This window comes from Schistocerca cancellata, chromosome 8, assembly GCF_023864275.1.
Source record: "Schistocerca cancellata isolate TAMUIC-IGC-003103 chromosome 8, iqSchCanc2.1, whole genome shotgun sequence".
Taxonomy (NCBI): Eukaryota; Metazoa; Arthropoda; class Insecta; order Orthoptera; family Acrididae; genus Schistocerca; species Schistocerca cancellata.
The window spans coordinates 4,395,313-4,683,670 of NC_064633.1; the positions used below are offsets into that span (position 1 = coordinate 4,395,313).

The 288,358-nt window shown below is 43.8% G+C and overlaps 1 protein-coding gene and 1 pseudogene across 1 annotated transcript; one reads left to right on the plus strand and one right to left on the minus strand.

Moving 5' to 3' along the window:
- Positions 1-18,494: 18,494 nt before the first annotated feature.
- LOC126094747 (carboxylesterase 4A-like) lies at positions 18,495-154,768 on the plus strand. Its single transcript, XM_049909297.1, has 10 exons — positions 18,495-18,642; positions 43,467-43,601; positions 59,044-59,320; positions 63,894-64,079; positions 88,899-89,098; positions 101,096-101,261; positions 112,604-112,785; positions 132,124-132,256; positions 137,904-138,036; positions 153,940-154,768. The coding sequence occupies exons 1-10, from the start codon at positions 18,574-18,576 to the stop codon at positions 154,085-154,087; spliced, it is 1,629 nt and encodes a 542-aa protein (XP_049765254.1). The 5' UTR covers positions 18,495-18,573; the 3' UTR covers positions 154,088-154,768.
- Positions 154,769-160,003: 5,235 nt separating this feature from the next.
- LOC126096001 (5S ribosomal RNA) lies at positions 160,004-160,121 on the minus strand (annotated as a pseudogene).
- Positions 160,122-288,358: the final 128,237 nt, after the last annotated feature.

The window sequence follows — 288,358 nt, forward strand, 5'->3', positions numbered from 1 at the left end:
AGTGCTAGATAAGTCTGATTTTCTTTATAGCCTAAACAAAACACTTATAGAATGAAAATTATTGTGTGAGGGCTATATTTATTCCATATGTATTTCACCAGGAGTGTCTGAAGACAGACTCAGGTGTACTGCCATAAAGTATAAGTTGGAGGTTGTCCTAGCCAAGGAGAATTGAGGTGAATGAGCCCATGAGCTGCAGGAAAGGGACAAACAACAGACACAGTTCATTAAGAAAAATATACTTAAGTATAAAGTATAATTACCCTAGAAATAAAGGTAAGCAGTCAAATCCTCTGCCAGAGTTAAATCTTGGTGCATGATAGGTACAATGCTTCTCAAGTAAAACAAGGGTTGTTGCCCTGCTCTCTTTCAAAGTATGACAAGGCGAGACTGGCCAGGCCAGGCCGAGGCCTCAGCAGCCAGAGACCATGATCATGTGTGTGCAACTCAGCATCTCCACTGTATGGTAACAACCAACCCTTTTCATAATATTATCATATAAGAAAAAAATATAGGTCAAAAATGGAAATAAAAACAATACTGTGACAGTTTGTTTTGACTGGCAGCAGAATCAGTCGTTACCCAAACTGTCTATTGGAGGAGTATTTTATTTTCGATAGGTCTAGTGGTGTAACTATATGATTTTAAAATATTAATGAAAGAAAACACACAGTAGTTAACTACACATTACTCGAGCCTGACTCAGGACAGAGGGCAAATGAAATTCAATCTGTTGTGACAGACTTTAATTTCTCTGGAGCAAGATCTAATGAAAGAAGGTGCAGAAAAATTTAGCCTTAGGTGATTTTATGATTCTTGTGGTTTCCAAAACAAAAACTCCACATTGATGGCAATGCTTATGAGCTAAATTTAAAGGAATTCATCAATATTTCCCAATACTTGGCATTGCTATTTGCGCCCTGATAGAGTTTTTGGCCTTATTGAAAAAGAACTAAGAAAACACAAAACAGTCACGCCCTCAGAATATTATGACTTTTGGGAAAGTTTGCAGAGGTTAATGTGTGGGTTAAAGACTGTTATAGTTATGATATGAAATCACTCTCCAATCATGTAAAGGAAGAAAAATTACCTTTTAAAATATCTGAGCCAAGAGTACTGCATTATATAAGAAGACCTAAGACCAGGGCACAGCATCTTTTCAAAAATACTTTGCTTCACTGATAGACATTGAGGTGCGGAAACCTGGAAAGTGAAGTGCACCTCAATTTCCATCTGTGACTCACATAAACATAAGCAAAGCTAATGATGTGAAGAAGTTGATGTCTTGTTTTGAAAAAGATTCTGAGCAAAATAAAGACCTGTTCTATCCAAAAGATGTACAAGAGACTGACAATGGTACTGAAGGCAAATTGCTGCATTGTGGAGATAACTATGTTTCAGTATTGTTTTGACTTCACACAGCATTAAATCTAAATTGTTTTAAAACAGGTACTATTGCTTTAGTTGTCATTTAAACATATCATTATGAGTTTCATAGTAAGTTTAAAATATGAGAAAGAGATTTTATTACTGTGGAAACTTTTGTTCTCATGTTAATTTACAAGAAAAATACAAATTAACTAAAACATTTTTATCTTCTTATTCTGATATTATATATAAAATGTAATACACTTAAGATCCTATTCAATATAAATGATTAGATCACATATTTGTAACACCTAGTTTAATAAAATAAAGAAGGAATATTCATGAAAAGTCGGATATGTTGAATTTTGTAAAAATCCGTAATTCGTAACTTTCTTCCCTCAGTAAAGGTTGTTAGTGATGAACTTCAATTACTCCTTCATTAATCCCTGTCTACAAGGACGACCAGTATTAATTTTCTGGAATTTGCTGAATCAACATTACCGAGCATAGCTGAAAGATTCCTCTCCTGTAAAATTTTGTAAATAGCATTTGTTGAGTTTTCTTAAAACAGCCCTCAGTTCCTTTCTGCTTTATCTTGTAAATCACTATTTGTCATCTCTTTTATTTCTGAACAAGAAAACAGCTTTAACAATAGTTCTTCAACTATCTTTTAGTTTAAAACTTCTACAGGAGAAAGTCCAGTTGACAAACAAGAGAACTCATTAAGGACAACATCAAATTCTGGGATTATCTGCATCACGGTTGTCTGCTTCATAGAACACCACATATGACACAACCTCCCTATCTCTTTCATTATTGAAACTTCCTGGCAGATTAAAACTGTGTGCCCGACCGAGACTCAAACTCGGGACCTTTGCCTTTCGCGGGCAAGTGCTTCATTATTCTTCAGATGGGTTGAATTGTGGATGATATTTTGAAATAAGCAAATGCTTTGCACCTTCTCATGCTAAAAATTCCTTGAAAGTATTTCTTATAAATTGAGTTCCATTATCACTGAGTAATTTATTTGATTTGCTCATGTCCACTAAATAATCTCATAGACAGTTGATTGCAGTAGTTGGTATTTGCTGGTTTAATAGGATATAGCTTTAATATTTTTATGAACATTCCACTATGACTAAAATATAAAAAACACCACCTCTGCACTTTGTGGAAGGGCCAAAAGATCTGCTGCTGTTAAGTCATCTAACACTTTAGGATTTACTGGATACAATGAATTATTTGTCTATTATTTTCTTTAACTTTCTGACAAAGAACACAACTTCTTAATATCTTTTTCATTTCTCTACCCAGATTTTTAAAATAAGTCAGGTCTGTTGAACTAAGAAAATTTGCTTGTTCAAACATAGATACTAATTCTTAATTCTAACATATCAGCCTCTTTCAGTTTCAAAGTGTTGATTCAGACTGAGTGTATAATACCAAACGAACTCTTGGATTTGATTTTCTAATTACTAACAATGGATTATTAAATGCACTCCATTTACATTGTATAATACCATTGTCAATCATTTTCTGTATTTTTTCTTCTGTCATTATGTGGGGACTCTTAGAAATAACATGTGGTTTGCAGGGAAAAAAAAAAAGAAAACACACAAATATGATGATCAGTCACTCCACACTTATACAAAAATACTGGTTCATACTTCAGTAATATTTCCTGTACAACATCCATCTGTTTCTATGTTAATATGTCAGACTCTTGTGACTCAACTACGATGTTTGCTATTAGAGCATCCTGTGTTGTGAGTGTTCTATCTGTATTGCTACTGTACTGGCTGTAGCAACCAAGTTAACATACTTTACTTGTTCCAGTACTTGCTTAAAATCTACAGACTTATTTTTAAGACTTTTAATAAGAATACTTATCTTTCTACCATATTAATCTATGCACATTAAAATCAAGTGAGGCCTTATTTGCTATTAGCCAATCTAAACCCAAAAGTATCTCTAAATTATGGATTGATACAATTACTAGAGCCAGTTGAAATGAAGAATTTTTAATGTTATCCTGGTTTCTTCTTTAATAAACTTTCCTTTTCTCCTGTTTATTCCAAACACACACACACTCCATTCACGGGTAGTGTAGGACAGCCATATTTGTGAAATATACTTAACAGTAACGCTTGAAATACCAAAGCCACTTCACAAGCCAGAGTCGAAATGGATATACGTAGTTCCCTACCAAAACTTTCTCCTGGTGTAATAGGTTTTATCTGTTCCTCTTCCTCTTGATTTCCACCTTACAACTACTCAAGCTGGTTCAGGCTACAAACTTTTTCACTTGTAGGCCTATTGTTCCATTGTCCACATTCTGGACCCTAGCCCCAACTTCAGTTTCACTGATGACTGGTTCAGAATTGAATGGTCCAACAGTATATATGTACATGCAGTGTTTTTACTATTTAGGGAAAGTTTTAGTGATGGGTTACTCCGTGGACTCCTTTCCCTATAGTTATTATGTTTCATTATATTAAAATATTTGTTTTTGTTGGAATCAGGGTGGAAAACAATTTCCTTCATTATTCTTGAATGGATAATTATTTCCTAGTGTATAATCTCCACATTCTTTATTTACCTTATGCAAACCTTCAATAAATGTCAACAGGCCAATAACAGTTGATCACCTCTGATACCAAATCTGTTTCCTTAATTAAACAGGTAATCTACACACTAAGACATTAACTCTCTGTAAGACATAAGTTTGTAGAGGATGTTAATGTTGAATTTTAGGGTTACTCATGACTGCAGATTATGTGGGCAGATCAGATAACCATTGAGGAGGTACCAATTCAAGCTGCTGAAAAAGAAGATAATGGCATAAATTGACTAAAAGATGTAGTTGATTGATAGGACATATCTTAGGGCATCCAGGAATCATAAAAACACTTTGGCAATGGAGGGGAGTATATGGGGTAAAAACTGTTGAGGTACACTAAGGCATGACTACTGTAAGCAGTTTAAATAAATGTAGGTTGGTTGCAGCAGTTACGCACAGACAAAGAGGCTTGCACAGGGTAGACTAGTGTGGATAGTTGAAAAAAAATCCATCTTTGGACAGAAGAAGATGAGAAAAGTGGCAAAACAAGCACAACATTTGAAAATTATTCAGTTTATATTTTATTTCAGTGCACTGATATTTTTATTTCCTCCATGTAAGTTGCAGCTACATATTTACTTGAACTGCATGAGTCAGTGGAAGAAAGTGCTAACACTCAGTGAGAATTAGCCTGGTCACACTATCTCTCATGGTTTAAACTGGACTACATTCTGCCAAAAGTAGTTTCATTTGAACTTGCTGTGTAAAGTGTCCTTTCATGGTATGGTGCACGCAGAGAAAAAAGACAGTGTCCATGTAGCACTGATCAGTGGAATTTATTTCTAAAAGAAGTGACAAGAAAACATGAACAACAGAAACTGAATCTCCATGAAAGAATGCAAGCGACTGTCTTGATATGATGATAATTATCTTTCAATGAATACAGTGATTCAAGGGAAAGCACACAATCTGTCACCATCAGTTACTCACCAAGGTCAGAATCATTTGTTGACATGATTGGTGGTGCTCTGGTGTTGTCTTTGTCTGGTAATGCTGTATTGGCAACTCGTTTACTAAGAACTACACTCAGTGGTGGACTAAGCGGCACACTGTGAAGAGCAGCAGATGGTGGCGCTATAAAGGCTGCCTGGTGTAGGGATACCTGGAAGTAGCTGGTGTCACATGGCTTCATGGATGTGAAGTCAAACAGCATCAACTGGAGGCATCTAGTGGGATAGCATCCCACAGGGCCTTGCTGTGTGGTGGATGTGTTGGGTCATTAGGCACCAGCCATGAAAATATGTGTCCCTGTTCATTATTATGGGGTGTATCAAGCTATTGGTGCCTTTTGCATAGTTCCATTGACTGTCTCCTAGCAGACGTGGGGATTCCCCCTCTACAAATATGATGGAGGTGCTTATGCGATCATCATTCAATGATTCCCTGACCACCCTGTGTACCTCTCCTCTTTGCAAATGACGGTTGTCTCCCTTCTGATACCCACCCTTGGGTGGGATTGCCAGTTGGAATGCATCTTACTTCTCTGTCAGGCTCTCCATCTCCACTCACTGGAACATGTCTCATGTATTTCCTCCCACAACCCCCTTCGGATGGTGCCTCGACCTCAGATTAGGGTCCCAAGGTCTCTGTCATGCCTGTGATATTTTGGCGACTTGTACATTCCATCCTTGAAGAGTTCCAGGGTGCTACCATCTTCTACATTGATGGTTCTAAAATGAAACGTAAGGCAGGATACACTTTCACACCTCCTACTGGCATGGAACATTCATTTTTGAAAGTTGGTGGACTTATTATTTATTGTTCCACATCTAAGTCTACATCTATATACATGCTCCACAAGCCACCACAGATGGTTCCTTTCCTGTTCCACTCACAGACAGAGAGAGGGAAAAATGATGTCTATATACTTCCATTAGAGCCCTAATTTCTCATATCTTGTTTTCGTGATCCTTATGCAGAATGTATGGTGATGGCAGTAGGATCATTCTGCAGTCAGCCTGAAATGCCAGTCCTGGAAATTCTCTTGACAGTGTTTCTAAAAAAGAACGCCACTGTCCATCCAGGGATGCATCTCAGTAACACTTTTGTATTACTCGAAACTACCGGTAACAAATATAGCAGCCCACCTCTGAATTGCTTCAGTGTCTTCCTTTAATCTGACCTGGTGCTGATCCCAAGCACTTGAGCAGTACTCAAGATTAGGTTGCACTAGCGTCCTATATATGGTGTCTATCATAGATGAACTACAATTTTCTAAAATTCTCTCAATAAATCTTAGTCGACCATTCAACGTTCCAAACATAATCCTCAACTGCTCATTCCATTTTATATCGCTTTGGAATGTTACGGTCAGATATTTAAAGACGTGACTGTGTCGAGCAAGAAACTAGAAATGCCACATTCAGACATGACACATTTGTTTCTCCTACTGATCCGCATTAACTTATATTTATTTTATTTTAGAGCCAGATGTCATACCAGCTTTCAGTTTGGTCTTTTACACATGTAGCATGTTCACAGCAGAGCTGCTAGCCATTAATAGGGTCTTCCATTTTAGTTCTGAGGCCTCCCTCCACAGAGTTTTAGACTCAGTGAGTCTATAGGCCAATGTTATTCTCGTCACCCTTTGGTCACTGCTGTCCATGATATTCTCTCTGTAATTGGCTGTGCCACCTACTCAGCTGCGTTTCTCTGAGCCTCAAGTCATGTGGGCATTTCAGGGAATGAACTGGCTGACCATTTGGCTAGGGAGGCTTTCGTAATTCCAGGTGCACATATGCGGATTCACATCAAATCTCGTTTTGCCCAAAAGTGGAATGACATCTGGTGCACTACTGCTCTCAATAATAAACTCCACACAATCAAGGAGATTACTGCAATTTCACACTCTTTCTTCCGCTCCTCTCAGAAGGAGTCCACTGTCTTATGCCATCTATGCATTGGTCATACCAGGCTTGCCCATTGTTTTCTCTTGTGCATTGAGCCACCTCCACAATGTGGCTGTGGAGCCAGACTGATGGTAGCCCATATATTGGTGGAATGTCCCCTTCTTCTGACCCTTCATACTAAGTATAGCCTTCCAGATTTCTTGCCTGTAATATTAGCAGTTGATTACAAATGGTTGAGCTGGTCCTCAGTTTTATACGTGAAATTGTTTTTTTTTCTTTTTCTTTTCTTTTCTTTTTTTTTTTTTTTCAAGTAAAGGTTTTGCTTTACTCCTGGAGCAGGAGTAGGGTGGTTGTGGTTGGGGCCTCTTTTTGTGTTTTCTAGGTTTGTTACCCATGACCACGCCCCAGTGCAAAGTCAGGGTAGGCCAAATCTAAAAACTGATAAAGCAAAGGGACGTTTTTCCAGTTTTTAGATCTGGCCTGCCCTTTTATGCCTTCTGTTGTGTGTGTTTTACCTTCCTCACTCTGTAGTTTGACCCCTCTGACAGGATCCATCCACTTTTAGTGGATACTCTCTCTTATGCAAGTAAGTTTGGAATCACAGGGCTGATGACCTTGCAGTTTAGTTCCATGACACTCCCTAAATAAATAAATCTGCTCCCTTCAGAGGGGGATGGTGAAGCCATCTCTATGGGCAGACCGTGGCCATGGCAGACTTCTTCTTCCCTTCTGAAGGAGATGGTGAAGCCATCTCAAGATGTTAACAGTGGCCGTGCTGGAGGCAAAAGCCAAGGACATGGCACTCCTCTTCCTTTCAGAGGATACAATGCAGCCAGCTGGGGGAAATGGACTGAAAACAAAAGCACTGATGAAGAGAAGAGGCTGATGCTCTCCCTGGAGTATGGTGGTAGAATGGCACAGAGTGGCAATAAGATGGAGGTGCATGGTGTATCACAAAGATGCCTATTGGGAAGAAAAACTGGTGCATGAGAGAAAGTAGACGCCTGAGGGCTGAAGTGTGGACCAGAGGAACACAGGCAACAGGCAGGAAGGAGAATGCGTTGACGGTGTGGGCAGGCCAGTGGCCTGTGTAACATGTAGCACAACAGAGAAGTGACGGGAGAGCACAGATGTGCCAGCACTGGCTGCGGAGGGTGGCGCCAGTGCCAGCAGCACATATACTGGCAGTGCTGGAGCAGGTGATAGGGATGCTCTGCATGATATGCAAGGCATGCAGTGTAGGGCAGACCAAGGTTGTCTCTGAGAGGAGGCCTGAAAAAACCAAAAACTGTCAGGGACGTCAGTGAGCAGGGCACCCACGCCACCAAAGGTGGCAAGATGTGGCTAGGCCAAGCCTAGCAACGAAACTTCTATGAGCGAAGCATAGGGGGTGCAGGGAAGCCTGTGAGGGTGTTGGAGAGGGCCGTGAGAAAGGACTGCAGAGGACCAGTGACCAGGAGTGTGCAGCACTAGGCAGTGTCCCACCGAAGGGCGATGTGTGATGCATCCGGAGACAGATCTGGATCTATGAAAACAGAAGGAGGATGAACCATAGCAGCGGAGGAAGGAGCAAGGCAGTCCAGGGAATGGGATGGTGCTGAGGGCAATGAAAAGCTGGGAGCAGGTCAAATGAAGAGCCACGTCATCCAGGCCAGCAACAGTGCTGGTGGTGGCAGCAGCAACTCGTAAGGGGTGAGTGTGCCACGAGTGCAAACCAGTGGTGCTGCGTCAAATGGAGGCCCCGCATCAGGTGGTACAGGAGCAGTTATAGGAACCACATCAGATGGCGCCAAAATGGATGGCGGACAGAGTCAGGAGGTACAATTGCCACAGCGGGTGGCGTTGGTGCAGGTGTAGGATCTACATTGGGAGGTGCTGCTGCAGGCACGGGATCTGCATCGGGAGGTGTTGGTGTGCTCATGTCCGAGGTTGCTGCACAGGAGTGTGTGAGAGGCCAAATGGACAGGGAATGCAGGCAGTGGGCATTGGCTGGGGATGCGTACTAGGCTGTCCAGTGCAGCCCAACAGCTGGGCTGAGAGTCCAAGGCTGCATCAAAGTTGGAAAGAAACAGGCATAGTGGCGTATCAGCCTGTGCTGGGAGGATGAGGTTCCATTGGAGGAGCTCTGAGGTGCACAGGAAATGCCTAGCATGAAGCAGAAGCCGTGCTGTCCCAGCTGTAGGACAGGGGGGCATCACCACTGAGAAGCACTGAATCAAATGAGTGATTTCCTGATTCAAATGAATCAACTGCTGACCCTGCAACTGGAAAATCTGCAGAAATAGAAGTTCTGGTATGGAAGAAGCCATTGGAAAAGAACAAGTGAAAAGAGACTAGAAAAATATTTGTCGAACATGTGTGGAATCACACTAACCTCGAGAACGAGCTACCCAGGTGACCACAGATACTGGAACGAACTTCCAAAGACAAAAGAAGCTTGAAAAGTTTACCCTAATTGCCCACCAAAGTGTCCCATTGTGGGATGGTGCCCACAGAAAAGACGACAGTGGCCAGATAGCATTGAACAAAACAATTTTTTTCTGTGAGAAGCAACAACAAAACATGAACAATAGAAACTGAACCTCTACAAATGAAAAGACAAGATTGCACTGACCTAATAAGAATAAGTGGCACTCACTGAATACAGTTCTACAAAGGTGTAAGAGAAAGCATACAGTCTGTCACCATCAGTTACTCTCCAAGGTTGGAATCAGCTGTGCTCACAATCGGTGGCGCACTGGTGTTGTCTTCATCCAGTAGCACTCTATTGAGAACTCATTGTTTACTCAGAACTACACTCAGAGGTAGACTTGGCAGCTCACTATGGAGAGCTTGCAGATGGCAGTTCTATGAAGGCCACCTGGCATAGGATGCAAAATAGTGCCAGCTGTGTCCAGTGATAGTGGCGCCCTCATTCCTGCAGCGGATGGTTCATTGAAGTTGAGCAGCATCAGCATCAGCTAGTGGGGCAGCAACCCACAGGGAAATGCTATGTGATGGGTCATCAGACAGCAGCTGTACACGGCAGTATTAGGAAGGATTTGTTAGCTGTGTACAGATGTGCAGAACTATAGACCTATATCTCTAAAGTCCATCAGTTGTAGAATTTTGGAACACGTATTGTGTTCGAGTATAATGACTTTTCTGGAGACTAGAAATCTACTCTGTAGGAATCAGCATGGGTTTCGAAAAGGACGGTCATGTGAAACCCAGCTCGCGCTATTCGTCCACGAGTCTCAGAGGGCCATAGACACGGGTTCACAGGTAGATGCCGTGTTTCTTGACTTCCGCAAGGCGTTCGATACAGTTCCCCACAGTCGTTTAATGAACAATGTAAGAGCATATGGACTATCAGACCAATTGTGTGATTGGATTGAGTAGTTCCTAGACAACAGGACGCAGCATGTCATTCTCAATGGAGAGAAGTCTTCCGAAGTAAGAGTGATTTCAGGTGTGCCGCAGGGGAGTGTCATAGGACCGTTGCTATTCACAATATACATAAATGACCTGGTGGATGACATCGGAAGTTCACTGAGGCTTTTTGCAGATGATGCTGTGGTGTATCGAGAGGTTGTAACAGTGGAAAATTGTACTGAAATGCAGGAGGATCTGCAGCGAATTGACGCATGGTGCAGGGAATGGCAATTGAATCTCAATGTAGACAAGTGTAATGTGCTGCGAATACACAGAAAGATAGATCCTTTATCATTTAGCTACAAAATAGCAGGTCAGCAACTGGAAGTAGTTAATACCATAAATTATCTGGGAGTCCGCATTAGGAGTGATTTAAAATGGAATGATCATATAATGTTGATCGTCGGTAAAGCAGATGACAGACTGAGATTCATTGGAAGAATCCTAAGGAAATGCAATCCGAAAACAAAGAAAGTAGGTTACAGTACGCTTGTTCGCTCACTGCTTGAATACTGCTCAGCAGTGTGGGATCCGTACCAGATAGGGTTGATAGAAGATATAGAGAAGATCCAACGGAGAGCAGCGCGCTTCGTTACAGGATCATTTAGTAATCGCGAAAGCGTTACGGAGATGATAGATAAACTCCAGTGGAAGACTCTGCAGGAGAGAGTCTCAGTAGCTCGGTTAGTTTCGAGAACATACCTTCACCGAAGAGTCAAGCAGTATATTGCTCCCTCCTACGTATATCTCGCGAAGAGACCATGAGGATAAAATCAGAGAGATTAGAGCCCACACAGAGACATACCGACAATCCTTCTTTCCACGAACAATACGAGACTGGAATAGAAGGGAGAACCGATAGAGGTACTCAAGGTACCCTCCGCCACACACCGTCAGGTGGCTTGCGGAGTATGGATGTAGATGTAGATGTAGATGTACATTGTCTTACCTTATCATATTTATGTTCTTGTCTGTACACGAAAATAATGCTCTGCCAAGGTGTCAACGTCTTCCTCGACAGACGGTCCGACACCAGAGGCAGAGGTAGTAGCGGATAAAGTATGTTCACATGCTTTGTATGTCGTTAACAATTCCTATCAGGTCACATGAAGTTGAATGAAACGGCAAACAGCTGTTAATTGATGGTCTATTAACACGATCAGTTTCGATGCGTAAAAGCAACACCTTCAGGCGTAAGTGGTGTCATAAATTAGCACATGGAGGCACCCCAACGTTCGTAGTCAGAGAATCCAACCCCATGAAGAGCGGAAGTGCTCAACAAATAAAAGTCGGCGAAACATTGGGGCGAATAGCGCAGGGGAAGCGGCAACTGTATTCAGTGGTCGTAAGGGTAAAGCACTGGTGGATTCTCTGACTACGAACGTTGGGAGCATCTCTGTGTGCTAATTTATGTGACACCACTTACAACCGAATACGCTGCTTTAACGCAGTGAAACCGACCGAATCAATAAACCATCAGTTAACAGCTGTCTGCGGCTTCGTTCAGTTTCAAGTCACCATGAATTTCAACGGCTGTGCCTGCCCATGTTACAAAGTTGTAAGTTACTACGTGTGTCAGCCCTTCCGTTGGTAGTTCATTATTGTGTCAACGTTGTTTCTTCCTTACGATTCCTGCTCGAATCGACAAGTGCGAAGTCATCATTTCGGGTTTCATTTTATTTCTCACTTTAGTTTTAATAATGTTTATCTGGCTAAAAAGGCTTTCCACTTCCGCATTCGACCATGGTAACATTAGTCGTGACAGCGCAAAACTTGTCAGTCTGTGAAATGGGTTGGCGTCATTTGCATCTCTCTGTGTTCACTTCACACCAGAAATTAACAGCGTCTGTTTCGGATTATTTGACAAGAGCTGAATTTATCATTGAAAATCAGTGTTTGTTATTGTGCCAGGATCAATACTTCACGATTCAAGGAGAGGGCTCTATGACTCTTTAATGACACGAAGAGCTTTGGACACTGAAATAAATGAAATTCCCCTCAAAATTTCATTTTTGTCTGGAAGTCGTTGCAGCGACTGAATTATTAATTGGTACACAAACTGAATGCATCTCAGACGTAGGACATGTTCTTGTTCTGGGTATAATTAAGATTTTCTCAATTCATTAATCTTATTTTCGAACTAATATCCTAGATATGTTTTGGGATCTAAGTGGTTTGCAAAATCTAAATTTAATTTTCTTTGCATAGGACATGTAGTGACAAAAACTTTTTTTAATTAATGATTTTGTTAGCACAACGTGGTTATGTAACAGCTTACACGGATCCTCTGTGTTGGGTTCAAAATGTTATTAACCAGATGCAAATTTGAAAGAATCGTCTTGGAAAATATTTAAATACGCCTAACTGGATTCATCAGCAAACACTGAATAAGGCATTTCTACAGTGAAACAGTTGTCTTTGATTCGCGTTATTTCAATGTACGTTCTAAGCTCTAACAGCTGGTCTGTAGTTCTTATTACCGCAGGCTTTATGGACAACAATCGCGTATCACATGCGCGTGGAATTTTAAGGGGTTCTGCTCCTTTGAAAGTCTCATACATATTATTCAGCTGTTGGCGAGTTGAAGAATGCAAAAACCAGCTAAGAAGTCCAGATTTCCTGGAGCGTCTCACTTGCAGCAGAAGTAGCAAGTTGAACTTAATGGCTTACACACTTTTAACAATCAAATCCAGAATTACATTTTTCAAAATTTGATTGAGATCATTGTGAACACCTACAAGTATATTCGTATTGTCTGTGCCTATACGCTGCAGCTTGTTTAGATCTAATGTCAATTCTCGAGGCATGTCTTTAATTGCTGTTACACTAGACTGTGTATTATAATGCTCGAGATCGGTTTAATTTTAAAAACGTTGAAATGATCGCAGTGGATGCAGCACTGTAATATATTATTGTTATTCCTAAAAATTTGGTCACGCTAATGTCTGTTGATTCATTAATTATAATGATATACATGCTGTCACCGATATCTTGCCGCAGATTTTCCACAAAATATCGCCTTATTACATGTTTCATAGCTGCATTTCGTTTTGTTCTACGTATTTTAAGTTTTCTGGCAATATTACTGCCTGTGAATTTACTCTTGCGCAAATCAGTTAAGCGATGACATGACATGATCGGAACAATGTGTGGAAACAAATAATGCAAGGGAACCTTCAGCTTGATTCACAGCTGAATACTATTTCACAGTTTTGAAAGGTATTTTTGTTTGCTGACAATGGTGCTGCGTTTTTTTTGTTTTACGTCACTGTGGCTTATTATTGCGGCAGAACACAGTAAGAAAATATTACAGTAAAATTTACAATATGCTTTTGTGTCATGGTCTTGAATTCTTTCTAGGCAGTCTACAAATTTACTATCGCGTAGCTATTGAGCACTAAATTTCTGGGTATACTGTCCCTTTACTTCACATATGTTTAACTCTAAAACAATAGCAAGTGATTTAATAAACATCACATTACGACCGGCACCACAGATATGCACTGTGCATGCAATTGCAGATTTATTAATACTAGAGTGCATAACAAAACGGATGCATAACAATACGGCAACCAAATAACAGAGAAACGAAGACGAAATACCGTGGATAAATGTTTAGGTGATATAATTTTAAGAGCTACTAGACGTTAGCAAATTAATTAGTGCTGTTTGCTGTATCTAGAATGGATCAAGCGATTTTAAAAAAATACTTTCACCATAAACTACACAAATCTTTTTAAAATCCACCATAATTCACACCATCCAGTAGATGCAAAATCTGCACACTAGACAGGTACTCAAAGTCACCAAGTTTAGAGGGAAAAATCACTAACTTCGCAATACTGATCCAGTCCACAGCCGCCCACACCACATCGACAGAAAGGTCAACGAACTCAACCCAATAAAAAGGTCACAAACTCGACTAATCGTGTTTGTATGAATTTCATCACGTACATACAAAATAATCAGAAAGATGCACCTGCTGAACGTTAAGTCGACAATGATAAGTCACCGACATTGTTTCCAGGTTATACTGGTTCATTTTCGCTCGATTCTATCTCTTCTTTCTTCCTTTTAAGAAAAAAACAAGAAACGAAGATCTCCTTGTCCAGTTTCGATGTCATTTTTTTGAAAATCTGACAAATACAAACAAAAGCACGCCTTGATTAAACTAAAAACCACCTGAACGGGGCATTGTATTGTAACTGATTCGGCAAACCATACAACGATGCCGTATGTGCACAGCAGCGCAGCGCGCGCACTCGGAAACCGCACACGCGCCGAATGGGTGGCGCGCGATTTAAAAATTAGTCGCAGAAGCACCTTCTTAGAGAAATGTTAAATCTGAAAACGTACTACACCTACTTCAAATGGTTACGTAACAAGTGATGAAAATTGTACTGTATTTAGTACAGTACCAAGTGGGATAATATTATCAAGTTTAATTTGAGATTTGTCACGGGTGGACCAAATGCCTTTTTTTTTTTTTTTTTTTTTTTTTGAGGTGGTGGTGGGGAGCCTCTTAACCCTCCCCCTGAATCCGCTACTGTCAATATTGCGTACATTAGCTTTATTTTGAACAGCTGCTGTTTAGTCCAGCTCACTTTCTGTTGTCCTCTGACGAAAAACTTACGACGACGTTTGTCATACAGTCTTGTCACAACACGTGGCGAAGAAGAAAAGTCCATGCACAATAGTTTCCAATCTAATCCTTGTTAACTTCAAAGCTGTCTTTCTTGATCGAAGTGTTTGGAAAGCTGACAACAGGATTCTTGGCGAAATGTACAAACTTTGTTTTAGATCTTCAAGGATTCTGTACAGAATCTAAATATCTCATAATCAAAGAAATTGCTTTAACCATGCAAAATGAAGACAGAACAACGTCTGGTCTGGTGGCCACTCTCCAGTGCCTCTAGTGCCATCAATGGATGTACTTTCACCTGCCTGGAGGAGGCCTTGGCGGTGCAGACATAGCTGCCACCCTCCAGTGTCTCTAGTACATCTGCCAGTGCGATCCCTAGGCATCCCAGATATACAGCAGACATCATAATTGATTAAACAAATAACATCAAATTGTTTAAATACAAACAACAAACCTTCCTGCTTCAGTGTAATTGTTCAAGTGAAACACCGTGGCTTTAGTGTAATTGTTTAAATAAAATAATGCGATTCAGTGTAATTGTTCAAGTGAAACACCCTGGCTTCAGTGTAATTGTTAAAATAAAATAATGTAATACAGTGTAATTGCTCAAGTGAAACACCTTGGCTTCATTGTAATTATTTAAATAAAATAATGTAATTCAGTGTAATTGCTCAAGTGAAACGCCCTGGCTTCAGTGTAATTGTTAAAATAAAATAATGTAATTCAGTGTAATTGCTCAAGTGAAACACCGTGGCTTCAGTGTAATTGATAAAATAAAATAATGTAATACAGTGTTATTGCTCAAGTGAAACACCCTGGCTTCAGTGTAATTGTTAATATAAAATAATGTAATTAAGTGTAATTACTCAAGTGAAACACCCTGGCTTCAGTGTAATTGTTTAAATAAGATAATATAATAATGAACATCATCCTCCTTGTTTTGGAGAGAGACAGAGATGGGTGGGGCAGGCAGAGGGTAGAGAAATGGTGAGGAGGAAGGAGTGGGGGAAGAGGTGAGAGGGAGGGGCAGGGGGATAGGGAAGGGGGGTGACCTTGACATTTACCTTTAATTCATTCTTTGTCTGTGCTGAAACTCTGCTTTATACCCTACAGTCATTGGTTGCGACTGAGAATAAAACAACGTTAAACGTGTTTCAGTCCCTTATTGCTCCAAAAAATATTCAGAATGAGCACTATTAACTTCAGCTCAGAGCTGGTATGGACATAACAGAGCATCCCATGTTTGATGGAAAATGTGTGATGTGTTCTGTATATGTGGGGATATTGCATGAACTTTTGCAACTAATTCCTTCCCTGCGCCTACAGTGACAAAATACACTTCAGTTTTCATGTAGTCCCAGAGAAAGAGGCCTAATGTGGTAATGTCCAGGTACCTAGTAGGCCAACACATGTCTTCCCCTGCCAGTTTTCCTAGTGCTGAATGTACAGATTAATGCTACATATACTCATTTTGTAAAGTGTGCCAGGACCCCATGACACAGGGACAACATCCTGCCTGTAATGTGTAAGAGAACCTCCTCCAGTAATGTTGGCTGGTTCTCTTGCAAGAACGGTTAGTGCATTGGCTACCTGAGATGAGAACGCGAAATGTAGAGATCCAAAAAAAGAGGCTGCCAATGATACTGGCCCGTTGTTTACTGCAAATTGTATCTGATATCTGACACAACTGTTGTACGTGTTTTTTCATCCACCCATACACGTAAGTTATGACAATTGTACATGCCTTTACGAGAAGACTGAGACTCATCTGTAAACAGAACTGCTTCAGAAAACTGAGGGTGTCCATTAGTCTGTTGCAAAAAACGGTGTATAAACTAAGGCTATTGTGAATAATCAGCTTGTCCCAAGACATGTGCTTTAAGGATGAACATAATGAATGAACCATTCATGCAACATGTTCCATTCTAAACTATGGTGAACACTGAATTCAATGTCAGTTGCTCATGTACTTGCCTCAGCCCCATTTTGGAAGGGGAATAATATGTCTTTCTCATAGGTAGGTGTACGCACCATCTGTGGTCTGCCTGTGTTTCGCCTGTGTAGCTTCAATGTGCTGGTATTGTGCAGGAGAACTTTGGTTGCAGTAAACGTGTGATAAGGCAGTCATTCATTTGTGGTACATTCGTTGAGCTCTTTGACCACTGCCTTCAGTTAAAGCCTAAATGAAGTTAATGTCCTGCAGTTCTCTCCATGTGCATCGCTCTTTGTTATGTATTGCGACCATCAAGCAGGCACTACAGCGCTACACACTCATTGTGATTGCCAACATGTCACAACGTTATGCATATCAAATCAGCTTCAGTGTGACAATGTTTGAAGAAGGTACTTTTCCTTCTCTATAGGCGCACACTGACACACATGAGCATGTACATGACAAACACACCCAAACAATTGATAGCATCGTCCCAGAAATAAATTAAAATAGCCCACGATTCCGATCACGGTTTTCGGGATGTTTCCCCTGGTTGCCACGTGGATACCAGAGCTGAGATTCCCCCTGTCCCACTACTAACCTGCTGGGATATGTGACGGAAAAGAATCGCGGTGGCAAACACCTCGCCCTGCTCCTTGGAGTAGAGAATGAAAATAGGAAAAGGAGTAGTTACGCGTGCTTAGTGTTCATTCAACAAGCATTTCCCACACACAAGTGCTTAACGACATACAGGATAATTCCGTGATGATCACCTTGTATATTCGTTTTAATATGTCAGTTTGAGCACTGAATTTTTGAACACACTGTATAGATGCAGATGCTTTTGATCGAGAAACATTTGATCGGTAGCTTCCTACAGAAAGTGAATAAGCGAAAATTAACTTTAGACTGTCTTACTGGTAATCGAGAGTTAATTTCCTTTGACGTAACTAACAAAAACTCTAAATAAATAATTAAATAAAGGAGCTCTGTTTGCATTAGAGGAATGTTATAAGCGTTAAGCGTTTTTCTGTGTTTGCTACCTTTTTGTTCCAACTTCGACGAAGTTTGAAATGTTCTCCTGGGGAATTAACAGTGATTATTCACAGAGTAATCTTGTATGTGACAACTATCAGCTAACAGATTAACCAGTGACAGATATTTTAGACCACAGAAAATTAAAGTTATGTTCATAGGCTGCCACACAACAAGCAAGGAGATATCTCGAACATCGAGATATTCTTAGCGACCTTTATTGTGTCACGGATCAATGTTCTACCTATATTGAAATTGCTAGAGACGGAACAACCAGTCTTGACTAGGCCAGTAGTCATCCGAGATCTATTAAACGATAAATATCCAAGTATTCACTTTCAAAAACTTAGAGGAGCAACAGAAACGGAACTTGGGTTAACATTTCCGAGATCTGAACTCTACATCTCCCAGTTTCTAGTCAGATGTGTTACTTTATGAAACGTTCACACGTAGGCTACTAATATTCTCAAGTCTGTCCACGTAACAGCGCTGATATTGACATTATGTTACGCATGTCATGTTACGTAATTTCCGTCGATTGCTTACGAGATCTCTAATCGCGCCATCTCCGCAGCGATAGGAACGTATGTCCTGCCCTGTGAGTGTTCTTGTATTATTTGGCGTACCGTAATCTGTCTGGAAACCAGGGTGTGAAGGCGTTGCTCTCCATTACAAAAGTTTCGCTCAACCTCTTGCCGACTTGTTGTCTGACATGGGTACTCACGTTCAAATGACCATGATTGCGGTGGCGTGTGTCGTATCCCTTCTAGCACCGTGCCTGGTAAGTACGAAAACCACATAGTATGGTCAGACTATACTAATGCGTCATTGGTTGTATTATATACTAGCGAAACATAGAAAGAAAAAGACTCTGAACCACTAGTGTACTATTAATGATGTTTTGTTAAAATGTTATACGGGTTCTAAACAGTAGATTGTCATATAACACTTAGTGCAACCCTCCTCTAACTGCAATGCATTCCTGTACGGGGAAGATCATAGCGTGTCAGTTGTTATCTTCGGCGATAGTGTTACATGCTCCGATGACCTGTTTTCGCCACAGATAAAAAGATTCAGTTTGGAAGAGATGCTGTATCACGATGATCCGCACGTGATGCTGTTTCTGAAAGTATTTGACTTTCAAACGAGCAATGCTTGATACCTTCAATGACTTCCGTAGAAGAATGTTATTGAAAGGCCTCTCATAAAACCTAAAGAAATTCTGGTTATGTATAAAGGCAGTCAGTGGAACTGAAGTTGGAGTCCAGACGCTCGTGGACGACACAGACATTATTGATGGTAACAAAACAAAACCGAAATGCTGAACTCCGTTTCTGAAAGTTCCTTTGCAAAGGGATATCAAGACGTACTGCCCAAGTTCAATTCTGCAATCATTGCAAAGATGGTTGATATAGATATAAGATATAGTAGCATCCGAAAAAAATTGAAATCGCTAAAACTGAACGAAGCTCCAGGACTAGATGAAATCCTTATCAGAATAAATGCAGAATTTGCTACTGAGTTAGCTCCTCTTTTAACGAGACTATACGAAGATGTCTCGAACAAAAAATCTTTCGTTAGTGAATGGAAGATCTACAAGATAGATAGCAGAAGAGCTACGAAACTACCATCTAATATCTTTGACACCCATTTGTTGCATAATCTTATAAAGTTGAGCTCAAACCAGGGGGCGCAGAAAGCGATGCGCATAAAGCAACGTGTTTTCTGAGTTGTGCGCATGACGTCACGGTGGAAGCAGCTGTGCCAAACAGTTCACAGTTCGAATTGTGTGTGATTATTTTTCTTGTGTTGTTTTGTGTTTGAAGGAGTATTTTGATTGAGTTCTTTCTTCTGTGGTACTCAGTCAACAGCGGAAACATTCGGAATTCGGGAGTGTTAACGGTTTTTGCTGTAATTGATATTTGATTCGGAAATGAAATAGTTAGCGATAGTGGACAGCGGGATCAACATTGTGTTCGGCAGCTCTATAGTTTATGGTTCGTCCTGTGAAATTCTTATTGGAGGATCTACAAGTGAGTGAGAAAATTAATTTTTACAATGCCAGGCTGTGCTGTTACGGGCTGTTTTTCCTACAACCGGAACACAAGGGAAACTGACGTAATGTATCACCGTTTCCCGCGTAATGAAACTTTACAAAAACTATGGTTGTCGAAATGTAGGAAAGACAGTGTAAATGTTGCGCATGCACGAATATGTTCTCGCCATTTCGCAGTAACAGATTACTTAAGGGATTTACAGTCTGAATTGCTTAATTTGCCCCGAAAAAGAATGCTCAAGCCAGATGCAGTTCCTTCGTGCAATTTGCCGTGCAGTAGTGCGACTGTCAATGTGTCACCCGCAACAGAAGACAGAACCAAACGGTATAAGAAACGAGAACTACATAAGAGATCTCTGGAAACTCTGGAAAAGCTGTCACCAAATAAGAAACATCATAATAAGAGCACATGTACAGATGACAGTTTTTTTTTCAGACACAGATAAAGCTACTTTGATGAATACTATAGCGGCTTTAGAAAGAAGGAATGCTGTTCTTACAAACAAGTGAGCTCTTAAGTAAATTCATTTCAATGCGATTAAATGAATAGTTTCTGATTTATTTGAGCCGAGGTTTCGAATTTCAAGTGTGTGTCAGTGTGATTGTGATCTGATATTTTACCGATGTGTGAGGCATAAGCTGCGAAAGAATATAACTCATAAGTTTTAACTGTAATATTTTAGCAGCAGAAAAGCAGTTTAGACATCTCAGTTCTGGTATAAACAAAATCTTCCGCCAAAAACTTGACGTAAACGCGCATGCCGTGTCGTCTGCTTGTGAGCGCTTGCTTCCACGCTGACGTCGCTAGGCCAGCCAATGGCAGAGCAGAGCGCTTACTGCCCAACCTTATTATTTAGTAACCTTGGCTCAAACGTACTGCGATATCTCGAAAAGGAGGACCTAATTATAGGACATCAAACAAGACTTGAGAGCGACTGGAGGATTTTTTGACAGGGAGGATGCAACATTTTGTCGTGGATAGGAAACACATCGACATGAGCAGCGAATATGCAACGTGGTGTGACTCTGACGTATAACGGACATTTAGGCAAGAGATTAATGTGACATTCGAGTCTTTCCGAAATGGTGTGGTTCATCCTGAAACGTGAACTTTGGTGAAGTTATTGTGAAGTGCATCCAAACAAGACCAACGTGCTGTTATTCTTTTCTTGGCTGCCAGAGGACAAACACCGGTCGACATTCGTCAGAGAATAAATAATGTGTACGGGGCAGCATGTCTGACGATAACCGCCATTCTGGAATGGTGGGGGAAGTTCATGATAACGCACTTCACCATATCGCAAATGTCGTAACGCAGAAGTTAGCCAACTCAATTTGGAGACACTCGAACACACGCCCTATATTCGTGATTTCTCCCCACGTGATTATCAAGCCTTCTGTCCCTTCAAAAGAGGCCTTGAAGGATCGACGATTGCTGTCGGATGATGCTGTGCAGTGGGCAGTTAACGGTCTTCTTCATGCAGCAGGACACAACCATTTACCAAATGGGTATCTTGAAACTGGTGCTTCGGTGGGATGATTGCTTCAACGGCCACGGCGATTTGGGGTTGGTATACCGATTCTAGATTGTACAGCCTTTGGACGGAAACTTTTTGATGGTCCCTTATAACTTCAGGCGTGCCCCAAGGAAGTGTGCGTTGTGTGTTAATGATCTGGCAGCCATGATTAGTAACCTCAGACTTTCTGTGGCTAATGCAGTCAGTCTCTGAGAGATGCTGCACGAGTACTTAATGAGATCCTGATGTGTAAAAATGATAGTTAATTGGGACGAATAGGGAAAACAAACCCGTAACGTTCGGCTATAGCATTAGTAGTGTCCTGCTTGGCACAGTTAAATATCTGGGCACGTGAGGGCTGTGGTGGGGACGGCGAATGGTCGACTTCAGTTTATTCAGAGAATTGTAGGAAAGTGTGGTTCACCTGTAAAGGAGACCGCATGTAGGATGCTGGTGCTACCAATAATCTCGAGTACTGGTCGAGTGTTTGGTATCCGTACCGGGTCGGATTAAAGGGAGACATTGAAACAGTTGGGAGGCGGGCTGCTAGACTTATTACCGGTAGATTCGAACAACACGTGTTACGGAGGAGCTTTGGGAACTCAAATGGGAATCTCTGGAAGGAAGGGGACCTTCTTTTCGAGGGACACTATTGAGAAAATTTAGTGAACAGGCCTGATAAGCTGACTGCCGAACGACTCTACTCCGCCAACATACATTGCGCATAACGACCACGAAGATAAGATACGAGAAATTAGGGCTCATAGTGAGGTATATAGATAGTTGTCTTTCCCTCGCTCTATTTGTGAGTGGAACGGGAAAGGAAATCACTAGTAGCGGTACAGGTTACCCTCTACCACACGCCGTACGGTGGCTTATGGAGTATCTACATAGATGTAGATATTTCAAACTGGTGTAAAGATTGGTAACTCCTCTAAATATTCAGAAATCTAAAACTGTAAGCTTTACAAGACGCTACAACGTAGGATCCTATGACTACATTATCAATAACTCACAACTGGGTATCAGTCAACTTATGCAAATAACCGTGTAGAGCCATTTGTGAGGATAACAGGAATCATTCCATTAGCTTCATCGTATGTAAATCAGTCTAGACTTCGGCCCATTGGTAGGAAATTGCTTACAAAAGACTCTTGCCAGTCGTCCTGCAATATTATTCAAGTTCATAAAAACTCTTGCCAAATGAGATTAATAAGTTATATCGGACGAATACAAAGACTTGTTTGTTTTCTTGACCCACGGAAGAGCGACACGGGTTTCTACAGTCCTCGGAGAGCAGATCTAACAGACAAACAATGTCACCGTCTTTACATATGCATCCACAAACCTTTTCCTGATTTATACTCTATTTTTCAATCGTGGACCTTGACTGTTGGTGGAGCGGCTTGCGTGCCTCACTGCAGCCGTACCATAAATGCGACCACAGCAGAGGGGTGTTTGTGGAGAGGCCCGACAAACGTGTGGTTCCTGGAGAGGGGCAGCAGCCTTTTCAGTAGTTGCAGGGGCAACAGTCTGGATCGTTGACTGATCTGGCTTTGCAACCAAAATGACCTTGCTGTGCTGATACTGCGAATGTTTGCAAGCAATGGAGGAGACAGCCGTAATCATTCCCAAGGGCATGCAGCTCTAGTGTGTAGTTAAATGATAATGGCGTCCTCTTGGGTAAAATATTCCTGAGGTAAATAACTCTCTCATTTGGATCTCCAGGAGGGGGATTCTCAGAAGGATATCGTCATCAGGAGAAACAAAACTGGCGTTCTACAGGTCGGAGCGAGGAATTTTAGATACCTTAATCGAGCAGGTCAGGTGAATACAGGGTTAAAAATACAAAATCAAATAGGGGTAATGCAGGAGTAGGTTTATTAATGAATAAAAAATTGGAGTGCGGGTAAGCTACTACAAATAGCATAGTGAACGCATTATTGTGGCCAAGACAGACAAGAAGCCCACGCCTGCTACAGTAGTACAAGTTTATATGCCAACTATCTCTGCAGATGACGAAGAAATTGAAGAAATGTATGATGAGATAAAAGAAATTATTCAGGTAGTGAAGGGAGACGAAAATTTAATAGTCATGGGTGACTGGAATTCAATAGTAGGAAAAGGATGAGAAGGAAACGTAGTAGGTTAATATGGATTGGGGGTAAGAAATAAAGGAGGAAGCCGCCTGGTAGAATTTTGCACAGAGCATAACTTAATCATAGCTGACACTTGGTTCAAGAATCATGAAAGAAGGTTGTATACATGGAAGAAGCCTGGAGATACTAGAAGGTATCAGATAGATTATATGATGGTAAGACAGAGATTTAGGAACCAGGTTTTAAATTTTAAGACATTTCCAGGGGCAGATGTGGACTCTGACCACAATCTATTGGTTATGAACTGTAGATTAAAACTGAAGAAACTGCAAAAAGGTGGGAATTTAAGGAGATGGGACCTGGATAAACTGACAGAACCAGAGGGTTTGCAGAGTTTCAGGGAGAGCATAAGGGAACAATTGACAGGAATGGGGGAAAGAAATACAGTAGAAGAAGAATGGGTAGCTTTGAGGGATGAAGTAGTGAAGGCAGCAGAGGATCAAGTAGGTAAAAAGACGAGGGGTAGTAGAAATCCTTGGTATCAGAAGAAATATTGAATTTAATTGATGAAAGGAGAAAATACAAAAATGCAGTAAATGAAGCGGGCAAAAAGCAATACAAACGTCTCAAAAATGAGATCGACAGGAAGTGCAAAATGGCTAAGCAGGGATGGCTAGAGGACAAATGTAAGGATGTAGAGGCTTATCTGACGAGGGGTAAGATAGATTCTGCCTACAGGAAAATTAAACAGACCTTTGGAGAAAAGAGAACCATTTGCATGAATATCAAGCGCTCAGATGGAAACCCAGTTCTAAGCAAAGAAGGGAAAGCAGAAAGGCGGAAGGAGTATATAGAGGGTCTATACAGGGGCGATGGTCTTGAGGACAATATTATGGAAATGGAAGAGGAGGTAGATGAAGATGAAATGGGAGATATGTTACTGCATGAAGAGTTTGATAGAGCACTGAAAAACCTGAGTCGAAAGAAGGCCCCCGAGTAGACAACATTCCATTAGTACTGACAGCCTTGGGAGAGCCAGTCCTGACAAAACTCTACCATCTGGTGAGCGAGACGTATGAGACAGGCGAAATACTCTCAGACTTCAAGAAGAATATAATAATTCCAATACCAAAGAAAGCAAGTGTTGACAGATGTGAAAATTACCGAACTATCAGTTTAATAAGTCACAGCTGCAAAATACTAACGCCAATTCTTTACAGACGAATGGAAAAACTAGTAGAAACCAACCTCGGGGAAGATCAGTTTGGATTCCGTAGAAGTATTGGAACACTTGAGGCAATACTGACCTTACGACTTATCTTAGATGCTAGATTAAGGAAAGGCAAACCTACGTTTCTAGCATTTGTAGACTTAGAGAAAGCTTTTTGACAATGTTGACTGGAATACTCTCTTTCAAATTCTGTAGGTGGAAGGGGTAAAATATAGGGAGCGAAAGGCTATTTACAATTTGTACAGAAATCAGATGGCAATTATAAGAGTCGAGGGACATGAGAAGGAATCAGTGGCCGGGAAGGGAGTGAGGTTTGTAGCCTCTCCCCAATGTTATTCAATCTGTATATTGAGCAAGCAGTAAAGGAAAAGAAAGAAAAATTCGGAGTAGGTATTAAAATCCATGGAGAAGAAATAAAAACTTTGAGGTTCTCCGATGACATTGCAATTCTGTCAGAGACAGCAAAGGGTTTGGAAGAGCAATTGAATGGAATGGACAGTGTCTTCAAAGGAGGGTGTAAGATGAACATCAACAAAAGCAAAACGAGGATAATGGAATGTAGTCGAATTAAGTCGGGTGATGTTGAGGGTATTAGATTAGGAAATGAGACACTTAAAGTAGTAAAGGAGTTTTGCTATTTGGGGAGCAAAATAACTGATGATGGTCGAAGTAGAGACGATATAAAATGTAGACTGGCAATGGCAAGGAAAGCGTTTCTGAAGAAGAGAAATTTGTTAACATCGAGTATTGATTTAAGTGTGAGGAAGTCATTTCTGAAAGTATTTGTATGGAGTGTAGCCATGTATGGAAGTGAAACATGGACGGTAAATAGTTTGGACAAGAAGAGAATAGAAGCTTTCGAAATGTGGTGCTACAGAAGAATGCTGAAGATCAGATGGGTAGATCACATAACTAATGAGGAAGTATTGAATAGGATTGGGGAGAAGAGAAGTTCGTGGCACAACTTGACCAGAAGAAGGGATCGGTTGTGTTCTGGACATGTTCTGAGGCATCAAGGGATCACCAATTTAGTATTGGAAGGCAGTGTGGAGGGTAAAAATCGTAGGGGGAGACCAAGAGATGAATACACCAAGCAGATTCAGAAGAATGTAGGTTGCAGTAGGTACTGGGAGATGAAGAAGCTCGCACAGGATAGAGTAGCAGGAAGAGCTGCATCAAAACAGTCTCAGGACTGAAGACCACAACAACAACAACAACAACAACAACAACAACAACTATCGAGCAGGTAGGTTAGGAAATTTAAAAAGGGAAATGGATAACTTGAAGTTAGATACATTTGGAATTAGTGAAGTTCTGTGACAGGAGGAAATGGACTTCTGGTCAGCTGAGCACAGGATTATAAATATAAAATGAAATTGGGGTAATGCGGGAATAGGTTTAATAAAGAATAAGAAAATAAGAATGTGAGTAAGCTACTATGAAAGCATAGTGAATGGATTATCTTAGCCAAGTAGATATGAAGTCCACGCCCACCACAACAGTACAAGCTTATAAGACAGACAGCTCCACAGGTGATGAAGTGCTTGAAGAAATGTATGACGGGATAAAACAGATTATTCAGATAGTTAAGGGAAATGAAAATTTAATTGTTCTGGAGAACTGGAACTCGATAGTAGGAAAGGGAAGAGTAGGAAACATTGTAGGTGAATATGGGCAGGGGGAAAGAAATGAAACAAGAAGACACCTGGTAGAGTTTAGCACAGAACATAATTTAATCATCGCCAACACGTGGTTTAAGAATCCTGAAAGAAGGTTGTATACATGGAAGAGAGCTGGAGACAAGAGAAGGTTTCTGAAAGATTATAGAATGATGAAACCAGATTTTAAATTGTATCATATTTAGACGGGAAGATATGAACTCTGACCAAAATTTATTGGTTATGGACTGTAGATTACAACCAGAGAAATTGAAAAAAATATAGGAAATTACGGAGACGACACCTGCATAAATTGAAAGAATTCGAGGCTTTTGAGATTTTCATATGTAACACTAGGCTGGAGATAGGAATGCGGTAGAAGACGAATGGGTAGCTTTCAGAGACAAACTACTGAAGGTAGCAGAGGCTCAAATATATAAAAAGAGAAGGCCGACTAGTAATCCTAGGATATCACTGGAGATATTGAATTTAATTGATACAAGGAGAAAGGGAATACAAAGTTATAAAAATTGAGATTGACAGGAAGTGCAAAATGTCTACGCAGGAATGGCTAGAGGACGAATGTAAGGGTCTAGAAGGGTATTTCACTAGGGGAAACATATATACCACCTACAGGAAAACTGAAGAGGCCTTTGGAGAAAAAAGAAGCAGCTGTATGAATTTCAAGAGTACAGATACAAAATCAGTACTAACCAAAGAAAGGAAAGTTGGGTGCTTATTCATTATATACAGGGTCTGTACAAGGGAGATGGGCTTGAAGGTAATTTTGTACAAAAGAAAGAGGACGTAGATGAAGAAGAGTTGGAGACGTGATGCTGCGAAAATCTGATAGAAAACTGAGAGACCTAAGTCAAAACAAGGCCCTTGGAGTAGATGATATTCCGTCATAACTCCTGAAAGCCTTGGAGAGCCTGCCATCACGTAAATTTGCACTGGCTGTGGCTTGCCACCCTTTGTCACAGACCATCTCCTAGACTGGCCTATTTCCATGCCCTATTTCCATGTTCTGTTTCCATAACATTATCTGTCCTACTTAAGATGGTTTCAATATCTTCTTCACTTTCAGCTAAAACAGCTTCGTCATCAGCATATTTCGCAAATCTATTCTTTTGCCATGTATTACTACACATACCCCTGCTTGCTCCCTGATACTTTTATTTCTCTTCTCGGCTGGGCCAACTAAAGACCATGTGTCAATTTCAATTCCTTATTCGGTGTTCTCTTTTTTTCTTCTAGTATTCCTTCATCTGTTCACTATTTTTTCTTCTTCTTGTCATCTGATCGTGTCAGATCGTTTTGTTTCACTCTACTGCATTGGAATGCTTCCACGTTCAATAATTTTTCCTTAAAGACTTTTCTGTCAGTTGTTTCTCCGCCATTTATATTATTTCTTTCTACGTCCTATTTAACTTCATCGCTCTAACTTGCTGCTGCTTCCTTAGCTCCCAAAAAAATTTGAAGATCTGTTTGGTTAATCTACTTCATTAGATTAGAATATAAAATCCCAGAAAATACCAGTCTTCTTTTTCTCGTTACTTCTCATATGTTTTCCATGTTTCGATAAATTTCATCATTACTACGTAATTTCCATCCTTCTATAGTTTTTCGTGGGCTTGATACTTTCCCAATGATTCACATTTCTACTATTTATAATTTATCTAAATTATAGTTAAATGCTAGACATTCGCTTGCATATAGAAATTCCGGCTTCTCTACTGCATTGTAACGCGTTATTTTTGCGTTTTTGTACCGGCAGTTTTTGTCAGAAAAGTCTTTAGTTATACCATATGCCTTTCCAATTTTATGCGGTCTTTCCTACATAGCAGTTTTTTCCAAACCATTTTCTTGGATTATCTCCCCAAGATTTTTAAATTTTTTAACCATTTCAGTTTGGTCAATATTTGTTTTCAGAAATTTGCTTGCATTTTTAATGTTTGTAAAAAACTGTTTTCTCTGCAGAAATTCTTCAGCTGATCCTAGTGTCTATATCTTCTAAAAGATTAATTTATGACGTTTTCAGAAAATACAGGTGAGACAGTTTATTTCAATATTTCCTCTTCTCAACCTCGGAGAGGAAAACTTATATTTATTCAACTTTTCATTCCAAATTCTCACTGTTTTTTTCAGAACACATTTAAAAAGATGTGGGAATAAGTCATCACCGTGGCATGTGCCTGTGTTATTTTCTAAGGGCTGAGATATTTCTCCCATAAATTTCACTTTAGATACTGTGTCTGTAAGTGTTTCACGAATTAGATTTCCTAATTTATACTCCACACCAAATTTTCGGATTGTTTTATCTGTAAGATTGTCTGTCAATGGACTCAACGGCCATTTCGAAATCAACATACATTGCTACTTTATCTTTTGAATACACTTATTTGTAGGGAATGATTGAATATTCACCCAAATTCAGTGATGTTTCTACTCTGTTTCGTAACATCCTGGAAAATATTCAATGTGCAACTGGCATCAATTAAATTACTGTTTAGTTGTTAACGGCCGGCCAGGGTGGCCGAGCGGTTCTAGGCACTACAGTCTGGAACCGCGCGACCGCTACGGTCGCAGGTTCGAATCCTGCCTCGGGCATGGATATGTGTGATGTCCTTAGGTTAGTTAGGTTTAAGTAGTTCTAAGTTCTAGGGGACTGATGACCTTAGAAGTTAAGTCCCATAGAGCTCAGAGCCATTTGAACCATTTGATTTGTTAACGTCTTGTACATTGCCTTTCTAATGTAGCTGATGTATCAAGGCTACCTTCCACTCTCCTGAGATTTTTTTCTGTTTTCCAGAGTTCTTCAAAGATTAATTTTAGCTCATTTTTTTATTTTTGGCAAAGACATTTTCAAAAGTTCCTTTGTAACAGAGTCTTTTCCACTAACTATTCATTTTTGTTAAGTTTTCAATAACCTCTTTGATTTCTATAACAGTCTTCTGCTAGATTTTCATAAGTTTTGAGAATTCCAACATTTATGAAATACACACTTGGGGTTTGGTATCTCTCTAGTCTGCTCTTAAATGTCTGATAAAAACCACAGGCATTATTTTTTGAAAGTTCTCCACAATTTCTGAAACTTTCTTCTTTTCAGAATCTCCTTTAGTTCTTCTAATTATCGTTGCTGTTTTATTCCTTTGCTGTTTGAACTGATCATTGTCTTCAATTTTTCTTGGGTATTTTCACTTGCTCCATTTTTCTTACCTTATCTGTTAAAGCTTCTTTACATACTTCATTCCGCCATGTTTCCTCTTTATATTTGATTGACCTAAATGTTTTCTGTGCAGCATTGTTAATTTCTTTAGAAAATTTTGGCAATTTGCCATGTTTAGCTATTTTGGTTTCATCTGAATACTTTTGACCTCAATCTTTTACTATTGTAAGTCTGTCTGTACGGTGTTTTACTAGTTTTTGTGATTTTCGTTTTATTAGGTAATATAGATTCATCGTTACTGATTACTTTGACACTCGTAATTTACTCGTAACCTTTTGAGAAAGAGCTGCATGACCTAACTGAAGTTCTTCCAACACGAGATTTGGAGATATCCGTGTATTTTTCGTCCACCGCAAACAGTCGTCTGGCTTTTGCCAAGACTCCATATAAGTTGTCAGGCTGTGTAGTTTATTCGTACTTCCTCAGCATCTCAGACACTTCTTGTACATTGTTGAATTCCTTGTCTTTCGTTTGTCTACAAATATTTTTCAAGCTAATGTTCCTTCTCTGGTTCCTCGGCGTTTTCGGACACCGAATTGGGTTTGTGACAGTGCGGCTTCAACTTCTAGAGCTTTCGGTTCAGGACGGTCCCCAGGCTGTGGTAGTGCTGATGTCGTTCTTCGCCTAACATGAATTAATGACTGTGCCTGCGTGACTATTTTTCATAATCGTATAAAATATGATTGCAGCGTGATGTAGCTCTCCGATTCCTCGGGAAGAGTAACCATGCATATTAATCGAAATGCATATGGATTAAAGAGCATCGGTTCGATCGTACTTCCAGGGTTGGACAGGAATTGTGAAACAGTGGGTCCATTCTAGAGCTTGAAAATTAGTGGGGATAGCAACACAGACTGTTATTTTGTTGTGTAAACAGAGCAGTCCTGGTAAAAACTGCGTTGATTCTTGACGCATTTCAGTTCACAAGTTGTAAACGTAAAAAGATACATAAATCCGAAGAGCATGGGAAAAAACGGAGAAACGATTGCACCTGGGGTTTGCTACACAAGAAGAGTTTACCTGCATACCGGAAAATTACTTGCTACGGTAACAAGTGAACGCAATGGCACACGGACCCGGCTGCAAGGCGCGTGTCATCTCTAACACTGACCGACTGTGAGTGGGCTCTTGTACCAACCCGATCTTTACACCTCGAATAGCTCGAGAGAGTCTCCTACACTGGCTCCTGGCAAGTTGCTATTATTCCAGCTGTCGTGTTAGGCACGCTCACCCCCCCCCCCCCCCCCCAAGAAAAGAATTTGTCAAGTGTCAAGTTTCCTGGTAAGGTCGGAGTTTGCACGAGGCTTGAGACAGGCAGTATCTCTGTCTACTCCACTGAGTTTGAACGTAACAGCCTCATTCTCACCTCCTGTTGTCCCAGGAAGTGGCCACCGTGCACAACAGAACTGCCAAAACGGCCATTCTCTCAGCAAAGTCCAGTCATCCTAGCGTTACGTATTCAGCCAGTTGGTAATACGTTGGAAGCGTTTGACCAGAAACAGGACAATGTACACGTTAGGTGTTAGCAACAGACTACAGCAACCTTCTGTGAACTGATAACATTCTGAAATTCTCTATGATTTTATTCACACGTATGTTATATAAACTGAGGCACTGAACGCTCACGGCCATATTTCAGTTTGCGGTGCTGGGCGCAAGATAGCAGGCGCAACATGCCCAACAAGTCGTTGGAAGTTCCCCTGCAGAAATACTGAGCTATGATGCTTCTATAGCTGTCCATCATTTCGAAAGTGTTGCCGCTGCAGGATTTTGTGCTCGAACTGATCCCTCGATTATATTCCATAAATGTTCGATAGGAATCATGTCGGGCGATCTGGGTGGCCAAATCATCTGCTCGAACTGTCTAGAATGTTCTTCAAACCAATCGTGAACAAACAATGCTGTTGGACGAACATCCGCAACTGAGCATTATACCAGAGGTTGAAAATACCGCTTCAGTTCTAAATTTCTTTTATTATCACACCACATGTTGCGGCACTTCCGCGTGCTCGCGGGGGCCCTATACGATGTTAGGCAGGTGTAGTAGTTTCTTTGGCTCTTCAGTGTAACACACGTTTGTTACCCTCGTCTTGGGCTCTCTCCCACTCCTGTACGTTCTCTGAAAGTAGTCAGCATTGGTTGTTAATGAACGTTACTCCAGCACTCTCGTCGCTGTGCAGCACCTCGCGATAATACACTCCTGGAAATTGAAATAAGAACACCGTGAATTCATTGTCCCAGGAAGGGGAAACTTTATTGACACATTCCTGGGGTCAGATACATCACATGATCACACGGACAGAACCACAGGCACATAGACACAGGTAACAGAGCATGCACAATGTCGGCACTAGTACAGTGTATATCCACCTTTCGCAGCAATGCAGGCTGCTATTCTCCCATGGAGACGATCGTAGAGATGCTGGATGTAGTCCTGTGGAACGGCTTGCCATGCCATTTCCACCTGGCGCCTCAGTTGGACCAGCGTTCGTGCTGGACGTGCAGACCGCGTGAGACGACGCTTCATCCAGTCCCAAACATGCTCAATGGGGGACAGATCCGGAGATCTTGCTGGCCAGGGTAGTTGACTTACACCTTCTAGAGCACGTTGGGTGGCACGGGATACATGCGGACGTGCATTGTCCTGTTGGAACAGCAAGTTCCCTTGCCGGTCTAGGAATGGTAGAACGATGGGTTCGATGACGGTTTGGATGTACCGTGCACTATTCAGTGTCCCCTCGACGATCACCAGTGGTGTACGGCCAGTGTAGGAGATCGCTCCCCACACCATGATGCCGGGTGTTGGCCCTGTGTGCCTCGGTCGTATGCAGTCCTGATTGTGGCGCTCATCTGCACGGCGCCAAACACGCATACGACCATCATTGGCACCAAGGCAGAAGCGACTCTCATCGCTGAAGACGACACATATCCATTCGTCCCTCCATTCACGCCTGTCGCGACACCACTGGAGGCGGGCTGCACGATGTTGGGGCGTGAGCGGAAGACGGCCTAACGGTGTGCGGGACCGTAGCCCAGCTTCATGGAGACGGTTGCTAATGGTCCTCGCCGATACCCCAGGAGCAACAGTGTCCCTAATTTGCTGGGAAGTGGCGGTGCGGTCCCCTACGGCACTGCGTAGGATCCTACGGTCTTGGCGTGCATCCGTGCGTCGCTGCGGTCCGGTCCCAGGTCGACGGGCACGTGCACCTTCCGCCGACCACTGGCGACAACATCGATGTACTGTGGAGACCTCACGCCCCACGTGTTGAGCAATTCGGCGGTACGTCCACCCGGCCTCCCGCATGCCCACTATACGCCCTCGCTCAAAGTCCGTCAACTGCACATACGGTTCACGTCCACGCTGTCGCGGCATGCTACCAGTGTTAAAGACTGCGATGGAGCTCCGTATGCCACGGCAAACTGGCTGACACTGACGGCGGCGTTGCACAAATGCTGCGCAGCTAGCGCCATTCGACGGCCAACACCGCGGTTCCTGGTGTGTCCGCTGTGCCGTGCGTGTGATCATTGCTTGTACAGCCCTCTCGCAGTGTCCGGAGCAAGTATGGTGGGTCTGACACACCGGTGTCAATGTGTTCTTTTTTCCATTTCCAGGAGTGTACATGATAAAAATGTCACTGCTGTTCTTTCAGATACGATAAACCTCTTACAACACCGATAAGGCGTAAGTAACACAAGAAACTTACTAATCTGAGATAGTTGAGTATTTACTTCCGTCGTTCTGAGATAAACGATTGCGCAATTTTCACAGTGTAGCCGGCGGGAGCGCTACGCTGTAGTAAACATAAACACATCAAAAACAGTTTTGCTTCACCCCGGTTCCCAGAACTTCTGAAGATAGACGATGACTGTGGGTATTGGATAGCAGACGCAGTCCCTTTGACTGTTCAGAGATGTCACTAAACCCGCCCAAAGTTGTAAACAACCATGCATGAGCAGCGCCTTTCAGACGGAGGGGTCCGACAGCCGATCAGTTCCAGTCATTCCACCAGGAAGGAGGTACACGGCTCATGTTGTCTGTAGTTCAACAATAACGGTTAACACGACGGTTCGATCGCGTTCGCATTGTTACTTTGTGCCAGGAAGGATATCAACAAGGGAAGTGCCCAGGCGTCTCGGAGTGAACCAAAGCGATGTTGTTCGGACATGGAGGAGATACATAGTGACAGGAACTGTGGATGACATGCCTCACTCAGGCCGCCCAAGGTCTACTACTGCAGTGGATGACCGCTACCTACGGATTGTGGCTAAGAGGAACCCTGACAGCAACGCCACCATGTTGAATAATGCTTTTCGTGCAGCCACAGGACCTAGTGTTACGACTCAAACTGTGCGCAATAGGCTGCATGATGCGCGACTTCACTCCCGACGTCCACGGCGAAGTCCATCTTTACAACCACGACACCATGCAGCGCGGTACAGATGGGCCCAACAACGTGCCGAATGGACCGCTCAGGACTGGCAACACCTTCTCTTCACCGATGAGCGTCGCATATGCCTTGAACCAGACAATCGTCGGAGACGTGTTTGGAGGCAACCCGGTCAGGCTGAACGCCTTAGACAAATTGCCCAGTGAGTGCAGCAAGGTGAAGGTTCCCTGCTGTTTTGGGGTGGCATTATGTGGGGCCGACTTAAGTCGCTGGTGGTCATGGAAGGCGCCGTACCGGCTGTACGATACGTGATTGCCATCCTCCGACCGATGGCGCAACCGTATGTGCAGAATATTGGCGAGGCATTCGTCTTCATGGACGACAATTCGCGCCCCCATCATGCACATCTTGTGAATGACTTCCTTCAGGGTAACAACATCGCTCGACCAGAGTGGCCAGCATGTTCTTCAGACATGACCCCTATCGAACATGCCTGGGATAGGTTTAAAAGGGCTGTTTATGGACGACGTGACCTACCAACCACTCTGAGGAATCTACGTCGAATCACCGTGGAGGAGTGGGACAATCTGGATCAACAGTGCCTTGATGAAATTGTGGATAGTATGCCACGACGAATACAGGCATGCATCAATGCAAAAGGACGTGCTACTGGGTATTAGAGGTATCGGTGTGTACAGCAATCTGGACCACCACCTCTGAAGGCCTCTCTGTGTTGTGGTACAAAATGCAATGTATCGTTTTCATGAGCATTAAAAAGGGCGGAGATGATGTTTATGTTGATCTCTATTCCAATTTTCTGTACAGATTCCGGACCTCTCGGAACAGAGGTGATGGAAATTTTTTTTAATGTGTGTTTGAATATTACTTAGTAGTAACAATGAATGGCGATTTTTAGGTTTTCGCATTAAACTTTTCATTTTATTTGGGTGGCACGGTAAATGCAGGATCCTAGCTGGAAATGGCAGCAGCCACAGCAAAATGCAGTGCTGGAGTCTGGGCAGTGTCTCCGTGTGTTGTTCGGAGACAACCCGCTTTCCGCCCGGCTGCTATAGCTGGACGAGTGCATTTACTGGTCATCCTCCCAATCGCTGTCTATACTCTTGTAGGATAGGCAATGTGGAATGCTTAACAGAGTCCAGAAACAACTGCCGTAATATTTTATTCCACTCCTGCACTGTAGTCTCGCGACCTGTCCATTGCTGCCAAAAAGCTGTGGGTATTTATGCTGATATCGATATCTAAATTTTGCAGAGCCTCCTGTATAACAGGCTGTATAGAGCGCCGTGTTTTCCCCAACTCTGAAGATTCAGCAACTTTCACGTTGTGGGCGGTTAACCTATTCACTCAATTTTTTACAATATTTCTTATAAAATACTTGATATTGCGTGTATGAGGTACACCGACCAATAAGTAACGGATGCAGAGACATTTAGACTACCCTTTTTCATATAACAGAAAAACTGAAACGTCATATTACATGGCTACAGAAATGTAGGCTCGGAACTTGCGTGGTAGTTTGTAAATTTGTTGTTTGTTGAGTCGTGGTCAAAACTTTATTTGTTAACGGTTAATGTTGCTTGTGCAGGTTCCCTAACAGTGACTAATCATATAGGCCTATAAAACTACTTTAATTACCACTCGTCCTACCGTACCAATAGAAAAAATTAAGGGTTATTCAGTTTTTGTGTCTATGTTTACGATAATGAGGAATAAATACATCACAATGAATATTATTCTCCAATTGCGAAAATATCTCAGGAATAGAAAACATTTGAGACAAACTGCTTCAGTACAGTTTATGACTGGGGTAGGAAACGCATCTGTGTACGGTTCTTTTTGTGTTTGTAACGGTTTTTATTGACTTGTACTTACAATACACAATTGAATGCCCGATCCTGGTTCCCTGTTGTCTTCCCGGCCCATCTTTTTCTTCGTTAAGGGCCACTTGGAAATCTAAATATGCAAAAACCATTTTTTTCAGTGGCTAGTGCAGTTCGCAGCTGAGCAGCCACCAATATTTACGACGAATCCTTCAATACATTTAATTAGAAACCCCACAAGCTTCGTGAGTTATACGTAAACTAATAAATCCTGTACTTTGCGGTAAACGTGGAGGATAGTTCAGGTCAGGTTGCAGGAGTCTTTGTCTCATGCGTGACTCCACTCAAGTAGCCGACTGGTCATGCGAGGGGCCCGGCTTCGATTCCCAGCTGTATCGGAGATTTTCTCCACTCAGGGGCTGGCTGTTATGTTGTTCTCATCATCGTCTCATGATCATCATCGGCATGCAAGCCACCGAAGTGGCTTTAAATAAATAGACTTACACCAGGCGGCGGAACTCCAGAAGAGGGGACTCCCAGCTCAAATATGACATTCACACATTTCATTTCACGCGTGGCGCATACTTTGGAGCGAACTGACCACTTCCAAGATACAAGCTGTTTCCTCAGATGACATGAGGACTTTAGGATGCATATGTCAGCAGCATGATGTTCCACCTGTTCTTTGTCGATGTCTCGCTGTTCAGAAACAGCAAACACAGGGTCCACTTTCCTCTCCTGATCACACATGTTGATTGCTCCGTGTGTGGTCTCCATGTGGTGGATGGGAGTGGGGAGTGGTGACTGTAATGAAATTCATCTGTAATTTTCCACGGAATAGAAATGGCTCAGGATGACACAGTAGAAGTTTTGAAATGTGTATGGTTGTCTGTATTGAGGATACATAGCTCCTGAGATGTCTCGAGGGTCTGTACAACTCGACCACTCTGGCAAGTAGAGGATAAGCTTCATAAAAAAACTGAAGGCTTCTAATAGGAGAGATGGTCGCGGAATTATTCTATCTTTGAGAGCCTCTTGTTTTATTGCTTGTTGTGGTGGTAAGCGCAAAGAGCGCACGGTGATCCTTTGTCCCGTCTCAATTTCAGCAGCAGCAGGTCAGTAGCCAGGGTATTAGCCACATAGGTACCCCTGCACTGGACCTGTCTCTAGTAAAATCATTCTTTCAGTGAAGAGAATATTAGTTTTTTTAGAAAACAAGCGCAAAAGATTTACTTGTACGGAAAGTTTAATTTCCTCCATATGTCCTGGACACATTGATGTTTCACTGTAGCAAAGCAGGTTTTCCTCGTTCTTTCCTCCTGTGAATCCAACATGGCGGGAAGTTTGCTGTAGTGAGAAGTTTATTTGTTAGGTTTTGCAGGTTCTCTCCGTCAGATGTCTAAAATATAAGCATGGTCGTCAGTCAGATCCATCACGTCGCATTATTTAATTGTTTGGTATCTGAACTTTTTTTCGTCCCCTTATAGGATTTTGGGGACGATTCTAACAAATATTCGTCTGGTTCCCTTTGCTGCCTGCTATGAGGGTGTAGTGTTGTTTCACACTATATACTACTGCCACCAATATTTGTCGTACACATACTTGTTGCTTTAACCAGTGACGCAGATTTGCAGCTAGATTTACAGGTGCTGCCGTTTACGTTCTGTTACCTGTCAGTGACCTACAAGTCTTTGGAACACAATGATTCAACTATGAGGTGAATTACTTCAAAAAGGTAGGTAGCTATGCAGCCTTAAATGATGTCTATATCTCTACCTTATGAAAATAAGTGAAGCACCCGGAAAGGGAGGAGGAAACAAAATGAAATTTTATGGGTTGAGGGGATATGAAATGTTATTTCAGTGCTTACAAAATCGAGTCAATTTAGAGAGAACTTGGCAGTATGAGACCACTTGTCACTGTGACGTTGCACTCCTAATGATCTGGATGTATGCATCTCATTCGATTGGGAAGGTTGTCGTAAAACCGTTGCATTCTTTCCTGATCAAGCTGGCCTACAACAGTTGTTACTAGTGCTTGATATCCTGGATACGTAGGTAACGTCCGAGCTGATCCTACAATTAACGTTCTATCTGGGAAAGATCTGGGGATCTTGCTGGCCACACTAGTATCTCAACATCACGCAGACAAGTTGTAGACTGACATGCTATGTATGGAGCAGCACCACAGCACTGTCGCACGAGAGGCAGGACGTCTCTGACGTACCATTGGGCCGTCAGAATTCCTTCAGTCACTGCCGGCCATAACCTGAAGTCATAGCCGATGGCAGCTGTAACCGCTCTTTTAATTGAGAACAATATTATCAGGCTTATTCTCATATATGGGAGAGGTGAACGACGATATCGGAAATAATTAATAGCATCGAAAAAGTTTTAATTAAAATTATCGATGTATAATCTCTCATCAGAATAACGCCCGCAGTAAAGTAGCGCTTCAGAGCAATCATAGAGGGTTAAACGCGGCTACTTTTGTTTCTAAATTCTGCTATATAAACCATGCGCGGGTATTTTTAGTTCTCTTGTCTTGTTTTCTGCGCTCTGAATAAGTCTACGTAGATGCGGCGTGCGATATAGCTGGCTTTTCCGTGTAGTTTAGTATGGAAGCGATCGGGGCACTTTTGTTAAACCGCAAGGAAACTGACTATAGTCAATTTATACAGGACAGACTTTTGCCGTAAGGTCGCAGACTAGGAATATCTGAGGAATTGTGCGCGCGAGATAAAGTAGCGCTCAGTATTAAATTATATTCCATGCCGAATAACCGATAATAGGATCTGTAGACTATACGAAGGGAAGTTCAACTGAATATAAAAACGGAACTGGACACTTAGCTTTGTGAAAGTAAAAGCGTACGAAGTTTGATTCACTGTATCGAAGTATAGTAATGGACTATAGTCCTTGCTATAATATCTTTGAGTGGCGAACTATAAAAATCACGGACATTTTAGCAGCCGTAATTGCTGACAGTAATTGTAAGATCAACCCTCCTTTTCCCTCATAGCAAACGCAATCATTCATGATCATTTAATTGTTGTTAAATGTTAATAAAAAACTAAAGTGATTTCTGTTGAAAGGTGCGGAACGAGTAAAATACAATGTTTACCGTGTGTGCTCTTTTTTTTAATGTAATAGTTCTTAACATCTAAGAGTTTATATAAAAATAAAATTATCTGTAAGGTAGGTTGACATAGCAACATAACAAGTATGTATAGTGTTTTTTTTCTTTGTGTCTATGTATGTGTGTTATTACATTCACATAAAGTTACAATAAAGTTAAGATAAAAATCACAGCAGGTTATGGGCCCAGAGCAATAAGAAAATAGAAAAGCTAAAAATAGAAAGTATGGATAAGGAAAAAAAAAAACAGTTAAAGATGTTTCAGGAAAACGAAGAATTTCGTGATATACAAGTGCTTAAAGTTAGTAGTACATTCAATCTGTGGAATGCTGAAATTAGAATACTATTTAATCCTCAAGACCTGTGTAATATTGTGGATGGAGCTGAAACACTGGAAAATTGCAAAACTTTAGAAAAACAGAAAAAATGGCAGAAAATGGACAGCAAGGAAAAACATTTTATAATGAGAACAATTGATAAAAAGGTAAAGCCACATGTACTGTGTTGTGAAACTTCCAAGACAATGTATGATAAACTTAAAGCAATTTATAAAAGAGATGCGTCTCAAAGAACTCAGCAGCTGCTTCAAGAATTTTATAGTTTCAAGTACGATAAAACCAGATACATAGCTAGTAATATAAGTGCACTACAGAATATAGTATTTGAACTGAATCGTCTCCAGTCAGAAAAGATGACAAATATTATGATCATACCCAAGATATTGTCTATTTTGCCAGAAGAATACAAACACTTTTCTCCAGCATTGGATTCGTCACCCAATGGTGAGAAGACTATGGAAAATCTAACTGCAAGGCTTATAAGAGAAGAGGAACGACTGAAAAACAATAATCAAGAAGAGAGTATTGCCTTTGATGTTGGGTTTACCAAAAATAAAATAAAAGATATAATTTGTAAAAATTGTGGTTGTCGTGGACATTTTGCAAGAGACTGAAAGAAGCCTAAGAAGAAAGAACATTGCTCCATACGCAAGAGGAATAATCACAAAGAAGAAGAGTGTTACTTTAAAAATAAAAATAAAATTCAAGAACCAAAACTGAGATCTTTCAAGCCCTGTCCTCATTGCAAAAAGACTAACCACAAAGAAGAAGATTGTTATTTTAAGAACAAAGACAGCGAAAGAACATCATTTTGCACTTTTTAAGACATAGAAGATCTAGTCCCTCAAGAAAACAAGAAACAAGACATTGATGGCGAAAAGAAGATAGAACACTCTGCACACATTGCATACGAATCTAGCAAAGAAAAGATTTCACAATAAGCCAATGAGAAAGAAGATATGGTCATGGTTGTTGATAGCGCATGTACAGGACATTTGTGTAATGAAGTGGACAAGTTAACAAATGTGAGACATTATGATAGTATTGTGAAAGTTGCCAAACAAGGTGGATCAATGAAAATAGTTGCAACAGGAAACTTTATAGGAGATAACTGTGTTCCAAAATATGTTGTGTATGTTCCTGAACTGAGCAGAAATCTGATGTCTGTAAATGCAATCAGAGAAAAAGATTGTACAGTTGCAGAATGAGATTTTCACTCTGCAGCGGAGTGCGCACTGATATGAAACTTCCTGGCAGATTAAAACTGTGTGCCAGACCCTGTCTCAAACTCGGGACCTTTGCCTTTCGCGGGCAAGTGCTCTACCATCTGAGCTACCGAAGCACGACTCACGCCCGGTCCCCACAGCTGTGAAAATGTGTGGCCCGACCGGGGCTCGAACCGTGGATCTCCTGCTTACACTGCAGACGCTGTATCCATCTTTCTCTCTCTCTCTCTCTCTGTCTCTCTTTTTTTTCTTTACCTGAGCCACCGATGGCACAGAGGATAGCGCGACTGCGGGGACTATCTCGCGCACGCCTCCCGCGAGACCCACATTCTCACCTTATATGTCCACACACTACATTCCTAGTGTCTCTACCCGTCAGCAGCTGAAGGTATTAATATATAATCTTGATTTCGTTCTAGACGGCTGCAGGTCATCAATGGTGTGTGTTTTTTCGGACATGTCCAAGGGAACAGACACCATATCCATGTAAGCATAAAATCACACTAAGTTCATAAATGTTGCACTAGTCGCGCGTTGTCTACTGTTTTTTTTTTTTTTTTTTAAAGGAAACAGAGTACTATCCTCAGTAAGGGTATGTTTTTATTATTAAAAGTCTCTGAAACAGAAAATGCTATGAACATCAAAGAGAAACAACAAAAAGACGATCCAACCTCAACTTGTGAAGTCAATGGACTGGACCTGAAGGCACTGTTAAGTCCCAATCACATTTTTCTTTATAATTGAATATTGCGTGGGAACTGTCTTGCTGTTTTATCAAAATTAGCATAAGTTTGTATATGCTGCTGCTGCTGTGGTCTTCAGTCCTGAGACTGGTTTGATGCAGCTCTCCATGCTACTCTATCCTGTGCAAGCCTCTTCATCTCCCAGTACCTACTGCAGCCTACATCCTTCTGAATCTGCTTAGTGTATTCATCTCTTGGTCTCCCTCTACGATTTTTACCCTCCATGCTGCACTCCAATGCTAAACTGGTGATCCCTTGATGCCTCGGAACATATCCTATCAACTGATCCCTTCTTCTGGTCAAGTTGTGCCACAAACTACTCTTCTCCCCAATCCTATTCAGTACCTCCTCATTAGTTATGTGATATACCCATCTAATCTTCAGCATTCTACTATAGCATCACATTTCGAAAGCTTCTATTCTCTTCTTGTCCAAACTATTTATCGTCCATGTTTCACTTCCATACATGGCTACACTCCATACAAATACTTTCAGAAATGACGTCCTGACACTTAAATCTATACTCGATGTTAACAAATTTCTCCTTCAGAAACGCTTTCCTTGCCATTGTCAGTCTACATTTTATATCCTCTCTACTTCGACACTACTTCAAGTGTCTTATTTCCTAATCTAATTCCCTCAGCATCACCTGATTTAATTCGACTACATTCCATTATCCTCGTTTTGCTTTTGTTGATGTTCATTTTATATCCTCGTTTCAAGACACTGTCCATTCCATTCAACTGCTCTTCCAAGTCCTTTGCTGTCTCCGACAGAATTATAATGTCATCGGCGAACCTTAAAGTTTCTATTTTTTCTCCATGGATTTTAATACCTACTCCGAATTTTTCTTTTGTTTCCTTCACTGCTTGCTCAATATACAGATTGAATAACATCGGGGACAGGCTACAACCCTGTCTCACTCCCTTCCCAACCGCTGCTTCCCTTTCATGCCCCTTAACTCTTATAACTGCCATTTGGTTTCTCTACAAATTGTAAATAGCCTTTCGCTCCCTGCATTTTACCCCTTCTACCTTCAGAATTTGAAAGAGAGTATTTCAGTCAACATTGTCGAAAGCTTTCTCTAAGTCTACAAATGCTAGAAACATAGATTTGCCTTTTCTTAATCTAGCTTCTAAAATAAGTTGTAGAGTCAGTATTGCCTCATGTGTGCCAACATTTCTACGGAATCCAAACTGATCTTCCCCGAGGTCAGCTTCTACCGGTTTTTCCATTCGTCTGTGAAGAATTCGCGTTAGTATTTTGCAGTCGTGACTTATTAAACTGATATTTCGGTAATTTTCACATCTGTCAACGCCTGTTTTCTTTGGGATTATATTCTTCTTGAAGGCTGAGGGTATCTTGCCTGTCTCATACATTTTGCTCACCAGTTGGTAGAGTTTTGTCAGAACTGGCTCTCCCAAGGCTGTCATTAGTTCTAATGGAATGTTGTCTACTCCCGGGGCCTTGTTTCGACTTAGGTCTTTCAGTGCTCTTTCAAACTCTTCACGCAGTATCGTATCTCCCATTTCATTTTCATCTACTTCCTCTTCCATTTCCATAATATTATCCTCAAGAACATCGCCCCTGTATAGACCCTCCATATACTCCTTCCACCTTTCTGCTTTCCCTTCTTTGCTTAGAACCGGGTTTCCATCAAAGCTCTTGATATTCATGCAAGTGCTTCTCCTTTCTCCAAAGGTCTCTTTAATTTTCCTATAGGCAGTATCTATTTTATCCCTAGTGAGATAAACCTCTACATCCTTACATTTGTCCTCTAGCCATCCCTGCTTATCCATTTTCCACTTCCTGTCGATCTCATTTTTGAGAGGTTTGTAGGGCTATGCTAACATCTAGCGTACGGAACACAAACTGTTTGGAATTGGACCTACAGGCTGTTGAGTTGCAAAATCGGCCAGCACGCCTATGTCCCGCCAGTAAAAACAGGAGTAAACCGCGTTCTGCTCACGTGTTGATTTGATACTTTTGAAACCGACAGTTTTTCTGTGTAGCACTGCTGTATAGCTATGCTAGGCGCTCACAGTACTGGAAGGCCGTACGTCCCCCTGAGCAGTGTGTACTTGGTGGAGGGTTGTGGCCTAGATGCGTGTGAGTGACAGACGCGTGGTTTGGTGTGTCCAGGCCCAGGACGTGCTCGTGACGGTGCAGCAGGGCACGCTCCGGGGCGCCGTGGTCACCAGCGTGCTGGGCACGCCCTACATCAGCTTCAAGGGAGTGCCCTACGCTCAGCCGCCGGTGGGAAGTCTCCGTTTCCAGGTGGGTTCTGTGTAACAACTTGCGCTGAATCATAAGTGTAAGTTTCCTGAATTTTTAAGGCGTTTTGTATTTGTGATTTAGACTGAACTCTGAATATTTGCTTGTTATCGCAACAGCATGAAAGTACGAGAGCGTGCTGAAAATTAATGTCTCCAATTTTTTTTCTGTTTTCAATATCGTTCGAGGTATTTCTTGTTATGCATGTTACTCGGCAGACTTTACCACTTCACTGAAGCAAGCTACAACCCACTGTCTCTATTGGTCTACTAATTGTAGCGTGTGACGTGGTGGCGTGTAACGTGACAATGTGTAAGAAACAGTTTGCTGTAATCGAGTTTCTAACCGCAGAAAACGTTCGATCCATTGTAATACACTACTGGCCATTAAAATTGCTACACCAGGAAGAAATGCAGATGATAAACGGGTATTCATTGGACAAATATATTGTACTAGAACTGACATGTGATTACATTTTCAGGCAATTTGGGTGCATAGATCATGAGAAATCAGTACCCAAAACAACCACGTCTGGCCGTAATAACGGCCTTGATACGCCTGGGCATTGAGTCAGACAGAGCTTGGATGGCGTGTACAGGTACAGCTGCCCATCCAGCTTCAACACGATACCACAGTTCATCAAGAGTAGTGACTGGCGTATTGTGACGAGCCAGTTGCTCGGCCTCCATTGACCAGACGTTTTCAGCTGGTGAGAGATCAGGAGAATGTGCTGGCCAGGGCAGCAGTCAAACATTTTCTGTATCCAGAAAGGCCCGTACAGGACCTGCAACATGCGCTCGTGCATTATCCTGCTGAAATGTAGGGTTTCGCAGGGATCGAATGAAGGGTAGAGCCACGGGTCGTAACACATATGAAATGTAACGTCCACTGTTCAAAGTGCCGTCAATGCGAACAAGAGGTGACCGAGACGTGTAACCAATGGCACCCCATACCATCACGCCGGGTGATACGCCAATATGGCGATGACCAATACATGCTTCCAATGTGCGTTCAGCGCGATGTCACCAAACATGAATGCTACCATCATGATGCTGCAAACAGAACCTGGATTCACCCGAAAAAATGACGTTTTGCCATTCCTGGAACCAGGTTCGTCGTTGAGTACACCATCGCAGGCGCTCCTGTCTGTGATGCAGCGTGAAGGGTAACCACAGTCGTGGTCTCCGAGCTGATAGTCCATGCTGCTGCAAACGTCGTCGAACTGTTCGTGCAAATGGTTGTTGTCTTGCAAACGTCCCCATCTGTTGACTCAGGGATGCAGACGTGGCTGCATGATCCGGTACAGCCATGCGGATAAGATGGCTGTCATCTCGACTGTTAGTGATACGAGGCCGCTGGGATCCAGCACGGCGTTCCGTATTACCCTCCTGAACTCACCGATTCCATATTCTGCTAACAGTCATTGGATCTCGACCAACGCGAGCAGCAATGTCGCGATACGATAAGCCGCAATCGCGCTATGCTACAATCCGACCTTTATCAAAGTTGGAAACGTGATGGTACGCATTTCTCCTCCTTACACGAGGCATCACAACAACGTTTCACCAGGCAACGCCGGTCAACTGCTGTTTGTGTATGAGAAATCGGTTGGAAACTTTCCTCATGTCGGCACATTGTAGGTGTCGCCACCGGCGCCAACTTTGTGTGAATGCCCCGAAAAGCTAATCATTTGCATATCACAGCATCTTCTTCCTGTCGGTTGAATTTCTCGCCTGTAGCACGTCATCTTCGTGGTGTAGCAATTTTAATGGTCAGTAGTGTACATAGAAGAACGAAAGCTGTGTACGGTGATAACTCTATCGGCCTCAGTAATGTTCGACATTGGGTTGTTCGAGCTGGTAATGAAAGAAATGGTGGTTCTAGCCTCAACGTGTGTGTCAGAGATCGGAGCGGACGACTACATACGGCAACCACGAGACTCAGTGGAATCGGACTGATGAAACCATCAGAGAAAATCATCGGATAAAACAGACACAGCTCCCAGGAAAGGGTGCCATATCACGAGAGCTCGTACAGGCCATCGCTGTAGAACTGCGATAGAGGAAACAGTGTGCACGATGGGTGCCTCGACTGCTCACTCCTGACGTCAAGTAGGCGAGACTGCATATCCACCAACTATTCCTTTTGCGTTTAGACGATGAGGGCGACGGGTTCCTTAACAACACTGTGACATATGATAAAAGCTGGGTTCACCATTTTGACCCCGGATACAAGGGACCGTCAATGGATTTTCTCCGCAAAGTATGGCTGACACCAACAAAAGTTCAAGATCGTGCCATCAGCAGGCAAAGTCACGCTAACAATGATCTGGGATCTTAAAGGTGTGGTGCACGTGAAATTCATGCCTACAGGTACCACTGTACAAAATACTACGAGACCCTCAGAAATATGAAAGCATGAATTCGACGAGTTCGTCCACTCATGGACAGAAACTTAGTGCTGCACCACTCATTTGTGCTGCGACATTTGCAATAATCTGACGCCTTGGATTGACTGACATCGATCATCCTCTATATAGACCCTACTTCGTCCCATCCGATTTTCATCTGTTTCCAAAACTTAAAAGACATCTTCGAGGACTTCACTTTGATAGTGATGAAGTGGTGCAAGCAGAGGTGAGGTTGTAGCTCTGTCAACAAAGCCAATCATTCTACGCTGACAATATCAACAAAATGGTATCTCGTTGGGAGAAACTTGTTCGTCGCCAGGCTGAAAGTCTTGAGAAATAAATATTAATATCGTTTGTGTAATTTAGAAAGCTTTAAGAGTTTTCACATAATTGGAGGCATTATTTCTCAGCACACCCTCGTAAAATATCCAATTTCAAAATGGAGAACACTATTTTTCCTATTTTGCTACCATTGGAGACGCCCTTGGCGTGGTCTAAAAAGCAAGTACAAAAGAGACAATGATTTCCAAAGAAACGTCCAAATGTCCAATAAAAGCAGATTTCTATCCTAGACCATTACGTGGCTGAGAAACGTGAAAATATGAAATACGCTAGAAACAATTGCAAAAGTCAAAATGGTTGGTGGAAAGAAAAAAAAGAGGCAAAAATGACTTAAGAAACTTTAGATCTGTTTGCGTTCTATGCATTAGGTGAAAAATTTTCTTGTGATTTGTCACATAGCAGTGTAAAACATTACATTTCAATGAGTCAAAAGAGAAAACGCTGAGCTTAGAAGAGGATAGAGCACAATGGACGTTTGGAAGTCATAAAATATAGTGCAAGGTAACCAACATGAACTATCAGACGTTCATTGATTTCGAGAAAGATTTCGCCTCGGTTTCTAAAACATCTGTACCAACAGCTCTCGGAAAACTGATTTAGTATACTGAAAATATGTAACTCATTCCTATGGCTTCCATTAGACTTCATCAGAATAGTCAGAAAGAAGGATGCTGCACATCACCAGTAATATTAGCACGAGTCCTAGAGAAAGTTATCAGATTCTCAAACTGAGAAAATGAACACAAATTTAAAATAAATGTAAAATTTCTCGGATTCTGAAGGCGTTTTATGTGTTTGCTTGAATCTCAAGTGCGTGTATTTGCTTGTTATTGAAATCTCATAAAAATAAAAGGCCAGTTACAGCTTGGAGAATACTGTTTCACCGCATGGTCACATAGCATACGTGAACCAGCTTTACATTGCGGGTGGTATAGAACCCATATCAGTAAACTTCTAAATCTCTTACTTCATCACCCATTCCAGTTACATGTCGATTATATAAAGACATCCAGGAGCAATAAGAATTTGATTTTCAGTTTTTCATATAATTAATGACCGAACTTAAATAATTAAGATGATGTGATAATCTACTCACTAAGAAGTGCAATTGTACTCTAAAGGATCAAATCGACAGGTCACGTATTCCAGTTCAAAACTGTGTATGTCTTGCGGCAGCGTAACTACAGTGTGCAAATTACACAGACCATGTTCACCAGTGTTCGAGAATGAGAGTACTTAGCGACTTTCAGAAATTTTTACACATAATTTAACACCTTTTGGAAACTTTTGCTTCCTGATGGCACCTACAAAATATTGAGATCAAATATTTTTCGCTTACTACCTTTTCACTATTCACGCAGTCAAATTTCGGCATCAGTTTTGACGTTGTAATTGATTACTTCTTTAATATTATCTGTATACGCAACACATTTTGAAGATAGTATCCGTATTTATCACTGAATATATATGTGAACTTATACCAGGTGATAAAAAAGTCAGTATAAATTTGAAAACTGAATAAATCACGGAATAATGTACATATAGAGGTACAAATTGACACACATGCTTGGAATGACATGGGGTTTTATTAGAACCAAAAAAATACAAAAGTTCAAAAAATGTCCTACAGATGGCGCTTCATCTGATCAGAATAGCAATAATTATCATAAAGAAGTAAGACAAAGCAAAGATGTTCTTTACAGGAAATGCTCAACATGTCAACCGTCATTCCTCAACAATAGCTGTAGTCGAGGAATAATGTTGTAAACAGCACTGTAAAGCATGTCCAGAGTTATGGTGATGCATTGGTGTCGGATGTTGTCTTTCAGCATCCTAGAGGTGTCGGTCGATCACGATACACTTGCGACTTCAGGTAACCCCAAAGCCAATAATCGCACGGACTGAGGTATGAGGACCTGGGAGGCCAAGCATGACGAAAGTGGCGGCTGAGCACACTATCATCACCAAACGACGCGCGCAGGATATCTTTCAAGCGTCTAGCAATATGGGGTGGAGCGCCATCCTGGATAAACATCGTACGTTCCAGCAGGTGTTTATCAGCCAGGCCGGGGATGATGCGATTCTGTAACATGTCGGCGTATCTCTCACCCGTCACAGTAGCAGTAACAAAACCAGAATCACGCATTTCCTCGAAGAAGAAAGGCCCGATAACGGTAGATGTGATAAATCCAACCCATACCGTGACTTTCTCGTCGTGCAATGGAGTTTCCACGACAGTTCTAGGATTTTCGGTAGCCCAAATTCTGCAGTTGTGGGCTTCGTCGGTCCACAACACGTTACTCAACCAATCGTCATCTTCCGCCATCTTTTGAAACGCCCACACCGCAAATGCCCTCCGCTTCACTAAATCTCCATGTAACAGTTCATCATGCCGATGGATTTTGTACGGATAGCATCGGAGGTACGCCTCAGTGTCAACCAAACAGTAGTGTATGGAATGCCGGTGCGACGTGCGACTGCACGAGCGCTGACTTCGCCGTGCATAGACGAACCCACTACAGTCTCCATTTCTTCCTGAACTGTCTCAGCAGCATTACGCCTTGTGCTCGGTCGGCCACTACGGGGTCTATCGTCTAAACAACCCGTGGCTTCGAACTTCGAAATCATTCTCGCCACAGCTGCATTTGTCAACGGACCTTTACCCGTTCGAATCTCCTTCCTATGGCGATAGGATCGTAACGCTGAACTAGCACATTCCCCATTCTGATGATACAGCTTCACTAAAATCGCCTTTTCAGGTAACGTCCACATGCTGCGACTGCTGGCGCATCTGATTCTCTCTCTCTCTTGTTTTTTTCTTCTTTATTGACATTTTAAACAGCTTGAACAAAGGTGGGCTATCAGCACATAGTACGCTGCTCTTCAGCCGCGAGTGGTACAATAAATGACAGAAAGTAGTGACAGATAATACAATAAAAATGGCGAGTAAAAACTGTAGACACAAAAACAAGATACATGAAGCCGTTCACGCTGGACAAGAAAAAACACTAAAACCTGTTGACACGGCGCACATAACATGGATGACGGCGACGGCACACGTGAACAGTGGTGGCGTGACGGCGAAAGAACACTAAACACAAACGAAGGCACACACACGAGATACTGATGGCGATGATCTCCGGCGCGCGAATGTTCACTGAGCGTGTGCGAGTCTTCTCTATCTCATTACAGCTCCTTTTATACACGATTGTCATGCGCAGTCACTGACGCTTTTCTGTCCAACGGCATCTGTTGGGCATTTTGTGAATTTTTTTTTCTTGTGGTTCTAATAAAACCTCATGTCATTCCAAGCATGTGTGTCAATTTTTACCTCTTTATCTACATTATTCCGTGGTTTATTCAGTTTTCAAATTTATACTGACTTTTTGATCACCTGGTGTTACTGTACTGCACGAGTGCAGGAGATGTGACGTAAGACCCGTGAGAAACTGTGGAAGGGGGGACGTGTCAAATTACAATTCTAAATGCTTGGTAGAGCGTGTATACTCAGGCTGCTTCTGCTAAGGGTAGTGAAACGAAAAGCTAAAATCTGGCACGAAGGACAACACCGACACAGAAGAGCACAACGTGGTAGTAAACCAGGTTGTTTTTATCGTATCACACCAAGAAAGCTGTGGGAAAAGTTACGGGTATCGTAATGGAAACCAGAACTGTTTCCAACAAAATTTTTCATTTATTTTAAAGTTGGAAATTATGAATCAAAAAGTTATTTGCGTTTAACAGCATTTTATTTAGTTTTACTTTTTATGAAACAGATTAGTTACAATAACTCTGACCTTACCATAATCTGGTTTCTCGCTTAACTTAAGCAAGTATTAAATCAACGTTGACAATGGAAACAGCAATTAATCTGCTTTTCGCTGAATCCGATGTTCCTCTTAAATTACGCAAATATTAAACAAAATTTGACACTGAAAACAACAAATCAATTGATCTTCGATTTAGTTTACGCAACTGGATGAGCTTTACAACGTGAGAGGGCCCGATGGAAGGAAGACTGCGTGGAAGCAACAGTGCTAACATGTCCTTACCCGTTCCGCTCTCTGATGCAAGATTAAGGAAATTAAATTGTAACTGGAGTTCAGTCAACAACTTATCCTGCACGTTCAAACATATGAAAAGCGAACGACCCACATTCGAGATTGCGCTACTGCGAATTGCGAAATCTCACTTCTGTTCCGATACAGCAGAAGGCGCAAGTGGCCACAGCTGGCCAGCAGCTTCCGTCTTCCTTCGTCAGCGTCCGCGCCGCTCGAAACTCTGTTCCCAAGTGCCATAAAAAATTCCTTCCAGTCTCTCGAAAATTGTAGGGTGAGACTATTGCCAACATGATGGCCGAAAACTGCCACAAAATTTTCTAAAACTCGAGGAAAAGACGACTAACGTCCCTCTTCTCTGCGTAAATGAAGTACATTTAATCTTCACTAAGTTGGTAAATACAGAGATATGTAAGCAGGCAGAATATAGCGCTGCGGTCGGCAACGCCTATGTAAGACAACAAGTGTCTGGCACAGTTGTTGGATCGGTTACTGCTGCAACAATGGCAGGTTATCAAGATTTAAGTCAGTCTGAACGTGGTGTTTTAGTTGACTCACGAGCCATGGGACACAATATCTCCGAGGCTGCGATGAAGTGGGGAGTTTCCCGTACGACCATTTCACGAGTGTACCGTGAATATTAGGAATCCGGTGAAACACCAAATCTCCGACATCGATGCGACTAGAAAAAGATCATGCAAGAACGGGACCAACGATGACTGAAGAGAAGCGATTAACGTAACGGAAGTGCAATCCTTCCGCAAATTGCTACAAATTTCAATGCCGGGCCATCAAAAGTGTCAGCGTGCGAACCATTCAACGAAACATCATCGATATGGGCTTTCAGAACCGAAGGCCCGCTCGTGTACCCTTGATGACTGCAAAGCTTTACGGTTCGCCTGGGCTTGTCAACACCGACATTGGACTTTTGATGACTGGAAACATATTGCCTTGTCGGACGAGTCCGTTTCGAATTGTATCGAGCGGATGGACGTGTACGGGTATGGAGACAACCACATGAATCCATGGTCACAGTATATCAGCAGGGGACTGTTCAAGCTGGTGGAGGCTCTGTAATGCTGTGAGGAGTGTGCAGTTGGAGTGATATGAGACCCCTGATGCGTCGAGATACGTCTCTGACAGGTGATACGTAAACATCCTGTCTGATCACCTGTATCCATTCATTTCCATTGTGCATTCCGACGGACTTCGACAACTCCAGCAGGACAATGCAACACCCCACACGCCCAGAATGGCTACAGAGTGGCTCCAAGAACACTCTTCTGGGTTTAAACACTTCCACTGGCCACCAAACTCCCCAGACATGAACATATTGAGCATAGCTGGGATGCCATGCAACGTGCTGTTCAGAAGAGATCTCCACCCGTCGTACTCTTACGGATTTATGGACAGCCCTGCAGGATTCATTGTGTCAGATTGTCAGAGTTCACCTGAGACATGAAGGAGGCCCTGGCGGCGTCTATCAAGTGAACTGAGGGCAACTGGCTGCAAATAGTGGCACATGTGGGCACGAATGACGCCTGCTTCTTGGGATATGAGGTGATCCTGTGCCTTTCAGTGGATGGCTGATTTGGTAAAGGCACGCAGGATCAATTGCAATCCTGTGATATGGTGCTCAGTGGAAGTTCTAAACCACAGGCTCAGACGATTCTGCAGTGGTATCAGATACGAATTTCTCGACATCTGCTATTGGATGGAGAATTGTAGGGCTCCTCTTAATAGGTCAGATGTGCAGTACCAGCACTAGGAGCTGCTAGCACTACACGCAGGAAGTCATTACTAGGGTAGCAGAGTACATATGGAGTGCACATGTTTTTTTTTTTCTTAGGTTAGAGCACCCTCGATTTGGATCAGAGGCGAACTGTCTACTAAAACCAAAGATACGCTAGGAAAATGTTCTCATAGCATGCTCATCTCCGCAAATCGAATATAGAAGACGTTAATATGATATTAATAAACTGCAGGAGCATCCAAGGAAAGTTCCCAGAACTAGTATCGCTTATTGAAGGCTATGATGTCCAGATAGTATTAGGAACAGAATGCTGGCTGAAACCGGAAGTGAATAGCAGGGAAATCCTAAGTTCAGATTAAAATATTTATCGTAATGGTAGGTTCAAATGGTTCTGAGCACTATGGGACTTAACAGCAGAGGTCATCAGTCCCCTAGAACTTAGAACTACTTAAACCTAACTAACCTAAGGACATCACACACATCCATGCCCGAGGCAGGATTCGAACCTGCGATCGTAGCGGTCACGCGGTTCTAGACTGAAGCGCCTAGAATCGCTCAGCCACTCCGGCCGGCGTAATGGTAGGTAAGTCACTAATAGTGGAGGCGTATTTATTGCATTAAAGAAATCGATCATACCTAGAGAGGTTCTTACTGGTTCCGAATGTGAATCAACCTGGGTTACGTGAAGCATCAAGGGTCGTTTAAAAATGGTAATCGAATGTTTAAATAGACCGCCTGGCTCAACAGCTGTAGTGGTAAAGCGCTTCATAGAGAACTTGTATAATATCGTTAATAATTTTCCTGATCATGCTGTTGTAATTGGGGGTGACATCAATTTGCCAGGTGTAGGCTGTGAGAGTCATTCTATCAAAACTGGCGCCAGAGACAAGGATTTGTGTGAAATTATTACGAATGTGGAGTTCGAAAATTACTTCGAGCAGACAGTTAGAAAACCAACTAGTTAAGGTAACGTCTTAGACCTGCCAGCAACAAACAGACTTGAACTTATCGAATCAGTGAACGTGGACGAAGGTATCGGTGATCATAAGGCTGTGATAGCAACTATGATTACGGGTGTTACAAGAAATATGAAGAAAGGAAAATATTTTTGCTTAGCAAGAGTGACAGGATACAAATTGCGGAGTATTTGAGAAGTCAGCATCAAATATTCATTGCTGGGGACGAAGATGTGGATTAAGAATTGAAAAACATTCGAAGTGTCGTTCAATATGCCTTAGACTAGTATGTTCCGAGCAACGTTTTAAGAGATGGGAGACCCACCTTGGTTCCATAGCTGTGTTAGTAAAATGCTACATGAGCAAAGAGAACCTCATCACAGATTCAAGAGAAGTCAGAACCTATCTGACAAACAAAAGCTGAACGAAGTGAAAACGAGCACATGGAGAGCAATGAGAGAGGTATTCAACGACTTTGAAAGTAAAATTTAGTCAGTCAACCTGCTTAGAAACCCTAAGAGGTTATTGTCATGCGTAAATTCAGCAAGTGATTCGAAATCCTCATTTCATTCACTCAGTGACCAGACTGGCACCGAAACGAAAGATAACAGAGAAAAGACCGAAATACCGAATTCGGCCCTCAGAAATTATTTCACAGCGGAAGATGGTAGTACGGTACATCATTTTAATCATCGTACGAACGCCGAAACGGCAGATGCTGAATTAAGCGATCGCTGGATAGAAAAGCGACTACAGTTCATTAGTAGTGGTAAGGCGTCTGGACCAGATGTGACACCTATAGGATTCTGGAAAGTTTATGCTAAAGAATTTGCTCCCCTTCTAGCAGACGTTTATCGTAAATCGCTGAGCAACGAAGGGTACCTAGCGACTGGGAGAAAGCACAGGTCATTCCCGTTGTCAAACTGGGCTGTAGTACAAATGCACGTAATTATAAGCCTGTATTGTTGACGTCAATCTGTTTTAGAATTATGGAGCATATTTTATGCTCAAGATTTATGAAATTTTTGGAGAACGGAAAGCAGCATAAAAATCAACATATATTCCGCAAACAGAGATGTTGCGAAACCCAGCACGTTCTGTTCCTCCACGAGATGTGCAGCGCCGTATACAAAGCCGCTCAGGTTGTTGCCTCGATCCTTGACTTTAGAAAGGCATTTGACACTGTCTCGCACAGCTGTTTAGTGACAAAAATGCGAGCTTACCGAGTATCAGACCAGATTTGTTACTGGACTCAAGATTTCCTTACGGATAGAACTCAACACGTCGCACTTAACGGAACAAAGTCGACAGATGTAAAGGCAATTTCCGGAACATCCGAAGGAAATATGATAGAACGCTTACTGTTTACAACGTATATAAATGAGCTAGCAGAAAGCGTCGGAAGTTCTTTAAGACTGCTCGCAGATGGTAGGGCGTCTATCAAAAAGTAGCAACGCCAGAAGACAGATTCAGTTTACAGAATGACCTGCAGAGGATTGATGAATGGTACAGGCTGCAGCAGTAGACACGGAACGTTCATAAATGTGACATATTGCGCATACATAGGAAAAGAAATCCACTACTGCAAACTACAATGTTGATGACAAATTGCTGGAAACAGTCTAGGAGTAATTACCCAGTAAATATTCTGACTGGTTGTATCTAACAGTCGGCAGATGATGGTTGAAGGTATCGCTTTAGCAAGCATAAATCTACTAATACCAATATTACTCGCACCACTTTTTATCCCAACCGAGGTGGAATCTTCCTATACGTCAGTCAGGGGCCTGAAGAGGGTGTAAATTACCGAAACTGGTAGCCAAATAAAATATTTGGAAACTGGACGGCTGAAAGGTGTTTAAGGGGAGGTTTACTATCTTTTGGTTAAAAAAAATAGATTTTTCTTAAATTGCATTTTTGGATCCATAAAAGTGTTTAGAATCCACCCCTGAAACGGTTTTTCCGAATACCGAACGGAAATGTTTGTTATTCGCGGTTGAACAAAGAAATGCACCTGCCTGAAATTGGCCTTTTCCACGCACCAGATTTTTCTTTCGGACGACGAGTTATTGTTCCGGTGCTTGGGGGGGGAAACACACAAAAATCAAATGAAAGTTGGAACGCGTATGTTTGGAAGTAAGCCCCCAAGTAGTTGCATTCTGGTGCGAAGACTGTGGAGATTGCGACTTTCCTGGCAGTGAGCAGCTTCAACGAAGGGTATTCAGCAGTTCTGAAGACCATGACAACGATGGAGGTCACCTTGGGACTACTCGACGCAGTTCGCCAAGCATTCGGACGACCACCGGATTCAAGCTGCTGAAAACCGCTTGTCACCGGCCGTACGAGCGGCCAGATCGAGCAGAACGCTCTCTATGAGGAAAAAGAAGGGCTAGTTTATGGACCCGGAATAGAAGACTGAACGTAAGTTGCATAATATTGCATTTATATGTAGTCAAAACTTCAAACGCGTTTTTCTCGGAATCACTCTTTTTCTATCGCGCGGTATGGTAACTTCAAATCTACTGAACGGATTGGCATGATTCTTTGTTTCCGACGAAGATAACTAAATTGTCTAGGGGTTGTACCACTATTATTCCGGTCCATCAACTACAAATATTTTTATTTGGCCGACGAAATCGAAAAATCGATGAAAATAACATAATTTTTTGAAATGGCCGCCATTTTGTTTCGTATCGTCCAAATAACTTAAGCGAGGTACAGCTCCTAAAGAATCTTATCTACAGGGTGGCGCACGAAATGTGTTACCATTTTGTTTTTGAATATAAACTTTATTGTCAATACAATCTGAAAGGAACATATACTACAATGAAGCGCCGTCCATGGAGATTTGTTCTAACTCAGCACATGCTCAATATGTCCACCATTTCGTTTCCTAACTTCCTTCAAACGAACACTGAAGTTATCGATTACCGTACGGCACATGTCTTCCGTAATTTCACTGCAAGCTTGAAGAATACGTCTTCTGAGCTCCATTAAATCACGTGGACGTTTCGGGAAAATTTTTTCCTTTAGGTACCCCCAAAGAAAAAAGTCACATGGTTTGAGGTCTGGACTATTAGGGGGCCAATTTTGTCCGTCATTGAAGCGACCTGGAAACCTGAGTAAAATGATCCGCATGTCGAAAAGCTCGTGTAAAAACTCCAACGCGTGTTGAAGGGCTCGTGTAAAAACTCCAACTCGTGTTGAAGGGCAAGGCAGAAGCAAGAAGCTGTGGAATGAAGCTATTGCGAAGCATGCTCAAATAACGCTCGCTGTCCACAATTTCTTCAAAGAAAAAGGGTCCAATAAGTCCGTGACTGGAAATTGCTGCCTACGCTGTAATCCTCGGAGCATAATGTTGTCGTTCATGAAGCACTTGTGCGTTTTCAGTTTGTTTCTTAACCACACCGTCTAAATGAAAATGCGCCTCGTCTGAAAACCAAACGTTGTTGAGAGTTTCTTCACTATACTCCGCCCACTGAGCAACCAGTAGTCTCTGCTGCTTGTACTCTTCAGTGAGCTTCTGTGCACAGGTCATCTTGTATGGGTACATATGGAGGTCGCTTTTAAGAATGCGTTGAACGGAGCGTATGGATATTCCCAGTTGCACTGCCGCCTTTCTACACAATTTCCCGGTACTTCTCTGTACAGCAACTCGTACCGCTTCAACATTCTCCGGCGAACAAACAGGCTTAGGCCGAGGTCGCTTCGCTTCCAATTCTGTTACTTCCTGTACAAATTTATCGTACAACCTGTGGATGGTCTTCTTGCAAGGGACCCATCGTGTGTTAAACTGTTGTCGAAAACGCCTCTGAGTCACAACAACGCTTTTTGTTTCATGAAAAAGTAACACAATTGCTGATCGTTGCTGTGTCAGTCTTCCATTGTCAGCCATTGCTGCTTATTAGTCTCCTAGCGGCAGTAACGTGAATTACACGTCACTTCGTAACTCATTTGTTTTTCCAGGCTATGCTGGTACTGCTGTAGAGATCCCAGCGGGATATCCAATGTGCGTCGTGAATTGTGAAAGAAACAATTGATAACACATTTCGTGCGCCACCCTGTACTTCGTTAACGTCAACTCAGTTTTGATTTCAGACGAGGTAGCTGACCTGTGACATAACCGCGCGTGGAGGTCTACATCGAAATTTTGTTTCGTTCCGACGGCACTTCCACCTTTGCTCTTCGACATTTCCGGTCTAAGTAATTCCAGTTTGTAGAGGAAATACCAATAAACATTTTGACCAAATTTTACACTGATATCTACAGGGTGTTACAAAAAGGTACGGACAAACTTTCAGGAAACATTCCTCACACACAAAGAAAGAAAATATGTTACGTGGACATGTGTCCGGAAACGCTTAATTTCCATGTTAGAGCTCATTTTATTACTTCTCTTCAAATCACATTAATCATGGAATGGAAACACACAGCAACAGAACGTACCAGCGTGACTTCAAACACTTTGTTACAGGAAATGTTCAAAATGTCCTCCGTTAGCGAGGATACATGCATCCACCCTCCGTCGCATGGAATCCCTGATGCGCTGATGCAGCTCTGGAGAATGGCGTATTCTATCACAGCCGTCCACAATACGAGCACGAAGAGTCTCTACATTTGGTACCGGGGTTGCGTAGACAAGTGCTTTCAAATACCCCCATAAATTAAAGTCAAGAGGGTTGAAGCCAGGAGAGCGTGGAGGCCATGGAATTGATCCACCTCTACCAATCCATCGGTCACCGAATCTGTTGTTGAGAAGCGTACGAACACTTCGACTGAAATGTGCAGGAGCTCCATCGTGCATGAACCACATGTTGTGTCGTACTTGTAAAGGCACATGTTCTAGCAGCACAGGTAGAGTATCCCGTATGAAATCATGATAACGTGCTCCATTGAGCGTAGGTGAAAGAACATGGGGCCCAATCGAGACATCACCGACAATCCCTGCCCAAACGTTCACAGAAAATCTGTGTTGATGACGTGATTGCACAATTGCGGGCGGATTCTCGTCAGCCCACACATGTTGATTGTGGAAATTTACAATTTGATCACGTTGGAATGAAGCCTCATCCGTAAAGAGAACATTTGCACTGAAATGAGGATTGACACATTGTTGGATGAACCATTCGCAGAAGTGTACCTGTGGAGGCCAATCAGCTGCTGATAGTGCCTGCACACGCTGTACACGGTACGGGAACAACTGGTTCTCCCGTAGCACTCTCCATACAGTGACGTGGTCAACGTTACCTTGTACAGCAGCAACTTCTCTCACGCCGACATTAGGGTTATCGTCAACTGCACGAAGAATTGCCTCGTCCATTGCAGGTGTCCTCGTCGTTCTAGGTCTTCCCCAGTCGCGAGTCATAGGCTGGAATGTTCCGTGCTCCCCAAGACGCCGATCAATTGCTTCGAACGTCTTCCTGTCGGGACACCTTCGTTCTGGAAATCTGTCTCGATACAAACGTACCACGCCACGGCTATTGCCCCGTGCTAATCCATACATCAAATACCTACTCCGCATTTGTAAACATTGCACTGACTGCAAAACCATGTTCGTGATGAACACTAACCTGTTGATGCTACGTACTGATGTGCTTGATGCTAGTACTGTAGAGCAATGAGTCGCATGTCAACACAAGCACCGAAGTCAACATTACCTTCCTTCAATTGGGCCAACTGGCGGTGAATCGAGGAAGTACAGTACATACTGACGAAACTAAACTGAGCTCTAACATGGAAATTAAGCGTTTCCGGACACATGTCCACATAACACCTTTCTTTATTTGTGTGTGAGGAATGTTTCCTGAAAGTTTGGCCGTACCTTTTTGTAACACCCTGTATAACACATCCCGAGAAATTGTGTCCTGCTTGCGCCCTGCTTCTCGATCAGCCTGATGTAATGCAGTGCGCGGTTTCTCTCCGGCAGGCGCCGCAGCCAGCCGCAAGTTGGGAGGGCGTGCGTGACGCCTTGGAGCAGAGCGAAATGTGCATGCAGCCGGTGAGCGGCGTCTACCACGTGGGCTCCGAGGACTGCCTCTACCTGAACGTGCACGTGCCGATGAACGCCTCGGGGCCGCTGCCGGTGCTCGCCTGGATCCCCGGCGGCGGCTTCACCAACGGAGCCTCGTCCTTCAACGGCCCAGACTTCTTCATCGAGGAGGGCGTCATCGTGGTGTCGCTGCAGCAGCGGGTCGGCGCCTTGGGTGAGCAGCCTCATTCACCTCAGCTCGTCTGTGCGCTTGCTCCCAACACGAATCATTCAGGGCGGACGACTTTCAAGTCCAACGTTCGTTTTGGGCCACCGGTCCTTCCAATATTTTGAAGTCACCCTTCCAAACTTTCCACTAAAATTTCCTCTGCTGCCTTCCTACTACGCAGAAAACACACTATAATATGCTCAAACATTAAAAAAAAATGATTCAAATGGCTCTGAGCACTATCGGACTTAACATCTGAGGTCATCAGTCCCCTAGAACTTTGAACTACTTAAACCTAACTAACCTAAGGACATCACACAGGCGACCGGAGTGGCCGAGCGGTTCTAGGCGCTACAGTCTGGAACGGCGCGTCCGCTACGGTCGCAGGTTCGACTCCTGCCTCGGGCATGGATGTGTGTGATGTCCCTAGGTTAGTTAGGTTTAAGTAGTTCTAAGTTATAGGGGACTGATGACCTCAGAAGTTAAGTCCCATAGTGCTCAGAGCCATTTGAACCATTTGTCATCGCACACATCCATACCCGAGGCAGGATTGGAACCTGCGACCGTAGCGGTCGCGCGGTTCCAGACTGAAGCGCCTAGAACCGCTCGGCCACACCGGCCGGCTAAACATTTAAATTTTCTCTTATAATAACAATTTTCTCCTCTAATACTAGGATAACTACAGTGATGGCCAATAAAGTGGAGACACCGGGAACGATTACAAATTTTACACTACTGGCCACTAAGATTGCTACACCACGAAGATGACGTGCTACAGGCGCGAAGTTTAACCGACACGAACAAGATGCTGTGATATACAAATGATTAGCTTTTCGGGGCATTCACACAAGGTTGGCGCCGGTGTCGACACCTACAACCTGCTGACATGAGGAAAGTTTCCAATCGATTTCTCATACACAAACAGCAGTTGACCGGTGTTGCCTGGTGAAACGTTGTTGTGATGCCTCATGTAAGGAGGAGAAATGCGTACCACCACGTTTCCCACTTTGATAAAGGTCGGATTGTAGCCTATCGCGATTGCGGATTATCGTATCGCGACATTGTTGCTCGCGTTGGTCGAGATCCAATGACTGTTAGCAGAATATGGACTCGGTGGGTTCAGGAGGGTAATACGGAACGTCGTGCTGGATCCCAACGGCCTCGTATCACTAACAGTCGAGATGACAGGCATCTTATCCGCATGGCTGTAACGGATCGTGCAGCCACGTCTCGAACCATGAGTCAACAGATTGGGACGTTTGCAAGACAACAACCATCTGCACGAACAGTTCGACGACGTTTGCAGCAGAATAGACTATCAGCTCGGAGACCATGGCTGCGGTTACCCTTGACGCTGCATCACAGACAGGAGCGCCTGCGATGGTGTACTCAACGACGAACCTGGGTGCACGAATGGCAAAACGTCATTTTTTCGGATGAATGCAGGTTGTGTTTACAGAATCATGATGGCCGCATCCGTGTTTGGCGACATCGCGGTGAACGCACATTGGAAGCGTGTATTGGTCATCGCCATATTGGCGTATCACCCGGCGTGATGGTATGGGGCGCCATTGGTTACAAGTCGCTGTCACTTCTTGTTCGCATTGACGGCACTTTGAACAGTGCACATACATTTCAGATGTGTTACGACCTGTGGCTCTACCCTTCAATCGATCCCTGTGAAACCCTACATTTCAGCAGGATAATGCACGAGCGCATGTTGCAGGTCCTGTACGGGCCTTTCTGGATACAGAAAATGTTCGACTGCTGCCCTGGCCAGCACATTCTCCTGATCTCTCACCAGCTGAAAACGTCTGGTCAATGGTGGCCGAGCAACTGGCTCGTCACAATACGCCAGTCACTATTCTTGATGAACTGTGGTATCGTGTTGAAGCTGCATGTGCAGCTGTACCTGCACACGCCATCCAAGCTCTGTTTGACTCAATGGCCAGGCGTATCAAGGCCGTTATTACGGCCTGAGGTGGTTGTTCTGGGTACTGATTTCTCAAGATCTGTGCACCCAAATTGCGTGGAAATGTAGTCACATGTCAGTTCTAGTATAATATATTTGTCCAATGAATACCCGTTTATCATCTGCATTTCTTCTTGGTGTAGCAATTTTAATGGCCAGTAGTGTACTTATACTGCGTGTATATTAAAGCGCCAGCCACGACAAAACTATTCCACCCAGTGTGAAAGATATATGAGCCTGGAAAAATACCCTCGGACTTCAAGAACAGTGCGTTAATCCCAGTCCAAAAGAAGACAGTAGATGACAGTTAAGAACTTACGGTTACAAAATTTTGATACGAAATATTTGCGGACGAATGGAAAAAAAAGACTGCTAGTACCGACCTCGGAGAATATCTGTTTGGGTTTTGGAGAAATACTGTCACACGAAAGGCGATACTGACCCCACGACCTATTTCAGTTGGTAGGTTAAAGAGAGGCATACGTACGTTAATAGCATTTTTCAGATTTAAAGAAAGCTTCTGACTGTCTCGAGTGGAAGACACTCGTGGACATTTGGTGGGTGGAAGTGAGAATGCAGGGAACGAAAGTGTATTTGCAGCTAGTACTGCAGTTATTTAGGGGTGAAGGACATGAAAGGGAAAAAGTGGTCGAGAAGAGGGTAAAACGGGTAGGTAGCACGTCTCCGATATTATTCAATATGGACATTGGGTAAGCAACAAAGGAAACGCAGACGAAATTTAGAAAGGGGCATGCTCACATATTACACAGATTGTTTCGACTGCGCTGGGGAAGTTTCGCTGGATGGCCCTTACGCATCAGCACAGTTCCGATCTCGTCCCATATGAGTTCCATATTTTTGGAACCATAAAGGAAGACATTCGTGACCGTCGGTCTGCTTCAGACAAACAGGTGCACGCTTGTGTAAAATCATGGTTCCGTAGGCAACCGCAAACATTTTTCCATGAAGACTTTGACCGTCTTGTCTCAGAGTGGAATGAATACGAATATGAGAATTAATCGAAACCATCAGCTGCCAACAGGTGTTTTTGATATACCTCAATGGGGCAGCTCAAAATGTGTGCCCCAACCGTGACTCGAACCCGGGATCTCCTGCTCACAGGACAGACGCTCTAGCCATCTGACCCATAGAGGGCACAGAGAGTGGCGCGACTGCAGGGACTTATCCCTAGCACGCTTCCCGTAAGACCCACATTCCCGGCTGTCCACTTGAGGTATATCAACAACACCTGTTGGCAGCTGAGGGCTTCGATTAATTATCATTTCTTTCTAGAAAAGTTGCATGGTCATCATTGGTGTCTGTTCTTTCCGAACAGTTACTATCTTCATATAGTTAAAGGGTACCCTTTAACTATCCTTTAGGGACATTACGAATGTAGATTGTAGAAAGTTGGGAATGTGGGTCTCACGGGGAGCGTGCTAGGGATAAGTCCGTGCTGTCGCGCTATCCTCTGTGACCTCGGTGGCTCAGATGGATGGAGCGTCTGCCATGTAAGCAGGAGATCCCGTGTTCTAGTCACGGTCGGGGCACACATTTTCCGCTGTCCCCATTGAGGTACATCAACAACACCTGTTGGCATCTGAGGGGGTAAAATTCGTAGAGGAAGACCAAGGTATTAATAAAGAAAGGAGATTCAGATGTCTGTAGATTGCAGTAGTTATTCGGAAATGAAGAGGCTTTCACACGATAGAGTAGCATGGAGAGCTGCATCAAACCAGGATTCGGACTGAAGACCACAACAACGTTGTTCTTCCTCATGACAATATGGTATTCGGTGCCTGCGAGTATGACTCGCTAGTAGTGACTGAGGGGCTCTGAGGGCACAACGGTTATGCTATGTACCTCCTGCCTCCTCAAGTGTTATCTCTCGTGCGACAGTATCGTAATGCCATTTTTCAACAAAACAATGCTCGTCCACACATGGCACGTGTCTCTATGAACTGTCTCCGTGGTCCTCAGGTACTGTCGTGGCTAGCAAGGTATGCATATGTGTGAGACCAGCTGCGATGTTAACTCTGTCCCAGTATCAGTATGCATGATATCAAGGACCAGCTACAACAGTTGTGGGCCATCTGGTTCAGGATAGAGTACAACGTCTCCCTTTATATCCAAATAGTGCACCCATCCAGGCGAGAAGGTGTGCAACATCATACTGATAAACAAGCTCACTGCCAAATTCTTTGTAAATCTGGGTATTTTTTTCTAACATCACGTGACCTCTGAACACGTTAAGGTTCATTTACAGGTAGTTTCCTCTGCTTCTCGCTACTTCACCTTTTTTGTCAGGCAGAGTAGCTGGTGAGTTGCATCTAGTTATACTCGTACTAAATCCGCGCCGGCCGAAGTGGCCGAGTGGTTCTAGGCGCTACAGACCGGAACCGCGCGACCACGACGGTCGCAGGTTCGAATCCTGCCTCGGGCATGGATGTGTGGGCATGGATGTGTGCGATGTCCTTAGGTTAGTTAGGTTTAAGTAGTTCTAAGTTCTAGGGGACTGATGACCGCAGAAGTTCAGTCCCATAGTGCTCAGAGCCATTTGAACCATTTTTTAACTTAATCCGCTATTTTTGCTTCCGTTTTCTGCAGGTCTGTTGAGCACCGGCGATGATGTGGTCCCCGGGAACGCAGGCATGAAGGACATCGTGATGGCGCTGCGGTGGGTGCAGCAGAACATCGCTGCCTTTGGTGGGGATCCCGACCGGGTGACCGTCGGCGGCGAGAGCGCGGGAGCCTGCTCCACGTCCCACCTCATCATCTCCCCGCTCGCCGACGGTCTGTTCCTCCCTCAGTACAGCCTTTATTCAGCAGCACTGTGTTTGTCCACTAAGGCAGATTTAACAAACGACGGAGTCAATTATGCGGACCAAATAACTGTATTCTCACTAAAATATTCCGGGCTATTTTGTCGTCATCGGACGAACTCTTGCTGTAATCCAACGTTTAGTCCTCATCTGCAGAGAGTGGTTGTAGCTTTTTCGAAGGTGCGATATGCACCATAGTTCATCAGAGGATAAAGCAAAATTTCGTTCCTGTGTTTTCCGGTAGAGAGGCACGACATCACATGTTTGGAAAACTTCAGCGGAAATGGCTGTTGTCGGTTCCTATACAGTCCAGTGACCTCAATGTGACCACCTCCTATGTTCAAGGTCAACGTGTAATAACTACTCACAGACGACAGGTGCAACTACGTGTCAGGGAACACGAAAACAGTACACCCGTTGTCATGATACCGGAATGAAGCGATTCATCGACGTCCAAAAGTGCATGATCATTGGCTTTCGGACCAAGCTTGGAAGCGTTTCCGGAACCGCTATATTGTTAAACTGTTCACGTTCCGCTGTAGTTAAAGCATACTGTATTTGGCAAAATGCCGCTATGCTAAACCGAACCTCGAATTTCGTTGAAGCCTGAATATCACTACGACTTTTTCGTAACCATCTTAACATTTTACACAACAGATGAAAACGTTGAGTTCCAACAAGAAATTCATTCTATCACGGCAAAACAACCCGGAATATTCGTATAAGTGTGACGTTCCCGGTCATGAAAATTTACGTTTTAGAATCGCTGTAGTGTTGTTTAATAGTAGCAGAGTTTTCAACAAAGCCCTGTATTTGTTTACCTCATTTCTATTGTACAGAGAGAGGAATCCAATCTATGACAGCGTAAAAACACTGTAACCTCATATAGGCCTACATCTTGTCTAGACTGTAAGCGTACTGTATTACATAATAACGTAAAATCTTCTACTTCATACACGCTAATAGTAACTTAATACAAAACTGCATTAAAAGCCCTGCTCTTCTCCCGCCAGATCCAACCTCCATACATAAATCGAAGTGTGTGTGCGTGTGTGTTTTGAAAGAACAATGACTGACTTCTCAGAAACTGTCTTGTACGTTTAGTTCTTTCTGTTGGGATCTTGTAACCTGCCAACAGAAAAATACTTATAATATTCACATTTAGTGTAATTTCCCAACAGAAAAAATCTCGTTTAAGTTCCCATTAGAAAAATTTCTTTCCAATAATAAAATTTCAAGTTTTAATGTGTCCTTCCATTAAAGAATGACTGCATATCGAGATTAATAAGTTTTGACGTCAGCAGCGCTCCGTCATGGCCCTGTGAAATCATCCTGAATAAACTGAAAAGTTCTTACCTCACAATGATGATGCTCCTATAAGAAATTTTTGGCACAGCTCAGTGCAATGCTGGCCACTAGATTTTTATTTGTAGGAAAACAACTGATTTTCTTTTGCTTAATCAACATGAGTATGCACAGGAAAAATTCGTAAAATCCTTAAACTCAGATAAATTACTGGCAAAAGTTTTCTTCAGAACAAAAGTTATTATTGAAACATTTCTGCAAGGAATTACATGGGACTTTAACATTACAATTGTGGTTAAATCAGATGTGGCAATTAACATATGCGCGCGGCAGGAAAGTGCAATAATACATTTTTTTTTCTTTTACCTTATACCACATCGCTCAAGCACCGCCATCGTTCAGCACGACCGGCCCAACGCAAGTTGTAAGGGGTCCGTAGGCCCTTTGCACTTGGCACAGGTCGATAGGACGAACAATCGATTGTGACGTGTTGCGAGAGCGAGTGTGGAGTTGCGCCAGAGTGGTTGGCGGGTACATGTGTGTGAAAGCCATTGTTGAAATTCAGGGTCTTTAACGGAGAAGGGTGTCGCCATCGCCGTGGTTAGACCCCTATGTAATAGATTAATACCAGGAAAGTGAAGAAGTATCATTACGAAAGTGATCAGTGACGATACTAGTGCCGATATTTGGTTTCGCGTCTACCGCGCCGGCCTAACCTTTGATTGCAGTGTTGGATGCAGTGATGGATTAGCGTGTGACGATAATGGAAAATGAAGAAAGCCTGTGCTGAGATTAGCCGTAATTAGATATGTATGACGAAGGCAGTGGCTGTCTCCTTTTTGTGTTTTGAGAAGAATACAAGTTCGTAATTAGTAAAACTGTGTTGGTGTTCCTCATTACCAGACATTCAGTATTATAGTATTGAGCAGAACGAACTGGAATGTAACAACTTCCGTAGCAGTCAATTCCGATTGCCAGCCCCATTAGGTTCACGGTCGTGTTAATAATAAATATTGAGCTGCTATTCGATCAGATCAGGTCGGGATAATAAAAACGGAGGTGTTACAAAGTCTACCGCTGGACTGCTCTGTCCGAACTCCAGAACTCAAGTGCTCTGTGCGAGCTACAAAACACGACTGTTCTCTGCGAGCTACTAAATTCGACTCACTGCCAACAGCGTTCTGACCTGCGATTCTATTGTAGCATAGACATTCCATATCGCAGGCAGTGCGTGAGCAGTCCATCGAAATTACATCTGCTCAAGTGAGCTAGCGAATAGTAATGAACACCTAATGAACCCCTTACAATTTATATTGTTTTATTCCTTCTGCTAGAATAAGATTGTACTTAAATGTCATAGGGAGTGTCACCAGCTGACGTAGCAACACCAGAAACTGAGGATTTCACACTTTCAGTGAGAGTCAAGTCAACTTACAAAGATGGGTTATCGTATGTAGGGTGTCAAAAGAGGACAGCTTACAGGAATATGCTGAATTTCCTGTGGTGTCAAGCAACGGAATTGAAATAGTTTATCAGCGGCGAAGAAAAAAAAATCAACAGGACCACCAGAATAGAAACAATGACCGGGAAAGGATCCAAATGGATTACAGTTAAGTAGCAGACGGGAATCGCAGTAAGCCATCAGTGAACGAAAGCAACCAACAATTTGTGGAAACTGAGTAATTTGCACGCAGGCATAGGTTGCTACAAACTTCCGGCAATCTACAAAGGACTTGTGATTCCCTGCCAGGACGAACTGATGCCGTTCTGCGTTACAAACATGGATCAACACGTAACAAAGCAGGCAGTCTTAATGTTACGGCTCATCAACGTCTGTCTTATGAGCTCAGAGGGGCTGTTTCTGACTGTTCGTAAACGTGAGTTGATGAGTATATTGAGGTCCGCATGACTACTTTTATACAGAGGGCTACGAAGTAAGAATTACTTAGGTATTTGAGATTCAGTCCGTGGTTGCAGTCTCCGATCCCGTTACGTGCTTAGTCAGTGTATTGAACTACAACTGTTTAACAGTCCCTTCGGTGTTATCAAAGATGAAATTTAAATGCACTAAGCCTCTGATTCGTCTCAAGTGTTCGGATTATAGTATTGGTGTTATGTGATAAATGGTATAACTACGGACTCTTTCCCCGAGACCAACGGAAGTGCGAGTAAATAGGGAATTGTCTCTTTGTATGTTCCCTCCTAAATTTTGATCTCCTTTTTCTGTGGATATAGAAAAGTTCCCCGTCGCAATATTGTTTATAATTTAATCAATGGCGGATGGTCTGAATGAAGTAATCATCATCGTTTCTTGTTTAGCTAATCCATAAATATTATAAAAATATGTGATTAAGGAGATATGACATCATAAAAAACGAGATGAGTGAAAAACTAATGCTTCATGCATGACTTTTAAATTTATTACTTCTGTGCTACTAATCCACTCGCAATAAATTTCGCTGGTAGCATCGAAATATGACGCTAAATGCTTCTGCAAAATTATAGTACAGGAGATATGGTGTCATAAACACTGAGGTGCGCAAAAAACTTCCACATTCGGCATGACGTTTAAGTTAATTACTTCTTTGCTACTAACTCTATTAGCAACACATCTAGCAGACCGTACCAACATATGACGCTGAATGTTCCTACGAAATTATATCATTGTAGATCAGGAGATATGACATCATAAATAACGAGATACGTGAAAAAATGTCGTATGATACATAAAGTCTTAAGACATTTATTCTTTACTACTAGGACGCTCATGCAGTCGAGTCAACTGAAGGAAATCCTTGACACAGGGCAGCGCTTTTGACAGCTTTTAACTGCGTAGCGCAAACGGCTGTAGGCGGAAACAATAGCCGTCTATTGAGCTATGAAGAGACACAGCACAGGTGCGTTTACAAAATCGCATTGTAGACACGCGAAAGAGCTGCCCCCAGCGAACAAAGACTGTTCGTTATCACCTCACACCAAATCTACTGCAGAAGTATATGTAAGGTTTCGTTTCTAACAGAAAATTGGCAAAATGAATATCGGGGCAAAGCCGGGTTTGTCAGCTAGTATTCTAATAACCTCTCCTAAAGATTCGCTGTGCTCGACATCAGTGCTGTACCCGAATTTGTCATTCAACTGATTTGGTAACGGACAGAAGCGTGGAAGAGATTTGTAACAAAATGAACTGAATTGGGCTGGCGGAGTACTGTGTGCAAGTGCAAAATTGTCGTCGTCTTCCCAGAACTGAAAACGTTTAATGAAACGACACTAAAGCCGTACGTCGTGCACTTGCGAATTTGTTGGAATCAGAAACAACTGCGAATCTATTACCCCTGTGATAAACTTAAAATTACTTTTAAAGACTGAGGGTTCACTGGCACAGCCAACAACACGTCTGAGACGATACACTCAACGTGCCCAACTCAGTCACTGCAGTGAATCAACGCAAGTACAGTGCTCTGAATAAAATTCGTAATCAAACAAGTTCAAACTTACAATGCATACAAATCAACTACAGTGAGAAGACAGTTGTTTGCTACTTCCCATGAAGAATCTCTACATGAGCCTCATCATCTTTTGTTTAACATTAACTTAATGTACGCACCTCTGGCACCTCAATTCTGGGAGCAAACTGTAAACTACATAAGAAAAAGACTGAGCAACTGAGTGTGTCTATAGTGGCCACCTTTATTTTACCTCACATTTTACTAAGATTTTTGGTAATTATCGGAGCCTTACACTCATATTAAATAAATCTATGTGCAGTATCTCAGTATATACATCGTTTCCTTCTCTCACCTGATGAATGAAAAGCATGAATGAGACTGTACAAGTCAGATTTCAGTATCTAGATCTGTGGGAGTAGAAGTCATAGCAGCCGCGCGGAGTGTCCACGCGGTTTGAGGCGCCATGCCACGGACTGCGCAGCCCCTCCCGCTGGAGGTTCGAGTCCTCCCTCGGCATGGATATGTGTGTTGTTCTTAGCATAAGTTAATTTACGTAGTGTGTAAGCCTAGGGACCGATGACCTCAGCAGTTTGATTACGAATTAACACACATTTGAACATTTGCTAGTGTGGCAGAATAGCCGAGAATAGCAGAGTAACCAAGCACATACCAGGTAGCACAAAGGTTTCTGTTCACCTTGGACGAAGCTCTTGTACAGGTTGTCACCACACAATAGGGAGCTATCTGAGCACTACCGGAGGAACGGGACGCGTTGGTTCCAAAAGAGTTTGTTCGGCAGTGTTCCGGGGGACGCAAGATGGGGAACACCGACCAAGTGTGAGCGTGCCTATTCATAGTTAATTCATTATCTTATTTTTGTAGATTTCAGCTTAAGTCAAAATTAACGTCTTGCTCTCATCGCTCACTGCTCGTTGAGTGGTATACGAAATTTTTCTGGTTAATTTCGGAATGTTATAACCAGTTTCACTTGGCCACTCATGCAAGCCATTGTTCAGTTCTGACTCTGTTCAGACATGTGGACTCATGATACGAGGTGCATTCAAGTTCTAAGGCCTCCGATTTTTTTCCTCCGGACTGGAAAGAGATAGAAACATGCGCATTGTTTTAAAATGAGGCCGTGTTCATTGTCAACACGTCCCAGAGATGGCAGCACCGTACGGCAGGTGGAATTTTACCGCCAGTGGCGAGAATGAAAACTGTTTTAAATATTTAAAATGGCGACATTTTCCTTACTTGAACAGCGTGCAATCATTCGTTTTCTGAATTTGCGTGGTGTGAAACCAATTGAAATTCATCGGCAGTTGAAGGAGACATGTGGTGATGGAGTTATGGATGTGTCGAAACTGCGTTCGTGGGTGCAACAGTTTAATGAAGGCAGAACATCGTGTGACAACAAACCGAAACAACCTCGGGCTCGCACAAGCCCGTCTGACGACATGATCGAGAAAGTGGAGAGAATTGTTTTGGGGGATCGCCGAATGACTGTTGAACAGATCGCCTCCAGAATTGGCATTTCTGTGGGTTCTGTGCACGCAATCCTGCATGACGACCTGAAAATGCGAAAAGTGTCATCCAGGTGGGTGCCACGAATGCTGACGGACGACCACATGGCTGCTCGTGTAGCATGTTGCCGAGCAATGTTGACACGCAACGACAGCACGAATGGGACTTTCTTTTTGTAGGTTGTGACAATGGATGAGACGTGGATGCCATTTTTCAATCCAGAAACAAAGCGCCAGTCAGTTCAATGGAAGCACACAGATTCACCGCCACCAAAAAAATTTCGGGTAACCGCCAGTGCTGAAAAAGTGATGGTGCCCATGTTCTGGGACAGCGAGGGCGTAAACCTTACTCACTGCGTTCCAAAGGGCACTACGGTAACAGGTGCATCCTACGAAAATGTTTTGAAGAACAAATTCCTTCCTGCACTGCAACAGAAACGTCCGGGAAGGGCTGCGCATGTGCTGTTTCACCAAGACAACGCACCCGCACATCGAGCTAACGTTACGCAACAGTTTCTTCGTGATAACAACTTTGAAGTGATTCCTCATGCTCCCTACTCACCTGACCTGGCTCCTAGTGACTTTTGGCTTTTTCCAACAATGAAAGACACTCTCTGTGGCCGCACATTCACCAGCCATGCTGCTATTGCCTCAGCGATTTTCCAGTGGTCAAAACAAACTCCTAAAGAAGCCTTCGCCGCTGTCATGGAATCATGGCGTCAGCGTTGTGAAAAATGTGTACGTCTGCAGGGCGATTACGTCGAGAAGTGACGCCAGTTTCATCGATTTCGGGTGAGTAGTTAATTAAAAAAAAAAAATCGGAGGCCTTAGAACTTGAATGCACCTCGTATATCTTCTCAGTTCAATCTGGTTTAGTTCATTCGTGACCTCACGAGTACAGTATAATTGAAAAGATTTCTGAAACGTCACTAATTTCGATTTCAGTTCGGAATCTAGTTTCCACATGTCCGTGTTGTTTCAGCACGTGTTAAGCACGGATCTGACAGTCTTACGTTCGCAGATCGTGACTCGCAGTAATGTATCCTGTCCAATTTGATCAGCTATTCTGAATTTTGCCACTCATTTTATGCAGAAAATGGTTCAAATGGCTCTGAGCACTATGGGACTTAACTTCTGAGGGCATCAGTCCCCTAGAACTTAGAACTACTTAAACCTAACTAACCTAAGGACATCACACACGTCCATGCCCGAGGCAGGATTCGAACCTGCGACCGTAGCGGTCGCGCGGTTCCAGACTGTAGCGCCTACAACCGCTCGGTCACTACGGCCGGCCTTTTATGCAGAATTTTTGTTTATGACGACCACGTGTTCGCAGATTGTGAGAATTGTTACATGTCACAGTTACTTACTCTCGGGGTAAAATTACCAAATTTGTTTCAGAAATTCTTCTATGGTGCATCGCTTAACAGTTTATTCTTATCAATGAATTCTTGTTCACTTGCTTCGTGCACTCAAGCCAAAGGAACGACCGTTTTCCAACCACGTGTTTACTGATGAAGGGTTTTTTTTATTCTTGTATTTGTTCTGAATATCTATGACATGTGTATATGTGCGTGAATGTCGCCATTGAAAGATTCCTCTGGCCCTCCCATAATTAATAATTAATGATAAATCGTGCTGGGTTCTCCAAGATGCAATCTTAAATGAAATTTTATAACTCAGCAGAGAGTGTTATGTATAACAGCAACCATCACCAATTTATTAGTATTTAGCTCATTAGTTTGTTCAGTTTTCTTTAATAAACGTGATATTTTTACCAGAGCACATGCTTACGTGTTCCCCCGCAAACTTCCATTTTACGTCCTACTGCTATCCGTTGTGCAACAGATAAATATGGCCAGGTTACTTATGTATTATTTATTCAACTACATAAATGTGCAGATCTGACAACTCAGTTCATTTAAACATCTAAGGTTTTTCCTTCGCGTATATCTGGATACCGTCTTCCCACCTTCCATGTTAATAGATACCTCACTTTTATGGACACCTTCATCACGAGCACCGATCCCCAACCATATCTTTCACCGATAGGTACCCTGCACTGCTGTGATCAGATGTATCCCCGCTGCGTAAAAGAGTGTTTTGTCAACTCAATCAATAAAAATTTGCATATTGCATACTACACAATTTCTTACCATTACAAACTATTGTACTTTCGCCTTTGCTTCGTGAGACTATGCAAATGCTTATACTAGAAACTGATGTGAGTAATTACTTTCTGATGTAAATTCGCATTCCGAAACAGTCGTTATCCTTTCAATTCACTTCTTTCCTTTTCAAAATTGTCATTAGCTCGTTCCGTTGACCTCTGTCGAAAGCTTTCTCCAGATCAATAAAACCCGCACACATTTCTCTACCTTTCTCAATATATCTCACTCCTGTGACTCTTAACAGGCCAGTAGCATCTGTGGTCCCTTTTCCTCTACTAAAGCCGAACTGTTCCTCCCCATTCCATCTATTCAACTTGTCATAAAGCCTTTTAGTGGATGCTCTCAGTCACCATTAGTGTTCTGCTTTAGCTGCACGAGAAATTAAGCTGATAGTTGTATGTCGTTCTCATAATGTGCTATTTCTGTTTTTGTCAACTGGTGTTATTACCGTTGCGAGAAAGTCATCAGACCATTCCCTTTTGTCGTATATCTCATTACAAATGTCGGTTATTTCTTTCCATCCCTGTTTCCCAAAATCTTGAATACTTCTGATGTCAAATTACCGATTCCACATTCCTTCCGATTCTTCCTTCAGCGCCTTTTTGACTTCTGCTTGCTTTGCATCTTTTGACATACATTGCTTCTCTTCAACTTTATTTTAACTTGGAATTTGAAACATCTTATACAGACATTCTATGTAACTGGCGGAAAAGAAAATCACAACACCAAGAAGGAGATGTGCAAAAGTTGGTAGGCGTGTGTCTACATCTGAAAGATAACATATATTCCGGGTCGCATAAGAGCGTCGCTAGTAGCACCACTATGAGGATGCAAATCACGTTTGCTCTAAATACGGTCGTGAGCGTTATTCATCTTTGAGGTTGGACGTGGTGAGTTGGTGTTAGACGAGAATGGCTTTAAGACGCCAAAGATGCCATTATCAGCGCCTCAATGAGTTTGAACGAAGTGATGTAATAGGGCTACCAGAAGCGGGATGTTCGTTCTGAGATATTGCAGGCAGACTTGGCACGAAAGTAGCCACTGTATATGACCGCTGGCAGAGGTGATCACGACAATGTACGGCCGCAAGAAGACCAGGTTCCGGAAGGCAACGTGCCACTATTGAGAGGGAAGGCCACAGTGTTCGGCGTACGACTCTCCCGCATCATGCCGCATCTGCAGCAACACTTTGAGCAGCAGTTAGCAACAATGTAACGCAACGAGATGTTACAAATCGTTTACTTGAAGAACAGCTCCGAGCCAGACGCTGTGTAGCGTGCATTCCACTGACCACAAGCCATCACCATTTGCTTCATTGGCGTCAGGCGAGAGCGCCACTGTTTCCTGCGCATGTACCCGACATCAATATGGGATATGAGCACCATGCACACGTACACAGGCCGCACAACGGGTTGGCATACCCTGGATCAGATGGTCGAACAGCTGCTGGAGTATAGCCTCCCATTCTTGCACCAGTGCCTATCGGAGTTCCTGAAGTGTCGTAGGGGTTTGAAGACGTGCAGCGATACGTCGACCGAGAGCATCCCAGACGTGCTCGATGGGGTTTAGGTCCGGAGAACAGGCAGGCCACTCCATTCGCCTGATATCTTCTGTTTCAAATTACTCCTCCACGATGGCAGCTCGGTGGGGCCGTGCGTTATCATCCATCACGAGGAAGGTGGGACCCACTGTAGCGTGCATTCCACTGACCACAAGCCATCACCATTTGCTTCATTGGTGTCAGGCGAGAGCTCACTGGAGGGCAGGGTGGAGGCCTGTTGTGTTTTCTGATCAAAGCTGGTTCTACCTCGGTGCCAATGATGGCTGTGTGTAGGTTAGAAGGAGTCCAGTTGAGGGCCTGCAACCAACCTGTCTGTGTGCTAGACACACTGAAAGTACACCGTAGTTATGGTCTGGGGTGCGATTTCGTATGGCAACAGCACCATGCTCGTAGTCACTCCACGCACCCTGACTGCAAATTTGTACGTCAGTCTGATGATTCGACCTGTTGAGCTGCCAGAACTCCAAGGGGCGTTTTCCGACAGCACACCGCTCGCCCGCATACCGCTGTTGTAACGCCGTGTCCTCTACAGAGTGTCGATATGTCCCTTGACCTGATCGACCACCAGATCTGCCTCCAGTCGACCTCGTATTGGACATCATCGGACGACAAGTCCAGCGTCATCCACAAACAGCGTTAACCACCCCTCAAATGTTCAAATCTCTGTGAATTCCTAAGGGACCTAACTGCTAGACTTACACACTACTTAATCTAACTTATGCTAAGAACAACACACACACCCATGCTCGAGGGAGGACTCGAACCTATGGCGGGAGCGGCCGCGCAATCCGTGACAAGGCGCCTCAAACCGAGCGGCTACTCAACGCGGCTAGCCATCTCTCTACTGGCCGATTTCAACAGGCATGAAACTCCATCCCACAAGCTGAAGTCCGACACCAGTACAATACAATCCATGCACGTTTGCATGCTTGCATTCGACATCACGTTTGCGATGGCTTAGCTCGTGCTTACATTAACCTATGATTTTGCAACGTTAATCACTTAAATATGTTATCTAGACAAATGTATTCCAGAAATTCCATTACTCTAAATTAATTATTTTTTGGCGTCGTGATTTTTTTCTGTCACATTATTCTTGCGATGTACTCAAAACCTCCTGTAGGTCTTCGGATAATGCGCCGCTCACTTTATCTATTTCCACATTGTTCTTCTACATCTACATCTACATTTAAACTCTGCAAGCCGCCCAACGGTGTGTGGTGGAGGGCACTTTACGTGCCACTGTCATTACCTCCCTTTCCTGTTCCAGTCGCGTATGGTTCGCGGGAAGAACGACTGCCGGAAAGCCTCCGTGCGCGCTCGAATCTCTCTAATTTTACATTCGTGATCTCCTCGGGAGGTATACGTAGGAGGAAGCAATATATTCAATACCTTCTTTTACTTTCAAAACCTATATCACTAGCCAATCTATGCATCATTTCATACTTTCCCTCTTTCTCCATCTTCTGTACATCCTTGCATTTCTCTTTAATCCATCTTTCTTTTGATTCTTGAGTTTCTATTCTTACTTCATTATTCACTTTCCTGCGCCTCTTTTTGCCTTCTTCATTTCCACATTACTCTGCTTTCTCCGCCTTTCCATATTTATCAACATGTTTTCCGTTATGCATTCTTTCATAATACTGTTGGACTTTCTAGTTTCAAGTACTCTCTTGGCAGAACCCATAAGTCCTTCCCTCATTTTTATCCATTTGTCATTTACACGTTGTTCAGCTCTATCTCATTCCCATTTTTCGTGAACCCGTCTTCCAGCTCTGAAGCATTCCCTACCTACTTGAATGTCTCCGAGTTTAATCTTTCTTTTGCTTTACCGCTCCACACTCTTTTTCGATTTTTTATTTGTCCATGAGGTTGTTGTCTGAATTCATGTCTGCCCCCGTGTGAAAAAGAGAAAATATTACTTTCTCGCATTCTTCACAGATGCAAATGGGAATCATACTTTTCTTTTAATTGTGGTTCACTACTGAAAAACATTGGTGACAGACTAGGAAAGCGGGACCGCCTAACACTGGACTGAGAGTCTATGAAACTCTTATTAAATCGCAAGATCTCTGTGTAATGTAATAGAAACATGAAATTCGTGTCTGTCATAAATAAGCTATAACAAAAGAAACTGAGAACGATAAACACAAATTTGACAGATAGTGATACCTTTCTTCCAAGACCAGACAGAAATGCTCTGAGGAGCACTTCCATTAACATACCAAGTTCAGCTACAAGCGATTCTAAGATACCACTGGTAGCGAAAAGACTCCTCCATTTTTATAAATTGGAGGAGAGGTTCCTTAAGTTTTTGAATGACCAGCGAAAATCTCTGGCTCCTGCTGGAATTTTTTCAGTCTGGGCCTGACTCTGTATCCTCTTCTGTTGCGTCCGCCACCACGCTATCCAGAATACGGATCCTTTGTTCGATGAGTAGGGGTAGGGAGGGGGGTGGGAGGGGAAGAGGAATTTGAAACGACCGGCCACTCTCTCGCTCCAGGCTTCACTTTTTCTATCCGTTTTATATCGTGTTCCCTTCCCTGTCGCGTCTAAAACGACGCTGACATGGGATCGGTTCCTCTGTTTAAAGATGTAAAGGGTGAAGATACGTTGGCTTAGAAGTTCCAGCCAACTTTCTCCCACTGTACCTGTGATGGGCCATTCCCACCTCTGTCTTCGTGTTACGTTACTTTTCGAACACTCACTCGATATATATCTGCATCTGTAAGTCACTTCGTGGTGTGTGACGGAGGGTACTTCTTATACAATTGTAACTTCCCTCATTTTCTGTTAGAGTCGCGAATGGTTCGCGGAAAGAACGACTGTCTATCCTCTGTGTGTGCTCGAATCCATCTAATTTTATATTCACAGCCTTTACGCGAAATACACCTAAGAGGAAGCACTATATTTGTTGACACGCTCTCGGAACTTAACCAGTACATCATACCGTGATGCAAAACGGCGCACTAGCAGCGGCTGCCACTCGAATCGGCTGTGCATCCCCGTGACGCTTTTGCACCGACGAAATGAACCTGTGACGAACGCGCCGCTTTTCTTCGGATCTTCTCTATTTCCTCTAACAATCCTATCTGACTAACATTCAGGCACTGGTCGGACGAGGGTTTTGTGAGCTACCTCTTTTGTTGACGAACTACATCTCCTAAGGATTCTTCCAAAAGTCTGGCATCTGCTTTTCCTGTAATTAGTGTTATGTGGATGTTTCACTCTACATCTCATCCAGGAATTGTGTCCAGTGGTTGTTCTGGAATCATGTAATCATACAATAATGCATCCTTCTGTGTATGTTATTATTATTATCGTTAATTCCCCATTAAGGAGAGCGTTAAAACACAATCAATATTCACAATGACAATATGGTACATAAATTGGTACATTTCAGATTCATGGCACTTTTTTCTGTCTCTTTCTTTTCTCTTCCCAAAAACCTTTCATAAAATCACTGTGTTTCTTCTTCCTCTCTTCTGTCCACTTCTTTCCTGGTTTCTTCTCTTTTGGTGTTTCTTCGAATTTCTGTTTGTTGATTTTTTCTCTGTATTTTCCTCTGTTTGATATTTCTTCTGTGGAGATGTTTAGATTTTTGAGGTCTTCCATGGTTTCCTTTACCCAGTTAGTTTTCGTCTTATTCGTCACCACTATGTTAAAAATCTTCTTGGTCAGCCTATTTTCATTCATCCTATGAATGTGCCCATAGAATTTTGCCCTTCTTTTTCTGATATTGTCTGTAATTGTCTCTGCCTGTTTGTACAATTCCTTTGTTGGTCTCTTTATCCAGATCCCCTGTCTCTGAACTGGCCCATAGATCTTTCTCAGAATTTTCCTCTCTTGCTTTTCCATTTCCTTGATTTTAGTTCTTCCTCTGATTACTGTTGTTTCTGAGGCATACAAGGCCTCAGGTAAGACTACTGTTTTGTAATGTCTTAATTTGGCATTGACAGAAATATTTCTTTTATTGTAATGGTTCCATGTAAGTCTGTATGCTTTTTGTAGTTTTGTAACCCTTTCTTCATTGGCTGTTGAATTCAGCCCTGTTTTCTGTATAATCTCTCCCAGGTATTTGAAACTTTCTACTTGTGTTATCTTTCCGTACTTTGTTATCAATGGGCTTCTGTCTGTAGACTTTGTGTCCACGTACTGGGTTTTTTCGTATGATATTTGTAGTCCTGTTCTGGCTGCGATTTCATGCAATATCTCTAGGGCTTCTCTGGCTTCTTTTCTGTCATTTGTAATGATGGCTATATCGTCGGCAAAGGCCAGACATTTTATGTTGACGGTTCTATTTTTCTCTCTCCCCATCTTTACCCCATTGACTCCTTTGTCCCACGTCCTGATTATTTTCTCTAAAACAGCGTTAAATAAAATGGGTGACAGGCCATCTCCCTGTCTCACTCCTGTCTTGATTTCGAAAGATTCTGAGATCTCGCCCATTAATTTCACTTTTGATTTTTTATTTGTTAATGTTTCCTGAATTAGTTTTCTGGTCTTATTGTCTACCTTCATTTCTTCTAATGTATTAAAAAGTGTTTCTCTATCTATGGAATCGTAAGCCTTCTTGAAATCAACAAATGTTACTGTGGTGTTTCTGGACTTTCTCGTTGTTAATAATGTTCTCAGACACCAGATCTGCTCACTGCATGATCTTCCCTTCCTGAACCCTCCTTGGTATTCTCCGATCTGTGGATCTATCTGAAGTTCTAGGCGATTTAACAGAGCTTTTGATAGAATTTTGTATGCCACCGGCAGTAACGAAATTCCTCTATAGTTATTAGGATCTGTTTTGTCTCCTTTCTTATGGAGGGGGTGTATTAGGGCTGACTTCCGTTCTTCTGGTATCTTTTCTGTTTCCCAGATGTTTTTGATTATACTATGAATTTTGGGTGTAATGTTTTCATGGTCTAATTTCCAGATTTCTGCAATCAGTCCATCTTCTCCTGGTGCTCTATTATTTTTCAAGGATTTTATTATTTTCACGATTTCTTCATATGTTGGGGATTCGGAGTCCCGGTTGGGTTCTGGTTTTGTAAACTATAATCTCTGTTTTGGTTTATCACAGTTAAGTAACGTGTCAAAGTATCTGGCTAATATTTCACAGTTTTTCTTCGGATTTGTCTCCAGTGTTCCATCTTGTCTTTTGAAGCATAAGCTTGGTGGCTGATATCCTGTCATATTTTCTCGGAATACTCTGTAAAAATTTCGTGTGTTGTTTCTGGCGAAGTCTTCTTCTATCTCCTTCAACCTGCTGTTTTCGTAATCTCTTTTTTCTCTTCGGATTATTTTTGAAGTGTTTTTCTGTATCCTGTTGAAGTCTTCCCATTTTTCTTGTGTTTTATGGCTGTTAAATTTTTTCCAGGCTTGTATTCTATGGCCCTGTCGCATGTCATGTTCCACCATCGGTGTTTCCTTTTTCTCGGTGGCTGCCCCAATTTTATCAGTTCTTTTATTTTTTCTGACAGTTCTGTCCAGTTGTTGCTGTTGTTTTTTATAATTTCTTCTATTATTTCTTTCTTGTTTATTTGTAGGTACTCTGGATCTGTTCTGAAAGATCTGTTGGTGCTCTTGATTTGTCTATTGGGTATAAATTTTACTTTAATTTGGAGAAGGTGATGATCAGATTCGAAAACTCCTTTCCTTGTTCTTACGTTCATTATTTCTCTGGTGTTTTTTGTGGATATTGCTACGTGGTCTATCTGAAATTCTCCTAGAGCATGGTTGGGGGATTTCCAAGTTACAAGTTTTCTGTGTGGTTTCTGGAATTGCGTTGACATGATTTTCAGATCAAAATTTCTGCAGAAGTTTATCAAGTTCTCTCCATTTTTGTTTGTTCTCATGTGGGCCGTGTGTTTCCCTGTCGTGTCTCGGAATTTTCTTTCCTTGCCTAACTGGGCACTGAAGTCTCCTAGTAACACTTTTATGTGATTCTTGGGGATTTTGCTGGTAGTTTCTTCCAGATCTTCCCAGAATTCCTCAATCATCTCTGGGTTCTTCTTGTTATAATTGTTTGTGGGGGCATGTCCATTGATTAATGTATAGGCTTTGTTTCCAGATCTTATCGTGAGTGTCGACATTTTTTCTGATTTTGAGGTGAAATCTATTACGGAGTCCAGTATCGATTTGTGTACTACAAAACCAGTTCCGAAGAGTTTAAGATTTCTTCCTGGGATGGTTATGGCTGGTTTCCCCTTATATATTCTGTAATTTTCAGAATCAAAGTGGTTCTCATCTGCAAATCGTGTTTCCTGTATTGCCATAACTTTGATGTTGTATTTATCCATGGCGTTTGTTAATTGTTTCAGTTTACCTGGCCTCAGTAGTGTGTTGGTGTTGAGTGTTCCCATGTAAAATACTTTCTTCATCTTGAGGGTTTTTGAGGGGCTCCGATTCTTCTCTTCATGACATGCCTGATCCCATGGAATCCGATGATCAGGTCTATTACCCAGTCTTACTGACTGGGGCCCAGGGTAGTGGATTCTTTCCCATTGTTCTGTCATGATTATTGGTTTGTGTTGAGGTATCGGTGGTGAAATCACGAAGGATCTCACATAATTTCGACTGGAGTTTTGAGTTCCAGAAGATTATCTTACAGCCGAGCTCACAGAGCCAACAGACGCTCACCAGAGTACTGGTGGCTGCCACGCAGACGTGTCTGGATTTTGGGGCTTCGCATGCAACCCTATGCAGGGGCCCTCACAGGGCGCTACCATCCGGAGCCAGATGGACCCAGGTTTTTTTTTACGAGGTGTTACTCCTCCCCCTCCTCCTTCCTCATCACTTGCGAGATGAGGCCCCGGGCTTGGGACCGGCAGTGGCGGAGTTCCTTCTGTGTATGTTTATATAATACATTTGTTTATGTCGATAGTAAATTGCCACTTCCTAAATCAAGCGTCGACCCTCTGCGGGTTCTCCTTCTCATCGCTACTAATTTCTAGCGTTGCGACTTCTCTCTGTAGAACAGCACAATATGGAAGTTCCGATGTTTTCTACTACGTCATTTATATATATTTTGTCCGCCCCCGGTAGCTGAATGGTTAACGTGACGGACTGTCAATCCTCCGGGCCCGGGTTCAATTCCCGGCTGGGTCGGGAAATTTACTCAGCCCAGGAACTGGGTGTTGTGCTGTCATCATCGTCCTATCATCCTCATCGACTGCAGGTAGCCGAAGTGGCGTCAAATTGAAAGACCGGCTCCCGGCGAACGGTCTGCCCGACGTGGGGCCCTAGCCGTACGATTCAATAAATAAATCAAATATATATTTTGAAAAGCAACACTGCCTTCTGGTATGCCCGCAGTTACTTTTGAATCTGAAGACTTCTCTGTGGTGAGAACGACATGTTGTGTCCTGTTAGCTATAAACTCCTCAGTCCAGTCAGACAATTAGTCTGATCAATAATATTATCTTGGAACTCTTCCATTTGGTCCGTGTTTGCATAGAAAAACAGTAATACCACAAATTGAGTCCGCCGTGATGCAAACACCGTTTTATTTGTTTATTTCTTTATTATCCCAAACTAGTTTCGACGACAAATATCACCATCATCAGTGGTTTTTTAAAATCTAAAACATCCAGAAAATGGTATGGTTGTACAAACACAGTAAAACATTATTACATTTTTACAAATCGTCTTTTGAAATATAGTTTTATATTGATACTTTCATACTACCTTATTTATTGTATGCTACTCCATGTTTTAAGCTATTATTGGCGCTGTTTGTGACGTATTTTCTGTGCTCTTTTTTCTGTTGCGGTCGTTTTATACTTAGCGAACTTCATGTCATCTGCAACCATGTGAGCGGCTGTTAGTAAACAAGTATTCAAAGGTGAACTTCGTATGTCAGCAGTATATACTTGGGGTTGTGGTAGTGTTTGTGAAAACCAGTTATTTTGGTGTGTATTTAGCTGTTGCTTAGCTATTCGTGTAATCACGTTCGTTGGTTGGTGTGTGGCTGCTTTTTACACAGAAAAACAAAACTTTTGCACTTTGTTTCTGATCCAGAATACTACGCCATCTTGCTGTTCGCGTGTGTCGCGAGAGGCGTATTGCAAGTGGCGAGAAAGGCTATCAAAAACGACGCGAATTACGACGACTTCTGTTGATTATTTATGTCTCTGTGTGTGATGGGGAAGTGGTTCTTTTGCGTGTGTGTGCTTTCTGTTCTGTGTCCTTCGTCAGTTCTCTCAGAGCGGTAAAGAGTGTGTTGTTCCAGAGTGTTGTGTTTTCATTTATTCCCTTCGACTATAGCCTTTTGTATGTGGTAATTTTCTTCTATCGTTAGTTGTCGGTATAGACTGTTGCTGTTTGTCAGAATGCGTAGATCGTTTTCGATATTAGTGGGGTTACGGTTTTTGTTCATTAGATGTTCTGCGAAAGTTGAATGTGTGCTGTCACTTCTTAGAGCTCTCATGTGCTCTGTGTACCTCGTTCGGAAATTTCTGCTTCTTTGTTCTATGTAGTGGGCCTGACAAGAGTTGCAAGTGAGTTGATATATTCCAGCGTTGCTGAATTTGTCTGAGGTTTTTCTGACTGGTCTTAGTCTTTTCTGAACTGTATTGCTTGTTGTGAATGTTATTGGGATCCCTTGCTTTTTTAATATGTTTCCTATTCTATGTGATATTTTGTTATTGCATGTTAGTGTGTACCGTCTCTCCCTCTTGTTTCTGAAGTGGTGTGGTCCGCTGTGTTGTCTGTGTGTGCTGCATGTATCCCTTTTACCTTGTTGCTGAGTTTGTTTATGATGTCTGTTTTGTAGTCGTTTTCAACAGCACTTTGTTTGATTATATTTAGTTCCTGGGTGTAGTTTCCTGGTTTAAGAGGTGTTCTGTTTATCCTGTGGAGCATGTGTGTGAAACTGGCATATTTATGCACTGTCGGTTGGTCTGATACTCCGTACGCTCGTATTTTGTTCATTATGCGGCAATGCGAAACTATCGAATGCATTATGGAAGTCAAGGCACAGGGCAGCTACATGGGAGACATTATCTACCGCCTTCTCGAACAGAGCGAATGAGTTTCAAATGATCGTTGTTTTCGGAACCCATATTGATTTATACAGAGGAAATTTTCGGTCTCCAGAAATGTCACAATACGCGGGCGTAAAATGTGTTCCGAAATTTGACAACAGAACGACATCAGATATATAGGCCTATAGTTTTGTGCATCTGTTTAACAACACTTCTTGGAAACGAGAATGTCTTGTGCTCCTTTGCAATCATCAGAAACAATTGGCTCCTCCAATCATTCAACGACACTCTAAGCCAAAACAAAGAAAAAGAATGCAGCGCATCATGAAGTAACTATCCGAATGGGACGGAAATTAGTAGATGTGATCTTCAAGCACAGGCAAACAAAATGAATACAATTTCACAAAAATGGAATGATACATTCAAGAGAAAGAGTTCCACAAATTGAGCAATGAAATAACGTGTCGGTCCATCTCTGGCTCTCATAAAAGCAGTTGTTCGGCTTGGCATCGATTGACAGAATTGGGGGACATCATCCAACTGGCGCGTCAGGTCGTCGAAACCCTGAGATGGTCGAAGGGCCCTGCCCATAATGATCCAAACGTTCTAAATTTGGGAGAGACGCGGCGACCTTTCTGCCCAAAGTATTGTTTGGCAAGTGCGATGACAAACAACAGAAACTCTCGACATGTGACTGCTGAAATGTATGCCCAGGATGGCTTGCCATGAAGGGCAACAAGAAAGGGCGAAGAATATCATCGACGTGCCGCAGATGACAACCAAAGCGGTGCTGCCATGAAAAGAAATGACACTCAGACCGTGACTCAGGGTTGTCAGGCCCTGTGGCGGGCGTACAGTCAAATTGGCACCCCACCACTGTTCAGGCCATCTCCAGACACGTCTTCAGCCTGGAATCTCATTGCCACTTCGGGCTGAGCACTGACGACCAACGGAGAAGTGTGTGGAGACGCCCCAGACGGCACTGGGATACCAACCTGGCAGTCGATTTCCATAAGGGCTGGCAACCAGAAGTGATGGTCTGAGGTGTAATTTCTTTTCATAGAAGGATGTCTTTGGTTGTTATCCACATCACCCTTACAGTGGTATGCCAATGATATTGTAGGTCCTATTTTGTTGCCCTTCACAGCAAGCAACCATAGGCTCACCCTTCAACAAGACTATGCCCACTCACACATGGCGAGAGTTTCTACTGCATATCTTCATGCTTGCCAAACCCCAATGTGGCCAGCAAGGTAGCCGCATCTGTCCCCAACAGAGAACATTTGGAGCATTATGAGTTAGGCCCTCCAACTATGTCAGGGTTTTGATAATCTAACATGCCAGTTGGATAGAATGGTTCAAATGGCTCTGAGCACTATGGGACTTAACAGCTATGGTCATCAGTCCGGTACAACTTAGAACTGCTTAAACTTAACTAATCTAAGGACATCACACACATCCATGCCCAAGGCAGGATTGGAACCTGCGACCCTAGCAGTCGCGCGGTTCCAGACTGAAGCGCCTAGAACTGCTTGTTCGGCCACTCCAGCCGTCTGACTTGCTCAATTTGTGAAGCCGTTTCTCTTGAATAAATCATCCAGTTTTTATGAAATTGGTATCATTTGTTTGTCTGTTGATGTACATCATGTCTACTGATTTTTATCTCATGTAGATAATTCCCTCATGGAGCATCTTGTTTTTTTTTTTTTTTGTCTTAAAGCGTACATTGCAGTAGATAAGAAAGTTTCGCTTGTTAGCTGTGTGGAAAAATACTTTCTGCTTTGCATGGTATCTGTGCTGGCGTAAGTCGGCGCCAGCACACCATGTGGCAAAGAGGCGTTGTGTCGATCGACAGGAGCCAGAAATAGACTCGCAGGAAACATGCCACCAACGCCCTCTCGGCCGCTAGTATTTAGGATCGCCAGTGTGGGCCAGTTAGTTCGAGTCTGTCGCACTGAGTAAGTTCCAGCGTGTCACCGAGTTGGAGCCGCAGTCACAGACTCTAGTTCAGAATTAGGCAGCACATAGCAATCAGAATAGTGGACGTAGCAGACTTGTACTTTAACAGCAGTAAGGATAACTTGGAATATACAGAAAAGCTCGTACCACAACGAATATCTTGAGATACGTAACTTTCCATTATTATGACTAAAGAACTTAGTTAATCTATGCATACAGTTTGTGTTGTAGAAAGAGGATCTCGGCGACAAAACAACATCCTCTGCTTGCTTCCCATGATACAGAGACAGTGAGACAATGAGACAACATAAAACTGTCATTTGCCAAAAAACCGTTCAGTATCTCGAAGCGTTTGTGAGATTTGAGGAATGATACGGATATTTCTCTTTGACTCCACTGTTTGCTCACTTGACCGAAAATAAGCACACTACATACAATCTGGTTTCTCGAGACTGGCGTCTAAAGAAAAATTCAATATATTTGCTCCATTTGATATGCAGTAATATGTGATCTAATAGGAAACAAATGAAAACTCTTAGTGACTTCTACACTCCTGGAAATTGAAATAAGAACACCGTGAATTCATTGTCCCAGGAAGGGGACACTTTATTGACACATTCCTGGGGTCAGATACATCACATGATCACACTGACAGAACCACAGGCACATAGACACAGGCAACAGAGCATGCACTATGTCGGCACTAGTACAGTGTATATCCACCTTTCGCAGCAATGCAGGCTGCTATTCTCCCATGGAGACGATCGTAGAGATGCTGGATGTAGTCCTGTGGAACGGCTTGCCATGCCATTTCCACCTGGCGCCTCAGTTGGACCAGCGTTCGTGCTGGACGTGCAGACCGCGTGAGACGACGCTTCATCCAGTCCCAAACATGCTCAATGGGGGACAGATCCGGAGATCTTGCTGGCCAGGGTAGTTGACTTACACCTTCTAGAGCACGTTGGGTGGCACGGGATACATGTCCTGTTGGAACAGCAAGTTCCCTTTCCGGTCTAGGAATGGTAGAACGATGGGTTCGATGACGGTTTGGATGTACCGTGCACTATTCAGTGTCCCCTCGACGATCACCAGTGGTGTACGGCCAGTGTAGGAGATCGCTCCCCACACCATGATGCCGGGTGTTGGCCCTGTGTGCCTCGGTCGTATGCAGTCCTGATTGTGGCGCTCACCTGCACGGCGCCAAACACGCATACGACCATCATTGGCACCAAGGCAGAAGCGACTCTCATCGCTGAAGACGACACGTCTCCATTCGTCCCTCCATTCACGCCTGTCGCGACACCACTGGAGGCGGGCTGCACGATGTTGGGGCGTGAGCGGAAGACGGCCTAACGGTGTGCGGGACCGTAGCCCAGCTTCATGGAGACGGTTGCGAATGGTCCTCGCCGATACCCCAGGAGCAACAGTGTCTCTAATTTGCTGGGAAGTGGCGGTGCGGTCCCCTACGGCACTGCGTAGGATCCTACGGTCTTGGCGTGCATCCGTGCGTCGCTGCGGTACGGTCCCAGGTCGACGGGCACGTGCACCTTCCGCCGACCACTGGCGACAACATCAATGTACTGTGGAGACCTCACGCCCCACGTGTTGAGCAATTCGGCGGTACGTCCACCCGGCCTCCCGCATGCCCACTATACGCCCTCGCTCAAAGTCCGTCAACTGCACATACGGTTCACGTCCACGCTGTCGCGGCATGCTACCAGTGTTAAAGACTGCGATGGAGCTCCGTATGCCACGGCAAACTGGCTGACACTGACGGCGGCGGTGCACAAATGCTGCGCAGCTAGCGCCATTCGACGGCCAACACCGCGGTTCCTGGTGTGTCCGCTGTGCCGTGCGTGTGATCATTGCTTGTACAGCCCTCTCGCAGTGTCCGGAGCAAGTATGGTGGGTCTGACACACCGGTGTCAATGTGTTCTTTTTTCCATTTCCAGGAGTGTATGTCACATTGCAAACTATTCCAGTTTCGCTCAGTACCTTACTTAACATAGACATATCACTATGATCGTTAATGGAGAAAATGGGCAGTTTATCACGAAGCTGACGAATGATTCAGTGAAATGTGTGACAATCAATTTTCTTTAAGATCGTCTGAGAAAGGTTGCAGTGCAACCGGCGTGCGCACGTCTCCATTCCCGCAGTTTAGCCGAGGTGGGCAGACAATGTTTCGTCCGTAAAGGACATAGCTCACGGCTCGGTAGGTGACAGGCAACTGACGCGGCCTCCCCTTCTGAATAGAGGGGTGGACTCGCCCAGCGCTGAGAACGAGAGTGAGATTCTGCGCGCGGCTCGTCACCTTGGCGCGAGTTCAACCAGTAAGCGGCTTGAAGTGTCCAAGTTGCTCCAGCCACTAACAGGCGGTGTGAGAAAGCGCTTTCTGTTTCCAGCAAGGACGACACTTCTCGTTACAGTTCATTATTTATTTACTCGTTCGGCATATACAATCATTCTTACATCAATTACAATATGTACTTATATAACTATGGTAACAATACTCTTTACAGGTGCGGTTATAATACTATACAACATTACAAATACTGTGGAGCCACTTTAAAGCCGAATCACTGAGTCTGTGTATGTCTTTCAAATCACCATCATATACGTACACTTCACACACAAGTAAATGGTGCATTGTTTGGATTTCACCACACTCACATTCAGGGCTGTCTGACAGGCCCCATTTCTTCATTAGTTGCTTCCATCTGCTGACATCTGTTCTTAGGCGGTTCAAAGTTGTCCAGAGTTTCCTTGGGAGGTTGAGTTCTTGAATCTTCTTGTTGGGATCTTCCATAAAATTGCGTTTGTCGTGTGCACTTGCAGCCCATAATTCACTCCAGGTTGTTTTTGAGTCGAAGCCTTGAAGCTCTTCGCCGATTTCCCAGAAAGCTGTCCTGGACTGAAGCATGTTTGTAGTTGATAGATCTTCGTGGATAGGGAGGTTCGGGTTGTCTACAATTTTTTGGTATGTTCTTAGGGCTAGCTGTGATCTCCTGATTCCAGGCGGCTCTATGTTGGCTAGGAAAGGGAGCGAGACACAAGCAGTGGCCCTGAGTGTTCTCAAGATTATTCGTATTGTCTCCCTCAGCTGGACGTTCACTTTAGCTACGTGTGCAAGCTTCGAAAGGATAGCATTGTGGGAACTGAGTTTCTATTTTGTATCTTCTAGGTGTGCGTTGTATGTTAGAGTGCGATCTAGTTTCACACCCAAATATTTAGGCTTATTCTCGTGTCTGATCTGCTGCCCATTCATAGAAAGCTGCAATTTTCCATGTGCCTCTCTGTTGTTAAGGTGCTTTATTATGCTGGTTGTTTTGTTCGCTTTTGGGTGTAGGTGCCACTTGTAGTAATATGTGTTCAGGACTTTCATTCATTGTTTCGTCGAGATCGTTGAAATTTTTACTTTGATACGCGATGACCATGTCGTCAGCGTATGCAAATTTACGTGATTTGGTTTCTGGCATGTCGGCTATACACAGGTTGAAGAGAGAAGGTGGTAGTGCCGAGCCATGTGGCAGGCCATTATTCAGAGCTGCTCTTTTGCTGTTCGTGCCATGAAGTGAGACTTTGATTTTCCTGCCTGTTAACATGTTCTCGAGTAGTGTGTAGGTCTGATGCATTTTATGTTTCTCGTTATCTTTAACAATAGCCCTTCGATCAGTTACAGATCATAAAATAAAGGGGAAAAAAGTACATCTAGAAAATGTTTTTATGTAGGCTGCTGCGTCGTTATGCCCTCTAAAACATTCTATTGCGGCAATATTGATATCACCATCCAGAGGGTGGTTGACGGATTCGGTTTCTGCAAATTCTGCACGTCGCTTTGTTGCAGGCCTGTTTCGGGCCGCAATACTGCACAGCGGGGAGGCGGTCAGCTCTTGGGGCGTCGGCGCCGACCCCGCGGTCAGGGCCTTCCGCCTCGGAGAGGCCCTCGGGTTCTCCACCAACGACTCGCGGGAGCTGCTGGAGTTCCTCCTGGCGCAGGACGCTGCAGACCTCGTCACCCACGACGACCAGCTGCTGTCTCCGGAGGTGCGTCACCGTAAACCCGCTCTTGTCAGAGGATACACAGAACAGCCTCTCTGCCTGGTGTAACGTGTCCTCACAAACCGTAACAAAAAAACTGGTGTCACTCTAAATTTCCTGTGTTCTATTGTCTAGCTTCCAGCGTAGACTCACAAAATGGAGAAGTTACTGGAAATGCTGGAAGGAAGCCCTTAGCATATGTTGGCGAAGAAATTGAATCCATTCCATAGAAATTTTTCTTTTTTTTATTTCGAAGAAGGAATGTTTTATGAGACGCTTCTCTTATGAAACAGTTACATACAACTCTTGTATAGCTACAACGTTCCTTAAAAAAGGAAAACACAGGAATACTTTCCCAGTTTAATTCTCACGCCATTGCAAGGCACTGTGATACAGATATTGATCTCAGTGATGTTGAGAAACAGGTGAAATCGTCAAAATCCAACGAATCTCTAGGGGCCTGTGGAATACCTGTCAGGTTCGATATCGAATTTGCGCCTCAGGTAGCCTCTATTTTAACCAGAACCTCTTTGTCCTCAGTAGTTAGAGAAAAGCGCAGGACACGCCGGATTTCAAGAAGGGTGCCAGGAGTATTTCACAATACTGCCGTCCAATTCCTTGACATTCGTTTTTGTTGTCTAATCTTGGAACACTGCAACATATTCTGTGCTCAAACGAAATGAGGCATCTCGAGCAGATTGATCTCTTCCATGTCATGCATTCATTCCGAAAAGATCGATCATGTGAGACCCAACGCGCACTTGTCTCATGCCACATCATGAAAGTCATGCATTAAGGCAGTTAGACAGATGCAGTATATCTCTACTTACGAAAAGCACTGGCTCAGAAAAACAGCTACGTTTATCATCAAAACTACAGTCTATCAAGACAAATTTGTGACTTGATTGAGGACTTTATGGCGGGCAGGGCGCTGCATATTGTCTTGGATGGAGAATCATCGATAGATGTAGAAGAAACTTCGTGTCGGCCCCAGAGAAGTTTACTGGGATCCTTGCTGTTCATGTTGTAATTTAATGACCTTCCAAAGAATATTAATAGCAGACTCAGAATTTTTGCAGTTACCTGCAATGAAGTACTGCCTGAAAAAGTTGCACAAATAAACTGCCCCATCTTGATAAAAATTCGAAATGGTACAAAGTTTGGTAACTTACTACAAACGTAAGTTTGGGCAGATCACAAAACGAAAACACGTACTGCACTTCACATAATTTTGAAAAGTAATTTTCTATGACTACAATATTAACGAGTCACGACTGGAATCGGTCGTCTGATACATATAGTTAGCTGTAACAATTTGTAGGTATATAAAATAGAACGATGAAATAGGCTCACTGGTAGGTAAAGCATTTGTCGGACTTTCGTCTGTTGCTAGAGTATTAGCGAAATGCAATCAGTCTACATGGATATTGCTTAATCCTACGGTAATGCTGAAGTATGTGGAACACATGCCAGATAGGATTAACAGGGGATATTGAAGTAATACAAAGTAAGGCAGCACGAATTGTCACAGGTTTGTCTGATCTATGTGAGAGTGTTAGGAAAATGCCGAAGTAATTGAACTGGCAGCCACTGTAAGACAGATGCAAATTATCCCGAGAAAAACTACTGACTAAGTTTCAAGAACAAGCTTTAAGTGATGGATTTATGAATATACTGCAACCCCATTCTTATCGCTCCAGTAGGGATGGCGAAGACCGGATTAGAGCCATTAAAGCGCGCACCGTGGTGTTTAATCAACCATACTGCCCGCACTCGATGCGCGAATGGGAGGGGAAGCCCTGGTAACTGTTACAATTGGACATGTCTCCTGCTATGCGCTTCACAGTGGTTTGCAAAATAAGGATTTAGGTGTAGTTATGGATTTGTCAGAATTGCAGAATCCGTTCGCTGCCGTTCATCCACGACATAAACGGTAGATAGGCATCAGCCGTTCATCGGTGATGTCTATAGTTTGCAGAAAGTTGTTTTCTAAGGCTCAATTTTACTCCTTAACATCTAAATGCATTGCATGGATACTACAGATTTTCTTTAAAAAGTATAGATTTCTTTCTGTACGCTCAACATTATCCGTTGCGTTCTGTACGTGTACGCGTAGACACTGCCTGACAAAAAAGTGGAGGAGGAAACATTATGAAACTTCACGGCTTCAGAGGTTATGTGCCGTCATTTCAGTGATTACCAATTCGAGTGAAATGTACAAAGAACCTGGCCGTATGAGCGCACTTTTCAGTAGGACGTTGCACCCGCTCTGGCCTGGATGCATGTACTGGTTCTGTTGGGAAGGCCGTTGTAAAGCCGTTGTATCCTCTCCTGAGGCTAGCTGCGCCACAACTGTAGCAACCGGTCCCTGATGTCTTCAAAGCTGGCGCAGGGAGTTCAAGCTGATCCCAGGCCTGTTCTATGGGGCACGGGTCTAGCATCTTGATGGCCGTAGGTGTACTTGTGTCTCTCGCAGACAGTTCATAATCAACGTGCCGTGTGTGGCCGAGCATTGTCCTGTTGAAAAATGGCACCACGGTAATGTCTCATGAAAGTAGCACACGAAGACGCAGGATATCCCTGACATAACTTTGTGCCGTTAGAGTTCCTTCAGTCACTTCCTGCTGTGCCTTGAAGTCACACCGAGTGGCTCCCCACACCATGACGTGTGCCTCTCTATAACACTGGAAGAATGCGACCAGTCCCCAGGTCGACGCCATACTGGTCATCTGGGGTAATATAGTTGCTGTTCCATTCACTAGCAGTCCACAGTTCCCGATCACGGAACTACTCAAAACGCAACCGCTTGTGTTTTTGTGGTGTTAATGTCGGCCCACTCTTTTTCTTCTTCTTTATCGTCTTCTTGTCCCATGTCACGTAGGGTGTTGGTCTTCTGGATCCTTCTCCTCCGTAGTTCTCTATCCATTGCCTCTTCCTTCTTCCATCCTTTCTCCCTTAGGTCCCCGGGTATCTTATCCTCTCACCTCATCTTCGGTCTTCCTCTCCTTCTAGCTCCTTCAATCTTTATATCTTCAACTCTGTTTCCGATATATTCTTCTCCTTTTCTCTGTAAGTGTCCGTACCACCTTAGTCTGCTCTCTTGTATCTTTCTCCACATGGGTCCCACTTTCACAGCTCCTCTAACAAATTCATTTCTAATTCTGTCCTTCCTTGTTACCCCACACATCCCCCTCAGCATCCTCATTTCCGCCACTTCCATCTTCCTTTCCTGGGCTACTGTGATTGGCTATGTCTCTGCCCCGTATATCATAGCAGGCCTTACCACCGACCTTTCAACCCAATGCTCACCTTCTTGTCACACAACACTCCACTCATTTTCCTCCAGTTGTTCCAACCGCAATTTATTCGGTGTTGTATCTCGCTTTCCAGTCCTCCATCCCTCTGTATGTACGACCCCAGGTATTTAAATTTGCAGACCGATTTCAGCTCATCACCCTGGATCTTGCAAGACCTCATCTGCACATCCATCAGTGCTAAATATTCTGACTCTGTCCTGCTAATTTTCATCCCTCTTTCTTCTAGTGCCTTCCTCCAATCCTCCAGCTTTTCCTCAAGTCTGTCGATGCTCTGCTCACAAAGAACGACTTCATCCGCAAACATCATATTCCACGGTGCTTCCTTCTTCACATCTTTCACCAGCACATCCATAATCAGGTCAAAGAGGTAGGGACTAAGCGCAGACCCTTGATGTAACCCTACTTTTACTGGGAACTCCTTTGTTATGCCTACACTACTTCCCACCTGTGTCATTGCTCCTCTGTACATTTCATTCAGTAACCTCACATGCTTCTCTGGCACGCACTGCTCTCTCATGCTTCTCCATATTTCGTCCCTTGGGACTCTGTCATATGCTTTCTCCAAATCAATGAAAGCCATATGTAGATCGGCTTGTAGCTCCCCGAGTCTCTCCACTATCCGTCTTAAAGCATATATTGCATCAGTCGTTCCTCTTCCAGGCATGAACCCAAACTGTCGGCCCACTCATGGGGTGGTAATTACCAAGTCCGGGTGGTACTACTCTTTCACCAATGGCGCGAAGTGATACAGGATTTTGCAGGGGGTCCATTACTTGTTCTCGGGTGGCTGGCGCCGATGCGAAGGTGCTACCATGTGCTTGTTTGCGCATTACGGCGATCCTCCCTCGTGGTGATCAGACTTGGTGGACTGGAACCTCGACGACGAGTATGTCTACCTTCACGTCCCCGTGCAGTCCAGCGCAGCGCCACTGTCACGTCCGAATGGCCCACAAATTTAGATATTATATGATTCGACCAGCCACACGAACTCTGACAGGTGCTGAGAACACTGTCTCACATGAACACGCGGCATCTCTGTGTCTTCCAACGTGGTCAGCCAACATCTGACGCTCTTCATACGCCTGTATATCCTACGAGGCCTGGTGATAACAGTAAACACGAACAACACTAACACGTTGTGGTAGCAGTTCTACCTGTCACGGAGAATTGCAATATGTATGCACCTGGCGATGGTGAATAAGTTTGCGAAGTTACGAGGGTCGTTCAATAAGTAATGCCCCACATTAAAAAAAAAAAAAGGCCAGAGTCAAAGGTACTTATTGGTGCTTCACACTGACGTTTTTTCTGTGCACCGATGAATTTTCGAACCGTTCTGGAAGAGGACAGAGCCGTAGTACAGCGTCAAAATGGCATCTACATATGACTCACTTTACAAGCAGCGTGCTGCTATTGAATTCTTGTGTGCAGAAAAAGAAACGGTGGTGAACATCCATAAACGTTTGTGTGCAGTGTATGGCGACGCAGCAGTTGATAGGAGTACAGTTGGGCGATGGGTAAAGAAAGATAGAACCTCCGTAAATGCAGAAACAGAGCTCCTTGATCAGCCACGCTCGGGACGTCGCCAAATTGGGTTGGACATCACTTCCCCATCCACCCTACAGTCCAGACCTGGCACCCTCGGACTTCCGTCTCTTTGGGCCGCTTAAAGATTCTCTACTGGGAACACACTTTGAAGATCACTCATGCAGTGAAAACGTGGCTACGCCTACAGGATAAGAGCTTTTACCAGCAGGGAATACGTGCTTTCCACAACGTTGGCGTAAGGCCATAGAACGTGAAGGAGACTACATAGAAAAACAGGACGTGGACAAGATATGTTGATGTATATTGCACCAAATTCTGACTCTTAACAATAAATATGTCCTGAGAGAAAAAGTGAAGCATTACCTATTGAACGATCCATGTACACTGACAACCAACGATGTCTTAAATCTACTTCACTTCTTTTGTCAGACAGACTATATACGTAAACAATTTAATGAGTAATGCTGCGAATACCAACAGAATTCGAAACCCTTTTGGTCTGTGGCATCAGTTGTTTGCAGGTAAATAAAAATCAGAAATCAAGTTTTAATTCACCAAAATTCAAACGAGCTCAAGCGCATTCTCATACAAAGATATTACGGATTAAGGAAGACACAGAACTCTTTTCTTATGCTCTACGTTATTGATAAACTTCCGTATAGTGTTGATTAACTAAAAATATCAAAAACTAGGTATAAATTGGAAGTAAGAAGAGGCGGCGTTACATTTCTCTTTATACTCCGGAACTCGACGTTTCGACCACTCTGTTCGGATCTTCTATAGCGATCTTCCGATCTCTGCGGGCTGTTGAATGGTTTCTCTTCGTTATTAGTGCAATCCTTCAGAAGAATAGCGTAGGACGATTTTTTGTCAGGGGCGTAAACGGACGCGTTATCGGACTCGAACGCAACACTCCTTTGAAGAAAAATGTAAAATCTGTGGTAGCAAACACCAAGGAGAGTGCGATCAGAATATATGTTTTAATAACTTACGAGTGCTAGCCAAGGAAAATTATAGAAGGAAAATTCGCAGAAGTAGTCAAAATCTGTCGGAGAGCGTGCAATTGACGGCTACGGGCATCTGAGCACTTGGCTTTTTGCCACCCAGCTACGGCGCACGAGGGACATCACCGACTATCGGGAAGCCACTTCTGTGTCACAACAAGAATAATATTTTTACAACATTCCCTATCTCTTTCAGTACATGCAATCCGTACCTGCTGAATGACTATGGACCAGTATGTCCACTAATAGCAGCCTGAAGATTTTTACCAAATGGCTTCACATTTTTCGAAAAAAAAAGTTATGAGTGGACACGACACTGATTTTCGATCCCCAACTTGCTTCCTATACCAACTCTTCAATTTCGCACACCTTCTCTTCTTGGAGCACCATCGTACGCAATATATTGATTGGAAACGCCAATCCAAGCATCCAATACCATACTCACTAATCACCATTCTAGGTACCGACTTCCCACATTCCATGCACCTCCATGCCTTATGCATCCTATCCTGCCGGAACTTTAGCCAAGTCCCATCAACTCAATAATGAAATTCGAAGTGAAATACACTCCAGCTTCCTGCCTTAGTCAACAACGCTCCACCTCACCGCATCCTCCCATTTCCTCCTTCTTGCGTGTTCTCCCCCTCAGTATCTCTTACCTGCTGCTCGTGCTTCCAAAGGCCTCTATTCATCAATCCGCCTCTATTATGAACATAATCATTTTCGTACCCCACCAGCATCACTATTGTATCGTAGCATCATCATCAGTGATTTCATAGAACAGAAAGCAGTTTTTAGCATCTCACTTAGACAGTGAACTGACATCATTTAGTTCCAGTAAAATGAACGTAGAGGAATTAAGGGCAAAGTTTAATCAGATTTTAAATTGTGGTGTCGAGAAGTATGTGCCTGGTAAGTGAATAAAGAACGGGAAAGATTCACCATGCTTTGAAAGTTCGAAAAATGCTGAGGAAGCACAAGCTGTTCCACTCTCGGTTCAAAAGAGAACACGCAAATTAAGACAAGAAAAGATAAGTAGAGATTCGTGCGTCTGTGAAAAGATCTGTGCGGGAAGCGTATAACTACAGCCACCGTCACACTTCAGCAAAAGATCTGGCAGAGAACCCCAGAAAATTCTGGTTTTACGTACAATCGCTTAGTAGGTCTAAGGCTTCCATCCGGTCACATGTTGACCAGTCTGGTGTGGCAATTGAAGATTAGCAAAGGGCAAGCCGAAGTTTTAAATTTAATCTTCAAGAAATCGTTCATGAAGGAGAACTATATAGGTATATCGTCGTTTGACTATCGAACAGCTCCTGTGTGGACGACATGGTAATAGACATCTCTGGCGTAGAGAAACAAGTGAAGCAGTTGAAATCAAGTAAGTCACCAGGTCCGAATGGAATCCCAATTTGGTTTTCAAAGAGTAATCTACGTCATTGGCCCGTCACTTAACTTGCATTTATCACAACTCTCTCGCCCAGCGCAAAGTTCCAAGCGACTGGAAAAAAGCGCAGGCCACTCCCTATTATATCTCTTTAAAAAATAAGTATAACTATTTATTTTTAGAGGAAACACTCTCCTAGCAAATTTGTTTGTTCTTTGATTTGTCGTGATCTGATACTGATTTTTAGTGAAGTTAGTTTTTACGTTTAGCTTTCAAAAAACAAAAAAAAAAATACAAAAGAGATATAATAAGCAAAATAATGAATTTCGTAGGTTGCCAATTACGTATTATATCTGATTTTATCGAGCGCCAGGCTCCCTATAAATTACTGTAAATGCAATAGCGTAGTATTACTCAGCTCCAGTTCACTGATCTGAAATTATTACTATCACAGAAAATAGACTTTTAATAAAATTATTTCACTGGATTCCTTCAATTAATCTCACTGAATATTTTTACATAATTTCTTCCGCTCCGGCTATCAGACATTGTGCTGTGAAAAAATATTTTTAAATGTACCGCGTAATGGCGGCTAATTAAGTCAGATATCACTGTTACTCGCTCCGCAGCAGTTGGAAAAATGCTAAATAATTTTCATTAAATATTCTTTTCATAAGATAAATGTGGTGTAGGTTGTTGAAATAACACACGGAGATCACTTTATACTAATATATTCTTACTAGGACACAGTTTACACCATTAAATATTTGCAATTACGTTACGACAGAAACAAATGCTAGCGCAGCACAATAGCTTGCGTACCTTATTCCTGCTAACATCAGAACGAACAGAACAAAACAGACTAGACAGAAGAATGAGCATTGCATTGTGTTTTATACTCTTACAAAGACGATAATACTTCTTTTAATTACTTACACATTATAATCTCATACAATAAAAATAATGTCTTTTGTGCATCTATCGATCTATATTGTATATTTTTACAGTTAGTGTTATTACCTTTCGCACATAAATCGATTTTTGCAGTTCATTTTGAGTCACATACAGTCATTTTTATTTATGTTTCACCTCGAGAATGGCGAATATTGCAAAAGGGACAGTACATCCCGTATATAAGAAGGGCAAAAGAACGGACCCGCAAAATTACCAACCAATATCTGTAACATCGCTTTGCTGCCAAATCATTGAAGATATTCTCAGTTCGAATATAATAAATTTTTTGATACCAAGAAGTTTATGTCCACGAATCAGCACGGTTTTAGAAAGTATCGCCTGTTCGAATCTCAGCTTTCCCTTTCCTCACACGATGTACCGAAGAGCAACAGGCAGATTCCATGCTTTCGTTTCACACGGTGCCCCATTGCACGCTGTTAAAGAAGGTTTGAGCGTATGAAACAGGTTCCCAGGTATGTGCATGGCTTAAGCTATAGAATTTAGTATGTCGTCCTTGACGGCGAGTATTCATCAGGGATAAGGGTATCGCCAGGAGTGCCCCAGGGAAGTGTGATAAGACAGCTGTTATTCCCTGTAAACATAAATGATTTGGCGGACAGCGTGGCAGCAACCTGTGGTTGTTTGCAGATGCTGTCTCTTTAGTGGACCTGTTGCATCTTCCAAGTGTCCTGCCAATGAAACGAAACCTTTGGCTCGCCTTCTCCACAATATTATCTATGTGGTATTTCCACTGAAGTTGTTCGTAATTTTTACACCCAGGTACTTAGTTGAATTGACAGCCTTGAGAATTGTATTATTTATCGAGTAATCGAATTCCAACGGATTTCTTTTGGAACTCATGTGGATCACCTCACACTTTTCGTTATTTAGCGTCAACTGCCACCTGCCACACCATACAGCAATCTTTTCTAAATCGCTTTGCAAGTGATACTGGTCTTCGGATGACCTTACTAGACGGTAAATTACACCATCATCTGCGAACAACCTAAGAGAACTGCTCAGATTGTCACCCAGGTCATTTATATAGATCAGGAACAGCAGAGGTCCCAGGACGCTTCCCTGGGGAACACCAGATATTACTTCAGATTTACTCGATGATTTGCCGTCTATTACTGCGAACTGCGACCTTCCTGACAGGAAATCACGAATCCAGTCGCACAACTGAGACGATACCCCATACGCCCGCAACTTGGTTCGAAGTCGCCTGTGAGGAACGGTGTCAAAAGCTTTCCGGAAATCTAGAAATACGGAATCAACTTGAGATCTCCTGTCGATAGCGGCCATTACTTCGTGCGAATAAAGAGCTAGCTGCGTTGCACAATAACGATGTTTTCTGAAATCCTGCTGATTACGTATCAATAGATCGTTCCCTTCGAGGTGATTCATAATGTTTGAATACAGTATATGCTCCAAAACCCCACTGCAAACCGACGTCAATGATATAGGTCTGTAGTTCGGTGGATTACTCCTACTACCCTTCTTAAACACTGGTGCGACCTGCGCAAATTAGTCCTTTACTTTCCTTTTCCACTCTAAAGTAGAGCGAGAGAAAAACGACTACCTACATGTCTCCGTAGGAGCCCCAATTTCTCTCATCTTATGTTCGTGATCCTTCAAGAGCAATGTATGTTGGCGACAGTAGAATCGTTCGGCACTCAGCCTCAAATGCCGGTTCTCTAAATTTTCCCAATACTGTTTCTCGAAAAGAACGCCGCCTTCCCTCCAGGGATTCCCATTTGAGTTCCCGAAGCTTCTCCATAACACGTGTTGTTCGAACTAACCAATTACAAATCCAGCAGTCCACCTCTGAATTGCTTCGGTGTCTTCTTTTAATCCGACCTGTTACGGATGCGAAACACACGATCAGTACCCAAGAACATGTCTCACTATCGTTTTATATGCGGTTGCTTTACAGATGACCCAAACTGTACTAGAATTCTCCCAATGAACCGAAGCTGACCAATCGCCTTCCATACCACACTCCTCACTCGCTCGTTCCATTTCATGTCGCTTTGCAACGTTACGCTCAGATATATAAACGACTTGACTGTCAAACACTACTAATGCTGCATCCGAGCACTAAAGGTTTTATTTACCTACTCATCCGCATTCTACATTTTTCTACGTTTAGACTTCTCTGCCATTCATCACACCAACTAGAAATTTTTAAAATTCATCTCGTATCCTGCAACAGTCATTCAATTTCGACACCCTACTCTACATCACAGCATCATCTGCAAACAACCTCAGGTTGCTGCCACGCTGTCCGCTAAATCATTTATGTTTACAGAGAATAACAGCTGTCTTACCACACTTCCCTGGGCCACTCCTGGCGATACCCTTATCCCTGATGAATACTCGCCGTCAAGGACGACATACTGGATTCTATAACTTAAGCGATGCACATACCTGGGAACCTGGGAACTCGTTCGTCCTCTGTTAGAATATTGCTTCGCGGTGTGGGATCCTTACCAGGTGGGATTGACGGAGGACATCGAAAGGCTGCAAAAAAGGGCAGCTCGTTTTGTATTATCACGTAATAGGGAAGAGAGTGTCGCAGGTATCATACGTGAGTTGGGATGGAAGCCATTAAAGCAAAAACGTTTTTCGTCGCGGCGAGATCTATTTACGAAATTTCAGTCACCAACTTTCTCTACCGAATGCGAAAATATTTTGTTGAGCCCAACCTACATAGGTAGGAATGATCATTAAAATAAAATAAGAGAAATCAGAGCTCGAACATAAAGGCTTAACTGTTCGTTTTTCCCGCGCGCTGTTCGGGAGTGGAATGGTAGAGAGATAGTATGATTGTGGTTCGATGAACCCTCTGCCAAGCACTTAATGTGAATTGCAGAGTAATCGTTTGGTTGGTTTGGTTTGTGGGGCGCTCAACTGCGTGGTTATCAGCGCAGAGTAATCATGTAGATGTAGATGTAGATGTAGTGGTACAAGGAACCCTCCGCCACGTGCCGTACAGTGGAATGCGGAGTATCTGTGTAGATGTACGTGTGTAAATTAATCAAATTCTTTAAAACTAATAAAATTTTTATCAACGTGTATTATTTTAAAAATATTTTTGCGTGTGTTTAATATTATCAAAATTTTTGTTTAAATTGTCCGCAGCTCGTGGTCGTGCGGTAGCGTTCTCGCTTCCCACGCCCGGGTTCCCGGGTTCGATTCCCGGCGGGGTCAGGGATTTTCTCTGCCTCGTGATGACTGTGTGTTGTGTGCTGTCCTTAGGTTAGTTAGGTTTAAGTAGTTCTAAGTTCTAGGGGACTGATGACCATAGATGTTAAGTCCCATAGTGCTTAGAGCAATTTGAACTATTTTTGTTTAAATTACATAAAAACTGCGACTGCACAGCTGTTTTATCTGCTACAAGCCCGTTTCCCAGCGGAAAAAAGGACTTTTGGCAGTTATGCTCCTCCAGGAGACACCAGGAGGGTCATAAGTAAATCACAGCAGACATATCGAAAAATGTTTTTGAAGAGTTTAAAGAGGAATATTACTCGTCCTATCAATTGAGATGATTTTACCTTCAAGAACAAGACCGACGAAAACCTGCAGACTTATACATGGGTTTGAATGAACGTTGACTGAAACATATTCACGCGTGAAAAACGCACACACGAAGACACACACCTGCAAAGACTTTTTTTTTAAATGGAATCAAGCTTTTCTTTGCTTTTTCTTCTTTACGTTTCTACTTGTATACTTCGTGTCGCTTGAGACGCCTCAAAATGACTGCGGCCCCGCTGCGTGCGTGTGTGTGCAGGAGGAGGCGCAGCTGCCGCTGCTGGTGTGGATGCCCGTGATAGAGCCGGATGTGGAGGGCGCCTTCATCACGGAGTGGCCCGCCACCGCCTTGAAGGAGGGTCGCTTCAGCAGGGTGCCCGTCATCACCGGCTTCACGTCTGGCGACGGGTTGGAGCCAGTCAGCCGTGAGTTTGTGCACGCACACCCATTAGCGCTAATGTTAGGTGTGCCGTTCAGGGAAAGTCGCAGTTACTCGGATACCTTAAAGTCCAACAGGTACTGTCGTACTGGGGATCGCCGAGGAAACTGAGATATGTATCATGAGATATGAGCTAATCCATCAAGAAGGAGAGTTAGAAAACGAATTTGCCGTTTTGAAAATACGCATAGCGTTCCAGTTAAAAATTAATAGCATCTGTTTGAGGATCCTTTTCATGATGGGACGGTTTAGAAGGCACGAGAGCATCACGGAAATCGTCAAACTCTGCTGGCAGACGGAGACATATTGCGTAATGAAAAGGTCTGCTGTTGAAATCAGAAGAGTATGTGCTTCAAAGAAAACTGCATCAAAAAATTACTAGACTAGATCTTTCTTTCTCCAGAAGAGTATACGCTGTTTAGAAAGTTGCTGGCAGATTAAAATAGCGCGACAGGCTGGAACTCAAAGCCAGAACCTTGCCTTTCGGGGGCAATGCTTTTATCGCCTGATCTATTCATGGACAGCAGGTAACCCACTGTGACATTGCCAGTATGAGCTCTGCAGACTAGCCCTGATGGGCCATCCAGTACTGGCAAACCACCGTGTCATCCCGTTCCAATGAAGTCATTCTGATGTGATGTTGTAGTACTTCGCCACTAGGCAACGCTGAGGAGGGAAGTATATTTGGACTGCCGACGGGCCGGCCGCTGTTGCCGAGCGGTTCTAGGAGCTTCAGTCTGGAACAGCGCTACCGCTACTGTCGCAGGGATCGAATCGTGCCTCGGGCGTGGATGTGTGTGATGTCCTTAAGTTAGTTAGGTTTAAGTAGTTCTAAGTTCTAGGGGACTGATGACCTTAGATGTTAAGTCCCAAAGTGCTCAGAGCCATTTTAACCGTTTTGAACTGCCAACGGAAGCCACGGGAAGTGCGGACACGAGGGCATCCGGACCCCATGCAGGAGTGGCTTGTGAATGTGTTTGGCTCGCTCGAGAAATACACTCCTGCAAATTGAAATAAGAACACCGTGAATTCATTGTCCCAGGAAGGGGAAACTTTATTGACACATTCCTGGGGTCAGGTACATCACATGATCACACTGACAGAACCACAGGCACATAGACACAGGCAACAGAGCATGCACAATGTCGGCACTAGTACAGTGTATATCCACCTTTCGCAGCAATGCAGGCTGCTATTCTCCCATAGAGACGATCGTAGAGATGCTGGATGTAGTCCTGTGGAACGGCTTGCTATGCCATTTCCACCTGGCGCCTCAGTTGGACCAGCGTTCGTGTTGGACGTGCAGACCGCGTGAGACGACGCTTCATCCAGTCCCAAACATGCTCAATGGGGGACAGATCCGTAGATCTTGCTGGCCAGGGTAGTTGACTTACACCTTCTAGAGCACGTTGGGTGGCACGGGATACATGCGGACGTGCATTGTCCTGTTGGAACAGCAAGTTCCCTTGCCGGTCTAGGAATGGTAGAACGATGGGTTCGATGACGGTTTGGATGTACCGTGCACTATTCAGTGCCCCTCGACGATCACCAGTGGTGTACGGCCAGTGTAGGAGATCGCTCTCCACACCATGATGCCGGGTGTTGGCCCTGTGTGCCTCGGTCGTATGCAGTCCTGATTGTGGCGCTCACCTGCACGGCGCCAAACACGCATACGACCATCATTGGCACCATGGCAGAAGCGACTCTCATCGCTGAAGACGACACGTCTCCATTCGTCCCTCCATTCACGCCTGTCGCGACACCACTGGAGGCGGGCTGCACGATGTTGGGGCGTGAGCGGAAGACGGCCTAACGGTGCGCGGGACCGTAGCCCAGCTTCATGGAGACGGTTGCGAATGGTCCTCGCCGATCCCCCAGGAGCAACAGTGTCCCTAATTTGCTGGGAAGTGGCGGTGCGGTCCCCTACGGCACTGCGTGGGATCCTACGGTCTTGGCGTGCATCCGTGCGTCACTGCGGTCCGGTCCCAGGTCGACGGGCACGTGCACCTTCCGCCGACCACTGGCGACAACATCGATGTACTGTGGAGACCTCACGCCCCACGTGTTGAGCAATTCGGCGGTACGTCCACCCGGCCTCCCGCATGCCCACTATACGCCCTCGCTCAAAGTCCGTCAACTGCACATACGGTTCACGTCCACGCTGTCGCGGCATGCTACCAGTGTTAAAGACTGCGATGGAGCTCCGTATGCCACGGCAAACTGGCTGACACTGACGGCGGCGGTGCACAAATGCTGCGCAGCTAGCGCCATTCGACGGCCAACACCGCGGTTCCTGGTGTGTCCGCTGTGCCGTGCGTGTGATCATTGCTTGTACAGCCCTCTCGCAGTGTCCGGAGCAAGTATGGTGGGTCTGACACACCGGTGTCAATGTGTTCTTTTTTCCATTTCCAGGAGTGTATTACCTTGAGTAAAGTTTGGAGACAATGAGAAGAATGCCACCAAGTCAAGGATCCCAGTGGACACTGGGACGCGGCGTACATTCAAAATCCGCGCGGACTGGGCGCATTGTCACGGTCCGCGCGGCTCTTCCCGTCGGAGGTTCGAGTCTTCACTTGGGCATGGGCCTGCGTATTGTCCTTAGCGTAAGTTAGTTAGATTAAGTAGTGTGTGGTCCCATAGGAACTAATAACACTCAATAGCGGGCAGAAACAGAGAGACGGCATATGAAGCGTTGGGCACAATCTTGAAACTTGCACTGCATCAAAAGTTCGGAAGACGACAAGAAACATCCCGACAAGTCATGGAGCCATGTAGACACTAGGAGAGGCGTAGACACAAAAGCGCCCAGAATTCACTCAGGATAGTGTGTGAAATTTTGGTTTGTTGGAGAGGTGTTGGGCTGCATAAAAAGGCTGACAGACCGTAGGAAAGACGCCTACAGATCACTAACGCCAGAAGGCACTCGGACGAAGCAGAGACGTAAGGGCGTCCTGACCTAAAAGAGAGACCGCTGTTACGAACAAATGAGTCTGTTGTTGTGTGGTAGCTATCGTGACAACTCGGAAATGCGAGCAAACATCTGATAAATGTGCTGGATCTATTGTGACCAGCGCTGGGAATGGCATTGACTTAGAATACAGGAGAAAAACGATGTTCCCGAGTCAAATGCCAGCCCCGAAGAGATCGGAAATCTCCACCCAGAACTGGGAGGCGTGGTCGCGAAACGACAGGCAGTCATTCGGCTTTCCAATGGCAATACCGCGGCTACGAAAAATTCGGGCAGTCTGCTTTCTAGGAAGAGAGCGATGAGATGCGAAAGAGCGGTCGATAAGACAGCGGAAAAACAAGAACAAATGGAGACACGCCAACCCATTGCCTACTTACACTCATGCTCATAAATTAAGGATAATTCCAGAATGTGGTTCCACACAACGTGGTACTACACAAAACTGGCGCTAGTAGCATAGGCACATATGGAACGCACACGACACAGATCTGTAAGTCCACGGTATTGGTGATAAGTTGGGAAAACCGTCCCGAAACACATGTGGTACAAAACGCCACTGTTTCGTGCGCATGTAGCTCGACATCAAATGGGATATCACCATGCGCACGTACACGGGCCGCACAACGGGTTGGCATACTCTGGATCAGGTGGTCGAGCAGCTGCTGGGGTATAGCCTCCCATTCTTGCACCAGTGCCTGTCGGAGCTCCTGAAGTGTCGTAGGAGTTTGAAGACGTGTAGCAATACGTCGACCGAGAGCATCCCAGACGTGCTCGATGGAGTTTAGGTCTGGAGAACAGGCAGGCCACTCCATTCGCTTGATATCTTCTGTTTCAAGTACTCCTCCACGATGGCAGCTCGGTGGGGCCGTGCGTTATCATGCATCAGGAGGAAGGTGGGACCCACTGCACCCCTGAAAAGGCGGACATACTGGTGCAAAATGGCGTCCCGATACACCTGACCTGTTACAGTTCCTCTGTCAAAGTCATGAAAGGATGTACGCGCACCACCCCACACCATCAAACCACGACCTCCATACAGGTCCCTTTCAAGGACATTAAGGGGTTGGTATCTGGTTTCTGGTTCACGCCAGACTATACCTGGACTCGTCTGTGAACATAACCTGAAACCACTGTTCCAATGACACCAGGCTTTATGGGCTATCCTGTGAACAGGGGTGAGTGGAATGCACACTGCAGGTCTCCGGGCGAATAAACAATGTCTGTTCAGTCGTCTGAAGACTGTGTGTCTGGAGACAACTTTTATAGTGGCTACGGTAAGGTCCCGAGCAAGGCTACCTGCAGTACTCATGGCCGTTTGTGGGCACTGATAGTGAGATATCGGTCTTCTTGTCTTGTTGTACACTGTGGAGGTCCCGTACTGTAGCGCCTGGACACATTTCCTGTCCGATGGAATCGTTGCCATAATCTTGAGATCACACTTTGTGGCACGCGGAGGGCCCGTGCTACGACCTGCTGTGTTTGACCAGCCTCCGGTCGCGCTAGTATTCTATCCCGCATAACGTAGTCAGTATGTGTTCTTTGAGCCACACAGTTTGAAAACGTCTGCACACTTACTCGCTGCACTGTACTCTTGACATGGACACCTCTGCGTATGTGGGCTGCTGCCAGCGCCACCGTGCGACGACCGCAGGTCAAATGCACCGCATGGTCATATCCCGAGGTGCTTTAAACCCGCAAACCACCCACCAGAGCGTTGTTTCACCATGTATCAGCATTATTCTTAATTTAGTTAGTATGACAATGGCTGACAGTACCTCGCTTCCACAGAGGAAGAACAGAAATTCTGAAACAAACTCAAGTACCTAACTCGTATGAAAAGAGAAATTTTTATCTGCGAGTGGCTTCCCACTCTCCTGCACTCTAGAAAGGCTGCCGGCCACAGCAAACAAAATTCTATAGCGCGCTTCTCTGACCGAATAACTTTGGCCTGTAAAGATGCACAGTTTGCGGACTACCTGCCCTTCTCGTGTTTCACCAACCCTTGGCGCCTGCTTTCTTAGATATGGAAACGAACCCCCAGAGAATAGCCTGAAGTCACCGAAACTCGTCAGTCCCTTCCTCGGCTCATTGCGCGACCCAGACATGCAGCTACAGAAAAATTCAACATCACCCAGTGTGGGAAGAACTTTAAAATAGTAACCGACAGCTTAATCAGTGCAGTCACTGAGGTTGCTAATCAGCTTTGATCTAAATTGTTGTTGTTGTTGTGGTCTTCAGTCCTGAGACTGGTTTGATGCAGCTCTCCATGCTACTCTATCCTGTGCAAGCTTCTTCATCTCCCAGTACCTACTGCAACCTACATCCTTCTGAATCTGCTTAGTGTATTCATCTCTTGGTCTCCCCCTACGATTTTTACCCTCCACGCTGCCCTGCAATACTAAATTGGTGATCCCTTGATGCCTCAGAACATGTCCTACCAACCGATCCCTTCTTCTGGTCAAGTTGTGCCACAAACTTCTCTTCTCCCCAATCCTATTCAATACTTCCTCATTAGTTATGTGATCTACCCATCTCATCTTCAGCATTCTTCTGTGGCACCACATTTCGAAAGCTTCTATTCTCTTCTTGTCCAAACTATTTACCGTCCATGTTTCACTTCCATACAAGGCTACACTCCATACAAATACTTTCAGAAATGACTTCCTGACACTTAAGTCTATACTCGATGTTAACAAATTTCTCTTCTTCAGAAACGCTTTCCTTGCCATTGCCAGTCTACATTTTATATCCTCTCTACTTCGACCATCATCAGTTATTTTGCTCCCCAAATAGCAAAACTCCTTTACTACTTTAAGTGTCTCATTTCCTAATCTAATACCCTCAACACCACCCGACTTAATTCGACTACATTCCATTATCCTCGTTTTGCTTTTGTTGATGTTCATCTTATATCCTCCCTTCAAGACACCATCCATTCCATTCAACTGCTCTTCCAAGTCCTTTGCTGTCTCTGACAGAATTACAATGTCATCGGCGAACCTCAAAGTTTTTATTTCTTCTCCATGGATTTTAATACCTACTCCGAATTTTTCTTTTGTTTCCTTTACTGCTTGCTCAATATACACATTGAATAACATCGGGGAGGATCTAAATTGACGGGAAAAAAATCACAATACCGAGAAGGAGCTGTGTGACGTCAACAATAGTTGACAGGCTTCTTTCTACACCTCAGAGATGATGTATATTCAAATATCGTGTCAGTAACGCTAGTACGCCACTATGAGGGCGCAAATAAGGTTTGCTTTACATACACGCTATAACGGTCGGAGCGTTAGTTACTTTCGAGATTGGACGTGGCGAACTGATGTTAGTCAAGAATGCCTTTAAGATGACAAAGACAGTATTATCAAGACCTCACGGAGTGAACAAGGTCGTGCAATAGGCCTACGAGAAACTGGATATTTCTTCTGCGATATTAGAGAAAGAGTTGGTAGGAATGTAGCCACTGTACGTGATTGCTGCCAGCGATGGTGACGACAACGGACGTTCGCAAGAAAACCGGGCTCCGGACGGCCACGTGGCACTACTGAGAGGTAAGATCGTCGTGTTCGGCGTATACCCAATTTCGGAAGCAGTTGGCACCGCTGTGACACAACGAACTCTTGCGAATAGGTTACCTCAAGGACAACTCCAAGCCAGACGCCCTGTGAAACGTCCCCTTAGAAAAATTATTGAATTACTGTGCTGATAAACCTCTTACATTATTTGATTTTCAAACAGCTGAGCAAAACTGAACGTACTCAGACATTACTCTCTTTACTTATTCTGATCAACACTATACTGACACACAATATTTTTTAGCGCAACACAATCTGACTTTCAGTAATCCCTACAAAAGAATGGCCCTGACTAACATTAACCTATACCTTCCACAAATCACTTACCTCACAAAAATCTTCGTTACTCGAACTACTGCAAAACAGCGAGCGCCACTACTGCCAGCTAAATAAAAGATTCAAACTACTGAAGGCACTAACTACTGATAGGAATAGTTAGCAAATGAAAGATTTTGATAGAGAACAAACAATGTATTTATCTTAATAGTGTTCAAAAGTCATAATATATATAGCAGTTCATGGCATCCAGTCTTACAAATGTACTGTTTCTGGTGGACACACGTCCAGATCATCCGCTCTCAAAAATCCGCCATCTCACTTCCCCATATCCACCACTGCTGGCGGCTCACCTCCAATTGCGCAACGCTACGCGCTGTTAACAGCCAACTGCCCAACACTACAATAGCAAATTACAACAATGCCAACCAGCCACAGACTGCACACAGCACAGCCAGTGATTTTCATACAGAGCACTACGTGGCGGTGGCGTTACCAATATAAGAACCTAAACAGCCTACTTACACCTGTAGCGTGCATTCCACTGACCTCAAACCACCGCCATTTGCGACTCCAGTGGTGTCAAAGGGGAGCTAATTCGAGGCAGGGTGGAGGTCTGTTGTGTTTTATGATCAAATTTGTTTCTGCCTTGGAGTCAGTAATGGTCGTATGTTGGTTAGAAGGAGGCCAGTTGAGCGCCTGCAACCAACCCGTGTGCGTGCTAAACACACTGAACCTGCAACTGGAGTTTTGATCTGGGTGCGATTTCGATTGACAACAGGAGCACTGTTGTGGTTATCCCACGCACCCTGATTGCAAATTTGTACGTAAGTCTGCTGATTCGACCTGTCGTGCTGCCATTCATGAACAGCATTCCAGGGTGTGTTTTTCAACAGGATAACGCTCGACCACGTACTACTGTTCTAACGCAACATCATCTACAGAGTGCCAACAAGTTGCCTTGACCTGTTCGATCACCAGACCTGTCTACAATCGGGCACATATGTCACATCATTGGACAACTCAAACGTCATCCACAACCACTATTAACTGTCGCTGTGTTGACCGGCCAAGTGCGACAGGCGTGAAAGTCCACCCCAAAACTGATATCTGGCACCTGTACAACACAATGCATGCACGTTTGTTTGCTTGCATTCGACATTCTGACGCTTACACCGATTACTGATGTACCAGCATTTCACATTTGCAATGGCTTATCTCGTGCGTACATTAACCTATGATCTTGCAATGTTAATCACTTAAATATGTTACCTAGACAAATATATTTCAGAAATTTCATTAGTCTACATTAATAATTTTTTGATGTTTTGATTTTTTGCCGTCAGAGACTGCAATCAGTACAAGAATGACTCAGAAGTGAAAATTAAATGCAAGGAGTGAAATGAGAATGAGACGAATCAGTCCGGAATGGAGTGACACTTGTCAACTTACATTTTTCTACATTTTTAGAATGAGCTGCCATCCATTGCAACAAATGAAACTCCTTTATAAGTCATCCTGTATTCTACTACAGCCACTGAATGTTGACACTTTTCCGTGCAATACAACATCAGCAGCAAACAGTGGCAGAATGTTGCTCACCCTGTCTGTAAGATCATTTATGCATACAGAAAACGGGAGGTGTGTGTGTGTGTGTTTTGAGGACCTTATGGACGACCAACGGCGAGGTTATCAGCGCCCTAACAATGATTGAAATAAACGAATGTGGATAAGAACGAAAAGTGTCGTACACACATGCCCACGAAATGACCACACAATTACTCTATCGCACAGGCACGCTCACATGCACTGAAACCAGTGAGGAGGGAAGATAGCTAATCAATAAATTAAAACAGAGGGAAAACCAAACACAGAAGAGCTAAAAGACAGAACAGGGAAATATGACTGGCTAACCACTTACGAGTACAAAAAACTTGGGTGAGCCAGCCACCCTGTCGACACTTTGAAAACATATCCCTAAAATCTTGTTGAAAACGTGGGACAATTCACAAAACTTTAAAATTCGAACCACATTCGTTTGATGATTCCATAAAATAGATTGCAGATCCGCCGGCAAATCCGCTGGTTAGCAAATAAAATGCAGTCCAATAAAATGTGGTGCACCGTGATCTGCACGCCACAAGCACCACACATCGGAGGGTCCCCTAACCAGAGTAAAAATCCATGCGTCATAGGGCTGTGGCCGATGCGAAGACGAGTAAGGAGGACCTCGATCCGTCGACGTGGCTGGAAGGAAGTACGCCACGGCCGAGGTGATGATGATTATGATGATGATAATTGGTTTGTCGGGCGCTCATCTGCGTGGTCATCAGCGTCCGTACAAAGTCCCATTCTTTACACAGTCCAATCTAGCCGCTTTCACGAATGATAATGAAATGATGAGGACAATACAAAGACCCAGTCTCTGGGCAGATAAAATCCCAACCCGGCCACGAATCGAACCCGGGACCCCGTGATACAGAGGAAGCAACGCTAGCCACTAGACCACGAGCTGCGGACTACTGGAGAGGTCCTACCGCACTTCCCTGGCGCACTGACGACGATAATTTTGTCTCCGATGAACACTTTCCTTCAGGGACAACGTACTGGCCTCTGTCACTTAAAAGTGTGCGAGCCAATCACATACCTGAGAACCTATGCCGAATGATTGGACTTTTGTTAACAGTCGACAGTGCGGAACTGTGCCAGACGTTTTCTGGAAAACTAGAGGTATGGAATCTGCCTGATGCCGTTCATCCATGGTTCACAGGATATGATGCGAGAAAAAGCCAAGTTGAGTTTCGCATGAGTGATGCTTTCCAAATCTGTGTCGATTTAGGAATGTAGGCTTTGCTACCTCAAGGAAATTTATTAAAATACACTCCTGGAAATGGAAAAAAGAACACATTGACACCGGAGTGTCAGACCCACCATACTTGCTCCGGACACTGCGAGAGGGCTGTACAAGCAATGATCACACGCACGGCACAGCGGACACACCAGGAACCGCGGTGTTGGCCGTCGAATGGCGCTAGCTGCGCAGCATTTGTGCACCGCCGCCGTCAGTGTCAGTCAGTTTGCCGTGGCATACGGAGCTCCATCGCAGTCTTTAACACTGGTAGCATGCCGCGACAGCGTGGACGTGAACCGTATGTGCAGTTGACGGACTTTGAGCGAGGGCGTATAGTGGGCATGCGGGAGGCCGGGTGGACGTACCGCCGAATTGCTCAACACGTGGGGCGTGAGGTCTCCACAGTACATCGATGTTGTCGCCAGTGGTCGGCGGAAGGTGCACGTGCCCGTCGACCTGGGACCGGACCGCAGCGACGCACGGATGCACGCCAAGACCGTAGGATCCTACGCAGTGCCGTAGGGGACCGCACCGCCACTTCCCAGCAAATTAGGGACACTGTTGCTCCTGGGGTATCGGCGAGGACCATTCGCAACCGTCTCCATGAAGCTGGGCTACGGTCCCGCACACCGTTAGGCCGTCTTCCGCTCACGCCCCAACATCGTGCAGCCCGCCTCCAGTGGTGTCGCGACAGGCGTGAATGGAGGGACGAATGGAGACGTGTCGTCTTCAGCGATGAGAGTAGCTTCTGCCTTGGTGCCAATGATGGTCATATGCGTGTTTGGCGCCGTGCAGGTGAGCGCCACAATCATGACTGCATACGACCGAGGCACACAGGGCCAACACCCGGCATCATGGTGTGGGGAGCGATCTCCTACACTGGCCGTACACCACTGGTGATCGTCGAGGGGACACTGAATAGTGCACGGTACATCCAAACCGTCATCGAACCCATCGTTCTACCATTCCTAGACCGGCAAGGGAACTTGCTGTTCCAACAGGACAATGCACGTCCGCATGTATCCCGTGCCACCCAACGTGCTCTAGAAGGTGTAAGTCAACTACCCTAGCCAGCAAGATCTCCGGATCTGTCCCCCATTGAGCATGTTTGGGACTGGATGAAGCGTCGTCTCACGCGGTCTGCACGTCCAGCACGAACGCTGGTCCAACTGAGGCGCCAGGTGGAAATGGCATGGCAAGCCGTTCCACAGGACTACACCCAGCATCTCTACGATCGTCTCCATGGGAGAATAGCAGCCTGCATTGCTGCGAAAGGTGGATATACACTGTACTAGTGCCGACATTGTGCATGCTCTGTTGCCTGTGTCTATGTGCCTGTGGTTCTGTCAGTGTGATCATGTGATGTACCTGACCCCAGGAATGTGTCAATAAAGTTTCCCCTTCCTGGGACAATGAATTCACGGTGTTCTTATTTCAATTTCCAGGAGTGTATGTTCAAGAATTCTACAGCAAGGATATGCTGAGGATATGGGTCTGTATTTTTGCGGTTCCATTTTTTTTATCTTTATTGTATTCTTGCCTTGCACCATTCGCGGACTGGACGGGAAGGGACGGCTAGGGAACGGACGGTGGCAGCTGGAGCACCCTCGACAGGATCAGACTGTGGTAAGCAGCGCGCCTACTGTGTGTTGCAGGCAAGCAGTACCTGGACGACGCGGCGGCGCTGCAGCAGCTGAGCGACAGCTTCGTGGCGGCGGTGTCCCCGCAGCTGCACCTGCCGACGCCGCAGCAGCGCGAGGAGGCCGCCCTGAAGCTGCGCGACTTCTACTTCGGGCACGAGAACATCACCGCCAGCGACGCGCAGGCCCTCGTCGACGTAAGCATTTCGCGACGCAAAGCTGCGAGCCCCTGCAATATGCGCCACACGTCTTCTTTTAACTGCATCACAGCTTCAATTTTTGTCCTTACTGGTTCGAATATAATGAATTTCCTTGAGACAGAGAAGTTGCTGTCCATGCATCAGCACGGCCTTAGAAAGCATCGCTCCTGCGAAACGTAACTCGCCCTTTTTTCACACGATATCTTGCGAACCATGGATGAAGGGTATCAGACGGATGCCATATTCCTTGACTTCCGGGAAGCGTTTGACTCGGTGCCCCACTGCAGACTCCTAACTAAGGTACGAGCATATGGGATTGGTTCCCAAATTTGTGAGTGGCTCGAAGACTTGTTCAGTAACAGAACCCAGTACGTTGTCCTTGTTTTCTATCTACATAAATGATCTTTTGGATAGGGTGGATAGCAATGTGCGGCTGTTTGCTGATGATGCTGTGATGTACGGGAAGGTATCGTCGTTGAGTGACTGTAGGAGGATAGAAGATGACTTGGACGGGATTTGTGATTGGTGTAAAGAATGGCAGCTAACTCTAAATATAGATAAATGTAAATTAATGCAAGTGAATAGGAAAAAGAATCCCGTAATGTTTGAATACTCCATTAGTAGTATAGTGCTTGACACAATCACGTCGATTAAATATTTGGGCGTAACATTGCAGAGCGATATGTAGTGGGACAAGCATGTAATGGCAGTTGTGGGGAAGGCGGATAGTCGTCTTCGGTTCAGTGGTAGAATTTTGGGAAGACGTGGTTCATCTGTAAAGGAGACCGCTTATAAAACACTAATACGACCTATTCTTGAGTACTGCTCGAGCGTTTGGGATCCCTATCAGGTCGGATTGAGGGAGAACATAGAAGCAATTCAGAGGCGGGCTGCTAGATTTGTTACTGGTAGGTCTGATCATCACGCGCGTGTTACGGAAATGCTTCAGGAACTCGATTGGGAGTCTCTAGAGGAAAGGAGGCGTTCTTTTCGTGAATCGCTACTGAGAAAATTTAGAGAACCAGCATTTGAGGCTGACAGCAGTACAATTTTACTGCCGCCAACTTAAATGTCGCGGAAAGACCACAAAGATAAGATAAAGCGAGATTAGGGCTCGTACAGAGGCGTATAGGCAGTCATTTTTCCCTCGTTCTGTTTGGGAGTGGAACAGGGTACCCTCCGCCACGCACCGTATGGTGAATTGCAGAGTATGTATGTAGATGTAGATGTAAAAATGGTACCGAATGACTGTGGAAGCATCGTATACTGACTTAATGTTAGTAAGAATTAAGGAGGCTTCCTATAGAGAGTGTATGAGTGACTGTACGTCTTTCACACACAGAGAATATTCACTGGGCATGTGGAACAGGCAGTGCGACTTCGGAAATAGGGATGAAGGGTACACTTAGCATGGAAGGTCAAGGCCTCTATAATTTCACTCCTTAAACACAACAATTAGCAATTCAACAAATAAGATAACAATTTATTTTAACCAAATAGTTATCATACAACAAACATATGGCCATCATTAAGATAATATCGAAAAATGACAGCTTCCTTCCTAAGCATGCACCAAATTACAATCACTTAACGAACAGTAAATTACATCAGAAGTGATTTAAAGAAATGTGGAATGTGGCACGAAATATATATATCAGAAGTAAGACATTACACTTAATATAATTCATTGGCAAGCACAATTTAATTTTTTTAAATTATATATGCGAGTTTATCAAACGGGCTGTGACACCAGGCTGACCTGGGTAAAAGATGACTTAACTTAACTCGAAGACTGGAACACAAACAGACCGTAGAAAACACGATAAACACCAAACAAACATCAAGTAGTATAAGTTAAGAGATCAATAATGTAAATTAAAAAAAACCAATAAGTGCTATTAATAGAAGTGACATATATTGCAGCAATATCAATGCTGTAAAACATTTAAATTAAGAAATGTACACAAATCCAATGATGAAAATGTAGTATCAGACCTTTACACCCTCATAGGTTCCCAAACAATATTTCCACACATGATTAAGACCGACAATGTGTACAATGATGAAATGGAAAAATTTCGAGATGCTATTACGTTATTAAAATGCACAACTTTGCTGTAAAACAATGAAACTAAGAGATGTACACAAATCCAATGCTGAAGGTGTAGTATCAGACCTTTACACTCTCATAGTTTTCCAAACAGTATTTCCACATACGATAAGGACCGACAATGCGTACAAGATGAAATGGAGAAATTTCAAGATAATATTACGTTATTCAAATGCACGCCATCAGCACAAACTAGGTTTTGTGCACCTTAATTTCCTTGCATAGGTCTGCAATGTAACTGAATTGTTGAAGTTTGGTATGCAGCAAATTACAACTTGACTATGACCTAATATCTTCAATAGTTTACATTTACTACATCTTTCGGGAATGCTGATTTCCTGAAGGAAGTATTGACTGCTGGTCTCCTTCCGGTCACACCTCTTGCCGGCTCCTCTTATTTTGTCAACACATACACTAGACCATCCAACCAACCTACAAGTGACACTCGCTACAACGCAAACGGTTCCACGAAACGAAGGCACCAAAGCCACTTACACCTTCGATGGAGAGCGTTGTTCGAGATGGTCTCGAGGAAATGGTCTGTTCGAGAGACCAGGTACCAAGACAAGGCGACGAGTAGCGCCCGGAGTTGACGTCAGGCAGGTGCACCACAAACTCGCGACCGTCCTGCAAGGTAGACTGGCCGAGCCAGCGTGTTTTGCTCCTTCGTCCCCTCAAGCACGTCCTAGCGCCTCGTAGTGAGTCCGACGACCAACTCCGCTACCGCAGATACCCACCGCCAGATCACAACAGGGGCAGACATTATAGTACAGTCGTGTAATCGATAGTACTGCCAAAGAGCTGGTGTGCCAGAAAAGGCACACCACGGCTCAGGCGATAAAGGAAACCAAAGAGAGTTTTGGAAAGGGAGTTAAAGTTCAGCTAGAAGATTTAAACCTTTGAAATTTGCCGATGGTGTCGGTAGATCTGTTGAACGGAGTTGATAGTACTTATGTTCGATTCCATAGCAGTCCCTTGTGCAGAGAGCGTTGGATATGCAAACGGAAGAATGCAGCGATCAGTCACAAATAATCTGAATTTACTGCAGATCCATTTTGACTAGAGAATAGTCATCATCAGTCCTAGAGGTAACAGAAACAATAAGATACAAGATAGTGTACCTCAATAAAAATACAAAGAAGAAAAATATGTACCACACATCTGCCAACGTGGTCACATCAAACTTGTGCTTAAACATATATCTCTTTCAAATTTGAATACATAGTCACACCTATAAACATAGGGAAAAAGAGTAGCAGCATACATGACAGAATACGAACATGAACTGAAGTTATTGTTTACAGTTTACAGCAGCACCAACGTTTTGGCCACCTCGACCAAGAACGCCCTCTGTGTGGGAAAATAATGAAGCTAAAGTTCATTTTAAAAAAAATATCAAGATAGGGGCATGCCATTACATCTACATTGATAAATATAGACGTGACATACACTGTTAGCAAAAGATTTATAAAAACTAAATTAATAATGTTAATACAAATATAGACATGTCAGTGTTTCGAAAAACGGGTTACAAAAGGTAGGAAGTGCCATCTATGACTGGCGAGAGAACACATTTGCATATAAATGCATAAAATTTAAACAATCATAGTCTTATTCTTGTACAAACGTAATGTGATATAAAATTTAATAAAACAGCAACCTTATCTAAAATATAAAATTTCAAATGTGTGTGAAATCTTATGGGACTTAACTGCTATGGTCATCAGTCCCTAAGCTTACACACTACTTGCCGGCCGTGGTGGCCGAGCGGTTCTAGGCGCTTCAGTCTGGAACAGCGCGACTGCTACGGTCGCAGGTTCGAATCCTGCCTCGGGCATGGATGTGTGTGATGTCCTTAGGTTAGTTAGGTTTAAGTAGTTCTAAGTTCTAGGGACTGATGACCTCAGATGTTAAGTCCCATAGTGCTCAAGCCATTTGAACCATTTACACACTACTTAACCTAAATTATCCTAAGGACAAACACACACACACCCATGCCCGATGGAGGACTCGAACCTCCGCCGGGACCAGCCGCACTGTCCATGACTGCAGCGCCTCGGACCGCTCGCCTAAACCCCCGCGCAGCAAATATAAAACAGTGACGCGGAAAAGGACAAGGAAGTGCAAAACATGACGTTCTGTGAAGGACTCAGCATAACGACTATATGTGAATTCGAATCTATGTGCGAAAACTAACAGATGGCAGTGACGGTATTGGGTAGCTTCTGATATTAACGGCCTATGTTACGTCTATACTTACCAATCTAGATGTAACGATATGCACCTATCTTGATATTTTTACGAAAATAAACTTTAGCTTGACTATTTAACCACAGAGAGGCTGCTCTTGGCCCAGGTGGTCAAACTGTTGGTGCTGTGGTAGTATGTAAACAATAACTTCAGTTCATGTTTGTGTTCTGTCAGATACGCTGCTCCTTTCTCTCAGTACTTTTATAGGTGTGATCATGTATTCAGATTTGAAAGAGGTATGTGTGTAAGTACAAGTCTGATGTGACTACATTGGGAGATGTATATTACATATTTTTCTTATTTTTGTTTTTACTGCTGTGCACTGTGCCTTGTAACTTATTTGTTTCTGTTACCTCTAGCATCAGTCATGGCTATTCTATAGTCGAAACTATTCTGCAATAAATTCATATTATTAACGACTGATCTTAGCATTCTTTCATTTTAAATTTATAGTGTCTTGAAAAGAGATTATATGTTGGTATGCACCAATACGAGATTCCACTCTTCTGCCTTCCTCTTCATTTTCCCAACGGTACCACGCCCTACATCGCACATGTATGGCATCCTTTGGCATATGTAGCAACTCCTCAATAACTCGTCCTGCTAATGTCCCAGTGACTGTATTTTTTTGACTCCTCCTGATACGAACGCATAACCTGTAAACAAAAACAATTTCTGTATGAACAAAGCACTCAATAAAAAACAATAATGGAAACAAAAAAGTCCAGGTGCAATGCAGGGTCGAAATCCAACAAGCAGAATGGTGTGATGCACGGCAGCTGATCAAACGGACTGCACTACACTGGGTCGCAGAGCCTGCCTGGCCGTGTTGCTACATGTGGCTCGGCCCACGTGATGTGCTGCGCACGCCCCCCGTAGGCAATCGTGAGCCGCAATCTGTGGCTCCTCCGAGCCGCAGTCTGTGTTGGCTATCGGCTGTAATATTGGCTATCGGCTGTAATATTAAAGTTTACTAAGAGTGTGTTCTCTTATTTGGATCTGGATCCAGGAGAATCAGACTCCCTGTGTTCTTTTCATCATGTCTTCGTTGATAGCTGCATCTCCCCAGCCCATCTTTATCATCCTTCTGCAGCACCAAATCTCCAGGGTTTCTAGTTATCATCAAAATATCAACAAAACTCAAAGAGTGTAGTCGAATTAAACCAGGTGATGTGGAGGGAGAAGGTAGGTTATAGACTGGGAGACTCAGACGTTCATAACGGGTGGCAGGGACAAAGAATCCAGTGAAATTTTTTTAAGTGCTTTGAGCAGTTAAACAGAGAACCGACCCGTGGCGATAACATATTAGACCTTCTGGTGACAAACAGACCCGAACTATTTGAAAAAGTTAACGCAGAACAGGGAATCAGCGATCATAAAGCAGTTACGGCATCGATGATTTCAGCCGTAAATAGGAATATTAAAAAGGGTAGGAAGATTTTTCTGTTTAGAAAAAGTGACAAAAAGCAGATTTCAGAGTACCTGTTGGCTCAACACAAAAGTTTTGTCTCAAGTACAGATAGTGTTGAGGATCAGTGGACAAAGTTCAAAACCGTCGTACATAATGCGTTAGATGAGTATGTGCCAAGCAAGATCGTAAGAGATGGAAAAGAGCCACCGTGCTACAACAACCGAGTTAGAAAACTGCTGCGGAAGCAAAGGGAACTTCACAGCAAACATGAACATAGCCAAAGCCTTGCAGACAAACAAAAATTACGTGAATGGAAATGTAGCGTGAGGAGGGCTATGCGAGAGGCGTTCAATGAATTCTAAAGTAAAGTTCTATGTACTGACTTGGCAGAAAATCCTAAGAAATTTTGGTCTTATGTCAAAGCGGTAGGTGGATCAAAACAAAATGTCCAGACACTCTGTGACCAAAATGGTACTGAAACAGAGGATGACAGACTAAAGGCCGAAATACTAAATGTCTTTTTTCAATGTTGTTTCACAGACGAAGATTGCACTGTAGTTCCTTCTCTAGATTGTCGCACAGATGACAAAATGGAAGATATCGAAATAGACGACAGAGGGATAGAGAAACAATTAAAATCGCTCAAAAGAGGAAAGGCCTCTGAACCTGATGGGATACCAGTTCGATTTTACACAGAGTACGCGAAGCAACTTGCCCCCCTTCTTCCAGCGGTGTACCGTAGGTCTCTAGAAGAGCGTAGCGTTCCAAAGGATTGGAAAAGGGCACAGGTCATCCCCGTTTTCAAGAAGGGACGTCGAACAGATGTGCAGAACTATAGACCTATATCTCTAACGTTGATCAGTTGTAGAATTTTGGAACACGTATTGTGTTCGAGTATAATGACTTTTTTGGAGACTAGAAATCTACTCTGTAGGAATCAGCATGGGTTTCGAAAAAGACGGTCATGTGAAACCCAGCTCGCGCTATTCGTCCACAAGACTCAGAGGGCCATAGACACGGGTTCACAAGTAGATGCCGTGTTTCTTGACTTCCGCAAGGCGTTCGATACAGTTCCCCACAGTCGTTTAATGAACAAAGTAAGAGCATATGGACTATCAGACCAATTGTGTGATTGGATTGAGGTGTTCCTAGATAACAGGACGCAGCATGTCATTCTCAATGGAGAGAAGTCTTCCGAAGTAAGAGTGATTTCAGGTGTGCCGCAGGGGAGTGTCATAGGACCGTTGCTATTCACAATATACATAAATGACCTGGTGGATCTGTTTGGTTCCGTCCCTCAAATCAACCAATCAATTGGGGAAAGGTCCGGCAAACCCCTTGGCCAAGGTATGGTTTCGAAAGCACGAAGGAAAGCAGTAGACACTCTCGCCATGTGCGGGGGGGAGGGGGGGGGGGGGGAATCGTCTTGATGAAATGTAAGTCCTGGATAGATTGGCATGAAGGTCAACAAAACGGGGCGTAGAATGTCGTCGACGTATCATTGCGCTGTCAGGGTGCCGTGGATGACAACCAAAAGGGTCCTGCCATGAAAATAAATGTCATCGGACGGTATGGCGGGAGACAGTCATGTTGATATCCCACTGCTGTCCAGGGCCTGTCCAGACACATCTTCGGGCTGGAGTCTTATTGACTGAAGTAGAATCGACTTCAGTGACGAGCCCGTTTCGAAACGGGCACCGATGGTCAGCGAAGACGTATTTTGAGACTCCCCGGACGGCGGTTGATGACATTTCTTCTCCATTGAGACCAGAAAAGGGGAGAATTGTTGTGATGATGATTACACTGGTCGTTAAGTCGTTTGGATAGAAAAACCCCTTTTTATGATACATTTATTTTATAGGAAACAAAAACAGAATTTCTAATATGTACAATTTTTAATATACTGTTGTCAAGATGTGTTGTCATAAGCTGCAGCTACAATATTTGCTATTTTGTGGGATATATGATCTTATTTGTAAGATATGAGGTTTTTCAACAAAAAATTGTTAACAAACAACAAATCACGAGTTTTTGCATTTAAATGGTTTTTAATATTACTAACAGAGCTGAGCAAACAAATAGGTTGAACAAACTCAATTTTAATTTTAAAGGTTATCACATAAAAGAGTAATGGATAAGATTTTTTTTCACAAAATTTACTGGACATTATTTCTAAAGAAGACCTTCGTAATATCTTGGAATAACCGATTTTAGATATATTAAATCGTGATACTGTTGAGCAGAAATTGCAACTGGTGTGGTGGATAGATCTTTTTGGGCTACTGGTGACTGTGTTGGGGTTTCTTGAAAGTCATTTCCAATACACTTGAAAATCCAGTTTGTTGCTTTATTCCAGTCTTTGATGACTTTGACGATGACCGTTTTCAGTCAAATGGTTCAAATGGCTCTGAGCACTATGGGACTCAACAAAAAAATGGTTCAAATGGCTCTGAGCACTATGGGACTTAACTTCTGAGGTCATCAGTCCCCTAGAGCTTAGAACTACTTCAACCTAACTAACCTAAGGACACCACACATCCATGCCCAAGGCAGGATTCGAACTTGCGACCGTAGCGGTCACGCGGTTCCAGACTGTAGCGCCTAGAACCGCTCGGTCACCAAGGCCGGCGTTTTCAGTCAGTAATGACCATCTTCATATCTCCAAAACAAAAAAATACATCTAATGGGTAGTCTATCTTACAAAGCAATATGGCATTACATATCACAATATACTCTCACACAAACTGGGAAATGTACAGATAAAATAAGGTAAAGCGTACCTGTTTTACACCATGTCTTAATGTGATAAAGCCGTAATGGCATCGTCAAAACATTTATACACTCAGCAAAGCACCGTCACGTAGAACTAAAATATGGTGTAAAATAAGCCACATCGTCCACACAGACATTTCGCAACTGGCGTTGCTATACAAAACTACTGAAGTGCAGTAGCTAATAGAAATCTGTGTTCCTATCTGCTTCATAGATGTCGCTACTGTGAGCTTAGATGTATTCTTCATTTACATAAGAATCATAATCTGATAAAAACACATCAGGTAAAATACATGTAGCGGACTTTTAAATTTTGATAACTATTATAGAAAATCATTCGCAGAGCTGACCAATTGCTCGAAATGGACAGGATTGATATTCTCGAGACTTGTAAGCAGTAATGTCCGTATACAAGATGACGATCAGACACACACTCTACGCCACAGCGTGATACGTAGGACAACAGTGATTCAAAGGCTGATATGGAAACAGATAAGCGTACAGACACAGATCATGACAACACACCAGTATCACCAGATACAGGTACATACGGCGGTGACTCAAAAGAAAACCTTAAATATTTTTTTAAATATTATTTATTGTGCAGAAGTGGTACAAAGCTATATCACTTTTCAACGTAATCTCCCCCACCCTCAATGCAAGTCTTCCAGCGCTTACAAAGTGCATAAATTCCTTTAGAAAAAAATTCTTTTGGTAGTCCATGCAACCATTCACGCACTGCATGGCGTACCTCTTCATCAGAACTGAACGTCTTTCCTCCATTGCGTCTCTGAGTGGTCCAAACATATGGAAATCACTTGGAGCAAGGTCTGGTATGGTGGATGAGGAAGACACTCAAAAGGCAGGACTGTGATTGTTGCAACTGTTGTACGGGCAGTGTGGGGCCTTGCATTGTCATGTTGCAAAAGGACACCTGCTGATAGCAATCCACGTCGCTTTGATATGATTGAAGGCCGCAGATGATTTTTAGGAGATCTGGTGACAGTGGTCCCTCTAGGCATGTAATGCTCCAAAATGACGCCTTTTTCGTCCCAAAAGAGAGTCAGCATAACGTTCCCTGCTGATGGTTCTGTTCGAAACTTCTTTGGTTTTGGTGATGAGGAATGGCGCCATTCCTTGCTCGCTCTCTTCGTTTCCGGTTGGTGGAAGTGAACCCAGGTTTCATCCCCAGTAACGATTTTTGCAAGGAAGCTATCACCTTCTCGTTCAAAGCACCGAAGAAGTTCTTCACAAGCATCAACACGTCGTTCTCTCCTTTCAGGAGTAAGCTACCGTTTCACCCATCTTGCAGACACTTTGTGAAACTGGAGCACATCATGCACAATGTGGTGTGCTGACCTGTGACTAATCTGTAAACATGCTGCAATGTCATTCAGTGTCACTCGGCGGTTTTCCTTCATTATGGATTCAACTGCTGCAATGTTCTGTGGAGTCACAACTCGTGCCTGACCTGGACGAGGACCATCTTCCACTGAGGTCACACCATTTGCGAACTTCCTACTCTATTCGTAGACTTGCTGCTGTGACAAACATACATCAGTGTACTGAACGTTCACTCGTCGATGAATTTCAATAGGTTTCACACCTTCTCTACGCAAAAACGAATGACAGAACGCTGTTCTTCCCTGGTGCAAGTCGAAAGTATGGTGGCCATCTTTATACTGATACTGCCACAGTATGTGTGCATCTGCACTATGCTGCCACCTACAGGCCATTCTGCACGCTGTTTGTAGCACGCTTATCAACTTACAGGATAACGGCGCGAAATTTCGATTTGTTATTACAAATTTAAGGTTTTCATTTGACTAACCCTCGTACATATACGGCATGGTAGCAGATCGCACGACTGCAACAATACTGCAACTCACATACTGGTGACGCAAAAATGTCTCTCACAAGATTTCAGCCTATGCATATTTCGGGCAGCAAATGGACGTTCCAGATCGGCAATCTGGCAACACTGTAATCTTGTGTACAGTAAATACCGCTGGCAGGATGTAGCAGTATTGCTCTGCAGTTGGTGCAGTGGATAGCGTTTTGGGTTAGTATACAGGAGGTGGAAGGTTCTATTCTGGGTCGAGGCTTATTTTTTTAAATTTGATAAAGCAGTCTGCGTGGTACGGTATCTGGCGTCTTAATCGTCATACAGCGTCCTCTACAAAACATTTGTTGTTATATATTGCAAACCCGGAAATGGAAATATTTTCATTGGTCAGCTTTTAAAAAACATTTTGCATGGCGTGAGCGCGAATTGTTTCGCGCCACTGCATCTACTAAATTTCCAACCTGTTTTCTCTGTACCCACACCAAAATGGCCCCATCGAAATTATTTGCGAAGTTCGTTGCTAATCCTACTGGTGACGTAAGGCTCTAACAAAATTTAATGGACCTGAACGTGGCAAGAAAAATAGTTGGTATTAATCGATGGGACCATTGAGGGAGGATTCACAAAAGACAAGTATTACTATGCATGTGGTAATAGTGTTGCCAGATTGCCAATCTGCCGAAATATGCGAAGGAAGAAATTTTCTGTGAGACATTTTTGTGTTGCTAGTAAGTGACAAATCGCGCTGCGAAGACCGAGTGCGCGAATTTTTCTTCACCCTGTATACGTGGGATTTAGGAATAAGTTGGTAGTAAGAAATATAACAACGAATTTTCTTGTCTGTAAAAAGTAAAACAAGTTATTTTCAAACATGTAACTGTGTAGTACATAAACTGTGTAAGATGCAAAGTATAAAACATGTGAACTTTATAATATTGTACATAAAAACACATATGCAATTTAATAAGACTCAACTACACAAACATGAACACACAACAAAGATAAGAGGTGCCTTTTGGGAAGACGAGCCTCGAGATCACCCTTCTGATTCTCATCTGCTGCTTATGGCGCGGGCGGATGGAGGAAGTAGCTGTTGTAACAAATACAGGGTTATTACAAATGATTGAAGCGATTTCACAGCTCTACAATAACTTTATTATTTGAGATATTTTCAAAATGCTTTGCACAGACATACAAAAACTCAAAAAGTTTTTTTAGGCATTCACAAATGTTCGATATGTGCCCCTTTAGTGATTCGGCAGACATCAAGCCGATAATCAAGTTCCTCCCACACTCGGCGCAGCATGTCCCCATCAATGAGTTCGAAAGCATCGTTGATGCGATCTCGCAGTTCTGGCACGTTTCTTGGTAGAGGAGGTTTAAACACTGAATCTTTCACATAACCCCACAGAAAGAAATCGCATGGGGTTAAGTCGGGAGAGCGTGGAGGCCATGACATGAATTGCCGATCATGATTTCCACCACGACCGATCCATCGGTTTTTCAATCTCCTGTTTAAGAAATGCCGAACATCATGATGGAAGTGCGGTGGAGCACCATCCTGTTGAAAGATGAAGTCGGCGCTGTCGGTCTCCAGTTGTGGCATGAGCCAATTTTCCAGCATGTCCAGATACACATGTCCTGTAACGTTTTTTTCGCAGAAGAAAAAGGGGCCGTAAACATTAAACCGTGAGATTGCACAAAACACGTTAACTTTTGGTGAATTGCGAATTTGCTGCACGAATGCATGAGGATTCTCTACCGCCCATATTCGCACATTGTGTCTGTTCACTTCACCATTAAGAAAAAATGTTGCTTCATCACTGAAACCAAGTTTCGCACTGAACGCATCCTCTTCCATGAGCTGTTGCAACCGCGCCGAAAATTCAAAGCAATTGACTTTGTCATCGGGTGTCAGGGCTTGTAGCAATTGTAAACGGTAAGGCTTCTGCTTTAGCCTTTTCCGTAAGATTTTCCAAACCGTCGGCTGTGGTACGTTTAGCTCCCTGCTTGCTTTATTCGTCGACTTCCGCGGGCTACGCGTGAAACTTGCCCGCACGGGTTGAACCGTTTCTTCGCTCACTGCAGGCCGACCAGTTGATTTCCCCTTACAGAGGCATCCAGAAGCTTTAAACTGCGCATACCATCGCCGAATGGAGTTAGCAGTTGGTGGATCTTTGTTGAACTTCGTCCTGAAGTGTCGTTGCACTGTTATGACTGACTGATGTGAGTGCATTTCAAGCACGACATACGCTTTCTCGGCTCCTGTCGCCATTTTGTCTCACTGTGCTCTCGAGCGCTCTGGCGGCAGAAACCTGAAGTGCGGCTTCAGCCTAACAAAACTTTATGAGTTTTTCTACGTATCTGTAGTGTGTCGTGACCATATGTCAATGAATGGAGCTACAGTGAATTTATGAAATCGCTTCAATCATTTGTAATACTGTGGTACATCACACACAAACCACATAGGGATAATCTCACAACATACACATATATATAGTAGTAACCATAGTAGAACAGAATAATCTATTTCAGGTGAGGCAGGCTCAATGTGTTTACAGAAGCCCTTCCACTTGCAATAGTCAGGTAAAGGGACTCTTTTAATATCTAAATGTTTCTTTTCGTCTATTAATTTCATCTTAAGAATGCAATAAAATTTGTTTTCGCTTATCAAAATGTACTTTATACGTCACATGCTTTTTTCAAAATTAATTGTGTAATTATGTAAAAGACAAGATAAATATTAACACTGCGAAAAGCTGTAGAAAAAGAAGAATAGTCTAGCCTTGCAACTTGTTATCATTTTTTCGTAGCAGAGGATACACCATAGTTACCAAGGTGGTGAGTTACTCAGTAACGTTAAAGAACAGACTAATAAGTAACAAATAAATAAGTTAGCACACAAACGGTTGTGGTTCTGAAGGTAGTTAAAAACAACTTTGCGGTCGAATGTCGCACTTCCGTTTTATAGTAATCGACGGGAACTCATCTGTGACCACAGTGACGCCAGGAAGCATCCGTAAGATGCTGAATACTTCCGCCACGATTTGTGGCAGGTGACAGATGACGCCTTCTTGCTTTTTTGCATTTACTGCACAATAAATGCGTGGAAAAATAAACGAAGCCTCTTTTCTGCGAATGATAAGTCAGTAATGACAAACAGCACGTGTTCCAATTCAATTTTGTTGCAGTTTGCTTCAGGAGGAATGCGATCATCAATCAATGATCGCATGATTTTCCATCATCATCGACACAAAAATTGTTTTCTGTCACTCGCTAACGAATCCTACTGCTAACTACACGCCATACTAAAAGATTTAAAAACAGTTGGCGATCAAAAACGCAGCGAGACTAGGTCGGGAATTTTCTCATTACTTTCTCAGGTAATTCCGAGCTCCTGGACGATCTTCATGAAACTGGACTAGTGAATCGGCAAGTTTTAACTGCTGTCAGGTACCGTGACGAGATCTTGGGACCTCATCTGCGGTTGTTGCGAGGTGCTATGGGCTCAGACGACATACTGATGGACGACAGTGCTCTACCTCATAAGGCACAGGTGGTTGATATTTTGTGGAAATTGAAGATATTGCACGCATAACACGCCCAGCTTGTTTTCCCGGTTCGAATCCCATAGGGCATGTCTGGGAGGCACTAGGAAGACGGGTCGTGTCACGTCAGCATCCACCAAGCACTCTCCAAGACTCGCGAGCAGCTCCGTAGGAAGAATGGACGTTACTGCCGTAACATGAGGATTATGACATCATTCACAGCACGCCCCGTCGTTGTCGGGCCTTTATTGCGGCTGCCAGAGGTGGTCACACCCATACTGAGCACATTAACCAGTTGTCGGAATGTGAGTGAAAATCCGTTAAATTGGATAAAAGGAAGAACATTTTTGTCTACCGTTGTGCATGTTGCAGTTGTTTGCGGCCTGTATTCTTTATATTGTTTGTACTTTACTATCACCTGTTTACACAGTCTTGTGGCAAAATAAACGCAAGCTTGCAAAATTTCATTTTGTTGCTTTAATTTTGGACACAAGGGTAGTTTGTATGTAATGGTTATTTCAGTTGGCTCTGCGAAAATTAACATCATTTGCAACTATATTTCACTAAAGATTGTTCGCATTTACGTTTAGTCCTGAATACTTGTAATGATCCTCTACTATATGTATTTCAGTCAGCATGCTTCAGTGGGATAGCTGGCGATCAGTTCTGCTTAGCACACACGCTATCGCTTGCTGAGTGTAGCGCAGATGATGTGCTGCTAGCACAATTGTGTTAATGCCTTGCTGGAGACTGGATATGTTGAGCATAAATTTATCCATGAACAGGGTAGCACGTCCCTGAAAGCGATGAAACGTTGCGCGACAAAAAATTAAGTATACGTCAAACTGAAATGTGCTATTTCATTTATGGAGTAAGCTACTGATTTAACAAGGGCAAGAATAAACATTTATGTGTATTTCTGGAGAAAGAGAGAGAGAGATGAAGAGAAACGAGAGCAAAATAGACCGAGAGGGATGAGAGGAGACAGAGGGGCAGACGGAGGGACAGATGATGAGAAAGAGAGAAAGGGGTAGGGAGGAGCAGATGTCGAATCGAGGATGCAAATGGTTCAAATGGCTCTGAGCACTATGGGACTTAACATCTATGGTCATCAGTCCCCTAGAACTTAGAACTACTTAAACCTAACTAACCTAAGGACAGCACACAACACCCAGCCATCACGAGGCAGAGAAAATCCCTGACCCCGCCGGGAATCGAACCCGGGAACCCGGGCGTGGTAAGCGAGAACGCTACCGCACGACCACGAGATGCGGGCAATCGAGGATGCATGAGAAGTGTGACATAGGAGGGAGGGAGATGGAGGGAGAGAGACCGACAGGGACAGAGACTGAGATGGAAGGAAGGAGGGGAACTAGAGGGAGGGGGAGGTAGGATGACAAAGTGGGAGAGGGCAGGAGGCCGGGAGAGAGCAGGAGGGAGGGAGGAGAACGAGAGGGAGAGGGGGATACAGAGAGGCAGGAAGAGAGAGAGAGAGAGAGAAAGAGAGAGAGAGAGAGAGAGAGAGACAGGAAGCGAGAGAGAGAAGGAGAGGGAAGGATGGAGGGACAAGGGACAGAGAGGGAATGGTGAGACACATAGAGATTGGGGAAAGAAGGGTGGTAGAGTCAGAGATCAAGAGGGAGGGAGAGAGTGAAAGTAAATCATTCTATTTATCTGTTGGAAAAGTGTTTTGAAGAATTTTGTGTTCTGGCTTCTTCCAAATATAAATATTAAATTTCACCAAGATAGTGATAATTGTCACGTATGATGCTTTGTTTCAAGGTCGCTATCAACAGAAGGATACTTTTTCTGGGTGGTGGGAAACTTATAGACCTGCATACTTCCCATAAGTTTGCCATTAAGTTTGCCACCCGATAGCTGTGGGATTAATTGAATTAACATTTAAAGGGAGCTATCGTCCATGCATCATACTAAGTGAAAATTCTATCCAAGAGCTATGGGTGTCGCTCTGTCTTATCCTTTTCCTGTGTCTGTATTAAGAATTGTGGTTCCCTCGTGATTCAAATCATTTGCGTGAAAGGTTAGTGGAAGCTGTAACTTCTGTCACTCTGGTCACTTTTTACCAGCTGAGGATAAAAGCAGAATATTTAGTGCTGATTATCACCCCAAATGAAACTCATAAAAGGATTAAGAAAGGTACATAAAATCACTTATGTTCAGCCAATAAAAATAAATACTTTGTATAGAGCAGTGGTTTCCGATCTATCTGACACCATTGCCCCTTAATGTAATCAGATACACTGAAGCGTCAAAGAAACAGGTATAGGCATGCGTATTGAAATACAGTGATGTATAAACAGGCAGACTACGGTGCTGCGGTCGGCAACGCCTATAAGTCAACAAGTGTCTGGCGGAGCTGTTAGATGGGTTGCTGCTACAGTGGCAAGTTATTAAGATTTAAGTGAGTTTGAACGTGGTGTTGTAGTTGGTTCACGAGCGATGGGACAAACATCTCCGAGGTAGCGATGAAGTGGGGATTTTCCCGTACGACCATTTCACGAATATACCGTGACTAACAGGAACCCAGTAAAACATCAAATCTACGATATCGCTGCGGCCGGAAAAAGATCCTGCAAGAACGGAACCGACCACCCAACCACGTCTGAAGAGAATCGTTCAATGTGACAGAAGCGAAATCCTTCCGCAAAATGCTGCATATTGCAATGCTCGCCCATTAACAAGTGTCAGCGTGCGAACTATTCAACAAAAATTCATCGATATGGGCTTTTGGAGCCGAAGGCCCACCGTTGATACTGTACGACACGAAGCTTTACGCCTCGCTTGGGCTTGTCAGCATCGACATTGGCTGTTGATGATTGGAAAAATGTTGCCTGATCGGACGAGTCTCGTTTCAAATCTTATCGAGCGGATGAACGCGTACGGGTATGAAGACAACCTCATGAATCCATGGATGGTGGACGTCAGCAGGGGCTATTCAAGCTGGTAGAGGCTCTGTAATGGTGTGGGGCGTGTGCAGCTGGAGTGATATGAGACCCCTGATACGTCTAGATACGACTCTTCTGATCACGTGCATCCATTCATGTCCATTGTGCTTTCCGACGGACAGGGGCAATTTCAGCAGGAGAATGCGATATCCCAGACGTCCGAATTGGTACAGAGTGGCTCCAGGAACACTCTTCTGAGTTTAAACACTTCCGCTGGTCACCAAACACCCCAGACATGAACATTATTGGCGGATCTGGGATGCCTTGCACGTGCTGTTCAGGCGATATCTCCGCTTGCTGGTAATCTTACGGATTTATGGAAAGCCCTGCAGGATTCTTGGTGTCAGTTCCCTCTGCACTAATTCAGACATTAGTCGAGTCGATGCCACTTCGTGTTGCGGCATTTCTGCATGCTCGCAGGAACCCAAGACGATATTAGCCAGGTGTACCAGTTTCTTTCGTTCTCCAGTGTACTAACCGCGGTATCATGTATCAGTACCACCCCACAGGTGTCACACAGTGGGCATCAGATGCTTATAGCGGTCATGCGAGATCCATTGGACCCAATGGAGCACACCCGCTGAGTCACGCCTACAGCAGCACGGTACTACAAAAGCATTCCATCGACGCAATATAGGACGGCTGGTGGCAGCCAGATGGCCCACTCACACTTGGAGCTTCTCCGCTGCGTGACACTACGCAGACGGTGCCTATTCGCGGCTCCAATACCATCGTTCGTGCTTACTTTAGGGAGCCTCATGCTTGTTGACATTGTGATACCTGGACTCTGTTTCTCGCTGCTTTATGTGTAGTGAGTCTTCTCACTCTTAGCGAAATCAAGTTAACTAAATCTTCTGTTTACTGTGTTTACTTGTGCGAAAATTATTCCTGCTCTTGTCCAGGTTTCCTACGACGCACTGCCACACCGCTCTGTAGCTCACCTTTGCTTACTGTTGTGTACGAAGTCGTACACATTACCAGTATCCCCCTGACTCCTCCCTCCCCCAAAGAAAAACAAAATCAGTACCAACTGAATTTTAGAGGAAAAAGATTTTTTTGAACGCTAATTTAAATTGACGAAACGTAATTTTTGTAAGTTTTTTTATTGAACCACGAATTAAAGAGTGAATGAGAAAATCGGTACTGCTCACCACCTTTTTACAGAGTGGCGTAGCAGTTCTCAGTGCATGGTGAGTATACCTTCCTCTGAGAAAAGGAAATTAACTATCCACAACGAGGCCAGGCATCTGTTTCAAAGCATGCTTGCCCTGCATCACTATTCTCCGTAGTGAGAAGTGGTTCACATATACCCTGCACCTTGATTTCAAATCAACCCAGTTAAAATATGTACACTACGCTTACTGCTTGTGAATCACTTGATTAGAGGATTCTTGCACCTGAATTGACAGAAATCGGAAGAAGCCACACTGCCAGTGCCATGTATCCGACCGCTGTCGCTAATGACTATAGTATACATTGTGCTTGTGTAGTGAGTTGACTATATGAGGAAGGTAAAAAAATATGTATTTAATGGTGACTTATGTTATCAATATTGTCCGCCCCTGGTAGCTAGGTGGTGCCGGCACGGTAACTCAGCGTGTTCGGTCAGAGGGCTGCGGGATCTCTGTAATAATAATTTTACAAAATGAGTCAAAGAATCAACGATCGGCTTGAACGGATGTCTTGTGACGACCGCCCAGACCAAACGCAACGAACTATATCGAACAAAATGAAAAAAGTGGTCAGCGCGACGGAATGTCATACGTAACGGCCAGGGTTCGATTCCCGGCTGGGTCGAAGATTTTCTCCGCTCAGGGACAGTGTGTTGTGTTGTCCTTATCATCACCATTTTATCCCCATCGACTCGCAAGTCGCTGAAGTGGCGTCAACTCGAAAGACTTGCACCATGCGAACGGTCTACCAGGCTGCCGAGCGGCGAGTTGTGCTGCTGCCAGCTCACCCCCCCTCCCCCCCCCTCTGACGGGGGGAATCATCCAATAAATAAATAAAAAGTTCTTTCGGACACACATTTCCACTCGTTACCATTGCTTCCACGTAATGTCACGATGGAGCTGACATAGATAATCCTTTCCCTTCCCTTCCCTTTCTCCCCCCTCCACCTTCACTTTACATATAATAGTAACGATCCTTCAAAATATCTGTTTCGTAGCCATTTTGTTTTTAGCCATCAGCAATTTTAATTTTATCCTCCAAGGGGTTGTTACCTCAGGTTGCGAACCACAGGTGTAAAATAAGATCTTAATGCATCTGACATCAGTCGAACATTTGTTGTAAACTGTTGCCCAATGACGTTTCAGATGAATCAGGGCTTTATTTAGATATAATTTATTACACTTGCGGATCGGTTACCTGTAGAAAATAGCAGCATGATGCATGTAAGGAACTTAAGTTTTGCGTTGCTGTTGTTTCAGATGCTCACCGACCTTGGCTTCGGGGAGCCAGTGGACTCGACAGTGAGGGTGGTGGCCAACCACACGGACGCCGCCCCCGTCTACTACTACCTGTTCGACTACAGGGGGGAGGAGCTGGGGAACACTACATACGGTCAGTCATATCAGTTTGTGCAACTCTAACATATAGATTAATCGGCTATATCGTGCAGCGGCCATTTAAACCTCCTATACACCGGAGCGAACTGAGGAGAAGACAAGCAAACGAGCATTCACAGTTCGGCAGCGCTAACCACCATTCGCCTGTCTCTGTAAGCAAGCGTTTGCGCTGCAGCGAAGAGAAGAGACACACGAGAGGACAAGAATGGGGTGCAACCACAGGATCGTAGTGTTATTATTTTTTAGCACTCATAATCTACACAAAACATAACCGACTAGTTAAAGCCATGATGCGAAACTGCTGTATTCATACTCGATTTGCAGTGTCGTCCGAAGAGCGGGGTGTCAACGCAAGATTGGCACCTCGCAACGAAACCACAGAGGGCTATAAGAAACGCTGGGTAGCCACGACTCCTACACCAACTGTTTTTTTTTATCTTTACCTGGACTTTTAAACTGTACCTCATGAGCGTCTGAATGTAAGTGTATATTTTAACCCCCATTGTCTGCCCTTATTATGTTCTTGTATCCCCCTTTTTATCGCCTTTTATGTATATCGTTTTCATCTGTTTATTAAATGTACGCTACTGGCCATTAAAATTGCTACACCACGAAGATGACGTGCTACAGACGTGAAATTTAACCGACAGGAAGAAGATGCTGTGATATGCAAATGATTAGCTTTTCAGAGCATTCAAGCAAGGTTGGCGCCGGTGGCGACACCTGCAACATGCTGACACGAGGAAATTTTTTAACCGATTTCTCGTACACAAACAGCAGTTGTCCGGCGTTGCCTGGTGAAACGTTGTTGTGGTGCCTGGTGTAAGGAGGAGAAATGCGTACCATCACGTTTCCAACTTTGATAAAGGTCGGATTGTAGCCTATCGGGACTGCGGTTTATCGTATCGCGACATTACTGCCCGCGTTGTTCGAGATCAAATGACTGTTAGAAGAATCGGTGGGTTCAGGAGGGTAATACGGAACGTCGTGCTGGATGCCAACGGCCACGTATCACTAGCTGTCGTGATGACAGGCATGTTATCCGCATGGCTGTAACGGATCGTGCAGCCACGTCTCGATCCCTGAGTCAACAGATGGGGACGTTTGCAAGGCAACAACCATCTGAACGAACAGTTCGACGACGTTTGCAGCGGCACGGACTATCAGCTCGGAGACCATGGTTGCGGTTACCCTTGATGCTGCATCACAGACAGGAGCGCCTGCGATGGTGTACTCAACGATGAACCTGGGTGCAGGAATGGCAAACCATCATTTTTTCGGATGAATCCAGGTTCTGTTTACAGCATCACGATGGTCGTATCCGTGTTTGCCGACATCGCGGTGAATGCTCATTGGAAGCGTGTATTCGTCATCGCTATACTGGCGTATCACCCGGCGTGATGGTATGGGGTGCCATTGGTTACACGTCTCGGTCACCTCTTGTTCGCATTGACGGTACTTTAAACAGTGGACGTTACATTTCAGCAGGATAATGCACGACCGCGTGTTGGGGGTCCTGTACGGGCCTTTCTGGATACAGAAAATGTTCGACTGCTGCCCTGGCCAGCACATTCTCCAGATCTCTCACCAAATGAAAACGTCTGGGCAATGGTGGCCGAGCAACTGGCTCGCCAGAATACGCCAGATACTATTTTTGATGAACTGTGGTATCCTGTTGAAGATGCATGGGCAGCTGTACCTTTACACGCCAGCCATGCTGTATTTGACTCAATGCTCAGGCGTATCAATGCCGTTATTACGGCGAGAGGTGGTTGTTCTGGGTACGGATTTCTCAGGATCTATGCACCCAAACTGCGTGAAAATGTAATCACATGTCAGTTGTAGTATAATATATTTTTCCAATGAATACCCGTTTATCATCTGCATTTCTTCTTGGTGTAGCAATTTTAATGGCCAGTAGTGTATTACTCGGCTGAAGAGCAGTGGATTGTGCCGCTGGCAGCCCTCCCCTGCCCCACAACACAATAAATGGGGAAAAAAACGACAATTCCTTGAGCTTTTCCATGCCACCGCAGTGGCTCGTCTACTTCTGGCTGAGGAGAGGAACTCTGCACTCAGTTCGCAGCAAATGATCAAGACGACGGCATCGTTTTAGATAGGTCGCCAGTGTCGTAAATGTCTTAGGCAGCACTTTAATGTGCAAATTATGTTAGGTATTCTTCAAGTTAAATTTGTCTGTATCAAGTGATCCAGAGACAGTTGTAAATATTCAGAACATTCCTGTGGAAATGGATTGTACAAAGTTAATTAAGTCTTCGTACCTACATTTTAATGACGTGAAGTGGTATTTTATACATGGAATGTATTCGCAGTTGCGAATATGGACAACCAGCAGCTGTGTAATGGAATGACGACAGTGAAAATTTATCCGGACCGGGACTCGAACCCGCATTTCCCTCTTATCGCGAGGGGTCGCCATACGGTTAGGCTACCCTGCACGACTCATGGCGAGAACACAACTTCGATGCGTCGTCCGTTACGTTTCTACAACCCGCACTCTTATATTCATTATGTATACTGCTGTACAGGGGAAACATTTTAATTGAAAGACGCTTACCCGGTGTCCGTGGATAAATGCGATATTAAAGTGTCTGTGTTGTTAGATCTACGACGCAATGTTCCTTCGGACAAGCTTGCATGTCCGAAGGAACAGTGTGTAATCTTACCCTCCCACACATCACTATTAAAATTCTCATTCTTTGCACAAATTCCAAAATCTTCGAGAGGCGTAAGATATACAAAAGAATATCTTTTTACTTATCTTGCTATAGTCGATGGCTCAGAGTCTCGTCTAGGGGTGAGCCGTGCCGGGTCGTATCGATTGATCGATCGTTTCGGCATGGTGTGATCTTTGGGCTCGGCCGTTTGACGTGGCTTTTGGCCGCGACGGGCGTGGCGGCTAGAAAGGGGGCAGCCGTATATCGTTTGTAACATATTAATTCCATTTTTACACATTTTAACCTGAAATATAATACGTCGTATACAGAATCATATGAATTCTTTTTGTGAAACAGCTGAGATAATTTTAACCTATGCAAGAATCGATAGTATACATGGTGGTTATCTCTATAGAAAAAGGTATTGTTTGAGGAGAGTGATTCATTATAACTGCACCGTTCTTCTTCACAACACAGACACTGAAATATCGTAACATGTCATAGTTTCGATGAATTTCCTCCCGGAGGACACCATAGAACACACGGCTGTGCTGGCAAGTGTATTTTCGTGCAGCACAACAGGATTATTTTGCAGGACGAGTTCGTTGACTATAACGAAGAAAGCAAAAATTTGTAGGAAAAGTATAATATAGACCTTGAAGGCTTTTCTTAAGGGACCGAAGGCGTCATAATCGCGGAGGAGGAGTCAGGGGTGCTCGATTATCTCCCAGTGGAATTGGCGTCACTTCTGCGTTACGACATTTGCGATTGTGGACGAAGCAGCATCCCGATTTCGAAAGACATGTTGCCCATACACTTTCTTCGTTCTCCGATGGATGTCTACCGGTGTTTGCGCTTCAGCACCCAGAAAAGAGTTGGTTCTATTTGAATGTATTTGGTAATAATGTCGCCATAGTTCATCTTTCCGAATTTAACTCACGCACGTTGGAAAGACATGAAAGCCAAACTAATCCCTTGCCTTCATGTCGGTGCTTGTAGACCAGCATCGGAGTCGCGCTACGTTGCATATACGCTACAGCAACAGCCTGAAACTGAAATTTCGTGATCGCCCCTTATACATGTCACACATGAATTCACGAGACAGTACTGAAGATTGACAGTGCTTGTCCTTAATCATAAGATGTCGGTTATGTTTCATGAGAAGATCCATTGCAATCGTGATGATATATAATTTCCAGATTATTTTGTTCATATATATGTATGACCCCACTAGTAAATGTTAAAGCAACGCCTTCGGACGCTAGTCGCATTGTAAAGAACATCACCACAGAGCGCAAGACGTCTACAGTGAATGGACAATGTCTACCGCCTTCCTTATGTGATCTTCTGACTGTTTACTGGATACGACCTTGCAAACGGCACGTTCGCTGTCACACGTCACAGCGTTGCTCCAATAACTAAAAGAATTAGTCTACGCTACGAAATTCTGTAGAAATGTGCATCTTATAAGAACAGAAGTCGAATCACAAGCTCCTCGAAATAATTGTTGTACAAGACTCCTTATTTCACAAACATCCCTCTTATCTCAGTGTGATTATGTGTAAAACAAACAAAACTAATGAACGTTAATTTGTAATCAACTGCAGATTATACGAATAGTTTCAATCACAAAGTGCCTATGAAATAAAATAAACAAGGGAATTCTATCCAGATTCTCTTTGTGCGTAATAGGACGTGCTGCTCTAGTATATACGGGCAAGGAATATTGCAATACATCCGTAAAAAAATGGATATTAGAAGTATGGGGATTCTGAAAGAAAAACAGGATCTCTTACATTTATTTGGCACCATTCTGTATTACATATACAGTGTGGTCAGAGCCTGAAGAGCTTGTGAGGGTTGTGCTGAGAAATATAATGGTTAAGAAAAAATTCAATACGCTGCTCCGTTTCCGATTTCATTAGCTTTGAAATTAGCCAATCAGGTCGTTACTCGCTCCAATTCAAGCAGCCTGCCAGAGACAGTGTCGTCAAACATGTTCTTCATTTGCTTTAATCAAACGGAACGAAAGCAGTTTTTGTTCACTTAGCTAGAATTTATCATTTCCGGAAAAGACACATTTGAACAAGTGGTAACTCATGGGCCAACAGAAGTACGTGCATTTAGCGCGTGCAAGTGCTTGAATTTGTGCGTGCAACAACCTGATTGACTGTCTCAGTGTTAATTAAATTGCAAGCGGCGGAACGCATCGCATGTTTTCCCAACGATTATTTCTTAGAACAACTTACCCCGCAACACCTATATGTCAAAATCTTGTAAGTACACGAGCGTCAAAAATTATAAAATTGGTTGTACCTACTGTTAATCCCACTTTACATTAGCCTCATTACGTTGTATTATGTTTTACAGGTACCTGAATATGCCTTAATGCTGAAATTGCAATATTAAAATAAAATTCTAACAGCTAAAAGCATGATGACATCATTTAGAGACCCTTACAAGCTTTTAACATTATTTCTGATCATCCTGGATATATTTTCTTTTGGTGCTTGATTTTCTGTGAAGCAAGGTGAAATAAGAAGACACTCCATCTCCTATTCGTGATTCATTAATTCGTGAAGCTACGGGAAAATCTGCCTTATGGGAACGACTTGTGATTCTGTGATTGTTCATATCATAATGTGTGCCATACATGCGATAATCTGATATCGTGCTAGAAAGACCATATCAGTGACATTTCATTGGTTCATTTCTCCTGTAAACATGAATGCTATGGTACATCAAAATATAAAGAAACATGGTCCCAACGGAATCATACTCTAAACTAACGTTTACTTACGTGTAGTAACATACAAAGAAAATTTCTTGAGAATTTCAGAGTTATTTCCTCGTATTAGAATTACATATTGTTGAGAATTAATTTTGGAGTACATACATATTTAACGATTTTTAACCACCTTTTATGAAATCAAACCCACGTGCATCTAATTTTCTGTCTTTTAGGAACACCTCATGCGACCCAGAGCAGTGTCGTCTTCTACCTTCAGTATCTTCCCATTTTAGCAGATCCTGAGTCGACTTTCGGACGCTTAAGGTCGACTATGACGAGACTTTGGACCAACTTCATCAAGTATGAGTAAGTAAGAATTAATTTTTTCTGATAAATTCTGAATTGGATGTTTTCCAACTGGATAAATTTTTCTGCACTTTACTGTGAACAGCACTTCGCCAAATTGACTTCACTGCACTTGAAAGAAGTAGAAATCACTGTCGAAAATTGTGAATGTGCACAGGAATTGTCATGCTATTTTTGCACAATACTGTACGACGTACTGATTTCTCACTTTTCTTAAGGTCCTAACATTCTTGCGCAAGGAAATTTTAGGCAACAGGGGCACTCCTAATATTGCTTCTGTCAGAAACGACCATGTTCACGTAAAAGAATTGACACTAAAAATAATTGATGTTTTAAGCTGAAGGCGAATCTGTTGACAAAATGGCAAAAGGGAGAGGAAATCTAACATGCAACTAATGAAATGAATATACCATTCACGGTCTTACAATAACTAATAACAAAAAATTTTGACTCCTACAAAACTTTGACTATTACACTCACTTAAATTGAAAGCATTACTGATATTTACCAATAAACGTGAGCAAGCTCCCACATCGGTTTCGGAGTGATATAGTACGACGAGTTGTACGATTTAAACAAACTAACCAAAACGTATCTTTCAGTTTTAATGTTTTCACGATGTTTAAAGTTTCACCCATGAAAATCATCCTGTTCTTTCCAGATTCCTTGAAATCACCTGGAGTAATGGCGAACAATATATGACAACCATATTTTCTCTGCGTAATGCATGAAACAACTCGTAATTCGTCATGAAATTAGGATAAGCATACTATCAGACGAGTAACACTACAGACACATTTATATATAGAAAAATGAAGAAAAAAAATGGAAATTTTCGCTTCAATACAGGAAGTTCGAGAATGTGTAACACTGTTGAATAAAAAAACCGTAAACTATGTCAGGAAAAAAGCTTTCACATTGATTACATATTACAATGAATAATAATTAACGAAAAAATTAGGTTCAGTTTACTCTTTGAAAATTACCAAAAAATTCTTTAAATTATTTGGAACAATGTTACGTTTTAGGCCACGAAATGTGTGGGTATCAACACCCCAAGGGAAGGGGTGGTTTTATTGACGCCCTTTATGTCTCCGACTGAAAGCTTCTCGTGCCGATTTTGAGCGGCAGAGTGTCTGAAATGCCTCCCTTGGCCACCCATGAGAAAATTGCGTGTTCCAAAGCTGGTTGTCGCGATTCTGACCTCCACCGGAGAGGCATCAAAAGAAGTGGTGGCCTTGAGCGGAACTGTCGTGACATTTGGTGTCAGTGGGGCATAATTAACCCACCTTACACCCAGTATGACTTTGGGAGCTGAGGTCTTTTTTTCGCATGTGACGAGACCTTGCAGTTTGCAGCGTCGTCGAGCCGGAGACTGGTTTCGCAGGGAACACACTTCTGTTGTAGATAGCTTTGAGCCAAATCTCAAACTTATGCGTCGCAGTGGGAGACAATTGCGGTGTTTCGAAGAAGTGAGATTTTCTTATGCAGTGTAGTTCACAGCACGTTCTCAGTGTCAAAAATGATTCACTTAGTAGACTCTTTACTCCTGTGTCCGAACAGTGTAACTTTAAAATCACATTTTGAAATATTAATCTACGCTTAGAGGCAGTTGATTACACTTGTGCTTTAACATCACGATCCGCGCTATCCACCGTAAGCAGTTCACTTACCAGCTTGCCTCTCCGCTGTTCCAATGTCGTAGCGTCCACATTGTTTCCTACGATAGCAGTTTATAGCGAGGATCACTTTGATACATACTGTGGTAAGCCAAAACATAATGAGCACTGTTCTCCGCGACGTTGGATGCCGTTGCGGGCACGTGACGCGGTAACAAAAGTATGTCAGCGCAGCAAACAAGGACGGGGGATAACCCTAGCGAAGATACGGGCTACTAATGGGGAAATCTGTTGAGATAGGCAACTCTGACAGAGGGCAGATTGTTATTACGTAGAGCCTGTGAACGAGTATCTCGAAAACGGCGAAGATGGTCGAATGTCCTCGTGCTGCTGGTGTGAGCATCTACGGAAAGAGGTAGGGGGACAGTGAAACTACCACCAGGCTCTAAGTGCTCGGGCGTTCACTACTCTTCACAGAACGTGGGATGGTTGTTTGGTTGATTTGGGGGAAGGGACCAAACAGCGAGGTCATCGGTCCCATCGGATTAGGGAACGATGGGATCGGAAGTTGGCTGTGCCCTTTCAAAGGAACCATCCCGGCATTTGCCTGGAGCGGTTTAGGGAAATCACGGGAAACGTAAATCAGGATGGCGGGACGCGGGTTTGAACCGTCGTCCTCCCGAATGAGAGTCCAGTGGGCTAACCACTGCGCCGCCTCGCTCGTTGCAGAACGTGGGGTTCGGAGGCTTGTACTCTCTGTGAAGCAGGATAGATGATCTGTGGCATCTCTGCCGAAAGAGCACGGAGCTGTTACACTACACACCCAAGCGTTTCGGAGCAGGCCATTCATCGTACATTGCTAAACATGGAGCTCCGCTGCAGACCACCCCTACGTGTTCATATGTTGACCCAGTGACTTCGTCAATTACGACTGCAGTGGGCACGCGAGCATCGGGATTCAACCATCGATCAGCGGAAACGTTCCGGCTCTGCGGGCGAATCACATTTTCATTACACAAGGTCGATGGTCGTTGCCACAAACGCCGTCATCGAGGTGAACGGTGGCTCGAAACGTGCAGCGTACCACGGACGCAGGCTGGTGGAAGCAATATTATGCTATGAGAGACATTCTCCTGCGCTTGCATGGGACCTGTGGTAGTAATGGAAGACACGCTGACAGCTCCGAACCACCTGCATCTCTTCTCAGCAGTATAACTGTCGTGTTTCGGAGCCAGAACCGTGCTGCAGTGGTTTGAGGAGCATTATAGTGAACTCACGATGATGTCTCGGCAACCAAATTTTCGTAATGTAAGTCCAATGGAACCCATATGGGTGGCTATCGGACGCCATCACCGCATACGTAAATCAGCGGTCTGTTATTTACGCGAATTACATACTTGTACGTAGACATGTAATTACACATACGTCCACAAACATACCAACAAACTGTCGGATTCCTGGCTCGCCGGATCAGTGATGTATTTCGTTCCAAAGACGGACAAACAAGCTACTATGTTTTGACTCATCAGTGTAAGTCCATTAAGTTCACAATACGTACCATCCACCGAAAACGTTTCTAGACCTGCAGCCTGTTAGTCAACAACGAACTTCAACTACTATTTATATTCACTCTGCTATTAGATTTACATTGCTGCCTATCGATACGTTACTAAGCTCTTTCTCTGACAGAATACTAAGAAAATAACAACTTGCTAAACTGTTTCAAACTGGATGCAATTGAACACATTTATGTTTTCAGAAAGAACAAAAAGCATATCATTTAATACTCAAATGCAAAAAATAAACAATCCAATGCATTACATTTCGAGAGTTCTTTTCTAATATTTAGTGCGTCAGTTGAAGCTACAGCACGCCTCAGTGTTTGTTGCCTCTTTTTAAACCACAGAAGAAACATGCGCCAAAGACGTTGATCGGCCGACACCAAAGAGTATGCATCAACTGAATCTGTGGCTCAGCGGCCGGCCCATGGAGTTTCGATGTGTCAGTTTTATCTGCGCTATAGCGACGTCTTTGCCACTTAACTAAAGAACGCGCAGGATTTCATTAATGTCTCGGATGTAACCGCTATTTTTGTTAAGTAAATTTTTCGCCAAAGGAATTTCAACTGCTTCTTTCACACCGAATGCCAAAAAGGTACGTTCGACGGTAGAATATCATGTTCACATCTCATAGAGTGATTGGTATCGCTGCAGTCTCTGGAACGACAGATTTATTGGGCTGTTTGAATCGGATGGCCCCTGCATCTCTTCCGCATTGTAGGAGTCGTCTGCCCTATGTGGGAAAGGTCATACACGCAGGGCAGGCTTTACAAGATCCCCGATATTGTAAACAGACAAGAATAGCGATCATGAAATAATTTTGAACCATTTAGGTAATTCTGTACAGCTATAGCTCGTTTACACATGATTTCACACGAGATGAAAATACTTTTAACAGAAATAGGTGAAGTAGAACGAATTTACTTAATTTTTGAAACTGCTAAATGTGGGAGACAAATTTTGGCCTAGAATGATAACGATGCATGAAATAGGTGGTCTTCGAAAGATAGCGAAGTTCTCTGTATGGAGGTGAAACGAGAACCGACGCGAGAAAAATGCTGCCAATGTGCGTGGGTTTCATGAAATTCACGAAACCTCTGGTGGTTTTTTTCTGTGATTCATGACCTCACGAGTTTTTTTCTTTTTTTTTAGTCTGAAGCGGCCCAGCTTGCTGTGGTTGGCACCACTGGTGTATCACGTATGCACCTCATTGAACAGCAAGTTTAAAGAGGGGCTAGTCTCGATAGCAAAATAAAAACACTTTCAGCTACGGCGTTTACGTGTCCGCTGCTGTATGGACTGGTTGTAGTTATCGAACAAGAAACCTAATGCAGTGGTTAAAGTAGATAAGGGGCACAGGTACTGCAGTGTCGAACCATGACTGTTGGCGGAACTTTACAGTCACATTGCTTAGGGCATTACTTACTCAGTGTTGCGTACTACCCTCTTACAGTATAACGGCATGTTTCGTGCGCAAATCTCTGTGGAAGCGGCTTGTTCAGTATGAGCAGAAATATCGATGTCGCGGTATGCCAAAACCATTTCCTGAAGCCTGTCCGCTGCAGTCTGGAACCGCAGGACCGCTGCGGTCGCAGGTTCGAATCCTGCCTCGGGCATGGATGTTTGTGATGTCCTTAGGTTAGTTAGGTTTAACTAGTTCTCAGTTCTAGGGGACTAATGACCTCAGCAGTTGAGTCCCATAGTGCTCAGAGCCATTTGAACCATTTGAAGCCTGTCACTTTCCACCTCTTGGCCACAATGCAAAATTAACAGTATTTTAGGATCTGGCTTAGCACAGTTAGTGGTCATTATTCATCCTTCTGCGTGTTGTGCTATTCTTTGCACATTATACAATATTTAGAAAAAATGGGAACTGCTTTATTTTGAGTACCCTTTGTCGAAATACTGTAAGACTACACCTGTTTTGCTCATTACTTGTAAACACTGATAAGACCACTAAATGTTTCTTTCCAAATTAAACTGTTAATTACGCTATGTCTCAAGCATTATCAGGTTATGTCTTGCAGCTACATAAATCTGACTACTCAAAGCTAACTAACGTGTCTGTCCAGGCTGGCTGATGTCTGAAAACTAAAGACTGTAGGTTGGGTGCACCTCAACATAGATGTTATCTGAATAGGTTATCGCACTAACTAATATAAATTTACTATTTTCAAACTAGATTTTTTTAGCATTACGTCAATTATACACAACAAGAGAATAAATGATTTTACATCTGAAAATGTTTTAGAATTAGCGTTAAAATTAATGAATTCTCGTTCTTACAGTCATATTTAAAGTTACCATCATCAAGGTGGAAACTTCTACTTACATTTATAAAATTCACGAAGTTGTAAAACATTGCAATGTGTTGTTACCCAAATTTTGCTGAAGTGTAAAAGTTTATAGTACTGTGTCCCTCAAGAGAGGCCGCTGTGGAATCTAACAGAATATCCTGAATCTGAATCATCATTTTCTGGTCACCTATCTACGAATCATTAGAGTTTTCAGTCATTAGGGCTCTCCTTTCTGCGTGCTGCAGTTTTCAGTGCACCGCTGCTGGGAAACAGTTTTCACAACCATAGTGACCGAAGTAAAACCGTCTAATGCTGATTTGAATTAAATGTACGAGTACGATTAGACTTCAGCGGCACAACGGATTAGTGACAATGAAAATTTGTGTCGGACCAGGACTCGAACCCTGATTTCCCGTGTATCGCGAGCATTCGCTTCAACCATGTCGCCTATTCGTGCGACGCCTCAAGGACCGATCCAAATCTCCATATACCGTTGTGTGTCTACGTCCATCACTCACACAGTTGCTGTCATTCGCACACAGGGAGAGACTTTCATTATCACTGTCACGGTCTTGTCTAGGCACGAGATGGTATTTGCAGTGTAATGTAATACGATGTATAATGCAATGTCCTTCAGGCATGGGCCGCGCTGGTTAGCCTGCGGTCTCGGGCACCTTGTCACGGTTCGCTCTGCTGTTCCCGTCGGAGGTTCGAGTCCTCCCTTGGGCATGTGTGTGTGAGTGTGTGTGTGTGTGTGTGTGTGTGTGTGTGTGTGTGTGTGTGTGTGTGTTGTCTTCAGCGTAAGTTAGCTTAAGTTAGATTAAGTAGTGTGTAAGTTTAGGGACAGACGACCTCAGCAGTTTGGTCCCACAGGACTTATCACAAATTTCCAATTTTTTTCCTTCAGGTATGCATGCATTTCTGAAGGACTTTACGTAGTATATCGCACAACACAGAAACTGCAAATACTTGTAATAATGTTGATTTGTTGTATCTACTGACTTTCAGAGAAATTCGAAAATGTTGTAGGAGCTCCTGGTACGGACATTGTCTTTGAGATACGGTCGTGTTGGCTAGTGTGTATTTGTCAAGATGTCTGAAAGGACTCTTACTCGAAATTAGTGAGTGCATTTGCACTTTGGTCACTGGCTAGCAACAAATCGCTTATTAATTCCATTAGGTGTCACATATTGAAAATTATTCTATTGTTTAGCGACACCATTCGCAGCTGACTCTCAGTTGTTTGACGATAATGCTTACGTGGTTCGTGACTTTCTGCAAAACTGTAGGAGTCGTGACCAAGGCGCTATTAACTGGCCCTGCTACTTTAACGAACTGTTTGGCAGGTGTCTGTGCTGAATTCTTGTAAAATGTATTTACTGTTACTAAAAAATATCCTCGTGCTAGACATTTGCACATGAGATTTCAGTATGACGGAACATCTTCACACTTTAGACGCAGAACGGCTCATGGGATAGATTTAATGACCCACGAATGGATCGACTGCTGTGACCATTGTCATTTGGAACATGTATACACACTGGTTGCCCCTTTTCAAAGTTTACGATGTCTGTAGAGGGATGCACAACGCCTTTACGAATTTCACCTTAAATATTTCATAGTCTCAGTGACCATAATGTTTCAGACAGAGGATAAACGTAATGTCCATCTATACTCCTGGAAATTGAAATAAGAACACCGTGAATTCATTATCCCAGGAAGGGGAAACTTTATTGACACATTCCTGGGGTCAGATACATCACATGATCACACTGACAGAACCACAGGCACATAGACACAGGCAACAGAGCATGCACAATGTCGGCACTAGTACAGTGTATATCCACCTTTCGCAGCAATGCAGGCTGCTATTCTCCAATGGAGACGATCGTAGAGATGCTGGATGTAGTCCTGTGGAACGGCTTGCCATTCCATTTCCACCTGGCGCCTCAGTTGGACCAGCGTTCGTGCTGGACGTGCAGACCGCAGTCCCAAACATGCTCAATGGGGGACAGATCCGGAGATCTTGCTGGCCAGGGTAGTTGACTTACACGTTGGGTGGCACGGGATACATGCGGACGTGCATTGTCCTGTTGGAACAGCAAGTTCCCTTGCCGGTCTAGGAATGGTAGAACGATGGGTTCGATGACGGTTTGGATGTACCGTGCACTATTCAGTGTCCCCTCGACGATCACCAGTGGTGTACGGCCAGTGTAGGAGATCGCTCCCCGTACCATGATGCCGGGTGTTGGCCCTGTGTGCCTCGGTCGTATGCAGTCCTGATTGTGGCGCTCACCTGCACGGCGCCAAACACGCATACGACCATCATTGGCACCAAGGCAGAAGCGACTCTCATCGCTGAAGACGACACGTCTCCATTCGTCCCTCCATTCACGCCTGTCGCGACACCACTAGAGGCGGGCTGCACGATGTTGGGGCGTGAGCGGAAGACGGCCTAACGGTGTGCGGGACCGTAGCCCAGCTTCATGGAGACGGTTGCGACTGGTCCTCGCCGATAGCCCAGGAGTAACAGTGACCCTAATTTGCTGGGAAGTGGCGGTGCGGTCCCCTACGGCACTGCGTAGGATGCTACGGTCTTGGCGTGCATCCGTGCGTCGCTGCGGTCCGGTCCCAGGTCGACGGGCACGTGCACCTTCCGCCGACCACTGGCGACAACATCGATGTACTGTGGAGACCTCACGCCCCACGTGTTGAGCAATTCGGCGGTACGTCCATCCGGCCTCCCGCATGCCCACTATACGCCCTCGCTCAAAGTCCGTCAACTGCACATACGGTTCACGTCCACGCTGTCGCGGCATGCTACCAGTGTTAAAGACTGCGATGGAGCTCCGTATGCCACGGCAAACTGGCTGACACTGACGGCGGCGGTGCACAAATGCTGCGCAGCTAGCGCCATTCGACGGCCAACACCGCGGTTCCTGGTGTGTCCGCTGTGCCGTGCGTGTGATCATTGCTTGTACAGCCCTCTCGCAGTGTCCGGAGCAAGTATGGTGGGTCTGACACACCGGTGTCAATGTGTTCTTTTTTCCATTTCCAGGAGTGTATTAAGTTACCCACACCTCCTATTCTGATCCACATCCTATTCCACTCGTAAAGACTGCTTGTAAGCCTCCCTATCAGGTCTAACGCCTTCGATTTGGAATTGTGTCAAATGCTTTACGGAAATCAAGGAGCAGAGAATCAACCTTAGCACTGTTACAACGGCCTTTTGTGTCTCGGAAGGGAACGGGATGGACTCAGTTTTTCACAACCTAGGGGTTTCCGGAACATTGTTGGTATTTACAGAGCTGCTGCTCTATCTCCATTGCAATGATGGACGCCAGCATCAAATTGATTCCATAATTTTACAACAAATGACAGTGAGCGATGTAACTGCAGGACTGCGAACATTATGATAAGCTGTAGTGGCACGGCTACAGTTTATTTTCACTAAAAAAAATTCAAGGAGAGGGCCCATTTTATTACGTAATCTAGTATGATTTCATAGACAGGGTGGAAAAAATACAGTGCGTAAATGATTTAAAAGGTCACTTTTTTAGGGTCCGTCGTTCCCGCCCACCCCCTTCCCCCCCTCCCGATCACCCATTGCGACGCAGAAGTTACAAATTTGGCTCAAATTTGCCTACAAACAAATCCTGTATAGTCGTCGAATATGGGGTATCACGGAAACCTGCTTCCTCGGATCGCTAGACAACAATTCAAGCAAATTGTATTAATGAGTTTTATTACGAAAGATAAATGACAATACTTAACTTTGAGAATTACATAGATGTGTCGCAATCAAAGGGCGACATCCGAAATAAACAAGCTTTTTCACTATAAAAATTTCAATACAAGCGAAGTAATGAGCTTCGACGCTTCTATGCAAGTCGCTAGCCTTGAGGCTCCTGTTCGACTGGGCCGCATCCACTCGGGCGCGGCGCTTACGTCCTCGTCATATAGGGGCCGCTGCTGTCGCTTTGTCGTCCTGGAAAGGGGTCGGTCAGCGTGCTACTGGCTGACGTCTTGCCACAGCCCTCTCTGCTCTATTGTTCCAGACTGGCGTTCCGGCGCTTGATTTTACGCTGTAACACAAACTTTCTCTGTAATGAGGCAAAAGCGTGGTCCCCTACCACGTCACCCTCAGGCTCGGCGACTATTCGAAGTTGTCGACATATGCGGAAAAAGGCCAGAGCTCAGACGTTCATGGGAGATGTAAGGTTCATTAACTGCACATTGACACCAAATTTCAAAACAATTCTGTCCAACGCGATCACTGATGTGTCACACGATGGGGATATGGTCACCCACCCTCCCCTTGACTGTATCTCAGCCCTTCTCTTGCCATCTCTGCGATAGAGGTAAGATGCCACGGAGTACTAGAGTAGCAGTTTATTGTCATTCAGATGGAGGACGTCGAGGGGTTGCCTCATCTCAGGCGCCCAGGAATTTGCAAAGGATTGCCTGTGCACAGGTACACTTTCAAAGTGCTCAACCAAGGCCCACAGGTGGCAGCGAGGGTTTGGCCAAACTGGAGAGCCTTAGTGGGAGACTACACTTTTCTGTTTATGTACATGTCAGCGTCACGTGACACGTGATCACGACACAGGAGAGTATAAAACAGCAGGGCTAAATAAGCATAAACACCCTTTGCTACTTTGTATAATGTTCAAATGTCACCTAATGGTTTTGAACGGTCCCTAGTCGTTACGCCCTGCATGCTAGAGCATTGTGATGACCTCACCATCATATGACAAGTCCACAGAGGTGTTCGGCAGAACTGTGGCGAGATTGGCTGCCAGTATGACATCAGTAACACACCTTACACTTCACTTGAACTACAGAGCTCTGGCCGTTTTTCGTAGGTGTCGACACCTTGGTGTTTGAAACATAGCTGAGTTGGAGGGTGACGTCTCAGGGAACCACACTTTTTCGCTATTACAAGGGGTGTAGCACCTCTGAGTCAAATTTCACACTTCTGCGTCACAGTGGGGGGAAATGACGGTGTTTGAAAACAGTGACCCTTTCAATTCACCTGCGCAGTGTAAAACTGGCAAGCTCTTAATAGGCACTCCAACTTATGTCGTCTACCGCAAGTGTGGAAATGTATATTCGGTTGCCTGTCTTAACATGCGTGAAATATTTTCTGAGCCAGATTTATTTTGTCCACCACACGTATAACATTATTTTTGGATTAACTTCGTAGCACTCCAAAATTCAATATTAAAACGCGATTTCAGATGTCAGAATATTTTCGATTAGAGATGTATAGCACCTTTAGCCACTATTTCTTTCTTTTTGTACCAAATTTCACTCAAATGATCACTTTAGGAAATAATTTTACTTGTTGAAGCAGGTGTATCGTGACAGTATGGGTTAAATTTACTCTCTGGATGCGTCGTTTAGACCCGCTGTCCGTCTCGTGATCGCCGATTACGAGGTTTAGAATATATTTCTCTGGAATGTACTAATTTCTAAATACAAAATTCAAAAATTTCTTGCCATTAAAGACAGCTTTCGCCTATTCGCCTTCGTCATCATCCTTCTAAAACATCATGAGTAACAATGATGTCATCACAGATAATGGGCCAGTGCGTAACTTAAGAACAGTTACTGATATCGTAGGACTTATTGCTTGAAATACTTATTGAGATTTCCGTTACTGATGCGTAAAGGTATCTATTTAATGTGAAATACATATTCGAAACAAGATGTTGTAATTTCAGTGTTATTGAAACTGATCGATTTTATATGGTAATCACGAATGACCGAGATAAAAACATAGTATACTAGTGAATTGACGAGTGGTTAATGTTTTAGCGTGAAAAATACTAAGTACAAATAATTGAGAACTGGGATTCGACAGAATTCTGAAGAATAGCAAATGGGCACGAAGTGTGAACAGAGGTACCGATGATTGCACACGCCCCTAACTGTTAATGGCTTCGATGTGGGACGGGAGAAACTCGTTAATCTACGCCTTGTTTGCTTCAGTGTTTCACCACAAGTGTGTCTGACAATGGTCATCAGTTTATTCCACAGCACGGGTTTGTGTGCCTGTGACTGGTGCGTGACCTAGGTATATACAACTAGAACAACCACAGCTGTTTGTTTCTAAATAAGGCTATTCTTGTGTTAGCAGAAGAGCCAACACCGTGTTACTAGAGGAGGCCGAAATGCACGCGTTTTAGCTCACGCAGGCTGGCATGAGGAGGGAAGAACTATACTGGCGTGAGGTCTGGAGTATGACAAGGAATGAGAATTCAGAAAGCGAACATAATTAGTTTGATACTTAAATTTAATCCATTAATGATGAACGTCGCTCTTGACGGTACATGATTCACAATATTATCTGTTCAGAATACATTCTTGAAGTAATTATAGTAACTGAATATGGCGCCTTGCTAGGTCGTAGCAAATGACGTAGCTGAAGGCTATACCAAACTGTCGTCTCTGCAAATGAGAGCGTAGACAGTGAACCATCGCTAGCAATGTCGGCTAGCGATGGTACAACTGGGGCGAGTGCTAGGGAGTCTCTATAGACTAGACACGCCGTGTGGCAGCGCTCGGTCTGCTATCACTGATAGTGACGACACGCGGGTCTGACGTATACTAATGGACCGCGGCCGATTTAAAGGCTACCACCTACCAAGTGTGGTGTCTGGCGGTGCACCACAGCTATCGTCAAGAGTGCGGCTGAAAGTAAAAATTATGTTTATTTTGTATTAGTAGCTTGTAATAGTTTTAGCGTTCAGATTATGAAGGTTATCCTACTTTGAAGTGAGAAACATTCCTGCTTTTTTTTTCACACATACACATTTTCCAGCACGGTAGCTGAGCGTGTTCGGTTAGAGGATTAGCTGCGCTCTGTAATAAAAAAGTTAAGTCAATGGATGAACGATGAATTTGGACGCTCCGCTCCGAACATAACGAACAAAATGAGATCAATAAAAAAAAGTGGATAGCGTTCGAGCTACGTAAGACAAACGTGTATGAGACAACGGTTCGACTTTCGTTCAAATTTAATTTTTGTAGTACGTTTGACAATTCTGTGACATTTAAAAGATTTGCACCTACACTATTCGTTCTCGCTACATTAGCAACGTCTCACCATTACGCAGGTTAACTACCACATGGGGCTTGCCTCTGTGTTTGGTACTCGATGTGTAAAGTACACTCCTGGAAATTGAAATAAGAACACCGTGAATTCATTGTCCCAGGAAGGGGAAACTTTATTGACACATTTCTGGGGTCATATACATCACATGATCACACTGACAGAACCACAGGCACATAGACACAGGCTACAGAGCATGCACAATGTCGGCACTAGTACAGTGTATATCCACCTTTCGCAGCAATGCAGGCTGCTATTCTCCCATGGAGACGATCGTAGAGATGCTGGATGTAGTCCTGTGGAACGGCTTGCCATGCCATTTCCAGCTGGCGCCTCAGTTGGACCAGCGTTCGTGCTGGACGTGCAGACCGCGTGAGACGACGCTTCATCCAGTCCCAAACATGCTCAATGGGGGACAGATCCGGAGATCTTGCTGGCCAGGGTAGTTGACTTACACCTTCTAGAGCACGTTGGGTGGCACGGGATACATGCGGACGTGCATTGTCCTGTTGGAACAGCAAGTTCCCTTGCCGGTCTAGGAATGGTAGAACGATGGGTTTGATGACGGTTTGGATGTACCGTGCACTATTCAGTGTCCCCTCGACGATCACCAGTGGTGTACGGCCAGTGTAGGAGATCGCTCCCCACACCATGATGCCGGGTGTTGGCCCCGTGTGCCTCGGTCGTATGCAGTCCTGATTGTGGCGCTCACCTGCACGGCGCCAAACACGCATACGACCATCATTGGCACCAAGGCAGAAGCGACTCTCATCGCTGAAGACGACACGTCTCCATTCGTCCCTCCATTCACGCCTGTCGCGACACCACTGGAGGCGGGCTGCACGATGTTGGGGCGTGAGCGGAAGACGGCCTAACGGTGTGCGGGACCGTAGCCCAGCTTCATGGAGACGGTTGCGAATGGTCCTCGCCGATACCCCAGGAGCAACAGTGTCTCCAATTTGCTGGGAAGTGGCGGTGCGGTCCCCTACGGCACTGCGTAGGATCCTACGGTCTTGGCGTGCATCCGTGCGTCGCTGCGGTCCGGTCCCAGGTCGACAGGCACGTGCACCTTCCGCCGACCACTGGCGACAACATCGATGTACTGTGGAGACCTCACGCCCCACGTGTTGAGCAATTCGGCGGTACGTCCACCCGGCCTCCCGCATGCCCACTATATGCCCTCGCTCAAAGTCCGTCAACTGCACATACGGTTCACGTCCACGCTGTCGCGGCATGCTACCAGTGTTAAAGACTGCGATGGAGCTCCGTATGCCACGGCAAACTGGCTGACACTGACGGCGGCGGTGCACAAATGCTGCGCAGCTAGCGCCATTCGACGGCCAACACCGCGGTTCCTGGTGTGTCCGCTGTGCCGTGCGTGTGATCATTGCTTGTACAGCCCTCTCGCAGTGTCCGGAGCAAGTACGGTGGGTCTGACACAACGGTGTCAATGTGTTCTTTTTTCCATTTCCAGGAGTGTAGTTGCGGGTACCTTAACAGGCTGCATGTATAATGGATTTCGCAAATCACGACAGGCATACATTTTCAGGAAAATTATATGCGTTTCTTCATTTTCTTGTCGTTAGTTATATAAATATGTTTGTTCTAATAATTAAATTTAATTAAAAATAGTAAGTAGTCAAATAATATGAAATTCACTAAAACTTCACGCAAATACACGCGTTCTTTTTAATCGTATTATCTCTTTTTTTTCGTTATTGTTCGTTGCATTTGGTCGGGGCAGACATCACAAGCCACCCTTGCAAGTTCATCGTAGATCTTGTCACTCAGTCTTTTTTATTTTTTTTTATTACAGAGGGCAACTAACCCTCTGACCGAACACGCTGAGCTACAGTGCCAGCATACGAAGCTCGAAAGCTAACCCCTTGACCACCATGGTCTCTAACGTCTGGCACTTTTGCACAGATACATACGCAACATAACAGACGCTTAAAACTTCTCTTACGATTTTCTCGGAATTTTCAGAGTAGTTCACCTTACTACTTGCACATCACGTTGTTTTAATGGCGTACTAAAGGTGTACAAAGTCTGAAGTAAATCTGTGATTCCACCTTCGTGGTCTCCTTTCGTCAGAGGACACGTGACTGCGTTTTTTTGTTTCTACATCCGTTACGAAGGTATGAGAGGTAGTACGTCTATTTTAAATAGCATTCTAAATTTTTCATTCGATAATACACTTTCTCTCCTAAAGAACTGCTCAAAAACGTATCATGTAAATATGACGTTACTGAAAACGTATTCTATGTTCGACTGCCCTGGCCAGCACATTCTCCAGATCTCTCACCAATTGAAAACGTTTGGTCAATGGTGGCCGAGAAACTAGCTCGTCACAATACGCCAGTCACTACTCTTGGTGAACTGTGGTATCGTGTTGAAGCTGCATGGGCAGCTGCACCTGTACACGCCATCCAAGCTCTGTTTGACTCAATGCCCAGGCGTACCAAGGCCATTATTACGGCCAGAGGTGGTTGTTCTGGGCACTGATTTCTCAGGATCTATGCACCCTAATTGCGTGAAAATGTAATCACATGTCAGCTCTAGTATAATATATTTGTCCAATGAATATCCGTTTATCATCTCCATTTCTTCTTGGTGTTGCAATTTTTTAATGGCCAGTAGTGTAACACATAGTGCAGATAGCCGGGGCAACGGAACTCGTCCACTTGCTGGAGCTGACAGTAACCACAGGGGGACACACAGAAAATTCACACCTGTAACTCAGTTCGCCGTTTTTGGTTGTAGTTTTGTGTAAGTGTGGTGCACACCGACAAAGAGAAGGTAAGGGTGCTGCTCATCTATGGAGAACGTAAGTTAGCAGAACAGTAATTTTAATAATGTTTTCTTAATTACAGTACATAAGCAGTAGTGTGGTAGTTTCAAGCAGTGTGTTGCGTACAGTACTCGTGTGTTCATTTATTTACTGCCAGATCCAACAAATGGAGTTATGCAGTTAAGAATATGTTCGCGTGAATGGTATACTTTGACACGTCTATGAACACAAACGTGTGGATTACTGAATAAAAGATACGGAGTGCTATTCAAAAAAGACGTATCTTCGTAACGTACAAAGTTACGAGAAAAGAAATTATGCTGGTTAATGTCTCTCTGGTAGATAAATGACATTTTTTGGTACATTTTCTATTTTTCTGCCGGACGCAAAGGTATTTGAGGTGGTCAAGATAAATGAAACACCTAGTTTAAGAATAAAGAAGTCTTTTGAATAGACTGTTGATTCTGAAACCTTCTATGCTAAGCGGCTGACATTATTGGTACCTTCTCTTTTGTTCCAGGACTCCGTCTCCAGAAGGCGAGGAAATAGTCTGGGAACCTTTCGACAATAGCAACCTCCACTACTTGCACATTACAGATACATTTGAACTTAAACAAAATGTTTACAAGGAACGTATGGACTTCTGGCACCAGAACATTCCGCTGTAAAGGAATGTGGACGTCTGTATCAGTTACCAGAAAGCCTACTAATTACATTGTTGCTCAACTGTGTGCATTTGTTATTTTGTATACTGTAGTAATGTGAATTATTCATTGAAATATTGGGTGTTTATAAAGTCACAATTTTCCACTTGAACACTATATTAAAGGCTCTTAACAACGTGAACATAATTCATATACTTCTTGATACAAATTTAGTTCATTTCAATGTGATGACCCTGCAAGGTATGCGCAGGTCCCATCGTTCCTACATAGCCCAAAGAATGCTTGTTAACACTGCTAGCTTTGTTCTACGCCTTCAAAACCGTGGTTTTTCAGTTGTTGAAGATTATCGTATATTACTTGATACACCTCGGACTTCATAAATCTCCCAACGAAAATGTCCACTGGATTCAAATCTGGTGAGCGGTGAGTCCAAAGTCTTGGCAATGCTCGGCCAGTCCACCTCCGAGGAAGTGTGGCATTCGGGTGGTAACGATATAGGCGGTCAGCAGTGTCAGCTGTCCTTTGTTGTATTGTATACTTTCTTTTATACTAGCTGTAGGAGTGTCGGAATCTGTAACGTTAAGACAGAAGTGGTAAGGAACTTGATAAACACCCTGTAGAAGAAAATGAATTTTGAGAAAATCTAGTGTGGAGTATTACAGAGTGAAGAAGAGGTACTTTTATGTAAGATATTAAGAAATAAATGAACATTATGAATAACTTTACATTCACTTAAGATAGACATTGCTCTATCCTTGGATTTGCTTTCAGCATTTTTACACTGAAGGGCTAAAGAAACTGATGCATCTGCCTAATATCGCGTAGGGCGCCCGCGAGCACGCAGAAGTGCCGCAACAAGACGTCGCATGGACTCAACTAATGTCTGAAGTAGAGCTGGAGGGAATTGACACCATGAATCCTGCAGGGCTGTCCACAAATCCTTAAGAGTACGAGAGAGTGGAGATCTCTTCTGAAGAGCACATTGCAAGGCATCCCAGATATGCTCAATATTGTTCATGTCTGGGGAGTTTGGTGGTCAGCAGAAATGTTTAAACTCATAAGAGTGTTTATGGAGCCACTCTGTAGCAATTATGGACGTGTGGGGTCTCGCATTGTCCTGTTGGAATTGCCCAAGTTCTTCGGAATGCACATCGGACATGAATGCATCCAGGTGATCAGGGAGGATGCTTACGTACATGTCACCTGTCGGAGTATCTAGACGTATCAGGGGTCCCATATCACTCCAACTACACACGCCAGACACCGTTACAGAATCTCTACCAGCTTAAACAGTCCCCAGCCGAAATTCAGAGTCCATGGAATCATGAGATTGTCTCCGAACCCGTATACGTCTGTCCACTCGATACTATTTGAAACGAGACTCGTCCGACCAGGCCACATGTTTCGAGTCATCAACAATCCAATGTCGGAGTTGACGGGCTCAGGCGATGTGTAAGCTTGGTGTCGTACAGTCATCGGAGCTACACGAGTGGGCTTTCGACTCCGAAAGCCCATTTCGGTTCGCACGCTGACACTTGTTGATGGGCCAGTTTTGAAATCTGCAGCAGTTTGCGGAAGGGTTGCACCGTCTGTCACGTTGAACGATTCTCTTCAGTCGTCGTTGGTCCCGTTCTTGCAGGATCTTTCTCCGGCCGCAGAAATGTCAGAGATTTGATGTTCTACCGGATTCCTGATATTCACGGTACGCTAGTGAAATAGTCGTACGGGAAAATCCGCACTTCATCGCTAACTCGGAGATGCTATGTCCTTTCGCTCGTGCGCCGACTATAACACCACGTTCAGACTCACTTAAATCTTGATAACCTGCCATTACAGCAGCAGAAACCGATCTAACAACTGCTACAGACGCTTGCTGTGTTATATAGACATTGCCGACCGCAGCGCCGTATTCTGCCTTTTTACATACCTCTGAATAAGCATGCGTATACCAGTTTCTTTCGCGCTTCAGTGTATATTATGTTGGATCAACCAGCAGGCTCTTAAACGATGAATAATTTTGTGGAAATAGTCCCTTCTTGATTGATGTCTTGCATCTTGTAGCTCCTACAGATTCATCTAATACGCCTCATAACAGTCTTTCACTTCACAGTGTGGTGCATCGAGCCTTGTTTTTATTTTTACTCCGTACCTCTGACGTCTGATTAACTGTGCGCAGAACTTCCTTAGCGTTGTGTCCGCCGATAAAATACAACAATCATGCTCTTATACCAGGTCTGCCACAAACGAATCTGTTCGCATTACAAAGGACGTATCTGTCGTCATGTGTGTTTTCAGAAATATTTCCAGGGTGAGTAGGGAGGTTAAACTCCCAAATTGTCGTTTTTTATATTAATGAGTTGGTTAGTTTCAAGACGTTTCAGGCCACAAGAGGTGAATGTGATGGGTGACACAGAAAAACTTGTATCGTTGAGAACTGATGGTTATCCGCTCACTTCCAGAAGAGTATGTGAATTCTCTGTACTCGAGACAGCTTGGGGTATGGCAGAGTGAAGCGGGCGGAGGGGGAGGGAGGAGAGTGGTAAGTGCACCCACCCCTTGCGGACGCCTATGCTTGTCTTAGCGAATTAGGGTCATTGTAACTCGCCTGTGAGCTGTGTCCATCACTGTTGAAACGTGCTGCCGACTGCTGTCCAGCCACGGTCGCATTGACCTGCCCAGGGCTTTTCTGTCCGTCGCTGGTGCCTCAGTCTCTCGATGTTAACGAAGATGCGTCCGCGGCTCATGGTCTTGCTGTAGCGTTATCGCTTCCCGCGCACGGAGTCCCGGGTTCGATTCCCGGCCGGGTAAGGGATTTTCTCAGCTTCGAGATGACTGGGTGTTGTGTGTCTTTCATCATCATTTCATCCTCATTCAGTCGCAAGTCGCCGTAGTGGCGTTAAAGAACTTGTGGAGCTCCGCGAGGGGTCTCCCGGCCACCAATGCCGTACGCTCATTATTATTATTAACTAAGATACAAAATTTTATTATCTACGTTTTCTCTCGGTCTTTTTCCAGCAAATCTGTCTGTCCAGAATGAGATTTTCACTCTGCAGCGGAGTGTGCGCTGATATGAAACTTCCTGGCAGATTAAAACTGTGTGCCCGACCGAGACTCGAACTCGGGAGTTTCATATCAGCGCACACTCCGCTGCATAGTGAAAATCTCATTCTGGAAACATCCCCCAGGGTGTGGCTAAGCTATGTCTCCGCTATATCCTTTCTTTCAGGAGTGCTAGTTCTGCAAGGTTCGCAGGAGAGCTTCTGTAAAGTTTGGAAGGTAGGAGACGAGATACTGGCAGAAGTTTCAAATCTGTCTGTGTTTAGAACTGCGAAACAAGTGTGTATTAAAACTGCCTGACAGTGTCCAGAAAATTGAAACAGTATTTTGTTACTGCATTGGACGTGTATCTTACTTTTTGTTGTTATATCTGTTGTTCGAGTGACTTCTCATTTTAAGGCACGTCGAATCTGTTTGAGGACCGTTGCCTGACGGTGGGCGTTAACGTACCCAATAAACAGACTTCTTCACTACCTTCTCTGGTTCAATTCTTAATGACTACTCATAAAAAGAGGGTCATCTCCGTACGTCTACCAGATCATGTAAGGATTCAAATATCGAACTGAACAATTTTGCACAACGGATAAGGCAAGGGGAGGTCACAAGCAACCAAAGGAGCTAGCTCATTGAAAATATCAGCATCGCAGTCAGACACCATCCATTGCTATAGTGGCCGAACTCTTACCTACTGACTGCATTAGAATCATAAAACGGTTTAATTTAATTCAGTATTTCATTAACTGGTGGGATCGGGTGGTGCAAATCATTAGTCGAAACAATTATGAATTCTCATTTAGACATAAAATTTATTCCGACATTTCTGCCGTATCTCAGTGGAAACAAACAATAATAAATATCTTACACGCGCTGATAGCGCTCAACGTAACATTGTCGGTCTCGTAAATTATGCATGGCAGTGGGCGGAATATTACGTTACTAATAAAATTCTAATTCGCAAGTAACTTTGTGTCATAACACCCACACAAGAGATAATGGCTACAAAGTGTAACTATATTAAATGGCTACTGGAGTTTTGGTAGGAATAAACCGTACATGGGATCCGTAAGATAATGTAAACTGGGACAAAAGGGTAAAGTACCCAAAATTACACGGTATAACATACATACAAATCATTATTATGTCGTAACACATTCATCATACTCTTTTCCTTTGATGAAACTTCGCAAGAAAGATCACTATACAGAATCACTGGAGGCAATGCCATTCAGGATATTGTAAGTCAATGCCAAAACATGTAGTCATCATATTCTTTCGTCCCTGGATTGAATACAAAGTTTCACTCGCATGACCTAGTTTGAATTTCCACCAGAACGTCCATAGCACAATTACCGTGCAGCCAACTCTACACGGGAAGTTGGAAATCAATGCCTTGAGTGTGTACTCATCACGTGAGTCGTTATTGGGTTAATAGCAAAAATGGTTCAAATGGCTATGAGCACTATGGGACTTAACTTCTAAGGTCATCAGTCCCCTAGAACTTAGAACTAATTAAACCTAACTAACCTAAGGACATCACACACATCCATGCCCGAGGCAGGATTCGAACCTGCGACCGTAGCGGTCGCGCGGTTCCAGACTGTAGCGCCTAGAGGCCCTCGGCCACCCAGACCGACGGTTAATAGCAAATTTTACACGCCACATGCGCAAGTCCTATTTTTAACAAACATGGAGTACTCGACAGGTGGCAGTGAGAAGATAATGACCATCGGATCAAGAAATAAAATCAAATAATTTCTCACGCAAGATTACTTAAATATTTCACACTTCACTCGAGAAAGTCAAACTGAAAACATTGAACGACGTTCCCTAGTCTCTGTTACGACTGTTGCGGCCACGAGTGACAGAAGCAAAAGGTTGATGCGCAGTCTACAAAAAAAAAAAAAAAAAAAAAAAAAAAAAAAAAAAAAAATCCATCAAATACTCAGCAAACAAGTTAACTGAAATGAATAAATGCAAGAGAACTGAAAAAAAACCTCAGTAAATATCAAATGTGCTGAAGGTACCGCAGGATTAACTTAATCCCCTAACCGGGGATTTTACTTGTAAAATGATTAAAAATTGTGGTCGCAGTGTAACCCTGGCCACGAGAGTGCCTGAAAATTACGAATTAATAATTTTAACTATAATGTAAGTCATTCTTTTGATATTTATCAGACTGCCTGACAGAGACCTGTTTCGAGGCTGACCACCCTCTCAGCAATCCGGAAGACGAGTGACGAAAAACGTAGGAGCGCCGCTAGCGGTCAGTCGGCTCGTCTCTAGAGGCGAGGGGGACGACTTGCTACCAACCCTCAAAACGTCCACCACTACAGCTGCATGTTTGACAGAGCTCACTACGAATTTCGTTGGCGCCAAATTTCTGAACTACAGCTGATCTATTCACGAAATCACACTCAAAACAATCATTCACTGCATAACCGATAGCAACATAAGAGGAACGGGAAATGGACCTGCACAACAAATAAATAAACACAGTGGTGTCCATCCCTTTGCAAGAGGCTCTCGGTTTAATAAAATATGAATATGACCAATGACATCATTAATAAGAAACACAGTGTACCTTGAGGTAAAGCAGTGGGAGTAACAACTAGTTCCGCCTCATTGTGTAAACATGTACATATCATTGACATATTAAGCAAGTGCTCCGTCTTCAGGTCACAAGTGGCCCATCGGGATCATCCGACCGCCGTGTCATCCTCAGTTGGAGATGCGGATATGAGGGGCGTGTGGTCAGCACACCGCTCTCCCGGTCTTTATGATGGATTTCTCTGACCGGAACCGCTACTATTCTGTCGAGTAGCTCCTCAATTGGCATCACGAGGCTGAGTGCAACCCGAAAAATGGCAACAACGCCTGGCCACCTGGATGGTCACCCATTCAAGTGCCAGCCACGCCCGACAGCGCTTAACTTCGGTGATATGACGGGAACCGGTGTATCCACTGCGGCAAGACCGTTGCCATTGATATATTGGTCTTTCGTAATTCGTCCATCTACAAGATTTTAAAGGATGTTGGACGTAAGTAATCACTGCTTATCACACGCCCTATCGAATAAAGTTAGCAAAATATGGATTAATTAACTAGTCCCTATACCAGACTGAAATATAATTTGTGACAGACAAAATTAGAGAAATTAAATACAGTTTTAGAAAGACGAGCTTGGGAAACTACAACTGAAGTAAGGACCCATTGCAATTCCACTTTCTACATGATGAAATTATTTTTTCAGTTTTATTTCTAGGCCATAGACTACACCTATGATGAATGCCTTGGAACTGGAACTGGAATTTGTGTTTGACAGGAGAATTATCCATAGGAGACTTTATAATAGCAAGAATGGCAATTACACTACTAAATTATTTTCACAGTCAATATTATTACGCTTTCTAAAATTACACTGGTAAACCAACTTGAAAGCTGCTCTTATGAAGGTATTTGACATCAGATTTAAAGACGATAGGCAATAACATTTCATTGTTTTGCCAATGTTTCTTGGACGCAAACCTCAAAAAGCGGACGCTACCGTAAAAAATCCTCATCGGCAACTCTGTTCTTGTTGTACTCTGAAGACTGGTTTGATGCAGCTCTCCACGCCAGGCTACGCTGCGCAAGCCTCTTCAGCTCTGGAGAACTGCTGCAGCCTGCAACCTGTCGAAACTGTTTGTTGTATTCATCTGTCGGTCGTCCTCTACAATTTTTACTTCCACAGTCCCTTTCCATACTAAACTGACGACTTCTTTACGTCTCAGAATGCGTCCCATCAATCAATCTCTTCCGAAGTGATGTCAGAAAAGGTATTATCATCGGAGTTAGAGCCTAAAATACACCGAGGTGACAAAAGTCATCGCATTGCAGAAAATCGACTGTCACGGATTCAACAAGTCGTTGGTAGTATCGAGCCATGCTTTGCATACAGCGGTACATAGCCGCGACTGACATCTCGATTATGTCTCACAACTGTTCGATGGGATTCAGGTCAGGCGATCTGGGTGGCCAAATCATACACACGAACTATGCAGGATGTTTTTCAAACGAATCGCTTACAATTGTGACCTAATGACGAACATGAAGTCCATGAATGACTGCAAATGGTCTCCAAGCAGCCGAATGTAACTACACTCCTGGAAATGGAAAAAAGAACACATTGACACCGGTGTGTCAGACCCACCATACTTGCTCCGGACGCTGCGAGAGGGCTGTACAAGCAATGATCACACGCACGGCACAGCGGACACACCAGGAACCGCGGTGTTGGCCGTCGAATGGCGCTAGCTGCGCAGCATTTGTGCACCGCCGCCGTCAGTGTCAGCCAGTTTGCCGTGGCATACGGAGCTCCATCGCAGTCTTTAACACTGGTAGCATGCCGCGACAGCGTGGACGTGAACCGTATGTGCAGATGACGGACTTTGAGCGAGGGCGTATAGTGGGCATGCGGGAGGCCGGGTGGACGTACGGCCGAATTGCTCAACACGTGGGGCGTGAGGTCTCCACAGTACATCGATGTTGTCACCAGTGGTCGGCGGAAGGTGCACGTGCCCGTCGACCTGGGACCGGACCGCAGTGACGCACGGATGCACGCCGAGACCGTAGGATCCTACGCAGTGCCGTAGGGGACCGCACCGCCACTTCCCAGCAAATTAGGGACACTGTTGCTCCTGGGGTATTGGCGAGGACCATTCGCAGCCGTCTCCATGAAGCTGGGCTACGGTCCCGCACACCGTTAGGCCGTCTTCCGCTCACGCCCCAACATCGTGCAGCCCGCCTCCAGTGGTGTCGCTACAGGCGTGAATGGAGGGACGAATGGAGACGTGTCGTCTTCAGCGATGAGAGTCGCTTCTGCCTTGGTGCCAATGATGGTCGTATGCGTGTTTGGCGCCGTGCAGGTGAGCGCCACAATCAGGACTGCATACGACCGAGGCACACGGGGCCAACACCCGGCATCATGGTGTGAGGAGCGATCTCCTACACTGGCCGTACACCACTGGTGATCGTCGAGGGGACACTGAATAGTGCACGGTACATCCAAACCGTCATCGAACCCATCGTTCTACCATTCCTAGACCGGCAAGGAACTTGCTGTTCCAACAGGACAATGCACGTCCGCATGTATCCCGTGCCACCCAACGTGCTCTAGAAGGTGTAAGTCAACTACCCTGGCCAGCAAGATCTCCGGATATGTCCCCCATTGAGCATGTTTGGGACTGGATGAAGCGTCGTCTCACGCGGTCTGCACGTCCAGCACGAACGCTGGTCCAACTGAGGCGCCAGGTGGAAATGGCATGGCAAGCCGTTCCACAGGACTACATCCAGCATCTCTACGATCGTCTCCATGGGAGAATAGCAGCCTGCAATGCTGCGAAAGGTGGATATACACTGTACTAGTGCCGACATTGTGCATGCTCTGTTGCCTGTGTCTATGTGCCTGTGGTTCTGTCAGTGTGATCATCTGATGTATCTGACCCCAGGAATGTGTCAATAAAGTTTCCCCTTCCTGGGACAATGAATTCACGGTGTTCTTATTTCAATTTCCGGGAGTGTATTTCCATTCAATGAAAGGTTCAGTTGGACCAGAGAACATAGTCTGTTCCATGTAAACACAGCCTACATCGTTATTTATCCGCCACCAGCTTGCACAGTGCCTTGTTGACAACTCGGATCCACGACTTCGCAGAGTCTGCGCCACACTAGAACCCTACCATTAGCTAGTACCAATCGAAATCGGGACGCATCTGACCAGGTCACCATTTTCCAGTCGTGTAAGGATCAATCGATATGGTCACAAGTACAGGAGAGCCGTTGCAGGAGACAGTCGTGCTGCTAGCAAAGACGCTCGCGTCGGTCTTTTGCTGCCGTATCCCTTTTTTCGCCGCTCTGTCCCAATGGATACATTCGCCGTACGTCCCACATTAATTTTCGCAGTTATTTCACGGAGTGTTGCTTGTCTGTTAGCACTGACAACTCCACTTAACGACCGAGAGCAGCGGCGTTTGCATCAAAACCGTCGGCCAGTGCGCTATCGTGTTGACAGGTAATGGCTGAAATTTGGATTTCTCGGCACTCGCTTGACACTGTGGATCTCGGAATATCAACTTCCCTAAGGATTTCCGAAATGGAATGCCCGATGATTCTAGCTCCAACTACCGTTCTGCCTTCAAAGTCTGTTAATTCCCGTCGTGCGGCCATACCACGTTGGAAACCTTTTCACATGAATCACTTGAGTACAAAAGACAGTTTCGCCAATGCACTAGTCTTACGTGGTACTACTGCCACCTGTATATGTGCTTGTCGCTATCACCTGACTTCTGTCACCACAGTGTAGAAACAATAACAGATTCTTCAGACATGTGTTCACATCGTACGTCACTCGCACTGAACCCAATACAGATAAGACGAGCGCTTTGTACTGTGTTGCGAGCTATGAGTTGACACAAACCTTTCTTTACTTCTCACCCCCTTCACTTGTTAATCACAAAGCGAATCCTTCAGAGGTACTCAGAGCTCTTGAAAGAAGCGGTCTGTAAATAAAGGACCACGTGACTCAAATAAAACAAAATCAAATAATACAGGGTGAGTCAACCTGTTCACGTTGACCATGTCGTAAACCGTTTAAGATGTCGCAATTCTCTTTCCACGTAGATGAATTGCGAGAAAACCTTCACTAAATCTCTTGTCATAGCGATATTAATGACAGAGAGATAGGCATCAATTCAGTTTCTTTCAGAAGAAACTACAATTATTTCTGCTGCTAATACACACATCAAAAGAAGTATTGCATCACCTCGGTTCCGACAGTTCCGGAACCTGTACAGAAAATTAGAATAGATATCAACATAAATATCATTTTCGGCCTTTCTATTGCTTACGGAAACCACACATTGCACGTTGTACCACAATACAGCAAGACCTTCAGAGGGGGTGGTTCAAATTGCTGTACAAGCCGGTACCTATGATACCCAGTAGCACGTCCTCTTGCATTAATGCATGCCTGTATTCGTCTTATCATACTATTCACAGGTTCATCAAAGCACTGTTGGTCCAGATTGTCCCATTCCTCAGCGGCGATTCGGCGTAGATCCCTCAGAGTGATTGGTGGGTCATGTCGTTCATAAACAGTCCTTTTGAATCTATCCCAGGCATGTGCGATAGGGTTCATGTCTCGAGAACATGCTCGCCACTCTAGTCGAGCGATGTCGTTATCCTGAAGGAAGTCATTCACAAGATATGCACGATAGGGGCGCGAATTGTCGTCCATGAATACGAATGCCTCACCAATATGCTGCCGATATGGTTGCACTATCGGTCGGAGGATGGCATTCACGTATTGTACAGCCATTACGGCGCCCTCCAAGACTACCAGCGGCGTACGTCGGCCCCACATAATACCACCCCAAAACAGCAGGGAACCTCCATCTTGCTGCACTCACTGGACAGGGTGTCTAAGGCGTGCAGCCTGACCAGGTTGCCTCCAAAAACGTGCCTGACGATTGTCTGGTTGAAGGCATATGCGACACTCATCGGTGAAGAGAACGTGATGTCAGTCCTGTGCGATCCATCCGGCATGTTGTTGGGCCCATCTGTACCGCGCTGCATGGTGTCGTGGTTGCAAATATGGACCTCGCCACGGACGTCGGGAGTGAATTTGCGCATCATGCAGCATATTGCGTACAGTTTGAGTCTCAACACGACATCCTGTGTCTGCACGAGAAGCATTATTCAACATAGACAGGAATCGGACACATGGATACACCTATATTCAGCAACCTGCAACACAATATTAAGTGTCGTGTAGATAATACATCAGAGATTACGAATGCCATAATTGTGGCAGTGAGGAAGCAGATCCCTTACGTTGATCACTTAACGGCGTCCGTACCTTCACTGTCATGTAATGGGTGTAAGAAGCAGCACTTTCTGGAGGGTAGGACATAGTGAAGTTTCCATTTATTCCGTCTATTTAAAAATGAAACGAGTACTAGCACAGCAAAAGCGCCAACGGTACTGACTGTCTCTTGTCACGCGGGTGCACTGTGAGAAGCAAACGGACTCCTTGCGCTTGTTAGAGAACTGCGAAAAGTCTCTGGCTTCCTGCGCAAAGGGGCCTCTCCACGTTCAATAATATCGTCAAACCGTCAATATGTTGACCTACTGAAAGCGTTTATTGACACACAGTAATAGAAATGTTGACAAGTAGTATTGATGACCCTCAAAATACTCACCGTATTGTCAATACATACCGAATGTGTAAGGCAAGTATTGATGGTTGAACAAAAGTCTCCATTAAGATGTTGACAGAGATTCATGACCTAGCCACATGCCATCAGTATGTGCTGTTTTCACTTCACCGTTGCGTACATCATACCTCAGATTCAATTTCTAGGAGATCTGTTAACACAACACATTTTCCGTAGGCCTACGGAAGGGTAATCATCTATATATATAAAACAAAGTCGGGTTTGTTACAACACTTATAACTCAAGATCTGCTGGACCAATTTTCATGGTTTTTGATTTGTTGGATTTGTCTCCGCCCCGAATAGCAGAATACATCTTAAAAATAATGAAAAATTGACGAATACTTGAAAAATGCGTTATTTTCCCTAAAAGTTCTTCAGTTTCGGAGCTGTCAAATTTTTTTGTCAAAATCTGTAAGTAATGATTGACATTTATGCATGCGTTCATAAACTATTTAAAATGGATGAATAAACTATTATGTGTATTGTTTTTTTAAAAAGATGGAAAAATATTATGCGTGCGTTCAGAAATGTGTAATGAATACTTAATCATTTCAATAAATGCTCATTTGTTTATTACATGTCAAACATTTGTTGTCCAATCCTGTCAAATACTGTAACAACTATTTATGTGTGCGTTCAGAAATTTATTTTGTGTAAAATGTCTCGAAAGTTCAGGTAGGTACTGTTATATTTGTTTGTTTTAGACATTAATTTGTGTAAATTATTTATTAAATTAATTAAAGATTTATTCTACAGGTTAACAAAAGTGTAAATGTCTTTTCATAGGTTGTCTATGATTTTTCTTGATAAGCTATTGTCTATGTCTCGATTGTTTTATGTGGTTTTGTGCGAGTGCATATTCAGTATTACTATTAATAAAAATGCCGCGTCCTAGAAGATCTAATCTTTCCCAGCGGAGCCGTAATGCAATTAGGCAACGGAATATCGCGAGTCAATTATCTGACGAAGAACGAGAAATTGCCCGAGAAGAGCGCCGCGTTAGGAAGGAGAAAAGAAGGGCCTTAATTCGTGCTTCTCAAACACAAGAGCAAAGAGAGGCAGCCCGTGAAACGGCTAGATTAGAAACGAGAAATCGTCGAGCTTATCGTACAGATGAACAGAGGAATAATCTTCGAAGTGCAAGAAGAAATGGTTCAAGTATTGATTTGAATCAAGCAGCGTTTCGATATGATTGCACCATCGACTACAGCTTGCATCGTTTAGTTTGCATTGGTCCAATGGACGTTGTTTGCCAGCATTGTGGCGCATTGAAGTTTGATGGTGAAACGCCTGGTTTGTGCTGCCTTAGTGGTAAAGTGACATTGCCATTAATGGTCCCGCCACCAGAGCCATTGCGTTCCCTGCTTTATGGCGAAACACTAGAATCACGACATTTTCTAGCGAACACTCAAAAATACAATGTCTGTTTCCAAATGACTTCATTTGGGGCGGAAATTATCGAAGAACACGGATATAATCCGACATTTAAGGTAATTTACGTTAAAAACTTTATTTTCTATGATTGTAAAAAAATTTGGAATGTAGTTTGTTAGATTTCTGTATTTGTCTCTAAAATAAAAATGGTATGTTATTATTTGAAAAAAAAGTGTTTGTAAATCTAACTATAACTATGGCTTTGAATTTACAGATTCAAGGCCAGATTTGCCATCGCATTGGATCATTTCAACCTATTGAAGGTGCACAGCACAAATTCTTGCAAATATACTTCATGGGCAATATGGAAGAACAACTTGACCGGCGTCAAGGGATCAACACAGCTACGAAAAGAGCAATTCTCCAAGATTTGCAGCAAATGCTTCATGAACATCATGCATTGGTCAGGCTGTTCAAGACTGCTTTAGAGCACATGCCAAGTGATGGCTATAAAGTTGTAATCAGAGCAGATAAAAGACCAGCTGGAACACATGAACGCACATTTAATGCTCCAACAATCGATGAAGTGGCAATCCTGATTGTTGGTGAAAACTTGGAAACACGTGATATTGTGCTTACACGACGCAATACTGGGCAACTACAAAGAATATATGAAACACACCGTTCATATGACGCGTTACAATACCCGCTGATGTTTTGGCAAGGAGACGATGGATATCACTTTAATATCAAAATGATTAATCCATTGAATGGCGTCGATACTTAAAGGAAAATTTAAAGATGAGGAAGTTCTTATTCCAAGGATTCCGATGATCCCAACAGATATGCCCTTTGAGTTTAAACGAATTCAATTCCCGATTCGTCTTGCCTTCGCCATGACGATCAACAAATCACAGGGCCAATCCTTGACTATTTGTGGCCTCAATCTAGAAAATGCGTGTTTTTCTCATGGTCAATTGTACGTGGCATGCTCACGTGTCGGCAAACCATCCGCATCATTTGTTCTTGCGCCTGATCAAAAAACAAAGAATGTCGTTTACCACAAGGTGCTTGAATGAAACTCCAATTAATGAATTAATCAGAGTGTATCCCAACCTGCACAACATAGTTTTCAATGATTTTTTTCTGACATGTGTTTGAAATACTTAATTATTATTATTTTTTAAATTTTTATTCTCATTCTGTATGTATTCATCATCATTCATCAAAATAAAATACTTTTATATTTCTATCTATATTAATATTATTTTGTATCATTGTATTACGTTCATCAAAGCCTAAATTAGTTCAGCTAAAAGGTAACACGACATTCATTGACTGTTAGGCGGTACGAAGTTCGCCGGGTCAGCTAGTTGTATATAACACTTCATGACGGTTAACGAAAGATTATGACAACGCTTACTTTATTAATTCGAAAATGTAATGTAAGTAAGTGAATTGCACAGCAGTTTGGAAAAAGGCATCCACTTCGAAAAATACGTCATTTGTAATTACTTGAAAGAGGCCTGCAAATTCATGCTCGTTTCGCAAAAGTATCCCAAAGCGTAATAAAATGTTGTATCTTTATTGCCCGAACATATCCTTGCCAGGTAGATGTAACTACTTTAGAATGTTTTAGTTGGACCACTTTTTTCGCTTAGTGATAGATGGCGTTGTAATAGTCACAAACATTTGGCTCACAATTTTAGACGAACAGTTGGTAACAGGTAGGTTTTTAAATTAAAATACAGAACGTAGGTACGTTTGAACATTTTATATCGCTTGTTCCAATGTGATACATGTGCCTTTGTGAACTTATCATTACTGAGAAAGCATGCTGTTACATCGTGATTATCTATAAACACCGCATTAATGCAATAAATACTCAAAATGATGTCCGGCAACCTCAATCCATTTGGCAATACGTAGAGTGACATTCCTCTCAACAGCGAGTAGTTCGCCTTCCGTAATGTTCGCACATGCATTGACAATGCGCTGACGCATGTTGTCAGGCGTTGTCGGTGGACCACGATAGCAAATATCCTTCAACTTTCCCCGCAGAAAGAAATCCGGGGACGTCAGATCCGGTGAACGTGACGACCAATCCACCTGTCATGAAATATACTATTCAATACCGGTAGAATATTACGTAGGAAATCAGCATACATTGCACCATTTAGATTGCCATCGATAAAATGGGGGCCAATTATCCTTCCTCCCATAATGCAACACCATACATTACCCCGCCAAGGTCTCTGATGTTCCACTTGTGGCAGCCATCGTGGATTTTCCGTTGCCCAATAGTGCATATTATGCCGGATTACGTTACCGCTGTTGGTGAATGACGCTTCGTCGCTAAATAGAACGCGTGCAAAAAATCTATCATTGTCCCGTAATTTCTCTTGTGCCCAGTGCAGAACTGTACACGACCTTCCAAGTCGTCGCCATGCAATTCCTGATGCATAGAAATATGGTACGGGTGCAATCGATGTTGATGTAGCATTCTCAACACAGACGTTTTTCAGATTCCCGATTCTCGCACAATGTCTGCTACTGATTTGCGGATTACTCGCGACAGCAGCTAAAACACCTACTTGGGCATCATCATTTGTTGCAGGTCGTGGCTGATGTTTCACACGTGGCTGAACACTTCCTGTTTCCTTAAGTAACGGAACTGTCCTGCCAACGGTCCGAACACTTGGATTATGTCGTCCAGGATACCGAGCAGCATACATAGCGCACGCCCGTTGGGCATTTTGATCACAATAGCCATACATCAACACGATATCGACCTTTTCCGCAACTGGCAAACAGTCCGTTTTAACACAGGTAATGTATGACGAAGCAAATACCGTCCGCACTGGCGGAATGTTACGTGATACCACGTAGTTATATATACGTTTGTGACTATTACAACGCCATCTATGACGATGCGAAAAAAGTGGTCCATATTTCTTTACGTACTACACGAATATGTAATAAAAAATGGGGGTTCCTATTTAAAAAAAAAGAAACGCAGGTGACATACGTTTGACCTATGGCAGCGCCATCTAGCGGGCCAACCATAGCGCCATCTGGTTTCCCCCCTTCAAGCTATACAAGTTTCGTTCGTTGTAGTTTATTCGTTTGACGGTTGTTGCGTGAGAGATTTGACCCGGTCACTATCATTGGAACAGCCAGTATAATTACAGCACCCGCTTCCTTTTTGGTGTTCGACATCTTGACCTTGTAAATTCCGATTGGCATCTGACAATTTTTGCCTTTTTTTTTTTTTTGGTAGTCTGAGATCGATTCTATATATCGATTGTCTGGTAACATAGCATTGCCAATAAATACTGAGAGTGTGCAGGCCCTTTAAGAGTGGGGCGGCGATCACTGGACGCCCAGAATAGCGCAGGGAGGCGGTCGGGCGGCCCCCGGCCTGCTCGCGTCCTTGGCTCCGGAGCTGCCGGCGGCGGCTTGCGCGGGTCGGGCGCTCAGGGGAACCCCCGCGGTGGGCCGATGGGAGTCCGCTGTAGTTGCGCGGCGCCCCGCACGGCGCCGCCACCGCCGCCCCGCCCCCGCTGCGTCGCTATACCAGCGCAAGCCGGCCCCGCGGCAGCCGCTCGGTAGTCGGTAATGCCTGACCGCGGTCCGTGGACGGCCGGCGCTGAGCTGAAAGCGTCTGGCAAGAAAGGAGAGCTCCGTCCGAATCGCCGTCTGGCCGCTCGCGGCAAGTGCCGGCAGCCCCGGACTCCTCTCTGACGCTCACTGCGTCCGGCAGAATGGGAGAACCGATTTCCAGTTATTAACCGGACGGCGACTCAAAAACTCCCGACGCTCGCTCGACGTTACACTGTTTCTTTATAACCAGACATTCGAAAGTGAGATATAAAAATGACACAAATACAAAACCGGTCACAAACCAGTAATTTTCTTTTTACTAATATCACAACAATAGCTTGTTCAGGATGAATCAAAGAAAGGGGAAACCGAGAAAAAAAATAAAGTAGTTTTAACAAATTTATTTGTGCCATTCAACAGGAAAAAGAATGCGATTTGAGAGTACATAAAGGAATTTCTTGAGCATGGTATCTTGCAAGTGAGCTCAGGTTTTGTGCAAACATTCCTGTAGTCTCTTAGATAAATTGTTCAGTGCTGGTAGTAACATTTAAACAAGAATTTCGGAAATTGCTTCTCAGATGTCACCTTCCGAATCTTCTGTTGCAGCAAGTCGACTACGAAACACTTCAAGGTAACCGGTAAGGAGAGTATAGTGCTACAACGATGAAAAATAATATTACGATGATGTCAAACCTTATTTTCATGATATAAAGAAGAATTGACGATATTAAAAATTGAAACGTCCCCTTAGAACAATTGTACATGACTGTGCTTAAACTGACACACAATATTTTTAGCGCAACGCAATCTGACTTTCAATAATCCCTACAAAACAATGGCCCTGACTAACTTTAACCTATACCTTTCAGAAATCACTTACCTCACAAAAATCTTCGTTACTGGAACTACTGCAATACGGCGAGCGGCGCTACTGCCAGCCAAATAAAAGATTCAAACTACGGAAGGCACTAACTACTGATAGGTATAGTTAGCAAATGAAAGATTTTAATAGAGAACAAACACTGTATTTACCTTAATAGTCATAATATATATAGCAGTTCATGACAAATTGCAAAACTTCGCCATCTCTCTCCCCACATCCACCACTGCTGGCGGCTCACCTCCAACTGCGCAACGCTACGCGCTGTTCACATCCAGCTGCCGCTGCCCAACACTACAATGGCAGACAACAATGCAAACTAGCCACAGACTGCACACAGCACAGCCAGTGATTTTCATATAGAGCGCTACGTAACGTTGCCAATAAGAAAACATAAACAGCCTACTTACAAAATGTAATTATAATTTTATTACTTAATTTTTGTGCTCAGTGAATCAAAGACTTTCTAGTGCACGGAATGAACTAGCATTGTTTGCACTACGGAACTGTATATGATTGTTAAGTGAAGATTCTATGTAAGACATTTTGTCTGGGCGGATTTTGTTCTCGTACTGGTCGGTAGAGAAAGAAACGTTTCTTAGTCGATGTATGTAATGTGAATATATAAAGGCTATAAAAAGGAGAGAGAGAGATAATCCTTGTGGACAATCACCATAGTGTATAAGACAAGGTAAATACTAGTTATTCAAAACAAATATCTCTAAAGTGTATCGTCTTGTGATTTCTAAAGACTGAAAATTGCGGTGTTTAATCTAAACCTGACCTGAATAACAGCGAAGGACATTTATGTCATCATATATTTTCTTCGTTTGACCATGGTTGTGATTCGCATGTTACTTTTTGTTAGGAATATTTTCATTATACGCGCAAAAGTGCACACAGCTTTAATCGAACCGGCATCTTTCTGAAATGATAACTCTTAATCAGTACAATTACGCGAATACCGTCTAGGTCGCAACCGTGATCACAAAAGTGTTTCCTGGACCTGATTTTTATAAATGTGTAGACTTGAAAGCGAACAGCATTGCACCATCGCTGGCTCGCAACAACTGAAAGAAAACAAAACAGGGACGGAACAACTTTAAATTTTAATGCCGTCAGCGTTACGAAATCTGAACGACGCAAGTTAATTAATTCAATATTAACAGGAAGAGAATTATTAAAGTTTAGAGATTAAATCATAGCAAGAATTTAAAGCATTTTGGCATCATTACTTTTCTTTGCATTAGTACTTGAGTATCAGATACCATCATATCTATTTAAAAGACAGCGCGTAAATAAAATTGCCACCTTTTATAATTATTATTATAGCAATTCAAGAGATAGCTCATTCACCTATCAGGTGATTTGTGTGGCCATCCAAAGTCGTTTCTCTAAATTATATGGTTACCAGACAACTGGCATGCTGCAGCTATAGATATTCTTGCTATGTGTGGCACTGATCAATCAAGGCTCAAACCAGCTGTTGTGAATAGTTTGTGGAAATGTCTGTAGTTCTTGCGCTTAACGAGAATTTTGTTTATTTACAAATCCCGTAAGATGGAAATGGGCTTCTTCCGACATCCACTAGCTGTTAACAAACTGATTGCTATCGTTCATATTTCTAGCTTCAGACAATCATCGTCGATTTAGGTGACCGCTGGGTTTCAGTTCTCGGACGATCTGTAACTAGTATCGATGTTAATGTGCGTATTGTATCAAAGTTCTTCGGAAGGGCTACTTATGGCAACACCTCGAACAGCTTCCATATTTTCTGGAGTACGAGACGGTCACAGACGGCCTAGAAGTTCCGTTTTCTTTGCTGAACTTGTCTCCTCAAAATTAACCTCCCACGCGTTAACTGCGCGTGCTGATTGAACGTGATCGTGCCGTCTTAAACTGAGCAGATGGTGAAATTCTCTTTATTTTTGTAGAAAAACTTTGAAGGCGAAAGCGGGTTGCGCACTAACCCAGGTGTCCATGTTAAATAAATAGCAAGATGGCATGATCTAGTTTCCGAATGTTACTCAGCGTTAAAATTTCCCAGGACTATCAACGCAAAATTCAGATTTTTCCGTTTCTCTGCATCACCCTATACAACGAAACCTGTAGCAGTTTAACATACTAACTTAGTACAACGCAGTTTCACCTTTAACGCCTCCTCTTGTACAAGATTTGCTTTGTTGGTCACCTGTTTGATTTTGCTGTAGTCTTCTGACAAGGAGCAGTAGCATTACGTAAAGAGGGATGATTACTGTGCAACGTGATATAAATGGTGTAGCTGATACGAATGTCAGTTGCAAAGGGCGTTCAAAAAGTTTTCCACAGTCGTCTCTATTTTTTTTATTTTTTGCAGGAGGAGAATGAAATTCTTTGAGAACATACTTGGAACATTTAGCTATACATTGAGACTACTCAATGTGGTCTCTATCAGCTGTGACGCATCTGGCCCAACGTTCTTTCCATAATGCATTATGGTAAAATTCTGGGGATTGACTTTTACACCACCGCTTGACACAGGAAATAAGGTCTTTCTCACTATCAAATGTTTTACCGCGCAGGTGAGCCTTCAGTCGACCAAAGAGGTAAAAATCAGATGGAGCAAAGTCCGGACTGTAGGGAGGATGAGAAACAATTTTCCAACCAATATTCCTGATTTTATCCTGCGTCATAAGTGCTGTATGGAGTTTCGCAATGTCATGGTGTAGTCTGATAAGCTGACCCCGAAGCTGTGGTCTGGGGGTCTTATGGCACGTCGCAGCTTGTCCAATGACAAACAGTAACGGGTCCGCTTAATTGTGGAGCCAGGTTCCAAAAAGTCTATGAAAATGACACCACACTGATCCCATAAGAAGGACCATCATCTTTCGTCCTGGTGTTCGTGAAAGTCTTGGTTTCTTCTTCCGAGGGGAACCCGAATGACGCCACTCCATGGATTGGGCTTTACTCTCAGGTTCGGACAAAAACAACCATGTTTCATCCTGGGTAATGTTGTCGTCAACCACTGTTTCCACTCTTCAGTAATGGTCTTTATGAAACACTTGCACACATTCTTCCTCATAGCTTTCATTTCTCTTGTCAATAATCTAGACACCCAACGTGGACAGATTTTTCTGTACCTTGGTGACTGTACCAGTGATACCACACTACCCAATGACAGTCATTTCAGCAAGCTGTCGTGTCGTTACACATCTGTCAATTTGGATCATTTGGTCATTGGTCTCCTTATTCACATCACTCACTGCCGTCGATGGTCCACCGCATCGTGGGTTGTCCAGTAGAGAAAGAAATCACCTTCTTTACCTTTGCAACCACGGCTGGCTACTGCTGCGATCCACTGCGCCATCACCATAAACAGAGAGCAACTTCCTGTGAATCGATGTGGCAGAGTCATCGCTGGTCTTGAAGAGGAACTCCATCACCGACCGCTGTCGCAACCTGATATCTACTTCACGGTCCATTATGGCTCACCTGTAAATAAAAGAAAATACTTTTACATGCCAACTTATAGCTACATGTTCCAAGCGTGTTCACAAAAAAATTCATTCTCTTCTTCCAAAAAATAAAAAAAATTAGAGACGACTGTGCAAAACTTTAACTCCCTTTGACCATCAGCGCTGGACTCTCAAGGAACACATTAACCAGTAAACGTAACAAAACGGAATGCAAACAATTTCTGACGCCGAACACGCTTAAGACTAAAATTTTACTGTCCGAAGATGGTGAAACCTTGGGTGAAGTTGACCATTTTAAACTGTTAGGAGTAAGGTTAGATGGAAGCCTTCATTTCAAATATCGTGTTCAAGATCTTCTACAGGAACTGAATACTCCTCCCTTCGCTATAACAATGATCTCATTGTAGAGTTTAACGACGAAGGCTTCTTTATTTTGTTTGCTTTCAATTATCGCGTATGGCGTTATATTTTGGGGCAACTTTGTTCGCTGAGAATACTATTAGACCGCTCTTAGTCCTGATACCGGCTGTCAGAATGAGCTGCTCTGCTAGTTCTCTAGCATCGTGTAGGCTGTTTGGGTTTCATTTATTATAAATCCGGTCATGGATCACAAAAAAAGTTACGAACCGGGTAATTAACTTTGGTCTGCTATGACCATCTTCAGAACTGAGTGTATCCAGCGCACTACATAAACGTGTCATTGCGTATATACAATGACGCAAAAAAATTCTCACCAGCAATAAATAATTAATGTACAGTAATGTTGTGTACATAGTTCCGCGTAGTCAGCGCGTACACAACTTTCCCAATAGAGCGCGCCCCGCTAAGCACAACAGCGCAGGCGCAGCGCTCGTCCGTCTCCGCACTACGAGTAGGTGCTGCCTTAGAGACGGACCAAATTCTGCTTCCGCCGATCCGCGTATTAATATGTAACGCAGCCAATGAGATTGCTGCTAACGTAGAACCTTTTCTCCTCGCGGATCACACTCGCGCAGTGATACCTGAACGCTCAAGGTATTATAACAAGTGTACAGACCTCTGATTACTCAGTCTGCATTAGTCTGCATTAGTCTGTACCAGTCTATAGTCAAGTATCAGTCTGCGCCTAATAAGATTACCATATTCCTGTACATAGCCATGAAGAGAAATGTATAGACACTTTGTCAAGTATCAGAGATATGTGAGAATAAGATTAATGTACCAAGACCAAAGGAACTTCAGATTGTCAGTTGTAAATAGCATCCAGAATCAAGTTAAGTAAGGGTTATGATTATTATTATTTTAATAAATATGTGTGAAAATCAATCAAGTTCTGTTTAAAGTTGGTCACCGTCAACCTGCTACTCTAAGTGTGCAAGTGGCATTTCTATTGTCTGACCTAACGGCGGAAGATAAGCACGCCACGATAAGACCACGAGACATATTGCTGTCACTCGCCTACTTCGTTAAAGTGACAAGTCAAACAATCCGATGGTGTGTGTACTGAAGGTCTTACAGTACGCACACCACAAGTAATAAAATTTCGGGAGTGCATTTCTCTAGATAACATATGTTAGTGATTAATATTGAAAATTCACAGGGTAATGTAAGTGCGACATAAGCCATTGCAAATATGAAATGCTGGTACATTAATAACCAGTGTAGCAGACAGAATATTCAATGCAAGCGTGCAAGGCGCCGGATGTTGGTTTGTAAGATGGAGTTTCATGCCTTTTGCACTTCGTCGGTCACCACAGGGACGGTTAATGCTGTTTTTGGGTGACACTAGAGTTGTAGTCCGATGATGTCACATATGTGCTCGGCTGGAGACATATCGGATGATCGAACAGGCCAAGGCAACATGTTGACACACGGTTGGGTTACAACAGCGGTATGTGTGCGATCGTTAACCTGCTGGAAAACACGCCCTGGAATGCTCCTCATGAATGAAGCACAGCTGGTGGAATCACCAGATTGAGGTACAAATTTGCCGTTAGGGTGCGTGAAACAACCACAAGGGCGCTGCTGCTGTCATACGAAATCGTAGACCAGACCATAACTCCAGGTGCAGGCCCAACGTGTCTAGCACGCAGACAGTTGGTTACAAGCCCACAATTGGCGTACTTCTAACCAACACATCGACGTCACTAGCACCGAGGCACAACAAGCTTTCGTCAGAAAATGCGACAGACCTCCACCCTGCCGTCCATCGATTTATCGCTTGACACCACTGAAGGAGCAAATGGCGGTGGTTACGGGTCAGTGAAATGCTCGATATAGGACGTCTAGCTCAGAAAGTTCTTGAAGTAACCGATTTGCAAGAGTTCGTTGTGTCACTGTTGTGCCAAATGCTGCTCAAATTTCTGCTGCAAATGCACTATGATGGTCCAGAGCCACACACCGAATGCGACAGTCTGGTCTTCTTGAGAACGTACGTTCTTGAACCGTGATTTATTTTCAAAGAATATTCTTAAGAATTTATTGTATTTACTAGCGATTCATCAAGAACATTAACACATTTAATCACACTATGTAAACATGAAATAGTTGCCAGGGAGTAGCTGATGAAATCATAACCAAATTCCTTTTAACAAATGGGAATTTTATTCACTTTAATAGTGCCTAAAGCATTTTTTAAAGGAAACAGATTTAAAATTATAATCAGAAAGCACCCTCTATATATCAAAGTTACAATTTATTTAGAGGCAGAAAGAAACAAGTTTTGATTGTATGAGCTTTCGGGCAGAGAACCTTGCCGCTCCCTTTTGAAACGGCCGTAGTTACGACCACTCACAACAGCCTCTGAAAGACTACACTGGTGCAAATCTGCAACACACCAGATAACTTTAAACTAAGAGTTTTAACAATTTACACAAATACACAAACTACGCACCCCCCCCCCCCCTCCCGTAGGAGGGATGGAAATTGTCCAAAACACTAACAATTAAAATATTAACCCTGCCACCGAAGGTGCAACTTGATTTTAACTTCTAAGAAAAGTCTTATGGTGAAAGGGTGACAACTGTATATACTAAAATGATCATTTAAATAAAAGCCCATGAAATGCAATCTTATATAAAATTCTACAAGGTTGGCGAAACAATAGTTAAGATGCTCTACGGTACACAGATACTGCCTCTCAAGATCATAGGCAATAATATCAAAGTTTCCAAAGATCAAAACATATTTCAGGTATAAGGCCGTTACACTCCAAGCAATAAATTCGTTAACACACCAAATCCGACAAACATGACAGAGGCAGCTACTAACGTACGGTAGATTGATAGGGAGATTACCGAACAACCCGACCGCAGGTTGCTCTAACCCACCCCTACTCCACAAGCGAGAAACGGACCACCCAATTTATAAACAACCACCTTCCCGCGGGTGGGCAAACGGAGAAGAATGGTAGGACGACCCCAAAGCAAAACGGTTTGGTGACCTCACCAAGAAAACAAGTAGAATTTAACAAGATTAAATCAAACAACATATCACCAATCACTTAACTTCTAATAAACTGCAATTTCTCGAGAAGACCTGGCGCAGCACCCCCAAATCGCTCTCCCGAACCGTCCACTGCCAGCCGCTTCAACAGACGCAGGAAGGCGCGCCGATCTCCCGTCTCACGGCGTCGCAGCTCGCACCGGCCAGACTGATGTCGTGGGTTGACTCCTGTTGCTCTCGTGTCGACCGCGAAGTCACTACCCCTCGCTATACGCCGCGGCCGACTGGTCTCACGTGGCGACCTCACATGCGCCGACGCTCAAGACAGACAAGTCATCTTGTGTCTCAGTGCGCCACCGACCAACCGATCGATCCAACCGCCAATGATCATTGCCTGAGCAAACTCGAGCAGACTGGCGGCCTAACGCGCAGACTCAGATGCAGGAACTGAGCCCCGACCGGGCGACCACTCGCTGAGTTCTCTTACTGGTGGAGTGTCATTTTGTCGGCTTCAAAGGTTGATCCGAACGACAGAGATACTAGCACTCCGAACGACAGACTGACACTAACTGCCTAACAAATGCGGACGAGAAACAGACTAGCAAGCTGGGGACGAGAGACTGACCCAGACTGACTGACTGCCGAACTCATAGCGTCCCTTAAATGCACGTGAACAGGCAACCTTTCCCCTTTCCCACCAGAGGGAGACACCAAAGCTGCGATTTCCACAGCGGTGCCATCTCCAGAAACGGAGGGCGACTGCTTCACATTACGCGCTGCGGCGCACTCTTCAAAACAGCAATTTTATACCACGGCTCAGTTTGCCGGTAAGCATGAAAAGTGATTATAAGTAGAAGGGTAGCGTGCGTTCTGCACCACTTCCGATATCAAATTAATTATGCAAAGTAATTAATCGACTAATGAATTATCGCCCAGCCCCTGATGACATCAGGGGTTTTCACAAGCCAGCACACGAGTCCCTGTCCCCACCATCCCACCCCACTCCTCCCTTCCCTAACTCTCGAAATGGCAGGAAATTTATACACTACTGGAAATTAAAATTGCTACACCACGAAGATGGCGTGCTACAGACGCGAAATTTAATCGACAGGAAGAAGATGCTGTGATATGCAAATGATTATACCTACAACGCGACACCTAAAACGTGCTGACATGAAGAAAGTTTCCAAACAATTTCTCATACACAGACAGCTGTTGACCGGCGTTTCCTGATGAAACGTTGTTGTGATGCCTCGTGTAAGGAGGAGAAATGCGTACCATGACGTAGGATTGAAGCCTATCGCGATTGCGGTTTATCGTATCGCGACATTGCTGCTCGCGTTGGTCGAGATCCAATGACTGTTAGCAGAATATGGAATCGGTGGGTTCAGGAGGGTAATACGGAACGCCGTGTAGGATCCCAATGGCCTCGTATGACTAGCAATCGAGATGACAGGCATCTTATCTGCATGGCTGTAACGGACCGTGCAGCCACGTCTCGATCCATGAGTCAGCAGATGGGGACGTTTGCAAGACAACAACCATCTGCACGAACAGTTCGACGATGTTTGGAGCAGCATGAACTATCAGCTCGGAGACCATGGCTGCGGTTACCCTTGACGCTGTATCACAAACAGGAGCGCCTGCGATGGTGTACTCTACGATGAACCTGAGAGCACGAATGGCAAAACGTCATTTTTTCGGATGAATCCAGGTTCTGTTTACAGCATCATGATGGTCGCATCCGTGTTTGGCGACATCGCGGTGAACGCACATTGGGAGCGTGTATTCACCATCGCCATACTGGCATATCACCCGGCGTGATGGTATGGGGTGCCACTGGTTACACGTCTCGGTCACCTCTTGCTCGCATTGACGGCACTTTGAACAGTGGGCGTTACATTTCGGATCTGTTACGATCCGTGGCTCTATCCTTCATTCGAACCCTGCGAAACCTACATTTCAGTAGGATAGTGCACGACCGCATGTTGCAGGTCCTGTACTGGCCTTCCTGGATACAGAAAATGTTCGACTGCTGCCCTGGCCAGCACATTCTCCAGACCTCTCACCAATTGAAAACGCCTGGTCAATGGAGGCCGAGCAACTGGTTCGTCACAATACGCCAGTCAGTACTCTTGATGAACTGTGGTATCGTGTTGAAGCTGCATGGGCAGCTGTACCTGTACACGCCATTCAAGCTCTGTCTGACTCAATGCCCAGGTGTATCAAGGCCGTTATTGCAGCCAGAGGTGGTTGTTCTGGGTACTGATTTCTCAGGATATATGCACCCAAATTGCGTGAAAATGTAATCACATGTCGGTTCTAGTATAATATATTTGTCCAATGAATACCCGTTTATCATCTGCATTTCTTCTTGGTGTAGCAATTTTAATGGCCAGGAAATTAAGAAATGGCGGAAAATTGAGTTTTATTGGCGGAATGTCAAATTTTGTTTGTTCACCTTGAGGTTCAGAGACCAACTGACATAGTTAAAACTATAACAACACCAACACAGGGCACCATTGGCTCTCCCCACTCTCCCTCCCCCCATCCCCCACCTGGAAATTGGTGAGAAAGGGACTCAATATGTGCGGGGCTGTTGGATAGGAGGGATTTAAGTCTTTATTTTGTATGGAGTGCGGAATATTGTTTATTTAAACATATTCGAGTTCCCATTGTCGAGCACTAGATAGCAGCTCTGTCCAGTTTCGTTAGTAACTGCTAAATTTTCGCCATTAGTGTAGCATTATAGAGCTGCTCCAGCCAATAGCCCTATATGGGAAGGATGGGTAATAGTGATACAACAGAAAGTTATCATTGAAATACAGTGCTGATCTACAAGTGAATAGCTTCTGTTGGGAGGAACATAAGGATGGGTAACACTAATATTAGAACAGCAACTCACTGTCCCAATGCTCCTGTCTTTTTTTTTTTAGTGATTGTGATTTCATTCCCCTGCCCAATATGGGACATAGGAACATAATAAATCGAGACATTGTGGGTTAAAATAAGCACTTCCATGGAGATGTTCATTTTGGGACAGTTAAAGAAGACCACATAAAGATAAAAAATACAGTTGGCCATTTGTGCAGCACGTAAAATACACTGAAGTCGCCCATGCAAGTTAAAAGCGAGCCACAGTACTAAAACACACCAGAACGATGACACTTTAAAACCACTGCACGAGAAGCAGAGCACACATGAGGAAGAATAAAAACAGACTGGAGGGACCTGCTCAGGAAGGGGTGGCCTGAGAAGAGGGAAGAGAGGGGAGAGGAGGAGGCAATGGGGAATGGGTGGCAGGAGGTTGTGGGATGGAAAGGAGGAGGGTTTGGGGTGCACCAAGGGGCAGGAGACGGGCAGGGTTGGAGAGGAAGACGGAACGCAAGTCAGGAGGGAGTGCAGAGACACAGTAGGGTACTCTGGAAAGGGAGGGGGCGTAGGAGGGGGTATAAATGCTCAGGGGAAGGGAAAAGGATGGGAGAGGGAGCCCTGATGAGGGGGGGGGGGATGGTGAGGTAGAGTTGGTAGGAGGGGTAGACATCAGAGCGAAGCTCATCATTCGGGAGGGGAAGGTACTGGAAGGTACATTGGTAAAGGAGGTGGAGGGTGTGGAGATGGAGAGAGGGCAGGACACAACAGTAAAGGCATGGCAATGGGGTAGAGAGGATAGGAGACACCAGGGGGTGGAGGATTGATTCTGCAGACGATGTACATGGAGCGAATTTGTTTGAGCAAAAGGAGACAATGGAAAGGGGATGACATTATAGAGGATCCATGTGGGGGATGGGAGGTGGATATGGATAGCGAGACAGAGTGCATGGTATTCGAGGCGAGGATTTGGAGGGCTCTATAGAAACTGGGTGGGGTGGAAATCCAGGTGACACTAGCATACCAAAGAATGGAATGGGTCAAGGTTTTGTAGGTGTGAAGGTTGGTGGAAAGATGCAGTCTTCATGTCTGGCCAGACAGGTGTTTCAGGAGATGGAGTCTATTGTGGGCTTTGTGTTGTATTGTCCGGAGATTGCAAGTCTAGGTGACATGACAGTCAAGGGTAAGGCCAAGCTGCTTCAGGGTAGGAGTGAAGGGGATAGGATGACCATAAATGGCAATGTAAACGTTGTGGAGCTGGAAGGAAGGATTGGTACGACCTATGATGATTGCCTGGGTCTTGGATGGGTTGATACAAAGCAACCACTGGTTGCACCAAGCAGTGAACTGATTGAGGTGGGTTTGATAGTGTAAGTAGGCTGTTTAGGCTTTCTTTATGTAAGTTTGCTGTTTATGTTTTTTATTGGCAACGTTACATAGCACTCTGTATGAAAATCACTGGCTGTGCTGTGTGCAGTATGTGGCTAGTTTGCATTGTTGTCTGCCATTGTTGTCATGAACTGCTATAGCTGGATGCGAACAGCGCGTAGCGCTGGGCAGTTGGAGGTGAGCCGCCAGCAGTGGTGGATGTGGGGAGAGAGATGGCGGAGTTTTGATAATCTGTAAGACTGAATGTCAATTATGAATATTAAGGTAAATACATTGTTTGTTCTCTATTAATATCTTTCATTTGCTAACTGTCCCTATCAGTAGTTAGTACCTTCAGTGGTTTGAATCTTTTACTTAGCTGGCAGTAGTGGCGCTCGCTGTTTTGCAGTAGCTTGAGTAGCGAAGATTTTTGTGAGGTAAGTGATTTGTAAAAGGTATAGGTTAAAGTTAGTCAGGGCCATTGTTTTGTAGGGGTTATTGAAAGTCAGATTGCGTTGCGCTAAATAATATTGTGTGTCAGGTTAAGCACAGGCTTGTATAATTGTTCTAAGTGGACGTTTCACATGTAAAATTGTTCAAAGGGGACGTTTCATATGTCGACCCTTAGCCTAGGATACCTCACTGGAATCTTCTGATTTTTTCTTGTAGTTTGTGTATTTAGTGTAGCTTTTGTTTATTGATAGTGCGTAATTGTAGAGAGAATCTCCTTTGTAGTTGCAGTCTTTCATTGTTGTACAGTAAAACAGTTGTGGCATGCATGTAGCTTTGCGCCAAGTATTTCGCTGCTGCAATTAACTAGATATTATTTTCAGTGCTATGTTAATGTGTTCTCTTGTTTTTGCTATTCAAGTTGTGTTTTTCTGTGTTGTCGTGTGAAATATTGTGACAATAATGGCGTGTGAAAAACGTAACACTAGGCTCCAAACTAAATTGAGAAATAATAGTGACGACGAGCGTAGCTTATCAGCACCACTGGGTAGTGAATTAACTAATATTCAAAGTAGTAATTTGGTAACTGTGCATAGGGAAATGGAGCGGGCGTCAGACAATGGCGTAGGCAGTGAAACAGGTAGTGAACAGGGAAGCATTGTCGATCGATCGGTCGGCAACAGCTCGCCTCAGGAATCCGAAATGATAAGACACAATTTTGCAAATACTGTAGATTCAGGTTTTGCGTCCTCACCGTTTTCTCAAATGAGTCAAGACACATTTTCCGCTTGTCAAAATGTGAATGTTGCCGGTGCAAATTCACTGCCGAAAAGCACTGAGGAACATGTTTCAGACACCAGTGCATTGTTATTACAGTTAATGCAACAAATGGGACAAAGGCTACAAAAGTTAGACACAACGCTTGAACAAAATCAGAAACAAATGGGACAGAATCTTCAAAAGTTAGACACAATGGAACAAAATCAGAGACAAACACAGCAAAAGCTTCAAAAGTTAGACACAATGGAACAAAAGCTTCAAAAGTTAGACTCAGTGGAACATATGCTTGAACAAACACGTGAAGATTTAACTACTGAGTTACATAAAATAGAATCGAAATGTCAGAAAGTCTGTAATGACGTAAAAACACAAATTTGTGAGCATTTCCAACCTATTTTTTCGCGTCATGAGAATGTATTACAGAATCACGAAGCAGCCATAAAAGAACTGCAAACCATTGTTCATGAAAATCATGAGACCTTGTGGGCTAAAATTGACTCAGTTGCATCTACCGATTCGGTTACGCAACTGGCAAAAACTCAGGAAAACTTAAAGAACACAGTAGATTCGATTTCAACACAAATGGACACTCTGAAACTTGGTTCAGAAAAACACACTGAGGAAATGTGTTCACTATCGGAAAAAGTAGCTGAACTTTCGGATCAGGTCACTAACTTATCTACAAAGGTAGATGATGATCTGAATGACACAAGACCCGTAGCCTTCACTGACACAGAAGACTATGAACAAATAAGAAAATTCAAACAAAATCAAAATCAAATTAATACACAGTATAAAAGAGAAATCCGGGAAGTACAAGATCAGTTGACGCAGGTGATACAAGAATTACGTATTTCAGAGGACACTCGCGCCCCAATACTGGAAGAGGGACATAGAAATACGGAAAAGCCACAATATAATAACACAGAGCATTTCGGTAATTATGAAAGAAATTGGCAAGGTGCACCGAATTTTGAGATGGAACCGCCGACACGACGTAACAATGACCGACATGCTACTCGCCGACACGATGATTTTGACTATAAGCTGTTCATTACTACACGTAAATTCAAAACATTTAAGAATTCTGGCAACGACATTCATCCACAAGCATGGCTCCATCAATTCTCTCATTGTTTCCCTCCCAACTGGTCATTGGAGCACAGGTTAGAATTTATGTGTGGCTACTTAGAGAATGAACCAGCTGTAAGAATGCGATCGGTCATTCACGATTGCCACAGTGAAGGAGAATTTTACCATGCCTTCCTCTCAGCATATTGGTCTCAAGCCACACAAGACCGCGTAAAACATAGCATCATGATGATGAAACACTTTGAACAATCTGAATTTTCCAGTCTTGTCAAATATTTTGAAGACATGTTGCACAAGAATCAGTACCTATCAAACCCATACAGCCCCTCAGAACTCATCCGCATTTGCTTAATCAAACTGCCCGAACATTTGAGACATATTATTTTAGCAGGACGTTGCAAAGACGACATTGAAGCTTTTCAGGGACTGTTACAAGAACTGGAAATTGACACAGACAGTCGCGGGATGCGAAAACAGGAAAACAATCACTATAGGTCACATCCGTCACAATTCCGTGACGACAGAAACAATAAATGGCCACGACAAACCTATTCTTACAACGTAAATCGTGACCAAAACAGACACCACCCATATGACAACCACTGGCAGAGTAATAGTTACAGGGAAAGATCACCTTTCCGCGGTAATGACTATCACAGAGACAATCAGAGAAACAGACAATATGGGAACCAATATAACTATTATCAAGGGAGACAGAATAACTTTAGACGCAACGGTCCAGCACGCAGTTACGACTCAGGCAGAAATTCTCCACCACATGACCGACAAGAAAGAAACTATGGAATCTACCGACATGACGACAGACGATATGATCGTAACGACAGACCTGAATTGCATCAGAACTGGCGAGATTTAAACAGAGCTGGGCCCTCTCGGCAAGGCGAATTTGTGGAAGTTAGGCCTCGAAATCCCAATAACGACGCGCGCCAACAAAGAGACAATAGGCGATGACTCACACCACTGGCAGCCACAAGACGTACTTATGAAACTGACGACGGAGCTGCCGTAGCTAGTAATTACGTAAAAATGGAAGACATTAGAGACATCTTACTCCAGGAACACGACGTAAAACATAACAACATTGCATATCCTGTGATCCACATTACTGTAAATGACGTAAAATTTACGGCAGTACTTGACTCTGGCAGTCCCATTTCAGTAATTAGTGAAACAGCTTTTAGCAAATGCAACAAATCGAACGATTGCCCCACACTTCCGTTACGTAAGATTAAATTACAAGGTGCAATCTTTGGAAAAAGTGTAGCTGTACGCCAACAAACCAATTTAGAATTCTTTTGCCAAAGCCACAGGTTCTCTATGAACTTTCTTATTGTTCCATTATTGTCGACGGAAATTATACTGGGAGTAGACTTTTTGAATGAATATAAAGCAATCTTAAGCTTTCACGATGCTGAAATAAGTTTAGAGAAAGAAGGTAAGTCAATAGCTTTGAAATTTGAAGACTGGCTCTCAAACCATGATGAGGAAATTAATCGGCTTTACCTTCTGTTAGATAACAGTTCGGAATTTTCTACGGAACTAGACACTAACAATCACTCTGCAAGTACTGACAGGGATGACATCGACGGCATATTTGAAATTAATGAGTTAATTCAGAATAAAATTCAAACAATTGAGAATTGTAATGACACTGATAGGCAGGACCTTTTTGAGATTTTACAAGCACATTCCACAGTTTTTACTCACAAAACAGGAACAATCAAGGGATTTCAATACCAATTTCGTGTTCGTGAGCATACTAAATTTTGTGTAAGACCATACGTAATTCCAGCACATTATAGGGACCGTGTTAGAACAGAAATACAATCTATGCTTGACGAGGGCATTATTGAGCCTGCAGTAAGCTCATACAACAATCCGTTACATGTTGTTGAGAAGAAAAATGGATCGATCAGACTTGTCTTAGATTCGAGACACATCAATACTATCATTATTCCTGAAACAGACAGGCCGCAGACGATGGAAGAACTTCTTCAAAATTTTAATGGTGTAAAAGTGTTATCTTCCATTGATCTCAGATCAAGCTTTTATCAGATCGAACTACATCCAGAATGTAGAAAATACACAGCTTTCCTTTGTTTCGGCGTTTGTTATCAGTTTCGGAAACTTCCTTTTGGTTTGAACATTTCTTCAGCAGCATTCATTCGCGGGTTAAATTCCATATTACCTGAGTTCTTAAAACGTCACATCACCTTATATGTGGACGATATTCTAATAGCAGAAGCCTCATGGGAACAACATAACCGCATCCTCAACAGTTTGTTACGTATTTTTGCAGAATCTGGAATTACAGTTAACTTGGAAAAGTCTGAATTCGGTAGGTCAAAGGTGAAGTTTTTAGGACATATTATTTCTTCTGAAGGCATTCAGCCGGATCCTGAAAAGTTAGAAGCAATCAGAGCCATTCCAGTTCCATCCACAAAAAGACAAGTCCGCAGTTTTCTAGGTCTCGTAAATTTTTACCGTCGTTTTCTGAATATGCAAATTCTAGTTACACCAAAACTTTGTTCTCTCACTGGAAAAAATACTATTTGGAACTGGGACGAACAAGCACAGTTGGAATTCAATTCTTTGAAAGAAGCGTTACTTCACGCGCCAATACTAGCTCATCCAGATCTGTCACAAGATTTCTGCCTTAGCACTGATTCTTCCAAAGTTGGTCTTGGTGCCCATTTATTTCAAGAAGCCATAGAAGATGACATTACTGTTCAGAAAACCATTGCTTTTGCTAGCCGAGTGCTAACAAAATCTGAAAAAAATTATTCCGTTACTGAATTAGAAGCTTTAGCTATCGTTTGGGCATTTAACAAATTCCGTTTCTTTCTTTCTGGTAAGCACGTAAAAGTATACAGTGATCACCGTGCATTACAATTTCTTATGTCTTCAAAATTAAATCATGATAGGTTAAAACGTTGGGCATTGTTTCTGCAAGAATTCCGCTTCACAATAGTCTACATTCCCGGCAAGGAGAACATTGTTGCGGACGCACTGTCACGCGCACCGGCTGGGCTTGAGAAAAGTAACACAGAAGGCAACCTCGAGAAAAATTTCAGTATTCTTTACATTCAGAAAGTCGCCTTTGAAAACTTCATCACCACATCTTTAAAGGACATTGCTCATGAACAAGATAAAGATCCGATTTGGAAAGACATCAAAGGTAAATGGCATGAAAAGACACACACTCAGATTCGGCATTATTACCTGGTTAGAAACAACATACTCTTCAAACGCTGCACTGTTGATGACAAGCTATGGGTACTTTGCATTCCAGACGATTTTGTTAATAAGCTCATTTGGTACATTCATTTCAGCTAGGCACATTTTGGCCCACGAAAATGTTTTCATATTCTTCGAACGACTTGTTATTTTAACAATATGGAAAAGCGAATTCGAAGAGTCTTGTCTATTTGTAAACTTTGTCAAAAGGCGAAACCGTCTACTATCTCACATCGTGCTCCGCTGTTTCCTATCATTCCTTCTAAATTAAAAGAATTTGCTGCTGTTGATCTCTTGGGACCGCTTGTCAGAACATCTAATGGATTTGCATACGTTCTAGTCGCTGTTGAACTTACTTCAAAATTTGTTTCTTTCACTCCGTTACGTAAAGCCACTGGACGGTCTGTATCCAACGCCTTTGTTAAAAATTTCTTACGTGAAGTTGGACACGTTAGTAAAGTCATTTCAGATAACGGACCGCAATTCAGATCTGCTGTTTGGTCACGCATGCTTCGGAATCATAAAATCAAACCTGTTTTTATTTCATTGTATTCACCACATTGTAACCCGTCTGAACGGATTATGAAAGAAATCAATAAGCTTTGCAGACTTTATTGTCACAGAAAGCATCAGCATTGGGACAGATATTTACACTTATTTCAAAATGTGCTGAATGAAATGCCTCATGATTCCACTGCTTTACCACCTACTCTTGTACTGAAGAATGTAGAACCACCGAACAGAATCAGAGAGCTTGTACCTTTCCCGAATACACGTAAACTGCGACACAAAGACATAATTGATTTGGCTCTTAAAAATATAAAATCTGCAGCAGAGAAAAGGAGAAAACTACACGGTAAAGCAAATGCAAAGAAATTATATATTGGTCAGAAAGTTCTCATTAAAGCTCATTCATTGTCACATAAGAAGAAACACTTGAGTCACAAATTCTTTCTAGTTTACAATGGACCTTACAGAATCCGACGTATACCACATGATAATTGCGTTGAAGTTGAAACTCTGCGTACTAGGAAGAGTAAAGGTTTACACCACATTTCTCATGTCAAACCATTTATTGACAGATAATTTGCTTTTTAACTTAGTCTTTGCAATTTTCACTTCACGCTACTTGTACAATTTGTCAGACTTAAGAAACTGTTAACATGCAACATTTTGGTTTGCATACGAGTGGATTCTGGATTTGAGGTGCTTTCTGTGAAATGCCAGATGACACAGTGGTTGGTTTGTGTGACAGCTACACGATTATATCACGACGTTACTAATGAGTGACAATTTACAATGTTGCTTTTGCGGTGTATCTGTTTGATATCTGCACAGTTTTTCTGAATTCTTCTGTAAAGTAAAACATGTTTTAGTGGTGACTTTTGTGCTATTGCTACAAGGAGACAGCCTTTTCCGTAGGACAACAATACGTTACAGCACAGTACTTTCTTCATCACGGCAATAAGCGTAATAAGTATGATATCTATACGCAAAGCATTTCACTTTTGTGTATCATGAGGTAAGTACATTGACTTCTGCAGAACTTAGCTTTCGGAGGACAATAACTACGACACTTCCCAGAGATTATCTTAGAGCAAGACGCACATTTAGCGCTACTGGACACGTATTTGAGTGATTAATTTTGTACTTAAGACATTTATTTTTAGAGATTTTTGATTTACAAAGAAAGTTTTTCGTGATACATTTCATTTCATTGCTGTAAGCTGTAATACCTGAGGATACAATTACAATAAACCTCAGGGGGGTACACGCCTACTTTGTGTACCATGTGTTTGGCAAGCACAAGGAGCCCTAGCTAATATGGTATTTGCTTATACAATTTAACACATCGGTACCATATTTCTCTAACACATAAATTACACAGCTATCTGATCATTTAACAGAGAAACAAACGTCTTTTTACTACGTCAGTGACACATGTTTACGCAATTACAGAGTTGGATTACTTCACACTTAAGAAATTGCACTTTGTCTGTACCTTTTGCACTGTTCATATTTTTTTGGTACCATTGTGATACTATGAGAGCTTTGAATGATGTATTTTGGTATGAGATCATGATTTTTAAAGTACGTTTGAGGTAGATGACACTACTGAAATGAGCAGAGAATTTTCTTTAGGTTTTGAAATCATTGGAGGAAGCTACGACGTTTTTGAGATTTGACTGAGGTGTTATGATGTTATTTTTACGACGACGATGTGTATTATGCTGTTGAGGTATGTTTATGTCAATAAGATGATGCTACCATATATGAGGAATGTGATTACGTGTTTATATGTATATGAATAATGAATAGAAGTTAGGGACTCTTGACTTGTGAAATAGGATGTTGGAAACCAAGAATCGTACTTTAAGAGTTATGAAATGTGTGTGTAAATGCGTGAATGTATCACAATGCCGGCGAAAATATTTTGGACACTGTCATATCAATAGCATTTTGTTTCTACAGATTTGCAACGCTAATTCTTGACCTGTGAAATTTTGTATATGAGACTGTCACTGTAGCGAAAACTGCTGTCGTAAATATTTCCGTAAGAAAGTTAAGTGACCACCTGCACATAATGCGACGTGGGCACCCAGGTGTGTCAGACACCTGGAGAACAAGCCTTTTCAGACGCTCAGGTAGAAAAGAACAAGCCATTAGGGTGTGCCAGAGGCACAGGTGGAACAGAAGGACAAAGAGAGGCCTAAACCCCTGTTTATGACATTCCTTTGTAGAGGGCATCGCTAATGCGACACGCTCGTTACTTGAAAACATATGATTTTTGTAATGCGTTGTGGGCACACAGCTGTGTCAAACACCTGGAGAACAAGCCATTAAGGTGTGCCTTTCATCGCTAATGCGACACCCTCGTTACTTAAAAACATATGATTACTCGCACTTTGTGCTAATTATTGAAATGCTTATGAATTGATGGGAAATATTCGTACATCTGCTCACCTGATTATGACAAGTGTCTTTCTACGAGAGTTGAGAGCCATTAACTTATGAAATGAAATGTCACATGACTACTGAATGATATTTTTATGCTTTGGTTTGCGTAATTGCTTATTTCATTTGATATCTGGTTTCCAGCTGTGTTGCAGCATTGCTTTTATAAAATGAGATGCATTTGCTAATGTGAACTCTTTCTGTCAACAGATCTATTAAATGATAATTTTGTAATCCACATTCTTTAAGAAAGGAGCACTTGGAAAGGAAAGAACAATAAGAAGGAACTAGCAACAGTAAAACAAAATTTTCTTTTCAAGTACATGGTAATATTTTTTTTACAATCAGTTGTTATGGTGCACCACTTTAATTACATAGACATTAAGATGTGAATATGCATTTCCCTTGTCTGCATTGTTGTTTTTACTGTAATATTTTTTCTGCTTGCGCTATGTCATGTTTAGGTATAAGTTGCTGCTGTTTGCCAGGCATAGTGTTATTGAATTTGACTTTTGCTAATTTATGCTGCTAGCTTTGCCAATTTGCATTTTTTGTCATTTCTGTTTGTGTTGATTTGTTGTGATGCTGCATTGCCTCGTCCCTTGATATATATATCTGAGCTCAGTAGATTTAAGTTAGCTTAAGAGGGGGTAGACTATATAAGAAACTGACTATGGAATGAAGGGAGATCTCCAAGCAAAATACTGCAGTAAACCAAACCCTGTCCTTTCCTCTTTGCTGCTTTTTCCAAATATGTAATTGTGTGTTGTCCTTTCCTTTTGGTGTTATCCCACTATGTGTTTGTGTACCCTTGTGTATTTGTGTTTTTTTCCTGTCTTTATGTGTTTAGCTGATGAAAGCTCTGTTGTAGACTTTTTCTAATAATATGTTATTTACTTTGTAAAGATGCTTAGACATTATTTATTCTGTTTTGTTTTAATGCTCATGTGTGAAGTTGACGTTTCAAAAGTGATTCTGATCTTTTATGTATGTGCTCATGTCATCATTCCTGTAACACTGATGTATATGTTTATTTCTATTCTTTTGTAAAGCCTGTACTACAAATGTTATCTGTATTGTTATGTTTTTAATGATGTATTTTGTACCTTTGTAATTGTATTCTTACGTCATAAAATTGTAATTGACACCAGTTCATCTTATTATTAACTGGTAAGCATTCATTTCACTGCACACTTTTCTGTTGGTCATAGTATATGGACAATATGTGAGAAGTAGGGACTGATAGTGTTTGCACGTGGGTTACTAATTCAGCAAGGGACTGGATAACAGCATTGCTGGTTCTAAGGACAATTCCAAAAACTTTGTGAGTGCACAAGTGGTGGTTATGGACTTGCTCTATTATCCGCAAGACTCTTCAATGGTGATTGTGCACCTGCACAGTCGCAACAGATGGCTGCTGGCCATCTCTACAAGGACTACAGTGGGTCTACACCTCTGGTGGCCCACAAATACCACAATCTCTACCAGGACTACAGTGGGTCTACTCTGTGATGACCTACCTACCAATATTCTTCGAAACGTCGACTGACTCTGCTGTGGGTTTGCTCTGTTGTGGCCCATTACCTGTCAGCATGTCAAGAGTCAGCACTGTCTTACCGTTGGAAGGACAATACTACTTCTTCAAGACTGCATGGAAATCCACTACTTCTATGTGCAATTTTTTTAACTAATGAGACTTTGTGAAAAAAAACTGTAATTACTATTATGATGAATGATCAGGACTGTCTCTATGGACTGTGAGAAAGTTTTAGCTTCTGACCAACATTGCATCAATAATTGTGTGCATTTGTTTTCGATGTTCTTGTAATTGTAAAAAAAAAAAAAAAAAAAATTTAACAAATATGTATTGGCCACTGCCCAAAAATATTTTGTAAAATTTTTTGTGGGGAGCATGGGGGCTATGTAAGTAGGCTGTTTAGGCTTTCTTTATGTAAGTTTGCTGTTTATGTTTTTTATTGGCAACGTTACATAGCACTCTGTATGAAAATCACTGGCTGTGCTGTGTGCAGTATGTGGCTAGTTTGCATTGTTGTCTGCCATTGTTGTCATGAACTGCTATAGCTGGATGCGAACAGCGCGTAGCGCTGGGCAGTTGGAGGTGAGCCGCCAGCAGTGGTGGATGTGGGGAGAGAGATGGCGGAGTTTTGATAATCTGTAAGACTGAATGTCAATTATGAATATTAAGGTAAATACATTGTTTGTTCTCTATTAATATCTTTCATTTGCTAACTGTCCCTATCAGTAGTTAGTACCTTCAGTGGTTTGAATCTTTTACTTAGCTGGCAGTAGTGGCGCTCGCTGTTTTGCAGTAGCTTGAGTAGCGAAGATTTTTGTGAGGTAAGTGATTTGTAAAAGGTATAGGTTAAAGTTAGTCAGGGCCATTGTTTTGTAGGGGTTATTGAAAGTCAGATTGCGTTGCGCTAAATAATATTGTGTGTCAGGTTAAGCACAGGCTTGTATAATTGTTCTAAGTGGACGTTTCACATGTAAAATTGTTCAAAGGGGACGTTTCAATAGGTACGTTAGCACCATTGAAGGGTAGGACAGAGGGTCAGGAAAGCGATTCATCAGCAAATTGGATGAGTTGAACAGGTAGGGGAGGTTTGGGCATATTTGGAGTATATAGGAGATAGAGAAGTGGGGAAAGGATGGAGCCTTGGGCCATGCCAATGGTGGGACAGAACGTACAGGAGCTGGTATTGTGGATAGCGATGCAGGAGGGACAATGGGAGAGGAAGGAAACAAGGAGATGGACGAAACTGATAGGAGGGGCATTGGTCTGGAGTTTCAAGAGCAGCCCAGGGTGCCATACACGGTCATAGACGCTCTGGAGGACAAGGGTAACAAAGATAACTAGAAGACAGGAGTTACGCTGGTGGAAAAGAAGGTTGGTTAAGGTTAAGGAGGGCTGGAAGCCACAGTGGATAAGGGGAAGGAGGTGGTGTTGGTTAAGGTGGTGATGAATATGTCAGGAGAGGATGGATTGAAGACCTTACTGAACACAGAGGTGAGGCAGATGGGACGATAGGAAGAGGTATCAGAGGGGTTTTGTTGGGTTTAGGGAACAGCAGGATGTGGGAAGTCTTCCAAAGGTCAGGGTGAAAGCTGGTGGGGAGGATGACATTGTACTAGGTAGCAAGGACAGCCAGGAAGGATGGGGGATTCCTTGAGGTGGCAGTAGGAGACATCATTGTGACCAGGGAGGGCAGTGTTGAGTCATGTACATGTCTGGTGCCAGTCCCGGCGTTTCTTCACTGTTAAGAGGTTGTAGATGTGTTGTTGTAATTGCCAATGGGGAGGAGTGTGTCTCAGTCACAGGTGCAGAGGAAGGAGTAGTAGAGCCTGCAGCATTCATGGAGAAGGACGGCCTGTGGAGGAAGAGCATGGTGGTGAGGGTGGATATGTTTGATAGGAACATAGGCCTTCAGGGAGTCAGGGAGGTTCTTCTGGAGGAAGAATAAGGCATGGGTGATGTCAGCAGGACGGTGAAGGGTGAGTGAGTGGCTTTTGGCGTGCCAGGCAATGGATTACCAGTAGGCATCCCAGTTGGATCAGTAGTAGTCATTAATGGACTTCAGAGGGGCAGCAGGGAGGGGGGTCAGGAGGTGGGCGATGGACTGAGGAGATGGTGAGAAGATCTGGAAGGTGGTCACTACCAATGGGTCAAGGATGTCTCCTGCAATATGACCAAGGAGGTTGGCAAAGCAAGGTCAACAACAGGGGTGGAGTTACTTTTGGGATGGGTGTGCTGTGGGAGGGAAACAAGGTCACTGTGGAGGGTAGTGAGGAACTGCTGCCACTACTGAAGGATGACAGGGTTGCAGCTGTGGATGTTGATGCCTGTGGCAATCACAAAGGTGAAGAAGGTGTAGTCGACATGGGAGATGAAGCCATAGGGGAGAGGAGCTGCATGACTGATATACTGACACAGGTGATGGTGAGGGAGGGAAAAAAGACGCTGAGGAGGTGTTCTGTTGGGTCATTGAGCAGGGGTTGTGGTGGGTCAGGGATATGCTTGCGGTGGCCAAAAGTGACACAAACTTGTGTGAGAGGAAGGGGATTGTCAGTATGGTGAAGGAGGTAGGGTGAGGTGCAGACAACATAGTGAGATTGGAGGAAGGTTTCATTAAGGATGAAAGAGTCGACCTGATGCTGGGACAGGATACGCATGAAGAAGTACTTGTTGGCAGGGAGGGAGCAACTGTTTGGATATAGAAGATGATACCACTGGTGTGCCAGTAGTGGGCAGGGGGGAAGGGAGTGGAGGGAGAAGGAGAGACACTTAAACGTGGGTGTTGATGTAGGTGAAGGTGAAGTGGGCTTGGTTGTGGGAGTATGTGGCGTAGGTATTCAAATGGAAGGTGAAGCAGGCAGCAAGGGAGATCTGGTGGAAGTTGTGGGAACATTGGGAGGGATGGATATTCTGGAGGATGATGGTCATGAAACGGATTATGTCTTTGGTCACAGAATGTGGGTGGAGGGAATTGTTGGGTTAGATGGACTGATCGAAGAAGCAAAAAGGAATGGTAAGCTTTAGCCTGGGTGGGGGTGGTGGGAGGGGGTTTGGCATTTCATTTGGAGGAATAGGTGGGGTGGGGTTCGTTGCAGGTGATGCAGGAAGGAGGAGAGGAGAAGGTAGGACAGTGCTTGAGGATGTGGGGGGCTTTCCAGTGGTGGCAGGTGGGGGTTTTTGCAGTTTTGAGTGAGATGGTCATTGAAGAGGAGACAGTGGTAGGAGGGGAATGGGAGGGGTCAACAGGGTGGCGACAGTTAAAAATGAGGGCTCCCTGATTGAGAAGATGATCTGTGGAGGAGGCAGAGTCTGTGAACAAACGTATCAGGAAGGTAGGGCCGGAGTTGTTACAGATATGACGGGCTGAGTCGATTTCCAGTGTCTGATGGGCATTCAATTCTGCCAACATTAGTGGGCAGATGATTCAAGAACTCAAATAGGTATCCCTGGAGGGAAGACGATGTCCTTTTCGAGGAACACTATTCAGAACCGACATTTAGAGCAGAGAATTTGCGCTCTGTGGTAGCACACAGCATCTTGTACTCGTCTACCGTGGCGCTCAGAGTCACAGCACCGAGTTACGACACCTGAAGATGAGCGTATAATAGCCCGAAACCGGTCGTGTTCTAAATGAAAGAACCTTAGAGCTGTAGCTGTATTTTCACCCTATGATATATGGGGTGGTTATAATTAAACTGTAGCTAGTAATAGAGCTCCACTGCGGGCTGTAATTCTCGTATGGCAGCGAAACTTGGCAAACATGCTAATGCATTAATGCGGAACCGATTTATGCTAGAAAAATATTAGTTCCAATTTTGGTCACCAGCTGCAACTCTGCCGCTGTGAATGGAAAAAAAGAAAAAAACGCGTATAGAACTGTTTCCATGTGTAATGGATTAGGAACGAGACGTGTCTAGAAAAGATCAAACAAGTGAGGAAGGCAATGTTGATTTTATTATTTATTGTCGCTTACACAGTTTGTTTAATATGAGCACTGGAGACGTCGACGAGATACTGTACCGTGCCAGATTTGCACCTGATGACCAAAATTAGAACTATTTTTTTTCCTTTGGGTACCAATTCTTAGTTAACGCATTACCGTAGTTACCAAGCTTCGCTGCCGTGCAATAACTACAGCCCACGATGGACCTCTGTGAGTAGCTCCACTTTGATTATAACCACGCGGTACAACTCACTGCCGAGAATGGCAATGACAGCTCTCTCAACTACAGTATTACTGACACAGCATTATTAACGAATAAAAGGACTAAAGTTGGTACTCACCTTTCACGAAAATAAATATCTACAGTAACTGAGTAGTTATTCAGCCAGAACAAACATTTATTTTCTTGAATCTCAATACCAACGTTATTGCTTGTTGCTTGAAATGAACTTAAATAATTTTGAAACAATACGCTCTCCAGTTCAACTGGACAACACTGCAAAATCAATTGATTACGGCAGTGTCGTACGTAATCTACCGCTGCGTGCACAACTTCATTACGTAGCTCTGTATCATGCTTATTGATTACTGAGTTTAGTATGTCCGAATTACTCTGCATCGGTAAATTTGACAGAATATTCTTAATACGACAAAACATAATTTGATTACCGTAACACTGAAATGATCTTCAACACAACAGTACATCGACGTCGCAACACAGTAATACTTACCCCTAGTAATTTATTTTTAGATGAATTAGTCAGATGAGACAAATAAAACTTTCAAAACTATTAAAGTTCATTACGAAACATTTGAAAGAATGCTGGAATACTGGACACCATGCAATCAACACACAATAATATAATATAAGGAAATTTGTTTCAATATTTATTTAGTTACAGCATTCAAATTACATTCAAACAATATTTGGTCTAAGACATTTACTACGAGAACTGACTGTTCGTTAACGTAGGCTTATTTATGAATTTCCCAAAGGAGCAACATTTACAAGTATATCGTTCTATTAAGTTACGTTGACTATTGATGATACTCAGTCAAGCCAGTAGGAATCTTAGAATCACGAACCAGTACCGGGTAATAACGACATAGGTGAAAAACGTAATCCAGCAAACACTATCCACGATCATACAAAACACTGAATACTAGAAAAATAAATGTTTTCGGAGGAGTTTATAAAATAAATAAATAAAAAAATAAAATAAAATATTAATTATTGTATATGTATGATAGTGATTGGTTGTTATTAATATTTGCTTGTCTAGAACGTGGACTTTTAATTATTTGGTATCAGACGCTTGACAATGGCTTTTTCGTAAATGCAATATTATTCGTAATTGACTGTGAAATGTAACTTAAATAATCGGACCGTATTTAAATCGTTTCCAAAGACTGCTGCGGTAGGTGCGGACTCAAAATCTCAATATTAGAATAATTTGCCAGCCATGTCAATACGTCATACAGAGGTGACTGTCTACTAAGCATAAAAAGTTTACACAGTTAGTTAAATCAGATATATTCAACGAATAAGCCTACAGCTAAATAATTCAACTTACTTTCATAAATAAAGAATCTTTACAGAGTCGAGTGCCTAGTGAGATTGCAACTCGCAGTGTTCTTGTATAACATCAAATATGGCGATGTGCCAGTTAATAAAATATACGTGCTTTCTGCACCAGCTATTGTACAAGAGCTACTTCTTCTTAATGAAACATAAGAGTGTCGTAAATGTATTTTGTTTTATCAGCGGCATAGCGCTGCAGTTCTGTGCCATAGGCTTTATTTATTTGTCAGAGATTAATTATTTAATTAAGATTTCGCGTTTCCGAGGAAACTCACGCACGGCATGCATGTGGGCCTTCATAAGTTGCCGGGATTTACAATTTCAATCACTGATCACTCTAAGTGTCGGTTTTACAGTCTCGTGGTGCTGCTGGCGTCGAACATTGTAATAATTTGGAGAAGTTGGTCAACGCCTACAATGGTCCAGAATAGCTGTATTTCCGAAATTTGCGACAACTCATTAATATTGTGCAGTCGCATAAACAGTTGTCAGAGTTTCTTCTCTGCCCACTGTAACATGTAGCGTCACTTGCGAGAAATCGCGTGCTGTTAACACGCGCCTGGGTGCCTATTTTGTATCCTTCTGCCATTGTGCCGATCGTTTCGGTACTCAAGAGCACCGAACGGTCTAGTACTCGAATTAGAGCCCCCGCATTATTCAGTATGCATTTCGGAAGCGATACCGTTCGGGTCTAGAGAACCGAAGCGTTGTTGTCGGTTGGCGTCGCTCAAGCCAATCAAAAGCAAGCAACCGCAGATCTGCGCATGCGCACTGCAGCGCGTACAGCGCCACGAACACAAAGGCTAGCAGACGACACAGGCGCGCTATCCTTCGAAGTACCGAAGATTGTGTTTACATTGCCATAACGCATGACGCGCATTCCATCGAGCTGACGTGCCCGCCTTCATCGCTCTTGTCTCCTTCTTAACAGTATCAGGCGCAGTATATCCATTTCCATGATTCTCAGCTGAAATGCATAGAAATTTTTACAGTTTTCCTGACCGCATATTTCCATGCATGCATAATAACGATAGCGTATTTGACTGTATTCTGCAGATTGTCGCAAGTGCCGCATTATGTCGTCTTATTCTCATTCAGACTGACATTGTGTTTTGGATTTTACGTTTCCGAAAATGAGTTAGGAATAGTGTGTAGTACCACATTGTACTAATACACCCATAAAAACACCCGAAAAATTGATTCTGAGAGTTTCAAAGAATAAGAAGATAAACATAATGTGGTTTCAACTCGCTCCAAGAAATCCAAATGATTAAGTAGCCCACTTCCCTACATGATACGTCAACGACTTGGGTCTTAAAAACAAAATTGAAAAAATGCATTTTCGAGAGCTCCCGCAATTCGTCGAAGTTTATAACATGCATCTCATGAATGAAAATGTTTCGTATATGGTGCTATAGTCTAAAACTATTACGGCGGAGATCTTTCATCTTTGTCTACTGTTGTTGAGTATTCGATCGCAGATAAATACTTGTGACAAGCAAGATTATGAAGATGACTGCTGCTAGTTACATTCCCAGTAATTTAAATTGTGCCCTTAGATTCCTGTCTACCCACATACTCGGTAATCGCTACATATTCGGAAAAAATGGTGAATTATTTCTAACAAGAAAAAATATAAGGGTCACTGTCGGTTGTTTCATTCACAGCAATTTCATCTCCAGCAATTTCATATTTCGTTTTTTAAACACATAGAAATCACGAAATCATTACTGAGGAAGTGCACTCTTACATGTAAGTAAAAACAAATATTGCAGAAAAATCTTATCATATACCATTCCTGTGCTCTAACCACTTGGCCACACCCAAAAACACAATCACATTGCTCAATTCCTGTACTATTCCGTAGCAGACCGAAGGCTGACGTCGTTGCCAAACGGTGCTGCGTGATAGTTTGGGTTTACAATATGAGGCTTCTCATAATTGCTTTCCATTGTTACTGGAAAGATGTAAACACGTTTCGATAATAACTAACTAAACCATTTGTGGGAAAAAGTACACAAAGTCACTAGCAACGTCAGATTACACTCATGTAATATACGTAAGCAGAGCTGATGTCTTGATATTTAATGATCTTTGAACTCTTATTTGCATAAAAATAACACGTATTTTGAAAGAATACTGACCGAAAACTTTTTTTTTGATGTAATCTGTGGTATCACCGCCAGACACCACACTTGCTAGGTGGTAGCCTTTAAATCGGCCGCGGTCCGTTAGTATTCGTCGGACCCGCGTGTCGCCACTATCAGTGAATTGCAGACCGAGCGCCGCCACACGGCAGGTCTAGTCTAAAGAGACTCCCTAGCACTCGCCCCAGTTGTACGGCCGACTTTGCTAGCGATGGTTCTGTGGTGTCACCGCCAGACACCACACTTGCTAGGTGGTAGCCTTTAAATCGGCCGCGGTCCGCTAGTATACGACGGACCCGCGTGTCGCCACTGTCAGTAATTGCAGACCGAGCGCCACCACACGGCAGGTCTAGAGAGACGTACTAGCACTCGCCCCAGCTGTACAGCCGACTTTGCAAGGAACGGTTCACTGACAACTACGCTCTCATTTGCCGAGACGATAGTTAGCATAGCCTTCAGCTACATTTGCTACGACCTAGCAAGGCGCCATATTCAGTTACTATTCTGAACAAGATAATATTGTGAATCATGTACCGTCAAGAGCGACATTCATCATTAATGGATTAAAGTTAAGTATCAAACTAATTTCGTCAACTTTCTGAATTCTCATTCCTTGTCATGTTCCAGACCTCACGTCAGTATAGTTCTTCTCTCCTCACGCCAGCCTGCGTGAGCTAAAAAACGTGCATTTCGGCCTCCTCTCGTAACACGGTGTTGGCTCTTCCGCCAACACAACATAATCATTCGCAGTAACAACCTAACGTAACTATATTTCTGACAAAGGAAAATTGTCTATTATGAACCCACATTCCAACTGGATGCATCCTCTGGTGATTCATTAGTAACAAAATCACTAATCCAAAGATAAAACGGCTAAATATTTTTCGAATAATAAATTATAGGTGTACATAAACCATAGCTCACCGATCGACAGGGCCACACCGAAATCCAAAACCTCTCGGTACAATTGTCGTAAAAGCGGTGAGAGGACCGTTCGGTAACAGGTCTCAGAAGCTTACTGAATAGGATATTTCGATAAAGAACCGAAAATGACGTCACTACCGAGACTAACCTACTACACCGATCGGTATGAACGATACAGAATAGGGCCCCTGGGAAGATGAACGCTAGTGCAGTCCGCTGTCGATCGGCCTGCCTCGCAGCTCAGACCTGCTGCTGAAACGACGCGCACAACCACCGAAGTCTCTGCGCGGCCAGCACGCGCACCCGATCACGCCAAGATCCAAAGTCAGCGGCAGGAAGAAGAGCCAGTCCTGACTTTTATAATACTTTTTGGCTTACAGTATCCCAGAGGTTAAATGACATAATGTTCATGGAATTTCTCATTAGAGCATGCACCATTGAACGTGCACAGGGAACAATCAAAAGTCAGTGCGGCTGTATACACACGAAATGAGTACAGCGCAGCGGATGCACGAATCCTGCATCGCCGCTCTAGTGGAGGTGACCTGCCGTTGTCTTCCTTTGAAGTGTTATGAAGTGTCAAGTGTGTAGTCTGCCTGTGACGACTGGATGAGTGCGATGAGTGCGTGTACAGTACAGTGTCGTGTTTGTGCTGTTACGGATGAAGGGAAGGAAGAGGCTGAAAAACGATGGTGCACACAGTCTACACCTCTCCAATAGCACCAACGGCGCCCTTGAGGTTCACGTCCCCATCTGTCGGACCATTCACAGTGTCAAATAATATGCGGAGAGTTTGGAATTTAATGAAGGAGATCGGTACAAACACTGGTGATCAGTAACTTTACGGCATCAACTCTCATCCCCTTGCCGGACAAATACTGGTATTGAAAATTTCCCACCTCAAGGATTTTAACCGGCTTACATCTGAAAGAACCAGAGGTTGTACAGAGTTTCAGGGAGAGCATAAGGGAACAATTGACAGGAAGGGGGGAAAGAAATACAGTAGAAGGAGAATGGGTAGCTTTGAGGGATGAAATAGTGAAGGCAGCAGAGGATCAAATAGGTAAAAAGACGAGGGCTAGTAGAAACCCTTGGGTAACAGAAGAAATATTGAATTTAATTCATGAAAGGAGAAAATATAAAAATGCAGTAAATGGAGCATGCAAAAAGGAATACAAACGTCTCAAAAATGATGTCGACAGCAAGTGCAAAATTGCTAAGCAGGGATGGCTAGAGGACAAGTGTAAGGATGTAGAGGCATATCTCACTAGGGGTAAGATAGACACTGCCTACAGGAAAATTAAAGAGACCTTTGGAGAAAGGAGAACCACTTGCATGAATATCAAGAGCTCAGATGGAAACCCAGTTCTAAGCAAAGAAGGGAAAGCAGAAAGGTGGAAGGAGCATACAGAGGGTCCATACAAGGGCGATGTACTTGAGGACAATATTATGGAAATGGAAGAGGATGTAGATGAAGATGAAATGGGAGATATGATACTGTGTGAAGAGTTTGACAGAGCACTGAAAGACCTGAGTCGAAACAAGGCCCCCAGAGTAGACAACATCCCATTAAAAATACTGACAGCCTTGGGAGAGCCAGTCTTGACAAAACTGTACCATCTAGTGAGCAAGATGTACGAGACAGGCGAAATACCCTCAGACTTCAAGAAGAATATAATAATTCCAATTCCAAAGAAAGCAAGTGTTGACAGATGTGAAAATTACCGAACTATCAGTTTAATAAGTGACAGCTGCAAAATACTAACGCGCATTATTTACAGACCAATGGAAAAACTGATAAAAGCTGACCTCGGGGAAGATCAGTTTGGATTCCGTAGAAATGTTGGAACGCGTGAGGCAATACTCACCCTACGACTTATCTTAGAAGAAAGATTAAGGAAAGGCAAACCTACGTTTCTAGCATTTGTAGACTTAGAGAAAGCTTTTGATAATATTGACTGGAATACTCTCTTTCAAATTCTAAAGGTGTCAGGGGTAAAATATAGGGAGCGAAAGGCTATTTAGAATTTGTACAGAAACCAGATGGCAGTTATAAGAGTCGAGGGGCATGAAAGGGAAGCAGTGGTTGGGAAGGGAGTGAGATAGGGTTGTAGCCTCTCCCCGATGTTATTCAATCTGTATATTGAGCAAGCAATAAAGGAAACAAAAGAAAAGTTCGGAGTAGGTATTAAAATCCATGGAGAAGAAATAAAAACTTTGAGGTTTGCCGATGACATTGTAATTCTGTCAGAGACAGCAAAGGACTTGGAAGAGCAGTTGAACGGAATGGACAGTGTCTTGAAAGGAGGGTATAGGATGAACATCAACAAAAGCAAAACGAGGATAATGGAATGTAGTCGAATTAAGTCGGGTGATGCTGAGGGAATTAGATTAGGAAATGAGACACTTAAAATAATAAAGGAGTTTAGCTATTTGGGGAGCAAAATAACTGATGACGGTCGAAGTAGCGAGGATATAAAATCTAGACTGGCAATGGCAAGGAAAGCGTTTATGAAGAAGAAAAATTTGTTAACATTGAGTATAGATTTAAATGTCAGGAAGTCGTTTCTAAAAGTATTTGTATGGAGTGTAGCCATGTATGGAAGTGAAACGTGGACGATAAAGAGTTTGGACAAGAAGAGAATAGAAGCTTTCGAAATGTGGCGCTACAGAAGAATGCTGAAGATTAGATGGGTAGATTACATAACTAATGAGGAGATATTGAATAGAACTGGGGAGAAGAGGAGCTTGTGGCATAACCTGACTAGAAGAAGGGATCGGTTGGTAGGACATGTTCTGAGACATCGAGGGATCACCAATTTAGTATTGGGGGGCAGCGTGGAGGGTAAAAATCGTAGAGGGAGACCAAGAGATGAATGCACTAAGCAGATTCAGAAGGATGTAGGCTGCAGTAGGTACTGGGAGATGAAGAAGCTTGCACAGGATAGAGTAGCATGGAGAGCTGCATCGAACCAGTCTCGGGACTGAAGACCACAACAACAACAACATCTGAGTCGACAACAAGCGTAAGTTACCCATCTCGGGTAGTAAAGCAGATAAGGAAACGATGCATCTGACTATATTACTAAAGAATATGCATAACTGACACTGTGTTGAGGTGTTACATGTTGACCCAGAAATTTCCGTATCTACTCTCCTCAACGAGTTTTCGATGTTTTGTGACATGCTTAGCATATGCAAAATTGATATATTCATACAAGTTATAAAAATGGATGTACCTATGTATGTCTGTATGTATGTCTACAGGGTGGTCCATTGATAGTGACCGGGCCAAATATCTCACCAAATAAGCATCAAACGAAAAAACTTCAAATAACGAAACTGGTCTAGCTTGAAGGGGGAAACCAGATGGCGCTATGGTTTTCCCGCTAGATAGCGCTGCCATAGCTGAAACGGATATCAACTGCGTTTTTTTAATAGGAACCTTCATTTTTTATTACATATTCATGTAATACGTAAAGAAATATGAATGTTTTAGTTGGACCACTTTTTTCGCTTTCTGATAGATGGCGCTGTAATAGTCACAAACGTATAAGTACGTGGTATCACGTAACATTCCGCCAGTGCGGACGGTATTTGCTTCGTGATACATTATCCGTGTTAAAATGGACCGTTTACCAATTGCGGTAAAGGTCGATATCGTGTTGATGTATGGCCATTGTGATCAAAATGCCCAACGGGCGTGAGCTATGTATGCTGCTCGGTATCCTGGACGACATCATCCAAGTGTCCGGTCCGTTCGCTGGATTGTTACGTTATTTAAGGAGACAGGAAGTGTTCAGCCACATGTGAAACGTCAACCACGACCTGCAACAAATCATGATGCCCAAATAGGTGTTTTAGCTGCTGTCGCGGCTAATCCGCAAATCAGTAGCAGACAAATTGCGCGAGAATCGGGAATCTCAAAAACGTCGGTGCTGAGAATACTACATCAACATTGATTGCACCCGTACCATGTTTCTATGCAAAAGGAATTGCAAGAGAAATTACGGGACGATTACAAATTTTTTGACGCGTTCTATTTAGCGACGAAGCGTCATTCACCAACAGCGGTAACGTAAACCGGCATAATATGCACTATTGGGCAACGGAAAATCCACGATGGCTGCGACAAGTGGAACATCAGCGACCTTGGCGGGTTAATGTATGGTGCGGCATTATGGTAGAAAGGTGATTGGCCCCCATTTTATCGATGGCAATCTAAATGGTGCAATGTATGCTGATTTCGTACGTAATGTTCTACCGATGTTACTACAAGATGTATCACTGCATGACAGAATGGCGATGTACTTCCAACATGATGGATGTCCGGCACACAGCTCGCGTGCGGTTGAAGCGGTACTGAATAGCATATTTCATGACAGGTGGATTGGTCGTCGAAGCACCGTACCATGGCCCGGAAGTTCACCTGATCTGACGTCCCCGGATTTCTTTTTGTGGGGAAAGTTGAAGGACATTCGCTATCGTGATCCACGGACAACGCCTGACAACATACGTCAGCGCATTGTCAACGGATGTGCGAACATTACGGAACGCGTACTACTCGCTGTTGAGAGGAATGTCATTACACGTATTGCCAAATGCATTGAGGTTGACGGACATAATTTTGAGCATTTTTTGCAATAATGTGGTTTTTACAGGTAATCTTGCTGTAACAGCATGCGTTTTCAGAAATGATAAGTTCAGAAAGGTACATGTATCACATTGGAACAACCGAAATAAAATATTCAAACCTACCTGTTACCAACTGTTCGTATATAATTGTGAGCCATATGTTTGTGACTATTACAGCGCCATCTATCACACAGCGAAAAAAGTGGTCCAACTAAAACATTCATATTTCTTTAGGTACTACACGAATATATAATAAAAATGGGGGTTCCTATTTTTAAAAAAAACGCGGTTGATATCCATTTGACGTATGGCAGCGCCATCTAGCGGGCCAACCATAGCGTCGTCTGGTTTCCCCCTTCAAGCGAGACAAGTTTCGTTCTTTGTAGTTTTTTCGTTTGACGCTTATTTCGTGAGATATTTGGCCCGGTCACGATTAATGGACCACCCTGTATATGTATGTATGTAAGTTCCAAATCTCCTCCTAAATCACTGGACTGGTTTCAGCCAGATTTGGTACACATATCATTTACTGCCTGGCAAGAATCACTGTGGGATTAAGGACCCTCACCTATGAAAAGGGTGGGGAGTAGAGGTGGAATGCAGCATAGTCCACTAGACGAAACTACCCACAACTCCGTCATCCAGTATTTGAGAATGGGAGCACTTAGAGATTTGCAACAAAGTTTACACACAATTTCAAACTTTCGCGAATCTTTTTATAGGTGACAACCTCCACAAAATAATGAAAGGAAAAAAGTTCCTCTTTTACTACATTTTGACTGTTAATGCAGTAAAACTGCCACATGAAGTATGCTATTTTAATTTATGACTTATTTACTACTCACTGTATGCCTGACATTTTGCAGAGAGTGTTCACACATAGCACTGAATGTAACAGAAAAATTACATAATTGTACGACACCTACTACAGCGGATATGATGTCGTAAACACTCAAGGCCTGAAAACCTACCGGATGATGCAAGACGTTTTAATTTATTACTTCATTGCTACCAACTCTAATCGAAACTGTTTTCACAGGCAGCATCCACATTTGCCGTTGAATGTACCGAGGAAAATATATCACTGTACGACACATAGTTCAGGAGATATGACGTCAAGTACTGAGATGCGAGAAGAACTGCTGCACCATTCACCACCTTTTAGTTTATTATTTCTTAGCCACTAAATCTGTTCACAACTCGTTTCGCAGGCAGTACCCACGTATGCCACTGGAAGTCCCTAGAAAAGTATATCATGCTACGGCATACAGTTCAGGAGATATGACGTGAAACACTGAGATGCTTGTAAAACTAAAATTTATTACTTCTTTGCCACCAACTCTTTCCGCGACACTTTTCATGGACAGTCCCTAAATATGCCGCTGAATGTATCTAGAAAAAATATATCATTGTATGACAAATAGTTCAGGAGATATGACGTCATAAACATCGAGATACGTGAGAAACTGCTGCATGATGAATGAATTTTTAATTTATCACTTCTTTACTACTAACCCTATTCATAACACACCTCGCAGTCTGTAAGCACATACAGCGCTGAATGTACCTGCAAAATCTTGTCATTGTACAGCACATTCTTTAGGAGATACGATGTCATAAACATTAAGCTGCGTGAAAATGGAATTTTAGGGCGAAATTTGCGAGACACATAGGTGAAATATGTTTACAAATACGCGTGAAATACGTTAAGCATGCGTGAAATGTATTTGTCATGTGAGGATGCTACCAAAGTCTCGGATAAAAAGCTCATCCTAAGCCCCGGAATGATTTCAGTCAAATTTAGTACAAATATTGTTTATAATCTGGAAATAAATACTATAGGGGTAAGAACCACCAGCTTCCCGTTGGGGGAGGGCGATAAAGTGGAGAGAGAAGGGAGGACGAGGAGATGGGCAGACAGCGAGGGACAAAGAGGAGACAGGCACAGATAGGAGGAGGAGGAGGAGGAGATGGACAGATAGGGGAGAGGAAAATATAGAAAAGGAGGGGGAGATGGACAGAGTGAGGGGATAAGAGGAGATGGACACAGAAAGGAAAGGGGAGGAGGTGAACAGGGAGAGAGAGGAGAAAGAGATGGACAGAGAGAGGGAGCAGAAGATTGACGAAGAGAGGGCGAGGCGTAGATGTAATTAATTGTGGAGGAGGAGATGCATGGGGGGGGGGGGGAGAACAGATGAACATAAAGGGAAGGAGCAGATTGGCAGAGGAAGGGGGATCAAAAAATGGACAGGGAGAAAGGTAGGAAGAGACGAACAGAGGGTGTGAACTGGAGGTGATGGAAAGAGAGAGGTGGTGGTGGAGGTGGACATAGAGGAGATGAAGGAGGAGACGGAGTAATGTAAGACTGAAAAATAAAAATACGTGTGCGGGCAACATCAGGTACTCAGTTGGTAGATAAATAAAATAGACACTTTTATTGTAGCCGAGGAAAGTCCGCTAAGCACTGATTTTATGCCACTTACGTATACTATTTATATGCTTTATTACTGAACGTTGTCACACGTTTCAAAAATGCCAGCCGTATGCGATGGTTTTATTTTTATAGTTAAGTATTCTGTCGTCAGATGGAATAAGAAGGCACCAGTGAAGAACTGATTTACAAGATTTTATCTCGTAAAAGATTTCAGTTTTCAAAACCATAATCATTCATACGTCAGTCATGTTCCACTCAAAGTATTTGTCTCAACGGTGCAACTTCCTATAACTGGAAGGAAAGAAGTATTTTTCTTATTTTTAATTTTGATTCTAATATCCTTCTAATATCCGATACATTATGAACATCCAAAAATAGCGTACACTTAATTTGAAAAACAACATTCACATTTTCTTATAGTTCTGTTCGATATTTACATCCATTTTAATTACTTTCGTCTTTATGGGGTTTCAATATGTTTTGTAATAACATGTACGCAAGGCTATTATAACGACTAGGAATCATACTCGTATACGACCATCCTCAGCTAAAACATAACGTTATATAATTGTTGTTTGTCTATTTATGACAACGACTAATTTGTCTTTTACTCGGGAAGGCATGTGTTGTCACTTCCTTCTGTGAAACACATTTTCTGCGGATACTGTGGGAAGTGAAATCTCGCTGACGATAAGTCTCTTCGAAAAATAGTAGTAAATCTCGTATTATTTCTCCTGTTTAAATGTCGTACGTATTTGGTGTCCGTTGTTAACTGCAATTCTATGGTGCGATATTTAATGTGTAAAAGAAGTAAATTCATTTTTTTGATGCCAGTGGACACTTGTAATGGTTACTACTTCCGTAATCACTCACCCAAGACCAAAGAAAACGTACTGTGTTAAAGGAATAGCTGAACCGGTAAATGTATATGTTTATATAGTTCTGATCTGCATCACTTACCTAGAATGGATCACTTCTTCTTCCAGTCTCAGCTGATGACACAGTCTCCATGCAGGTAAAGACAGCAAAATTATTGTCCAAACAAATTTCGGGCTTGCACCCGGTCGTCGTTCAATACTTCACACGATATTTCAACTGGGCACCTGCCAGTCATCTTCAGGTGAGCCGTCGCAGACTAAGATGACTGGCAGGTGCCCAGTTGAAATATCATGCGAAGTATTGAACGACGACCGGCTACAAGCCCGAAATTTGTTTGAACAGTCAATTCGCCGGGAAAATTCTAAAATTCACAGCAAAATTATTACTTCCACGTCGGCTTACGTTAAACTGCAATAAAGGATTTCACTTTATCGTTGGCCAAAACAAGTGAGTAACCGCTACAATTACGAAGACTACATTGGTGGAAATGAAATATGGGGAGCTACTGAAAATTTAGTAGCGTGAAATCTGTTGTTCATAGCACCGCGTGACTTCATTTTTACCTATCAGTAAGAATTAAATAATCATTTATGTCTTATTAATTACATTCATTTCAGAACATTTAGCCGGAGTCATTTCCACACAACATTACTTTCCTGTTAATAAACGGCATTAGCTGGAGAAAATCTCTTAGCTCTTACAGATTTTATTCCAGTCGTCATGCAGGTAAGGACAGCAAAATTATTACTTCCACGTCGGCTCTAACGTAAAACTGCAATAAAGGATTTCACTTTATCGTCGGCCAAAACAAGTGAGTAACCGCTACCCGTTTAATAATACCCATTTCAGCGAGCTGACGTGATAATTCTCTAATTACTACAAAGCTTTTGAAAGCCACTTGCATAGATTTCATTTCATACCCAATTAGTTGCGGTACAAGGGATCGTATGCAGACGCAGAACGTGTGTTGAACAAGATACAGGGTGCAGTGTCGCCCTAAATAGGATTACGGTCAAACTAACTGCAGGTATTTTTGTATTATCATAGATGATGTGAAATCGGTGAAAAAATCACTTTGTTAGGCACAGCACATAAAAAATAATGGACCTAATTTTGCAACACCTGACTAAAACTTATTTCAATTCTCTTTTTGTAATTCAAATGTGCTGCTGAACTCCTTAATCAGTAATTTTCACTGACCCGTGATTTCGATGCCTCCTTGGTCTGCTTGTTATTCAGATGTCTGAAATTTGGTTCGAACTGAGTAGACATTTTTATTATCAGGTTGAAAGGGTGAAAGCAGCAATATTATTATTACGTGGAGAAGAAGGCAACAGTAAAAAGTTTCAGGTCGTGCTGCAATGAAGGAGCCACAGGTTTCTCTCTCTCTCTCTCTCAGGATGTTTTACATTTATTTCTTGCGTATTAATCCTACAATTATAAAGTTGGGTAGTTTAAAGTGCGTAAAGTGTTATCTCGTGCAACTGCTTTACAAGAGGCGCAAAAGAGCCTCCTGCTCTGCGTTTATCAGGGCCGGTGACAGAAATGTGCCCTTTCTCATGCTGAATATGCTACTGATGCTAAGGGATCACGAGTGGAAGAACTGATGTCATAGAACTGAAAGAATGGGATATCAAAGACGCTTTGACTATAATCACTGTATCCAAGAATCTACGGTTATATGAATGAAACCAGTGCCATTTAAAATTCTCTCGTCTTAGGCCACGTAAGTTTTACTTTCATACTAGTACCCGTTCCTAGAAAATTTTGTTTGACAACTGTACTGTTTATAGGATAATTAGTGAGAAACAGTGGGTCACTACATGTAAATTACCATCAAAAGAGAGACAATTAATTTTGCGTGGATGTCCGATTCGCTCCAGGGATGGCGGCGGAGTGGTTATGACACTGGAGTAGCAATCGGAAGGCAAGCATGTAAATCCCACTAACATCATTTAGATTTAGGTTATCTGCCGTGTGGCTTTATACTTGCTAGTGAATTCTGGTATGATTCCTTAAACTTCCTGCCTACGTGACGTGAAACTATTAACGTACCCTCCTTCACTGCGGAATACTTCGAATTATAATTGAGATTTCCACTTAGATGACATGAAACTTTCTGCCTTGCCTCATGATTTACTTCTGTATAAATTCGAAAGACTAGCATCATTCGATAAATTTACACTGATTAGGCTAGACATCTTCCTGTGGTTACTTCACAGTGCATGGAAGAACTCGATGAAAGCTTTCAGCAACATGAAAGATCGAAACGGACAGTCAGTCCGAGGCACGTTCAAAATAAGATGGACCTAAAACAAGCGGACTGATTAAATGGGCAGAACTCTGGACTCTTACGTGGAAAGCTCGAGTTTGATATCTGGATGAGATCCGTATCGGTTAGATTTCCTGTGATTTTTCGCAATTATTACAGACAATTTCGGAACGAGTCCTTCAAGGACAACACAGTTAATACCTCTCCAGTGATACGGGGTCCGCCTCTGGTGAGCTCAATATTAAGAGAACTGTGTACTCCAACTCTTCACCTCTCAAGACGTGTAAACGTACCCACTGTGTGCGACTTTCCGAAACGATACTACAGAGGTGCTCAGGAAACGAGAAACGAACCGAAACAGCCCTTCGCTGTATGCCTCTAATTTTATGAACGCAAATAGTTACTGGTGACTGTTTATACATGGAACAAAATAGTTTACATTTTTTGTTGAAGTTTAGCGTTGGTTGAGAAAGTAAAGCGTCTCGTATCTTGACCCAGTTTCTTATTTCTTAACTAATTTAATCATTAATAACAGGTTAATGCTAACTTAGTCGTACTAATTCAAATTCCACATTTAGATTTTTCTTCACAACCATGTCTTAAGAACTCTGACTTACCTGAATCTCTTCCTCTTTGGAATTGTGAATGTTATTCTACCCCGTGTCTATCTGGTAATGTAATAATTTAATTATGAAATACTACCTAGGATAGCGAATGTTATTTCTGGGTGAACAACATCGGTGTTCAACGGCCGTAAGGTTTTATTACATGTGTAGGCCTACCGCTACCTACCTTCGGTACCAGTAGGGCCGACCCAAAGTTGCAGATATTCTCCTCTTTCCCCTTTCTATCGTTTCTGTTACTTCTGTATTTCATACACAGCTTGAAAGTAAATAAACAAACGACATCTGAAATGTGATGCAATAACTTCAGTATACTGAAAAAAACAAGCTTGTTGTATTTCCCTACTCTCCTTTTCAAATATTGCAGAAATTCAGGAAAAAAACACCAATTTTACCTTTGTAGGACTACATTACGTTTCTTTCATCCGGTGGCGCATTCCCGCAGTGGACCCTAGTAAAAAAAATCTCAACACCAAAAAATCATTAACGTAGAGTAATGCCATGTCGGTGATATATCCGTTTACGTAACATATTTAAATGATTAACATTGCAAAATTACAAGTTAATGTACGCGCGAGATAAGCCATTGCAAATGTAAAGTGCTGGTTCAGTAATAACAGGTGTAAGCGCCAGAATGTTAAATGTAAGAATGGAAAAGAGCATGCAGCGTGTTCGACAGGTGCCGGATGACAGTTTTTGGGACAGAGTTCCAAGTCTGTTGCTCTTGATCGGTCAATACAGGGACGGTTATTGCTAGTTGTGGGTGACGCTGGGACTGTCGTCCGATCACGTCTCACATGTTCTCGATAGGAGACAGATCTGGTGATCGAGCAGGCCTAGTCAACGTGTCGACAATATGTGCAGTGTGTTGGGTTACATCTGCATCGATACTCTGCAAATCACATTTAAGTGCCTGGCAGAGGGTTCATCGAACCACCTTCACAGTTCTCAATTATTCCAAAGAACGGAAAGAACGAACACCTATATCTTCCGGCACGAGCTCTGATTTCCCTTATTTTATTATGATGGTCGTTTCTCCCTATGTAGTTCGGAGTCAACAAAATATTTTCGAATTCTGAGGAGAACGTTGCTGAACGGAGTTTCGTGAGAAGATTCCGCCGCAACGAAAATTTTTTTTTTTTAAAGATGTCCCTCCCAAATCATGTATCATTTAGTGACACTCTCTCCCCTATTTCGTTATAATGCAAAACGTGCTGCCGTTCTCTGAACTCTTTCGATGTACTCCGTCAATCCTATCCGGTAAGGATCCCACACCGCACAGCAGGATTCTAAAAGAGGGCCACGCGTTGTGGCCGCGCGGTTTGAGGCACCATGTCACGGATTGAGCGGCCCCTCCCGCCGAAGGGTCGAGTCCTACCTCGGGGATGGGTGTGTGTGTTGTTCTTAGCATAAGTTAGTTTAAGCAGTGTGTGTCTAGGGACCAATGGCCTCAGTAGTTTCGTCCCTTAGGAATTCACACACATTTGAACATTTTCTAAAAGAGGACGGCAGTCTCTTTAGAAGATTTGTTACATTTTCTAAGTGTCCTGTCAATAAAACGCAATCTTTGGTTAGCCTTTCGCACATTTTCTATGCGTTCCTTTCTTTTTAAATTGTACGTAATTTTAATTCCTAGGTATTTAGTTGAATTTACAGCCTCTACATTTGACTGATTTATCGCGTAACCGAAGTTTAACAGATTCCTTTTAGCACTCACATGGATGATCTCACACTTTTCGGTACTTCGAGTTAATTGGCGCTTTTTGCACCATACAGATATCTTTTCCAAATCGTTTTGAAATTTGTTTTTATCCTCTGATGACTTTACTAATCGATAAACGACAGCGTCATCTGCAAACAACCTAAGACAGCTGCTCAGATTGTCTCCCAAATCGTTTATATAGAGACGGAGCATCAAAGGACCCATAACACTACCTTGTCAACGCCAGAAATCACTTTATTCGATGACTTTCCGTGGGTTACTATGAACTGTGACCTCTCTGACAGGAAATCACGAATCCAGTCGCACAACTGAGATGAAACTCCGTAAGTACGCACTTTCACTACAAGCCGCTTGTGTGGTTCAGTGTCAAAAGCCTTGCGGAAATCCAGAAATACGGAACAGTTTGAAATCCTTCATCAACAGCACTCAACACTTCGTGTATGTAAAGAGCTAGTTGTGTTTCACAAGAACGATGTTTTTAAATCCGTCTTGTCTATGTGTCAATAGACCACTTTCGTCGAGGTAATTCATAGTGTTCGAACATAATATTTGTTCCAAGATCCTGCTGCATATCAGCGTTAATGATATGGGCCTGTGGATTACTCCTATTACCTTTCTTGAATAGTGGTGTGACATGTGCAACTTTCCAGTCTTTGGGTACGTCGAGTGAACGGTTGCATATGATTGTTAAGTATGGAGCTATTGCATCAGCATACTCTGAAAGGAACCTAAATGGTGTTCATTCTGGACCAGAAGACTTGCTTTTATTAAGTGATTTAAGTTGCTTCACTACTCCGAGGTTATCTACTTGTATGTAACTCAAGTTGGCAGCTGTTCTTGATTCTAATTCTCAAATTTTTTCTTCGTCTTCTTTTGTGAAGGCATTTCGGAACGCTGTGTTTAGTAACTCTGCTTTGGCAGCGCTGTCTTCGAGAGTTTCTCCATTGCTATCGCGCAGAGAAAGCATTGATAGTGTCTTGCCTCTACCATACTTCACATACGACCAGAATCTCTTTGGATTTTCTGCCAGGATTAGAGACAAGGTTTCGTTGACATCTTCTCTAAATTTCGAGCTTCTTTAAAAGATCTCCAATCCTGGAGTTTTGCGTCTGTTTAAACTTGGAATGTTCTGAGCCGTTTTGTGTATCTTCGGGAATAAGCTTCGTCGTTTGTTAATATATTTGGTATAAGTCTCTCAATCGCTGCCGATACTATTTCCTTGAATTCGATCCACATTTGGACAACACTTAGATTGTTAATTTGGAAGGAATTCAGATTGTCCCTCAGGAAGGCGTCAAGTGAATTTTCATCTTTTTTTTTTTTTTGATAGGTATATTTTTCGTTTATTTTTGGAGGATTTGGGGATTACAATATTCAATCTCGCTACGACGACCGCATGTTCAGTAATACCTGTATCCGGTTTGATGCTCATTATTAACTCAGGATTATTTGTTGCTAAGAGGTCAAGTGTGTTTTCACAACCGTTACTATTCGCGTCGGCTCATGAAGTAACTGCTCGAAATAATTTTCAGAGAACCCGTTTAGGACAATTTCGGATGATGTTTTGTGCGAACCCCCGAATTAAACATGTATTTTCGCCAACATACAGAGGGTAAATTAAAGTCACCATCAACTGTAATTGTTTGAGTGGCGTACGTGTTTGAAATGAAACTCAAGTTTTCTTTGAACCTCTCAGCATTGTATCACCTGAATTGAGAGGTCGGTAAAAGGATCCAATTATTATTGTGTTCTGGTTGCCAAAAATGACCTCTGCCCCTACTAACGCACGGGAACAGTTTACTTCAATTTCACGACAAGATAACCTACTTTTAACAGCAACAAACTCGTCACCGCCAACTGTGGTTAGCTTATCCTTCCGGAACACTGTTAGGTTCTTCGCAAAAATTTCGCCTGATCTCCGGCTTTTGCCAGCTTTCTGTGCGTATAACGATGTGAGCATCAGTGCTTTCTATTAGCGCTTGAGCTCTGGTACTTTCCTAACACAACTACGACAATTTGTAACTGTTATACCGCTGGTTCCTGTATCTACGTTCTTCCTGTGTTCAGCCTGCACCCTTTGTGACTGAAGCCTTTCTTGTGTTTTTCCGAGACCCTCTAACCCAAAAAAAAACCGCCCAGTCCACGACACACAGCCCCTGCTACACGTGTAGCCGCTTCCAGCGTGTAGTGGACTCCTGATCTGTTCAGCCGAACCCGCAACCCAACCGCCCTATGGCGCAAGTCGAGCAATCTGCAGGCTACACGGTTGCAGAACCGTCTGAGCCTCTGATTCAGCCCCTCCAGTCGGCTCTGTACCAGAGGTTAGCAATCGGTCCTGTCGACTACACCGCAAGTGGTCAGCTCTGCTTTCATCTCGTAAGACTGGCAGCCTTTACCACTTCAGTTAGCCGCTCAAAAGCAGAGAGAATCTCTTCCGGTACAAAGTGACACACATCATTGTTACCCACAATAAGCACCACCTGCAGTTGGCTGCACCCTGTGCTCCTCATGGCATCCGGAAGGACCCGTTCCACTTCTGGATTGACTCCACCCGGCATGCACATTGGCTTTCTTCCCCTTCTTGGCAACCATGTCCCTAAGGGGTCCCATAACGCGCCTAACTTTGGATCTCCCAACCATAAACAGTGGCGTGTAGGCCAGCGTTATTCTTTTGGAAAACCCAGTTGGAAATTTGCAGTCAGGATGCGTGGGATAACCACGGGAGTGATCCTGCTGTCATATGATAACGCACAACCGACCATAACTCCAGTGTGCCTAGCAAACACGCAGGTTGGTTGCAGGCCCTCAACTCGCGTCCTTCTAACCAACACAAGGCAACCACCGATTGCGAGGCAGAACCGACTTTCACCATAAAACACTACATAGCTCCACTCTACTCTCCAATGAGTTCTCGATTGAGAACGGTCATGGGATGATCTTCGGCGAAGGCTGCTACGCTGTTAACCGGAACCTGTGACTGCGCTTTTTATGAGATGCCACTAGCCCAAATTCGTCTCTATATCTCCAGAGGGCAAGATCTGTAGTACCGACAATGATGGTAGGCGACACTTCTCATTAATGTGTTCTGTTTGTTTATCACACATTTTACACTGCCTCTTACAACACTCGAGATAGTTTTCTTAATTGTACGGTAACTGTGAGAAATGATAACAGCGAGAAAATTAACATCAGGATTGATGGTCACGAAGTCAATGAAGTTAAGGAATTCTGCTACCTAGGCAGTAAAATAACTAATGACGGACGGAGCAAGGAGGACATCAAAAGTAGACTCGCTATGGCAAAAAAGGCATTTCTGGCCAAGAGAAGTCTAGTAATATCAAATACCGGCCTTAATTTGAGGCAGAAATTTCTGAGGATGTACGTCTGGAGTACAGCATTGTATGGTAGTGAAACATGGACTGTGGGAAAACCGGAACAGAAGAGAATCGAAGCATTTGAGATGTGGTGCTATAGACGAATGTTGAAAATTAGGTGGACTGATAAGGTAAGGAATGAGGACGTTCTACGCAGAATCGGAGAGGAAAGGAATATGTGGAAAACACTGATAAGGAGAAGGGACAGAATGATAGGACATCTGCTAAGACATGAGGGAATGACTTCCATGTTACTAGAGGGAGCTGTAGAGGGCAAAAACTGTAGAGGAAGACACATTGGAATACGTCAAGCAAATAATTGAGGACGTAGGTTGCAAGTGCTACTCTGAGATAAAGATGTTAGCACAGGAAAGGAATTCGTGGCGGGCCGCATCAAACCAGTCAGTAGACTGATGACAAAAAAAAAAAAAAAAAAAAAAAAAAAAAAAAAAAAAAAAAAAAAAATTCGAAAAAGAGTACGACAAATCCGGTTGTGAAGAACGGCCGAAACAGAGCTTCGCGTCCGTCCCTCTACAACGTCCGAAACAGAGTTACACGTCCGGCTTTGAAGAACGCCCGAAACAGAGCGACGTGTCCTTCACTCCAGATTGCCTGCCTGCCTGCCTGCCTGCCGAAGTACTTCGCCTCCCAAGCGCGCCAAAGCGACACGAAGGTGTCCGAAGCACTTCGGTTGTGTTATCATTTCTCAACACTAGTGAAATTTAATAAACAAAAACGATAGACTTGTAGGGTAACATAAAAGTTTTCTGGGTTTGGTACCGCGTCATAATGTAAAAAACTACTGCTGCTATAGAAAAGCCAACGTTTCGGCCACGATTGCAGCGGCCTTCTTCTGGGTCTAATGGTGCGTTCTAGCTATGCAGTGTCCTTTATATTTTGTTGTTAGTGTTCACTGCGCATGCCATTACGTCATAATTTTAAAAAGGTAGTTGGTTTATTGGTCACTTAAGGAAGAAGGAGAGGGAACTTTATTTTAATAGGTTATTGCGGTGGAGGGAGAACATGACCTCTGTTGTCCATTGGCTCATGTGTTATGTGCCATGATTGGTGGCCACCGTCGAATGAGAAGTTTGCTGTGTGTTTACCAGCTGCTGGACGTCGGCCGCGCGGCGGCAGTTACTCGCCGGTAGTGCTCGTGCCTCGTGTTGACAGTGCGGTCTGTTGGGCTCTGATTGCTGGCAGCCAAGATGGGGCAAGCCTGAGTCCGTCCTCCCTGTTCATGTTGTTAGGGTGTTTAAAAATTTCGATGGCCTCTCTGATTTTGCGTTTCGTCTTGGTTGGCTGCTTGGCCAACACACAGGCTTCGCTGAATTTTATTTCTTTTCCGCAGTCAAGGTGATGTTCTGCCACTGCGGATTTATTGTGTTGCCCTAGACGAATGTAACGCTCGTGCTCCCGAATGCGCGTTGCTATTGGCCTACCAGTCTCGCCGATGTATGCCTCTCCACATTCGCATTCCACCTTGTAAACACCTGCAGTGTGTAATGCATCCACCTTGTCCTTGGTGGAGCCTAGCACGTCCTGGATCCTACGACCACTATAGAAGACAGGCTGCACTCCAGCGCGGCGAAGGTGTTTGCCTATTCGGTCAGTGACGTTTTTAACATACGGTAAGCGTACTGTTGGCTGCAGTTTGTCTATTTCCTGCTTATATTTCTTGCTTGTGTTGGTCGACAAGGCTGTGTTTATCGACTTATGGCTGTAGCCATTGGCTAAAAACGTTGTGCGTAACCTTTTGAGCTCAGGTGTGATGTTTTGAGCATCACTTAGGCGCTGACCACGGATTCTGCGCTGGGTGGTGGTTGGATTGGGCGTGCAGATACCTGTTAGTATGTGTAGGCTTACGATATACTCTGTGCCCCAGTGTGCCCTCCGTTCTCCTGTACACTTCGACGTCTAGAAACGGGATAGTACCATTCTTTTCTACTTCCAGCGTGAACTGTATCTTCCCGTGCATACTATTCAGATATTCGTGGAACTTGTGTAGCTCCGTTTCACCATGAGGCCATATAGCGAACGTGTCGTCCACGTATCTAAACCAGCAACGTGGTCGTAAAGGAGCTGAACCTAGGGCCGTTGCTTCAAAGGCTTCCATGAATATGTCGGCCGCCAGCGGAGATAGGGGAGACCCCATTGCTACGCCGTCTGTCTGCTCGTAGTATTTTCCTTGCCATTTGAAGTACGTTGAAGTCAGGCACAAGTCAACCAGGTCGCATATGTCTGGCGGGACATGCTCCTGAAGGATGTGGATGGTTTCATCTACTGGCACGTTCGTAAACAGTGATTTCACGTCAAAGCTGACCATGATGTCCGTAGGTAAAATTGTTTCTCCTTTTAGGCGTTCTATAAAGTGTGTCGAGTTCTTCACATGAGAGTCCGTCTTGCCAACTAGACGTCTTAGCTTGCGGGCTAGGTACTTTGCCAAGTTGTAAGTGGGCGAATTGATCCCATTCACTATTGGCCTCAAGGGGCAACTTTCCTTATGTATCTTTGGAACACCGTAAATTCTAGGAGAGACTGGTACTCTGGGAATAAGACCCTTGGCTGTGTCAGCGTCAATTCTCGAGTCCTTAATCGCGGCCTGCGTCTTTCGAATTATCTTCGGCGTAGGGTCCGCCCTTAGTTCTTTGTAGATGGGATCATTTAATAATTCTTTCATCTTGTCTTCATACTGCAAAGTGTCTAAGATGACAGTAGCATTGCCTTTGTCTGCTGTTAATATCACAATTTCATCGTTGTTCTTCAGTTCCCTGATGGCTGCTCTTTCCTCTCTGTTAAGGTTATGTTTCTGTGGCTTGGCACGTAGTAGGACTCGAACAGTTTCCTGTCTAATTTTCTCAGCTTCTATCGCAGATGTGTGCCGGAGTGCTGTTTACACGGATTCGATAATTTCTTCCGTGGGAATCCGCTCAGTTGTGACGGCAAAGTTTAGTCCTTTAGCTAGTGCTTCTGTAGCTGCGTTGCTGATGGAATGAGAAGAGAGGTTCACCACTGTTCGAGACGTATCCAGTCGAGGCGTAGTGTTCCGTGTTGACTTTGCTAGCTGCTCAAATTTCTTCTTCTGGCGGATGGCGGCGGTTTCACTAGCTGCATACGCTTGCAGGTGAGTGATTCTGTCGACGTTATTCCAGTCGGTAGGCGATAACGTAGATGCTAGCAGAAGATGTATTTGCAGCAACTGTTTGTTGTTGAAGTCAAGTTCTCTCCGCACCTGCTGAATAAATCTCTTCTGAAGGAGCGTATTCAGCAGGTGCGGAGAGAACTTGACTTCAACAACTTGGCACATAACACATGAGCCAATGGACAACAGAGGTCATGTTCTCCCTCCACCGCAATAACCTATTAAAATAAAGTTCCCTCTCCTTCTTCCTTAAGTGACCAATAAACCAACTACCTTTTTAAAATTATGACGTAATGGGATGCGCAGTGAACACTAACAACAAAATATAAAGGACACTGCATAGCTAGAACGCACCATTAGACCCAGAAGAAGGCCGCTGCAATCGTGGCCGAAACGTTGGCTTTTCTATAGCAGCAGTAGTTTTTTACATTATGACGCGGTACCAAACCCAGAAAACTTTTATGTTACCCTACAAGTCTATCGTTTTTGTTTATTAAATTTCACTAGTGTTGAGAAATGATAACACAACCGAAGTGCTTCGGACACCATCGTGTCGCTTTGGCGCGCTTGGGAGGCGAAGTACTTCGGCAGGCAGGCAGGCAGGCAGGCAATCTGGAGTGAAGGACACGTCTCTCTGTTTCGGGCGACTGACTCTGTCCGCGGAAGCCTACGCAATTATTGTAGGGTAACCATCAGAGATTGTCATATTGAAAATTGGGTTAAATACAAAGAAAAGTATATAAATAATTAATAAGAGAAGTTAGGCGTTTTGGCACTTAGCACCCGAACGTGCCGACCAGTCAGAAGCAAGTTCTACATCTACATCTACATTTATACTCCGCAAGCCACCCAACGGTTTGTGGCGGAGAGCACTTTACGTGCCACTGTCATTACCTCCCTTTTCTGTTCCAGTCGCGTATGGTTCGCGGGAAGAACGACTGTCTGAAAGCCTCTGTGCGCGCTCGAATCTCTCTAATTTTACATTCGTGATCTTCTCGGGAGGTATATGTAGGGGAAAGCAATATATTCGATACCTCATCCAAAATCGCACCCTCTCGAAACCTGGCGAGCAAGCTACACCGCGATGCAGAGCTCCTCTCTTGCAGAGTCCGCCACTTGAGTTTGCTAAACATCTCCGTAACGCTATCACGCTTACCAAATAACCCTGTGACGAAAAGCGCCGCTCTTCTTTGGATCTTCTCTATCTCCTCCGTCAACCCGATCTGGTACGGATCCCACACTGATGAGAAATACTCAAGTATAGGTCGAACGAGTGTTTTGTAAGCCACCTCCTTTGTTGATGGACTACATTTTCTAAGGACTCTCCCAACGAACCTCAACCTGGTACCCGCCTTACCAACAATTAATTTTATATGATCATTCCACTTCAAATCATTCCGCACGCATACTCCCAGATATTTTACAGAAGTAACTGCTACCAGTGTTTGTTTCGCTATCATATAATCATACAATAAAGGATCCTTCTTTCTATGTATTCGCAATACATTACAATTATCTATGTTAAGGGTCAGTTGCCACTCCCTGCACCAAGTGCCTATCCGCTGCAGATCTTCCTGCATTTCGCTACAATTTTCTAATGCTGCAACTTCTCTGTATACTACAGCATCATCCGCGAAAAGCCGCATGGAACTTCCGACACTATCTACTAGGTCATTTATATATATTGTGAAAAGCAATGGTCCCATAAAACTCCCCTGTGGCACGCCAGAGGTTACCTTAACGTCTGTAGACGTCTCTCCATTGATAACAACATGCTGTGTTCTGTTTGCTAAAAACTCTTCAATCCAGCCACACAGCTGGTCTGATATTCCGTAGGCTCTTACTTTGTTTATCAGGCGACAGTGCGGAACTGTATCGAACGCCTTCCGGAAGTCAAGGAAAATAGCATCTACCTGGGAGCCTGTATCTAATATTTTCAATACAATTGGCAAACTCTCTCACGGGACTGGTACATACTGTGCCGTGTGTCGCTTCTACCTCACTCCACTTTTGTACCATATTCTACTTCACGCGTATCAAGCTGCATCAACGCGAGCTTCTAGCAAAATATATTGGCGGCCACAGGCAGGAATATCACATTATGCACTGCCGTTTAAGTTACCAACAATTGTAGTGCCAAACATCCCACACCACACGTTAACTCTTCACTGACACCTACTTTCCAGGTGTCTAAGCTAATGTGCATTTTCGATAGACAATAATGCATGTTCTTTGCATTCACTTGTCTTTTGAGAACGAACATCGGAGAAGATGTTCTGGTTGGCGACGATATTCTGGTGTGCCGAATGACAGAGCTGTGCACGAATCTGGAAATACACTCCTGGAAATTGAAATAAGAACACCGTGAATTCATTGTCCCAGGAAGGGGAAACTTTATTGACACATTCCTGGGGTCAGATACATCACATGATCACACTGACAGAACCACAGGCACATAGACACAGGCAACAGAGCATGCACAATGTCGGCACTAGTACAGTGTATATCCACCTTTCGCAGCAATGCAGGCTGCTATTCTCCCATGGAGACGATCGTAGAGATGCTGGATGTAGTCCTGTGGAACGGCTTGCCATGCCGTTTCCACCTGGCGCCTCAGTTGGACCAGCGTTCGTGCTGGACGTGCAGACCGCGTGAGACGACGCTTCATCCAGTCCCAAACATGCTCAATGGGGGACAGATCCGGAGATCTTGCTGGCCAGGGTAGTTGACTTACACCTTCTAGAGCACGTTGGGTGGCACGGGATACATGCGGACGTGCATTGTCCTGTTGGAACAGCAAGTTCCCTTGCCGGTCTAGGAATGGTAGAACGATGGGTTCGATGACGGTTTGGATGTACCGTGCACTATTCAGTGTCCCCTCGACGATCACCAGTGGTGTACGGACAGTGTAGGAGATCGCTCCCCACACCATGATGCCGGGTGTTGGCCCTGTGTGCCTCGGTCGTATGCAGTCCTGATTGTGGCGCTCACCTGCACGGCGCCAAACACGCATACGACCATCATTGGCACCAAGGCAGAAGCGACTCTCATCGCTGAAGACGACACGTCTCCATTCGTCCCTCCATTCACGCCTGTCGCGACACCACTGGAGGCGGGCTGCACGATGTTGGGGCGTGAGCGGAAGACGGCCTAACGGTGTGCGGGACCGTAGCCCAGCTTCATGGAGACGGTTGCGAATGGTCCTCGCCGATACCCCAGGAGCAACAGTGTCCCTAATTTGCTGGGAAGTGGCGGTGCGGTCCCCTACGGCACTGCGTAGGATCCTACGGTCTTGGCGTGCATCCGTGCGTCGCTGCGGTCCGGTCCCAGGTCGACGGGCACGTGCACCTTCCGCCGACCACTGGCGACAACATCGATGTACTGTGGAGACCTCACGCCCCACGTGTTGAGCAATTCGGCGGTACGTCCACCCGGCCTCCCGCATGCCCACTATACGCCCTCGCTCAAAGTCCGTCAACTGCACATACGGTTCACGTCCACGCTGTCGCGGCATGCTACCAGTGTTAAAGACTGCGATGGAGCTCCGTATGCCACGGCAAACTGGCTGACACTGACGGCGGCGGTGCACAAATGCTGCGCAGCTAGCGCCATTCGACGGCCAACACCGCGGTTCCTGGTGTGTCCGCTGTGCCGTGCGTGTGATCATTGCTTGTACAGCCCTCTCGCAGTGTCCGGAGCAAGTATGGTGGGTCTGACACACCGGTGTCAATGTGTTCTTTTTTCCATTTCCAGGAGTGTATTTCCCATGCAGTTGTTGGTGTAATTGTACATGTTAACTGGTGGGATTTAGACTGGTATAGAAGCTGTTTTATGCGCACTTGTGGATTCATTTCAACAGAAGTGAGAGCACGAACTTTGTAACAGAGGAATGCGGTACAGGTGTCTCCTTTGATGGAACGACAGTTAGGTTACTTACGGCATTCAATTCGTAAAACACTTCTGATGATGAGACAAAATCGCCTTGAAATGGTGCGATTGTTGGTACTCAAAGGTATCCGAACTACCTGCATTGCATTCCGTCTGAAATGCATGCAACCCACATAACGTAACTTCCTTACAGCTCCTGGAATCACCTTTCGGGACAGTGGTTTGACTATACAAATTGGTTAGTACAAGTGGCCAATAGAAAACACTGCTCTGTATGGCAGTAATTCCAAATGTAAATTAGTACCTTGGTACTGCATTTATGAAGAATCATGTTATTAGAGATGAGACAATCCTTAACGCTTGTAAGATAAAATTTATTACAGTAAATGATATTTATGAAATGTTACCACTTTCATTAGCATCTGAAACAACTAATACCCGCAGCCTACCACATTTAATAAAGATGTTTTGCAAGAATATTTGGACTCACAAAGTTCTATAATAATTGGAAATATTCTTGCTTTCTAGAAGGTTTTCCAGCCACGTATTAACAGTTGTTCGCTTGGCATTAACTGTTCAATAAACAAATGAGTTAGAAAAACACTACGATTAACAGCGTCAACCGCTCTGTGGAAACATTGCAATCAACAGCGTATCACTACTAAACTGCTTGTATTCACGACACCACATGGATTTATTTGCAGTTCGAAAGACACCTGTCGCTCTTGGTATCTAACACAAGTGACACTGAAAAACTAAGTTATTCTTTGAACTTTAAATGGCATAACGAACTGTTTAGTTCTGGATGTATGTTCGAAGTCATCACCTCTAGCTAATGCTAAGTAAGCAAAGCTTTCGTGCTGGCCGAGTCTCAAACACAGCAATAACTGTCATTGCTAACTAGAGGCAGAGACATGTGAAATACTTCATTTTTAGCCAGTATCAGTAAGCAAATATGAACCTGAAGTTACATGACGGATATTTTAGCACTGGAATAGGACTCCAATCCAGCAACTATTGTCCCTGTTAAGTAAATACGAAAGATGTTGATTGTGGTTTTATTCACAAGTAACAAACTTGAAATGACGAGACATAAAGCTCTATGTTGGACTGGATTTTGACGCAGCACCCTATAATATTGGTGACTAAGTACAAGCAAACCCCAGCAGTAGCGAGATGTTTGAATCTGGCTATCCGAGATTGATCCTGACACCTCTCGACGTTGCCCCCTATCCAGGAACGCATTTAAACACGGGTGTCGTTTTCCAATACCGAGATGAGCGCGTGTTTCTGCTGGAAACAACGTCATAAAAAGTTCATTGTTTTCTAGGAGTCGAAACCTGCACGTAATGTCGCTGTCTATTCACGATGAGACATCTATCGAATTTTGTTTTCATCGATAGCTCGTACTGATATGTTTGACCTCTAAATGATGTGACGAAAATTTCTGTTTTATGACTGGCAGCCAAAATCGTCACCTATCGTAGTTGTCAACGTACATGAAGAGACGTTAAAATCGAAAAATTTTTCACTAGCAATTAGCTGTGCACATGCTAGAGCTTGAAAAGACATGATGAAATTATTTCATCCGACCAGGATTCGAATCCAGAAACGTGTCTTACATGAAGACATTCAAACAAACAACGGATTGATGGAGCTCTGTTGTCACAAAGGAATCTAATGTCGGGAAAGGGAAAATCCAAATTCGAAACCTAGTCCAGCACCAATATTTTCAACATATGAAGTTGAATTAAAATATGGAATAATTTTCCAGTGAGATTACATGACGACTGGTTCATTAACAAAAATAAAAGTGGCAACGTAATAAGGCTTACCGTTGACAGAGTTTGTACATGCCACGACTTTTACCTCTGTCATGGCTCAACTTAATCTGTAGTCGTTAAAAAAATGGTTCAAATGGCTCTGAGCACTATGGGACTTAACATCTATGGTCATCAGTCCCCTAGAACTTAAAACTACTTAAACCTAACTAACCTAAGGACATCACACAACACCCAGTCATAACGAGGCGGAGAAAATCCCTGACCCCGCCGGGAATCGAACCCGGGAACCCGGGCGCGGGAAGCGAGAACGCTACCGCACGACCACGAGCTGCGGACAGTCGTTAACAAATGGACATCTTATTTAATGTCACGTTGGAACTACAGTGTGATCCTAAATTCTTCACTTCGTTTCATCAGAGATGAGTAGGTTCTTTTTGTGCTTATTTAATTTCCAACTTAGACCTGAGGCAAATCAGTCTATCATTGATCCTCCAGACTGCTAGAGTTCTCATGTGAGTGAATCATATACACTGATGAGCCAAACAAATTGGTACACCTGCCTAATATCGTGTAGGGCCCCCGAGAGCACGTAGAAGTGCCGCAACACGACGTGGCATGGAATCGACTAATGTGTGAGGTAGTGCTGGAGGGAATTGATACTATGAACCTATAAATCCGTAAGAGTGCGAGGGGGTGGAGATCTCTTCTGGGTAGTAAGTTGTAAGGCATCCCAGATGTGCTCAATAATGTTCATGTCTGGGGAGTTTCGTGGCCGGTGGAAGTGTTTAACCTCTGAAGAGGATTCCTGGAGCCATTCTGTAACAATTATGGACGTGTGGGGTGTCGCATTGTCCTGCTGTAATTGGACAAGTCCGTCTGAATGCGCAATGGACATGAATAGATGCAGGTGATCAGATAGGATGCTTACGTACGTGTCACTCGTCAGAGTCGTATCTAAACGTGTCAGGAATCTCATATCACGCCAGCTGCACACGTCCCACACCATTACAGAGCCACTACCTGCTTGAAGACTCCGCTGCTGACATGCAGGGTCTACGGATTCATGAGGGTTCCGTACACTCCATCCGCTTGATACAGTTTAAAACGTGACTCATCCGACCAGGCAACATATTTCCAGTCATCAACAGTCCAATGTCAGTATTGACGGGGGCAGGTGAGGCGTAAAGCTTCGTGTCATCAAGGATACACTAGTGGCTCTTCGTCTCCGAAAGCCCATACCGAAGGTGTTTCGTCGAATGGTTTACACGCTGACACTCGGTGATGGCCCAACATTGAAATCTGCAGCAATTTGAGGAAGGGTTGTACTTCCTTCACGTTGAATGATTCTCTTTAGCCCTCGTTGGTTAGGTTCTTACAGGATCTTTTTCCGACCGCAGCGATATCGTAGATTTGATGTTTTACCGGGTTCCAGTTAGTCACGGTATACTCGTGAAATGGTCGTACGGGAAAATGCCCACTTCATCGCTACCTCGGAGGTGCTGTGTCCCATCGTTCATGCACCGACTATAACACCACGTTCAAACTCCCTGAAATCTTGATAAACTGCCACTGTAGCAGCAGTAACCGATCTAATAACTGCGCCAGGCACTTGTTGTCTTATATAAGCGTTGGCGACCGCAGCACCGTTTTCTACTTGTTTACATAGGTCTGTATTTGAACACGCATGCCTATGCCAGTTTCTTTGGCGCTTCAGTGTATTTCTCACAATGTAAGTGTTCCACAGTGGATGAGAATTCTGCAGTATCACATGTTCTTAACTTTAGGGCCTACTGGTTACTGAATGTAGCGAAAAGTGTGATGATGGGAAAATTTTCTGAAGATTTCTGTACTGATTTTCGAAGTGTCCCGTTGCAGCCCTGTCACAAAGGAGGGACAAACGCCGGTTTCCCATAAGACTGGAACCTAGACTAAGGCAACCTTGAGTTTACAGCATTACAACGCTCTTGTTATGTGAAGCAACAAGCTTCATCACAGACACAGTAAGACCTATAGTAGTCAAAACTGCTTCATAATGCTAAAATCTCTGCATAAATTTCGGTTTTTAATACCAGAACTAATACCTGTTTCTTTCCACCTACCAATAGTTCAACATCCTCTTCGATTCACTGTATTTCGGAATCATGTCTAGTGTCAATATCAGTAAGCTGCATTGGAATTCCTGATGCCTCTTTCTTCACAAAACTCGTAGATTTACTATGCTTTTTTGTTCTATCGCTTTGTTTATTCAAAATAGATAGGTTAACCACTGTTTTGTTAAAACAGATAATTCTCTAGTTTCCCAGTCCCAGCTTTCAGTTCCTTCATGTTACTACTAAAATTTACCTCAAATTTTTTCCCCTTTTTGTTGGTCTGTCCAAACTGATTTGTGAAATGAACGTGTAGAATGCCATTGTTCCGCGCGTGTGGTCGCTACGCACAAAAACGGATGCTACACTAGCCGTATGCACACTACGTTGACTGAGAAACAAGTTTGCTTTAGCAACAGCCTTCGGCCAACATAAAAGCTTTACCATATCAATCTACGGAGTATTTTTGCTGCTATGTTGGCAAATAACGATACAAACATCACCGTTTATCTAAATTGAGGCGCGTGTGTTCTAACTGGAGTGTTATTTGGGGAAAAAAGGCTACTGATTCAAAAGTAACTGGCGAATATAGCAACCCGATCGTATATGTCACTCACTTTCACGAATGCACTGTCTTAAATTTAAGGCTACCTGCCGTTTTACACTTTGTTTATATTCGCCAATCCAACAGTCGCTCCTTGCACGCACAGGGAAAGAGACGTTTGTGACTCACCTGATTTAATGGTGTGAAATAAATATTATAACTATGTTTACGGTTGCAAATCTTCGAAGGAGCTAACTGATTTTATTAATTCCGAAATTTACTGTGAATTAAGTACATGTACTTCATAATAGTTTGATTCTGCAAAGATTTAAGATAACGCAAATATGATTTTTGGCATCATAATTTTAACAAAAGTCACTAATTACAATATATGACACAGGAATTAGGATCGTAACTTGTCTGTATGTTGAAAGAAATTTGACTTAAGTTGAGTAATGAACTATAATGCTCAAACTGTGTCCAGTATAACACTTTCACTATTATGACGGTCACTCCATTACATCCTTACTTCTACTAAACAATTGCTTTGTCGTACTTGAATCTTAGAGAAAGTGGTGGCCAAGAACCTTACACAGCTTCTTCATTTCTTTAACAAAATGCTTAAACGTCGATCCACATGACGTTTGCAAGAGCCGTTCTTCTAACTCCAGCCATGGCTCAATAAAGTTTATTGTGGCGTAAGTCCGTAATATTTCGCATTCGTGACTTCAGAATTTCAGAGACAATTTAATAGTGTGCACATGAATGCCATAAAATTTTTAAAATGTTTTGACAAACAATTCACTCCAATATTAATTTTTATGTGTGCTGCCGCTGACAATGCGTCCGTCTCGCTACCTTTTTCTTTCTTGCTGGTTTTGTGCACGCCACCACCGAACGCGCCAGTCAAAATCCTTGAATCTTGTGGCGACATATTTAATTTTGAATTACTCATTATGTTAACCCTTAGAGTAGTGCAGTAATTTACCCCTAAAAAACTTTTCTGTTTGCTTCTCTTTTCAACATATATAATATACAAAATTGTTCATTTCGTAAGTTATAGAGATATCAACGTTTCAAACATACACATATCGACATTAAACTACGTACAGTTGAATCAAAGAATATTTTTGTAGTTTTGTTATTTAATGTGTTAGTATTGTTGTTCCTCTGTAAACCACGAACGTAACTGGTTTCTTTTGTTGGTGGCATATGGACTTGAAGACGGGATTTTGGTAGAGGGTTGGGGGAGGGGGGGGGGAGACGGGAGGGAGGAACATCTGATAACCTGATCGGTTGGTTGATTCACTGGGGAGAGGACCAAACAGCAAGGTCATCGGGTCCCATCAGCTTCAGGAAGGATGGGGACGGAAGTCGGCCGTGTCCTTTCACAGGAACGACACCGACATTTTAAGTGAAGTGATTTGGGGAAATCACGGAAAATATAAATTAGGATGGCCGTACGCGGATTTGGACCGTCGTCCTCCCGAATGCGAGTCCATTGTGTTAACCACTGGGCCACCTCACTCGGTTATGATGACCTGGACGTGAACTGTTGTTCCAAAGTGAGATTCCATATCAGATATGTGACAAGCATTGTACCAACAAATATGGTACAATTAACGACCGTCATCGCTCTAAACGTCGTGTAAGACTGCTTCCTATACGAATTAACTACACTTTTTTTTATACATGAAATAACTATACTTACCTTAACTGTGCCCTACTGAAAATAGAATCGAGAGACATATGGACGCATAATTAGCTTGATAAAGAAACAACCACAATTGCAAATTTAATTTTTTATTTATCTGATTTCGAGTTCCGGGTTATCTGAAGCTATGGACCTTGCCGGTGGTGGGGTGGCTTGCGTGCTTCTGCGATAGCCGTACCGTAGGTGCAACCACAACGGAGGGGTACCTGTTGATAGGCCAGACAAACGTGTGGTTCCTGAAGAGGGGCAGCAGGCTTTTCAGTAGCGGCAGGGGCAGCAGTCTGATTGATTGACTTATCAGGCCTTGTAGCACTAACAAAACGGCCTTGCTGTGCTGGTACTGCTAACGGCTGGAAAGCAAGGGGAAACTACGGCCGTAATTTTTCCCGAGGGCACGCAGCTCATCTGCGACATTTTTACACCACAGCGGCACGTCGACGATATTCTACGACCCGTTTTGTTGCCCTTAATGTCAAGCCATCTGGCCTTACATTTCAGCAACATAATGGACACTCAACACTAACATGCGATGAGATTTTCCACAGCTTGTCTTCTTGCTTACGAAACTATTTGGACCAGTAAGGTCGCCGGACTGCCTCCAGTTGAGAACGTTTGGCACATTATGGGCAGAACCTTCCAACCATCTCGGGATTTTGACGACGTATCGCGTCAGTTGGGCGGAATTTGGCACAATGCCCCTCAGGAGAACATCCAACTAATCTATCAATCAATGCCAAGTCGAATAACTGCTTGCCTAAGGGCAAAACGTGGACCAACGCATTATTGACTTTTTCGGTTTGTCAAGCTCTTGCTCTTGCACAAATCATCAAATTTTTCTGAAACTGTTATCATTTGTACTTGTTTGTCTGTACATATGTATCACTTCTACCGATTTCCGTCCTATTCGAACCATTACTTCGTAGTGCGTCGTTTCTTACTTACCTTAGACTGTATATATGTTTGTTCTGTCACTGCTAGTGGTTAAGTTTACTTTATTGTACGTGTAAATATGATCTTAACAAGGCTTGTATGCTGTTATTGAAAATATAGTTTTGGCTATCTGTATGATTTGAAAACTGGTTCAGGAAACCAGAAACTAATCATTATTTGGATAAAAAGTGAATCTTCCAACAGTGGCTGCTTCTATATCTAGCTGATTAGCACAAGTTGCTGTCCTGCAATTAATCCAGCATGCTGAAAATCCATAAGTACGCATAATATTATACTTAGATAAAGTATTAGATTACTGAGGCATCGAGGGATCGTCTGTTTGATGGTGGCAGTTAAGTGTAGGGAGGGGATACAATAGTTCGGGGAGACCGTGCCTTGACTACATGCAAGGAAGGCAGAAATTTATGTACGGAGGAGTAGTGACTTGGAGATGAAGCTTGTACGGGGTAGGCTAGGGTGTAGATTTGCATCAAATTATTCTGAAGACCACAACAACAGTAAAATAACATTCGTGAAGCCTTCTTCACCTTAGTTCTCTTTTTTGTTTCTTCACACCGAAAATTAGGCATTTAAGACTGTTCAGTGCCCAAAAATGTCACCCATCTCTTGTTAAGCCGTCCAGTGTTTCTTCTCCCATATGTTTTATGGTCTAAAGCTAATTGTGTTAGCCGTTATTATTCTATCCTTTGCACGCATTCATGCTAGTTCTTGCGGTACCTATTCATTTTCTCTTAAACTGACTCCACCTCTAGTGTTTGCTGTACTGTTGCATATTATAAGTTCTGTTCTAGAATAACAACTAATTATTCTTAGAAGTTTCATTTCTACACTGTATTCGACTTAATGTCTAATGTTTTGGAATCCAGGTTTCGTTGTCTTACGACAGATATTGTAGATTCATAGTTTTATATGAATTTCCAAACGTATCTTCCTTGTTTCACCCTTGAACGTTTTGCGGCTAGTTTCACATACATGTTCACATTTGATAAGGTTTCTTTCAAGATCTTTATTAGTTGTTGTTGTTGTCTTCAGTCCTGAGACTGGTTTGATGCAGCTCTCCATGGTACTCTATCCTGTGCAAGCTTCTTCATCTCCCAATACCTACTGCAGCCTACATCCTTCTGAATCTGCTTAGTGTATTCATCTCTTGGTCTCCCTCTACGATTTTTACTCTCCACGCTGCCCTCCAATACTAAATTGGTGATCCCTTGATGCCTCGGAACATGTCCTACCAACCGATCCCTTCTTCTGGTCAAGTTGTGCCACAAACTACTGTTCTTCCCAATCCTATTCAGTACCTCCTCATTAGTTATGTGATCTACCCATCTAATCTTCAGCATTCTTCTGTAGCACCACATTTCGAAAGCTTCTATTCTCTTCTTGTCCAAACTATTTATCGTCCATGTTTCACTTCCATACATGGCTAGACTCCATTTTTTACTTGGCTTTATTAGTATCATGCACAATTTGACAATAAAAATAAGAGATTTACGATACTTGCTAAAATATAAAGTGAACTAAAACAATTTTATTTCGGGCTGGATTTTTGCCACAAATTACAATTGTCTATGTGTTAGCTTTAGAAATTACAGCACGGTGTTCTTTAGATATGTTGCTTAAATGAGAGAGAGTGCGCTTCAAATCGTCTTCTGAGGTTCTACATCTACTCTGACGTGACAAAAGGATGGGATAGAGGTAAACACGTATACAGGTGGTGGTACACAAGGTATGAAAGGGAAGTGCAATGGCGGAGATGTCGCTTGAACCGAGTTGGTTCATGTGAAAAGGTGTCCGACGTGATTACGGCCGCACGATAGGAATTAACAGACGTTGAACGCAGACTATTAGTTGCAGCTAAACGAATTGAACATTCCATTTTAGAAATCGCCAGGGAATTCAATATTTCGAGATCCATAGTGTGAAGACCGTGCCGAGACTACCAAATTTCAGGCATTACCTCTCATCACTGATAACGCAGTGGCCGTCGACCTTCACTTAACGACCGAGAGCTGCGACGTTTGCGTAGAGATGTCGGTGCTGACAGGCAAGCAACACTGCCAGAAATAACCGTAGAAATCAATGTGGGACGTACGACGAACGTATCCGTTATGAAATTTAGCGTTAACGGACTGTAGCAGCACACGACCGACGCGAGTGCCTTTCCTAATAACACCACATCGTCAGCAACGCCTCTCCTGTCTCATGCCAGTATCTGTTGGAACCCAGATGACACGAAAACCGTGGCCTGGTCACTTGAGTCCCCATTTCAGTCGGTAAGAACTGATGGCAGGGTTCGATTGTGGCGCAGACCTCATGAAGCCATGGATCCAGGTACTGTGCGAGCTGATGGTGGCTCCATAATGGTATGGCTGGGTTTACGTGGAATACACTGGGTCCTTTGGTCCTACTGAACCGATCATTGACTGGAAATGAATATGTTCGGTTACTTCAGCTGCAACCATTCAACAAACAAACACGGAATTTTTATAGAAGACAATACTCTATGTCTCTGGAACCCAATTGTATGTGATTGGTCTGAAGAACATTCTGGACAGTTCGGGTGAATGACTGGGCCCCCCAAGTCGCCCGAAACGAATCCCATGGAACATTAATGAGACAAAATCGAGAGATCAGTTCATGAACAAAATTCTGCACTGGCAACATTTTCGCTATTATGAATGACTACAGAGGGAGCATGGCTCGGTATTTCTGCAGGAGACATGTGACGGCTGGCTTGGATCCACTAAATTGGTGATCCCTTGATGCCTCAGACCATGTCCTACCAACCGATCGCTTCTTCTAGTCAAGTTGTGCCACAAACTTCTCTTCTCCCCAATCCAATACCTCCTCATTAGTTATGTGATCTACCCATATAATCTTCAGCATTCTTCTGTAGCACCACATTTCGAAAGCTTCTATTCTCTTCTTGTCTAAACTATTTATCGTCCACGTTTCACTTCCATACATGGCTACACTCCATACAAATACTTTCAGAAATGACTTCCTGACCCTTAAATCAACACTCGATGTTAACAAATTTCTCTTCTTCAGAAACGCTTTTCTTGCCATTGCCAGTCTACATTTTATATCCTCCCTACTTCGACCATCATCAGTTATTTTGCTCCCCAAATAGCTAAACTCCTTTACTACTTTAAGTGTCTCATTTCCTAATCTAATTCCCTCAGCATCACCCGATTCAATTCGACTACATTCCATTATCCTCGTTTTGCTTTCGTTGATGTTCATCTTATATCCTCCTTTCAAGACACTATCCATTCCGTTCAACTGCTCTTCCAAGTCCTTTGCTGTCTCTTACAGAATTACAATGTCATCGGCCAACCTCAAAGTTTTTATTTCTTCTCCATGGATTTTAATACCTACTCCAAATTTTTCTTTTGTTTCCTTCACTGCTTGCTCAATATACAGATTGAATAACATCGGGGAGAGGCTACAACCCTGTCTCACTCCCTTTCCAACCACTGCTTCCCTTTCATGTCGCACGACTCTTATAACTGCCATCTAGTTTCTGTACAAATTGTAAATAGCCTTTCGCTCCCTGTATTTTACCCCTGCCACATTTAGAATTTGAAAGAGAGTATTCCAGTCAACATTGTCAAACGCTTTCTCTAAGTCTACAAATGCTAGAAACGTAGGTTTGCCTTTCCTTAATCTAGCATCTAAGATAAGTCTTAAGTATTGCCTCAAGTGTTCCAATATTTCAACGGAATCCAAACTGATCTTCCCCGAGGTTGGTTTCTACTAGTTTTTCCATTCGTCTGTAAAGAAATCGCGTTAGTATTTTGCAGCCGTGAGTTATTAAACTGATAGTTCGGTAATTTTCGCATCTGTCGACACCTGCTTTCTTTGGGATTGGAATTATTATATTCTTCTTGAAATCTGAGGGTATTTCGCCTGTCTCATATATATTGCTCACCAAATGGTAGAATTTTTTCAGGACTGGCTCTTCCAAGGCTATCAGTATTTCTAATGGAATGTTGTCTACTCCCGTGGCCTTGTTTCTCCTCAGGTCTTTCAGTGCTCTGTCAAACTCTTCACGTAGTATCATATCTCCCATTTCATCTTCATCCTCTTCCATTTCCATAATATTGTCCTCAAGTACATCGCCCGCGTATAGACCCTCTATATACTCCTTCCACCTAATTTTCTCTTCTCTTCGTCCCTTTTGTTTTTATAACAACCACTGAATCCTTGACCTGTCTTACAGCTTTTGTCACTGGTCGGGATTTAGTAGGGAGCGTTTAATACCGTTTGGCTGAAGCTAACATCCGTCACCGGCCGTTAGTTCTCGTTGCCGAGAAGGCGACAGAGCCGCGGCGACGGACCGGTCAGACGGCCAGCACCTCCGGGACCGCCGTTGTCCGAGCAAGTCGTAACTGCGGGCGAGGCGCTCCGCACAAAAAAGTGCTTCGCGAGCGCATCACGGTAATTGGGTAGGGTACTCCGACCCGCTCAGCAACTCGCGGACAAGTCCGAGCGAGAGCCGCCCTCTACAAACTGCGGGGACCATCCAATCTGGCTAATTATCTCAAAAACTCGCTCGTGCAGACCTGGCTGCTCACAGCAGTGTGGCAGTTAGTGGCTTCATTTCGCACCTGCACCGTTAACGCGCAACTCTTACAGGCGTTTGTCTAGTTCCCTATTGCAAACTTTATGTCATCCAATTTTTTTGTTCACGGACCTCTATGTGTTGCGAACGCGATTGTACTCATCCATCGCAAGCTGTAATGTTAATTTCTCTTTGGCAACATGTTAGTACATAGAGAAATCCTGAGTCGAAGCAAAAATTTAACAAGTACACCAGAGATATCTGTATCTGTAGGTGGTAAAAGGACAATGGTGATTTGTAGGCAGTACAAATAATATTTGACAAATTATAAATGACAGTAAAGCTGTGTATCAGGGTGTGACAAGCGGCTGTAATTTTCTCCGCCACTACGGCAGTAGCTATCGTCTGCTATGTTAGGCAAAGAGCTTTGTAGCTGAACTGACATCTGGAGTGCAGCGCTGTGATAGACCTGGTGAGGTTGGTAATAACTGACGTCATAGGTTTTTTCGACCACGCTAACGGACAGACTACGGTGAGAGGGTGACACGCACACACACACACACACACACACACACACACACACACACACACACACACACACATGCACTCACACACACACACTTGCATCTGCTCGCCGCTATGTCGACTGACCTCTCTGTGCTGAAAGTGAGAGGCGCGTGCAAAAATTTACATCTACATCTACATCTACATGACTACTCTGCAATTCACATTTCAGTGCTTGGCAGAGGGTTCATCGAACCACAATCGTACTATCTCTCTACCATTCCACTCCCGAACAGCGCGCGGGAAAAACGAACACCTAAACATTTCTGTTCGAGCTCTGATTTCTCTTATTTTATTTTGATGATCATCCCTACCTATGTAGGTTGGACTCAACAAAATATTTTCGCATTCGGAATAGAAAGTTGGTGACTGAAATTTCGTAAATAGATCTCGCCGCGACGAAAAACGTCTTTGCTTTAATGACTTCCATCCCAACTCGCGTATCATATTTGCCACACTCTCTCCCCTATTACGTGACAATACAAAACGAGCTCCCCTTTTTTTGCACCCTTTCGATGTCCTCCGGCAATCCCACCTGGTAAGGATCCCACACCGCGCAGCTAACAGAGGACGAACGAGTGTAGTGTAAGCTGTCTCTTTAGTGGACTTGTTGCATCTTCTAAGTGTCCTGCCAATGAAACGCAACCTTTGGCTCACCTTCCCCACAATATCATCTACGTGGTCCTTTCAACTAAAGTTGTTCGTAATTTTAACGCCCAGGTACTTAGTTGAATTGACAGCCTTGAGAATTGGACTATTTATCGAGTAATCGAATTCCAACGGATTTCTTTTGGAACTCATGTGGATCACCTCACACTTTTCGTTATTTAGCGTCAGCTGCCACCTGCCACACCATACAGCAATCTTTTCTAAATCGCTTTGCAACTGATACTGGTCTTCGGATGACCTTACTAGACGGTAAATTACAGCATCATCTACGAACAACCTGAGAGAACTGCTCAGATTGTCATCCAGGTCATTTATATAGATCAGGAACAGCAGAGGTCCCAGGACGCTTCCCTGGGGAACACCTGATATCACTTCAGTTTTACTCGATGATTTGCCGTCTATTACTACGAACTGCGACCTCCCTGACAGGAAATCACGAATCTAGTCGCACAACTGAGACGATATCCCATAGGCCCGCAGCTTGATTAGAAGTCGCTTGTGAGGAACGGTGTCAAAAGCTTTCCGGAAATCTAGAAATACGGAATCAACTTGAGATCCCCTGTCGATAGCAGCTATTACTTCGTGCGAATAAAGAGCTAGCTGCGTTGCACAAGAACGATGTTTTCTGAAACCATGCTGATTACGTACCAATAGATCGTTCCCTTCGACGTGATTCATAATGTTTGAATACAGTATATGCTCCAAAACCCTACTGCAAACCGACGTCAATGATATAGGTCTGTAGTTCGATGGATTACTCCTACTACCCTTCTTAAACACTGGTGCGACCTGCGCAATTTTCCAATCTGTAGGTACAGATCTATTGGTGAGCGAGCGGTGGTATATGATTGCTACTATCTTTACTATCTTTTCGCTTATTCGTTAATGTACTGTGACCCTGACTAAACATAATTATGACATATATAACCCCTACTCTTAGTACATCTAAGGTTGGTTCGTTGATTGGTTATGGGGAGGCGACCAAACAGTGAGGTCATCAGTCGTATCGGATTAGGGAGGGACGGGGAAGGAAGTCGGCCGTGCTCTTTTAGAAGAACCATTCCGGCATTTGCCTGAAGCGATTTAGGGAAATCACGGTAAACCTAAATCAGGATCGCCGGGTGCGTGTTTGAACCGTCGTCCTTACGAATGCGAGTCCTGTGTGCTAACCACTGCGCCATCTCGCTCGGTTCATGTAAGGTGCAGCATCTCAGTTAGGGGGTGTGGACAAGTACGAGGCAGTCATACGTAAGGTCATGGCCCCGTTCTTTCGAGGGTTGGAACTTAAATAGTTACAACTATTTATTCACAACCGGTACGAAAGAGTTACATGTTTACACCTGTTACTGTCCTTCAAAGGAGTCACCAGCGTTGTGTAGAACCCGTTGCCAGCGATGAGGAGGGCGAAGTATACCGTTAGCGGAGCCTGTTCTGTTGTTAGTGTGAATGGAGCGGTTTACTGCCTGTCGAATCTCAGGAACTGTTTTGAAGCGAATGCCACGAAGTGGTTCCCTCATCTTCGGAATCAAATCAAAGTCACAAAGACTTAAGTTCGGGAAGTATGGCGGGTGGTACAGTACTTCCCAGTCCCATCGACCGAACAGCGCAGCCACAGCATGGGCTGTATGCGCCCGCGCACTGTCGTGCAAAATGATGGGTGGGTTGCGCAGAAAGTGTCGCCGCTTCTTTCGCATAGCTGGTCGCAAGTGATGCTCCAAAAACGAACAGTAATACTGTGCATTGACGGTCTGCCGTGGAGGGACGTAATGCGCTAGGATAACAGCATCACAATTGTAAACGAAATCACCATAACTTTAGACCGCTCCATTCACATCAACAACAGAACAGGCTCTGCTAACGGTATACTATGCCTTCCACATCGCTGGCAACGGGTTCTACACAACGCTGGTGACTACTTTGAAGTACAGTAACAGGTGAAAACATGCGACTATTTTGTATCGGTTGTGAATAAATAGTTGCCACTATCGAAGTTCTAACCCTCGTATATATGAGGTCCATCCAACGTTGCGTAGCCTTCACTAGGGACAAATAAAACCGTATAGCGAATGAATATCCGCCCTACATAATTTTAATTCCACTTTATTACGCTGATCAGAGATTAACTCGGGCAAAGAATATCGCTAAAATGATCTTAAAACAGAGACGGTTACGCATGGTGAGCCATTGAATGTATTATTGTCCATATCCTTCGTAGTACACGCACACACCGAGTACTAGATTAACGCTACAACGATAATGGCAATCATATGGGTAAACATAGCGGGATTTGTTTCTTGGAGCTGGACGTGAAACAACATGGATGACACTACTAGTTATTTGAACACCACGAACGTTATTCTTTCTAGGATCCACTCTCGGAGGGTAATAGATAATTTTACCCTTAATTCCTACTAAAACTTGCCTCTTGCGAAACACTTACAAATTCTACATTAATTTGTCCCACTGGTCCCTTACGAGTATTATTTCTCTCTAGACTTTGAAATTTCACAAAATCTTCTTTTGGCAGGAAACAGTTAACTTTCTTACTTTCTCTATAATACAATAAATCTCCAAAATGCAATGTTAATTTGCACGTGGATCGGGAAAAGGAGGTGTCCTCATTACTCATTCGAAAGCAGACATTTTTTTGGTCACTAACTCTTCTACGTCCCTTGCGGACTGCAACACCAGAACAGGAATGAGTAGGCTCCCAATTAAGTAAACATTTTAACCTTAGTTTATGCGAACCTACCAGACCGTTAATTAGTCTAAGAGAACTTGGTAATTCTGGGTCAGTCCCCACCGGGGCAAACATTTTGACACGTACATTCCTAATTTATGTTTAGCGATATATTATTATTATTATTATTATTATTATTATTATTTCACAATTTAACATTTTACATTTTTCGGTACCCCAAGATCACACATCTAATTTGATTTTCTTCCTCCATTTTTGTCTATCTGCCCATACACTTTCTTCAATATTTCTTCTTCTGATAGAGGTCTGAATTCCGTGAGTTCATGTGCTCGGTGGTCTTCGTCTTATCTTTCTTCTGGTGGCTCCTATTCCACAATCCTCTGTGGTAATCCCTCCTTTGACTTGCATACCATAACAGTCCTCCAAAACGTGATCAACAAACAATTTAGGCATGCCACACGGTAGATATTTTACCATAACTGTTCACTAGTTAATTTGGTATCAAATCGGATCAAGCACGTTATCTCCTCATTGTCTGTGCAACTAGCGACAACGAGATCCACTGGAGACAATGAATTTTGATGTACTAACTCGCTGTGTGTACTCGTCCGTACAAACTAATACACATGTACACTATGTGCTCAAAAGTATACGGACACCTCCATCGGTAATGCTGGAATTCAATATGGTGTTGGCCCACCCTTAGCCTTGATGACAGCTTCCACTCTCGCAGGCATACTCTCAATCAGGCGCTGGAAGGTTTCTTGGGGAATGGCCTTCCATTCTTCACGGAGTGCTGCACTGAGAGAAATTGATGTCGCTCGGTGAGGCCTGGCACCAAGTCGGCGTTACAAAACATCCCAAAGGTCAGGACTCTGTGCAGGCCAGTCCATTACAGGGGTGTTATTGTCCTGTAACCACTCCGCCACAGGCCGTGCTTTATGAACGGGTGCTCGATCGTGTTGAAAGATGCAATCGCCATCCCCGTATTGCTCTTCGACAGTGGGAACCAAGAAGGTGTACAAAACATAAAAAAAAAAAATGGTTCAAATGTCTCTGAGCACTATGGAACTTAACATCTGAGGTCATCAGTCCCCTAGACTTACAACTGCTTAAACCTATGTAACCTAAAGACATCACACACGTCCATGCCCGAGGCAGGATTCGAAACTGTGACCGATGCAGCAGCACGGTTCCGGATTGAAGCACCTAGACCCGCTCGGCCACAGCGGCCGGCCGTTTAAAACATCAATGTAGGCCTGTGCTGTGATAGTGACACGCAAAACAACAAGTGGTGCAAGCCCCCTCGATGGAAAACACGACCAAACCATAATACCACCGCCTCCGAATTTTACTGTTGACACCACACACGCTGGCAGATGACGTTCACCGGGTATTCGCTGTACCCACACCCTGCCATCGTATCGACACATTGTGTACCGTGATTCGTCACTCCACACAACGTTTTTCCACTGTTCAATCGCCCAATGCTTACGCTCCTTACACGAAGCGAGTCGTTGTTTGTCATTTACCGGTGTGATGTGTGGCTTATGAGTAGCCGCTCGACCATAAAATCCAAATTTTATCATCTCCTGCCTAACTGTCATAGTGCTTGCAGTGGATCATGATGCAGTTTGGAATTCCTGTGCGATTCTCTGGATAGATGTCTGCCTATTATACATGATGACACCTCTCCAACTGTCGGCGGTCTCTGTCAGTCAACAGACGAGATTGGCCTGTACTCATTTGTGCTGTACGTGTCCCTTCACGTTTGCACTTCACTATCACATCGGAAACAGTGCACCTAAGGATGTGTAGGAGTGTGGAAATCTCGCGTACGGTCGTATAACAAGTGACACCCAATTACCTGACCACGTTCGAGTTCCGCGGAGTGCCCCATTCTGCTCTTTCATGATGTCTAATGACTACTGAGGTCGCTGATATGGAGTACCTGGCAGTAGGTGGCGGGAGACTACACCTAATATGAAAAACGTATGTTTCTATGGGTGTCCGAATACTTTTGATCACACTGTACGTAATCTCAGCTTAACGTAGGGGGCACACTCTTTAAGACAAAGGGCCACTGTGTAATCAAGTCGTCTGCTCAATTTTATTAAATGCATGAAAAATATCTCGCTCTTGTCGAACAACAGGTATCACCTGAAAAAGAAATGGTAAGTGCGTAGTTCAAGCTAAATATTCCACATACGATACCCTAGTCGAGGACATAATTCACGGAGCACATACAAAAGTCAAGCCACCATCTCCAACTTCAGTGTCCGAGTGGCCAACATGGCGGTATCAGAGGCCAAATCCCTCTTCCGGAAAGTGATGGGGAAGAGGACTGTCTACCAACCATGGCCTCCCCAACCTGCACCCACTCATCTTTGTCCCTAATACCTGCCTTGCTACCCAAGAAGGAAAACTAAAGTTGTCAACAGTTTGAGACTGCACAAGCAGTATCTATGAAGACATCTAACATCTGAGCACACGATTCACTCCATGCCACTCAACTTTCAAACAATTCACCAGAAGAAGAGAAAACAAATCAGACGAATATTCTCACTAGTACAATGAGGGCTCTTGATGTAAAGGAAGGGACGTGCAATGAAAAATAAGATAACACGGTTCATCCATCTCTCCTCCACAGCTCATTAGTACAACTATTCCGGAAAAACATGATTGTTATAGGCAGAAGTCTCGGAGTGCATGTCTACCCCAAGTGAACAAAAGTGAAAGGTCTTCAAGATATTTCCAAGTCTAAGAACGCTTTTCCACGTGCCATAATTTCTGATATGATTATGGCATAATACTACTGCTGCTAGTCTTCTTTTGATATCAGATTCGTGGTTAAAAACTCATTGGCTTTGTAGCTGCTTTGTATTAACCACACTGACCTCAACATTAAGTTAGATAAGTCTATTTGGATCAGTAGCTCGATCACATATAAGAGCTTATCATGATAATTATTTCGTTGAGTCAGATTTTCATTCTAAGCACCTACTGTTGTGGTTGGGTGTGTTTAAGTGGTAGCCACATGCTGTGGATTTATTGAAACGTAAGGTAACGGACGGCACGTAAGTCCCCGGCCTTTTGGAAGTTGTTGTCTCCTCCCCTTCATTCTGAGAGTGAAACATACTTCTTACAGAAATATTTCGAACAGATGTGTATTAGCATGGTTTTTTGCAATCCATGCTTGCTTCCTCATGATAATGACTGACAGTTTTGGCTAAAGAGGCATGCAGTTGAAATTTAAAATGTAATTGGAGCCATTGAACCATGTATTTGTTTTTGTAGTTTCAATGTAAAAGTAATACTGAAGAAAAGTTTTAATTCATATTACTACAAGTCTCCACACTTCTGATTTTCTATTGGAAAACCACCTTGTACAACAGATTAAGCGCACTCCCATTCCACAGCACCATGGTTTATTTCAAGTGCCAAGTGCAGATGCAGACGTTTGTATTTCGTATATATAGAACAGACACCACACATATACATATATTTAATGAGAGAACGGCCAATGAACTCTTCAGTGTGGGTGTAACTAGGTTCGAACTCTTACGGGAATCGGTGAAATGCTCTGAGTAATGGGGATAATGGGCAGAGGGCACTATATTAGTAGTATGGGTATGTGTATAACTTGAGAATTAGGGTGTCACGGGAGGTGAGCTAAGGTGGTCTCTGCAATTGTACTGACCACTGTGTCTGGATGGCGTAGTGAGCAGTGCATCTGCCTATCTGCCTAGTAAGTACGAGTCCTGGGTTCGAATACTGGTGCAGTACAAATTTTCAACTTTCCCCGTTGATTTCAGTCAATGCCCACTCACAGCCAATGTCTGTAATTCCTTTGTCTCTTGATTATGTTTCAGCTACTGTTGCAGAGCAATGCAGATTTTGTGTTGCACAGTTAACTTTTTTTTAAAATTTCAGTGTCATAAGCAGAAGTTTCTTTTGTATGTTTCACGACAACAGGACAAACATTCAATTTTTCATAGGTTCAAAGCAGAATCACTAACCGTTAAGGGCGAGGATTAACTACCAAATTAGAGGCTCAATAAACAAATTACGGAACATGTTCATTCGTTCGTGCTGCTCGTTTTTGAGCGTCGTTGATGGATGCTTCAAATCTGTTGATATCAGGATAAATTCCTGAAATCGTGCACACGCGGGTGGAGATTCGAATTGTAAGTTATTTCCGCCTTAAAGTGCTATCAGATAATTTTATACACTACGTATATTCTATTGGTGACGACTTATAAGCTTTGTGTTGGTGATACACATATACAGTGGTCAGAGAAGAGGCTCAAAAATTAAATCAATGTACACAAAATTACTGCATAAAATTACAGATTAATAGTTATTGTAAAATTATGTGCTCCTGTAGTTTCAAGATAGTAATTCCACAGTGGTCAAAATCAATGTTGCATATTGCTTTATTGTCAATACTGGACATAACATGAAACGAAACTCATTTTGTTCTGTCAGGTACAGTCATAAAAAAAAATTGCCATTTGATAAACACAAACAAAAGCACAAACACGAAACCTTACAAAAGATTCCACTGGAAACATTACTTTCCTCTCACTGTCAGCTTGCGTAACACATCGTTGATGGACCAACTGGCCATCCTCGTAATTAGAGACACTTTTCAATGCGGTGTGGCATGCTGCTTACCAATCTGTTCAGATAAGCTTGTGGAATACTGTTCCATTCCCCCACAGCGACCTCTGTGATGCCCTGTAACGTCTCTGGTGCCGAAATTTTAATATCGAACGTTGTGATCCAGAAATTTTATCGTATCAGTACGTTCGTTTGTTGTAATGTACCCTAACGGAAATGTTCATGTTCAGTCGACAGTGGGCAGTATGTTTAGACTGCGGCAACCGTGTCACTGGTAAAAATTGCAGTGCTTGTGCTGTATGACGACACGAGAGTTTTTTGCTTCAGGATATTTTGGACTACACTAATGTTTGATCAGAGGCTCAGTATAGCCACTCTAACGGAGAAAGGAATGAAACCAGTGGACGCCACAGCGAATGTTGCTGCGAATCAAAGTGATGTCTGTACAAATTGGAACAAGCTTCTACGGTCAGTTTCAGGATCTGTTCGGTATTCTCAGAGAAATGTCCTGCGTATAACAGCAAGCAGAAGCACTCAGCACATGTCTACGGCGGTAGTTCCCAAAACCTACAAGAGCGCAGGTGTCAACATAAACGATACGATACGATATCCTTCCATGAGCAGGGATTACGTGCCAAAAGACCTCCTATAAATGAAGTTTGGAGAGGGGCTCGTGTCGCATGGGCACGAAACCATTCTTTTTGAGATATACAGCAGTGAGGCACAAAACTCTTTTCTTATGAAACCCTGACAATACATATGCGTACAGGCATCGAAGAAAGCGTTCATGCCCTAGCTGCATCCTATACCGCCACCCTTATCATGGCGGTTCAGTCACGTTTGGGGATATATCACCTGTAGCCGCAGCACATCTCTAGTGCCAATATCTATATCTACGTGATTACTCTGCTATTCACAATTAAGTGCCTGGCAGAGGGTTCAATGAACCACCTCTCTACCGTTCCACTCTCGAACGGCGCGCGGGAAAAACGAGCACTTAAATTTTTCCGTGCGAGCCCTGATTTCTCTTATTTTATCGTGATGATAATTTCTCCCTATATGGGTGGGTGCCAACAGAATGTTTTCGCAATCGGAGGAGAAAACTGGTGATTGAAATTTCATGAAAAGATCCCGTCGCAACGAAAAACGCCTTCGTTTTAACGATTGCCACTGCAGTTCACGTATCATGTCTGTGGCACTATCTCCCCTATTTCGCGATGATACAAAACGAGCCGCCCTTCTTTGAACTTTTTCAATATCGTCTGTCAGTCCCACCAAATACGGATCGCACACCGCACAGCAATACTCCAGAATAGGACGAACAAGTGTAGTGTAAGTAGTCTCTTTAGTAGATCTGTTGCACCTTTGAAGTGTTCTGCCAATGAATCGCAGTCTTTGGTTTGCTCTACCTACATTATCTATGTGATCATTCCAACTCAGGTTATTTGTAATTGTAATCCCTACGTATTTATTTGAATTTACAGCTTTCATATTTGTGTGAATTATCGCGTAATCGGAATTTAGCTGATTTCTTTTAGTACTCATATGGATAACTTCACACTTTTCTTTATTCTGGGTCAATTGCCACTTTTCGCACCACGCAGATATCTTATCTAAATCATTTTGCAATTCATTTTGGTCATCTGATGACTTTACAAGACGGTAAATGATAGCATCATCTGTAAATAATCGAGGAGGGCTACCCAGATTGTCTCCTATGTCGTTAATATAGATCAGGAACAATAGAGGGCCTATAACACTTTCTAAGGGAACGCCGGATATTACTTCTGTTTTACTACGAACTGTGACCTTTGTGACAGGAAATCACGAATCCAGTGGCGCAACTGTGGTGATATTCCATAGGCACACAGTTTGGTTAGAAGACGCTTGTGAGGAACGGTGTCGAAAGCCTTCCGAAAATCTAAAAATATGGAGTCGATTTGACACCCCCTGTTGATAGTACTCATTACTTCATGAGTATAAGGAGCTAGCTGTGTTTCACAAGAACGATATTTTCTGAATCCGTGCTGACTATGTGTCAATAAATAGTTTTCTTCGAGGTACTTCATAATGTTCAAATACAGTATATGTTAAAAAACCTACTGCAAATCGACGTTAATGATATGGGCCTGTAATTCAGCGGATTACTCTTATTTCCCTCTTTGGGTATTGGTGTGACTTGAGCAACTTTCCAGTCTTGGGTACGGACCTTTCTGTGAGCGAGCGGTTGTATGTAATTGCTAAAAATGGAGCTATTGCATCTGCATACTTTGAAAGCAACCTGACATGTATACCAACTGGATCGGAACCCTTGCATTTATTACGTGATTTAAGCTGCTTTGCTACACCGAGGATATCTGATTCTATGTTTCCCATCTTCGCAGTTGTTCTTGATTGGAATTCGGGAATATTTGCTTCGCCTTCTTTGGTGAAGGTGTTTCGGAAAACCGTGTTTAATAACTCTGCTTTGGTGGCACTGTCATCAGTGACTTCACCGTTGTTATCGCGCAGTGAAGGTACTGATTGCGTCTTGCCACTGGTGTACTTTATATATGACCAGAATCTCCTTGGGTTACTGGTGGGATGAGTGGTGTGAAGACAATAATGCAATATTCAACATTCATTTTGACCACTGTGGAATTACTACACTACTGGCCATTAAAATTGGTACACCAAGAAGAAATGCGGATGATAAACAGGTATTCATTGGACAAATGTATTATACTAGAACTGACATGTGATTACATTTACACCCAATTTGGGCGCATAGATACTGAGAAATCAGTACCCAGAACAACCACCACTGGCCGTAATAACGGCCTTGATACGCCTGGGCATTGAGTCAAACAGAGCTTGGATGGCGTGTACAGGTACAGTGCCCATGCAGCTTCAACACGATACCACAGTTCATCAAGAGTAGTGACTGGCGTATTGTGACGAGCCAGTTGCTCGACCACCATTGACCAGACGTTTTCAATTGGTGAGGGATCTGGAGAATGTGCTGGCTAGGGCAGCAGTCGAACATTTTCTGTATCCAGAAAGGCCCGTACAGGACCTGCAACATGTGGTCCTGCATTATCCAGTGATCGAATGAAGGTTAGAGTCACGGGTCGTAATACATCTGACATGTGACGTCCACTGTTCAAAGTGCCGTCAATGCGAACTAGAGGTGACCGAGACGTGTAACCAATGGCACCCCATACCGTCACGCCGGGTGATACGCCAGTAAGGCGATGACGAATACACGGTTCCAATGTGCGTTCACAGCGATGTCGCCAAACACGGATGCGACCATCGTGATGCTGTAAACAGAAGCTGGATTCACCCGCAAAAATGACATTTTGCCATTCGTGCACACAGGTTCGTCGTTGAGTACATCATCGCTGGCGCTCCTGTCTGTGATGCAGCGTCAAGGGTAACCACAGCCACGTTCTCCGAGCTGATAGTCCATGTTGCTGCAAACGTCGTCGAACTGTTAGTGCAGATGGTTGTCTTGCAAACGTCCCCATCTGTTGACTCAGGGATCGAGACGTGGCTGCACGATCCGTTACAACCATGCCGATAAGATGCCTGTCATCTCGACTGCTAGTGATACGAGGCAGTGGGGATCCAGCTCGGCGTTCCGTATTACCCTCCTGAACCCACCGATTCCATATTGTGCTAACAGTCATTGGATCTCGACCAACGCGAGCAACAATGTCGCGATACGATAAACCGCAATCGCGATAGGCTACAATACCGACCTTTAACAAAGTCAGAAACGTGATGGTACGCATTTCTCCTCCTTGCACGAGGCATCACAACAGCGTTTCACCAGGCAAAGCCGGTCAACTGTTGTTTCTGTATGAGAAATCGGTTGGAAACTTTCCTCATGTGTGCACGTTGTAGGTGTCGCCACCGGCGCCAACCTTGTGTGAATGCTCTGAAAAGGTAATGATTTACATATTAAGCATATTCTTCCTGTTGGTTAAATTTCGCGTCTGTAGCACGTCATCTTCGTGGTGTAGCAATTTTAATGTCCAGTAGTGTATCTTGAAAGTAAAGTAGCACGTAATTTCAGAATAACTATTAATCTGTAAATTTATGCACATTAATTTTTGAGCTTCTTACTATCGTAACTACACTCTCTATATTTAAGTACATCCTAGTTTACGCATTTATTAACTGAAAGCTCAAATTGTTGTACCCAATGATAAATATTATATTTTCCACTACCTCCATCATCAGGTTGATTGATGCTAGTTAATAATGCATGGCTGTTTTGTATGTACGACTTTTCTGTTATCTGTGGCACTGTCTGGCAGTAGGAGACAAATTATTTTAGCACAAAGCTCAAATGTATGTGGAATTTTTGACTGCTAAGATGAATAGTAATGAAAATGTAAATACCTTCTAGGTTCATTTACCTATATATTTTTAATGAACGGTAATTAAAAAGATTTAATTATAGCCCCGAAGAAAACAAGCTCTTGCTATGAAAGGAGTTGGTCCTTTCACTCTTCAATGCCACACATTTTTCCCAACGATAGACAACTCGGTGGTGAAGTTGGTTGTAGAGGTCTGCATTGTGCCCATTTAGCTAAATTTTCATCTCGAAAATCATCTTGTAGTCTTTTTGGGAATGCCTGCGGGGCACAATGGTTTCTTCATCCTAGGGAAGAGGTGAAGTAACTGGCGCCATGTTAGGAGGACACAGAGGATGAAGCAAAATTTTGTAGATCGAAATAGCAACATGTGCGAGTGCGTGTTGTGTAGATTGGGTTGGGGCGTGGCCGTGGGGCAGAAACACCGCCGTGGACAGCTTACCTCGACGCTCCTTCATCACCCGTCCTCGTCAACGGAGTTCGATGGTCTGCTGATGCGGCGGTTTGCCCCTTATGTTCATAATCGATTAGCGGTACACAGTGACGGTCTAAAAACCACCCATTATAACCTTTCCCGAAGACCACTGGATCATTAGGTGGCCAAACACGATCGAATTTCTGCGATAGGCTAGAATCTCACACCATTTCTACGGATATTTTTAACGGATACAACCCGCCGATCTCAGACCAGCCGTTTTCCACTAACCTGCAGGCCCCGGACATCGGATCCAGCCTTTCAGATCTGTCTGGCGACCGAGTCCCTTCATGTATGGTGTTAAGATGACGGGTTTTCGCAACTTTTATGCGGTCCATGCTCAACAGACCAGAGGCCAAAGGCGACGTATATCAGGAATTGTGACTGTTTCTCGCCGAAAGTAATTTTTACAGTGTGGTATTTTTAATGTATTATTTGATTATAGTACAATATAACCTTTATTCGTCTAGATCACGAGTTTATAAAAGTGTATGACTGGTTTCGATTCTGCTAGCAAACATGTTATGGTCATGAATTATCGCTACAGAGTGTAACACACTACATTTTCTACAATCAAATACTGAGTAATGACTCATGGATGACAGTGGGACATCTGATGTAAGGAAATATTATTATTATTATCATCATTACTATTAAGCGTCAGATTGAGAAGAGGAAGCAACATATACTTGCGTGGCTACCTTTCCCGCACTGCTACGGTCGCAGGTTCGAATCCTGCCTCGGGCATGGATGTGTGTGATGTCCTTAGGTTAGTTAGGTTTAAGTAGTTCTGAGTTCTAGGGGACTGATGACCACAGATGTGGAGTCTCATAGTGCTCAGAGCCATTTGAACCATTTTTTTTTTGCCTTTCCCGTTTAGAAAGCGCCGCGTACCATTGTGGAACAATGAGGCTTTGTGCGAGCGATGTGCGATTAGAGAAGTAAAGTTTGCTAGGAAATTCTCGGACGTCACTCGTACTGAAAATGTACCTAAGGGCCAATTTAAAACTGAGTTTGAATACATATAACATGTTAACACTTACGTCAATAACAACAACAGAGCTTGAGTGGTTTGAAAAGTATAGAAATCACGTAGAAATGTCCATTCATTAACCACTCTGAGTTTATCACACATACTAGTCTCACATACAACAAAATGACAGTATATATCTGTAGGGTTTAACAAATTACAAAACTAATAATGACGCCTATGTAATGGTGCGTCCGTATTATACAGGACATAAAAAGGGAGTGATATCGTCCGGCAGTGGACGATGGGTTGCGCGCTTGTTTTTTCTTTTAGTATTCAATTGTCTTCAGAGTCTGTCTTTAATATCAATGTTTTCACATGCGCACTGAATTATTATACTATAGTTTCTTAGGCGCGTCAGTGGCGCTGGATTCATTTCTCCTTGTAAATCGTCAAAATACATCATTACAATGCGTAGTTAAATATTATACATTGACAAATAACTGGCTCTTGGCCTTTTTCGTTATTCAAATCAGTGTTTTATGTGACGAGATGTGGCGGTGTGAAAATACAACATCTCGGACATCAGCCGGACATGAAGTACTCGAATAATGATAACAACTACAATCCAATGTCATTTATTCGAAACATGATACAAGTTTCGACGCCCCCTATGTATGGAAACATACATAGCATGAGAGTACTGACAACAAGAATCACAGTTCTTAACTAAAATGAGGATAAATTACACAATAAAAGTACACTATAGTTACCCATACAAAACAGAATTCAGTATCTAATTTATATTAGTTAATTTTTTATAATAAAATTAACACATACTCCGATGACTTATGAACCAGAGGGGAACCCACGCGTGAAACGAATTACACCAGCAAAGCAACCAAAGTCACATTTATCTCTAAACGGAACACCTGCAAATATGAGATGCACCAGTAATAAAACGAAACAGCCTAATAACATCCAACGGCTGGAGTAAAAAAAATGTAACAGAAACTTAATGAACAAACGTTCATTGGATAACAAATGGCTCTGAGCACTATGGGACTTAACATCTGAGGTCTTCAGTCCCCTAGAACTTAGAACTACTTAAACCTAACTAACCTAAGAACATCACACGCATCCATACCCGAGGCAGGATTCGAACCTGCGACCGTAGAGGTCACGCGGTTCCTGACTGAAGCGCCTAGAACCGCTCGGTCACACAGGCCGGCATTGGATAACAGAAATTCATAGAAATAACAAGATATACTCTAATGACCTCCAATTTATAAACAATGTAAAACGTGGTCTAAAACCTAGTGTACAAACACCGTTAATGTCACATGAAGCTATAAACACATGTTCCATTGAAATTACTATACAGCAACTCACTCATATCCCTAAGATTCACGACCACTCTTGCACAGAAAATGTGTAACTTGGGTAAGTACCGAGCGAGTGTGTAGCCATCCTGATTTAGGTTTTCCTTGATTTCCCTAAATCGCTTCAGACAGATGCCGGGATAGCTCCTTTGAAAGGGTACTGCGGATTTCCTTCAAAAATGGTTCAAATGGCTCTGAGCACTATGGGACTTAACTTCTAAGGTCATCAGTCCCATAGGACTTAGAACTACTTAAACCTAACTAACCTAAGGACATCACACACATCCATGCCCGAGGCAGGATTCGAACCTGCGACCGTAGCGGCCGCGCGGTTCCAGACTGTAGCGCCTTTCCTTCCATAGCCCTAGCCCTAAAAACATAAAAACGTCAGAAAACTTTAAAAGCTAAATACATATTCATACCGGGAACGACAAGTCACATTTCGTATGTATTTTAAAGCACAGAGCGACCAAACATTTGAATACCTGCAAAGCAATGAGTGGCATACACATAATTATCCGTAGCAATAGCACAACATTAACCTCAAGCGGAAAAATTATTAAACAAGTAACTACTTCCAAATGTCTAGGATGTAAATTAACGAAGCAAGGAAACATCAAGGCTGAAATTGTGGAGAGAATAGATAATTTTTCGGAATTTTATTATTCTGTATCGTACATAATTAGAAATTGGTAAATACCTGCCAGATCAAAGATCGTGATGTAAAAGTCACATTAACTATCAGTTTATACCTGTGGACGAGAATGTTGGACTTTGACAAAGAAAGATCTAAGCAGACTAGGAGCAACAGAGATGCACTTTCTGCGAGAGATCCTCGGTCAGACGAAAAGGGACATGATAAGGAACGAAGTAATACGAAACACATTGCAGATCAAGCCCCTAATAGAAAATATGGGGAGTAGTAGGTGTAAATGGTTTGGCAACATTGCAAGAATGGGACCAGAAAGACTTCCGAGAAGAGCCCTTGAGTGGACAGAACCTGCACGAAGACCAATCAGAAGACCACGAACACGACGGAGAGACCAGGTCAAGGACGATGTGAATCCAAGGGGACTTCAATGGAAGGAGATGCTAAGTAATAGACTGTGGGAGAAAGGACTAGCTTGGGAGAAAGTCTGTCAGCGCTTCAGGAGGAAGAAGACTATTTCCTTTCTCGTGTACTTGTTTTTCTTTTGTGACATCTCAGTCCTTAGGTAGGGATCTTTCGTCGAGCTTAGCCACTGAAAACTTCAGCCACAACACACTGTACGAAATTTTTACCTCTGTGTAGTTGTGTTATTAAGAAGGCCCCCACCACAGTACGAACACAAAGATATTTTTTTAAATTTAAAACAGTGGAACGGATCGTTAGTTCGCGTCCTAGATATCCTGCGCGTATAAAGCTAAACCCGCTTAATGGAGTATTTGACACGTGTGAGCGCAGCGGAGCACGTGCGAGCCCTGAAGCCGTAGCCGGCGGCAGCGAAAAACAGGTGTCATCCGGGGTTAGCAGCCTTCGCGAGGCCGCCGCCTGCCCGCCGCCGGCTAACCGAGCAATTTGCAATCTCGCCGAATATCTCGGCCGCGCAAATTGAAAATAAACAGGATTAGGAGCGGAAATGGCTTCTAAATATACGCCGGCATGAGACTAATTGCCCAGGGAAGGTTTCAATTAGTCACCGTAAGAGGCTAATTGGATATCGGAATGCGGCGACGGCCCCCCGCGCCATGTAGCCTGCAGCACTAAAGCCTGCCCTCGGCGCTAGGAAGCGAGATACTTCGATAGGAACTGCAGCTCTTGTTGTCTAGTTCCTGTTCAGCAACAGCCATCCACTGAATGGATCTTTCATACTGCCGTGTAGTGTGCGCTGTTGTGAAACTCCCTGAGAGTATAACTTTGTGCCAGACTAGGACTGGAATCAAATGGCTCTGAGCACTATGGGACTTAACATCTATGGTCATCAGTCCCCTAGAACTTAGAGCTACTTAAACTTAACTAACCTAAGGACAGCACACAACACCCAGTCATCACGAGGCAGAGAAAATCCCTCACCCCGCCGGGAATCGAACCCGGGAACCCGGGCGTGGGAAGCGAGAACGCTACCGCACGACCACGAGCTGCGGACGACTGGAGTCCATCTCAGCTATCATTGCTATTATTATTATTATTATTATTATTATTATTATTATTATTAAGACAGTAAACACGGCAAATGAGATCACTATTCTAGAATGCGTATTTTATCACTAGTCCCACACTTCCCAAGAGCCTAGTACTTCGTGATGTATCGGCAGGTAATGCGTGCAGAGCACAGTATCTGCATCACACTCCACAAGCTGCCTAATGGTGCGCGGCAGAGGGTGCTTCTGGAACCACTAACTGATCACCCCTACCCTGTTCCACACGCGAATGTCGCGTGGGAAGAATGATTGTCGGTAAGCCTCTGTATTGACTATAATTTGTCGAATTTTCTTGTAGTTGTCATTACGCGAGATGTATGTGGGAGGATATATGTTGTCTGAGCCTTCCCGGAAAGTTATGTCTCTAAATTTCTGTAGTAAAACTCTGCGTAATAAACGATGGCTCTCTTTTAACGTCTGGGAATGGAATTTGTTGAACATTTCGGTGACATTCTCGCGCCTATTAAACGATCCCGTGACGAAGGCGGCTTTTAGCCACTTCCTTCGTGGATGAGATACATTTCTTCGCTCTGGATAGTTACTCCTAGTAAATACTACTTCCAGCAGTTTGTACAGTAGTGGCTTTCTTTTCCTATGTATGTGCAATATGTTACATTTATTTACATTCAGGGTCAACTGCCAGAGCCTACACCATCTATTAGTCCTCTGCAGGTCATTCTGCAAATAGATACTGTCTTCTGGGTCAATTTCCATAGACAAGCGCACTATCTGGGAACAGTCTTAAACACCATGTGACGCTTTCTAGATCATTTGTACAGCGCGGTCCATTGACAGTGACCGGGCCAAATATCTCACGAAATAAGCATCAAACGAAAAAACTACAAAGAACGAAACTCGTCTAGCTTGAATGGGGAAACGAGATGGCGCTATGGTTGACCCGCTAGATGGCGCTGCCATAGGTCAAACGGATATCAACTGCGTTTTTTTAAAATAGGAACTCCCACTTTTTATTACATATTCGTGTAGTACGTAAAGAAATAAGAATGTTTTAGTTGGACCACTTTTTTCGCTTAGTGATAGATGGCGCTGTAATAGTCACAAACGTGTAAGTACGTGGTATCCGCCAGTGCAAACGGTATTTGCTTCGTCATACATTACTCGTGTTAAAATGGACCAATTGCGGAAAAGGTTGATATAGTGTTGATGTATGGCTATTGTGATCAAAATACCAACGGGCGTGTGCTATGTACGCTGCTCGGTATCCTAGACGACATCATTCAAATGTCCGGACCGTTCGCCGGATAGTTAAGTTATTTAAGGAAACAGGAAGTGTTCAGCCACATGTGAAACGTCAACCACGACCTGCAACAAATGATGCCCAAGTAGGTGTTTTAGCTGCTGCCGCGGATAATCCGCACATCAGTAGCAGACAAATTGCGCGAGAATCGGGAATCTCAAAAACGTCGGTGTTGAGAATGCTACACCACCATCGATTGCACCCGTACCATATTTATATGCATCAGGAATTGCATGGCGACGACTTTGAACGACGGGATCGTGTACAGTTCTGCACTGGGTACAAGAGAAATTACGGGACGATGACAGATTTTTTGCATGCGTTCTATTTAGCGACGAAGCGTCATTCACCAACAGCGGTAACGTAAACCGGCATAATACGCACTATTGGGCAACGGAAAATTCACGATGGCTGCGACAAGTGGAACATCAGCGACCTTGGCGGGTTAATGTATGGTGCGGCATTATGGTAGAAAGGTGATTGGCCCCCATTTTATCGATGGCAATCTAAATGGTGCAATGTATGCTGATTTCCTACGTAATGTTCTACCGATGTTACTACAAGATGTTTCACTGCATGACAGAATAGCGATGTACTTCCAACATGATGGATGTCCGGCACATAGCTCGCGTGCGGTTGAAGCGGTATTGAATGGCATATTTCATGACAGGTGGATTGGTCGTTGAAGCACCATACCGCGGCCCGCACGTTCACCGGATCTGATGTCCCCGGATTTCTTTCTGTGGGGAAAGTTGAAGGATATTTGCTATCGTGATCCACCGACAACGCCTGACAACATGCGTCAGCGCATTGTCAATGCATGTGCGAACATTACGGAAGGCGAACTACTCGCTGTTGAGAGGAATGTCGTTACACGTATTGCCAAATGCTTTGAGGTTGACGGACATCATTTTGCGCATTTATTGCATTTATGTGGTATTTCCAGGTAATCACGCTGTAACAGCATGTGTTCTCAGAAATGATAAGTTCACAAAGGTACATGTATCACATTGGAGCAACTGAAATAAAATGGCCGGCCGAAGTGGCCGCGCGGTTCTGGCGCTGCAGTCTGGAACCGCAAGACAGCTACGGTCGCAGGTTCGAATCATGCCTCGAGCGTGGATGTGTGTGATGTCCTTAGGTTAGTTAGGTTTAACTAATTCTAAGTTCTAGGGGACTAATGACCTCAGCAGTTGAGTCCCATAGTGCTCAGAGCCATTTGAACCATTTTTTTGAAATAAAATGTTCAAACGTACCTACGTTCTGTATTTTAATTTAAAAAACCTACCTGTTACCAACTGTTCGTACAAAATTGTGATCCATATGTTTGTGTCTATTACAGCGCCATCTATCACAAAGCGAAAAAAGTGGTCCAACTAAAACATTCATATTTCTTTATGTACTACACGAATATGTAATAAAAGTGGGGGTTCCTATTTAAAAAAAACCGCAGTTGATATCCGTTTGACCTATGGCAGCGCCATCTAGCGGGTCAACCACTGCGCCATCTGGTTTCCCCCTTCAAGCTAGACAAGTTTCGTTCTTTGTAGTTTTTTCGTTTGACGCATATTTCGTGAGCTATTTGACCCGGTCACGATCAATGGACCACCCTGTGTAGATTGTAAACAGTAAAGATCCTATCACGCTTCCTTGGAGTACTCCGGAAATTTGTTCCGTTAGCGGTGTCATGCCGAGTTATTTCTGCAAGGAAGTCTTGAATCCAGTCGTAGATCTGGTCCGATACTCGATAAGCTCGCAGTTTGTTTCGCTAAACGCCAATGAGGGACAGTGTCAAATGCGTTCCTGAAGTCGAAGAACACCGCAGAGACCTGGACGCCTTTATTTATAGCGCTGTGGCTCTCATAGAGCAACAGAGCGAACTGAGTTTCGCAAGCTCTCTGTTTTCGGAATCATTGTTGATTTTCATAGAGGATATTTTCGTTCTCCAAAAAAATCGTAATTCTTGAGCATAAAACACTTTCCACAATTTTACAAAAGTTTGACGTCAAAGATACAGGCCTATCATTTTTTACTTCTGTCTTGTGACCCTTCTTGACAATGGGAATGACCTGTGCTTTTTTCCTGTCGCTAGGTACTCTTTGTTACTCCAGTGATCTACGATAAACAGCTGCTACAAGGGGAGAAAGTTCTTTCGCGTAGTCTCTGTAGAATTTTACCGGTGTCTCATCAGATCCCGATGCCTTTCCGCTACTAAACGATTTTAGTCGCTTTTCTATTCTGCGATAGACAATCTCAATATCTGCCATTTCGACGTTCATTCGATGATTGTTAGGAAGGACTGTGTTATGATCACTCGCTGCGAAAAAAAAAATTTTGAAGACATAATTCAGTATTTCAGCCTTCTCTCTGTTATCTTCCGTTTGGTAAGGTGGCATTTTGTTTTTTATTTCACCAAGGCATCAGCGGAAATGTGGCTGTTTTGTTAGGTCACTCCAGATGACTTCTTTAGACGCCTAATCACATTGGATGAGTGCTGGTTGTATCACTGTGACCCAAGCATAAAGGAATGGAAATGTCTTGAAGTATGTTGGTCCACTATCGCCGAAGCAGACTACAGCTGGCCACATGCGAACGTATTTTAACGACGAGCTACGGATATTTTGCCACGGATTCTGGAACACCTGCATTTCCCGCCTGTGCGTTAGTGTAGAAACGACAGACGGGTTGATACCAACAGTTCTCGGGTCTGGCAATCCATTAGCTGGGCACACACGTGCGGATTTCTGCGACCGGTCACTTTCAGACAGTACGTGGCTGGTGGTCTAGCTTTCATTTGGCAGCAACTTCCAGTTGCTTTCAGCATACCATTGATTAAATCGAAAAACTTACAGTTGCGACGCAAAGACATGCTTTGTGGAAAGTGACCCACGAACAGAAATACGAAAAATACGGCGAAAGAAGAGATGGTTGACACATTTCTTTACGATCTTACAACTGTGGACCAAATAGTGGAAAAAACAAATTTACAAAAATTGAGCCGGCCGGTGTGCCCGTGCGGTTCTAGGCGCTTCAGTCTGGAACCGCGTGACCGCTACGGTCGCAGGTTCGAATCCTGCCTCGGGCATGGATGTGTGTTATGTCCTTAGGTTAGTTGGGTTTAAGTAGTTCTAAGTTCTAGGGAACTGATGACCACAGATGTTAAGACCCATAGTGCTCAGAGCCATTTGAACAATTGAGCTGTAGTTTCAGACAGGATCTGAGAAAAGAGCGGAAAGGGGAAGGATGAGTTGCACAAACTTATAAAAAAGTTGTTTGTTTTATGTTAATGGTTATATTAGGCATTACTGTGTTACGTACACTATTTTACAAGTATTACGAGTTATTTCTCCCTACAAAGGATGAAGAACACCCTCCTCCTAGCATATTAAACCTTCGCAATTATCAGAATAGTGCCAACAAATCACTAGCCATATCTTCGTCCTGGTGAAAAGCTTACACGCATCGCTGAGTGCTGATGCTGTAGTAAGGCGCCAACCATGCAGCGAGTACACACAACAGGATTACTCGCAGCACCTGAAGAAGTCGGGTGGGTCTGGCGTGGAATATTGTGCAGAAAATGGAAATAACTCTGTGAACACTCGAAAGTTCAACAATAATCATTAAAATACAGTTTGCTGAACCAGATACTCTACATCAATTACAGAGTTCTAAAAAAACGAAATATACCGATCTAAATATTTAGTATATGGCAGATCTAGGTTCCTTGCATACGCTACGGCCTATTCTTGCTTTCTATGGGGTACCGGGTCTGTAGAGTTTACCACTACTTATTACTGATCGTCGGTGGTATTGCATACATTTCTTGGTAGTATGAACACAGTGTTTCCCTGGAGTTCGATGTCTCATTAGAGAAGTGGTCGCATATATTGCTCCTGCAGTAGAGGTTTATTAGTCGTGATTACGTAGGCTTCTTAGTTTTATTAACATTTAACAGTCTTGCCCATATGACAGTGGTCGTTTCTGTGCATTACGATTACAGATAGTGCTTTCCACCATTTAGCCTTACGTCTACAGCTGACACTTCTACTGTATTTTATAGGTGTCCCAATAACGGTGCTACTGCGTTTTTTCTTGGAGCAGCTGGGTGTTACCCGAGTTGAAAATGCGTGTGGCACATACGGCGTCCTGGTTTGTTGCACCGAACTAGTCATGGCCCATGGTGTTGGCCCATTATTTTCAGACGGTTCTATGTTATTAGTAGGGTAGTATTGTTTATCTGTCATTCAGTGCCGTGTTGCGGGTCGTCCTTATAGGAGGAGGTGTACATTACCATCCTTCATTTTTTTCACTTCTCCCGATTTTCAGTTCTTCAGTTGTTTTACGCTTGTTCCATGCCTGCTTCCATTACTCACTGCCAAGTGTTTAACTGTTCTTCCAGTTTCTGCTCATTTTCTTCCCAGATAACATCTTCATATGACATGATTTTCGTATCATCTGCTGTTGAGCCTTGTCGAACTTTCATTGTGATATTAAAAAACGCTGGTGGAGCACACTTGCTTGTCAAATCCCTGTGTCTTTTATAAACCATTCCGAGTTTTTGCAGTTTGTAATAACACAATTCAGGCATTTTCTGTACGTGTTTCTAATTCTCAGTTTCATTGCTTTTGACGGCTACAAGTTATAAGTGGTACTTACTGCCTCACGAACCCGCTGTACATATTCAAACGATTCGTGGGAGTCCTGCACGCGCCAGTAATATCTACACTCTAGCTCTTTGCGCATAGGGTCTGATAACTTGCCCACCACGACCAACTGCCCCAGTTTTTCCGATGGTCTTAAACTGCTGTAAGGTTTCGGATGGCAGATTACTTAAGCTACCGCGTGCTAACGGGTAGAGTGCGATAAGTGCTATGTGATGGGGATCCTTAATGCGTCACCATGCGACTCAGAGTTAACTAGCAGCCACAATACCTGTTGTCAATTGAAACCTTAGAAAATATACAATCCGCAGTCCGCTCATTTAAAGACCCATATCACTACCATCAATCTGCTGTAGGATTTCGGAATACTGTTTCCTAGGATTTTGAAACACCTGGAAGTAAATGAATAGTGAGTGCTATTGACGGGGGTTACCAAGTTGCTTCTAGATTTCCAGATGGCTTTTGGCAGCGTTCCTCACAAGCGCCTTCTAATCAAATGCCTGTGTAATGTTGTCTCAGTTGTTCAAATGAATTCGTGATTTTCTGACAGAAAGGTTGAGGTTCGCAGTAACTGTCGTGAATTCACCGAGCGAGAGAGAAGTAATATCTGTGCTTCCCCAAGGAAGTGATGGATCCTGTGCCCTGGATACTTTTCACAATCTATAGCAGATCTATAAACGATTCAGGAAACAGTGTGAGCAGCCCTTGTAGATTGTTTGTAGATGATGCTGCCTTTTACCGCCTAGTAAGGTCATAAAAATATCAAAATGAAATGCAAAATGATTTACACGTAATATCTGTATGGTGCGAAAAGTGGCAATTGATCCCAAACTGTAAGAAGTATGAGGCCCTGCACATAAGTACTAAAAGAAATCCGTTACATTTCGGTTATTTGGTTCAGAACATTTTGGTTAGCTGGTTAGTTCCTTAGTTAATTAGTTAGTTAAATGTTCGTTACATAATTTGAACGATTCTTTTACTGAAATAAGATGGAACGAGTCAATTTTCAGGATATTAATGAACACATTATCATTTCGTTTCTTCTCACGCATATACGCTTAAATACAAGGTTGTCCCTTGTTTTTACACGATAAATCACACAAATTTAAAGGTTATTCATTCAAATAAGTGCTAACCGAATACAATCAAAACCAACGAACAACATAAACTGGAAACATCACGTAGAAAATGTCGAAGGAAGATGAGCTAAATGCTGTGTTTTATTGGAAGAACAGTTACAGGCGATGTAACACATCTTCTAAAGAGACTGCATGCATTGTCCTTGTCCGTTCTCTTCTGAATATCGCTACATGGTACAGCATCCTTACCTGATAGACACCTGTTCGAGACCTTGATCTTAGGAATTTATCGTAAAAATTTCAGCCATTTGCTGTGCATAGCGTCTTTGAATCGTCCGCTCGGTTTTGGTATGAAAAAATATGGAAAAAGGTTTCTTTGAGGTTTTTTAGGAACCGCCCGCGAACTAATGGTGCTTCCACAAGACCTTAAAGCCCTCCGTAGACTACTAAAATGTAAAAAAGAACCAACCGATTAGCTCAGCTTTTTGTAAGCAACAGCATACTTTGACCCTGTATTGCAGGATGGTGACACTAAGGCGATTGTTTTGTTGGATAGACAAATGATCCCTAACCCAAGAGCCACCCAACACACTTTACCCAACCTTTCCATGACCAACAGACCCCGAGATATGAGCCCCGGAACAATCCCGTTTTTATGTGCAGCATTTTGGAACATCAGGCCCGGTTTAAAGCCCAGGCTATTCAAGCGGTCATTTGAGCACCAAGCCGAGAGGTGTCCCTGGTGCAAAATTTGTACACAGTGTTTTATAATCAGTCGCGTTAACAATCCATTTCCACGGGCAGTAGTTTTAGATTTATCTTTCAGTCTGTGGCTTGGTTCTAAAAGGGCCAATGTCAAAAATCTTAGTTTTAAGTTAAAGCTTCTGAATATTTTCTGTAATTTTCTGACAACTATCAGCAATATATTTGGGGCTACTTGTTACTATCACTATACGAAATTAACCTAACTAAAGCTCATTTTTAAATAATAAATTCCTAGAATTTTCAACTTCAAAATTTAAGGACTTACGAGGCCATTGGAGCTTTTTAACATCATGAACTCTCTTAAATTATTTGACATTGGCCCTTTGGACATCAGGGTCAGGTACATTGAATAACCAGAAACAGGTAATTTTAAGATAAATATTTAGTTGTCCTCGTTAATTAAACCACTTTATTCATTCCTCAACAATTTAATAACTGATAGCAACTGTTACGTGTTCCAAAAATCACAATTTATCACCGGAAATCATGAAAACACTGTTTGGTTTCGTAATCAGGGGGAAACTGTTTATTCACATTTCTTAATATCAAATAATTTTCATACACTATGGTTGATACTGTAAAAGGGGAGAGAAAAGTATATCACTCGTTTCCGTCATCATAACCATCCTCATCCTCCCCTTCGTAAGGTATCTGTTTGTCTCTTTCATCTGACTGTGTATTGGCTCTCAGGTGATTGATGAACTGCATGTAGAATGGACGACCGCTTACATTGATGTCTGGAAGGAGATCCCTTAAGTCCTTTAATTTCTTTTCTGAAATGGGTATGATGGCGTCAGATATAGGCGCAAGTTTTGGCATAGACAGGTGTCGAGTTTTCTTTATGTTCAGATCTATCATCTTGAACGGTTCTTCTGAGGAGTAACTGTGTTTGTATGAGACAATTCCTGGCATAACTGAGTGATACTTCATCCATTTTATCTTGTTCCAAACACTAGGATTCTCTCCAGTGTTAATTTTCTTGTGCAGATAATGACTTGTCATCAAGCCCTTAAAGTTGTAGAAGTCCTTTTGTTTCAACTCTATTGCAGTTATAGGTGGCTTTCGAGGAACCATACGTATTATTTGACCCAGTCTCTTGGCAGTTCTACTTGAACAGTTTTGTTTTCTTTGTCTTCTCAATGGCTGCGTGAATTGAATCAGCTTCCAACTGAGTATGTCGAACTTGAAGAAACTTGTGGTTGATTTCCAAACGTCTTTCCTGAAGCATGAATTCTTCCACTATTCTCAGGAACATGATGGCAACAAAAATATTTCTGTTTTGTCCGGTACACGAATCGCTGTACAGGTCTACCTCAACAACTTCGTCGTACAGTTTCATCAACTAATCATATGGACAAGAACCTATTTCTTCACCACCCCTTCCTGTCATTGTTTCATTCCAAATCTAATATACACTACTGGCCATTAAAATTGTTACACCAAGAATATGACGTGCTACAGACGCGAAATTTAACCGACAGGAAGAAGATGCTGTATTATGCAAATGATTAACTTTTCAGAGCTTTCACACAAGGTTCGCGCTGGTGGCGACACCTACAACGTGCTGACATCAGGAAAGTTTCCAACCGATTTCTCATACACAAACAGCAGTCGATCGGAATTTCCTGGTGAAACGTTATTTTGATGCCTCGTGTTGGGAGGAGAAATGCGTACCATCACGTTTCCGACTTTGATAAAGGTCGGATTGTAGCCTATCGAGATTGCGGTTTATCGTATCGCGACATTGCTGCTCACGCTGGTCGAGATCCAATGACTGTTAGCAGACTATAGACTCGGTGGGTTCAGCAGGGTAATATGGAATGCCGTGCTGGATCCCAACGGCCTCGTATCACTAGCAGTCGAGGTGACAGGCATCTTATCCACATGGCTGTAACGGATCGTGCCGCCACGTCTCGATCCCTGAGTCAACAGATGGGGACGTTTGCAAGACAACAACCATCTGCACGTCCAGAAATATCTCTCCAATGTCAATATTGGCCCCTTTATGCTGAATGGAAACTTGGTGAAACACTTTGGGGCTTACATCTTGAAACCCCAGTATCTCTCATCCTATGTGGCTTAGACATTGACCGCTTTAACATTATGAAGAGCACGTGAAACTACACTCCTGGAAATTGAAATAAGAACACCGTGAATTCATTGTCCTAGGAAGGGGAAACTTTATTGACACATTCCTGGGGTCAGATACATCACATGATCACACTGACAGAACCACAGGCACATAGACACAGGCAACAGAGCATGCACAATGTCGGCACTAGTACAGTGTATATCCACCTTTCGCAGCAATGCAGGCTGCTATTCTCCCATGGAGACGATCGTAGAGATGCTGGATGTAGTCCTGTGGAACGGCTTGCCATGCCATTTCCACCTGGCGCCTCAGTTGGACCAGCGTTCGTGCTGGACGTGCAGACCGCGTGAGACGACGCTTCATCCAGTCCCAAACATGCTCAATGGGGGACAGATCCGGAGATCTTGCTGGCCAGGGTAGTTGACTTACACCTTCTAGAGCACGTTGGGTGGCACGGGATACATGCGGACGTGCATTGTCCTGTTGGAACAGCAAGTTCCCTTGCCGGTCTAGGAATGGTAGAACGATGGGTTCGATGACGGTTTGGATGTACCGTGCACTATTCAGTGTCCCCTCGACGATCACCATTGGTGTACGGCCAGTGTAGGAGATCGCTCCCCACACCATGATGCCGGGTGTTGGCCCTGTGTGCCTCGGTCGTATGCAGTCCTGATTGTGGCGCTCACCTGCACGGCGCCAAACACGCATACGACCATCATTGGCACCAAGGCAGAAGCGACTCTCATCGCTGAAGACGACACGTCTCCATTCGTCCCTCCATTCACGCCTGTCGCGACACCACTGGAGGCGGGCTGCACGATGTTGGGGCGTGAGCGGAAGACGGCCTAACGGTGTGCGGGACCGTAGCCCAGCTTCATGGAGACGGTTGCGAATGGTCCTCGCCGATACCCCAGGAGCAACAGTGTCCCTAATTTGCTGGGAAGTGGCGGTGCGGTCCCCTACGGCACTGCGTAGGATCCTACGGTCTTGGCGTGCATCCGTGCGTCGCTGCGGTCCGGTCCCAGGTCGACGGGCACGTGCACCTTCCGCCGACCACTGGCGACAACATCGATGTACTGTGGAGACCTCACGCCCCACGTGTTGAGCAATTCGGCGGTACGTCCACCCGGCCTCCCGCATGCCCGCTATACGCCCTCGCTCAAAGTCCGTCAACTGCACATACGGTTCACGTCCACGCTGTCGCGGCATGCTACCAGTGTTAAAGACTGCGATGGAGCTCCGTATGCCACGGCAAACTGGCTGACACTGACGGCGGCGGTGCACAAATGCTGCGCAGCTAGCGCCATTCGACGGCCAACACCGCGGTTGCTGGTGTGTCCGCTGTGCCGTGCGTGTGATCATTGCTTGTACAGCCCTCTCGCAGTGTCCGGAGCAAGTATGGTGGGTCTGACACACCGGTGTCAATGTGTTCTTTTTTCCATTTCCAGGAGTGTATATGGCGTACATCAATAAAACCAGTTTTGACAAATACGGACATTGGCCCTTTTAGAACCAAGTCGCAGAAATATCTCTCCAAGAGCTCGATGAATTTGTATGTGAGTATCCCCGCCTTGGCGGGAATAATGAATTCACTCTTGGTCCCGGTATATGTCGAGTAGTGCTGTTAAGATTGTAAAACATTGCTGTGACGGGAGCACTTAGCGTGAGTAGCGTGAAGGCTGCATGAGTCATTCTAGTATAGTGCCCAGGCCATATTTAGTGTTAAGACAGTGTGTGTGTAATGTAACTGCAGTATCTTATGATTTATTCTGTGGTCTTCGTTTGGAGGGGCCGTAACTTTGGTGTCTTCTATTATGGGTTTGTATGCTCTTGGTTCGGCAGGCTTTTAACTTCTCCAGTCTTTATGCTTCTTATTGGGGTCTGCCTGTAAGGGCAAAGAATAAGTTTCCATGCTATTTGTTTGAGGTCATGCATGTGTTAAGGGTATTAAATTTAAAAGAGGACAGGGAGATAATATTGAAGTAAGAGGGTTTGTGTCTTGTCCTTTGGTTTGGTTGTCTGCCCTTTTTTTTCTAATGTTACAGTGTACTAGGAACGGCGGGCACAGTCAGTTCCGGATTCACCAGTACAGGGGGCGGCGCCTTGACTGAAATGTGTTCGGACGGCGTTAGCTCTGCCAGCTACGCCTTGGTGACGCTCGGCGCTGCATGGCTGTATCCTGTCAGAGTCGCTGCTGGCCCCAGTAGTTGACAGAAGTCGAGTATTCTCTGCCGTAATTATCTGGAGAGTCCTCTCGTTAATGTGTTCGGGCTGCGCCGAGGTGCGTCCCCTGTTCCAAGTAGTTTGGTCACTCTCGTTTTAGGGTGCGTCATCCGTTGGGCTGTGCCTGCCGTGGCGTGGAACCTAAACTGATTATTAAGATAACTGTCTTTTGTGCCTAAATGTTGTGATACTTGAGAGGGATTTCACGAATGAGTTCAGTGGAATAAGTCACTACATAACTGGTGGAATTCCGTTGTTCTAGGTCTGTCTATTGGCCTAAGATTCCCGTTCGGAATTTTGCTCTGTTACTTGAAATTTGTTATTTAATATTCTGTACTGTTGCATGTTTTACCAATGGGGATTTAGTCCCAGTAAACTCCTGTTAAATTTATGGGGAATTATGCTTGTCATCTATATTTATCTGGAACTATTTGTTATTTAGTTAGAAGGTAGGATCTTTACTTAACTTATTTTATTCCGTATGATCTTATAACGACTGTATAAGGTTTGTAAATATATTTGTTATTGGTGGCTATTGGAAGGCCGATTTGTAAAAGATTTTGTGGAACTGTTTTTGGGGGTATGTGTATTAATACTTTGTGAACTACAAGCCTGTGTTTGCGTTTTCTTGTGTCTCGCGTCCCAGCGATATCTCTCATACGTCATTTCGCACAAGCCAGAACTCGTAGTTCTATTTCATTTTATTATTTCTTTTACTGCCTGTCACCGGACGCAGTTTCTTGGACTCTTGATGGTGGTAAAATCTATTTTCAGGTCTATTTCTTAGTTGAGGGTATATTGCGGGAAACGTACCGGATGTCTTAAGATCCATGGCGCCTGACATTCAGCATAGAGGCTCGTAACGTACAGCTAGTACACGCATAACCGTGTCCGTTTTACCTGCTAACCCTCACTATGCTGATTATTGACAGTTGTATGTTAAGATAAATAAGTAATGAAGAAAGGCGGACAGCGTGAACGAAGTGGACAGCAATCTGCGGTCGTTTGCTGATGATGCTATGGTGTACGGGAAGGTATCGGCGTTGAGTGACAGCAGGACATGAGATGACTTAGACTAATTTCTTCTTAGGGTGATGAATGGCACGTACACCTAAATGTAGAAAAATGTAAGTTAATGCGGATGAGTTCGAAAAACTAATTTTTTTTTTCATCAGTCTTCTCACCGGTTTGATGCTGTCCGCCACAAATTCCTCTCCTGTGCCAACCTCTTCATTCTACGTCCTCAATTAATGCTGGATGTATTAAAATCTCTGCCTTCCTCTATAGTTTTTGACTCTACAGCTCCCTCTGGTACCATGTTGGAAGTCATTCCCTCATATCTTATCGGATGTTCTATTATCGTGTCCCGTCTTTTTGTTAGTGTTTTCCATAAACCCCTTTCCTCTCCGATTCTCGACAGAACCACGTCATTCCTTACCTTATCAGTACACTTAATTTTCAACATTTGTCCGTAGCACCACATCTCAAATGCTTCGAGTCTCTTCTAGTTTCCCCACAGTCCATGTTTCACATGTGGGATCCGTACCAGATAGGGTTGATAACAGAGATAAGATCCAACGGAGAGCAGCCCGCTTCGTTACAGGATCATTTAGTAATCGCGAAAGCGTTACGGAGATGATAGATAAACTCCAGTGGAAGACTCTGCAGGAGAGACGCTCAATAGCTAGGTACGTGCTTTTGTTGAAGTTTCGAGAACATACCTTCACCGAGGAGTCAAGCAGTATATTGCTCCCTCCTAAGTATATCTCACGAACAGACCATGAGGATAAAATCAGAGAGATTAGAGCCCACATATAGGCATACCGACAATCTGTTGTGTCGGCAGATTAGCCAACACAACGCACTAATTTAGAGAGGAGGCCGAAATGCACGCGTCAACTCACGCAGGCTTGCTTAGGTCTGAAACAGGATACGTAATGAATGCTATAAAGAAAAGTACGTAGCTGCTGGGATACTTAACTTTAATCCATCATTTGTATACAGCATTCTTGATGATACAAGTGAGACTCTCTCCAGATATGGTTAATGGCGCCTTGCTAGGTCGTAGCCATGGACTTAGCTGAAGGCTATTCTAACTATCTCTCGGCAAATGAGAGAAAGGCTTCGTCAGTGTAGTCGCTAGCAAAGTCGTCGTACAACTGGGGCGAGTGCTAGTACGTCTCTCTAGACCTGCCGTGTGGTGGCGCTCGGTCTGCGATCACTGACAGTGGCGACACGCGGGTCCGACATGTAGTAATGGACCGCGGCCGATTTAAAGCTACCACCTAGCAAGTGTGGTGTCTGGCAGTGACACCACATTCCTCTCCCGCAAATTGGCGAACGGTCGTGTTATAAGGCTTCCGCCCGCCGTGAGGAGGGCCCCATGTTGACGTATGCGATTAGGTGGGGAGCCTAACAACAGGCGAGGCTGTGCCACCCGCACCCGGCCATTCGGTCCGAGGGGAGCTAGGAAACGCCTGGAAACCTAGTCCAGGGTGCACGTCAACATGCGGGGTATGCGCCCGTAAAGAGACTGGAGGGGCCGAAGGGTCCACCTCCATTGCGTCGGTGTATCCGACGCGCGATGACGCCATGTGGTCCGGAGCGGGCAAGAGTTCCATGGCGGAGGACAGCTGGTCACGGGAAGCGATCGGCGGCGCGTGACCCAGGGAGGCGCTTGGCGGCTGCAGCGAAGCGTCCACTGCGGGCGGCGCCGGCGGGAGAACAGGCGGCGGCGGCGGCGCGTCGCCATGGGGCAAAATGGAAGGCATCCTCGGTAACACCTGGGGATGAGGCGAGCCAGTAGGTGGGTCCCCAGGGCGCTGACCGGACGGCACCGTCGCTGAAAGCAGACGGGGAGCGGCAGAACCCGTGCGACGACAGAGGCGCAGCTGATTGAGATGCCGACGCACCTCACCAGAGGCCCCCAAAACCAGATACATCGCGCGGCCAAGGCAGCGAAGAATGCGCCCTGCGAGCCAACGCCGTGAACCGCGATAGTTGCGAAAGAATACAACGTCGCCTGGAGCAAAAGCAGGAGTCTGCCGCTGCACGGGAACCTGATGCGGCGGATGCAGCAAAGACATCAAGGTTCGATGAGGACGACCATGGAGCAACTCAGCCGGCGAACGACTATCCCGGGGCTAAGAGCGATACGAGGACAAAAAGAGCAACAACGAGTCCTCCCGAGAATGCGACTCTTTGAACTTCAACATCTGTGACTTGAAAGTCCGGACCAGTCGTTCAGCGGCACCGTTTGACTGAGGCGAAAACGGCGCGGATGTCAGATGTTGAATACCATTGGCCTTGCAGAATGACTGAAATTCTGCGAACATGAATTGTGTGCCATTGTCGGAAACAATAGTCTGCGGAAGACCTTCAATGCAAAAGATAGCAGATAACGCTTGGATGGTGGCAGATGACGTCGTGGAAGACATCCGGACAACAAAAGGAAAATTACTGAAGGAATCGACAACAACCAAACATCGAGCATTCCAGAATGGACCTGCAAAATCGATGTGCAAGCGTTGCCAAGGGAAAGTGGCTTTTGGCCATGCAAAGAATTTCCGCGGTGGCGCAGATTGTTGTTCAGCACACGCCATGCAAGAAGAGCACATATTCGTAATCGCAGCATCGATTCCGAACCAAGTACAGTGCTGATGAGCAAGTTGTTTCGTACGCACTATACCCCAATGTCCTTGGTGGAGAAGCTTTAAGACAGAGGACTGTAACGAACGTGGGACCACGTCCCTAGACTGATCATTATCAGAACGCAACAGCAAAACACCACGTCGAACAAAAAGTCTCTCCTTGTGAGCAAAAAAATCGGCGAACCAACGGATCCTCGATCCGGGACTTGGACAAGGGCCATTGCGTAGCAACAAAACGCAAAACGGTAGCAAGGACAGGGTCGGCAGTTGTGGCTGCAGCTACACGACGAAAATCAATCGGAAACGATTCGACCACGTCATCAGTTTCCGCATCAATGAACATGCAAGCAAGTTCGGAAGAATCGAATGGTCTATCCTCAGCAACAGGCAAACGGGACAACGCATCGGCGTTTCCGTGCTTAGCAGTGGACCGATACAAGATATCGTAGCGGTACTGCGAGAGGAAAAGAGACCAGCGAATGAATTTCTGCGCGGTACGTGGAGGTACAGGCTTGTTCGGATGAAAAAGCGATGTCAAAGGTTTGTGGTCTGTGATGATGGTAAAGTGACGACCATACAAGAAATCATGAAACTTGGTAACACCAAATACGAGAGCCAAAGCTTCTTTCTCTATCTGGGAATAATTTCTTTGCGCAGACGACAGCAATTTGGACGCAAAGGCAATAGGGCGATCATACGAACCATCTTTGTGCGAGCACAGCACCGATCCCGAAATCCGATGCATCTACCATCAACAAAAGGGGTTTCTGGGGATCGAATGGCGTAAGGCAAGTATTAGAAAGCAACGCCGATTTCAACTGGCGAAAGGCTCGTTCGCATTCCGTCGTCCAGACGAACGGAACACCTTTATGGCGTAAGCGATGAAGCGGAGCTGAAATGGAAGAGGCATGCGGTACAAAGTTATGATAATAGTTAAATTTTCCCAACACACTCTGTAGCTGCTTCAAATTCTGCGGCGAAGGCAAGTCCTGTATGGCACGGAGGTGCTCTGGACTCGGATGTATGCCTTGGGCATTGATTACATGTCCCAGATATGGTAAGTCACGAGCAAAAAACACACATTTGTACTTCCGCAAGCGAAGACCATTTTGTCGCAATACTTGAAATAATGTTCGTAGATTGATTAAATGGTCTTCTGCTGTCTTTCCGGAGATCACAATTTCGTCCAGATAGTTTGCTGCAGTAGGGACTGACGCACAAACAGTTTGCAGATATTGCTGAAACAATGCAGGGGCGGATGCACACCCGAATGGCAGTCTTTTGAATCGGTACAAACCAAGATGCGTGTTAACCACCAAGACGCACTGGGATTCTTCGTCCACCAGTATTTGCAAGTACGCATCTGCTAGGTCCAACTTTGAAAAATATTTTCCCGGGCACAGTTTGTCAAAAAGATCTTCCGGACGGGGCAAAGGAAAAGTTGCAGTCACTAGTTGTGGATTCACTGTTGCCTTGAAGTCCACACAAAGTTGCAATTTTCCGGAAGGTTTGTGCAAAACGACTAAGGGTGAAGCCCAGAGAGAAGCCTGCACCCGTTCAATTACACCTTGTGATTCTAAATCGTTTAATGTTCTTGCGACCTCATCACGCAATGTGTGGGGAACATTGCACGCTCTGAAAAATTTCGGTTGCGTGTTGACTTTTGGTTCCAAATGTGCTTCATAGTTCTTAGCGCAGCCAAGGCCCGGTGCAAAAATGTCTGCAAATTCTTCACATAGACGAGAAACACTGGCGGAAGGCACAGTCTGGTTCACTGATAGGACCTGATTGACTATTGACAAGTGAAACAACTGAAATAAATCTAAACCAAACAAGTTCACTGCAGAAGAAGAACGAAGAACGTAAAATGACACAAGTTTTGTTTGTCCCTTATATGTTGCAAGAAGGCTGCACTGTCCTAACACAGGGATATGCTGTCCTGAATAACTAGTGAGCTGAACATTTGCGGCACGCAACGGAGGTGCGCCCAGTTGTTTGTACGTGGCGTGATTGAGTAGTGAAACAACAGGTCCAGTATCGAGCTGGAACGGGATCACGTTGCCATTAATTTCCAAGTCTACAAAAAGTTTATTGTCCTGCTGACGACAAGAGCGACTGTCTCGTGCAATTGGAACTGTTTCTGGGACAGAAGCACTGGCGACTTGACGGGATTTCCGTCGACGTCGATGCACACTTTTTGTGAGACGAACACAGTCACTTTTAGAGAGAGTAGCACTGGACGTTGTGGAATGAACCATGGGCGAAGGTTCACGAGCCTGAGTGGCCTTGGTTCGATTCCGGCGCGAAGCAAAGGGCCTGGAATGGTTGTGAGTGTTCGATCTAAGCTTTTTCTGGCAAACACTTTGAACATGTCCTTTTTGATTACAGAAAAAGCAAATAGCTTGGCGTGACGGGCATTTCTCACGCGAATGTCTAGTAGCACATCGCGGGCATGATTTCACTGCATTTGCATGCTTGTGTGGCACACGTGGCTGCGCGGACGTGCGCGAGGGCTGTTTACAGTTCCGTGCAGCTCGCCCGGCGGGCCGGTTAATGTGACACACAGCTGGCGAAGTTTCAAATGATTCCTGAGCAAAGTCAAGTGTGTCTTGCCGATCTAATATGTCTATCACTTGTTGAAGGGAGGGATTGACTAGTTTCAAAAGCTGTTCCTGTATGCGAACATCAGAAACGTTCAGTGCAATTGCATCACGCACCATAGTATCTGAATAAGGGAGCCCACATTCACACTCAAAAGCACAATCCATTGTAAGGCCTTGCAAAGTTGCAACCCACTCCCAATTAGTTTGACCGGCCGTACGTTTTGTACGAAAGAACGTATACCGTTTTGCAACGACATTGACTGTTTCTTTGAAATATGCATCCAATGCCGACAAAATTTCTTCTTAGGACAGAGTTGCGACGTCGCGTCGGGGAAACAATTTCACTAACATACGGTAGGTGGACACACCTACACACGAAAGCAAAAACGGCTGCCGCTCATTACCTTGAATTCTGTAGGCGGCGAGATGGAATCCAAATTGTTGTGACCACTCCGTCCATGTTTCCAGGGCCGCATCGTAGGGCCGAAACTGGGGTGCAACAGCATGTTGTGGCGGCGGTAGCGATGAAGCGACGGCGGCCGCATCGTTTTGCAGTGCACGTTGACCCTGGACGAGCTGTCCAAGGGCATCCAATAACGCCTGCGTCTGCTGATTCTGCAAGCGATAAAATTCGGACAGTACATCTGGAGATTGTGGCGAAGCCATGACACAAGTAAATTAGTGCAATACGAACGCGAAATCCTCTTTTAAACCGCGTCGCCAAAATATTTGTTGTGTCGGCAGATTAGCCAACACAACGCACTAATCTAGAGAGGAGGCCGAAATGCACGCGTCAACTCACGCCGGCTTGCTTAGGTCTGAAACAGGATACGTAATGAATGCTATAAAGAAAAGTACGTAGCTGCTGGGATACTTAACTTTAATCCATCATTTGTATACAGCATTCTTGATGATACAAGTGAGACTCTCTCTTGAAATGGTTAATGGCGCCTTGCTAGGTCGTAGCCATGGACTTAGCTGAAGGCTATTCTATCTCTCGGCAAATGAGAGAAAGGCTTCGTCAGTGTAGTCGCTAGCAAAGTCGTCGTACAACTGAGGTGAGTGCTAGTACGTCTCTCTAGACCTGCCGTGCGGTGGCGCTCGGTCTGCGATCACTGACAGTGGCGACACGCAGGTCCGACATGTACTAATGGACCGCGGCCGATTTAAAGCTACCACCTAGCAAGTGTGGTGTCTGGCGGTGACACCACACAATCCTTCTTTCCACGAACAATACGAGACTGGAATAGAAGGGAGAACCGACAGAGGTACTTAAGGTACCCTCCGTCACACACAGTCAGGTGGCTTGCGGAGTATGGATGCAGATGTAGAACAATGCTGTGCTGCAAACGTACATTCTCAGAAATTTCTTCCTCAAATTAAGGCCTGTGTTTGATAGTAGTACACTTCTCTTGGCCAGGAATGTCCTTCCATCCAGTGCTAGTCTGATTTTCATGTCCTCCTTGCTCCGTCCATCATTGGTTATTTTGCTGACTAGGTAGCAGAATTCCTTAACTTCATCTACATAGTGACTACCAGTCCTGATATTAAGTTTCTCGCTGTTTTCATTTCTGCTACTTCCCACTACTTTCGTCTTTCTTCGATTTACGCTCAATCCATATTCTGTACTGATTAGACTGTCCATTCAGAAGATCACGTAATCCTTCTTCATTTTCACTCAGGACAGCAATGACATCCTTTCATTCTGAATTTTAATTCCACTCCTGAACCTTTCTTTTATTTCCGTCATTGCTTCTTCGATGTGCACATCATTGTCATACACTATTTTTCATCCGAGCACTTTGTTCTTGGTCGTCCACTCTTAATATTCCCTCTTGGCTATTGTACATATTTAATAGTACCTGTCTTTTCTATAGCTTACCCCTATTTTTCTCAGAAATTTTAATACCTTGCACGACTTTACATTGTCGAACGCTTTTTCGAAGTCGACAAATCCTATTAACATATCTTCATTTTTCTTTAGTCTTGCCTCCATTATCAACCGTAATGTCAGAATTGCCTCTCTGGTGCCTTTATCTTTACCAAAGCCAAACTGTTCGTCACCTAACACATCCACAATTTTCTTTCCCATTCTTCTGTATATTACTCTTGTCAGCAACTTGGATTCATGAGTTGTCAAGCTGATTATGCCATAATTCTCGCACTTGTCAGCTCTTGCAGTCTTCGGAAAAGTGTGGATGATATTTTTCGGAAAGCCAGCTACTGTCGCTAGACTCATACAGTCTACACACAAATGTGGATGGTCGTTTTGTTGCTACTTCGCCAAATGATTTTAGAAATCCTAATGGAATCTTATCTGTGCCTTCTGCCTTATTAGATCTTAAGTCCACCTACGCTCTTTTAAATTCTGATTCTAATACTGGATCCCCTACCACTTCTAAAGCAACTCCTGTTCCGTCTTCTATTCAGACAAATCTTCCCCCTCATAGAGGCCTTCAGTGTACTCTTACCAGCTATCCGCTCTCTCCTCTGCATTTACCTGTGGAATTCCCGTTGCATTCTTAGTGTTACCACTCTAGCATTTGTTTTCGCCGTATGTTGTTTTGACTTTTTTATAAGCTGAGTCAGTCCTTCCGACAATCGTTTGGAACAGGCAGGGTTAACTGTTAAACCTTCTAAGGTCGAGTTTGCCCGTCAGGAAATCTCCTTTCTGGGCCATGTGGTGTCCTGCAGTAGCATCAAGGTTGATCACTCGAGGACCCATGCCATCCGCGAATTTCGACCACCTAAGAGTAAAAATGGGGTGGCCAGGTTCGTGGGTATGGTAAATGTTTTTAGGAAATTCATTCCCCATTTTGCGGAACTGGCGGCTCCGTTGAACTTTCTGAGAAAGAAAGGGGTACCCTTTAATTGGATTGAAAGCCAGCAAGGCGCCTTCGATGCTCTTTAAACTGCATTGAGTAACGCCCCGACTCTGGCCGTCCCGAATTTTGATTTCCCTTCATTCTTCAAACGGATGCTTCGGGCTCCGGTATTGCGGCCATGTTGCTTCAGGAACAGGATGGAGAGCGCCGACCGATCGGTTATGCCTCAAGTGCCCTTACTGCCACTGAGATGAATTATTCCACCAATGAGTTGGAGGCGTTAGCGGTGCTCTTCGCCACCGAGCGATTAAAGTTCTACCTTGAGCATTATGAGTTTCTTTTAGAGTGCGATAATCAGGCTCTCACTTGGGTTTTGGCGCGACCGCGGAAAATGGGTCGGATTGCCCGTTGGGCTGTGCGTTTATCAGCCTTTAAGTTCGTAGTTCGGTATGTCAAGGGGACCGAAAATGTGCTAGCCGACAGCCTGAGCCGCATGTTTGAGGAATCCGATGAAGAGGCTATGGAGCATCAACTACGTTTCCAACCGGGCACGAGAGAAGAAGCTCTGGTAGCTGCTGTATTAGGGGAAGTGCCGGAGTTGTTTAAGAACCCGGAAGAGGATCAGCATCATGACACGGAGTTGGCCAGGATCAGGGAGCGGATGGAAGCCGGAAGTACTACACTCCTGGAAATGGAAAAAAGAACACATTGACACCGGTGTGTCAGACCCACCATACTTGCTCCGGACACTGCGAGAGGGCTGTACAAGCAATGATCACACGCACGGCACAGCGGACACACCAGGAACCGCGGTGTTGGCCGTCGAATGGCGCTAGCTGCGCAGCATTTGTGCACCGCCGCCGTCAGTGTCAGCCAGTTTCCCGTGGCATACGGAGCTCCATCGCAGTCTTTAACACTGGTAGCATGCCGCGACAGCGTGGACGTGAACCGTATGTGCAGTTGACGGACTTTGAGCGAGGGCGTATAGTGGGCATGCGGGAGGCCGGGTGGACGTACCGCCGAATTGCTCAACACGTGGGGCGTGAGGTCTCCACAGTACATCGATGTTGTCGCCAGTGGTCGGCGGAAGGTGCACGTGCCCGTCGACCTGGGACCGGACCGCAGCGACGCACGGATGCACGCCAAGACCGTAGGATCCTACGCAGTGCCGTAGGGGACCGCACCGCCACTTCCCAGCAAATTAGGGACACTGTTGCTCCTGGGGTATCGGCGAGGACCATTCGCAACCGTCTCCATGAAGCTGGGCTACGGTCCCGCACACCGTTAGGCCGTCTTCCGCTCACGCCCCAACATCGTGCAGCCCGCCTCCAGTGGTGTCGCGACAGGCGTGAATGGAGGGACGAATGGAGACGTGTCGTCTTCAGCGATGAGAGTCGCTTCTGCCTTGGTGCCAATGATGGTCGTATGCGTGTTTTGCGCCGTGCAGGTGAGCGCCACAATCAGGACTGCATACGACCGAGGCACACAGGGCCAACACCCGGCATCATGGTGTGGGGAGCGATCTCCTACACTGGCCGTACACCACTGGTGATCGTCGAGGGGACACTGAATAGTGCACGGTACATCCAAACCGTCATCGAACCCATCGTTCTACCATTCCTAGACCGGCAAGGGAACTTGCTGTTCCAACAGGACAATGCACGTCCGCATGTATCCCGTGCCACCCAACGTGCTCTAGAAGGTGTAAGTCAACTACCCTGGCCAGCAAGATCTCCGGATCTGTCCCCCATTGAGCATGTTTGGGACTGGATGAAGCGTCGTCTCACGCGGTCTGCACATCCAGCACGAACGCTGGTCCAACTGAGGCGCCAGGTGGAAATGGCATGGCAAGCCGTTCCACAGGACTACATCCAGCATCTCTACGATCGTCTCCATGGGAGAATAGCAGCCTGCATTGCTGCGAAAGGTGGATATACACTGTACTAGTGCCAACATTGTGCATGCTCTGTTGCCTGTGTCTATGTGCCTGTGGTTCTGTCAGTGTGATCATGTGATGTATCTGACCCCAGGAATGTGTCAATAAAGTTTCCCCTTCCAGGGACAATGAATTTACGGTGTTCTTATTTCAATTTCCAGGAGTGTATTTCCGGTTACGAGCTTAGGAGAGGCATTTTCTGTTTTTGAACTCACCATGATCAGAGGTTTATGATTTGCTTGCCCAAATCCTTGATCACGGCCATCTTTAGGTATTATCACTGTTCGGTTCTTGGAGGACATCTGGGGGTCTTTAAAACTATTAGTAAGATTAGAGAATCCTTGACGTGGCCAACCCTATATCGGGATGTTAAGAAAATGGTGAGAGCCTGCAGGGAATGCAGTATGGCTAAACCTTCTAGCGCGCGGCGGAGGTTGCTTCAGTCTTCATGTGCTGAGCGTCCTATGGGGCGCCTCTTTATTGATTATGTGGGCCAACTGCCCCGTACCCAGGCTGGGTACAAATATATTTTGGTGGCGGTTGATGCTTTCACTCGATTTGTCTGGATGATTCCGAGCACCGGAGTTACGGCCAAGAATACTATTGCTCATCTCGAGAGGATTTTCTCCTTGTTTGGTCCGCCCAAGGTTATGGTTAGCGATAATGTGCCTGGCTTTATTTCAAAAGAGTTTCGAAGGTTTTGTTTTCATAAAGCCGTGACTCTTGTCACGACGATACCCTATTATCCGCAGCCTTCGTTCGCTGAGCGTTTTAACCGAAACTTTAAGTCAGCCTTGATAGTTTATCACGAGAAGAGCTGGACCAAATGGGATAGATCCCTCCCGTGGCTCAATTTGGCCTTCAATACCGCCCACCATGAGTCGCATCAAACCACCCCGGCCGCTTTACTGTTGGCTTATTCTGTAAATTCTCCACTTGCTAACTTGTGGTCGATCTCGGACCTGATGCCAGAGAAGATATCAGCAAAAATTAACCACGAGAATTGGCAGAGAGCAAGGGCCAATATAGATCTCGCCCACAAGAGGGAGGCGGCACGATACAACAAGGGACGTCGTCCTGCTATCATCAGAGGGGGCGACCTGGTTTTTGTTAGGCGTGTGCCAGGACGGGGGAAAGAACATAAAGCGTCATCTAAATTTAAGCCTCGCTTTGAGGGCTCCTATCAGATTCTTCAGGCCCTCATCCTGGTGACCTATCGTGTACGGCATCAACAATCTGGTCAGGAAAAAAGAGTGCACATGTCACAAATCAAGCTTAGCAATGTTGGGTAGTTGCCTAAGTTCTTGCTTGTGTAACCTCATCCCGGCAGTTTTACGTTAAGGGGGGGGCGGGGGGGGGTGGCGGGGAGACTGAACCAGATCGCTGGTCGATCATCGGCTTGTTATCTTTGGCGCGTGCCCGGGCATGAACATCTTTGGGTTTTCGGCTGGGGCGAGAGGCAGTCGGTTTGGGGTGGCCGGTGAGACTGGCGGAGTTGTGGCTCGGGCGTAAGCACATGTGTGATGTCTGTAACACTGGAGCTGTTTGCTAATCGTGAAACTCTTGCGACGGTTACTGGTTGCCTGGAAGGCATTTCATATAAACTGTGCCAAGCTTCGCAGTGAGAGGGTAGTCCGGAGTTGGTGTTGGCCTAGATGTTTCTACAAATTGAGGTGCCTGTGTGCGAAGCACGGCGTGGGCCTGTTGGTTGCTTCGTCCTTCTGGCAGCCACCGCAAGCGGATGTTCGGGCGGAATGTCTACAGTTTGTGGTGAGCATAGTGTGAACAAGTTCTCGTAGGATGTGCTCCGGGCCTAACTCTTAACCTGTGTTATTTGTGGGTGCTGACCCCTTGTCTGTTACTGCTTCCGGGTGTCCTGTAAGATTTCACAGCAAAACTTTGTTTGTGGCAGTCTGTGTTTCTGGCTTAGCCTCCGCCTAGAAGGGGAAAGATTTGTGCCTCAACTGAAAGGGGGAGGGGGGCTTCGATTGGACATCTTTTGGAATTCCTTAATGCTGTAATTTAAACATATAAAAAAGTTGTTCTTTCAGAATAAGCGCCTGTTTCTTTGGAACATTGCAGTTCGAACGGGAGTGGCGTAATGTTAATGAGTATTTGTTATTCGTCAAATGAAGTGTATTTAATACCTTGCAGTTTTCTGGGGCATGCAGCTGTGTTATTGAACTCATTTTGAAGTGTTCTGTCGGGTGAATGACTGCTCCCCACTTCAGTGTATTCTTTTGAGTAGTATTGTAAGGTTTCTTGGATATTTGTCAGTGGGGTGTACTGATTCAATTTTGTTTTTCTCTTTCTTTTGAATTACGGAGAATTGTTTAGTTTACCTGTTTATTGGCTTAACTCGCGCTTCAAGCACTAAATCAGCTGATATTGAAATGTAACTTCATTTATGTTATTTGAAATAAATGTGTTGGATTGACCTTAATGAATTACGTGCAATCGAAGTAAGGGACCCAGTCCTTCATTGGTGCTTAACAGTGGCGTGTAGTTCGGGTTGTGAGCCCTGTGCTCGGACCAGTGATGCAGGCTATCCTCCGACACGCAGTGCATTGTGGCTTGCGGAGTGTGTTTGTAGATGTAGATGTTGATGTAGAAGATATTCTAAATATCTTGATTAATAAAAAATATTCGTGAAAACTGATAAAAAATAACATTAACTAAAACTTACATTTTAAGACTGATTGCTTGGGAAAGCAAGTAAATAAAGAAAAAAACTTTCTCGGTATTAGCATTTCTTTATTCATCTTCTATTTACCCAACAGACATATTTGCCTGTAGTTAAAATACGTTATTTTCAAATTTGAAATACTGTCAACACACATATCAACTGAACCGTAAGGTGCAGTCGACCCGAGACGCTTTCACAGCGTGAAACTGGTATTCAACATCCCGCCGTTGAATAAGCTGTCTGGAGACTTTTCGCAGACCCAGCAGATGAGATGGCGAGCTGTTATGAAAGATTGGCTACAGAAGAGGAACATATCTGTGGCAGAGAGGACTGTACTTTGTAAACTTCCTCAATATTAGTGTTAGGAAGAAGAAAGTGATGCTGCTCGGTAGTAGCCATGGCCGAGGTGTAGGCCCTCAGTTACAGGGAAGTTTAGGGGCAGCGTACCAGGCCACCAGTATCTTCAAGCCAAATGCATGGCTAATCTATGTGATAGAGGACTTAGGGGCTTTATGTAAGGACTTTACAAAAGAGGGCCATTTAGTGATAGTGGGTGGGGCGGCAAACAGTTTGGACAGGAATGGGGCACATGGCATAGGTGGTAATCTGGACAATATAGCGTCCCTGACTCATGGCACCAACGTACACTTGAGCTGTTCCGGCGTCATGATCGGCCACACCTTGATGGAGCTGTGAGGTGAATCATTATCGGGTTAGGGATGGCTCTGAGGGCAGCCAACTTTGCTCATGTTTCTCTGTTGCCCCTATCAACAGATAAGGTTTCACTAGGCATGGCCCACACATAACAGGACTGGGAAGAGAAGATTGGTACAGCTGATTCATGAAAGTATAGGGAGTGGATCTAAGGCCGCACATGGTCAAATACCTGTTGCCATGGGTAGAAAAAGTAAGTCTTTTTTAGGATAAATCCAGACAACAGGTTCCCCCAGCCTAAATAATATCTCCGTCACTCAACGTTCCTCAAAACGAGTGTGCGTTATTTGTCTGTCACGCTGAGGGTGTATCCATGTCGTATATACTTTGAAGTTACTGAGTTTCAAGTGAGTGTTGTTGTTCATAGTGTAGTTAGATTCGCCACTGCCAGTCAAAAAACCATGGAAGCGATCATACAACTCAGATGGACAACAATGAAACACCCGCCTTACAGTCCTGACCTGGATCCGTGTGACTATCATCTCTTTGGGAAACTGAAAGACTCTCTTGGTGGAACAAGGTTTGAAGAAGATAACTCCCTTGGGCACGCTGCCAAACAGTGGCTCCAACAGGTTGATCCAAAATTTTGCCGTGCGGGTAAACAGGCGCTGGTTCCAAGATGGCGTAAGGCAGTTGAGGGAGATTACTAGACGAAAGGACGTGCCTCTCCAATGGGAACCGAAAACATTTGATCGCAAGGTCATTGGTCAACCGATTCCTCCACAGGAAAACACGACTGATATATTCTATACGACACTGGTGACGGCATGTGCGTCACAAGACAGTAATATGTTGTCGACCCACCTAACAAGTACACTTGGCGAATGGGTAAAAAGATGATGGAAATTATATGGAGAAATGAAAAAAATGTTCCTGAAGGATGTATCTACACACTGTAAAACTTTCAAAAACGTGGAATAAAAGATGGATTTAAAAAAATAGTGTGCATTTCTTTTGGAGTGACCCTTGTATTTTCGAGGTCCACTGTGGTTGTGGATTTTCTGGTACATTCGACAGACGACCCGTACAGTACAAGAATTACACAACACTGCAGGCTGACGAGGCGTTCACAGCGGAACAAATGGACTGTGGCAGAGCACTGCACCGACATCGGTCGGTCACTGTGTGCGGTATGAAAATGTAGAAATCACAGCGTCGATTTCGACTTTTTGGCACTGAGTGGAGAAAGAACAGTTGAAATTCGTTTGGCGAACAAGTCAATTAGTAGTGACAGCGGCTTCAGCATTGACAAACGATGGAAATAGGCTCTTCCTCTGATAAACTTGCAAACACGACGCGACAGTGTAGTTCATAATGATACATCGATATCCCAGCATGGCCATACATTCAATTTATGCATATTTCTTTGCAGCCAGTCCAACTTCCTAGCACTTATGTGTCCGTGGCTGCATGCGCAGTTGCGCGGTGCACGAATTCAAAAGGGCGGAGCGAATGCTGAAGCTTCAGTCTGTCTGCTGACTCTAAAGACGACCCAACGGTACACAGCAGAAATATTACAGTGTCGACTGATACTGATGTGACCACCTGGTAAAAGCATGAATAGCCACGTTTTACAGCGTGGACTGCTGCGAGACGCGCAGGGAGGGAGTCAGTGAGATTCTGGAAGCTATCGACGGGGATGTGGAGTCGTGCCGACACCACTGTCGTGGCCGTTTGCGACAGATTTTTAGGATGAGAACAGCCCGATTGAGGTGGTCCCACAGATTCTCGACTGGATTTTAATCCAGGTAGTTTGTTGGCCAGGGGAGTAGGGTAACCTCATCCTAATGCTCTTCGACCATGCATGTACAATACGAGCTGTGTGACACGTTGCAGTGTCCTGCTTGCATATGCCATTGTGCCGGGGTGGACACAATCCCCAAGGATAGATGCAGATTTGTGTTGCTACAATGGGAACGGCAATATCACCCAGGGAATGCTAACAAAGGAACCTCCCGAACGCATCCACCTCAGATTTAGTTATAAGTTGGCCCAGTGGATAGGCCTTGAAAAACTGAACGCAGATCAATCGAGAAAACAGAAACAAGTTGTGTGGAACTATGGAAAAAATAAGCAAAATATACACTCCTGGAAATTGAAATAAGAACACCGTGAATTCATTGTCCCAGGAAGGGGAAACTTTATTGACACATTCCTGGGGTCAGATACGTCACATGATCACACTGACAGAACCACAGGCACATAGACACAGGCAACAGAGCATGCACAATGTCGGCAATAGTACAGTGTATATCCACCTTTCGCAGCAATGCAGGCTGCTATTCTCCCATGGAGACGATCGTAGAGATGCTGGATGTAGTCCTGTGGAACGGCTTGCCATGCCATTTCCACCTGGCGCCTCAGTTGGACCAGCGTTCGTGCTGGACGTGCAGACCGCGTGAGACGACGCTTCATCCAGTCCCAAACATGCTCAATGGGGGACAGATCCGGAGATCTTGCTGGCCAGGGTAGTTGACTTACACCTTCTAGAGCACGTTGGGTGGCACGGGATACATGCGGACGTGCATTGTCCTGTTGGAACAGCAAGTTCCCTTGCCGGTCTAGGAATGGTAGAACGATGGGTTCGATGACGGTTTGGATGTACCGTGCACTATTCAGTGTCCCCTCGACGATCACCAGTGGTGTACGGCCAGTGTAGGAGATCGCTCCCCACACCATGATGCCGGGTGTTGGCCCTGTGTGCCTCGGTCGTATGCAGTCCTGATTGTGGCGCTCACCTGCACGGCGCAAAACACGCATACGACCATCATTGGCACCAAGGCAGAAGCGACTCTCATCGCTGAAGACGACACGTCTCCATTCGTCCCTCCATTCACGCCTGTCGCGACACCACTGGAGGCGGGCTGCACGATGTTGGGGCGTGAGCGGAAGACGGCCTAACGGTGTGCGGGACCGTAGCCCAGCTTCATGGAGACGGTTGCGAATGGTCCTCGCCGATACCCCAGGAGCAACAGTGTCCCTAATTTGCTGGGAAGTGGCGGTGCGGTCCCCTACGGCACTGCGTAGGATCCTACGGTCTTGGCGTGCATCCGTGCGTCGCTGCGGTCCGGTCCCAGGTCGACGGGCACGTGCACCTTCCGCCGACCACTGGCGACAACATCGATGTACTGTGGAGACCTCACGCCCCACGTGTTGAGCAATTCGGCGGTACGTCCACCCGGCCTCCCGCATGCCCACTATACGCCCTCGCTCAAAGTCCGTCAACTGCACATACGGTTCACGTCCACGCTGTCGCGGCATGCTACCAGTGTTAAAGACTGCGATGGAGCTCCGTATGCCACGGCAAACTGGCTGACACTGACGGCGGCGGTGCACAAATGCTGCGCAGCTAGCGCCATTCGACGGCCAACACCGCGGTTCCTGGTGTGTCCGCTGTGCCGTGCGTGTGATCATTGCTTGTACAGCCCTCTCGCAGTGTCCGGAGCAAGTATGGTGGGTCTGACACACCGGTGTCAATTGTGTTCTTTTTTGCATTTCCAGGAGTGTACAAACTGAGTAGTCCATGTGCTAGATAGGCGACATCAAGGAGAGTGTGAGCTCAGGAGCGCCGTGATCCCGTGGTTAGCGTAAGCAGCTGCGGCACGAAAGGTCCATGGTTCAAGTTTTCCCTCGAGTGAAAAGTTAAATTTTTTATATAATCAACTTCGCTTTCCAAAATTCCAGGACATGTTCAGATTTGCTTGGGCATTTGCAGGATTTGACGGCCTACACACGGAAAACCTTGAAAATGTTGAAATCATATGTTTTGACAGAGCACAGGGAAAACTGTGCGACTGTGAAACTGTTGCATTCATTTGTTGCAGTTTATGTGACAAACTCTTATGTTTTCATCACTTTTTGGGAGTGATTATCACATCCACAAGAAAATCTAAATAGGGCAAGGCAGAAGAATCTTTTTACCCATTCGCCAAGTGTACAAGTTAGGTGGGTCGACAACATATTCCTGTCATGTGACGCACATGCCGTCACCAGTGTCGTATAGAATATATCAGACGTATTTTCCTGTGGAGGAATCGGCTGACCAATGACCTTGCGATCTAATGTTTTCGGCTCCCATTGGAGAGGCACGTCCTTTCGTCTAGTAATTGCATGGTTTTGCGATGCGGTCGCAATACACCGTCACTTAACTTATTACAGTAAACAGAGACGTCAGTGAACGAACTGACAGATCATAACTTTGCGAAAATAAAAAACGTATACTTCTCACGCGAGGGAAGACTTGAACTAAGGACCTCTCGTGCCGCAGCTGCTCACGCTAACTACGGGACCACGGCGCTCCTGAACCCAAATTATCCTTGATGTTGCCTATCTTGTGCATGGACTACTCAGTTTGTATATTTTACTTATTTTTTTCATAGTTCTACACAACTTCTTCCTGTTTTCTCGATTGATCTGTGTTCAGCTTTTCAAGGCCTATCCACTGTGCCAACTTATAACTAAACCTGTTGCACGGTGTTTCCCTTCAGACGTTCCCCACCGTCCACGCCGATGGCCATCTGTCCGATGCAACACAACACGTGATTCATTTGAGAAGGTCAACTCTCGCCACTCAGTGGACGTCCAGCTGCGATAGTGGCGTCCAAATTCCAGCCTTCGTCATCGATGAACAGCAGCCAGCGTGCGTGCATGAACCACATGCCTGTTGTGGAGTTCCGTACACAGCAACGTTCACTGAACGGCTGTTGAAGAGACGTTGTTGGCGTCCCCTGGGTTCATCTGGGCCGTCGGTTGTCCATCAGTTGCACGTCCATTCTCCCGTACACATCTCTGCAGCTGCCATTCACTCCTGCCATCTAAGGACAGTGGTGCACCACAGTTATTTGGATTCCGATTTTGGATAGTGCCACTTGGCCACGAGCGTAATACTTTAAACATGGCGGCAGGCGAACAGTTCCTTTGCCGTTTTCGGAAGCGCTTCCACACTTCGTCCGAAAGCCAATGAACATGCCGTTTTGGACGTCAGATAAATCGTCCCGTTTCCGCATTATGACGACTGCACTGTTTTCTTTGCCACCCTGCCACCCCCCCCCCCAAACACCCACGCCACCACAACCCTCACCCCACTCGAACGTAATCGGTGGTCACATTAATGTGACTGGACTGTGTAGAAGACATAGGGTTTATACCGTTGCATGCCCTAAATTTAACGGATCGCAAAGCCGCGGAGAAGCTACAACCCTGTCTCACTCCCTTCTCAACTACTACTTTAATTGCAAGCTCTTCGACTGTTATGACTGCACTGTGGTTTCTGTGTAAGTCGTAGATACCAATTAACTCTTTGTCTTCTGCCCCGGATAAACAAAAATTTCTGAGGGCACATTGCAGTCAGTACTGTCAATAGCTTTCTCTAAATCTACAAATGCTACAAGTTTTACATTGTAGGCATTCCAACTGTAGCATTTAACCATGATGATAAGTGCAGACCTCATTTTGTCACGACGATGTTTTCTAGTATCATTATAATGTTTGCCATATTCTGGTCTATTTTAAACTGGACTATCGACCTCTTGACAGTTAAACACTTTTGTCACAATTGGACAAGGAATGTTGTGTGATCTACTGCTTATTGTAAATCTGTATCTCTGCAGATGTTCTAACGCCACGAAACAAGTTTATTTATTTTTTATTTATTTATTTATTGTTCCGTGGGACCAAATTAAGGAGAAGTCTCCATGGTCATGTAACGAGTCAACACATGATATTATAACACGATAGTGGAAACACATAAAATGAAATATAAGAAACATATTCAGGCGACAAGTCGTAAGTTTCAATAAAGAAAATCAACAATGTAACACTGGAATTCGCTTAATTTTTCAGCTCTTCCAGGAGCTCCTCGACAGAATAGAAGGAGTGAGCCATGAGGAAACTCTTCAGTTTAGACTTAAAAGGGTTTGGGCTACTGCTAAGATTTTTGAGTTCTTGTGGTAGCTTATTGAAAATGGATGCAGCAGAATACTGCACTCCATTCTGCACAAGAGTCAAGGAAGTGCATTCCACATGCAGATTTGATTTCTGCCTGGTATTAACTGAGTGAAAGCTGCTAACTCTTGGGAATAAGCTAATATTGCTAACAACAAACGACATTAAAGAAAATATATACTGTGAGGGCAATGTCAGAATTCCCAGACTAGACAAGAAGGTTCTCGAACTTACACCACATATAGCTCGAACAGCCCGTTTTTGAGCCAAAAATACCCATTTTGAATCAGAAGATTTACCCCAAAAAATAATACCATACGACATAAGCGTATGAAAATATGCGAAGTAGACTACTTTTCGTGTAGAACTGTCACTTATTTCAGATATTGTTCTAATGGTAAATAAAGCAGCATTTAGTTTCTGAACAAGATCCTGAACATGGGCTTTCCACAACAGCTTATATCTATCCGAACGCCTAGGAACTTGAACTGTTCCGTCTCGCTTATAATATGCCCATTCTGTCTGATCAAAATATCGGTTCTTGTTGAATTGTGAGTTAGAAACTGTAAAAACTGAGTCTTACTGTGATGTGGCCTCACATTATTTTCCACAAGCTACGAATTTATTTCATGAACTACATTATTTGATACTGTTTCAATGTTACACACAAGATCCTTCACTATCAAGCTGGTGTCATCAGAAAACAGAAATATTTTTGAATCACCTGTAATAGTAGAAGCCATATCATTTATATAAATAAGAAACAGCAGTGGCCCCAGTACCGACCAGAAATAAAGATTTATCATACAGCTGAAGAGGTCTTATACTTCATGATGGTTAAACGCTCCATTTTATCTCGTAAGTTAAGTCGTAATGTCAGTACGGCCTCGCATGTTCCTGCAAACTGATGTTCTGTAAGCTCTACTTTTACCGATTCTTAGACTCTACGCAATTAACAAGCATTTGTAGGGAAATATCATCAATGAACATGCTACAGGCTGTTTAAATCTCTCGTGAGGCTGAGGCAAGTTGTGACGGAGAGTGTTCAGAGGGGAGAGAGGTAGGAAGGACTGAAGCAGATTGGCAAGAGAGAGGACGCAGTTCGACAGCTAATACTGCAGGGCCCGGGGCAAGAGCGGGCGATCGCTGCGCCGTATCGAGGCCGGGACGGGACCTGAAGATGAGGGAGGGATGGTGGGGGTGGGGGAGGGGAGCTCCTCAGGAGCGCAGCGCAGCGTGGGCGGTGAGCAGAGGGCGGGGGGCGACCGCCTTCTTTGATGCTGCCGCCCTGACTGTGTAAACAGCCGGCATCGCCATCCAGATGCGGGCCCGCCTCCACGAATACTGCCGGCGGGGGTCGGACCTGCGTGCAATATCCCAGCACTACGTCACACAGCTACGGATGTACACTCTCGACGTACGACTCATGTCGCAGTTTGCTAAAGTAATCTCTCACTCTTGTGTGTTTAATGGAGAACGCTCTTGGGTAAATTTCGACCTAGTAACACTGGCGTGGCAGTTTTTACGAAGGTCGTTCAATAAACAGAGCTCCAATACTTTTTTTGTTTTCTTTTCAGCCGTTATTACACTGAGGTGACAAAAGGCATTGGATACCTCCTAATATCGTGTTGGACCTCCTTTTGCCCAGTGCAGCGCAGAAACTCGACGTGTCATGGACTCAACTACTCTTTGCAAGTCTCCTGAAGAAGTATTGAGCTATGCTTCCTCTATAGCCGTCCACAATTCCGAAAGTATTGGCGGTGACGGATTTTATGCATGAGCTGACCTCTCGATTATGTCCCATAAATGTTCGATGGGCCTCATGTCGGGCCATCTGAGTGGCCAAACTGTCCAGAATATTCTTCAAACCAATGACGATCAATTGTGGCCCAATGACGTGGCGTATTTTCATCTATAATAATATTATCGTTGTTTGGGAATTTCACGTCCAACAACGGCTGCAAATGGTTTTCAAGTAGCCGAACATCCTGAGAACCCATTCCATGTAAAAACAGCCCACACCATTATGGAGCCGCCACCAGCTTGCATGGTGCCTTGATGACATCTGGGTTCCATGGCTTCGTGAGACCTGTGCCTCTCTCGAGCCCTACTGTGAGTTCTAAACAACGGAAATTGGAACTCATCTGACCACGACAGCGTTTTCCAGTGGACTGGGGTACGACCGATATGGTCATGAGCGCAGAAGAGGAGCTGCAGGTGACGTGCTGTTGGCAAAGACATTCATGTCAATCGTCTGCTACCATGAAACATGTACGTTTGAAATATTATTGAAATTACGTAAGTGACAGTAGTCTCAAACACAACAGTTAGAATGGGAATGGC

What these genes read in the sequence shown, in the direction of transcription:
- LOC126094747 (XM_049909297.1), top strand. Translation starts at nt 18,574, where the DNA reads ATGGGTACTCACGTTCAAATGACCATGATTGCGGTGGCGTGTGTCGTA. An exon ending in TGGGAAGTCTCCGTTTCCAG is followed by an intron (nt 43,602 to 59,043) that starts GTGGGTTCTGTG and finishes TCTCTCCGGCAG; the next exon opens with GCGCCGCAGCCAGCCGCAAG. An exon ending in ACCAGCTGCTGTCTCCGGAG is followed by an intron (nt 89,099 to 101,095) that starts GTGCGTCACCGT and finishes GTGTGTGTGCAG; the next exon opens with GAGGAGGCGCAGCTGCCGCT.